Source organism: Pseudonaja textilis, chromosome 3 (genome assembly GCF_049901715.1).
Source record: "Pseudonaja textilis isolate UNSWEBS1 chromosome 3, rPseTex1.2, whole genome shotgun sequence".
Lineage (NCBI taxonomy): Eukaryota > Metazoa > Chordata > Lepidosauria > Squamata > Elapidae > Pseudonaja > Pseudonaja textilis.
The window spans coordinates 200,200,840-200,470,711 of NC_141992.1; the positions used below are offsets into that span (position 1 = coordinate 200,200,840).

Here is a 269,872-nt window from a genome sequence, read left to right on the forward strand (position 1 = left end):
TTCCTTGTGCCTACTGTTTAAAGCACGGCTCTCCAACTTTGGCAACTTTAAGCTTGGCGGATTTTAACTCCCAGAATTCCCCAGCCAACATGGCTGGCTGGGGAGTTCTGGGAGTTGAAGTCCACATGTCTTAAAGTGGCCAAGTTTGAAGACCCCTGAGATTAGTCTCAAAGACAGCCTTCTCTATGCCCCTCCCCCACCAACACCCGGACACTCTGGGGATCGTCCCGGGAGACCCGCCGGTCGCCAGACTTGGAAGAGCGGCCCAAGGGGCGACCCGCTAACGAGCCAGGGGCTTCACAGTTCCAAGGCGCATGCGCGACGGTAGCCAGCTCGTCAACGAGGAGCGGATAGGGTGGAGCGAAGGCCTACCGACTTAGCGCGCAGGCGCCACCCGGCGAGGGCGGGCAAGGAGCTTCCGGCGCATGCGTCGTGGCTAGTGTCGGCTGAGGGGAGCGCACGCGGTGCCGACGGCGGAGGGCTGCGGGACCGGCAGAGGCGGCTTTGGCCGGGTGAGCGCGGGGAGCCGCGTCTAGCCGACCGGGTGGGGCGTCATCGAGGCGGGGAGGGCCGCAGCCTTGTCTGGCCAGGTTGGCGGGTCTTGAGGGTCTCCGGGCGGCCTCCCCCAAAGGCAGGCGGGAAGCGGGGGGCCTGGCTGAAGCGCGGGACCGTTTTTCCCGTTACCTCAGGGCGTTTGCCTTCTGGAGGGACGGGGGATTCGGGCAACGTGTGGAGCAGCGGTCCCCGCTCTTGGCCGCTGTAAGGCTGGTGGACTTCAACTCCCAGAATTCTCCGGCCAGCATAGCACAGCAGGCTAGAGACCAGCCTAGCACGGCTGGCTGCAGAATTCTGGGAGTTGAAGTCCACCAGCCTTACAGCGGCCAAGTTGGGGGACCCTGGTGTGGAGGGAAGGCAAGTAACAATTTACCTCGGGAGTTCGAGGCCCCGAGGAGCCGGTGGGAGGCTGTTTTGCCGAAGATGCACTGGCAGAGAAAAGGCGGTTGAGCCTGCTTATAACCGAGTTGGAAGGGACACCTCAGAGGCCTTCTAGTCCGACCCCCTCAGCCAGGAGACCCTACAACAAATGGGGGTCTCCTGCCAGCCCCCTCCCCAAGCTCTTCATCGCTGAGTAGTTTGGAAATAAACAATCACCTGCCAAAACTCCCAAGAGAAAACAGTGGTAACTTTACTCACTGCTTTGCAAAGCGGGTGGACCAGGCACACGCAGGGACAGTGGACACACCCTAAAATTAAATCAGTGCATTTGCTTTATATTCTCTAGTCCCGTTGCGGATTTACCTCCCACCCTTTTTTTTTGAATGTTTCCCACATTCCCAACCTCCAGTGATTCCACCGGTTAATTGATCTTGCGGTCAGGAGATTCCCCCCTTGGTTCTAGGTTGCTTCTCTCCTTGATTCTTCCTAGGAACCAGGAGGACCGACAGACTGGCCTTGGGAACTGCACATGGAACATAGCAGCACTGATTTTGATTTTATACATTGAAAAATACGTATTTGGGCTGAAAGGAGAAATTTCCTGACAGAACAATTAATCGGGAATGGGTTGACTCTAGATGTTTTCGGTATCCCCTCACTGGAGGTTTTCAAAAATAGACCAGACAACCATTTGTTATATGGCATAGGGAAGGAGTGTCCAACGTTGAGAAGACTTATGGGCTTCAATTCCCAGAATTCCCCAACCAGCTTAGCTATGGGAATTTTAGGAATTAGAGTCCACAAATCATAAAATTCCCAAGATTGGATATCCCTGGCATAGGGTCTCCTGCCTGAACAGGGGGTTGGACTAGAAGACCTCCAGGGTCCCTTCCAAACCTTATTCTGTAAGTCTGGCACCCAGCAAACCTGTCCTTTGGGGAGATGAATTCTGCACGAGTCAAGTGTGGGGGAGAGGGTTATGCGGGTCTTATTAGCATTGCAGTGCTTTGAATAGTGTGCTTTCCCTCCTACAGCCCATTCTCAGGACCAGGATGTCTGAAGAGCAAGAAGAAGCAGGCGATCTTCTGACAGACAGCGAGGAAAGTGTTTATTCTGGACTGGAAGATTCTGGAAGTGACAGCCTTACAGAAGAAGAGGAAGACCAGGATCATGGAGCTGAGGAGAAGAAGTCAAAAGGGAAGTTGCGCTCCAGAAATACTCAAGTAAGTTGATCATCTCAGAGGCTGGTAAAGATAATGTTGTTTTTCTGTCTGAGAAAATCAGCCAGTAAAATTGGTTGGCACAGCCATGAAGATTTGTGGGTGGAGGAGGACACCAGCTTTGCCTGCTTGCCCTCCAGGATCACTCTGGGATGTTTCTACAGTGTTTCCGCTGTAACCTACAATCCACGAAACGTGTGCCTTGTCATGGTCAAACCATGGTTGATCCAAAGTATTTGGGCAGAATTTCAAGAATGCAATGGCTTGTTTAGGGTTTGGAAAATAATACCTTGCTCATTTCATGCACATTTGTAAGAGAATCCAAAACAACGTTGTTCAGTGTGTTCCTTCTGTGTTTGACAGTCTGTAACCCTTAAAGTGAAGCTTAGGATGAGGTAGAAAATGGCTATTTTAGTGAAAGACGTAATCATGCTTTTGTCTGTTCTCATAGATCGTGTCCTAAGGTTCCTGTTTAATATAGTGCTGCTTCTAATCTAGCCCAGAGTTATGTTACTTCTTTTAGCAGCTATTTCATACTCGTGGCTGGTATGTAGCTTGTTAATGTTGATATTCAAGTCTTTTTCAAACATCTGTTGCAAGATATTTGTAGGTGCAGATTTTTATATGTATGTGGATTTCTTGGGATATTTTTGTTCGAATTGTTAGCTGCCTGGGATGTCCAGGAATAGGTAGCACGTAAGAACATATATGCATACAAAAATACTCTCCGTATTAGAGTGCAGTCACATTAGATCTTCCTGGGTTTTGGCCAGACCTCCTAGTTCAAGTTTAATAAGCAACCCACCAGTCCCTTTATCCAGTTGGTGAATAAAAGCATTGAATAATACTGGTCCCAAGACAGATCCTTGTGGGGATCCCATTAGTTGTTATTATTTAGATGTAGCACACTGAATTCTTTCATTGTGGTTTGCCAGCCAGCTGTGGGCCTGTGCTCCTGTTGTATCATCCTTTTCCCCCCAATTTTTCAAACCTTTATTGTCAGCGCACAACATGTGTACAATGAGATTGGCTGACGCTCCCTTAGTGTACCTCCCCCAACACAATAAAACTCACAGTGAAGACAGAAAATCCCATACCCAATAAATCATATCAACAAACACGTCGTCCTATTGCACCAATGTGAACAGGTTGCGCCGGCCCTGCAGTCTATTGCAGTACATAGTTCTGATGTTATTTCACATTCAGAAGTCTGACAGCTCACAGATAAAAACTGTTCTTCAGCCTGTTCATTCAACTGGCTCTGCTTCTCTATCTCCTGCCCAATGGTAGGAGAGTAAAGAAGTGCTGACCAGGGTGTGAGTCGTCCCTGAGGATTTTCCTCCCTCTTCTAAGGCAGCGAGCCCTAGCGAGGTCATCTAGTGGTGTCAGGGGAAAGCCCAAGGTGTTTTGTGCTGTGCTCACCACCCTCTGTAACATCTTTCTAACCGCAGCTGTCAAGCCTACCATACCGTGGTGCAATAAGTGAGGGATGCTTTTATTGTGGACTGGTAAAAGGAGGTTATCCGTTGTTGTTTCACCTTGTTTTTCCAAGCGACATTTTAGCAGCCTGTCAATGAGAAGGTCACCTGGAATCTTGTCAGAGCCTTTCTTGAAATCAGTGTAGATTATAGCTCCACACAGCTCCTTTCATAACCGTTAGCCTCTGTTGGCCTCTTTATTTTACAAAGCCGCTTTTGGCAATCGTGTTTGTGTTGGAAGTGCTTGCGAATGGCCTCCTTTATTGTCTGCTCTAAAACGTTGACCCATCATGAGAGGATCCTCTTTCCTGCTGGAAGAGCGGAGTCCCGCTGGCTGGCCTCCCACCCCCTGGCATCTTCCAGGGTCTGCAGGATTCTCCCAGGACGCCTGGCGGAGGCCCAAAGAGCTCTTGGCCCTTCAGCCTGCTGGGGCGTCTTTCATCGGGGACTGGCCACATCCGGCTTAGCCAGGGGGTCCCTTCCGCCTCCTTTCTGGCCTGCACCCTCCCCTGCTGAGCTCCTCCCTAGCCTGGGCCACAGAAATCGGCTTCCTCTGGATGCAGGTGGGCCTGGGGGGCTTTGCTTTCCCTTGATTGAGACCACTCACCTGGAGTAACCACCTCCTTTTACTCCTCAACACTCTGATCATCGGTTGGGTGGACCTCAGGCAGGTGAATTCATTCTGGTCCTTCCTTCCTCCTCCCTGATTCTGTTGTCTTCCTCTAAAACTGTGGCAGATGGGTTTTGGTGCCCTGGCTTGGCCGTCGTGCTTGCAGCATAAGTCCTCGGGAGAGAGAAACCTGGAGAAGGAGCTGAGATTTGGTCTTGGGGGTGCAGCTGTCCTGTTTGAGGGCTGATGAGCTGACCTGGCTGGTTGGGGCAAGCCAGAGAGAGGCAGCGTTCCAATTGGTCGAGACTATTGTACGTGAGCGTTGAGGACTCAAGCAGGGAGCCTGTTAGCTTAGCAGATGGTTTGACTTCTGGAGAAACGGAGAGAGAAACGGAGGAGAAACGCTGCCCCATTTGAGCAAGTCTTTCAGAGCGTGCTGATGGAGAGACACATTCCAGCAAGTGTTCGAGAGAGTATTTGTGTGGCCACAATTTCCTGGCCCGAAGGTGGAGAACAGAGTAAAGGGAGCAATGTGAGACTTCCCAGAGGAAGTCTGTGTGAATTCTACTCAGAGCGACTGTGAAAGTAGAGAAACGAGATCACGGGGAGCAGAGGCGGTTTCCTCTCTCACCCTGACAGAACTTTTATTGGAAAGCAAAAATAGAAAAGGAAGGGAAAGCATCGAGGAGTGTGTTTCTGATTTTTTCCAGCTTAAATAAAAGAAAATTAAGTCCCGGATATTAATCCAGTTTCTAAGATAGGGCTTCAGGTCAAAATTGCATCAAAATAGTTCAAAATTATGAGGGAGATGTGCGATTATGCTCCATAACTTTTCTGCAAAATGTGATATAGCAGTGAGAATGGTGCCACACCAATCATTATAAATTCATCTTTTTATTGATACCAACAACTGAACTTTCCATTCATTTATTGGTTTTTCATGTAACGGTTTCATGTTTTTGCATGAAAAACTGACAAGCTCTAACATCAGATTAAAGGACAAGGTTCCATCTTTATCTGGTCTCTAGACTGGGCTATTTGGCTTTTCTCTTGTGAATCCCATTATATCCTGGTGGAATCTCCCCCCCCCCCCCATCACTCCCTCCCCCACAGTTCAAAGGGGAGTAGTCTAAATGCGAGTGTAAGAAGTGAATTTTCAGTGACACGTGTGCACCAAGTGCTTTGTAGGACCTAAGCAAACTTTCCACATCTTCTTGAATCGTCCTCTGTCTTGCTGTTCTCAAAGTGAAGAGAAATTTATACACTTCCAGGTGGTGCCGTTTTCATTCTTCTACTATACTCCGTCGAGATAGGGCATCGTGGTCATCAGGCTCCTCCCTCCCTTGTAGGCAAATGTACCCCCACCTACGTATAAATCATTACTGTGAAATATCTTGAAAACTTTATCCAACCAGCACCTTTATCACCTGTTTTCTAATTCATCTAATCAAAATAGGTAAAATTAACACACATTTTATCTTGGAGGTGGATAATCTCCCCAAAATTGTAGGTAAGCTCTGCAGATCAGCCTTCTCTCGGGGCTTCGTTTAATCTGAGGCTTGAGATAACAGGGCTGGCTTGAGGGCTCCTTCCCTCCGTATGCGATTCTCAACGTTGGCCCTCAACGAAGGGGCCGCGCAGGCAGCAGCTTGCTGCCCCCCCCCCATGAGCGGCAGGTGGAGGACCACCAGCACACACCACCTGTGGATGCTCATCCCGCTCCTGCTGACTACCCAAGTGCAGCTGCCGGAAGGTGGGTTTCCCTCCCTCTACGCAGGTTCATTCTGGTGCGATTTATCATTTTCATCCAGGAATTTGCTCTCTCTATAAAAAAAAACTACTTTGCAGTTTGTACCAGCAGAGTCAGTTTGTGCCAAGAACTCTTTCCTGGCCTGATTGGTGCACTCACCATTAAGTGGTCCTAGTGGTGCATCCTGCTCTTGCAATGCCTGCTCCTGTTAACGCTGAGCTCAAATGGCCATTGGTCTCTTGTTCCAGAAGGGAAAGGAAAATAAATCTCTGATATTAGAAACAAACGTTTACTCTGGGGCACCAAAGCTAGTGAAAGACCCAGTCTGAGATGAGCTTTAACTAGGGCAATAGCACTTGCACTTAGACTTACATACCCCTTCACGGCGCTTTCCAGCCCTCTCTCAGCAGTTTACAATCTGGGTCCTCATTTTACCCACCTTGGAAGGACGAAAGGCCGAGTCCACCTTGAGCTGGTCGGGATCCAACTCCTGGCACTGAGCCGAGCTGGCCTGCAATACTGCCCTCTAAGCCCCTGTGTGCAACATAATGAACCTTGAAGGCTAGTGGAGTTCTCAGTGCCCCGGCACACAGGCTTTTTTCTTTGCCTTGGGAGCCACGGGATTGGAAACCCAAATGGAGAAAAGGCGGAACAAATGTGTTCACTGATCTTTCAGGGGCTTTTGTTAGCTTGGTGTAAAATGACAGCAAGGTTGGGGGGGGGGGGATCAGAAATAGCAGCCAGATTGTGTGCCTCCACCTCACCTGAGTATAAATGTTAGGCACATTTTTCTTACGGCGTATGTTGGTAACCTTTGACTTTGTTCGCTTTAAACAAGAGACAAATCTTTGGAGAAGCCTATCAAAGAACAGCAGGGGAGCTACGTGAGGATCCTTTTTGTGGACTTTCTGCGTTTAACACAATTCTTCCACATAGACTAGTGTCTAAACTTCTGGACCTTGGGCTTTCTAATTCAATCTGCCTTTGGATTATGGATTTCCTGTCTGGCCGCTCACAGAGGGTCAGATTAATCACACCTCTTCAGCCCTTATTCTTCACACTAGTACACCACAAGCAATAGTATTACTGCTAAATTTACAGATGATGCAATAGTGGTGGGACTTATCTCAGAGGGGGGGATGAGTCTGCCTACCGAGATGAGGTGGACCAACAATGGTTGCTTTCGTGGTACGGAGACAATAACTTGGTCCTCAACCCCAATACGACCAAGGAGCTGATAGTGGACTATATAGAAGGAACAGATCAGACCTCCAGCCCTGGCTTATCAAGGGAGACCGAGGGGAGCAAGTAGCCAGTTTTAAGTTTCTGGGTGTTACCCTAAAAGAGGACCTGACCTGGGGGGCTCCCATTGCAGCCCTGGTCAAAAGGGCCCAGCAGAGATTATACTACCTGAGGCCTCTCAGGAAACAACAACCGGATGGAAAACTGCTGGGGACCTTCTACTGCTGCACCATCGAGAGCATCTTAACTGACTGCACCTCTGCATGGTTTGCCAATTGCACAGGGGCAGATAGGACAGCACCCCAGAGGGTGAATGTCATTGCCCAGAAGATCACGGGTTGCCCTCTCCCCTCTTTGGAAGAGCTTTAGAGCTCCAGCTGCCTTAAGAAAGTTCAAAACATCCTCAAAGATCCATCTCATCCTGGGCACCCCTTTTTTTTTAACGATTACCATCTGGCAGACGGGACAGAATAACAAAAACAAGGACAAATAGGCTAAAAAACAGCTTCTATCCCAGGGCAGGAGCTTTGTTGAATTCTACTGTGTAGTGCCATATTAACGCAACATCAGAGGTTTTCAATTCAATATGTAGAGTGTGAAGGATGTGTGTTCGTGTTTATTTTTATGGTCATGGTCATGATGTGCACTGAAGATGATGTCTGATTTCGTTGTACAAGGTGCAATGACAATAAAGTAGAGTAAACTAAACTAAAGTAAACTAAAAACAAAGGTGATGGGGAGAATTTTTTTGTATTTATAGAACTCTTTGAACAGCAGATACTTGGAAAATATTTCTTTTTTTTTTTAAACAAAGTTTTTATTTTTTACAACAAACATATAAACAAATCATAAAAACATAAAACCCTCTTTCAATTATATATGTAGATAGTGTGTCAGTTGGTTACGGTCTTCGGTGCTATCCTTTTTTTACCGTTACTCATAAGTTATATAAATTCTTACCTTATTGGTCTAATTTGTGCTTATATAATACCATTAAACATTCATTTGACTATTTGGAAAATATTTCTGAAAATGGCTGTCCTAATTGTAGGATTGAAACGTCATTGCAGAACTTCAGCCGGCCCTAAAGGTTGCTTCAGAGCAGTCGAGTTTCCTCCTTGCCCAGCATCGGGACGCGCCCCAGTGAACATCGGTGCTGGGGGAGCTTCCAAGGACAGCCCCCCCCACTTCTCTAGGCGGCTGCTCTGATGAAAGACAGGTCCTTGTTTTGCGAGGAATCTGGTGGACCGTGTAAACCTCCCCGGGGCCAAGCCGAACAATCTTCCCCCCGCAGGGTGATTAAGCAGCGGACGGGCCTCCTCCATCCGTTCAGCAGCTGAGCTGCCAGCGCCTGCTTGCTCCCTGCAGCCATTTGCGGTGTCGAAGGTGGTTTTCAGCACCAGCCATTGTTCCGCTCTTTCCTCCCGTTGCCTGCAGCTCTGCTGATTCAGCAGTGCTGCGCAGTGACCTGACCTCTTCACCCACCCACCCACCCCCGCAAGGCCCCTGCCACGACTTCTTCCGATTGCTTTCCTGGCGGGGGTTGGTTGCATGCTGCCCTCTGGTGGTCTCCATGCCCACCTTCCCCTCTGGATTTCTCAAGTGGTTGCTTGGTGCAAGGGATGATCCTGCCTGGGGACGAGGAAGTAGCCGTTCAGCGGAAAACCAATGCGGAGCGAAATTCAGGAGCCCAAAGAATGCAGGATGTGTCGATGGGATCCGAAACGTCTCCGAGAGAAACACGACGGGGTCCTTGACAAAAGCTGCAAAGCAAAGCTTATGTCTTCTTCTTCCCCAGAGTGAATCACGCGCCCCGGTATGTGAAGGCAGCCTCCTAGACCAGAAGACGAACACCAGCACGTATGGAGACATAGTTGGCCAAGCCTGGAAGGACACTTTGGGGAGACATTAGTAGAGAGACGGTTGTTGATATGTGGAGCAGAGGAGAGCTTGGCACCGCCCGTCCTGGTTCTCTTCCACATAACTTGGGCCAAACATCAAGGAAGCCTTTGGCGTCAAGCGCAGGGCTGGCTGGCACGTGCCTGTCCTCAGAGCACTATGTCCTCCAGTGTACCGAGAGAGAGGAGTTCGAGTCCTGGAAGAGCTAGAAAGGCCTAGAGCCCCCTGGAGTGGCCCTAGGAGAGGAGGAGGCCTTGGGCCTCTGTGGCAAGGGCTTTGCCGGCCGAAGGGCTTGCTGTGCAGAGACCCCCTTCTGCCTCCGGCTCCAAGCCCACGGATGGGCTTGGAAGGGAAACGGAGAGGCAGACAAAACCTCTTTGATGCCAAAAGCCTGGGAAAAAAATTACCTCTGGTCTGCTTTTTTCAAAGACTTTCCTAAAGCCTTTGTTTTTGCTGTAATCCCATCTTCTGGTTGGCCCTGGACTTTCTAGGTCCTCCCCCCCCCCCTTTCTCCCCTCGGCCAGGAGGGTGGAAGTCAGAGGGGGCCCATGGGACCGTATTATAGGCTGCTTCTAGCAGAAGGTGATCACACACTGTGCGGATTTTACTCCTCCCAGGAGGAGCGTTTTGTACGGCTGCCTTCCTGATTGTTCCACCAAAACCTCTGGCAAAACCCTCTCCAGGCTGGGTCCCCTTTGAGCGGGGGAGGAGGAGGGCAAATCTCTTTTCCAGCAAAGGATGTGCAGTTTCTCCTGCACCCGCACGCTAGGCCAGAGTGTGGGTGCAGTTTGGGCTGCCAGGCCGTGGGCTGGAGTTTGGCAGATGGGCCGCGGCTGGATCCCGTCCTGTCCCAAAATCTCAGCGTGGAGTATTTTCACACGCTGAGCCCCGGGTGATTCTGGAGGAGGCCTTCCTTGGGTCTGGGGGCTGCCCAGAGGGCAGGACTCGCCGTAGGCGCTGGCCAGAAGGGTCCCCTGGGAGGGCACGAAGGCAGCAGCTTTCCTGGGGGGGTTGGTACGTAGCAGAAGAGGCGAGTCGCAAGGAAAGGCTGTGGACGGACCAGGTGACCTCCTCCAATGGAAGCATCTGCACCAGCTCAGCACTCTCTGCCATTTGAGCTCCCATCTCGTGTGTTTTGGCTTCGCAACGGCTGCAGCGGTATTTTATCCCCACTTCCAAGCGGTCAAGGGTCCGTCCTCTGACCTTGTCCAAAAGAATTGCAGAATAAAGCATGGTTGCCGGCGCCTCCTGTCAGTCGGTTTCCTTGCAAAGCATGAGAGGGAGCCTGGTGGCCCTTCTTCAGACCAACAAATTTTAGTGCAGGGCCGAAGTTTTGGAAATCCGTAGCTCACGTACACAGTCTGTGGCTAGGTGGGCGGAGGATTTAAATTCGGATTGCAGGGAGGAGAAGTCGGGGTGATTTTGCAGATTGCACGGGAGACATTATGGACGAAACCTTGTGATGTGCTAAAAGCCATTTGTGTTTGTTGCAGTCCTGAAACCTTTCGACGTATGTAAGTTCAGCCTCCCCACCCTCAGTGGCGGTGCCGCCTTTCCAGTCACGGAAGCTCGTGGGAGGCTGAAACGTTCTGACCTTCATTTGCCTTGGTTTAGAGCGAAGAGTCCAACTGAGGCAACACGGAGACCTGGGGGCTTCTTCCGCTTCCAGACTTCCCCAGCCAGCCTTGGGAGTTGAAGGCCGAGGCCTTAAAGGGCGCCCTTGCTCTGGAGTCCTGCTCTCCCCATGCGTATCCATCCTTCGGGTGGGCCCCCGCTCCCCCTCCCCTCAACAGACCAGCACTGGCCCTCCTCTCGCATTGTCTGCAAGGAGAGGCATCCGCGTCTTTGGGTGGCCCAGGTTCCACTGTCTGGGGGGGGGCGACCTTGAGGGGGGAGGGGAGGAGGTGCTGCCTGGGGGGAAGATGAGATAAAAGGCAGAGGAGTCCACAGCTGCTGAAGAGGCCAAGGAAGAAACTTAAAAAGGGTCCCCTCTAATGTCTCAGACGCCAACAGCAGGAGATCCGCATTTGGAGACCTGCACGATCCTGTTAATGTAGCCTCAGAGTCAAGGAGAATTAGCTCATCTGGTCCTGTTTCCTGTCTGGCTTACCTGGGAGGGCTGACAGGAAAAGAGGAAGGAGCGCTTTCTTTCTTTCTTTCTTTCTTTCTTTCTTTCTTTCTTTCTTTCTTTCTTTCTTTCTTTCTTTCTTTCTTTCTTTCTTCTTCTCCCCTCCTCCTCCTCCTCCCCCCCGTCTCTCAGGATGATGGATTCTTCCAGCAGAGGAAAGAATCCCTGGGCAGCAGCCTTGGCCGGCAGCTGCCCAGGGCTCTTCGGCAGCAGGGAGAGCGCGGCAGGCCGGTCTGGTCCTATAGGTTCTCCCGAGACAAGCCTGTGGCAGCGGCTCCTTGGTGCGAAAGCCCCCCACCCCGCCCCGGTCAGGGTTGTTTTTTTTTTGTGACCGCAGGTAGTCCTTGACTTACCTGTTCATTTAGTGGCTGTTCAAAGTTACCACAGCACTGAATAAAGGGATGGTTGCCGCAGCCCCCATGGCCATGTGATCAAGATTCAGATGCTTGTCAACTGACTCCTTTTTATGACGGCTGCACCGTCCCAGGGTCATGCTTGTGCAGGGGGTTGGAGTAGAAGACCTCCAGGGTCCCTTCCAGCTCTGTTGTTCTGTTATGGGATCCCCTTTTGAGACCTTCTGGCGAGCAAACTCTCCAGGGAATTCAGGTTCACTTAACAGCCATGTCACTAACTTAACTGCAGCGATTCACCTAACAACCAGAAAGGTTGTAAAATGGGACAAAATTCACTTAACAAGCAACAGAAACATTGGGCTCAATTGTGATTGTAAGTTGAGGGCTACCTGGACTTGTCTCTGGAGCTAAGAGGCGCCGTGAAGGTACGGAGGGTGGCTAGACGTTTCTTTCTTCAAGTTCCGTTCCACAATATCATAGATGTCAGATAGTTTGGCTGTTGCTTTTACTCAGGCAAATGCTTCTGGCTTCCTGAGCTTGTATCCTGGGTCTGGTCCCTTCTGCATGCACCTAATTGGGTCGCCCTGAGGAGTCACAGACATTTAATCCTTGGTGGAAGGGAGACGTAAGCGGCCCAAGAGGTCAGGCCGAACAAGAGGCTGTTCCTTCTGTCAACAAGGCATCGTCACCGTCTTGGCTGAAGAGCAGAGGTGCCATAACCGAAGGCGAATCTACGTGTCCCAGGATAATGTGGCAGGCTCCAGTCTGGGTCACTCACTGGGACCAGACCTTTCGCCTTCCGAGCTTTCGGGCTTGCGCTGGAGCCCATCCTCAGGGAACTTCTATACAACCTCAAGGAGCTGGCTGAACCCAAAGGGTGGGGAAAGTTTTGTTCCAGAACTTGATTCCCACAGGAGCCAATCGCTTCCTCCTCGCTCCTTGGAATCCCCCCCTCTGTTCTGGGATATGAATGTTTATATTTACGTGCCTTGGAGTGAAAGGGATCACAAGAGAGCAAGTGGGGGGTGATGCGGAGTAGGCATTGAAAGGAGCCCCTTAGTGCCAGCTGTTTGCTTTTGCCTTAAGTGCTCAGGCTTTTTGGAAGCCCCCCCAAAAGGGGGAGAGGGGGCTTTAGGGTGAAATGGATTAGGGGGCTTGCCAATTTCAGGGGGTTAATTAACTTCTTTGGGGAGGGGAGCACTTAGGAAACCCCTAGCTGGTTTAACTAATGGCTCTGCTCTGTGAGGGGGAAATGACTCCACTCGGGAGGGAGAAGGAAAACGGGTCGGGTGGTGGGACACGGGCCATTATGCGCTTGCAACTGCCTGCATCTGAGGGGATCCCCCAAAGCCCCCTTGAAATCTTGGCAAAAGTGGAGAATGGGCTCCCTTACGCGTGGCTGTCGGTGGATCCCTGTCGCCAGGGTACAGATCAGGTAGGGGGGAAAAAAGGAGTCGTCTTTCAACTCCCTCCAGCAAAGTTTATATAACTTCTTAGTTTTTGCTTCACGGAGTGTGGCTGTCCTGGCACTAAAACAGAGACCTGCGTAATTTCTGGGCCTCCCCAAATCCCACCTTGGTGCTTCTTCCACTTGCTCTGGGGGTTGAGGGCAGGCCGACTTTTCCTGTAATGGCAGTTGGGCCTGGAGGTCTTGGCGTTAGTGGCTTGTGCTTTTCCACTGTCCGGCCCTCCCCTGGCCGAGGGCAGCTGCAGGTGGAGCGGGCAGGTGGGGCAGGTGTGCTGTGGAGGGAATCCTTCCTCCCTCGCGCTGCTTCTGGCTCCTCCACAGAGCCCGTGAAGGTCTCCAGGCACGCCCGCTGCAGCCCTCGCTGCCTCCGCACGCTAACCCTCCCTGTGGTCCTGTTTTGCAGGCTGGAGAAGCAGCAGAGCCGGGTACAGCGGCAGATCAACAAGAGCCTCCCTTGCCGAACGAGTACGAGGAAGACAGCTCTGACGAGGAGGTAAGATCGCCTCGGCTCCTTCGTGTGGTCAAGCAGCCCCTGGGCTTCTCTGGCCGGGGGGTCCGGAGGGCGTCCAGGCCAGTCCGCCAGCAAAGGCGGCTGGTTGCCTCACCCTTCGCTGGACTCAGGTGCTTTCTAGGGAGGGTGGCCGGAGGCAATGGATGCCCTGGACCCCTTCCGGGCTGCGGTCCAGCAGGGAGGCTGGCGGGTGACTTTTGTGGCGTCCTTCCTCCCCTTTGTCCCTGGTCTCCCCGTTGGGGCTTTCAGGCTGCCCACTGGGGCCGCCTGGGGGAGTGGCGGTGTGTGTGTGCGTGTGCTGGGAGTGAGGGCTGCCCTTGTTACCATGACCAGGGTGAGACCTGGACAGGAGGTCCCTGAGTTCTGTAGTTCATTTAGCGACGGCTCAAAGTTACAGCAGCTCTGAGAAAAGTGACCAATGACCGTTTTGCACGTTGACAGCCGTTGCAGCCTCCCTCTGGCCATGGGACCCATCAAAATTCTGATGCTTGGCAACCGATTCATATTTATGACCGTTGCAGTGTCCTTCTGACAAGCAAAGTCAGTGGGGAAGCTGGGTTCACTTAACCACCGTGTGACTAAGTTAATGGCTGCAGTGATTCCCTTAACGACGGTGGCAGGGACCCTCTTGGACTGGCCGTGAGGTCAGGAGGAGAATCTTAGGAAGACGGTGGCCGAGGAGAGTTACACAGACTGGCTTGATGGCGCCAATCTCGCCCTTTTGACCCAGCAGAAACCAAGATGTGGAAGCGATTAGTCTGGAATAGAGGTTGAGAGCGTCATGGAATATATATGGGCCTACCAAATGTGCGCGCGGGTAAATGTCTTGAGCATAGCCCAAGTTTGCAGCACTTTCATGTTGGAGTCCAAGGTCTCTCCTTCCCAGCCGGTCTCTTTCGGGGCCCCAGCGGTGGGGGGGAAGGAGACGGTTCAAAAGCGGTTGACGTCCGAGGGGCTTCCGGGGGCTTTGTTCCCGCTCGCTGGCCCACCCGCTTTCCTCGAATTGCGTCTTTCTGCCTCCCAGCCGAGCCCGACGCGGCTTCCGCTCCCTTTTCCCCAGGATGTAGTCCCAGTAGCACGGTGTCCGAGGTCGCTGCCACGCTCATATAAAACCGCTTGTAAAGCTGCAGCCCTGGCGGGGCGTGCATCCCAAGGGGGTGAACGGCGGTCTCGGAGGGGCTGCCAGCCGCATTCCGGATTGGCTGTCAGGTTGCCAGAGACCCTCCCTCCGGGGATGCGCTGTCATCGGCAGGAGGGACGGGGCAGAGCCCGTCAGTTGATTGAGCGGCCCAGAGCACTTTGCAATTTGGTGAGAAACGGTTTGGTGAAGCAAGGCCTTGCAACCAAAGGGGGAAATGGAGGGGGGTCTCCAAGGGAAAGGATGGCTGAGGAGTGAAGGGATTTAAATGGGGGCGGGGGGTGTGTCCTGCGGTGGCTGAGAGACAGGAGCAACCAGGAAGAAAAGGAGTTGAGCCTTTGGCCACCGTGTGCTTTGCAGGGCGGGCCTGGAGCGCAAGTGTGCCGAGAAGTCGCCACCTTTGCCGTTTCCCAGCATTCCTTCTACTTTGCCCCCTCTGCCCCCTGGGGGATTCTGCTCCACACACACACACACACCCATCCCCAGTGTCCGTGCCTGCTGTGCCCGGGCAGCTGCCTCCACCAGTTCCCTCCCTCCCTCCCTCCCTCTCTGAATTGGAGGGGGGGGGGCAGCGACTCCTTCCGCTGCGCTCTGTGAGGCAGGACAAGGCCCCTAGTGCCAGGCAGCCGCCCCTTATGGGCTTTCGGGCTGTATGGCACATAGTTATGGGGTGGAAGGAAATGTAGACACGTGCTTAGGAGCCTCAGGGTTCGAAGAGGCCGCGGTCTGTGGACACCCCAGTGTGGAGAGGATGGGGCTCCGGTGTGGTCGTCGCAGGGTCTCTCTGGGGCGAGGCAGCCCCGCTTCCTCCTTCCTGGGACCCTTGCTCAGTTCCTCCCCCTTCTGCCTGCCCCCTTCCCCTCCCCTCCCACCTGGGGGGCTGTGGAAGCGCTTGGGAACACTCAGCAGTGCAGACTAAACTTCCTGGCCCTGAGCTCGGCTCCGTTGGCAGCCCTGGCGCTCGGCCTGGCACCTGCCCAAGTGGGCTCCTCCTGCGGCTCCTCCTGTGGCTGCGTGTTCTGGGAGGAGACCCAGCAAGAGGAATGGGCTTCCTGGCGGGGCTCGGCCGGGCTCTTTATAGCCTCCTTGGGCCCCTGTGGGCCCGGCTGGGGAAAGCTGGGCAGGTACAGTCAGGTGGAGCAGGAGCGGGAGGGGCTTTTCTTTTCCTGCCCCAAATGGCCTCCCCTTCCCCACCCCCCACCCCCACCCCCTTCAGCCGCTGGAGATGAATGGCCAGGAGCCGGAGAGGCTGTCAAGGCCACGCGGGGAGGAAGCAGTTTGGGGCCCTTGCTGGCTTCGGCTTCCTCCCAGAATGACTATTCCATATGTCAGCGGATAAGCAGCCCCCCCTCCCCTCCCCCCCTCCCATTGAGGGCTCCTCTGTGAGCCACCGGGGGCTGTTCCAAGCCCCCTCCCTGCCCTTGCCTGGGATGCAGCTGACGGGGGGGGGGAAGAGGGGGGAGCTCTCCTTCCAGTAGCAGAGAGGGGGAGGGGGGGGGGGGGCGCCCTGCGGGGGTCTCCGAAGGCATCAGCCGGCCAGATCTTTTCAGTTGTATTGGGGTTTCCCCCCCCCAAGAGATTCTAGGGTAGGGTGCAGAATTGTTTTCGATTACAAATAAATGACAACTGAAACCTTTAGAAGTGTTTTAACTGGCCAGCCGAAGGAATAACCTGGACTCCAGCTGGTGCTCTGGGGGTTCCCTTTCCTTTTTCTCTGGGCACCCCCAGGCCAGCGCACCTTGAGGGCTTGGTGGGTCTTGAGCGGCTGGCCCGTCGGAGGCCCCACACGCCCCGGTCGGAGTCACTGGGGCTCCTCTAAGGGCCCAGGCAGACCCAGGGCACCTGCCAAGAGTCCCAGTCAGGGGGAAGCTGGTGGTGGGGTGCCCCCTGCAGGCCAGGAGTTGATGCGACGCCTAGAATCCGTTTGACCTGGACCCAGAGGCGCCTGGGCCGGTTCTCCTGGAGGGTTCAGAGAAGCCCCCGGAGCTGCTTCCGGTTCTTTCATCCACGGTTGGGCTGGAGTAGTTGTGGGGGGGATGCCTTTTTAAAATGCAAATGTTGTTTTTGCTCTTCCTCCGGCCTCCATTTTCCTGAACCCTGGCAGGAAAGGGCTGCTTTCTCCCCGCTGCCTCCTGAGGTCCAGCTGGATGACCTCGGGGGGGGGGAGAGGGAGGGGCTGGAGATTTGAGGCCACCCTGTCCGGCTGGTCTTGTGAGTGGGAAACCCACGAGGGCCAAACAGCCACACCACCGTTTTTAAAGAGGGACCCCCAAAAGCCAGCCCCAGCCCGATCCCCGTTTTAGGCCAAGGAGAACACAACCGGCAGGAGGAGTTTCCCAAAGGCGAATCCTGCCTCCCCTGCCGGCCAGACCGGCAGGATTTCCAGGCCCTTCCCCGGGGTTCTCCTTCCTTGGAGCATTGGTTGCCTGGTTACAAAAAGCAGAAGGCATAGGAGGTTTCCTCCAGGGTAGCCTTTTGGCCTAATAAAGCAGGTCTCCGGGAGCCCCTGTTTGGCCCTCCAGTGGCGGGAAGGGCTGCAGTTGAGAGTTTGAGCTGCTCTTCTGGCTAACGGCGAAGAAATGGCTCTGAAACCTTGGAGGCGCTCTTCCTTCCTTCCTTCCTTCCTTCCTTCCTTCCTTCCTTCCTTCCAATTCCCTTCCTTCCTTCCTTCCAATTCCTTCCTTCCTTCCTTCCTTCCTTCCTTCCTTCCTTCCTTCCTTCCTTCCTTCCTTCCTTCCTTCCTTCTTCCTTCCTTCCTTCCTTCCTTCCTTCCTTCCTTCCTTCCTTCCTTCCTTCCTTCCTTCCTTCCTTCCTTCCTTCCAATTCCTTCCTTCCATTCCCTTCCTTCCTTCCTTCCAATTCCCTTCCTTCCTTCCTTCCAATTCCCTTCCTTCCTTCCTTCCTTCCTTCCTTCCAATTCCTTCCTTCCTTCCTTCCTTCCTTCCTTCCTTCAATTCCTTCCTTCCTTCCTTCCTTCCTTCCTTCCTTCCTTCCTTCCTTCCTTCCTTCCTTCCTTCCTTCCTTCCAGGAGCCCAAGGCAGTTGCTTCTTCCTTCAGCCATTTTTCCCAGCAGCAACCCTGAGGGCTCAGGGGCCTGTGGACATCCGGAATGGCCTGGCTGAGCCGCCGGGAGCCCTTTTTACGGGGAATGTGGCCTGTGGCCCCTGCTGGAGGAGGGAGAGCCTGCTGGTAGGTGGGCTCCCCGGAAGTCACGTAGTCCAGGCGGAGGGCGGTTTGGGCCCCTCCCGGCAGAGAGCTGCCCTTTCCGTTTGAAGGGGGTGTGGTGGGGCCCCGGGCAGGGTAAGAGATGCCCCCCCAGACAAAGGAGAGGAATCACTTGGCCTGCTGCCCCCCCAGCCCCCCCCCAGCCCAGGACGGACTCTTGAAATCCTCGCATAGAAGCACATTGATGTGGAAGGAAGGAGGAGGAGGAGGAGGGGGGTGGGGGGGGCTGGCAGGGAGAATTTCTTTATCCTGGAAAAAATGACATCAGTGAATAGCTCGAAACGATCATCTTTCTCTGACCCAGAAAGGGAGAGAAACCCACAGCAGCTTTGAGATGAAGAGTGGAAAATTTTTTCCCATTTATTTTCCCCCTCTGTGTGTTGGATCTGTCTCAGCTTACAGGCTGCCCTTTTGGAAAGACCGGCTGCCTCCGTTTCAGAGGGTCTGCAGGGACCCCGGCCTCACTGCTGCCAAAACCAGAGTTTTTTTGTGGGGGGGAAGGGAGGGAGGGAGGAAGGAAGGAAGGAAGGAAATGGATGTAATCTAGCCAGCTCTGCGTCTGGCATGCTCGGCATCTCTGTCTGGCAGGGGTGCGTCCAGCCTTTCCCTGCCCTCTGGGCCTTGCCCCGTTTGAAATCGGTGGCCCTGTACGGGTCCTGGGTCTGTCTGGCATAAGCCTCAGTGCCAAGGCTTCTTCGTTTCTGTTAACTCTGCCACCGCTGAGTAAGCCCCGGCGGCACGTGGCAGCTCACCCGGAGACATCGGATGTTAAGGACGGGAGTGAGGTCACCGTCTGGCTAAGAGCAGAATCATTTTCCTTCCTGGTGTCCCCAGCAGCTTAGCAGAAATTGACAGGGCCTCCCTCCAATATCTCTGTTCCACGGAAGTCAGCGGGGAGGTTTCCCTGTCTCAGCTAGCCAGACACCCAAGGGGCACGTTAGGCCGAGCTGCTGCCGCACTGAAAAGAAGTTGTGAGGGTTTGTGGTTCTAAAAACTCTTCCGGGGAGGCTGGTTCAACCACCACCCAGATTTAAACCAGCCAGGGGTCTAGGAGCTGCCGTTCAAGTCGTGTCAGTAGCTGGTTTTTCTTCTGTTTTTCTTCCATTCTGGCCTTTAAGTCTCTTGCAAATCGGTGAATACTTTTGATTTAATGGTGGAAAGTTATTTTTCAAAAATAAGCCAGAAGATCAAGCTGTATGTGCTGATTTGCTATTTTCCGGAAAGTTGCCATTTCTGTACCTGATAAGGCCCAGTTGGTTCACTAAGAATTGGATTAGGTCTGGCTCAAATATCAGGCAAATTTCTCCTTCCTCACTTGGCAAAATATCAAAACCCTGCAAGCGTTTTTGTAGACTTTGTGGGAGTTAATAAAGACGTTGCCTCAATATAGATTTTAGACTTCTTTTCATGAACAATGCGGCGCATTTAGCCTGTTAAGTGACTTGGGAGCACTTTTATGAGACGAATCTCTCTCCTCCTCTCTGTTACCAATTCCTTTGTATCTGATGGAATTAAAGAGGGTTAGTGAAACCCCAAAGAATTTTACCCTGAAAATCCAGAAACATCCTGTGTTGTTGTTTTTTTTCTTACCCTATTATGTTTTTATAAGTAACTCTGTGGACCCGGTGGAGAAGTATCTGTAAAACAGGGGTTTCCAGCCTTGGCAACTTTAAGACTTGTGGACTTCAGCGGCCCATAGAGTCCCCGGCCATTCGGTCCTTTATTGATCTATGACGGGGGTCGGTGGGTGGGGTTACGCTTTGAGTGGCATCCCGCCCACTCTGAGAGTGAGACGGGCAGTTTCTAAATTAGACAGACAGGCGGACGTGTCCGATTTTGCTTCCTTATTTGCCGAGGCTCAGGCTTCCTGGTGAGGGCGCTTGGTGTGGAAGGCTTCTTGGTCTAGGGCAGGGGTCCCCAAACCTCAGGCTGCAGCCTACAACTGGGCGGGTGAGCTGTTCAGAACCAGGTCGCGGATGTGGCAGGCCAGTGCTCGCGTACGCACACACATCCCCACTTGTGCGAGCACTGAATGAACCATCCTCTCTCTCCCCTCCACCCTCCCCCAGTTTGTAAAGCCCAAAAGGTTGGGAAACCTGGTCTAGGTCACTAGTCCCCAGGACAGGCTCACTTGGGGGCAGAGATTAGTTTGGAAAGGAAAGCGGAATGTGCTGATGGAGGGAAGGGGCCCTTTCTGGTGTGAGACTGCAAAGTGACCATCAACCTGGTCCGTGTGGCCTGAGCATCCTGGGCAACATTTGTACATTGGAAAGGAGAAATCTTTAAAAAATGATATTTTATTGGGGGAAGGCTGAGCGGAAGAGGGTTTTTCTAAGGCAACCTAACACTCGGTCATGGTCTCCGCAGAGCCCGGGGAGGAAGGGGAACCCGCGGCTGGGGGAGAATTGTTTTCATGCCAATTGAAATACATGTGAAATGTCTGGTAGGAGCTTTGCTGGAAATCCTCAAGTTTTATGAAAACATTACAAGGAGAGGAAAATGCAGGTGGCGCAGAGACCAGAACCGAGGGCAGAAAGCGGTGGGGATAAAAGAGGGGCGAGTAAGCGCTCCCTTTCTGCCTTGGTAGGAGAGCAGCTCCCCCTCGGGGGTCCGTGGAAGGGCCTCGGGCCCCGGGTGAGCATGGCTGGCCCTTGGCACGGAGCAGCTGTGCCACTGAATCCTGAGGATTTTATCCACCGCTGGGAAGGTGAAAACCCAGCCCCGCCATTCTTGAACAAAGGGTTCCTTGCCATATGCAGCACTTGGCCGAGGGTCTTCTTGGGTGTGCGGGAGCGCCACAAAAGGTGGACGTGGCCGTGAAGCCCCGTGATACTTCCAAGCATCGCTCCCTTCGGCCGTTGGCTTCGGTGATTTGATCCCTTCAAGTTGCATCCAATTCTTGGGGGTTTTACGGGCCAGGTGGTCTCTCCGCCTCTCCCGATCTTGCGCTGCTTCTTCGAGTTGTTCTGTGCTCTGGCTGGTGTCAGCTTTGATGGCGTCCGGCCGCTGTCTCCTTGGGCGGCCTGGTTCCCTTTTACCCCTGACTCTTCCCAGCACAGCCGCTCTCTCCCGTGAACTCCTCCCCAGGGCTCCTCCAAAGTAAGTGAGACCCAGTTTCGGGGTTTTGCCTTCTTGTGACATGTCCGATGTGTTACGCGCTCTGTCTAGCGCTTGCTTTGCCATCCAAGGAATCTGCAGGAGGCGTTTCTAGCACCTTTGGTGGGACCAGCTGCCAGCCTGACGAATGCGGAAGGTCTACCCATCACACACACACACACACACACGGTGTCCTTCTGAGCAACCTTTCTGACTTCAGGCCACGTTGCTCCCCCAGTAAACGCCCCTGCTCTGCCGGGGGGGGGTTCCCTGCTTTCTCCCTTCCCCTTTGCCTTGAGGCTTTGCCCTGACCTCCCTCCTCTCCAGCTTCCTGAAGCAAGGAAATTCTTCTGTCGTGATTAGAATCAGCTTTCCTTACTCGAAACCACCTTCTCTCCTGTAATCGCTCGGTTTTATATTTATCCTTTGTAAATGTATTTTCGAGGCTGGCATTAGGGACTTCCTGTTACTTCTTAACTTCCAGAGCATGCGAGCAGAACGGGGCAGTCGGTTTAGGCACGGCTCTGTGGGATGCACATTCCCAGGAAGAGGCACTTCCAGTTTTGAAAACTGCTGGGGGTGAGCACCGTCTGGGTGATACCAGGAGAGGAAAAGAATCCGAAGAGAAAAAAAATTGGCTTCAGCATGATCTCCTTGTGTGGGTTTGTATGAAAAAATTGGAGAATTGATTTGAAAACAAGGAAAACCCCAGAAAACTTGTTAAATGCTCTGTGTCTGGAGGAGGAGAAACCAAACCATCGACTTGGAAGGGGCAACCGTTGTCTGGTCAACTTCCACCCACTCAGAAGGAGGCAGGCTTCCTCCCTTCGGCGTCCGGTCAGGGACTCCGCGTGGAGAGCAGGTGTGTTCAGCTTCGCTGCTCCCGGTTTCTGGCGCAAACAAGCCAAGCAACCTGCAGCGGTGGATGGGGACTGGACCCTGCTAGCCCGTGAAGGGCAGCGAACGGTGCCCTTCTTAAACTCAGCCTTCCCAGAATGTTTCCTCCGAGGCCGTTGTCCCGTTGGGGTGTTTTCCTCGCCGAGAGCCAACCGCTCCCAAGAGGCTCTCTTGCGTCTGGGGTGCCGTTTGCAAAGTGCGCCGCTGCCCCTCTGCTAGGAATCTGTCCGCCTCTGTGGCCGGTCCTGGCGCTCTTGTTAAAGAGGCAGGTGACCGTAGAGATGTAAACTTCTGGAAAAGGGACATGATCTGCCTAGCAAGTGGTTCAAAACAACTGAATTAAGAGCAGGCAATGATCCTGGAAGGGGTTCCTGAAGAGGCTCCGTGCTCGGCTAGTAAAAGAGGAAGGAAGGCACGTTATAATCCTCAGCTTCTGTAAATCTAGGGATTATGAAGACGTTTAAGGGACTGTCTCTAAGGATAACGCGTTCCTGTTACCTGTTTAAAAACCACAGAGGCTTCTTCCAAAATGAACACGGAGGAGAGTGGTTTGTTTTTTTTGCTGCCTCCGCACATCTGCGTGCTCCGTGTTTTTGGGCTGTGTGCCTCTTTTCCAGTCTCCTCCTCCAGCTGCAAAGCTGATGTAGCTTGTTAGGCAGAAGGTGAAGGGGAAACCTCTCCTAGTTTGTACCGGTGCCTTTCCTTAGAGTATAAGGAACACCTGGCAGCGGCAGCAGCAGGAGCAGGTGGGGTCTTCCTTCCCGGGAAGGGTCGGCGTCGGCTCCCCCAAGTGACGATGGCGGGACAGGGGGCCGCGTAAGACGCCTTCCCCTCTGCCTGCCGTTCTGCTTTGATGGGGATTTCCATGCGGGCTGAAGCTCTGCACTTCAGTCTTGGCAGGAGCACCGGCTCCCCCCGCCCCCCACCCCGTGGGTTTGCTCAGCCTCCTGCAGGAAATCTGTCTTTAATGGTCTTTCGGAAGGGGGGAGGAGGGGGAGGAGGAGGGGAGAGGCTGCCTCTGCCTGAGCAAGTGGGATGTTGACAGGGCAGGCCTGGCCGCTGCCTGGCTTCTGGAGAGGGGAGCCACTTTGGAGGAGCAAATCGCCTTTTGTTCCTCGGCCGTCCGTTATCCCGCTGCCTGTTCGGAAGCAGCGGAAGACGGAGAAAAGGGAAGAACGGCCTCCTGCACAAACAGACCTAATTGCTCCAGAATGGCCCAAGGAGCCATTGAGCGCAGGAGCCGGGGGAGGAGGAGGAGGAGGAGGGAGGAGGAGGAGGAGGAAGGGGAAACGCTGGCAGTGAGGCAGAACCTGGAGGAGGGGGAGCCGGGGTGGGTTCACGGGCAGTCGCCAGGAATTGGGAAATTATTACTTGCCTCGAATGTCTCTTGGCCTTGTCAGGATTCTTGGGCCCCCATAAGCCCCCCCTCCAACCGAGCGGCTGGTGAAGCAACAGAGTGAAACGGGGTGAAATAATGGGCCCGCCTGCCTCAGAGGGCGGGGGGGGGTTGCCAGGTGTAAGTCTCTGACCGAGCACGGCCTGATTTCCACTGGCACAAGGGTGGCTGCTCCTTACCCTGTTCCTACTCAGACCCGGCCCTTTGCCTTCTGGGAGGGTGTGTGTGTGTGTGTGTGTGTGTGTGTGTGGATGGGGGAGCCTGGCTGCCGGCTGCCCCCCAGGCAGGAGTGCTGGGCCCCCTCCTGGCTCTCAGGATCCCGAACTGGGGAGAGCCTGAGGGAGAATGGGACCCTTTGGGGATTATTATAGGGGCTTGGTCCACTCCGGAATGAGGGTTTCTCTTAAGCTCAAGCCCCCAGGTATCCAGATAGACATGACCGTAACTATATTTAGATTGTGCTGACTTTGCCTGTTGATGTTCACGTTCCTTGGATTTTAACGGTGACTTGTAGTGTTTAAAACGATGTTGTTCTCTACGTAGCGCTTTATTTTTCCCTTTGTAGCAAGAAAGGCCAGGGGGCTGCTTCCTAGGGAGGGCAAAAGGGGGGGGGTTGGAGCAGGTCTTGCCCTCCCCCCGGGCTACCTGGAGGGTCAGGGAGCATCTCTAGGAGGGACAGCCGGTCCAGCCAGAGCTCCGGAGGGGGCAGCTGAAGGTCTTCCGGAAACCCTCCCTCCAGGCCTCAGCAGGTCCCGGTGCTCTCAGCCCCGCAGCCCAGTAATGAGCGGGGTGAGGTGGGTCAGGCTGGAGGGTCCTGTGGCAGCCGAGTCTCCTGCCTGTCCGGGGCCAGCTAGGTGGCCCAGCTCCAGTGGGAGCGGCTGTTGGGAGGAGGCTCAGGATGGAAAAGCCCAGCGGTCGCCAACACTCAGCGCAGGCCATGCCAGCCTGGGCTGCCAATTGCGACGGGGACAGCCGAAGCCAGGAGGCCAGGAATTTTGGAGGCAGGAAGGGGAACTTGAGTCAGTCTGGAGAGAAAGGGAACGTGCAAGGCTTGGCCCCGAGAGTGGTGGCAGGCGGGAGGCGCTCAGGCCGTGCAGGGCAGCCGCCGGGTGAGGCCGAAGACGTCCAGAGGGAGCCTGCCCCTTCCTGCCGGCCCCGGGGGCTGCCCTGGCAGTCTGGGTGCCCTGGGGGGCCTCTCCTCCTCTGCCAGGGCTGCTGAACCCCCTTTCCCCGGCTGACCCAGGTGCCTCTCCTCCCTTTCGGCTCATTTTCCTATGAAAGCGCCCCCCTCCCGCCCAAACTGCCCGTGAAGGCAGCTGGGTGAAGCCGGAGTCCGTCCATTCCCCCCTGTGAGAGCACCTGCAGTGACCACGTTAGCCTGGGTGTGTTGGCTTCTCATACAGCAGGAGGGAGGTGTGTTTATTGTGCCATTTTCCCTAACTAAATACACATCGGTGCCCTTTCAAAGGGAAAAAAAACACCAGGGGCCCCGTAAAAACGGATCCTTCCATACGGTGTAAGCTTTCGTGGCCTGCAGCCGCTTCTTCCGATGCATAGGATGCTATCCGGAAAGAGGGGTAGAAATCCCACAGCTGGGGGGGGTCGTGGGGAGACGATCACCGTCTGCCACCTCCCCTTGCACTTCCTCCTGGGCCCCTTGGAAGGCTTCGGCTGTGTGTGACACACACGCTGTGTCCTGCGCTCTGGGCAAGGCGTCCTGCCTCAGAGTTAAGCTCTCCGCAAACTTTGGTGTGACACGTGCGCTCACATCCCTCCTGGCTGCGCCGGTTGCTGTGGTCCACATTGTTCCTGACCGGTTGGCTTCTTGGACGAAGGGGCCACAGCCAGCCAGGGAGCCTCTGCAGGAGTCGGCAGTTCCCTCGGATTCCAGGCTCCCCCAATGTCCCATCATCCCCAGCCACCGAGGAAGTTGTTTGGCAGCCCCAGGGAATCCTGGGGGGCTCATGGCTGGTGTGACGTAGCTGCATTTCGGAGGCTGCCATCCCGGGGCCTCCTGGCTGGAGAAGCACTTCGGAGGCTGCTGCCCCTCTTCCTTCTGGGGGGAGGGGGCTCTAGGGCTCCTGGTGCCGAGAGGCCTTTGTGTCTGGGGCGGGGGGAGGGAGCGGCGTCTTTCTGCGCCAGGCTCCCCTTTCCTGCCCCGCGACCGGGGCTGACGGGCACTTTCGCTGGAGATAAAAAATAGCAGCGGAGGAGGAAGAGAGAGGCAGGCAGAAGGCACAGGAAGGCGGTTGGGTCGTTAGAGACAGAAGAGCAGAATTAACGTGCGGAGGGGGATTTGGAGGGAACACTGCCTGCATTGTAATCGGAGAGGGGAAAAGAGGGGAAAAGAGAGAGACCGAGCGAGCGAGACTGACCCCCAATCCCCGGAGGGACCCCGAGAGTAGCAATGAGGAGAGAGTGAAGAATTCCAGAGGTGGAATAGCTTCCTCTTTCTCCAGACAGGCGCAAGGGAGGCGGGCAGCGCGCCAGCCCCGGTACCTGCACTTCCAATCTGGGCCATTGACAGCTGGAGCTACTTTGTGGGGAGGGGGGGCAGGAAGGGGGGTGGGCGGGCGGGCAGGCGGCTGTGCAGCAACATACAGCGTGGTGGGGCAGCCCTTCTCGCCTCGGCCGCCCGCCGACAAGTGTTGCAGCCTCCGTCCTGGAAGGCTCTCTTGGGCCTCTGCCAGCCTCCCTGGGGAAGGAAGGAGCGCCCCCACCCCAGCCCACCCCACCCCCAGCCATTCGGTCGAGGGAGGAGAGGCTGCCGGGGCTGCCCCTGACAGCAGGGCCTGTGTCTCAGCAGCCCCCCAGGTGCCAGCTGTTGATGTGCCCCCCTGCCCCCTGCCTTGGGGTCGGCTGGCTGGGTGTGAGGGGTTGGCTCAGGTCCTCCGTTGCTCTTTCCCCAGCCAGCCCTCCCTCTTGGCCCCCGTGGGCACTTCTGTGTAAATATAACCTCAGGGTCTCAGTTAAGGGATTCCCCAGGCAGAGGGTTGGACTGGAAGACCTCCAAGGCCCCTTCCAACTCTGTTAGTCCATTCTTCCTCTCTAGCTAGTCCAATCCTTGAGTTGAAGGGGCTGTTTTCATCCGTGAATTCAACCTCCTGCTAATCCCTTGCCTTGTGACCGTCCATTTGCACGTGACCACCGCAGCAGAAATCCAAGCTGTGGGTGTTTGGACTTCCAGGCCCCCGCCCCCCTTTAACCAGGTGGAGGTAGATGTGAGGGAGGAAGCAATTCAGCAGTGCCTCTGGTGTGAAGGCGCCTCTCTGGCAGGTGCGGCCTGGATCCCGCCTTGGTACCCCCAGGGCCTGGCACGAGGAAGCGGCACTGAAAACCCAAAGGAGGAGGAGGAGGAGGAGGAGGAGGAGATGGTGGCTAAGGCTGAGGAACACACGGGCTCTGCTGCCGCCTCTTCCCACCGCTGTTCCCCGAGGCTGCGCTGTGTTGTGACTTTGTGGGTTCTAGTGCCCTTCCTGCTCCCCCTTGTTTGGCCCTGGAAGTGGGGGGTGGGGGCTGAAGGTTCTTCCGGAGAGGCTGTTGGTCCCCAAGGTCTCCCCCCCCCCCCCCCCACCCCACGCCTGGGCTCCCTGGAAGACAAAGCAGTGCGGATGAGGATTGAACTGCCATTGGGAGAGGCCCTTGTCCCTGACCAGCGCAGAGCTCGTTCCCAATAGGCCCCCAAGTGACCGTTTAAAAGACTGGGGGACACCCCACCTTTGTCCCAGCCCGTTCTTCCCTCTGACTGGAATGAACTTTCCAAAGGGGGCCTCCGTGTCGCTCTGAGCCCTGGATTCAAGAGGGGGAGGGGCAGCAAGGGACGATGGCTAGGGATCCCCCCCTCTCCCCCCCGTTTGTACCCCCCTGCCAATGCTCTGGGCCTGGGTCGGGTCCTCTGACAACGGGCTTGGCCAGCCACAAAGTGAGCTGGGAGGGGCCGCCAGGAGCCTGCCCACCTCCCTGGAAACCTCCGGCTCACGACGCGGCCCTCCTGCCCGCCTGGTCTCCCTTCCTGGTGAGGGGGGGGCCCTCCTTGGCAATGGCCGGGCAACTCCCAGGGAAGCGGAAACCAAAGCTGGGAAAATAGAAAAGGTTGCCGGATTTGAGGAAGAAGTATTGTGTCATCATTCTGAACCTGCCATCCCCAGAAAAATAGACCAGGAGGTTTTCTTGCCGGTCAAGATTGTGTAAGATTGAGAATGTCCCATCCGGGGTCCCCCCTCCCCCTCCCCAATTCCACCTTCTTTTCAGGCTTCATACCTGCCCCCAGACTGATGTGTGTCTGCTCACACCTTAGGCCTGTTTTCTCGCTCAGCCCTTGCTCAGGTTCAGAATTTCCCCTCAATTCAATTCTTAATGTTCCCAATTTATACTGATCTACGCTTCTAGCTTGCCCGGCCTTTGAAAGAGGGAGGCGGGTTGCCTTGCAGAGGAAGGTCCCCTAAATTCAGCCCTCTGCTCATTGTTTCTGTTTTCACTCGGCTTTTATGCTGCTCCAGGCTCAAAGCTGGCATGTTTTTCCCACAAAGTGGCTTAAGGATGAAAATCCACCCTATTCTCTCTAATCCCGTGTCGTATGCCTGCTGATTATTAAACCATTGTGCAGTATTGATGGGCATTTAAGTCCCTTGCAAAGAAGAGCCACAGACGTTTATTTTTCTGGCTGTGTTTTACCTGGCAGTCCTGAGCCAGGTCAGCGAGGGGCCTGTCTTAAGGTCAGGCTGAGAGGATGCCTCTGGCCAAAGGCTGCCCAGCAGGGTGGGGGCTGACCAGCAGCCATGACCAGAAGGGAAACCAGCAGCTTTGAGCATCCCAAATCTCTCCGCCCTCCCCAGCTGCCTTTGGAACGGAAGTTTGCCCAGCAATTTATGTGGAACGCTGCAACCTCAGAGGAAACCCAGGAGTTGGGCCGAAACTGTAGATTTCCTTTCTGGTAGCCCCAGGGAGGCCGCTTAGTGTCCTCGGGGCTAGAGAGTTTGGCCCCATTTCAGCCAGGTTCAGTCCCAGGTTGGCTTCCTTCCTTCCCTTCCTTCCTTCCTTCCTTCCTCCCTCCCTTCCTTCCTCCCTCCCTCCCTCCCTGGCTCTCATTTCCTGCCTGCCTGCCTGCCTGCCTTCCTTCCTTCCTTCCTTCCTTCCTTCCTTCCTTCTCCCTCCCTCTTTTTCCTTCCTTCCTTCCTTCCCTTCTCCCTCCCTCTTTTTCCTTCCTTCTGTTAGTGTTTGGGGACAAACCCCCAAGCAGAGTGCACAGCAGCAGTCAAGCCAGGCAGCCAAATGAGAGAGAGGCTGGGCCCAAGAGTATACACACACTGGAGACAAAAACACTGTTTGTAGTTTTAAATAGTTGTTTAATTCATTTAGAGCTTAAGCATTGTCAGTCAGTCCATATGTCATTTTTCCTATATATCCATCCAGTAACCTAGTCCATTAACTAGTCAGTACAATGTCCTTATCTTCACCTTCCGACACCTTTCTCTCGAAGACAACGCTGAGTATTCACAGGATTTCAGCTAACCAAGTAAACAGTCCTTGTGTTCAGTAGAAACGGTATCCAGCACAGTAGCCAACAAGCATTAACAAGTAGACGTCTCAAACAGGAGTAAACAGCAGGCAGGCAGAGAGCAGAGAGACCAGGGACCAGTGACCAGGAACCAGGAAGCAGTAACCAGGAGGACCAGCAGGAAGTGTTATGTTTCTCTCACTGCCTTTTATTGCAGCTTGCAACCGCACCCTTAATTATCTAATTACATTGCAGTTTGGTGCTTAAAGCTACAAACACTTAAACCTAGGTTTATATATTTAGTCACCCAAACCTAGTTAGTGTATCCATATACCCAACACCTACCTACCTTCCTTCCTTCCTTCCTTCCTTCCTTCCTTCCTTCCTTCCTTCCTTCCCTTCCCTTCCCTTCCCTTCCCTTCCCTTCCCTTCCCTCCCTCCCTCCCTCCCTCCCTCGGGCCCTGGCGCTGCAGAGGAGCAGAGCTGCCCTTTTCTGTGGCTTCTCTCACCTGGGGAGCCCCTCGCTCTCCTACTTGCAAGCCAAGCGCTGGTACTTGGGGTTTGCAACGTGGCAGCGGCTCCCCCGTTATTTATAGATCTGCTCTGACGAACCGAATCCACGGAAGGAAGGAAGGCAGGCCGCAGAGCGGAGAGAGCTCGTCTCTGGGTTGCCCCAGAGGTGCTTTTTCCAAAAGGCGATTGATTCTCTTGGCTTCTTTCCCCTGAAGACATTTCACTTCTCATCCCAGAAGCTTCCTCCGTTCTTGGATGGGAAGCGAAACCTCTTCAAAGAAAACCAAAACAAGAGAGCCCAGTTGCCCTTTGGAAAAGCCCTTCCGGGGCATCCGTGGCCTGGACGGCGGGGAATCTCTGCAGAGAGAGCCGCCTTGGGGTTGTTCTTTGGGGCCCAGGACGGTCTCCTCCAGCCGGTAATCCCCTCCCTCCTCGCCTCTCTGACCTTCGCCAGGCCCCCTGCCAGGTGAAGGGAGCAAAGACGCCTTTGGCCTCAGCCCGGCAACGGGGCCCGGTAGCCCCAACTCCTCCCCCCCCCCCTTCCCCCCCACCCCTCATCCGGAGGAGGCCGTGCTATTGAATAGCGACCTGGTGGGATTCGTTGTTCCAGCTACCAGCAAGGAAGCCCATTTCATCCAGAAACCGTATGAATTACAAAATGGGAAAGTTGATCTGGCTCCAGGCCTCGTCCTTCTTGCTGTTTTCGGTTACAGGCTTCAGTGGGGCTGTCTTCAATTAGTCTGTCTGAGGAGAGGAGCCCACAGACCGGCCTCCTCGGCCCATACTTGGTCTGCACATCCGGCATTACCCGAGGCTTCGGTGGGGCTCGCCAGGCCCGGCAGCCCCCAGCGCTTTTCACGGCCAGAAAGGGCTTCTTTTGGCCGGCTCAGAACAGAGGCGCCCCCCCAAGACCTTGCCCAGGACCCTGAGCGGGGTCTTCCCCACGTGCTCTGTTCCCCCAGAGGAGGCTCTTTCCTCCCTTTGCCTTGGGGGCGGTGGGGGGATGTCCTGGGGGGTCTGCTGCTGCTGGATTTCCTGGAGCTGAGAAGAGGGGAAAGTGGGCGAGCCTCGTAGCTCCTCCCCCCTGCCTGGAGGGGGGCCAGCAGGGAGCCCCCAGTTCCGGACAGGTGTGCCGAAAAGGCCAGGTCCAAGGCCTTGGCGACTTCAAGAGCTGCCCTGCCCCCTCCACCTTGGCCAGGAGGGCGGGAGGCATGAGGGCACCTGGCGGTGGGGAGGGGGCAGGCACGGCGGGACCAGGGAGGGAAGGCCACCTGGTCTGAGCTTCCTCCTGAGCCCCCCCCCCACCAGATGAGCCATGTTGTTTCGGGTGTGTGTGTGTGTGTGTGTGTGTTGCATTTTAGGTGCAGGAGCTGCACAGGTGTGTGAAGCTTAGGCAATCTCAATATTTTATTTTATTTTTAAAAAAAGATCAGGGACAACCTATATAACTTGGGGTTCGTATGGCTGTGTGCGTCAGTTATATGTAAGCCTTCGGCTCCACTCCCGTAAAGTTTGTTTTTCCCCGTGGCTTTTTTTACTTAATTAGTAAAAATGAACATCATTGAAAGCCTTCCGATATTGGCAGGCAGTTGTGTTTTTCTTGGAGGTCCTGAGCCATTTTCACAGCAACGGAGGAGGAGGAGGAGGAGGAGGAGGAGGAGGATCCGTCCATTAACGGCTCAGCCTGCTCCCACTCAGCCTCCATCGGCCGGGGGGGGGGAGCGAAGGGCTTTGCATCCTCTTTCTTGCTGAAGGACGTTTGAGGGTCTCTTTCCTGAAGTTCTCCCACTGGAGGGGCTCCTTTCTCCTGCATGAATAATATGTGAGCCCCCACCTCCCCCCCCCCCCCGGGCTATTCCCTTCTCTCCGTTTGCTTGTGCCCCAGCGAGGAAACTTGGCCAGCGCCGGCTAAGGGTGGCTGCCCTTCCCAGCGCCTGTCGTGTCTCCGCTCTTCCCGAATAGGGCGGCAGGGGGTCCGCAGGGGATCCTCCCCGTGAACCGGGGTGGTCCTTTGCTTCTGGTGGCACGCCTCCTTCCAACATATCCTCCCCGTGCACCACACGGAAATGCTGGCCATTTGGCCCCGGCCGGGAGGCAGTTTTCAACCTGATTACGGGAAAGGTTTTGCAGGGTGGCAAACCGGCAAAGAATTTAAAATCAAAAGTGGGTTACTAAAGTTGACGCTAGTTGTTAACTGAACAAGGATTTCCGCCGCAGTGCCGTGTGTCTGAGCCTGTCCGGGATAGTCTGTCGTTTTCCAAAGTGGTCTTCCTCCGTGTGTCACCCTCCAGATGGTGCTGAATACACACGTGGGGAAGTGTGACCTCGAACCCACATTCCCAGCCAGGCTGGTCCTTGGGGGAAACTGCTCTGAAAGAATGGAGAATATCCAGTGAAATGCCCGTTCTGTTTTGCTTCTTCTATAATAACGCGGATTGTGGCTTCCAGGCTCTTCCCCACTTGGCTCGTGATAAGAGTTTCTGTCTCCAGAGCTTGAAAGAATAACGGAGGCGGAAGGGGCCCTGGAGGGCTTCTAGTCCAACCCCCTGGCCAGGCAGGAGACCCTGTCCAGTCTCTTCCTAAAAGTCCTCCAGGGACGGAGCAGCCACAAGGCACCCACAAGGCAACGTCTGTTCCACGGATGAATCGTTCCTACTCTCAGGAAATTCCTCCTTCGTTCCAGGTTGCCGCTTCCCTCCTTGGTTAGTTTCCACCCGTTGCGTCTTCTCCTGCCCTCTGGGGTTTTGGGGAGTAGGTTGGCCCCCCCCTCCTTCGAGGCAGCCCCTCAAATATTGGAAGACGGATCTCAACCTGTGCTGGCCGCTGGGATAGACGGGCAGACGGAAAGGGTTTCTGAGGAATGAGGCTTATATTCCCGTGGGATCTCTAAAGCCAGAGTTGGTTGTTTGTGCCGGATTTGGCCCTTCCAGTTGTTGCACATGAAGTAACGAAGTGCCTCTCTTCGTTCTAGGCTTTGATAGAACCGCCCTGCTTTAGTTGGCTTCAGGAATCCTGATCGGAAGTGGGTTCGTCTCAGAAACCCGAATTTACAAGTGTGGGATTTGTGGCCTCCTAAGAAAGAGGCGCAGTTGTTTGGGTGCCACAATCCCCTTAGTGAGCATAAAGGTGGGTGTAATTGAATCCCATCCCCCCCCACAACTTCCTGCTGGATGAACCCCAGTTTTTCCCCTTTGGTGAAGCACACGGTGCCTCCCAATGACAAACGGGTTCACTTTTTCTCAGAATAAACCCCTTTTTTTTACTTGGGGCGTCTCTGAGAGCCACTTTGGGGTTCTGTTTCAAGGCACCAGGCTAGGAACCCCAAGTTCTAACTCCAACTTTGGCCTAGGCATGGAGCTTAGAAAATGGCAGGGCGTGTAGACACCCCCAAAACCCAGCCACATCACTCTGGTCATGCAAAACTGGAGGCCACTTTGCCGTTTGAAGGGGCGAGTGAGTATTTTAAACCAGGGCTGGGCAACTATGGCCTCTTTATGTCTGTCCCCCTCCCCCCCATGACTGACTCGGGAATTCGCGGAGGATCCATGGTTACCCACCCCTGGCTTAAATGATGCTGAGGTTGTTGCAGGTTAAATTGGCCAAATCCTTAGATAGGGCAGCACCAGCAGCAGCTGCTCTGAATGTTAATGTTAGTGTTGTTGCATTTTTTCCGCAAGAGGCTAACATTTCTGTGGTCTGAGGGCAAGACGTAGGCAGGCTGGATGTGACCAGTCAGAGCTTCCTCCCCTGGCCGTCCGGCCCAGCCCTCGGCCTGGCAGAGGGAGGCCAAAGCCCCCTTTGCCCCTGGGTCAAGGCCTGGGGACTGCCCTGCCAGCCTGGGTGCGGCCTCCCTCTTTCCCCCGCAGACCCCCACGCAGGAGCTTTGCAGCTCCCCTTTCGGAAGCGGAGACGTCGGCAGGCGAGGGTCTTTAGGGAGACGGGGCGTCTCCTGAAGGGCCGCCAGTGTTGATGCCGGCTGCCTCCCGGGGAACCTCCGGGTCTCCACCTGAATTGAAGGCTTACCTGGCCGCTGGGTTTCTCTCGGGGTCTGAGGGGCACCGGGACTCTTGGGCAGGAGCGGCAAACTTTTGGAAGCCCTTCTGAGCTCCCCGGACAACCTCCCTCTTTTTAAAGCGGGGTCCACAGAAGCAGCAGCCGGGGGCTTTTCCCCGCATCATCCCAGCCCCAACCTCCCTCCGGGCACCCCCACCCCAAACCAGGCAGCTCTCGACCAGCCCTTCTCCTTTGCCCGAGGTTGCTCAGGCTGCCTCCTGCTGCCAGGGAGCCTGCCCACGTGGTTTGGCCAAAAAATGCAGGCACAGAGAGTCCTTGACTTACAGCAGTTCGTTTAGTGACTATTCTAAGTTAACAATGGCACTGAAAAAAAGGGACTCACAGCCGTTTTTCACTTACAACCCTTGCAGCCTCCCTGTGGTGGTGTGATCCAAATTCAGGCGCTTGGCAACTGACTTGTACTCATGACGGTTGCAGTGTCCCTGGGGGGGGGGTTGTCACGTGACCCCCTTCTGTGGCATCTTGTCCAGAGCAAAGTCGAGGGGAAGCCAGTGGATACAACCGCAGTGTCACTGACTTCACAACTGCAGTGGTTCACTCAACAGCCGTCGAAAGCAAGAAAGCGTGGTTGTAAGTCGAGGACTGCCTGCCCTTGGCTTCCTGTACTAAGACGCGCCAACCCTTTCTGAGCCCCACGGGGGGGGGGGGTCAGTGACCCTGGGGGCCATTTCAGATCCGCTGGAAGGAGCAGACAGAAGAACCCAAAGCCTAGATGGGAAGTTTATGCTGCATCCTTACACAAATATCACTATGGAAACAACGTGGGTTTTATATTATTATTATTATTATTATTGTTAATATTATTATTATGACCGAGGCAGGAAAGTCCAGCCAGTGCCCGTCCAGAGTTCTGACAACGGGGCGGCCCGAAACTCCCGGAGGAGCGCTCTTCTCCGGGACCCCGAGGATGTGGGTCAGTTGGGACGCCAGTCCCCGGTAGGCAGGAAAGGCAAAGCCTCCCCTTCTGTCCTGGGAACCGGGCCCCCGGCCCTGGGCCCCTGGGCTCGCCTGCAGATCCAGCCGTGGGGCTTTCCGTCTCTCCCGGCTGCCCTTCAGTCCGTCCCGGGCAGAAGCCCCCGAGGGCAGGGCAGGGGGGGCCCCCGTCTCTTCATTTCGCCCTCCTAGGTCCTGCCGCTGCCTCCAGCATCGCCGCTGCCACCACCACCACCGTCCGGCTTCCACCAGGGCTAACTCCGAATCGCGGTCTTTCTGTCGCGGTCTTTACTCTACGGAGAGACAGGGGGGGAAATTAGGCAGAGCCACCCAGAACCGGCCCCGGGCCTGGAAGCAGCCCAGAGCCACCTGGCAGCCAGGTGGGCAGCAGGCACACTGATCGGCAAAGAGACCAACAAACAACCGGGCTCTCCCCCCGGCCCTCCCTCTGCCTGCTGCCTCTTACGCCCACCCCTCTTGTGCCCAGGTCTGAACAGCGAGAGCCCCCAAGTGACCACATGGCTTCCAGATCTGAGAGGGCTGCCAGGTGCCCCTCCCCCGACTGGCTTCTTTCGACCCCCACCCCCTTTGGAAGAAAGTGGCTCTCTGTCCTTTGCCTGCCTGCAGTTAGGAAGCAGCTTGGGTGTGTGTGTGTGTGTGTGTGTGTTGGTGGAGAGTTTAACTGGAAGTCTCTGGGCTGGTCCATGGCCAGACTTTCCCTGGCTGGTCATCATCTGGGGGTCTTCAGAAGTAGATCAGGGTTGCTCTGCAGGGAATGCAAACGCCCTGAGGCAACTTCTTCAGGGCTGGGGGGGGGCTGGGGTCAGGAGGCCCCACAGGTGGGATGAACGGCCAAATGGCTAGCGGGGTGGGTGGGGGTTGTTAGTGGGCAGCCCGTCCTTTGTTAAAGGGGAGGGGGTCCGGGAAAGGCCACATTGAATTCCCCAGGTGTTCAGGCCCCAAGAGCCCTCTCGCTGTCTGGAGAGGAAGCGGGGGATCCGGAAAAGGCAGCCCCTATTTCCCCCGCCCCTAAAAGCAGGAGCAGTCAATTAAGGGGGCTCCACAGCTGGATTCCAGGTGCCTCTGGCCCTGCGGCCTGAAGCGCTCGGTTCAGCTTGCGGGGCTTCTGAGGGCTGGTGCGGGGGGGGGGGGGCTTTGCCCAAGGAAAGGGTCCCTGGACCAAGGCGCTCCAGTCCACCCAAGCTTGCCCTGCTCTTCTTCTAAGGAGCGGGCCCCTTCCGGCTCCTGCCAAAGGTGGTGAGCCAGAGGGAGGCTCCGCCCTTGAAGCCGCCTCCATGCCAGCCCCTCGCACGGCTCCTTGGGCACTCCGAGGCACTGCAGTGGGAGAGGGGGGGCGGGGGGGCGGGGGAGTCCCTGGGGGGGGGCTCCCAGTGCTCTCCGGAGCCCGGCCGTCCAGTGGCTACACGGTGGCCCTTGCGGGAGCCCTGGAGCTGGAAGGGCCCGGAAATCCCACCTGGTCTTGCTGTGTATGGAGGTCTCCACCCCACCCCCAACGGCCCCCAGAACGCCTGGCTCCTCTCGGCCTCTGGAGGAGGGGCTGCCTGGGTGGAGATCAGGCCCACTTGACTTCAAACTGGGGGCAGAGGCTCCGGCTGTCGAAGAAGCTGCTAATTCACCGGAGGAGGTGTGACGTCCGTGGGAGGCCTGGCCCCAGCTGTGCTCCCTGCTCCCAGCCGGCCCCATGGAGGATCCCCTCCCACCTCCGGTCAGGAATCCGTTCAGGGCCCCCGGAGGCCTTGCGCCTTCCCTGGAGTCCCGGTCCCCACTTCCAGGAGCCTCTCCGGGTTTTCTCCCACCCCGGCGGGGCCTGGGGTCTCCCTCAGGGGGAGGGCAGAAGCCTGAGAAAGGGGGAGTGTGAGCTGGAGGGCCGTAGAAGCCTCCCTCCTTCCTCTTTCCAGGCCTGTGAGCGAGAGCGGAATTATGTTTAAGGGGTGGGGTAGAATCGTAGTATTCTAGGCTCTTCCTGGATTTATATATTTGTAAGGATTTATACCCCTTGTAGGGAGCGTGGTGGATGAAATAGTTAAAGGGCAGATAATAGGGCCAATAGGAGAAAGGCCGCTTTGCTTATTCTCGGTGGTCGTTTTGCTTCCGAAATGTAGCCTTGCGACCTTGAATTGGCGCCTCTGTCACAGGAGCCGGTCACCATTTGAACAGGGGAGGCCCAGCAGCTGCAACCGCCCGTATGGTGTGTTGGTGAGAGAAAGGGTGACCGCCTTTGCCACAAAAAGAGAAAGGAAAGGAAAAGGCCACCCCTAAAATACCAAAGGAAGCACGTGGCGGTTAAAAGAACGTTCTTGCACTTTCTGAGCAAGTTTCAGGCATGGAAAAGTACAACTACCCGGAGGCCTTCCGGAAGGATCCTTTGCGGAGGCCTAGTAGTCGGGCAGCCTTGGCACCTGAGAACAATAGTAGGGGAACGCAACCGAGGGACACATCTGGATCCCGTCGGTGGTTGTCCTTTCGGGACGGCGGCACTTGAACTCTCGGCCGTCTCTGAAGGAGTCCAAACCAAAGGCTTGGCATGGATTGGCTAGGCAGCATTTGTTTTAAAAAATAAATAAGTAAGTTGCTGGGCAATTTGGCTACCTATCGGATTAAACGTATAACCCGTGTATTCCTAAAATGCTGTGAAGGGACCGGAAATAAGGGGGGAAATGGCGACGTAAAACCCAGTCCTCTGCTCTTGCCGCCCTCTCTCCACCCCGAGGGAGGAAAAAGGGCTGCGCGTGGGGCCTTAAGTGGCCGTACGAAGGAGGGAATGGAGGTCGAACAAAAAATAGCATCCAGAATTAAGAAAACCGCTTTTCACTCTGGGCCAAGGCTATAAGGCTATAAGCCACACAACGCAGCAACTCCGGGTGGCGCTCTCTGCTTTCGCGCAATTAAACTCCCTCTGGAGATGAGGGTGGGAGGGAATTCCGTACCCGAAAAGTTAGCCGGCCCATCCCATCGTTCCTCCTCTGTCCTCCACGGCTGCTTGTCCCGTCCCCCCCCCCCCCCCCGCCCCTTCGGAAGGCCTGTCTGTGCAGGAGGCTCCCTCCTAACACCCGCCAGGCTTCCTTGGGGAAGCCCAGTGTCCAAGCGCCCCTTCTGTGGGCAGAATGACCCGGGCTCAAGCCCTGGCACCTCTCCTGGGGTGTCCTGGAAGGACCCGAGGCGGTCAGGGAGGGGATAAGGCGGGCCTGGGGGAATCCTTGACCCGGCCTGCTCTAGGGCGGCTTCCTCGACTTGTGCCTGCAGCTGTGGCCCCCATGCTGACTCCAGCAGCAGCAGCAGCAGCCGAAGGATTCTGGACTCTCAGCCCGGCCGGCTTTCCATGAGGAGGGAGGGTGCTCCTGCAGGGAGGTGGGCAGCTGTATACCCCCGATAAATAGAATAAATTCTGCCAGAACTTGCTGTCCTTGGTCCCTTCAGGCCCAAAGATGCCCCAGCTTGGAAGTCAGCCGCTTAACTCCAGCAGGGTTTGCTGAGCTAAATAAGGGCTCTCCCCCAAGTCCCCCCGGTCAAGGGGCAGCCCCTGGTTTGGGGCTGCTTTTAGTGAGGAGGAGGAGGGCTGCCCGGGGGTGTCTTGTTGGAGGGCTGGTCCTCAGCTTCGGCCTGTGTCACTTTGATCGTGAAGCGGGAGAGCTCTGACGTCTGCCGACGGTCTTCCTTTCCCCAGCCTGCCCTGTGCCTTGATCTGGATCCCAAAAGAAATCCCGCTTCTCTCTCCTTGCTGGAGAGCTGTCCCTTCTTCCAACCCTCCAGATGAGATCATTTCAAAACCCTTATTTGCGTCCTCTGGGCAGAGTAGCTGGGTGGGAGGGGATTGACCCTGGCAGAGTTAAGGAATGCCGTTGCAGAAGAGCCCAGAGAGGTGCACTTCACCACCACGCTCGGATGCAGGATGCTATCCTTCATTAAGGGTTCCAATTGGAGACGTTGGTTGTGCAGAGCGAGCTCATCTACTCTCAAGTGGGTCAGATGGTTGCAAAAACAAGCTGGTTTTCCAAGTAGAAATCTTTCATGAAATAGCATTTTATGGGTTCCTGGGGGAGAGGGTGGAGGGAGGCATTGCTCTTTCTGGGTGATGGATGTTGCCTTCTGTGCCATGACCTTTGGGAGGTCTTCTGCTCCACAGATTGGTTACAGAAGTGCCTGCCCAGGAGCAGGGAAATCGGTTTCTGTTCCAAAGCTCCCTTTTCACACTGAAACTCAAGGAGGTGCGTTTTCCCTGCCTCCTGTCTCTGCAGCAGCCTCCATTCCTGGAGGCCTCCGCGCGTATTTCCAGTGTGCTGTTTGCTCGAGGGGAAGAGCAGCGCGTGCACACGTGGGCGCTTCTCCCTGCACGCCTGCCCTTTTGACGGGCAGACTGGAACTCTGGCCGGCGAGGGCCGTTTTCCTTTCGCAGCCGGACTGGAAGAGGCCGCGGGTTTGGGTCTTCTGGGGCTTTAGCAGTCGGGCTGCTGCGGAGCTCTGCTCCTGCCCCAAATTCTTGCTCCAATTCCTCAGGAGACCAGCTTGCAGAGAAAAATGCACCACCACCCCCCAGACGCAAGATCCCAGCGCTCACCACGGAGAGAGGCACAATAAACACGGGGAACTTTTGTGTCTTGTGAGAAATGAGCCCTGAAGCCACAGCCACCGCCTCTGAACCGTTTTGGTAGCTGCTGCCTTGCAAGTCCATGCCTGGGCCCTTTTCAAGGAGCGGCTGGCTTCCCCTCCCGGTGCAAGGAGGAGCGAGGGCCCTCCTGCCTCAGAGGAGGCTTCTGAGGCGTCTGTGTGCCGTTTGTGTCGCGTCCTCTTGAGGGCCGAGGGTGCCGGGGTTCAGGAGACGCAGGTCCGTCCCACCGAGACGCCCTTCCTCTCGGACCTGCAGGGTCTGGCATGCGGGCTGTGCTTCTCCCTGGCTCTTTGCCCCTCCCCCCCAAGGCTGAGCCTGGAAGGAAAGGCCGCCTGCTTTGCCCCCACCCTCCCCACCCCGTGCTGCTCCGAGGTTCAGGTAGGGATCCCCTCGTGTCGGGGCGCTTGAGAGAGAGAAGGGGGGGGCCGCGGGCTTTCCTCTCCACAAGCCGCTTGCTTGTTGGGTTCGTGTGAAGCCTCTCGTCCGGGATGAGTAAATGGAGAATTGAGGTCACCCACCCAGACTGGCCAAGATTGAATTCTGAGCATTTTTCTTTTGGCCTCTGACGCCTCTCTACGTCCTTTTCTCTTGTCTGCTTCCCACCGCACTTTCGTTGCACGTTAGCCAAAATGTGCCCATCATGAAGACGGATTTGAGGAAATATTTTGGTTGCCCTGTATACGCCATCACCTCCACGGGGCGTAATCTGGGGACCTCTGGGAGTTGTGGCCCGAGAAAGAATATCCAAAACGGTCAATGGGGAAATTTTTAACTTTCAATATTTTTAAATGGTTTTTTTAAAAAAATCACAGCTAAAACCTTCAAGGATAGTCACAACCGAAAGAGTGCCAGGTGCGTCTGTTGCCTCTCCACGTTATTGCTTTAACAGTGATTAACCACCTTGGCTGAAGACTCCCTGCGGTGGTGGTGGAGGGTCTGGCACTCAAACGTTTCCAGCCGTACCGGGGGTGGCCTTCAGCCTCTCCCCACAACGCATGGCCAAATGTCAAGAGCCGACGGACGGCTGTCTTACGTGAGAAGGGTCCTTGCGCTTGGCAGCCACGGTGCGCTAGTGGGCACGTGGCATGCGGTTTGCCCATCCAGTGAGGGGTCTCCAGGCCTAAAACATGTGCTTAAAGACCAGGTGGGCACGACCAGCAGCGGCAGTGGACACGGCAGGTGTGGGAAGATCCTGGGCCTGCTGGGCTGCAGGGTTGGTCTTCATTGTCCCGCGAGAGAAAGGGGCTTGGGCGGGCAAAACCCCCCCCTTCCCCAAAGCCCCCAGTGGATTCTGGAGCAGGCAGGACTGAGGGATCAGCAGGGACTTTGTGCTGGCTTTGCAGGGAGTTTCCCCCCCCCCTCCGTGGAGCTCCTCTCACCCCACCCTCTCTGGCCCCTTCCTCCACCAAAGGTCCTTCAAATTGTACGTGTGTGGTGATATTTTGGGGGTGGGGTGGGTGGAGGCAGGTTCCTTTGCTTCCCACTGAAGAGGTCCTTGGGGCGCTGCCTGGAAGGGCTTCCTCCCTTAACAGTTCGGTTTGGAACAGACTTCGGCCGGGGGGGGGGGGGTTCTGCTCCCTGGAATTGTTGGGGCCCTTCGGGTAATAATAAAGCCCCCAGAGGAGCAGCCCCCTTTTCATCCCTGAAGCAGCCCGAGGCGGGTGCGTTGGCTCCTCGGAGTACCCGGATCCCAGCTCTCTTGTGGGTTCATAATGCCAGGCTGGAGCCAGCCCTTTAAAGTACTTGGGAACGGCCCTTGGCGAAGGAGAGGTTGGCAGTGCCGTGCCAGAATCTGGGGGCTGCTCACCTCTCCCGCCTTCCTCGTCTCTGGGTTGCCCTGCGCGATCGGCTTTGATCTGGGGGGCTTTCACCCCACTTGTTCAGTGGACATCGGGTGCAGAGCCTCCTAGCTATGCGTGGCTCGGCGTGGGCAGCGTGGAGCCCTGGAGGGAGCCAGCCTGCCGCCAAGGACCCCCCCCACACACACACACGTTTCACACACACGCACACACACCCCCAGCAGCCACTCACCAGCTTCCTCTGGTTGCTGAGGCAGAAGGTGCAGATCTGCTTGGGCTGGGAGGCTTCGCTCTCCGGGCCGGCCGGACTGCCGCCGCCTTTGCCGCCTCCGCCGCCGCCGCCGGGGTGGAAGAAGGCCGGGCCGGCGTGGCAGGGCTGCCCGTCCCCGCAGCCCTCGCCGGCCAGGAGCACGTTGCCCAGGTGCGCGATGTAGCTGGAGGCCAGGCGCAGCGTCTCGATCTTGGAGAGCTTCCGGTCGGCCGGCTCGGTGGGGATGAGCGTCCGGAGGGCGCTGAAGGCGGTGTTGACGCTGTTGGTGCGGTCGCGCTCCCGCGCGTTGGCCGTGTGGCGCTGCCGGGGCTCACGGGCCACGGGGCCGCGGCCGCCCTTCTTGCCCGGCCGGCGCTTCCCGCCCCGGAGCCCGTAGGCGCCCGCCTCCAGCGCGTAGGGCTTCTCGTCCGAGCCGGAGCTCTCGCCGCTGCCGTTCTCCTCCTCCTCCTCCTCCTCGTCCTCCTCCGAGAGCATGCTGATCTCCGGGTAGAGGAAGCGGCTGGGCGCCGAGCGGAGCAGGGCGAAGGACATGGCGCGGCGGGCGGCGGGGGACGGGCTCAGCGCCGCGCTCGCATCGCCTCCCCGCGCTCGCGCCTGGGGGCCCGGCGGGGGATTCCCGGGGCTTCCGCGGTTTCTTCGCCGCCGCCGCCGGCAGCTCCCGAGCGAGCGAGATGGGCCCCTCCGCGCTCCCCGCACACAGACAGCGGCGGGCGGCTCCTGGGCGACGGCAGCCGGACAGGCGCGCCGGCGTTTTATATTGTCCGGGATGGTCGTCCCGACAGGCCCCTCCCTCCCCGCCCCGCTTCACGCCTACCTGAGCGTCCCTCCTGGGGCGGGGGGAGCGCCTGCCCACCCCCCACCCCCCCGCCCGGGGGCTGCAGTCTGGAGGGGGCCCTGCGCTGACTTCACCTGTTGGATGCAGAACCGGGGCTGGCTCGGCGCTTCCTCCGGGACGGCCGGGGGCGGGGAAGCGGCGGAGGCGGAGAAGAGGAACCGCTCGGCTGGCTTGCCGGCAGCACTTCGGAGCCTCCTGCCGAGGTCAGCCCAGTCCAGGCCGGAGGAGGGTCCGCTCTTGGCCAGGGTGGGGAGGATTGAACCCTTGCTGGGCTCCTCCTCTCCGGAAGGCCTCAGCAGCTCCAGGCCCTCCTGGGTGGGATTTGCTGTGGGCTCTGGGCTGCCCCCGTCTGCCTTGTCCCCAGGGCAAAGGGTTGGGGGGGCTAGCCTGCCCACGTCTTGGGGAGAATCCCCTCGTCCCGCTTGCCAGGGAGCGGGGTGGTGGGGAAGGGGCTCTGGGGCGCTCCCAGGGTCTTCGCCCACGCAGCAGGGCCATTGAGCCCGTGGAGGTGTGGATCTTGCGCCCTCTCCTGATGCAGCATGCAGGTAGACTGCGCTTGGCACTGGAGGCTTCTTCGCCCACCTAGTTGCTGATTTAAGCTCATTCCTGCTTTCAAAACAGAACCCAGCCAAGTGGCATCCGTGGCAGGGCTCGCTCGGACGGCTGGCTGGGCTGGGAAGGGGCAGCCAGTCTCAGCACCCCCAAACCATTGGGCTTTGGCCAGCGGGATGGATGGGTAAATGAACGGACCTCTGTCTGACCTGGCGCCTTAGATCGTGCTGCAAAACATACCCATGTTTTAAAGGGACAGAGCCTCGTGGGAACACAGCCGCACTGCAGCCCAAACTGTCATTCGGACTTCCTGCGTGCTGGGAAGGTGGCTTGCAATTCCGGGGGCCTCCGAAGCAGCCTCCTTGCAGGGCGGCCCGTCAGGCCTGGGATGAGACCGGGACCGTTTCAGTGGTCTTGGGGCTCCCGTGAGGGCCCTGGGCAGCCATCCTGGCCTCCCTCCGAGACCCAGCTCTGCTCCTCCGGGGGGTCTCCTTCCCTCGGCCAGGGGCTCCGCTCTGGGAACAGGGGACACAGTTGAGGGGCCCTGAGGGGCCTCCAGACCTTCCCCCGTCAGCTCCCAATGGGACCTTCCTGGGCCAAGCAGGGGCCGAGCTGCCTTGCGGGGAGGGAGAGGCCAGCCAGGGAAGGGGAGGGGGCAGGGCAGAGACCCCAGCCTCCTCACCTGGCCAGCGCAGGAGGGCGGGAGGAGGGTCTCCCTTTGGGCCCATTGCAGAGGGACTCCCTGGCCTGAGCGGGAAGCGCTTCTTCCTTCTGGGCTCGGGGCAGGGGAGGGAGGGCGGAGGAGGGGGACCCCTGGCCAGGGGGAGGCCTTCCTCGGCCCTAGGAATCCCCCGGTGAGGTGGCTCTGTTTTCCAAACCTGTTTAACAGCCCGGATCACGAGAGAGAAGTCAGCCAGAGTCCTCCCCCCCCTCCCCTCCCCCCCCTCCTCCTTGGGCCTTTTGGGCCGGCGGTCAGTCCTTCTGAGGAGCCTTTCGGGGAAGGCCTCCCCTGGACCTGCACGGGGCCCCTCCCGGCTCAGGCCTTCCCTGGCAAGCTCTGGAGCAGGGCCAGTCTAGGGAGGGGGGAGGTTTCTCTTCCCTCCCCCTCCCAGAGTCCGCCTGCCCCCCGTTCCCCTCCGGCTACCCCCTTCTCTCCTTTCTCCACGTGGACCAGCAATTTTTGAGGCAGAGCCTGTGCCAGGAATGCACACCCAGGAATGCCGCGGCTCTTCCAAGAGCAACTTCCAGACGTGTGGCTGAGTGACGGCAGTGCCGGGGGGATTGCGGGGGGAGACTGATGTGTTAATTGTGGGAGGCAGCTGGAGGGCTGGGAAAGCGGCTACTGGCATCAGCCCCACACAGGAAAGGCGCTCGGGTGCCCCCCCCTCCCCCTCCCTTTTCCCTCCTCCTCCTCTTCCTCCTCCTCCTCCTCCCTTTTCCCTCGTCTTCCTCCTCCTCTGCAGCCTCTCATTCAAAGTGTGGGGGGGGGATGTCCCACCCTGGTTCTGGCAGCAGACGGAGGGCTCCCTATTTGCGATAGGCATCCCCACACAGTTGGGGAGGTGGGGCTAGAAGAGCCCCCTCCCATCAGTTCCCTTCCCCCCTCTGCCGGTGCCAAGCCTCTGCCCTCCCCAGAGCCTTGGGAAGGGGCCTGTCCGGGCCTCACGGGGCCTCCCAGCTCCACAGGGGGCAGGGGGGTGTTGCAGCCTTGGAGGTCCAACTGTCCATGCCAGCCCAATAAATGGGCGTCAGGGAAGAGGAGGCCGGGCGTGGCCATCTGCCAGCCCTGGGTGGGCAGGAACGAGGGGGCTGCACCCCTGAGGTCCCCTCTCTCCCTTTCTGCAGCTTCGCTCCCTGGCAGGAGAGCAACTTTAGGGGCAGTGAGTCACTACCTGGATATGCTCAATGTAGGAAATGACTCCCTGGCCCTGGGAGGGGCCGAGAGGCTTTCCAAGCACCGACCGCCAGGGCCCCCTCGGCTTCACCCCTGGCTTCCATGCGCTCGGGGGCCCGGAGGGTGACCCGGGGGGTGTCCCAGAGATGCCTCCAGGGCAGGAGAGCAGCTGGCAGGGAAGGGGAGGCCATCGAGGAGCCCCCCCTCCCTCCCTCCGCTCCAAAGGGGCCAGGAATGGGATTTCCAGCCGGGGGTGGGGGCAGCTGCAAAGCCCCCAAAGGCGGATGGGGGGTGCTTGAGCCTCCCGCCTCTTGGGAGGAGAAAAGGGGTTTTGCGTTCCCGCCTCACTGCGCCTGCAGCTCAGCCCCTCTTGCACTGCTCGGTGGGGGGGGGGCTCCCCTGGCCTCCTCTGCCTGCAACCCCCAAAGGGCACCCCAGTTTGGAGGCCTCCCGGGCGGTGTTTGGTAGGTTTGGGGATCCTATGGATTCTGCCCGCCGTGATTGCTGGAGGGGTGTTTTCAACCGCTGATGGCTGCATGTTGGAAGGGAGGAGGAGGAGGAGGTGCCACCTGCAAGCCAGTGAAGAGGCAGGTGCAACGGGGGCGGAAGTAGCCCTGCCTCACCCTTAGCAGAGCGTCCCCCAAGCTTCCCCCCACCCCCACCAAAGCCTCCCCCCTCCCCTTCCAGGACATCCGCAACACGGTGGGCAACATCCCCATGGAGTGGTACCAGGACTTCCCCCACATCGGCTACAACCTGGAGGGGAAACAGATCTACAAGCCCATCCGCTCCAAGGACGAGCTGGACAGGTTCCTGGAGAAGATGGAGAACCCAGACTACTGGTGACTACTGCCCCCCGCCCCCGCCCCCAGGAGAGGCTGCCTCTGGTCCAAGGGGAGCTGGAGGCTTCCTGGGCAGAGCCTGCCTCTTCCCACCCCCACCCCAGTCAGTCAGGCAGACAGGTGGGCCTGAGGCTGGGCGGGGCCTGGTATCCTGGGAAGCACAGCTGCTCATGACTCTTCCTGTCCCCCCTTCCTCCCCGCCCCCCAGGCGAACGGTCCAGGACAAGATGACTGGGCGGATGTGAAGCTGACGGACGAGCAAGTGGAGCTGGTGAACCGTCTCCAGCGTGGCCAGTTTGGGGACGTGAATTTCAATCCGTACGAGGTGAGCCGAGGGCTGCTGCCCCCTCCCTGCTCCCAGGGAGCCACAGTGTGAATGTGTGGGGGGGGGAACAGCGGCTTTCCTGCGGCTGCAGCCCCACCCACCTCGGTCTCCTTTGCAGCCGGCCGTGGACTTCTTCAGCAGCCAGGTGAGGATCCACCCGGTGACAAACCGTCCGGCGGACAAGCGGAGCTTCATCCCTTCCTTGGTGGAGAAGGAGAAGGTGAGCTGCTGGGAAAGAGGAGGGCTCCCCTGGGAGGAGGGGGCTCCGGGCCCCCCAACGCGCCCCGTTTCCCAGGCGATGCTGTCCCGCCCCACACCGGATCCGGCGCTCTGTCCTTTCAGATCCAGAGGGCTTGCGGGGCTGAGGGTGGCTTGCTCAGGTGCCAGGGGATGGCGCTGTGGGGCAGCTGGCTTTGGTCATCGTGGCCCCGGGTCCCCGGAGGAGCAACCCAGGCTTGGAGACCCTGGAGGGACTGGGGCCCAGAGCGGTCCTGGCCAGATCCCTTCCGGCTTCTGCCTGGCGGGGGACACCCGCTTTCTCCCCACCCCCCAACATGACCGACTGCTCAGGTGCCCTGCCTGCTCCCCTCCCTCCCTCCCTCCCTCCAAGGAACCTGGGAGAGAGAAGGCCTCGCCCGGGGCACCTCCAGGCAGGGCCTCTGCGGCTCCCGGAGGGTCCCGGGGAGGTGAGGGATTCATGGCGGCTCTTCTGACCTTGCAGGTCTCCAGGCTGGTGCACGCCATCAAGATGGGCTGGATCCAGCCAAGGAGGCCCCGGGAGGACACGGGGGTCTTCTACGACCTTTGGGCCCAGGAGGACCACACCTCCATCCTGGGGCGGCACAAGATGCACGTGCCCGCCCCCAAACTCCCCCTGCCCGGGCACGAGGAGTCCTACAACCCCCTCCGGAGTATCTCCCGACCGAGGAAGAGGTGAGGGCCAGGCTGGGCCCGGGGGGGGAGCCAGCCCCAGTGCTACAGGAGGGGCTTCTGGGGTGGGGTCTCTCCCCCTCCTCACCTCCTCCCCCTGCAGAAACTCGCCTGGGAGCAGCAGGAGCCTTCGGAGCGCCGGCTGAACTTCCTGCCCCAGCGCCACGACTGCCTCCGCCGCGTGCCGGCCTTCCCCCGCTTCATCCACGAGCGCTCGAGCGCTGCCTCGACCTCTACCTGTGCCCACGCCAGAGGAAGATGCGGGTGGGCTTTGCTGCTTGTGTCCCCCCGCCCCCCCCAGCCAGGGCATTTGGGGGAGGGGGCACGTGGAGCCCTCGGCTGATCCCGATGGGGGCAAGGGGCGGGTTCCCCCTGGGCCAGCCTGGGCATCCGCTCCCAGCTGGAACTGAGGGTGGTGGGCTTCCCTCCCCCCAGGTCAGCGTGGATCCTGAGGACCTCATCCCCAAGCTGCCCAAGCCCCAGGATCTGAAGCCCTTCCCAGCCGTGCAGGCCCTGGTGAGGTCCTTTTTGTGGGGGAAGGGGGTCTTCTGGCTCTGGGCTTCCGCTGGGCCGAAAACTTTGGGAGGCTGGAGCAGCCGATGGAAACTGGGGGCAGCACTTCCTCCTCCTCCTCCTTTGGATGGGGGCAGAGCAGGACACACGGGTGGAGGGGGCTGCCCTCCCTGCGCTTCCTGTGTCCCTCCCCTCACCTGCCTGTTCCCCTCCAGGTGTATCGTGGGCACGCCAGCCTCGTGCGCTGCATCAGCCTCTCGCCTACCGGGCAGTGGCTGGCATCAGGTGAGCTGGGTGCCCGGACCACCAGGGGCCTCCAGGGCAGGGGAGGCAACTGGGGGGGAAGGGGGCGGCCTCCTTGCCCCTCCCAAAGGAGGCCCCCTTTCCAGGCTGAGGGGAGCTTGGAGTCCCCAGGCACACACACACACACACACACACACACACACACACACACACACACACCCTCCCCTGGCTGCAGGCAGGGCCTTTGGAGCCTCCTGGGGGGGGGGGGGAGGCTTCGCCTTCCAGCCTGGAATTGGGACCCTGGCCACACAGGAGCCCCCCTCTGAGGGCCATCCAGGGCCCCCCCAAGGGCTCCGTCCTGCCAGAGGGCCCGCCCCCCCTTCTCTGAGGAGCCACAGCTGCCGTCTCTCCTGCCTCGCCCCCCCCAGGCTCCGATGACGGCACAGTCAAGTTCTGGGAGGTGAGCACGGCCAGGTGTGTGAGGACGCTCCCGCTGGCAGCGGCCGTGAAGAGCATCGCCTGGAACCCGAACCCCTCCCTCTGCCTGGTGGCCGTGGCCGTGTGAGTGCGGGGGAGGGGGCAGGCGGGAGGTGGGCCAGACGGGCCAGGGTGGGTGGGACAAGCGGGGAAGGCCGGGGTGGTGTAAAAGCCTTGGGAAGGGAGGAAACCCCCCCTCCCCCCTCCCCTCACCCCTCCCCCCCCCCTCCCCTCCTCCCTCCCCCTCCCTCTCCCCATCCCCAGTGGGCCTCCTGACACCCAGGAAGCGCTTGGCCCCATTTGCCCTTCAGGTCCAGCAGAGGAAAAAAGGTCTCTGGGTGCCCCACTTGGCACAGAGGAATGGCCTTGGTTGGGGGCTCTTCCCCCAGGTGGGGACAGGTGGTTGGGTCTCAGTTGCTGCTCGCGGAGGGGGTGGGGTGGGGGAGGGGCTCGTTTCCCCCTTCCTGCAAAGGCCTCTGTCCCTGGGAGGGGGTCTGGCTGCCCGCCGTCCTGGAAGCCCTGGGCTGCCCCTGACGCCTCCTCTGGGCCCCCCCTCTCCCCTCCAGGGAGCACACGGTGCTGCTGGTGAACCCCGGCCTCGGGGACAAGCTGCTCTGTGGGGCCACCGACCAGCTCCTGGAAGGCCACGCGGCCCCCGAGGAGGGCCGCCTGCAGCCCGTCACGTGGGAGGAAGCCACGGAGGAGGAGGAGCGCCGCCTGGGGGTGCGGCTCAGGCTGAGCTTCGGGAAGGTACGGCCCGGGCGGGGCGGGGCGGGGCAGGAGGGACACCCCCCCCGCCTGCACCCGTCCCCCAACCTGCTCTCCTCCTCTACCTCCCCCCGCCCCCCTTTAGCCCTTGAAGCAGGTGGCCTGGCACGGGAAGGGGGACTACTTTGCCACGGTGGTCTCGGACAACAGCCACCTGCAGGTGCTGATCCACCAGGCCAGCAAGCGCTGGAGCCAGGCGCCCTTCCGCCGGAGCACGGGCCAGGTGCAGCGCGTCCTCTTCCACCCGCGGCGGCCCTTCTTCTTCGTGGCCACGCAGCGCTTTGTCCGCATCTACCACCTGCTCAAGCAGGAGCTGACCAAGAAGCTGCTGACCAACTGCAAGTGGGTGTCCAGCATGGCTGTCCACCCTGGAGGTGAGCGGGGGGTCCTGGGGCCCCGCCTGGGGGAGGGGGAGCCCTCCCACCCCTGCCTGGGCCGCCTTTCCGGTCGTGCCCCAACGGGCCCCCCCCCTCCTCCTCCTCCTCCTCTCAGGTGACAACTTGATCTGTGGCAGCTACGACAGCAGGCTGGTCTGGTTCGACCTGGACCTCTCCACCAAGCCCTACCGGGTGCTCAGGTAGGGGGCAGTCCCCGCTCCCCCTCCCTCCCCAGATGATGCAGCCCCCCATGGGATGGGCGGGGCCTGGGCTTCTCCCCTCCTCCCCCGGGCCGCAGGGCATGCTGCTAACTCATCGCTGCGCCTGGGTCTTTGCAGCTGGGCGCTGGCATCCCAAGGGCAGCCCCCTCCCTCCCACCCCCGAGGATGCCCCCAGACTCCAAGGCAGCCCCAGCCACCTCCTTGCAGGGAGGGGCACGGGGGTGGGGCTGCCGGGTCACCCCTCCCCTTCTCTGCCAGGCACCACAAGGCAGCCCTGAGGGCGGTGGCTTTCCACCCCTCCTACCCGCTCTTCGCCTCCGGCTCGGACGACGGCAGCGTCATTGTCTGCCATGGCATGGTCTACAGGTGAGTGTCGGTGGTGGGGTGGGGGGCTTGTGGCATCTGAACCGGCACCGCTGACTGTTCTTCCCCCCCTCTACCCCCCCCCAGCGACCTGCTTCAGAACCCCCTGCTGGTGCCGGTGAAGGTGCTGAGGGGCCACGCTCCGGCCCACGACCTGGGCGTCCTGGACGTCCTCTTCCACCCCACGCAGCCCTGGCTCTTCTCCGCGGGCGCAGATGCCACCATCCGCCTCTTCACGTAGCCCCGCGCCCAGCTCCAGAGGGGCCTGGCGGGAGAGCAGCAGCCGGGGCGGCGGGCAGGGCTCCCCATCCGCGGGGCCCTTTCCCCGGGAGGCTGGAGCGTTGGATCCGGGCGAGGAGGAGGAGGAGGAGGAGGAGGCGGCTGTTGCGGGACCGACCTCGGACCTTGCCGGCTGGAGGGGGGGCGGGGCGGGGCCCCCCCGGAGGACTGAATCCTCAGAGCACCCGGCAGTCTTTGCTTGGAAAACAATAAAAGTGCCTGATTTGCAAGGAAGGCGCCTCAACCAGAACGGGGGGAGGGGGGAGAAGGTGGGGGGAGAGCTGCCTCGGATCCTGACCCCTCCCCAAATGTCCTGCCCCTCGGCTGTTTTGGGGGCCACCTAGAAAATCCCCTTTTGCTGCATCCTCTTCCTCTTCCAGCCCAGCCAGTCGTGTCCCCCCCGCACAACGAGGTTTCATGCACACACACACACCCAACCCCCGCCCCCAAGGCCCTGGCAGTGGGAAAGGGGTGCTGCAAGCGGGTGGGCTCTGCAGAAGAGCACCCACGACCTGCCCACCCTCTCAGGCCGACCACCCTGGGGGCCGGACTGCAGCAGCCCACCCCCTGTCCCGTTTGAGGGAGCCCCCTCCCCTCCGTCCATAGGGCTCAGCTTGGCCCTTCCCCTGGAAGCTGTCGGGGGCTGCGTCTGGGCGTACGAGAGTCTCGGGGGGGGTGGCATTTCCCTGCATTTTTGTCAAGGGGGGCTGGGGGCTTGTAAGGCCAGGAGGGCGAGAAATGCCCCCCCCCCCCAGCTCCAGTTCTCTGGTGCCAGGAACTGCTCATTGCACCACCACCCCTCCCCCAGGGGGGGGGAATTTTGGGGTAGCAGCCCAGGAGACAAGGCATTGTCTGTTAGAGCAGGCCGAACCCCAAACAGGACGACCGGGGGGGGCTGTGGGGGGGGCACCCCAAGACTGTCTCTGGGGGTCTCTAGTTGACCAGGGATCGAGGCCACAGATGGCCACCAAGAGTGGCCAAAGGGGGAGGGCAGCCAATAGAAGCCCTGAATCTGGGGGTTGGGGAGGGGAGGGGAGGGGAGGATGAGGAGCCAGTGGGGGTGGGGTGGGGGGCTGCGTGAGACTTCAGTTTCCCAACCGGTGCAGCTGCTCGGCAGGCCCGGAGCTCCGTCCAGAGTCCTTCAGAAACGAGGCGGCGGCTGGTGGTGGTTCCTCCGAAGGGGAGGACTTGGGAGGAAGGAGGCCGGCTGGAGCCGTCCAGCTTTCCAAGAGGGAAGCAAGCGGGGTTCAGAACCGGGCTGGGGGGGGGGCTTTGCACCCCGTCTGCCTCACTCCCTTGAAGAGGCCTTTGCTGCCCTTTCCCCTCCCGAGTTCCCAGGCGCAGCCCTGCCGGCTCCCATTCCAGCAGCAGCAAGGCCGGGAGGGGCAGGGTGTGCTGCCCCTGCAGGAGGCAACGGGGGGAGAAGGCAAGGCCTCCCTTGACCCCAGGGGCTGGGGACAGCCCCCCCCCCCCGCTGCCCAGGGAGATCCTGGCCTCTGTCCCCCTCTTCTTTCTACTTCCTACGCTGGGACCAGTTGCCTTTGGAGGAAGCTGCCTGAATGGTCCCGGGAGCAGGAAGGATGCCATTTCCCCCACCCCTGGCCCGGCCCATGGCCTCCTTCCACGTGGCCTGGCCCGGCCCTAGCCGCCTCCAGCCCCTCTGCTGCCTGGGCCCTTCTCTTGCCCGGGAGCCCCCCGGGAGCAGCTGGCTGGTCAGTCAACGAGGGGGCTTGGCAGACCCTCCCCAAAGGCCGAGGGAGAAGCCGCCGGGGATGGAACAGTGAAGGGGGCAGGGGGCTCTTCTCTGGCGGCCCAGGAGCTAAGAAAGAGCCCTCGGGGTTCTGAGAAGCAAATACTTTATTAAAAATAAGTCCTCTGAGTCTATATACAAACTCCGGCCGAGAGGAATGTGCATCAACGCTGGAAGGTGCAGCAGGGGCTCCCCCTCCCCCGGGTGCTGGGGATGGGGGGTGCAGCATGGCACAGTCGGGAGGCACCTGCTTCTGTGTGGGGCAGGGAGGGGGCAGAGGGGGCCACGCTGGACCGGTGCCCTGTGCTTGCAGCCCTGAGTCTTGACTCTGCACCCTGTTTGGTCCAGCCTACCCAAGGGGGCGGAGGGGGGCAGGGTGGCCCCTGCAGAAATTCAAAAAAACAACCCATGGAAACACACATTAAGGTGCAGAGACGTCAGGTCTTCTCTTTAAGGTGGGGGGGCAGGGGGTGCTCCAGGGTGTGAACGCTTGTGTTGCTCCGGAAGACGTGCGACTCGCACCCGCAGGAGGTGGGAGGGCAACTTGGAATGGGGGGCGCAGATGCCACTTCCTCCGGGGGCGTCCATGGCCGGCAGCCCTTAGATGGCCCGGCCCAGGCGGCCCAGCGTCTCCGCCGCCTTCGCCCGCACCGTTGCGACGGGGTCCTTCAGCAGCACCGTCAGAGCTGGGAGAGAGGAGCGGCCGTCAGCCAAGGGGTCGCCCAGGCCCTGCGCCTCCCTCCCTTCACGCACCCCCCCAGCCGTGGCTGAAAGCCAAGCCCGGAGGGAAGCCCGCCTCGGGGCCCCGGGGCCCCGGGCACCCTCGGCCCAGGCGGCGGCAGCAGGCGGGGAGGGCTCTGTGGGCCGTCCAGGGCTGCTGCTCTGCCTGCGCCTGGCCCGGGCCCAGCTGCCGAGCAGGCGAGGGGCCAGCAGTGCCTCCCGAGCAGCAGAGATACAATAATATTTTTCCAGTAGCATGTTTACACTGCAAATCCGAGCCTCTCCCGTCCCGCCAGAGCAGCCAGCGAGAGAGCGAGCGAGAGAGACGGTCTGATTTATGCACGGCGCTGCTTCCCGTCCATCAGCCCCGTCCAGCTGCAGGAGCTGGAGGGGGCGGTGGAGGGGAGGGGGGTTGGCAGCCTGAGCGCTCCCTCTCGCACTCAAGACGGGAAGCTGTGGCGACCCCATCCGGAGTCCTTGCCGCTCCCCCCACCCCCCCCTGCACAGACGGGCCTCTCTCCGGGACGGCTCCACCAGCCAACGGAAAGATAGTTTTCCCTTTTTTAGTGGTTTTTAAGCTCCGTTGGAAAACTCAGAGATTTTCCAAGCCTTCCTCTAAGCGGTGAGGTCACTGCTGACAAGGGAAAACCAGGGCGGGGGGGGGCCGAGGGGGGAGTCCAGGAAAGTTTATTACCTAACTGGATTCTCCGGCTGGTTTCGGAGAGGCAACCCTGAGGGGAGGAGGAAGCTGCACCGCACGCAGGGACGTGGCCCTGATCCCCTCCACCCTGGGCTAGCCAAGGGCAGGGGGGCTGCCCCACCCCCTTCGCCCAGGACGGTGCCCCATGCGGGACCGTTTCCCCTTCGTGCTCTGCGTGGACGTGGCCAGCCCTCTGATGCAGCCCCCAGGGAGGCTTCCCTCCCTAATGTGGGTGGGGGCCTTTCTCGGGACCCCCAGCCGGCTCCCTCCGCAGTTCCTACCCAGCATCCACGGGAGCGCCTCCCTCCCTCCCTCCCTCCCTCCCTCCCTCGCTCACTCACCCGCGATCAGTTCGTCCAGCTCCAGCTGCTGGCTCTGCTCTCGGTCCGCGTGGAGGATCAAGAAGCCTTCGAGGGGGAGAGAGGAGGCCCCTTGAGTCCCACGGATGAGCTCGGGGGGGCCCCATCCAGGAGAGCCCAGGGAGGGAGGCCCACGTGGCCCTTCTCACCTACAAACATGGGGGCAGCCGCTCGGACGTCGGGCCAGCTGCTCTTGAAGTAGAAAAGGTTGATGCTGACCAACCGACTCAGCATTTCTGGGAAGTTCTGCATCTGGGCCAGAGGGAAGGAAGGAAGACCAGCTGGCACCCAGGGAGACCCCCGGCCAGGGCGGCTGTTCAAGGGGCCACCCAGCGCCGTGTCGTCCGAAACTTTCTCTCTGGGGCAAGGAGGGGCCATTTCCGCCCAGGAGGCTCAGCCACAAAGCCGGAGAAGCCTAGGGTGCCTTCGGGCCTCCTCCTGACCGCCCCCCCCACGATCCCCGAAAGGTTTCACCTGGGACCAGAACTCCTCGGACCGCCCTTTGGAGCTGCTTGCTCTGGACCCGGTTGTGCCGTAGCTGCTCCGGCCCCTTCCTGGCCCAGTGACCGCCAGGCTGGATGCTCTGCGGGGAAGGAAGGCCGGGAAGCCCGAGGCCAGGTGCTCACCAGGTGCTTGCAGGCGTCGTTCATGAACTCGCCGTAGTGGAGGCTCCACTCCTCGTGCAGGTGCTTCTGGAACATCTCGGCCAGCCCAGCGCAGCCCAAGAGGGGCCCGCACGCGCGCAAGGCAAACTTGCAGGCCTGCGAGGAAGGAGAGGGGAGGAGTCGTGGGGCCTTTCCCGCAGAGGCGAAGGGAGCGGAGCCCCTCCGAGCTGGGGCACCCACCTTGATGACCTCTGGCTTCGGGTCCTGGAGGTGGAGCAGCAAAGTCACCAGGCCGTAGAGGATCTGCTCCAAGAAGGCGTCCTCACCACTCCCGGAGCTGAACTTGGCCAGGTTCCCGAAGAGGAAGGTGGAGGCCTTGCGGAGGTTGGGCTCCTCCTGCAAGGAAAGCAAGGCCTGTGGGGGGGGTGTCCTCCCCTTCCCCCCCTGGACCCTCTTCTCCTTCCCAGATTTCACCCCCCCAAAAAAAAACCCCACAATATCCATCCAGCGCAGTCTGGAAACTAAAACATACGAAGAAGGGTTGCACGAGTTTGGGTTTGGCTACTCTAGAGAGGAGGAGGAAGGAGAAGGGGAGACATGAGAGCAGCATCACAGGATTTGAGGGGCTGCTGCAAAGGGGAGGAGGGGGCCAAATTATCCCCCGAGGCCCCCGGAGGCTGGACAAGAAGCAACGGAGGGAAACTAACCAAGGAGAGGAGCAACCGGGAAATAAGGAGAAACTTCCCCGACAGGACAATTAACCAGTGGGACAGCTGGCCACCAGAAGTTGTGGGTGATTCATCACTGGAGGCTGCCCAGTTTAGCCACCTGCCCGAAATGGTGCGTAGGGTCTTCTGCCTAAGCAAGGGGCTGGACTAGAAGACCTCCAAGGTCCCTTCCAGCTCTATTCTGGTTCTACAGTCAGGTGTTCTCTTCCCAATTCCTCTCCCAGGACAGGGAGCGTGCTCGCTGTATCGTCCTCATCATCCCCTCCCACTTGCCCCGCGTGCGGGCATGGAGAGTCCACTCCCGAGTGGGCAACGCCGGGCTTCTTTGGCACTGCCCTCCCCAAGCGCATCTCCACCCATCGTCTTGCTGCGGCACAACGCCCAAAGACGCAGGTGGGGACACGGTTCAGCCCTTGGGCCTGCCCCTTCTCAATACGGACAAGGCAGCTGCACCTTTGAGGTGCTTGCCGGGGGATCGGGGGAGGGGCAGGGATTCCCAAGTCACCTTCGGAATGACCAGGGGTTCCACAGAGGCATAAATCGGCCACCGGGACCAGATTATGCACCACGACACCTGCCATGCTAGACCAGGGATCTCCGAGCGCAGGCTGGCTGGGGAATTCTGGGAGTTGAAGTCCACAAGTCTTCAAAGTGGCCCGGTGGGAGGCCCTGACTTAGATGACCCTTCTGGTCTCTCCCAACTCTATCATTCCTGGCTGGCTGGGAATTCTGGGAGTTGAACTCCACAGGTCTTCAAAGTGGCCCCGGTGGGAGGCCCCTGACTTAGATGACCCTTCTGGTCTCTCCCAACTCTATCATTCCTGGCTGGCTGGGGAATTCTGGGAGTTGAAGTCCACAAGTCTTAAAAGTGGCCCCGGTGGGAGGCCCCTGACTTAGATGACCCTTCTGGTCTCTTCCAACTCTATCATTCCTGGCTGGCTGGGGAATTCTGGGAGTTGAAGTCCACAAGTCTTAAAGTGGCCCCAGTGGGAGGTCCCTGACTTAGATGACCCTTCTGGTCTCTTCCAACTCTATCATTCCTGGCTGGCTGGGGAATTCTGGGAGTTGAAGTCCACAAGTCTTAAAAGTGGCCCCAGTGGGAGGCCCCTGACTTAGATGACCCTTCTGGTCTCTTCCAACTCTATCATTCCTGGCTGGCTGGGGAATTCTGGGAGTTGAAGTCCACAGGTCTTCAAAGTGGCCACGTTTGGAGGTCCCTGTACTAGACAAACCAACCAGAAGGCATCAGGGCTACCTAACAGATTCCCCCAAAGGGCTGCCGGATCCCCGGCCCGTTTGCGCTCCTTACGCTGTCGAAGAAGGGCCGTATTCGGATGGTGACATGGAGCAGCACGGCGTGGACGTCGCTCTCTTCCGTGAAGGCCAGGATCTTGGAGAGGCTGGACATGGCTTCCAAGGCCACCAGGTTGTGGGGATCATCCTTGTCGTCCAAGCTGCTGATCATGGAGGACAGAAGCTGGCCCCCGTACTTCCTCGCCTGCAAGAGGAGGGAAAGCGGACGGCGTGGGGCCAGCAGCCGGACGTCCACCACAGCTTCCGCGCACGTGCTCTGGACAGGTGGTGGTCTGTCCCGGAACCTGGGCGTCCTGCTTGGGCAACCAACGTCCCACCCCAAGGAGACCACGGATCAGGTGAGGGAGGATGAGAGACCAGGCAGGTCCTCTGGCAGAGAGGCGGCAGAGCTCAAGGGACCTCAGGTGGCCACCCAAGCCCAGGAGGCCTCACCTTCTCTGGGGAGCCCGAAGCGACGTTCCCCAGTCCACGAAGGGCCAGCATCCGCACCGCCGTGGAGGAGTCCCTCAGCCGGGCTGTCATGCTGTCCATCAGGGTCTCCAGAAGGATCAGATCATTCACCACGTTGCTGTTGAGCAGCTGAAAGACGCCCAGCCCATCGTTTGTGGCGGGGGAGCCTCCCCCCCCCCACCAGAACCATTGCACCCTCCCTCCACTCCATCGGCCCAAACCAAACGGCAGAACTCCTGCAGGGACGGCTGGGCCCCACACTTGGTCCAGCTTGCCAGCTCCCAGATGGAGCCAAAGGCCCCTTTTTGACCTGCCCAAAGGCCCCCACTGCCCAGCGGGAGAAAACCTGAACCCGGGGCCTTCTGGATTTGCAGAGGCCTCCTCCGCAAGGAAGTCCTCCCTCTCGCGCCCAACCCCCCCGGCTGCACTGGAGCTGCTGCCTTGCCTCGTCCCCAGCAACGGGGTTTGGGAGGTGAAGGACCCGTGCAACGGCAGCTCCTCCCCTCCGCATGCCCCCACGCACACGGGTGCAGGCTCCCCCCTCAGAGCGAGCGCGATTCATGGCCAAGGCTCTCCCCTCCCTCCCTCCCTCCCTCCCATCTGGCTTCCCCCGAGCCTCTTAATCCCCGGCTGAGATTTTAAGAGGCCGCTTCCTGGCGCAGCAGCAGCCGCCGCCAGTGCCAGGCCCAGCAGGAGCAGCTGCCTCGTAACGGAGACCATTTGGGCGCCCCCGGCCTGGCTGGCAAGTGGGCCAAGGGTGGGAGCCACAGGCGCCCTGTGCAGAAGGAGGCAGCCTGGCCCCCTCCAGGCCTCCGGGCGGTACGAAGGGGGCCAGGTGAGGGCTGGTGGCCTCGTCTGCTGGCTGCCCAGGCAGGAGCCGGGTCCTGTAAAAGCAGGGGGAGGGGCTGTGTCCCCACGGTGAGAGAGGCAGGGGGCAGGTGCACACCTGACCGGCTCAAGGAAAGCCGGGGTGGGGGGCTCACTTGCTCACCCCACCTGCATCTGGAGAGGAGGCAGCCAGATCCCACTAGAGGAATCCACCGAGCGACGTTCATTCCCCTTCTCTCCGGGGCTCCAAGGGGGGAAGACAGCACTGCCCAAGGGGGTCTCCAAGGGCGGCAGACTCACCTCTGCAAAGTAGGCAGTGGTGGTGACCCGCTGGCTGTCGTAGATGCTGTTCAGCATCGGCGAGAGCAGCTTCACGATCAGGGGGAGTCGGGGCCCCGCGTGCTTCGCCATGGCCCTGCAAACAGCCCAGAAGCCCCCGCGGGTGAGCCGGCCCAGGAAACCCCGGCCTGGCCCCCTCCCTGCAGGCACGTTCCCCACCCGGCCAGACACCCTCAGTGGGGGCCCCTCCCCCCAGGCGGAAGAGCAAGCAAGCGGGCATCCAAACGGTTGTTGGCACCGTAGAGTTCTTGCTGCTCTCCCAAGGTTGATTCTGTGCTTGCAGGCGTTTCACTACCCAACTAGGTAACATCATCAGTGCTAGAAGGGGGGGAGTGGAGGAGGAGGAGGAGGGCTGCGGGGTCCTTTTTGCTCCGAGCTTGGCTGCTTTTTGCGGACCTCTCATTACCCAACTAGGTAACATCATCAACGCACAGAAAAAGTTACCTGGCTGGGTGATGAAATGGCTTCAAGCCAACCTTAAGCTCAAAGAGCCCCGATCCTGAGCCCCCTGCACCCCTCCCCCCCCCCGCTGCAACTCTCGGGAGGGGGGCTGTGACAGTGGCGCCAGGAGCCACCCGCAGACGGGGCCACCTGGAGCAATCCAGAAGAGTCCCGGGCCAGCAAAGGGCCCCATCCAGAGTGTCGCCCACTCACCTGGCCAGGAAGGCCACCCCGTCATAGTGCTTGTCCGGGCTCCGCAGCAGCTCCCAGCCTCCGTCCTCCGTCACAGCATGGCTGACCGACTCGCTGCCTCCCTGGCTCAGCATGGCCTTCAGGGTCTCGATGGCAGAGCTGGGGGGGAGGAGGAGGGGAGGGGGTGAGGCCCAGGGGCCCCCATGCTGGAGGACGGCCAGAGCTTAGCCCGTTGTGGAGGCCGCTGCTCACCTGCTCCCAGGAGCCCCTCAGGACCTCCACCTGAGCACAAGAGCTCCAGAGCACCTGGCCCACTCGTCTTTATTTGGGGCGGGGGGGCAGTGATTCCCCAGCAGAGTGAGGAGGGTCCACCTGGGAAACTCTCCACCTGGCCCTCCCCCACTCGAGCCAAACAAGGAGACTCTCAAGCAAGACATACCATTCCTCGGCCAGGGCCTGGGCAGCCCCTCAGGAGACCCCCACCCACCCAAAACTCTCTGCTGGACGACCCCCATCCTGCCAACGCCTGCCCCTCACGACCGAGAGACAAGGAGAAGCCGGCCCTAAGGGACCCCAGGCGGACTATCTGGGCCTCCGGAGAGGCTCAGAACTTGGGGATCCTCTCAGCTTCTGCCCTTCACCCCCAGGCCTTTTGCCCCCCCCCTCCCCGCCCCCCCCAAGCTGCAAACCCAGGTTTTGTCTGGGAAGGTCCTCGTCCGTCCAGGCCCTGGCCGTCCGCCCAGAGGGGCTTTGGCTTTAAAGGCAGTTGGACTTTCCGGTTTTCCTTCGTTTCGCTTCCCACCCGCAAAGCCGCTTCAGTTCAGAGAAGCCAAACGTCTCAAAGAAAGATCAGGAAATCCAGTTGGCCCCTAAAAAGCCCCTTTGGGAGAAGGGAGGCAGGAGCTGTGGACCCCAACCAGTGCACCGCTTGCCCCCCAAGGGAACGGGGTCAAGGCTGGGGGGGGGGCTGCAAAGGGGCCAACTTACTTGCTCTCCCAGGTGACCGCAGCCCAGGGCCAGCAGCCTGGACCCTGGCAGCAAGGCCCATCGGAGGGACGGCTCTCCCGCTGGAGGGTCCCAGCGCAATTCCCCCCCCCTCCCCCCGCCCACCTGGTTGAGCTACCAAGTTTTCAGGTGCCCCAAACCAAGGGGCAGGTGGCTGGACATCCAGGTGCCTCAGGAGGCCTGCAAGTGACCCAGGGCTGCTCGGGTGTGAGAGCCCAGGTGCCTCCTCCACATACGTGGACCCCAGCTGGGTGACCTCTCCAGCCCCCGGGCCCCTCTGCCCTCCCCGGCCAGGACCCCCCAGGGAAGCCCCTGCAGCCCAGCCCCCTCGGAGGAAGGCAGAGGGAAACCACAAGGCTGCCTGCAAACAGGAAGCACCATTTAATAGTTCCTGGTTTCGGGGGGAGGAGCGTGTGGGAAACGGGCCCCCCAAACCTCCCCCCCCCGCTGAGGTCAGGCCCAGCTCCATTCCTCGGGTGCGATGGGCCGTGGCGCTCCAGCCGTTAGCTCTACGCCCATTGGCTGAGCCGTTTCCTCGGGGGCGTGGCCGGGGAGGGGGCGTCAGGGGGAGGCCGTTACCTGCAGGGGTCGAGGGTGCGCAGGCTCTGCCCCCGGCCGATGCTCCTCCGCTCCTTGGAGTGCAGGTGCTTGGGCAGCTGGACGCCGACCGAGCAGCTGACCCGCAGCAGGAGGGAGACGAAGAGCTCCGCGTAGAGGCCCCCCACGGCCGGTCCAGACTCCGGGACAGACATGATCTCATGCAGCGCACACGTGGCCTGGCGGGATAGGGGGGAACGCATCCATTTCTGTCCCGCCCCCGTCCCCCCGTGCAGAAGGCACCTCCCTCCCTCCCTCCTCACATACGTCATGGGGGCTTCAGGGAGCTTCCCCTCCCCCCTCCCCTTCCTGCAGGACTGGGGGTCAAGCAGAGCCCCTCCCCCAGCACCCCCACAAGGTGTGCAGCTCCCCCCTGCCCTCCACTGACATACAGCCCCCCGCCAGCAAGGCAAGTGAAGTGCAGGCAGCCAAGGGTCCCAGGGGGTCTTCAGCACTGGGCCAGGGCCCCCCAAAGAGGTCCAGAGACCCCCCTGCCCACCCAGCGCAGGGCAGGGAAGCAGGCCGAGAGGCGGGGCCACAAGGGCAAGGGGCCTCCCAGGGCAGGTGAGGGCGCCAGGCTCCCAGAGGGCTCGGCCAGGCATCAGCCGGGAGGGGAGCCCCACTCATTCCCCCCAGCAGCCCTCCTCCCACGCAGGTCAGCGCCAGAGGGGCCCCAGGCAGCCCCCCCGCCCATCACAGGCCCAGCCGACTGGGAGGCGAAAGGGAGCGGAGGGGCCCCCGGGGGACACCCACCGAGAGGGGAAGAAGGTGGCCACGCGCTCGAGCGGCTCCCTCGAAGGAAGGACTTGTTCTCCTTGTACGGGACGTCCCGGTTCACCTTGTCCAGCAGCAGCTCCAGGACCTGCGGGGTCAGGGTGGGCTCCGAGGCCAGCGCCCTCCACATGGTGCAGCTGCAGCTGCAGGGAGGCAGAGAAGCCCCTTCACCCCCAGCCCGGACCCCTGCCCGTAAAACCTTCCAGAGGAGGGCAGCTGCCCTGGGCAGACCCCCCAGGAGCCCCCGCCCGAGGGAAAGGGGAGGCTGCCGGCCCTGCTCTCAAGCCCCTCGGGGCCCTCTGCCCAGTCGGGGAACCCCGAGGGCCTTCCGGGTGGGGGGAGGGGGCCTTCCTTGAGAGGGGCCACACAAGGGACCCTGGCCGGCCTGGGGCCACTCGGGAGCAGCAGAAGGGCCTCCCCAGGAAGGCCTGGGGGGTGTAGGGAAAGGGGTCCCTCCGAAAAGCCCCCCGGGAGGCTCCCAGCCCCCTTACCTGTCCAGGGGGAGGCTGTGGCCGAGGAGGCTGGACACCACCGCGGCCTTGTGCTGGCTGGCCAGGATGCAGACCGTCTGCTGGGTGGCCTTGCGGACCGACTCCTCCGGCACCTCCTGCAGCTTCAGGTGGATCACCTCCAGGAGCTTCGGCACCTGCCAGGGAAGGCGGGGGCTGGGCTGAGAGGGAGAAGCCCCTCCGAGTCCCATCGTGCCCCCGGTCTCTACTCCCCTTCCTGCCCCACAGACCCTCCCTGAGCCTCTTCGGCTGAACCGGAAAGACGGACCGGCGGCCAACAGAGGAGGGCTGGGCGGGGACCCCCCGAGGCCTCCACTAACCCCCCCAAAGGGAAGCCCTGAACCTCTGTCTGCTTCTCCACAGCCTCCCGGGTCTCCGCTGAGCAGGAGCCCGAAAGGGCCCCAGGGAGCGTGGCCCCTCCAGTGGGCCCCTTCCGAGGCTGGGGCCCTTCCCCCTCCCCGGGGGCTTCCAGGCCTTCAGAAAAGCCGCTGTGTATCCAAGGGGGGGAAGGGGGGGCAGTGGCCCTGGGCACCCCCTGGACTTGCCATGCTGCCGCCCCCCAGAGCGAGATGTGCCCCCCCCCGCAGGGCCCCCCCACCTTCTCCAGCAGGACCCCCCCTCGCTCCTTCAGGATGGAGTTGATCATGACGGCGGCCGCTCGGGCGCAGTTCCGGTCGGGGTCCGCCAAGCCCTCCAGCATGGAGAGCAGCAGGCTGAGCAGCTGGTCCGGGGGCAAGTGCTTGGCCATGACCTGCGGGGGGCAGCAGAGGGGAAGGAGGCCGTTCGAGACCTTCCTCGCCACCAGGGGGTGCCAAAGCCACGGAGGTCCGGCTGCCCCTGGAGGGTGAGAATCCCACTTGGCCCTCGGCCTCCCTTGAGGGCCGAGAGCCCCCTGGGCAGCCCAGGGCAGGGCAAGGAGCGGGGAGACCCCTCCCCTCCCTTTGCCTGGCCAGCAGCCCCCCTGCCCCCCCCATCCCCCCACCCAGGCCGTCCCCCCACCCCACCCTGGCAATGTTGCAGCACGTCTGGAAGAGGACGGTCACATCGGGGTCCTTCAGGCCTGGCTTCAGGGCTTTCAGCTGCTCCACGGATTCATCCTGGTGATCCTGGGAAAAGCCTGGAAGGAAAGAGATCCGGTGGGTCACGCGGCCCCCTGGCTGTCGGTCTGGGCAGCTTCCCTGGAGCACACTGGGAACAACGCCCCCTTGCGGCTGCTGAGCCCTGGAAGGCAGCAAAGGAAACACTGCCCCCTGCTGTCCAGAGAGGGGCCCGGCCCTGCAGGGAAGAACCCCACGGGAGGAAGGGACGGGGTGGGTGGGGGGCGTGGAGCAGCCCCCCCATCCCCCAAAGCCTCGGCAGGGTTACCTTCATAGCAGAGCTGCACGTAGAGGAGGGAATGGACGCAGTCCACCGCGTGTTGCCGGACGCTGGGCAGGGAGTCCGTGCAGCGGGGGGAGAAGAGAGCCATCAGCACCCCCAGGTTGTAGAAGGGGACCACCTTCTGCGCAAGGAAAGGGGCCGGAGCCCCCAGGCCACTCGGTCAAGTGGTCACCAGGGAGGGGCACAGCAAGGCAGGGCGAGGCAGCCACCGGCCCACTCCCCCCCAGGCCGTGGGGGGTCTCAAGGCCGTGTGTTACGAACCCCCGCCCCCTCGTCAGCCCTGGCTTAAGCCTCAAGGGGGGGCCATGCTGGGACTGGCGGAGGGAGGCTCAGGTCCTGGGGGGGGAGGGGAGGGGGGGCAACCCCCCCCAGGAGAGACTCACGCTGACGTTCAGCTTCTCCCGGTAGAAGAGCAGGAGGGCGGCGCTCACTTCCACGGCCCGCTGGCGCTCGTGCTCCTTGGTGGACCTGATCCAGGGGCCCAGGTGCTGCGGAGAGAGCAGGCGGCTGCAGCCCCCGAGGCCCCACTGGCTGGCCGGAGCCCCCTCCCCACGGGAAGGGTGGCCGCCCCGGAGGGCCTCCTACCTCAAACATGGTCTGGAGGCCGTGTGGAGTCATGTGCCGGTGCAAGAGGCTCTTCAGCAGGTCCTTGAGGGCCGCCAGGGTGGCACACCAGAGGGGCTGGCAGGGGGCAAGCGCAGCCTTTCAGTCTCGGAGGTGGGGGGGAGGAAAGGCACAACGGGCCCTGGGGCAGTGGGGGGAGGGGAGAATGGGCCCCAGAGGGAAGGGGGCCACAGACGATTCCCTGCCCCCCGCCAGGCTCTGGGCTGGTACCTCTCTCGGCCCGGCCTCCCCCTCGGCCCCCTCTCCTTCCTTGGGCACATCGGGGGGCGGAAGGGGGAAGACGCTCTGGAGGCAGCCCTCCACCAGCTCCACCTTCTCGGCCTCACTCAGGGGGGCTCCAGGACGCTGCCCGGCAAGTTAAGGCTGCAATAGGAGACGCGGGGGGTGGGTGGGAGAAGCCCCCTCCCCAGGCCCAGACCTAACCACAGCTGCAGGCAGAGCTTGGCCCTGGGGAGCCTCCCCCCCCCCGCATAGACTGAGCGGGCAAAGCCGTTCCTGTGAGCCCCTCCCCCCTGCCCCCCTCCGAGAAAGGATACACCAGGTACATGCAGGCAGTCATGGCTCTCTGGCGGATGGCCGTCCGGAGGGCGTCGGGGGGCTCAGCCTTGATGAACTCCTGCGGAGGAGGAGGAGGAGGAGGAGGAGGAGGAGGAGGAGGAGGAGGAGGAGGGGAGGAGGGGGGAGCCGAGGAGGCCCCTGCCTTGGGCCCAGAGCTTGGCATCCCAGCAATGCCAGGGAGGGGAGGGGCTGCTGCGGGAGCCTCACCAGCATCTGGGCGACCACCTCGGCCTTGCGGGAGAAGACGAAGTCCCCCGACTGGGTGCTGTGGCAGACGGCCTGGCTGATCAGGCAGATGCTGCGGATGAGGCAGAGCTTCAGGGTGGCATCCCTGAGGACGGAGGAGGAGGAGGAGGAGGAGGAGCCTTGAGGGGCCGGAAGAGGCACCAAGCAGGGGACTCGCCCCCCACCTCTCCTCCCATGCGCCAACACCGAAGTCGGCTGAGGGTCCCGCTGGCCCTTCTTCTTCACCTGGGCCGGGACTCGAACCCACGTCTGTCACTCAAGCAGCAACACAGGAAGAGGCCCCCCAAAGAGCGGGAACCCCAAAAGCGGCTCTCCCAGGAGGCGGCCCCGTCCACAGAGATCCCTGGGGCCCTGAAGCCCGGGGGGCAAAGAGCCCTCCCCACAGAGTTAGTGCAGACACGGGGAGGAAGGTGTTAGTAAGAACGGAGCCCCGCCTGAGAAACGCTCCTGGTGGGCAGCCCTCCAGCTGCCCTCCAGCTCTCGGGGGTTGGTAAGCGCCTGGCAAGAAGGAACTGCCCCCCCCGGCACTGTCAGGCCAGGGAAGCTGCCGGAGCCCCAGAGGAGCCCCAGAGGAGCCCAGAGGGGTGGACTGGAAGACCTCCACGGTCCCTTCCAACTCTCCTGCTCCAGCCTTCTGCCAGCAGAAGAGCCCTTGCCAAGCTGAGGGACCCCCCCTTCCTTCTCAGGCAGAGCAGGGCTCTCCTGGCGCTCCCTTGGGGTTCCAAGCGCAGCCCCCTCCCCTGGCAGGGGTGCCCCCTTTGGCCTCAAGCCCGCCTCCTCTCTGCCTGGGGGTGTTTACCCTCCGCAGGGAGGCAGCCCCGAGGCCTGGCTGGCTGGTGCCGCCTGACCCCCCCCGGCTCAGAGGGCTCTGCTGGGAGGGGGCCTCGGGGCCCTTCCCCCCCAGAGCAGCAGGAGAGGCCGAGAGAGAGAGGGACAGAGAGAGAGAAGGGGGGGCGAGCTGTACCTTCGTCTCTACTTTATGCCCAGAACCTGACAGGAGGAAGGAGAGGGGCATTAATGGCCGGGTGGGGTGGGGGTGGGGAGTGGGGCCCGGCCGCTGCCAAACCCCCCTCCCTCCCTCCCTCCCTCCTGGCAGGACCGCCCGGCCTCACCTTGGTGTTGAAGTAGAAAAAGACGTTGCGGAGGATGTCGGCCTCCAGGCGGGCCAGGACCAGCTCCCGGGGCCCCTGCTTGGCCGCGTAGCCGTAGCACAGGATGAGGGCGCCCTTCACCTTCTCCACCTCGTGGTCGCTGCGGTCCTGGGGTGGGAGGGGGGGCAGGGGAGGTCAGAGGCAAAGACACCCCCACACACACAGGGGTCCCCAGGGCAGGAGGGCGCCCACCTTGAAGATGCTGAAGAGGCCGGCCGACTTCTTGAAGACGTCGGACTTGACGAAGTCCTCCAGCTGGGCCAGGACCTCGTCCAGGTGAGCGGCCGCACAGAAGCCCAGGCAGGCGGCCAGGCCCTGAGCGGGAGACAGGAGGGCCGGGTAAGACCGTGCAGGAGCCCAGCCTGGCTTGGCCTCGCTGCTGGGTCGGCCACAGTCCGGCCTCCTCCAGGCTCCCCAGTCTGGGGGACTCCCACACCCAGAATGCTCCCCCAGTCGTGCTTGGGGTCCAGAGGCCTTAAAACTGCCGAGGTTGGAGCCCCTTCCAGACCAGCTGCCCATTGCCCCCCGCCTCCCCCAACCCAGGCGGGGCTCTGGCTCCTCTCTCTGCCCCTCTGGCCGATGACCAGCAGGCGGATGACCTGGAAGCCAGGTGCCCCCCATCTCCCCCGAGCTTCTGATCTGGGGCCCACCTCCCGTTCCGCCTCCTCCTGGTATCGCGCCGTCTCCAGCAGCTCCTGAAGCTGTTTCCGCACCAAGTCCTTGTTGGCACAAGCGGCCAGGCTCACCCCGATGGCCTTGTAGAGGAAGTTCTGCGGGGGAGGAGGAGGAGGAGGAGGAGGAAGGCACCTCAGGAGGGACCCCGGCAGAGGCCGGAACGCGAGGGGCTCCTGGGCCAGGGACCCGGCACGAGGAGCTGCCTCCCGAAGGGGGAGCCCAGCCAAGAGGCCCCCTTCCTGCCCACCCAGAATCCGCGAGAGAGGACCAGCGGGCAGGAGGGGCCACCGCTGCCTCCCGGGGACCCCCACCCGCCCGCTGACCTTCTCCGGAGAGAGGCCGTTGTAGCCACTCAGCTGCCTGCACATTTCCGAGACCAGCTGGGCAGTCCAGGGCGCGTCCACAATGGCGTCCAGGGTCTTCTGGAGGAACTGCGGGGAGAGGCGGGCACTTCAGGGTGGCCTCCGCCCGAGGGGCCCCGCTGGACCAGGGAGGGAGGCAGGGCAGTTGGACACTCCCGCCCCCATGCAGTGGCCAGAGGCATCGGCCCGAAGGGGGGCTCTCCCGCCTGCAGGAGGCCCCCAGCAGCAGCAGCAGCAGCTTCCTTGGTGGCCCCCCCGCCTGCCCCTCCGCCTCATGTGGCCATGTGGTCAGCCGGAGGCCCCATCCCCCGATGCCCGAGACTCAGCTCGTCTCACCCAGGTCACTAAGTGGAGCGGGAGAGCAGCTCCTTCCTGCTCCAAAATAAGCCCCAGGAGGCAGAAATGCCCCCAAGCCGCCCCCCCCCCCCCCCCCCCAAGGACTCAGGGACCCTCAATCACCCTTCCTGGGGCTTTTATCTCCTTGATGAGGCTGAAGGTATTTGATAACAGAATTGGAACCGGAAGGGACCCTGCAGGTCATCCAATCCAACCCCTGTTTGTGAAACCTTTAAGCATCTCATATGCTATTTTATTTTCCAACTTCCTTATTTCTTACAAAGGCGGCACGGAAGTCGCCACCTGCAAACCTATTTGATCAGCTGCAGGGAAGCCCTTGGAGGAGATGCTCAGTCAGAGGGGCCAGAGGGGGTGCCGTGCCCTCCCTTGGCTCCCCATGCCCGGCCTCCCCCTCCAGCTCTCCCTCGGGGGGGAGGCTCACCTGGAGCAGCTGGTCCTGCCAGTCCTTCAGAGACAGGGAGGCCTCCGTGGTGGCTGGAAAGGCAAAGCAGTGCTGGGAGACCCCCCAGCCCCCCTGAGCTGAGCCCAGCCCCCCCACTCCACACCTAAAGGAAGGAGGCCCACCGCTGACCGGGGGGAGGAGGCGACACCCAGAAGGGCCTTAAGCAGCCCAACCACCAACCGAGGCCATTTCGGTCCATCCTGTTTCCGGGGGTCCCCAAAGGGGGAGGGCGGCCCCTTCCGGCAGCAGTGAGAAGAAAACGGGGAGGGACCCTGGCGGGACTTGGGGGCCATGGGGGGCCTCCTCCGGCCTTACCTTCCAGGTGCTGCAGCAGAGCAGGGAGGCTGCTGGTCCAGAGGGGCTCGGCGGCCGGGTGGATGCTCAGGCGCAGGACTAGCAGCAGGCGCAGGGCCCCCGCCCCACGGGGCCCCCAGGAAGGGCTGGGAGGCCACGATCTGGGGGAGCAGAGGGGGCGCTGCGTCTTGAGGGTCTGGCCCAGAGACGGGGGTCCCAAGCCCTGGACTGGGGAATGTCCAGAGGAGGGAATCCCCCTCCCCAGGAGCAGGGCAGAGACCGGCCCGAGGTCAGCCGTGGAAAGTTTCTTCCACTGCCCTCCCAGTCAGAAGCCCCTCCCATCCCCCCACCCTCTTGGCCCCCCAGGCAGAGGGCTGCTACCCCCCGCCCACTCCCCCCACTCACCAGCAGCCGAGACATCAGAGCCTGTGGGGACGGGAGGTTTCCTGCAAGCAAGGCACAACCCCCCAGGTCAGGGGTTGGGGGCTCTCCCCCAGGTAGCCCCCAGGAAAAGATTGCCCTGAAGCCTATCAAGGACCCCCCCCAACACTCTGGGGGACACAGGGACCCCCTGGCTGGGCCTGGCCGGGCAAGCGACTTTGGGCTGCCCCAGGCAAGGTGGGGGTGGCAAGGAGCCATGGGAAGCCCCTCCCCTCCAGCTCTGCATCTCAGAAGGGGGAGAACCGGGAAGGTGGGGGGCAGGGTGCCCCCAGGAAAGGCCAGGCCAGCTCCACCCGAGACCCACTGAAGCCGGCCCTCTGTCCCGTCCCGCCCGCCCCCCCGAGGAGCCGGTCTGGCTGCTTGACTCTTCCTCCCCCAGTGCTCCCCTGAGCCCCCAGAGAGGCCAATACGAACCCCTGGGTCGTAGAGGAGCTGCTGCTGGGAGTCTCCCTGCTCCTGCTTCTGGGCAGCCAAGGCCAGGAGGCTCTTGCAGAGGGGGCAGGGCGGGGGTCAAGGCCACGGGGTCACAAAGCCCAGCAGGGACGGCCAGAGGACCTGCAAAGGGGGGACACAGCAAAGACCTGCAGAGGGGTCTTCCCCCCCCCGGGAACGGACCCCTCCTCTCCCGTGGCAGGAGCAGGAAGCAGCCCCCCCCTCCCCCGAGAAGCCCCTCTGGCGGCTCCACTACAAGTCCCATCAGCCCCGCCCACCTCCCTCCCTCGGGGGGGCCTCACATCCACCATCCGGTCCACGGTGCTGCTGAGCAGGAAGAGGGTATTGGCACTGATGCTCCTGACCTGGCTGTCCGTCACCTCCTCCGGGTCCAGGGGGGGGCTGTGGGGGGGGCCTGGGGGGGCGGGAAAGAGAGGGGGGGGCTGCTGGAAGGCTCTGCTTGGGGCAGCCACTTGGAGGGGCCAGTCGGCGGCCGCTCAGGCTGATCCGCAGGGCATGAGGAGCAGGGGAAGGTCTGGACCTCGGCCTCCCTCTCAGGGCCTTTGACCGCTGGTCAAGCGGCCACTCCGGGCCCTCACCGGCTCGGCAGGAAGGGCGCACTGGCGGACCAGGAACTCGATCAGGGCTTCTCCGCCCGGCTGCTCCAGGTAGCCGTGGTGGGCCATGGCGCTGACCATCTGCACCAAGGCCCATTTCACCTGCAGGGAAGCAAGGGGGGTTGCCCATCACCCAGGACCACCTGGGAGGGGCTCCAGGCCCACTGGGGAGGGGGTCAGCTGCCAGGAGGAGGAGGAGGAGGGAGCGCAAGCAAGCCTGGCACAGAGTTCGGCTCCTGCTGGGCTTCTCCTGCTGGCGCCACATTCCGGCTGACCTCAAGGGGCCCTTCCAGAAGGGAAAGGCCTCCTGGAGCACGTGAGGCGGTCAGCAACCTTCTCAGGGGCTGGGCAGGCAGCAGCCCAACAGGGAGGGAAGCAACCGGACTGCCGGGCCTGGCAAGGAAGCCGGCTGGGGGGTGGGGGGGGCAGAGCCAGCCAGGTGTTCTCAAGGAACAGCTGGCAAAGGTGAACCCCCCCCTCCCTCCCTCCAGCTGCACCAGAACAGAACGGCCGTCCAACTGGGGAGGCGCAAACGCCCCTCGGAAGGGCTCCCAGCCAGCCACAGGGAGGAAGTGAGGCTGCGAGGGGGCTCTGCGTTATCGCTCGCGTCATCATCCTCATCCTCATCCTCCTCATCCTCCTCATCCTCATCGTGGCTGACCTTATTGCTGTGGTCCTGCAGGGGGAGCTTCATGGAGGACAGGAGAAACGGCCTCTTCATCTCCATCTGAGCGGCTGAGCAGAAGCGGAGCAGAGGCTCAAGGCCAGGCCGCCTCCTGCCCCCCCCCACAGGCCCCCCAAGGGCCCATCATGGGTCCCCAAGAACAGAGGCACCTTTGCCCCTCCCTCCTGCCCCCCCCCCAGTGCCCCACCAGCAAAGCCCCCCGGTGCCAGAGGAGGCCAGATCCTCTGCCAGGCACAGGAGGGCAGGAGGCCCGTCACCCACTGGCAACCAAGGGACGAGGGGAGGGGCTTGCAGGTTTGAGACCCCCAGAAGCGCCCCTCCCTCATCCTGCCTTTCCCCTCCCCTCCCCCTTGAAGGCAGAGGCACCCCCCGCCCTGCGCAGTGCCCTGCTCTGCTGCCCTCCCCACGTACGGGCGCTGTTGATGATCTGGCGCAGGACCGTCAGGGTGCCCAGCCGCGTCTTCTCGTTGCTGGACTCCAGCTTTGGGAGCAGAAATCCGAGCAAGCGGTCAGGGAACGAAGCGGCTGCAAGAGACCGAAGGTCAGCGGGGCTGCCAGGCTGAGGACCCCCGTCCGTCCGTCCCGTCTCCCCAAGCTCCACTCACCTAAGACGGTGAAGCAGCGGAGAACCTCGTTGTGGTTCTTCAGGGAGGTGGACTGGTACGAATCCAGGGGGGCGCAGAGCTGCTGGGGGGGGGGAGAAGAGCTCTGGCGAAGGGCGGCTCCCAGAGAGAAGCTCCTGCCTGTCGTCCTGCTGGGACCCACCCCCCGCTGCCCCCCCAAGGCGCCCCTAGGCACGGGGGCAGGAGCCTGTCCCGCCACGCTGGGTGCCCCCTCAGCCACGTGGCTGGAGGCTCCTCTGGCCAGACCCCTCCCCCTTACCTGGAGGTGGAGGGTCCCAAGGAGGACGTCCAGCTGCGTGTCCAGAGTCCGGCTCCCGATATTGACCGAGGCTTCCAGGATCTGGCACAGGCTCTGTCCAAGGGGGGAGGAGGGTTACCATCCCCCCACTTGAAGGAGCAGCTGACCAGGCCCTTCCACGCCCACCTGAGCCCACCTCATCAGCTGCCCTGGGGGAGGGGGGAGATTCACAACAGAGTTGGAAGGGGCTTTAGAGGTCATCTAGTCCAACCCCCTGCTCAAGCAGGAGAGTCTATTCCAGAGACGAGCCTCTGCCTAGGATCGAACTCACAGCCTCCGGATTGCGAGGCGAGAGCTCCCCCTCGAGGCCACTGGAGCTGCCTGTCTCCCCCCCCCTCGAGTCAGCGGTTTCCTCTTCCTGGATTCTGAGCCTGCAGAAACTGGCAGGTTTCGGGTCCTGATTCCTCTTGCAGAACCTGCTTCACTCCGGAAGCCTCGGGTGGAGCCTCCGGGCCTCGGCAGCCACAAGGGAGCCTAGCCAGGTCCGTCGGCAAGTGGGACAGGGCTCAAGGGAGCCACTTGGCCCAGATCTACGACCGTTCTGGCCACGGTCGTCAAGCGAATCACTGCACTTGTTCAGTTCGTGACACTGCCTTCCCCAAGGTCAGAACCGGCCGTCTGAAGCCCAAGCCGGCTGCCAAGTGCCCGGATTTGGGGGGGGGGGGGCAGGACCACAGGGGTGGGGAAAATGGTCCGGTCTTTCAGGGCTGCTGCAAGGCTGTGAACAGGGGCTAAAGGAACTGCCGTAAGTCGAGGACTGCCTGGAGAGGGTCCCAGGGAGAGAACCCCTGCCAATGCCGTAAAGGTGCTGGAGGACACGGCTGTCCTCTTTGGGCCCATGGAGGGCGCCTCCCCCCCACCCCACGTGAAGGGGGGGACCCACAGGCAGCCACCCCCCTTCCACTCGGGGTCCTGAAAACCGGCCTTTGCCCGCTCTGCACCGCAGCCCCCAAACTCCGGCCAGGCGGTCAATACTGCGAGGGCCGTGGGGCACATGAAGGGCCAAGGGAGATGCGCCCTTCAAGGGCCGAGGACTCCCCCTCTCCCCCTCAGGCCCCCCCTCGGTCCAAGCCAGCCCCGCCCGGGGGTCGCCCTGCCCGCCAGCCCACCTTGGAGAGGTAGTAGGCCTCTGCCGGCTTCCGGTAGAGGGCCAGGATGCCCGGGATCAGGCGGGGCAGCTGCTCCTCCAGCTTCTCACTGGGCATCAGGTGGCTCATGGGCCCCAGGGCCTCCACCACGGCCAGCCTCACCTGTGGAGGCAGGAGGGACGGTCACCCCGGCGGCTCCTCTCCGGGATGCGCCCCCATCTGTAGCCCTCCGGCCCAAGCCCACCCCTCCGCCAGCCGGCCCTCCACCTCCTCCCGCTCCTCCCCCCTCCCCTTGGCACCTTGGCCTCCCTGCTCGGCAGCCAGCAGTTGAAGAGGACCTCATAGGCACTGAAGACTTCACTGGAGAAGGTGTCTCGCCTCACCGTCGGGTCCGGCGCCTTGTCCAGGTTGGCCAGGTACTCCAGGATGCTCTCACTGAAGTACTGCAGCGCTGCGCAAGGGACGATACGCCGGGCTCCTAGGGCTGGAAGGGGCCCTGGAGGTCTCCTAGTCCACCCCCCCGACACCCTGCCATCCCAGTCCAAGGGCCATGCGACCTCTTCTTAAGCACCCCCAGCTCCCACCTGGGGCCTCTTGCCCTGCCCTGGGGGGCCTTTGGGGGAGAGGCCAACCCCCTCGTCTCTGGGGCAGCCCTCCGAGGATCAGCAGGCGGCTCTCGTGGTCCCCAAGCTTCTGTCCGGGGGGCTCCCGGGGCCTCGTTCCCTCAACCGTCCATCCCTCACAGTTGGGGTCCTTTCCTGCCCTCCTCCCAGAGTCCAGAGGGGAGGGGGAGGGGCAAGGAAGGAGGACACTCCCCCAGGAAGAGAAGAGGGGGGGTTCTCTGCAGGCGCCCCTCAGCAGAAGAGCCCAAAGGGCAGCGGCCAGAATCAGCCCCCATGACCCAGAAGCCCTGGGATGTTCCGGCCTCCCCCGATGATTTGGGGTGCGGCTGTTGGGCTAAAAGCCCTTTCCACGCCCCTCCAGAGCCCAGGAGGTCCCAAATGGGAGTCCGTCCCCCGCCCAAAAAAGCGGTTCTGTCCAGTGGGCAGCCAGTTTTACTAGTCTGGGACCGAGCCAAGCGAAAGAGGCAGAGAATGGGGAGGGAGAGCACGGAAGATTGAACAGGTGAAATGGGCTCCCTCGACTGTTTGGCGCATAAGCGCGAAGGAAGGCAGGACCCAAATCCTGACCAACGGGGAGACCTGGCCACCATCCGCTGCTCTGCGCCGCTGCTGGGCCCAGGCAGCCCCGCCAAGAGGGCCGAAGCCCCACGTCCAGCAAGGAGACCTGGCTGCCTTTCTCGCTTCTTCTTTTTGTAATGTTAGTTTTATTAAACATTTTCCCTCATTTTATAACGCCATTTTCATTCTTTGCAACTTTTTGGTACGGGTATACTTATGCTTTACGTACATTTTAATCACACACACACACACACACACACACACCCTCCTTTATACATATTGTTCCTCTGTAATATCTTTATATCTGCTACTTCACCAACGATGCCGTGCGTTCCAAATCAAATATCTTCAGTTTCTCCTCTATCTTTTATTTCCATGGTCAGCCTGTCCATCTCGGCAAACTCTAATACTTCCTTTATTGCACTTTCCCCAGACGGTATAACACCATTTTTCCAGTTTTGCGCACAGACAGTCCTAGCCGCCGTTATTAAACGCCTCTCTTACTTACCGTAGCAGAAGACGGACTTCATGTTGTCCTGCCTGGCCATGGGGAGCATGGGCAGCATCGTCCCCAGGATGGAGTTGAGGAAGGGGACCATCCCGAACACTTGGAGGGGGGGAAGACGGAGAGGGTTCAAACCAAAACACCCCCCCAGCAGGTGCTGCCCCCCCCCCGAGGAACTGGGGCCCCCCATGACCAGAAGCGCAGAGGAGCCCCGAAGCATCGCCCACACCTTCGCTGCTTCCTCTAATCCAGGTGACGTGTTCATTGCTTGGCCAGGTATATGATATGCCACATGCTGGGCAAGTCAGCCCCCCATAGCTTCCCCCGCCCCCGTGGCCTTCAGACGTTCTACAGACGGAGCATCATTTGAACCGACAGCTTGAAGGGGTACAAAGAAGGGCATCTAAGGCTCCCTCCTTCGCGGGAGCTTTATGGAGCTGAACCTCTAAGGCATCTCCCATCGTGTGACTCTTCTCCAAAGTGCGCTTTGTTTTGTTTTTTGGTTAAATTCATTTCCAATCGTTTCTACATCCCTCCCTCCTCAAACCTCCAGGGAGCTCCCGGCAGGCATTTTAAGAGGCTCAGATCCCTCTAAATCACTGAAAATGCAAAAAAACCCCGAGGACTGGGCCTCAAACTGCCCCCCCCGCCCCCCGTCCCTTCATGGGCAGAGCCTGGAGGAGGAGCTGCGCCACGAGGCCCAAGGAGCTTGGGACCCTCTGCCGAGGGACCCCGGGATGAGCTGGCCATGCGGGGGGCAGAGGGCTGGGCTGCCTCTTCGCTTCCCTTCTTTAGCGCTGAGCCCACCAGAGGCCCACAGGCCCCCCTCCCCGGCCGCAGGGTCCTCCCCCCCCGAGGGCAAAGGGGGCACACCCACCGTTGGTGACCGAGAGGTTGGCGAAGGTCAGCACCACGAAGCAGTGGGGCAAGACCCCTGGCTGGAACTTGGTCAGCATCTCCTCCATGACCTGGTTGATGAAGCGCCTCCCCACGGCGACCAGGACGGTGCTGGCGGCTTGCTGCCACTCTGGGAAAGCCTCCTAGGCCCAAGACCAGCAGCGCTCGGCCCGAAGCTCCCCCTCACGTCCCCCGTCCTCCCCCAGCGGAGCGGCAACCCAGGCCAGGAGGCCCAAAAGAGGCCCAGGACCCCTGACAGGCCCTGCCCCTCCCCCTCCGGGCCTCCAGGTCCTTCAGCTACCTGCCCCCCACCCCAGGCAGCCCCCAGGCTGACCTTAGACTTGGTCATCTCGCTGGAGGCCAAGAAGATGACGACCTTGGCCGTGCTCTTGTCCAGCTGAGCCAGGCTGCTCTTCACCACGGCCTCCATGGCCCTCAGGAGGATGACCCGGTGGGGGTGGGCCAGCTGGGAAGAAGGGAAGGGGGGGCGGGCAGAGGTGAGGCAGCCCCAACCTGCGCCTGGCACCGGCTCCCTGGAGCTACATTGCCCGCCAGCCCGGAGGAGCCTTCCGCCCCTCCCGGCCGAAGGTCCCAGCAGCACCAGCCGCCCGCTGGGGGCCCCACCTTCTCGTGCTGCCGCAGGTGCTCCTCGCAAGCGTTCAAGACCTCCTCGGGCTCCGCCTGGCCCAAAGCACAGAGGGCGCTGAAGATCTGCTCCTGGACGAGGGGATCCTTGTCGCCCGTGGCCTCCATCAGGGTCGTGGCCAGCCCTGGAAGAGGGACAGAGCGGCTTCAGCCTCCCGCCCAGCGCCCTCTGGCCCGGCTGCCACCGGCTGCCCCCTCCTGGGCCAAGCGTGGCGAGGAAGTCCAGGGGTCGGTTTGGCCCTCCACGGCTCTGGACCAAGAGGAAAGGGCCTCCGTTTCTGGGCCACCCACACCAACCGCTGGCCCAAGGGAGATGCTCCAAGGGCTACTCAGAGAACCAGAACGTCCAAAAGACGTGGAGACTCTGGAAAGAGGGCAGGGCAGCTAGGATCCCGAGGGCCTGGAGGCTGAAACCGAGGAAGAACGAGGACCTGGCGATGTCCAGTCTACGGAAAAGAAGAAGGACTAGCGGGGCCATGACAGCAGCCTCCCAGCATCTCAGGGGCCGCCCCCAAAAGAGGCAGTCCAGCTATTCTGCAGAGCCCCTGAAGAGGCGGGGCAAGAAGCTACGGGTGGAAACTCATCCAGGAGAGAAGCAACCTGGCACTCAGGAGGAATTTCCTGACAAAGTGAGCACCATTAACCGGTGGAAGAAGGGCTTCCCTCCAGAAGGCGTGGAGGCTCCAACACTGGAAGGTTTTAGGAGGAGACTGGAAATTGTATGGGGTCTCCTACTTGAACAGGGGGCTGGACTAGAAGACCTCCAAGGTCCCTTCCGATTCTGTTACTCTATGTTCCATGGTACAGGAAGCCAGTTTAAGCTGTTCACTGAAAAAGGGGGTCTGGACAACCCCCTTTTCAAATCCAAATGCCAAGGGCACCCCAGCCCAGGAGGAGGAGGAGGAGGAGGAGGAGGAGGAGGAGGAGGAGGAGGAGGCTGTTGCCATCTGCAGACCCTCGGGGCCCTCGGGGCAGTCAAGGGCGTCCAGCTGGGGCTCTTCACCAGCCCCTCCAGCCTCAGCCAGAGCAGCCCCTCCGCCGCTCTGTCTCTGCCCAAGAGGCAGACGGAGAAGCAGCCAAAACCAACAGTGAGACTGAAGAAGCAAATGGGCAGCTGGCCTCCTGGAGTTGGGGTGCTCCATCACCGGAGGTTTTCACCGGAGATTGGACCCCCGTTTGCCTGGGGTGGCCTGAGGGCTCCTGCTTTGGGAGCAGGTTGGACTGGAAACCCCCCCAGGATCCCTTCCAACCCAACGGGTCTAAAGTGCGGGATCTGCTCCCCTCCAGAACATCTCAAGCAAAACACCCGGCAGCCCAAGAAGTCAGAAAGAGGAGTCCTCTCCCGCCTACAGGGGAAGGGCTGCTCAAGCCATTGTGGGGGACAGGCAGGCAGGCGACTGGCAGATGATCAGGAACCCCGACTTGCGGTCAGGAGACACAATGAAACCTCCCCAATTCCGTAAAACGTGGACAGACTCAATCGTAGTTTCAACTGGGGAGCTATGAGCATCCCAGACCAAGTTAATTGAAAAGCAATAGGGGATTTCTGGAAGTTTGGCCCTTGAGATGCCGGCTCTGGCGCAGTTCCTGCCTCCTCTGAGACTCTGGCCATTTGCCACGGCCAACTCGCTGCAGGACAAGAAGAGCTGCGCTAACATCAAAGAAATCGTGGAATAGAATCGCTGAAGGATGCAAAAAGAGGGAGAGAAATGAAATGTGCATGGCAAAAATTAAAGTATTTTTACTTATTTTAAATAAATAGAATTGGTAAATGGTCCTCTGGCGAGTTGCTTCCTCCTGCCTGCCTGCCTGCCTCCCCTCTGGGAAGGGTGTCCTGCATTGGTCAGATCCCCTTTCCAAGAATTACGGGCCCTGCTATCTAAGGAGGATTCAGAGAAGGCAAAAGAAGCCCAGGAAAGGCAACCAGGCTGACCAGGAAGTGGAGAGGAAGCCCAGGAAAGGAACCAGGGAGGTTTAGTCTGGAGAAGGAAATGTGGTAAGAGCCTGCATGTGACTGAAATTTGAGTGTCGGGTCTCCAACCTTGGCTGGCTGAGGAATTTGGGGAGTTGAGGTCCACAAGTCCTAAAGTTGCCCCAACGGGGGAGAGCCCTGCTAAAGAAGGGAACCCAAGACCCTTGGAGAGCATCTGTTGCCTGCCTGATGACCAACTGAAGTCTAAACCTGGACGGGAAATTCTCCCTCCTTTTCTGCATGATGGCTTGAACGTGGCTGTCTTGTCTCCCAGGAATCTCTGTCTGTTACTGGATATAGTATTCAGCGCGTGACCAACTCTAAACGAAGAAGGTGGTTCATCTTGATTTTGAGAGTATTGTCCAAATAATCAGGGCTAGAAGTGGGATTTGCTCCCTGTTTATTTAGGGCCTTGTCCTGCCGGTGTCGGTTGTCTCCTTGGTAGCTCCTGCATTAGGGCACCGTTTTCTGCTCGATTGTTTGTTTGGTGTGAATCCCTGCTTATCTGGGTGTTGGGGAAGTCCCAGAGGTGCTTTTCCCAGAAGGCACTGGGACTGTCCTGTATTTTCCCCATTGAAAATGTTTCTCTTCTCATCCAGGAAGCTTCAGGACTGGGACAATCTCCATAGGCACTGCTGGAGAAGGTGTATTCGGGTGGTCTTTCTATGGCCTTCTTTTTTTAAAAAAAAATCCCTTGTTTGAATGGTGTGCAAATGTGATTTATCTCTGTGCGTCTCTTGGTGACGGAGGGCCAAACTTCCAGAAATCCCCTATTGCTTTTCAATTAACTTGGTCTGGGATGCTCATAGCTCCCCAGTTGAAACTACGGCAACCCCGAATCCTCACCCTTCAGGAAACCCCGAGGCCGCAGCTGCCCAGACGGAAGAATCGGCATTCTGCGACCTCGACAGCATCCGAAACAGATTTTGGAAAGAATGAACAGCAAGACCAGGGACACCCACCTCCTGTGGCTCCCCCTAGGCTGCCTGGCAGAGGGGCTCCCTCCGCATCCCTCCCGCCTGCCAATGGCCGGAAGCGCCTCCTCCTCCTCCTCCGCGTGGCACCTGGAGGGAGCCCCCCTCGAGATCCAGACGGGGCTCAAGGGCCCCCCCCCCAAGCTCTGGCTCTCCTCACAGGCCTTTCAGCCACGCCAGCCAGCACTTGGGACTGACCAGAGCTCCTCCTTTTGGAAACCCAGCCTTGCAAATCAGAGACGGTGCTGCTTCCGATGTGTTTCAATTCCCGAAAGCCACCCAGTTCCTCCACTTCTACCCCAGCTGGCCAGGGAGGAGGAGCCACTCCAGGTTAGCTGGCTGCTCCAGGAACTGTTTTCCAAGGGGAAAAAACAGTCCAGTGGCCTGAGAAAAGCTCCTCCGAGACAACTCCCCTACGGCCTGGAAGACTCTTCTCCAGGAGGCTGGACCCGATCCCGTCCCAGAAGGGAAAAGCCTCGGCTAAACGCTTCATACAGGGGGCTGGTTTGTGCCAAAACCGGGCTGGGCGCAACTTCACAGCAAACCTGATCAGTTGCACGCAATACGGAAAGGCCCGTCCCAATATTTTTAGAATAGAGAGAATTTCCTGTAACGGCCAAAGAAAAAGGGAGAACGGGAACCTTGTGTGAAACCACAGGAAGGTGCTCAGTCTGCCTTTTCAGTCCGTAGAGGCAGTCAGAGCTAGGAAAGACGGCCGTCCGTCCAGGGGAGGCCCCCACGGGTCCCGTCATTGACCAAAACATACATTATTCCGTCAGGCTGAGAGCTTAGCTCACGCTCCCGTTTTAGAGAAGCCAAACCTTCCTTTGGCTTATCCACTTATTGCTGTAAGCAAAGGCAGCGCCTGCTTCTACCTGTCATGTATCCAATCCCTCGGAAGCCCACCTTCCTGGCCAGGTGACTCTGGGCAGCCTTTCCCAGCCTCTGCTCTGCTGGGGGCTCCCAGTTTGCCGTCCACTCGGGAACAGCCCAGTAGAGGCCGGAAGGAAAGGTGGGCTCCAGGGAAGGGGCCTTGGTCAGGACCCCCAGTGTCCCAGGGGAAGCTGTGGGCCCTGCTCGACTCCCAAGGACACGGAGGCTTTGCACACTTAGTCACCCTGTGCAATAGTTAAGCACGCCGGAAAGAGAATGAGGACACGGCTGGAGTAACCATGAGGCAATTCCCCTTCCTCTATGCAACAGAGGGCAGTTACAAGCGGTGGGGATCTCTTGAGCAGCTACTCCAGGCAAGCGTGAATTCACCTCCCCCAGCTGCCCTCCTAGTCGGCCAGGTGTGAAGTGCGGTGCCCCAGCTCCATCCCACTTTTTCCGTTAAGATGGCAAGTGGGAAGAGCAGCCAGCCAGTGCGAGAGGCCCCTTCCTGCCCACAGGAGACGGGGGGACCCGCGTCTGAGACCCCGCCGGGCCCTGCCACCCTCCAGGGGAAGAAGGAGAGTCATTAAGAGCCATGCCAGCGACAGAGACTGGAACCCCTGCATACAGGAAAAAGTGAAAAGGCGATTTCTGGAAATGCCTATTTTTAAAAAAGGCTGAATATGAGACAGACGGAATCCCAGTGATGTAACCTTGTATACGGAGGAAGAGTGTCGCTTGTTTGTAACGGATGCAGAGGAGACTGAAAGTCACTTCTCTATTCTTTTTTTCCCCATTTACAGCATTTCTTTAATTGCCTTTTTGCACTTTTCCTATCTAAGTTCTCTTTACCTACTTTTATGTTTACCTTGTGTTTATATCAGGGGTTTCCAAACTTGGTAACTTCAAGAGTTGTGCATTTCAACTCCCAGAATTCCCCAGCAATGCTTACAGTTGCCAAGGTTGGACCCCCCCCCCAGGGTCTATATTAAAGCCCCACAATAAAGGGGGGGGTCACGCAAGGGCAAAGGCCCCAAGCTGCCCCTGGGCCGTTCCAGTCAGGAGGGCAAAGCCCTTGGGGGGCAGGTGGGGGGCAGGAAAGCAGCGGAAAGGAAGGGGGCTTCAACCCCAGCATGCCGGGGGATGGGGGGGAATTCTGGGACCCGAAGTCCATCCATGGCCTAGACTCAAAGCCGGGCTCTCCAACCTTGCCCACTTTAAGCCTGGAGGACTCCCAGAATTCCCCAGCCAGCCAAGCTGGAGCCCCTTTTGCAGGCCAGACGCCCCCGCCCCGCCCCACCCCACTTACTTTTCACGCGGGACTCGGCGGCCATGGTCCCGGCTCCGGCTTGGCAGCTGCCGCTCCGGGTCCTGCTGGGCAAAGCGCGGGCTCCGGCCGAGGCGCTCCGGGGACGCCAAGGGCGGGCCCGGCTAGAAGCCTCAAGGGCGCCCTTCGCCGCCCTCCCAGCGCCCGGTGAGTGTCGCGGGGCCGCCCGGCGCCCGGCTCATCCTCCGCGCCGCGGCTTCTGGGCGGGACGCGGCTTGTCTCCTGGGCAGCCCGGCGCCTCCTGCGGGGGGAGAGAAGCGGCGCTCAGCCGGCGGGCGGGCGGGCGGACCCTCCGGGCCAGGGCAGCGGCGGGGGGGCGCGGGGGGCGGGAGAGGCGCTTCCGGGTATTCAAGGCCACGCCCTCACCTGGGGAGGCCCCGCCCTTCCCCGCCCCGCCCCCCGGCCTCCTAGACTTACCCCCCGCAAGAGCGCGGGCGCCCCGAGGAGGGAGACGGGCGTCCGAACGGCCGAGGGGCGCCCAGTTGCAGAAGCGACGGCTTTGGGGCGCCAGCCCCGTTGACTTGCAGCGGCAGTCCGTCGCTATCGCGCGTGCGCCAACTCGCCCCCGCCCCTCGGAGCTACACTGACTAGTATCTCGTGACGAGGCCCCGCCCCCTGCCCCTCCCCTCCGCGCTCTCGGGGGCGGGCTCAGCCGCTGCGCTGCCGGGTCTGCCGGGATCCCCTCGTGGCCTCCAGTCCCGGCGGGGAAAACTGAGCGAGGGGGAGCCGCCCTTGGCTGCCTGGCGGGACGGGAGCCGGCGCCGGTCGCCCCCTCAGCCCGGCGGTGGCCCCGTCACGCCGCGGCCAGAGCTCCGGGCGGCTCTTGGGGTTTATTCGCCCGAGGAGGAGGAGGCGGGGAGGCGCGGCTCTCCCGGCGGAGGCTCCACTGGCGGCGCTTCCGTTGCGCCAAGCCGAGGCTGAGCATGGGGCTCCCCCGCCCGGCCAGCTGCTCTTCGGCCCCCGGATGAGCGGCCCTCCTGCCCGCCGGGAACCGAAGCGGCCGGGCGGGCGGGCGGGGCTGCGCTGGTCCTCCGAAGGCGGCCGGGCTCTCCGGGCAGTCGGGCCGAGGGGAGGGGCGGCGGGAGGCTTCCAGCCCGAACGCGGCGGCGACCTGCCCGCCAAGGAGCCTCGGCCCGACTGCCCGGAGAGCCCGGCCGCCTGAAGGAAACAGGGCTCCCGGCAGGCGCTCGCCGTCCCCCAGCCCGAGCGGCCCGGGCCCCGCCCGCCTCCCGTCGGCCTGGTCGCTGCGGAGCTGCGGAGGGAAATGCCGAGCGGCCTCTGCGGAAAGGCGGCGGCGGCGGGGAGCCCTCGTTCCCGGCGCCCTTGGACCCTCCGCGCCCCACCCGCCCGGGGCTTCCCGCTTCTCGGCCCGAGGACCAGGAGCTGCCGCCGCTCTGGAGCCCCGGCTGAGGAGGCGCCCGGCGGGGGCTCCAAGCGCTCGCCTCGGTCGCCGCCTTCGGGGCCTGAGCGGGGGGCGGGGGGCGGGGGGCGACCCGCGGCCCTTCATTCCCCGGCCGGCGAAGCGCGACGGCGCTCGGTCGGCAGCGGGTCGGGGCTCCCCGGGGCCCGCAGACCTTCAGCGGTTCAGTTAACGTAACGGGGTGGGGGGGGGAAGGTCGAGGGTTGCCTTGAACCGGCCCAAAAGAGCCGAAGGGGAATTCCCCCCTGCGCTGCGTCCCCCACCGGCCTCCCCTCCCCGTTCCGCGTGGCCAGTTTGCTCTGCGAAACTCTCTGGACGGACCGGGTTGCCGAGGGGGACCGTGCGACCCCCTCCCCAGAAACTCCAGCCCGAGCCGATATTGGCTGAACCAGCCTGGACACCTCCCGGACCGCGTCCCAGAGTGGACGGTTATGAACGGGGGTTCACAACTTCACCCGCCCTTTGATTTCAGCTCTGCCCCGTCCTGGCATGTTGGCTTTTTTGGGCCTGGATGCTTTTCAAAGTTCTTAACCAGCATGATCCAGCAGGGCTATTGGCCTGTTGTAGAAGTGATGTGTATTCCCCCCTCCCCGCCCCCGCCAGGTATGCAGAGTCACCTAGTCCAGCCTCTTGCCAAAGCACCTTCCAGCTGTCATTGACTTTTGGGGGGGGGGGGCTTGCAAGGGAGCAGGTGTCAAAACCCCACACAAACTCCCCCCACCTTTTGCTCTCTGGCAACCAAGCGCTGAGGGCCGCAGCCACCACCTGCCCTAAGTCTCGGCCCTGCTCTGTAGCTCCCAGCCTCCAGGCGATGGATCACATTGGGCTTGGAAGGGACCTCTACCTTTAGGGACTCTCTTACCTGAACTGCTCTGTGGCCCCTGGTCCCCCGGGGCAATGGCTTCCCTTCTGAGGTCCCCCAAAGACCACCCCCTCTCAATGTGCCTCCAGCGAGGACCCTCTTTCCAGCCCCCTCCCCATCCCAAGTTGCCATCCTCTGCTGGGGGGAGGGGGGCTGGGCCCCTACCGCAAGGGGGGCATAGTGATCACATCCCATCATCCAGACTGCACACCAGCAGCATCGCCTTTTAACCGTTGCATCGCCCGGTGTGTGTGTGTGTGTGTGTGTGTGTTTCGTGTTGAGCATCTTTCATGTGCGCCCAGCCAGCCAAGTTGCACAATTCTACGTTCCTGTTTTCTGCCCAGGTGCAGAACTTGACAGCTGTCCCTGTTAACTCGCTTCCTGTTTGTTTCACCCGCTTTTCCGGGCTCTCTTTCTAAACCGCCTTCTCCTCTTCTCAAGTGCCAGATCCCTTCCCACCTTCCGATGGGATTCCTGGTAGATTCTCCTGCTTTTGCCAAGCAGATTACCTAATCCCGCTAAGGTTTGTCCTCTCCAAGGAAGAAGAGGCACCCTCGAGGAGCGCAGAGCCCCGGTGCCCCTCGGCAGCCATCCGTGCCAACCTTTGGCCTCGGCCAAGCCAGCCACGAGAGCAGGATGGTGCAATGGTGAAGGCATTGGGCTAGGAACTGGCAGGTGGTGAGTTCTAGTCCTGCCTTAGGGACACTACAAAGCCAAGTGAGTGGCCAGTCACTCGCTCTCAGCCCTAGGAAGGAGGCAAGGGCAACCCCTTCTGGAAAACCCTGCCCAGAGAACGGCAGGGACTGGCCACGCTGTCTCTGAGACCCAGAACGGAAGGGGGAAATAGCCACCAGGCACGGGATGGGCGCGTTTCTCCGTCCAGATTGCTTGAGAAGCTCATATGGGGCCGGGATTGCAGACCGTACAGGATCCCGGCGTTCAAGCCAACCGCTGTGCCTGAATCTGCTCGCCCTGGTGGTTTCAACCCTGGGACCAGAGAGACCCCACCCCAGCTTAGCCAGAGGAATAAATCCCGCCTGGGACTCACCTGGCCTCTGTGAAGCTCTGCCTGAGAAGGGCTCCTGAGGCCTCTGCCAAGGGCCCTTAGGCTGCCAGCAGGGGTGGGCTTGGAGGTCCAGGCCAGCTGTGGGCCCCCCACCTGAGATCCGGAGTTCTGCAACCGCTTGTTGTGCCTGGGTTCTAGAAGGCTGCCTCCGGAATGCCCGGGCCAGCTGGTCACTGTGGAAACTCCTCTGTCCAGAGCAACAAGGAACCCCTTGGACTGCCACTCCTTGTGCTTGGCCAGTGGCTGCACCCCCCGGAAGATGAGAAAGGCGCCGTGCTAGGAAGGACCCACACGCTGCGCTTGCCCCCCTTGCAGAGCTGATGTGTTTGTCTGAACTGCGCTTCTGCCGGCCTCTCCCCCAGCCCCGCAGCAGCCCTCCCCCAGCAGCCCCCTCCGCCCGGCCGCCAGGGCGCCCCCTCCTGGGCCAGTTCGGGGCCATGAAGAGCTTCTCGAAGCGCGAGGCCGACCGGAGGACGTTCTTGGAGCAGGTCCGGGAAAGCAAGGAGAATGGCTACCTCCTCTCCTCCAAAAAAATCGGGTCGGGGGCTTTCTCCAAAGTCTATCTGGGTTACGCCACCCAGGAGAAAATGATGCAGAACTACAAGCTGGCTTCAGACCTCCGGAATAAGCGGCACTCTATGGTGAGCCCCGGGGGGGGAGGGGGGGCTGCCCTCCTTATGCCCCACTGCCACCTCACCCTCCGCCTCTCGGTAGTTGACCTGGAAGGCAGCTTCGACCTGAGAAAGTTATGCAATAATGGAAAGAGAAGCGTGGGACAACCAGGAGGAGGCTGGCTGGCTGGGTGGACTCATAAGTCGGGGGGGGGGAGGGGGGGCACTGTTGGACCTCCCAAAGAACTCGGTTGGGACGGATCCTCCCGGGGGCCTCTCCGTGAGCCACTGACAGTCAACACAACTCAGTGGCACTTATTCAGCCTGACGGAAGAGTTTCCGGCCATTCAGCCAATGAAGGTGCTGCTGCTGGTGCCGCCGCCCATCGTTCTTGGTTAGAGCTCTCCCGTCCTCCCTGTGGCTCCCCCTCCCCCTCCAAGATCCCCCTTCCCCAAAGGCCCCCTTGAACCAAGTGCTTTCCGGACCGAGATCTCCGCATCTCCAGATCCTTCTCCCAGCCCTTCGTTCAAGGCGGGTCATTCAGGTGAAAGGCATCCCGGACGCTGTGCTGGGCTTTCCCACCTGTCCCGCTGGCTCAAGGAGGCACCATTTTAGGCTTTGGCCGTAGTGGGGGCAGCGGCTCCCTTGGACCAGGTCAGAGGGGGAAATGCCCCGGAATGGACCATCTGCTACTCCGAATGGTTTTCTGTCGTTTCCGGCGTCTGATGATGAGGTCCTCTCACCCAAATCCTCCTGCAGGGGGTTCCGTCCCAGCTTTCTTGGAGCTGGTCCTCTGTCCAGTCTCTCGGGCCCTGACCTGAGCTTGGCCAGCTGGCCGCCTCCCCAGGTTCATCCTCGTTTCATCTGTCCCGCTGATTGGTTGCCCAGAGTCCGCTGGAACGGAGTGGCCGACAAATGTAAATGGAGAATAAATAACCGTAAGGGTTGCCATCCGGGGGGCTGAGATGGTTCTGGGCCACCCTCCATATATGGGCCCGGCTGCATCTCTTGCCTTTTCGAACCCTCAATTGCAAGGAGCCCCGGAGGACGAGGGAAATGGATTATTTGGAGCCTTTCGGAAAGTCCAGGCCAGACCCGCACCCCCCGCCCCACCCCCCGAATCATCCGAGGCTTAGGGGGGTGGAGGGCAGCGGTTCCAGGATGACTCCCAATGTTCCAGCTGCCCCCTTTCTTTCTTCAGGGGTCCTTCTGGTTTGGGGGTTCCAGGTGGCCCATGGGGAGCCTCAGGCTTGACCCCCATCCTATTGAACATCCATGTCGAATGGCCTTGGGCTCCTCCATTTGCTGATGACGCCCGTGATGACACCCAGCTGTGCAGGAGCCGCCTCTGTTGCCTTTTGCATTCTGGGAGTTAAAGTGCACAGGCCTTTTGGAGAAGCACCTTTGAAACCACACACACACACACACACACACACACACACACACACACGTGTGCTGCTTGTGCGCAGCAGATGGGGGTCGCTCTCTTCCACTGGCCCCTTCCTGCATGTCCTTTGCTCCACCCAGGACGGCTTTGCCCCCTTCCTCCAGTTCTGTGCAAAAGCTGCAGGTCCGTTGGAAGAGAGAGGCCGCAAGCAAGCTGCTCTGCCAGAGACCCTCCCGCTCCCTGGTGTTTTTAAAAGCTTTTAAACAGACTAAATATTTGGGTAATTCGATTTACTATTGAAACTGATAGCGTTCCATTTTGGTGCCTCGTTTCTTCTCTTGTTCTGTGGCTCCGGATGTTTTGTTCTGGGGCCGCCAAACCCAATACGATGCTCACGCGCCCTGGTCAGGGGGGTCCTGCTGACCCCTCCACAGCCGAGGACCTTTCCCAGCGCCTCCTTCATGCTCTGCTCTCTCTCCCCGCAGGTGGCTATCAAGATAATTTCAACAGCAGAGGCACCTGTGGAATACACAAAGAAGTTCCTTCCAAGAGAAATCTACTCTCTGAATGTGACTTACAAGCACCTAAATGTGGTGAGTCCCAGCAGGGGAACCCCCAACCCCGATGGGCCTCCTCCGAGGGAAGCACCCCAAGTGGTCCAAAGTGTGTCTGAGGGGCATCGTGTGCAACCCAAGAGGGGATCTGATTCGCAGCACGGAGGCGTTTTCCGAAAAAGCCCCGGAGAAGCCGCTGCTCTGTAGCGACGCATCTCAACTCCAGGGGCTTTCGGGTTGGGTGGACTACAACGCCCACAGCATGCTGGCTTGTGGGATTCCGGGAGGGGGATTCTACCGAGCTGTTACGATTCTACGCAGAGAACCGGCAAATCGTGACCCTGGCTGCCCCCTCCCCACTCTGCCCACCCCTCCCCCGCCCAGTCACTCCTTAAGGTATTTCTCCCCCCCCCCCGATGATCAGCTGTTGCAACGATCAGCTGCGCCGGACTCCGCCTGGCTGTCTTACTGCTTGGCCCAGGCGGCTTCCCTGAGGCCCAGGAGGCCAAAAGGGGCGCGTGCGGTGGTGGCGCTGCACCCCTCCCGGGCTCCGTTTCCTGCCTTCTTGGGCCCCAGGGAAGCTTCCTGGAAGCCAAAACGCCCCCTCCCGAGGCTTTTCTGAGGCCCAGGAAGCACAAAAACCAGGGGAGGGGAGAAGGAGGGAGGCCGTGGGCTCCTGGCTGCAGGCTGACTCAAAGCTCGGCTGCCTTGCAGATCCAGCTCTATGAGATGTATCGGAATAGCAAGCGCACCTACCTGGTGCTGGAGTTGGCCTCCCGTGGGGACCTCCTGGAGCACATCAACGCCACCTCTGACCGCAGGGAGTACCCAGGCCTGGAGGAGGAGGAGGCACGGAGGCTTTTCCGACAGATTGTCAGCGCTGTCGCCCATTGTCACAATGTTGGCATTGTCCACAGGTGAGACAAGCGGGCGGGCCCAAGGAAGAGATGCCATGGCAGGGCGGGGGAGATGGTGGCATGTGCCAGGTGTCCTACGAGGCCAGAAGCCTCTCCAGAAACAGCAGCAGGAGCTGGTCAGGACCTGGTTGGCATCCGCTCCCAGGAACCAGAGCCAGGCGGGGGGCGGGGGCAGGAAACACAGCGCAAGAAGCAACCGCAGGCAACACAATGCTTGTTGCTCAGGGCTACAATCTAGAGCAGGACTCTTGGAGAAGCCACAGAGGGGCAAGATCATCCTCTCCCTCTAACGGGGGTGGGGAGGGGAGCAAACAGGTCCCAGCGCATCAGCTGGTGGCCTGGAAATCTCCACGCAAAAAACCATCCCACAGAAGCAGGAAGAGCATCCAGGAGGGCAGGTGGTGCCTAACAGGCCGCCTTTTCTCCGAATTGTTTCATGTAATTGCCAGGTGGAGATAAAGTTACCGATAAATGGAGAACTTTAGCCATTCTGACGGGGAGGCAAACTCTGCATTAGTGGATTCTAGTCTAGTATTGGTTGAATTATGTCTTGGAGATCACTATCAGAAATGTTTTAAAAAGCACAGAAATTCAGGACAGCTAGAAGCATCGCTTTACGCCAAAGAGGACTTAAGTAGCCAAGTTTGAATTGTTTTAAAAAGAAACAAGAGAACTCTGTGGTGAATCTGACTTTACAGAAGAGGTAGAGTCATGGGATAGGACTACAGCAGGGGTGGGCAAACTACGGCCCGCGGGCCACATCCGGCCCGTTGGTCTGTCCACCCGGCCCTCCCCTGAAAAAAAATCGCGGGACCTGGCATATTGCCCTGCGCCGCGTGGCCCCCAAAGCTGCAAAACAGTGTGGAGTGCTCTCGGGGTAGGAAAGAAAAGAAGAACTTTGCAAAGGCCTCAGCTGGGAGTTCGAAATCACCTTCGAGTGCGACCTCTCCGAAGGTGAGTCCCCGCCGATCCCCCTTTTTTTTTCGGGGCTTCCAGGCTTAAACTTTGCAAAGGCAAAGTTTGCAGGCGGGAGGGTCTTCCCAACGAGGAGCAGGAAGGGTTCCACCTGGCGGGTGGGTGGGCTGCTTGGAGCCACCTAAAGCTAGGCCGCTGCTGGTGGAGCATTGCCCGGCCTTGGTGCCCCGTTTCCTGGCTCGGCGGGCCTGCTTGGGCGGCACTTTAAAAGCCCTCCTCGCGTACATGCCCGACGAGCTGCTCACCACGACGGCAGCTCCCAGCACCCGAGAAACTTCCCAGCAACTTGTGGCTTGCTTTTTCCTCTCAGGCGCTCACGCCTGGCCCTGAGCCACGCGGCGGAGGGGAAGCCCGACAGGCGGGCAGGCTGTTTGGAGGCGGAGACCCGGCGGCGCTCTGGAGCTTCCCCTCTGCTGTGCGGCTCGGGGCCAGGCGTGAGCGCCCGCGAGTTAAAGGAAGCCGAAAGTTGCTGGGAAGTTGCTCGGTTTGGGGCTTCCAGGCTTAAACTTTGCAAAGGCAAAGTTTGCAGGCGGGAGCGTCTTCCTGCCGAGGAGCGGGAAGGTTCCACCCAGCGGGCGGGCGGGCTTCTTGGAGGATGCGACCCGGCGGCGCTCCGGGCTTCCCCTCCGCTGCGCGGCTTGGGGCCAGGTGCAAGCGCCTGAGAGGAAAAAGCAAGCCGCAAGTTGCTGGGAAGTTGCTCGGGTGCTGGGAGCCGCCATCGTGGTGAGCGGCTCGTTGGGCACATACGCGAGGAGGAGGGCTTTTAAAGTGCCGCCCGAGCAGGACCGCCGAGCCGGGAAATGGGGCACCAAGGCAGGGCATGGCTCCACCAGCAGCGACCTAGGTTTAGGTGGGCTTGGATGCCCCTGAGTGTGGTTTGCTGTTTGTTCTCTCCTGGGACTCGCATTTGGAAAGCGTGGAAAGTAGTAGCAGGAGCAGCCGCAGTGTTACTTTATCTTATATATAATATATATATATGTATATTATATATATATTATGTATAATATAATATATATATATATATATTATAAAGGGCCCATTATAAAATGCAGCAAATTATATATAAGAATATATAAGCCCAGAATTCTGGTCGCAAGCCACGATGGTCATAAGCCAAGTCACCCCATAACCCCTGTGTTATATGATTATTTTTACAATGGTGGCGAAGCTAGGCAGGTGGGGGGGCAAATCCTGGGTTTTCTGTCTTCTGCACAGTAGTGGATTTATAAGCTGTGCAGATGCAGATAGATAAACTCAACAAGACATCCATAACAAAGTACATTTATTGGTTCATCAGGTATCTTCATAACTCACATTTGTGATGAAGTTCTTCTTTAATGACCAATCCTTTGCATATCTGCCTTGTAGTAAAAGATGGTTATCTCCTAACCCATCTCGTAGCGATAGAAAGCAACTGCCATGAGTTAGGGAGTTCAGGCAAAAGTGAGGGAAACTCCCCCAACCCATCGAGGGTCAAACCAATCAGGATTACAGATGTGGCCACGTGACATGAACTACATTTCCCAGGATGCCTTTAACTACGTTTATCATGATGCATTCCCTTAAGGAGACAGCTCGCAATTACTACCTAACTATCCAATTCCCATACACTGGCTGGACAGCACACTGGGCAAAACCGTCCCCTGTTCTGGCTGAATAAGCAAGTGAAGATGCACCCATGCTGGTCGACAAATGGGACTCTTCTTCTCTCTCCTACAGAGATTTGAAGTGTGAGAACATTTTATTGGATGAACGTGGCTTCATTAAACTGACCGGTGAGTTTCCTTCCTGGAAGAGAGGAGAATGGGGTGGCCTCCTCCTGCCAACGGTAGCATAAGGGTTGAGGCAGGATTGCAGAGCAGCGCAGAGCAGCCCCAGGGGTCAACCTGGTGCCCTCCCCAGATGAGCCCAAATGATCCGGGCTCCCTACATCAAGCTGCGGTTGTCTTTAAGTGCAGAACGGTTTTCCCGCCGTTCTCTCCCCCGGGCCGTTTGCAAGACACGATCCAGTCCCAAAGGAAGTTAATTAGTCTGTGAAGGGCTGTGGACTTGGGGCACGTAGAGGCACCCTCACCTCCTCCCCGGTCCAGGTTAACATCTCAAGAGTTATCATCTCAGTATCTGAGGGGGTCCCCAAAGAGGAGGGGGTCAGTCTATTCCCTAAAGCAGGGGTCTCCAACCTTGGCCCCTTTAAGCCTGGAGGTCTTTGCAGCAAAGCTGGCTGGGAGAATTCTGGGAGTTGAAATCCTCCAGGCTTAAAGTGGCCAAGGCTGGGGAGCCCCAAAGCCCCCGAAGGCAGAAGAAACATGAGATGGAAACTAACCAAGGGAAGAAGCAACCTAGAGCTAAGGAGAAATTGCCCCCCCCCGAGGTTATGGGGGATCCATCACGGGGGGTTTTCAAGAAGAGGTTGGTCAGCCATTTGTCTGGAAGTGGTCCAGGGTCTCCTATTTGAGTAAGGAGTTGGACTAGAAGACCTCCAAGGTCCCTTCCCCTCCGTCGTTCTGTAACGCTAGTGTTTCGCCCACGCCTCTCTTCCACTGGCGCTTGATTGCGCTGCACCCTGCCATGCGCCCTCGTTTCTCCTTGTCCAGGGGTGCCAAACTCGCCGGATGCATCACACGCTGGCCACGCCCAAGCCCGGTGTAGCGAAGGGGGGGGGAAGCCGCAATGCATCACGTGACGATGGGAGTTTGGCACCCCTGTCCGAGTCTGCCGCTCTTATACCTGGGGAGAAATTTACCTGCTTTGTGCGGCGGGGGGGCTGGGCTCAGGGCTGACGTCTCTCCCTCCTTGCAGATTTTGGCTTTGCCAACCGCTACTCCTTGAAGAATTCACTAATGAGCACCTTCTGTGGCTCTGTGGCTTACACTGCCCCCGAAATCCTCATGAGCAAGAAGTACAATGGGGAGCTGGCTGACCTGTGGAGCCTGTAAGCACAGCGGGGGTGGGGCCCGGCGTGACCAGGGCCTGGGCTGACCCAGGGGCCCCTCCTGACCGCATCCTCTCGTGCAGCGGGGTCATCCTCTACGCCATGGTGACAGGGAAGCTCCCCTTCAAGGAGCGCCAGCCACACAAGATGATCCACGTCATCAAGCAAGGCCTGGCCTTCCGGCAGCCCATCTCGCCAGGTACGAGGGACGTCCCGCCCCGCCCCCGTCGTCCCCATCTGCCCCACCCAGCGAACGGGGACGGACTCTGCCTGGGCCCACAACCCGTGCCCAGGCACAGCAGCGTTGGCGGAGGACAGGGCGCCTCCCGCTGGCTCTTCCCGCTGCTGCCAGAGGTGGGTTTGGGCTAAGACCCATAAGTGACGCTGGTCCTTGGCAACCCCATCAAAGCCCCGGGGAGAGGCGGAAGCTGGCCCTGAGGCAGAGGGGCAGGGCTCTGGTCTGCTGGGGGCCTGCAAAGCCCAGGGATTCCCCCCAAGGAGGGGGCTGCAGGGCCAGAGGGTCAGACTGGCTCTGGCCGGTCCTGCCACAGCCCCTGCTGGTCAGTACATTTGGTGGGAGCAGGGAGATCCTGGGGCAAGTGCTCTTCCTCCCCCAGCGGGGTCCCTGCTCCCCCCCGTCTGCTGACAGTTAGCAACAGCTCCCCCAGAGAGGTGGGGGGCACGGAGCAGAGCCCCACAGCCCCCGAGACCCCTGACTGCCACGGGGTGGGGGGAGAGGGCTTGGCTTGGTCTGTGCTTTGGAGCAGGTTCTGCCAGTGGGACGTCGCGGTGGAGAGGCACAAGAAGAAAGCTCCAAGCAGCTGCACTGGGGTGGTGGTGGGGGGTCCTGAGCTCCAGGCCCAGAGGGGCTTTTCCAAAAGGCAGATGGACTTTCTCTGGTTTCTTTTTTCTTTTTTCCCTTTGAAAGTGTTTTGCTTCTAAGAAACAGAAAGTTTTCAAAGGGAAAAACTGAGAGAGTCCAGTTGCCTTTTGGAAAAGCCCCCCTGGGACAACCTCGACCTGGAGGGCGGAGAATCTAGCCCTGAATTCCAGCTGCTGGGAAGGTGTGCAGGAAGCGCCAGCTGAGCCCAGGCCAGCCTGCCGTTCTGAGCAGAGGAACCTCCTGACAGGGAGAGCAGTGAACGGACGTTGTAGGAGCTTCATCATCCTTGGAAGCCTTCAAGAAGAGACTGGACTGCCCTCTGTCAGAGATGGTGTAGGGTCTCTTGCTTGGGGGGGGTTGGACTAGATGACCTCCAAGGTCCCTTCCAACTCTGTAATATCGCCCAGGATTAGCAGTCTCCTCCCTCTCCCTCCCCGCTGCCTCTCCCTCTCTCCAGAATGCCAGAATCTCATTGAGGGCCTGTTGCAGCTGAAGCCGGCGGCCCGCCTGGGGTTGCAGCAGGTGGCCACCCACCGCTGGATGCTCCCGGCTACCTCCGCCATCTTCCACCGGGTGATGAGCTCCATGGGAGTCCATCCGGAGTGCTCCGTGGGCCAAGAAAAGCCTCAGGCGGCATCAGGTACCAGAGGGGCGTCCGGAGCGGCGGGTCCCGCTGGGCAAAGGGGGCCTCCTTCCAGCGCCGGTCGGGGGCGGGAGGGCCGGGCTTCCCAGGCCCACCCCCCGACGGGGCCGGCAGCGCTCCCGGGCCGTGACCGGTCGCCCCTCCCCTCCGTCTCGTTGCAGGCGAGGTTGGCGGCCCGTCGGCCCAGCTGCCGGACCTCGAGAGCCCCGCCAAGAGCGCGGAGGGCCCGGGCAAGGAGAGCAAGGTCCTGCCGCCGGCGCGCGCCTCCTCGGCCGCGGGAGCCTTCCCGGTCCGGGCCAAGGCCGAGAAGAAGAGCCCACCGGTCACGCCGGCCAATTGCGTGCTGCAGCTGCCCTCGCCGCGCAAGACGGAGCGCCCGCCGCGCCTCTCGCTCTACCGGCCCAGCCTGCTGACCACCCTGCAGCCCTTCCACCACCTGCCCAACTTCCGCAAGCCCGGCTCGGGCTTCTCGGCCAGCGCCTACGTGACCAGCAAGCGGCTCGGGGAGAAGGCGCCCGCCCGCGCCGCCGGCCTGGGCAGCGCCTCGGCCAGCCTCTCCAAGCAAGTGCACTCCCTCTACAGCATGACGCCCTGCCCGTGACGCGCCCGCCCGACGCCCGGCCCGAGAGCAGCAGCCACGGCCGCCCGGCCCGGCCCAGCGCCCGGGACCGCCCCCGCCGCCGCCGGACGAGCCCATTAAAGCTTATTCAGAGTCGCCCGGGCTGCTGCCTGCTGCGATGCGCGCGCCCCGCGGCGGCCCCGGACCTGAGAGGCGGCTGGCCGCGCCCCGGCGCCGCTCTTCGCCCGTCGGCACGCGCGCTTCTCCGCTGTTTCTGCATATACATCCGTGTACCGTTGCTTTGTGTGCGGCTGCTGCTGTCTGACGCCCGTTCCTCCCCCGCTGGAGCCCAGCCGCCGCCCGGCCCTCTCTCCCCCCCCTCGCGGCTCTTCCTAGGCAGAGCGGACAGTGGGGTCCTTCGTCCCCCTCCAACCCCACCCGGAGCTCGGCTCCAGCCCCAACTTCAAGCTGGCTGTCCCATCTCTTCGCCTGCTGCGCCCCCCACCCCTGCTTTCACAAAAGGGGATGGGGCTTTCCCTCATACCCCCCCCCTCATGGTTTGGGGGTCCCATCTAAGCCAGCCTGCTCCAAGCATGCCCCTCCCCCCAATCCAGGGCTTCTGGAGCCCAAGTATCCCTTCATGGGCCCAAACTGACACACACACACACACCCCCGCAGAACCACCCAGGAAAGCTGTGCCTGGCCTTCTGTCTCCCAAGCGCCAGAGACCTTCCCCTGCTGGGTCCACCCTCCCCACCCTGGCCCTGGGGGGGGGTGGGGAGTCTCCAGCAGGGGCCAACAGCAAAGGTCTCGGCTGGCTGGATTCCTGCCCTGAAAGCAGTCAGGGTCCCCACCTTGCCCCCCTTTACCCCCTGTGCCCGGTTTCAATGGCAACTGGTACTCCTGCCCCTTCCGGAGAGCAGAGGGCTGCCTCCCCCTCAAGCAGAGCGGGCAGCCAGGAGACCCGCCCCCTCCCCCTGCAGATCAGAGAGAGTGCCCACCCAAGCTCCCTCACCTCCTGTGCCCCTACAACACGGGACCAGGGGTAGCTAGAAGCACCTGGGGCAGTTGCCCACTTCCCTGAGCGAGGCAGGAGGTCCGAGGCAGGAGGAAAAGTGCCCCGCAGCCTTTATTGAGGGGAGCCCCAGCCCCCCACTTTCCCTCCCCTCTTCCTGGGACCGGAGGGATGCCAGCTCTCGCTTGCCCAGGCTGCAGGGTAATGGCCTTCAGGGGACCCTCAGTCTCGAGGCTGTGCCAAGGAGCACCTTTGGCAGCCAAGGAGGGGCTGGGATTTTGGTGCCCAAACGCCAAGACCAGCCACAAAGAAGGAAGTTCTTTCTCGCTCACCGCTGGGGGCTCCTTCCACTTTCATACAAGTCTTCCCAGCAAGGCCTCCTCCTCCTCCTCCTCCTCCTCCTGCTGCTGGTCCAGGCGCTGCAGCTGCTCCTCCACCTCTGAGGGGATCTTCACCTCCAGCAGGTTTTCCATCCCAGCCTCGGGCTCATCCCCAATCAGGACCTGTTCAGGGCAAGCCGGCTGAGGCCCCAATTCCCCCCCACCTCCCCCCATGAGGGGAGGGTCCAGAGGCCCACTTGGCTCCCCACTCACCTGGATCAGCTTTTCACAGGCAGCGCGGACCCCACGGTCCTCTTCCCACCTGTGCAACTCTCGCAGGACAAAGTAGGTGCCCTTCTCTCGCACCAGGAGCCGCCCCGGTTTGGTGGCTGTGAGCTGTCAAGTGGGGGGGGGGGTCACTAGCTGCGGGGCCTCCTACGGGGAAGCCATTGGCCTGGAGTGCATCCCACGTCTCCGGGAGGGTGAAAGGAGGCCTTTGTTGGGGGAGAAAACCTCGGGATGTCTTGCCCAGGGGTCAGAAAGGGAATACAGCAGCCTGGCTTGGTGGGGTGGGGGGTAGGAACCAGCCTGGGTCTTCCAGGCCTCCCCTTTGCCATCCAACCCCACAGTACAGCTGATGCAGGCAAGCAAGCAAGCCGGCCAGGGGGCCAAGCCTTTTTTCTGGAGCGGCGCACCATGTGCAGAATGGGACACACTGGGGGCAGACTTGATTCCTCCAGACATCTGGGTGGTAATCCGAGGGGGCCCTGTGGCCCAGAGGAAGCCACTTCCAGGGCCCACTTGGCAGTTTCCGGGGCCCAGAGCAGCCCCCAGGGACCCTCCCCTCACCCGACCTGCCCACCTACCAGCAGAAGGGTCTCCAGGAGCATCTGCCGGATGTCAGCTTCCGGCTCCCGCTGCTTCTCAGCCGGCAAGTACTGCAGATCCAGGGGCAGCCCTGGGGGTTCAGGGAGGGAGGGGGCTCAGTCCAGGCAGACCCCCAAGCGTCCCTGTTCCTGCACTCCCCCCCTCCCGCGGGAGGCACCCACTTTCCATCTCGTCCTCCGGGAACTCCTCGGGGCCGGCCAAGGGCAGGAGAAGGAAGGGCAGGAGGTCCACTTGCTCGCTCAGCAGCCACTCGTGGTGCCCTGGAAGGCAGAAGACGCCCGTGACCCCGAGGCCGGACCGGCGCCCCCCCCCCGAGCCGAAGCGGGGCCGGCGACACTCACGGGGGTCGAAGCAGCAGTTCCGCAGCGTCCCGGCCACGCCGCGCCGCCGGGCCGCCGAGCCCGCGTCTTGCATGAAGGGCAGCAGCCTCCGCACGGCGCCCCTGCGGGAAGAGCCGCTCAGCGCCGTGCCTGGCGGGTCCGGGGCCCCCGGCCGCCCCGGCCCCCGCCCTCCCGGCCCCTCACCCGGAGCGCTCCAGCAGGGCGTCGCGGACCTCCGGCAGCTGGCTCAGGTTGCCCAGCAGCGCGCCCAGCTGGTGCCAGGGCGCCCCCGGCCGCGGGTCCTGGGCGCAGAAGGCCTCCAGCAGCGGCCCCAGCCCCGCGACCCCGCCGCCCCGCCGCCGCAGCTCGGCCAGCAGCTCCCGGCAGGGCCCCTCCTCGCGCGAGCAGTTGGCCAGGAGCGCGCAGGCCAGGCCGGGCAGCGGGAAGGCGGGGTCGAGCAGGCGGCGCAGCAGGTCCGGCAGCCCCGCCCGCAGCGCCCCGGCCGCCCCGGCTCCGCCGCCAGGTTGAGCAGCGCGTGGAAGGCCGGCTCGGCCAGCTCCGGCCTCGGCTCGCCGGTCAGCGCCAGCAGCGCCGCCAGGAGGTCCGGCCGGGCCAGCAGGAGGCGGCGGCCCTCGGCGCCCCCGTCAGCCCCAGCACGAAGCGCAGCGCGCGGCCCTTCAGGTCCCCGCGGGCCTCGGGCCGGAGGAAGCCCAGCAGCTCCTGCGCCTGCCGCTCGTCCATGCTGCGCGGCGGCCGCCGCCGCCGCTTCCGCGATCGCCCGGCTCCGCCAATCCGCGCCCGGGGCTGGAGCGCGAGCGGGCACGAAGAGCGCCGGAGCCAATGGGAAGCGGCCTTCTGGAGCAGCGCCTCTCGGGAGTTGGAGTCCGGCCGCATCCTCGGCGGGAGTTCCTCGGAGGCTCCTCCTGCCCGCTTTCCCGGGTGGATTCCCAGAGGAGTCCGCCCCGCTCCCGCTGAAACAGGCCTCTCCGACCTGGCTGGGGAATTCTGGGAGTTGAAGTCCGCCAGACTTAAAGTGGCCAAGGCTGGAGAGCCCTGGCAGCAACCTCTGCTCCTCCAGCCAAGACTTCCTTGGCCGCTGGGAGGCTGCTTCAAGGCAAGACCACCCATTCAATGTTGACTTCCATTCATTCGCGTTCCTTCCCAAATGCGATATACGCCCATTAAATGCAAAGGGCTGAAGATGCCCCTTGAGGAAAACTTCCACAGGAAGCTGAATTGGTGCCAAATGGCACCAGGAGGGAATCGATGGCCCAGCAAAACATTGTATTCCTGGCTGTATGAAAGAGATTGTGAAGCTAGCATGCTGGCCTGGAAGGGGTTGAAGGTCACCTGGTGGATTATCAAAAGCTTTACCAACAGTCCCCGTGTTACTTAGCAGACTCCGCACCCTCCGGTTCTGCTCAGGATTGCCCAGCCCAGCTCATGAAATAGCCTTTTAATCCAGTGAGTTGTTTTATTATCCTATTATTTATATACCATTTACAAGTTGACAGTCCTTGTCTTGAGTTTTAGAAACAACCTTTTGGTGTTTTTTTTTTAAATAGTAATTGTGCAAAGTAATCCTAATAAAGATGAACACTGAAACAGAAATCCACTGGAGGCCACTGAATACTGTAAGCCCAAAAGCCCAAAAGGAAAAAAAAAAAGCTTCCCTAATTGCTTACAGGAAAAAAAAATGGTTTCTTATTTGTAGTTTAAAGTTCAGAGGAACTTTTCCAACTGTAAATACAATCTGCATTTAATGCTTCTCAACCACCGCAGATTAAGGCACGTGGTCAACTTGAAGACATGGGACTTCAATGCCCGCTGGCTGGAGAATTCCGGGGATTGGAAGTCCACTTGTATGTAACTTAGTGAACAGGATCTTCCAAAGGCTAATCTGGGCCAGGGGTCTCCAGCCTTGGCCACTTTAGGCCTCGCGGACTTCAACTCCCAGAATTCCCCAGCCAGCTTTGCCTAGAGAATTCCCGGAAGTGTAGAGAATTCCATGGAACGGACTATTCCGCAGAAGGCTGCCCAGCGATGGTTAGTGTTTCCCCTCCTCCTTCAGCAGCTGTGGGCAGGAGGGGGGCGGGGGGGCTTCGAAGGCCTCTTCCCTTGCTTGTAACCATCGCCAGGCGATTCCACCCCCCAATGCCACCCGTTTCTAGCTCTGCCCCGTTAAGCTCCCGGCGATGGGGATGGTCCCCCGACTTTGGCGCCCTCCTTCAAGAGCTGCATTTCAAGGCCGAAGCTCCGAAGAGGAAAGAGGAAGAGGAGGAGAGGAACGAAGGCCACGCTGTCCCGAAGAGCTCCGTCTCAAAGCAAACGGGGCCGAGTCTTCTCAGGTGGGAGATCCGCCTCTTCTTCCTTCACGGTGACGCTTGGAGGCTTCCTGCATCCTCCCTGGTGGGCTCCGGCCCAGAGGAGGCCTGGCGTGGTTAGGAGAAGGGAAGGTTAGGCCTCCTGCCTGCCTGCCCAGGTGGCCAGTTCCAGAACCAAGAGCTCCAGCTGGCCCGTCTCCCTCCTCACGAAACTCTCTTCCTCCCCCACAAACAGAACGGGGGGGGGTGGCCTGGGAGGCGGAGGAGCCTGTCCTGCCCAGCCGCCTCGTCCAGGGCCTGGGGAGGCCAAGCCTGCGGCCACCCCCCTCTCTGCACTCTGGGGGGGCCTTCTCCTCAGGCCAGGAAGAAGAGCGGCCGATTCCCCAAAGGCAGCTGCTCGGCGGGGGATTTCGGGCCAGGCAGAGCTAACAGCTCCTCAAAAGCTACTGTACCTGCAGCACAGGGCACCGCCAGTGGCTCACCGCCAGGGGTCTCGGCCATCTAAAAATGTGAGATCAGCACCAGAGTTTGAAGAACCAAGAGAGCCACCGGCCCAACCCTTCCGGTCAAAGCTCCTCTGTCCGGCTGCTTCCGCCCCCTCCCAGCCGGCTGCTCCCTCCAACAGCCCCCTCACCCCCAATGGTGGACCCTGCCGGCCAGGCTGGGCTCCCCGAACCGCCCTCAGCCTTTGGCCACCCTCCCTGGCTTGCCAGGCAGATGCCACTTGGCACTCGTTGGCCCCAGCAGTCCGACGCATTTCTCTTGGGGGGGGGGTGTTCCCCCAACGCGCCCCCCGCAACCAGCCAGCCTGCGTTGAAGGTCAGTTCTCCCCCAATCTCGCCACAATCAAGAAAGGAGCGGACGAGAGCTGGGGCGGGGGAGGTTAGCAAAAGAGATGCCAAACTCCAGTCACCCCCGCCCCCATTTATTTCCTCCGCTTTTCCAGAAATGCATCAGCTTCAAGAGTTTCCCCCCTTCAAGTCCATCCACCCGCCTTCCAGCCCAACCCGCTGCGGACGGACACAGGAGGCCCCAGACCACGACTGGCAAACTCCCGCCCTGCAGGCCAGGTGCGCCACGCCCCGTTTAGCAAAGGGAAAAAGCATCCCGACACGTGACGCAGCCGTGACGTTTGACCCCCCGGGCCTCGACCACTCCGGCCAGGGGCTGCCCAGCCTTTTCCTGAAAGCCTCCGTAACGTCCTCAGGCGAGCGGTTCCACGGGTGAACTGTTCTCACTGCTGGGACGTTTTTTGGAAGTTGGTTCCCTCTTTGATTAGTTTCTATTCATTGTCTCCCAATTACAGCTTCCTTTGTTTTGAATTAATTTAATTGTTTTAAATTGTTTCCCAACTGCAGCCGAGCCCTTTTCCAAACCCTCCCAGCAACAGGAATGTCCTGCATGGTCCTTTCTGCCAGCCTGCCCAGCTCTCATTTCCCCTCTAAGGAGAGGAGGGTCTGGGGGCTTCATTATTGCTCAGCTCACGTTCCTCTTAGCCACAAACGTGTTGGTGGGTCTTGGTGCCTCGTCTCCTCACTGCCGTGAAGAGCATTAAGATGGACGCTGGCCGGAGGGACAGGAAGCAGCCAAGGGGAGGCTCCCTCCCGTCAAGGGCGCCCCAAACTTGGCCGCTTTAAGTCTGGTGGACTTCCAACTCCCAGAATTCTCCAGCCAGCATAGCCTAGCCTAGCCTAGCACGGCTGGCTGGAGAATTCTGGGAGTTGAAGTCCACCAGTCTTAAAGTGGCCAAGTTTGGGGCGCCCTGGTCAAGGGGATGCAGAAAGGGAAGTCTCCTGAAGTGGACTCCCACCCACCCCGCCCCAGGCGACCCCAGGGCTCGGGGAAGCTGCCTCTTTCCAAGGGCGGCTTTTGGGCCTCCCATGAATACTGACCGGACACGGCGGGCTGCCTGGACGGAAGGCTCCTTCTGGGCTGTGGCTCCCCAAGAGGGCTGCGGAGTAGGACGTGGGCTTCACACCTGCACTCTGGCTGCACCTGGAGAAGGGCAGAAGGGAGCAGGGGTAGCCAGCCCAGCCCAGCCCAGCCCCTCCCAGCGCTTCCTGGCTCCCACTGACCCACCAACATGCTTCACTCCTCCGTCCTTTGCCACCTTGGGCAGGATTTTATCTGCTGTTTTATAATGGGTGATTTTAATGTCTTTTAATGTTTCTGTGTTGGATGTAAGATTCGGGGGGATAACTTTCACAATAAACGACTAATAAACACCCCTGGTCCCTTGGGGCCAATCTGGGCCCAGGAAACGGCTCGGGAGGGGCCCTCCGACCCTCGGCAGAGCAGGCGGTGGCTGGGCCCCGATGAGCGAAAGGGGAGAGCGGCTCTGAGCCCCTCCGGGATCACGTGGGAAGTTTGGCCTTCAATTGCCACCAGAATAAGAGAGCCGGAAGGGACCTTGAAGGCCTTCTAGTCCAGCCCCTGCTCAAGCAGGAGACCCTGCGCCGTTTCAGACAGGGGGCGCTCCACAGGTGAAAGTCTCCAGTGAGGGAGCACCCACAACCTCTTGCTCCTCTCCTGGATGAGTTTCCGCCCGTTGCTTCTTGCCTTGTCTGGGGCTTTGGAAAGTAAGCCCCCCTTCTTTGGGGCAGCCCCTCAAATTCTGGAATCCTGCTCTCATGTCTCTCCCCCGGTCCCCCCATCCCTGGCCGACCCCAAACCCTGCAGCCGTTCTTCCAAGGTTTTACCCTCCAGGCCTCCGATCCTCTCAGGTGCTCCAAAGCCTCAACCTCTTTTTTGCAACGTGGGGACCCAACCTGGATGCGGGACCCCAGGTGTGGCCGTACGAAGGGTTTATAAAAGTGGTCCTTTTATGCGGTTTGGAGGATTCTGGACAGTTGCTGCTGCCGCTGCCAGGAGAGACATCCCCAAGCCCCGCATTCCCCAGCTGAACATGGAGGTTGACCCACCCGTGACCGTCCTCCGTGGCCGGGGAGCGCCCTCTCACTGAAGCTGTGCTAGCATCGGGGCCTGGCCTGCTGGCTCCGACCTTTGCGGGAGGCCAAACCGGTTCCAAATTCAGCCCCAAACACAAGAACTTACGGCAGCCAAGCGTAGCCGGCAGGCTCCCCAGGGAGGACCTTGGACTTCTTCTCCAGCTGCGGCAGGACTGCCTCCCCGGCCCGCTTTCTGCCATGGGGGTGCCAGGGAAGGAGGAGGGGGCGTGGCTGCTGCCCAGCCGTGCCAACGGCTGCGACGGGCTCAGGGGCAGAAGCCCCCTGGGGTCCGGGGGGCTCCGCACTTTCCAAGCTCTGCTGGGAAGGAAAACGGGGACCAAGCCATGAATTGGAGCAGGTTAAAAATCAGGAGATGCGAGTTCTAGTCCTGCCTTGGGCATGAAAGCCGGCTGAGTGACCTGGGCCAGTGCCCCTCTCTTAGCCCAACCCACCTCACAGGGTGGTTGTTGTTCTGGGGAGAATAGGAGGAAGCTGCATTAGATATGTTTGCTGTCTTAAGTTATCTGAAGGAAAATAATAAAAGGCGGGATAAAACTCTAATAAGGAAATAAAAATAATCCAGCGATAACGAAGGCCACAAGATGGAAAAGTATTGGAAGGGCAAAATATGGACGGTGTCTGCCTTCCTGCCCCACAGGGACCCTGGGGCAAAGCTGAAGCTGAGGGGGCTTCCCCCAATGTAGGGTGCAGAGACTGGTGCCCCCTCCCCGGGCATTTTTCCTCCCTAATTCTCACGGCAACGGATCCAAAACCTGAGCCAAGCCGCCTGTCCCTCACCTGGCCCAGGTAGGGGACTCCCAGTGACAGCAGCTTCTCCCTTCCTTGCTGGGGGCTGAGCTCCTGCACCCGGGTGGCCGCGCTGAGCCTGGCTGCCAGGCAGTCCCAGAGCTGGGGAAGCTGCCTCTCGTCCTGGGACGCTTCCCGGATGACCAGGGCCTCCTGGCTGCCCAGCCCTGGAAGGAAGAGGAGAGAAGACCCCGGTTCTCCTAGCCCCTCTGAGCACCAGGGCTGCTTGGAGGAGGGGGAGGGAGGAGGGGGAATGGCTGCCTAAGGCAGGGCCCTCCAACCTGGGCCGCTTCAAGACTCGCGGGCTTCAACTCCCAGAGCCAGCGGAGTTAGAGCAAAGCCGGCTGAGGAATTCTGGGAGTTGAAGCCCCCTGAGTCTCAAAGCGGCCAAGGTTGGGGGGCCCTGGCCTAAGGGGTTCCCTCGAGGGTCCGTGCCAGGCTGCGCCACAGAAGCCCCCGTGCAGGGCAGGCGATGAAGGGAGGCTGGCGGACCTCTCCCCCAGCAGCAACGCCCTCCCTTCCTGCTTCTGCTCACCTGGGCTGGGCAAACGGACTCTACACTGGACGCCAACTTCCCAGGCGGCTTTTGCAGAGACGTGCAGGATCAGGCAGCCCAGGGGCAGGCAGACTTCGCAGTGGTAAATGCTCCCAAGGGGGAGGGACGCCTGGGTGGGCTCACCTGGGAAGACAGCAGCAGCAGCAGCAGCAGCTCAGGTCAGCGGGGGATGGTGCTTTTGCCCCCCCGACACCCCCCCACACCCCAAACTTCCGTTCAAGGCTGATGGTGCATTATTGTTTAAAGCGAACGCCAAGCCAGGATCCAGCACCGGGCACCTAGAAGCCACCTTGTTTTGCCCAAGGGAGGCCGGGCATCGTCTGCAGCCAGTGCTTGGACTGAAGGACCCCCAGAGGTCGCCCTCCCTTAGCCGCCATGCCCCTCCGGTCACTGGATCAAAGTTTGGGTGCTGGGCAGGTGGGTGGGGGGCTGAAGCAGAGCCTCCTCTGCCAAAGGGAGCTTGCTGGGCCCCCTTCGAGGAGGCAGTGGGGCAAAGTGTGAGGTCCTCGCCTAATGACCCCAACCAGCCCTAGAGGACTGCCGTCATGAAGCAATGCAGTTTTGCCCAACGGCTGCTTTGCTTAGGGTTGTTAAGCGAGGACCGTCTACTGTTGCTGGACAGCAGCCCCCGAGGGTCTTTCTCCGCTTCTAACTGAACAATGGCAAACTCAAGGTGATGACCCAAAGGGGCGTGGCCCAAAGGCAACCCAGTCACATAAGCAAGGAGAGACCCTTTATCATCTCCAACTTTGCCCCCAGTGTCCAGGGTACCCTCCGCTGGAGAAAAACTCTCCCAGGAACAGCCTTTAACGGAGAAAATTAAGTCCGAAAACAAAGCAGATACAAACTGTAACTAAAAATCCACACAAACTTGCTGCAGCAATTAACTGGACAGGGTAGGAGAAGGAACTGCAGACTTGAAAGGCCAACAAAAGACACACAGTTGGGAAGATGCCAGGAACCCAGATAAAGTCACACTTGCTCCCAACAGTCTGCTGCACGCAGCTTGCCTTTTTAAAATGCTGTGTTCCCAGCTGCGGCTACTGAAGGGGATCAGGGCCCTTTCCTCCCCCATAAGCCATACAATCCACGTTGCTCCCTTCTCTGTTCTTCCCTGCCTGCCCTAGGATGAAGAGGGGGTGGGCCTGTGTCTTCCTCTGCCTTGCTCTTCCTCTGCCCTGCTCTGCCCAACCAGACCGTGCCCTTCCCCAGTTTCTTCCACAGCCAACGGAGCCGCACTCCCGCTCCCTGTCGGCTGTTTGGTTCCTCCTCCGAGTCAGATTCCAGCAGAGGCATGACTCTGTTCCCATCGCCAGAGGGACCACGTGAGCAGACCACTCTGCCGTGGCTTCTGCCCGGAGGGGATGCCTACCAAACAGAGCATCGTGCCAGGAAGCACCTCTCAACAGCCCCCCCACCCCACCCTCAGAGTGGCCAAGGGGCATCACAGCCAGTTTGGGCCAAAGCTGGCTGCAGAGCGGCACAAGGACCTGCCAGTCAGGGCCAGCCTGGCACCTCCGTGCCCCAGGGACCGAAGGTGGGCCTCTCCCCTCTTCTCCAGAGGCCCCGAGTGCCTCACCCACCAGCCACTGAGACGAGAGGCCCCACACGGCCACCACAAAGAACCAACCAAGCAGCTCCTGGGCTCCTGAATGGAGCCACTGACCCCTCCCACGGCTACCTGCGCAGGTCTGCCAACTGCCCCCCCCACTGGGTTAGGATACTCACCTGCCAGAGTCAAGGTGATGTGCTCCCTGGACACCTGTAAACACAAAAAGAGATGCTGGAATGATTCTGCCAGTCCCGGGACTCATTCCGCCGCCTCGGCTGCCGAGAACCCAGGTGGTCCCTGCTGTCGTCTCTCCCAAACTCCCTGCCCCTCCCCAGCGGCTGACCTACCTGAATGGCTGCCAGGTGGGGCAGAGGGAGGGCTCCAACTCGGACATCCATGGATGCGGCCGGAAAGCTGATGCAGCCCCCACTTCCTGGCAGTTTGGCCTCTGTTTTGGGAGGCTGCTCCTCTGGCTGCAGAGCCGTGGGAAGCACGTAGTCCACGCCCGAGCGCTGGCAGATCTTGTCCACCTTAGCACAGAGACACTGCAATTCTGGAAGAGGGGGGGCATCAAAGCCAGGGTGAGAACCGGTACGAGGGGCCTGGTGGCATTTGGCCAGTTTCCCTAAGACGGGGTCACCAACCACTTGGACCTCAGGGACCACCAAACTCATAATCTTAAATCCTGCAGACCAGAGACCCCCTGGGAAAATCCTCCAAAAAGCCTGCAGGAAAATCCCCCACCCTGTTTACCTACCGATTGATCGTTCTTTATTTGGGATCGCAAGAGACTGTCTCTAGCTCCGTTTTCAGTGGGAGAGAGAGAGAGACTTTTGGCTTCATGCAAGGAAAGCAGCAGAAGCCGCAAACGTCTTTCTTTCTCTCCCCCAACTCTGCCGAAAAGGAGTCTTTACCGGCGCAGCCTCTTGGAGCAGGAAGGCCTTTCAGGGTCCCCAATACTCATTTCTGGTGGAGTTTGGGGGAGAGAAAGAGAGACTTCGGCTGCTTTCCTTGTGTGCAGCCAAAAGCAGAAGGAAGAAGAAGTGGAAAGAAGCAGCCCAGTGGCCAGGCCAGGTGCGTGGGGCGCGTGGGGCAAGTACCCCCCTCCTCCACCCTTCCCCCCTTCCCCTCACTACCTCGTGTGGCTCCCAATGCAAGCGACGCAAGCGCAGCCTGGATTCATTGCTTTGGGGGTGACATTTCTCTGCGGACCAGCAAAATTTTCTCACGGACCACCAGTGGTCCCCGGCCCACCCATCAGCCCTAAGAGAACCCAACCAGCCCCAGCTGGGTGAGGTGACTCAGCCCCATCCCGTCGAGAAAAGGGGTGCCCACTTCTCCTCCCGGGTGCCCAAATCAGGGGGCCGATTCCAGCGGGAGAGTCATTTCCACTCACGGCTTGGAGAAAAAGGGCTGGAGGGGAATCTTATGAAATGCACACGGGGGGGACTAAAACTGGGCGGGGCAGCTAATCAAAGAAGTGACATTCAAAAGGATCAAAGTGCCAAGAGGAATAAACGGCCATCCTCTGTTTTAACCTGTCGGGTTAAAACAGGGGCTGCAAGTAACCAGGTGAAGGAAGCAAGAGACACACGGGCAGAGCTTCCTCCTTGAAAATTCTCCTGGGTCTTGATGGGCAGGTCCATTCCGCCATCTTCGGCTTGGCGCCTTGCAACGGGGGAGGGGAGCAAGGCCCGCCTTACCTGGAAGGATCCCCTTGTTTTTCTGGACGGGCCTCAGCAGCGGCTCAAACTGCATCCGGATGGACGTGGCCAGCTCCTGGGCCACCGACTGCAGGCTGCGGTGGATGGACAGCTGGCAGGGACAGCAGGAGTGAAGCCCCCTGAGCAGCTGGTCAGGCCAAGGCCCCCCCCCGCTCCCCCAACAGCAAGCGGGGAAAGGGGCTCCGAGGGGTGGGCTGTGGTCAAGCTCCCAGCCCCGGGAAAGCCCACAGGCCGTCCTCGACTTACAACCCAGCGCCTGGAAATCGGCCCGGAGGGACCCGGACAGGCGTTTGGCCGTTTGGGGGCCGCCTCACCTGGAAACGCTCCAGCTGCCGCCACATCTTCTCCACGGCGGAGTCGAAGATGGCGTCCTTCTGCAGGTGGACAAATGTCTCCATCTGCTCTTTCATCCTCTGGAAATACCCCCGGCCGGAGAGTTGGGAGCAGGCTGCCAAGAGACGGCACGAGTCGGCCCTCCCCGTCGTGCCTCGGGCATCCTTGAACCCGTCCCGGGGGAACCAGCTGACACTACGTAGTCCTCCACTTACAACAGTTCGCTTAGTGCATGTCCGAAGTTACAACAGCACTGGAAAAAGTGACTTACGACCATGTTTCATACTTATGACCGTTGCATCATCCCCATGGTCTCTACGTGGTTTGCATTTGAATGCTGGACAACTGACTCGTATTTACGACGGTCGCAGTGCCCCGGGATCAGGCGGTTCCATTTTGTGACCTTTTGACCGGTAAAGTCAACTGGGGAAACCAGGTTCACTTAACAACCGTCTGACTAGTGGTTCACTTAACAACTGTGGCAAATTTGCAAAGTGGGCCAAAACTCACCGAGCAAATCTCACTTAACTACATAAATGTTGGTCGTAAGTGGAGGATTTCCTGCACAAGCCTTCCTGTGTGGGGAATTCTGGGAGTTGAAGTCCCCACAGGTGAAAATGGCCAAACTTCAGAAAACAGGGAGCTGCCCTGGCCACGTTACTCTGTGCCTCAGAGGAGCAACCAGATCGCTTTCTTGGAGAGGGGGGATCTTTCCCTCTCGTCCTTCCTCCTCCTCAGGCCCCCAGCACTGGACCCCCGCAGGAGGGAAGCTGGGCCTGTAACACGGCGGGTGGCCCAGGGGCACAAACTGAGCCGCGTGTCTCCTGTGGTGGGGTTGGGGCTGGAGTTATGCCTTGGACTGGGCCAGAGGTGGGCAGCGGTGGCCCCCTTCAACTCCCAGGATTACCTGAGCCAGCTGGGGTCCACAAGCCACAGAGGCACCGGGGTCGCCCACCTCTGCACGAAGCCGTAAATGGGCGTTTCCTCCGGGCCGGCTCCGCCCTCCCACCACCCAACGTAGCCCCAGAAGAGGGACTCCTCGCAGCCCCTGGGCAGGAACCCACAGGGGAAGGAGCCTCCCGGCGACGGGTCACCTGCATAGGCCGGTTCCATGGCGGCCTGAACCGTCGGGATCAAGAGCCGGGAGACCGTCCGCTGCTTCCTCGTGATGGAGCTCGTCTGATCCAGGGTGAAGTTGAGCAGCTGGAGACGGGGGGGGAAATCCCGTCAGAGTCCCCCGTCTTGCAAGGGGCCCCTCCGCCCCCCTGCTCTCCCTTGGGGGACCCCCGGGGGCAAAACCTCACCCGTGCTCGAGCGGCTTCCATCTGCTGGGCGTGAATCGCACGCAGGGCTTCGGCAACCGGGCGGTGCTGGTGCAGCTGCTTCTTGAGGCCCCTGAAGAAGGAGCTCAACTGGTCCAGGAGGGCAGCTGTGAAGCCCTCGATGCAGCTGGCCAGCCGGGAGCTGCAGGAGGGGGACAGCGGCCAAGGGCCCCATCAGCCCAGCAGGGGAGCCCCCAAGGGGGCCGCAGAAGCCGCCTCCAGCCTCCCAGAGCCCCTCCCGCTCCCCCACGGGCAGCCCCTCATCGGGGGGGGGGGAGGATGCTGGGATCCCTTTGCATCCAACCAGGCAGTCCTCGAGTTACGACCACAATGGAGCCCACCATCCGCCTTGATAAGCGAGACCGTCAAGTGAGCCTTGCCCCATTGTACAACCTTCCTTGCTTCGGTTGCTAAGTGAATCCCTGCACTTGTTAAGTGAGCCACCCGGTTGTTAAGTGGACCCGTTGCCCTTGCTGGCCAGGAGGCCGCAGGAGGGGGATCCCGGGACCCTGCGACCACCGTAAATACAAATCGGTGGCCAAGGGCCTGAATTCCGATCCCGGGTCCAAGAGGGAGGCTGCAGCAGCCGTAAGTGTGAAAAGGGGCCCTTAACTAAGTCACCTTTTTCAGGGCCGTTGTAACTTTAGTAAGTCACTAAATGGATGGTTGTAAGTTGAGGAGTGCCTGTCCTACTTCCTCCTCCGGTGGGACAGACAACGTCCCTGGACTTGGCAGAAAGGGGGGGATTCAGCCAAGAGCCCCAGGTCTCGGGAGTGGCCATGACTGACCCCCCCCCCACACACACACGTGGCCGCCTAACCGGGACGGACCAGGTTCCGTGCTGGAAACCGGCGTTTAGCCCTGGATTCCAGCCAAGAAAACCGTTACAGGCAACGGGTTGGTTGAACGACCGCTGCAATTAATTGTCGAAAAATTGGGCTGGTCAGGTCTAATAACCAGCATGGCTTATGGCTCAGTTACGGTCATAATTCGAGGACCGCCTGCCTTACAGGACCTCCCCCTTTGCCTGTGTGTTTGGTCCCCTTCCCTCCTGGGATGGCGGGGGGGCTGGGAGCAGCCAGGCTGCATTCCCCCAGCGCAGCCCCCTCCTCCTGGGGCCAGAGCCCACGGACCCTCTCCCAGGGGTGGGCCTGGGGTCCCACCACCCAGCCCCGCCTGGGCAGAAGGCAGGCCTGGCTTTGGCGGGAAGGAGCTGGAAGCGCACAAGGGGCCCCCCAGGAATGGAGGGAATATCCGGGGACGGAGAAGCAGAGATCGGGAGCCCGGTTATTCCTGCCCTGGGCTAAAACTCCACTTACTTTGCCTGAGAGAGTTACAAACGGGGCTTTCCTCTGATTTCTCTGCCTAGGCACCTTACTGGGTGGAATTTCACAGTAATTCGAGATTTACTTTTCGTTTGCAATGTCTCGGGAGCAAATATGTAACTTGGAAACCATCTCTCTCTCTCTCTCTCTCTCTCAAGATTACAATGGACCAACATTCTCCATTATGTGGGGGCTCCAACCCAAAAGCTTTTAAGAAGAGGCGGGTCAGCCATGTATCCTGTCTCCTGCCTGAGAAAAAGGTTCGACTAGAAGACCTCCAGGGTCCCTTTCTATTCCATTACTCTGTTATCATGTGGCCTGCCAACCGACTTTATAGATCCTCTGGGGAGTCATTTAATAACTCTTTTGATTTCACTTATCCCTTTTGTGACTGATGCACGTCATAAAAGGAAGCGGAAGGCCTCGAGTCACGTAGCTTTAAAAGAGCAGGAAGCCGAATTCGCCACCCTTATTTTGCCACCCTAGATAGGCGGGGGCCTCTCTTTCTCCTTCCTGGATTGGGCTTGGAGACGGGGGGGGGTGGGGACAACAGGTGAGGCACTGCCTGGACGCAGTGACTTTGGGTGTGGGTGTGTGTGTGTGTGTGTGTGAGAGAGAGAAAGAGAGAGAGGGAGAGAGAGAGACCAAGCCGGCTCTCCAGGGCGGGATGGCAGGACCCCGATGGCTGGAGAGGGGCCACCTTTGCCCTCCTGTCCGGTTTCTCCCCTCTGACTCGGCCAAAGGGCCCCCTGGGCTCAGAGGAGGCGTGGCTGCTGCTGGGGGACGGAGCCTACCTGAAGACCTCGTTCCAGGCCACGGAGATGACCTGGAGGATGGGCTCGGCCAGCTCTTTGTTGAAATCCACAGACTGGTACTTGGGAGAGGTGTAAACGCCACGGTGGTTGCAGATCGCCCGATAGGCCCCGTGGGGGTAGCCCACCACCTGCGGAGGGGGGCAAAGAGGCCTCCTCAGAGATGCCAGCTCCGCTCCAGGCTCCCCACTTTCAGGGCCGAGTCCCGAGGGGAGCCCACAGTTGCTGGACTCCTCATACAGACGGGCATCACATGGGTCAGGGCTGAAGCAGGAAGTCTGTAAGCAGCCGACACGCGTCACTTCCAAACATTTTTATTAGTTATAGAGTGTTATAAAATACAAGATACAGAAGTAAACAGAAGAGCTTCCGTTTACTTTTGCATTTCTTCTATTTACTTTTGTATTTTTTATTTTACAATACTCTTAGAACCAGGGGTGGGATTCAAATTTCTTAAACATCCGTTTCTGTGGGTGTGGCCTAATTTGTGGGTATGGCTTGGTGGTCATGTGACTGGCTGGGCATGGCTTGTATATAAATATTGTAAATATTTATGTAAATATTGATTTTTTTTTATTAAAAAAGACCAACTTTTAACCCAAAAGCAGGCAAAGCAGGCAGGCAGATTGAGTTGCTCACAGAATCACAGATGCACTCAGAGATTCACCTTTCTGCCATCTGCTACCTGAGTCTGCACTGAAAAATAGAAACTTCAGCCCTAAGGTAGGCTCTGCTCTGCTTTTAGATTAGCTAGAAAGCAAGATATCCAACGATTTCCTACTTTCTAGCTAATCCAGTTGGAACGGCTGATGGTCAGGGGGAAAAAAAAAGGAAAATTAGCATCTTAGTAGGCAAGTTGGATGGCACGCATGCCAAGTAAGGAGGGCAGGGTGCGGAGTGGCAGGGCCAGCCAACGGTGCGATTTGCCAGTTCTCCGAACTGCGCAGAATCGTAACAACTGGTTCCATAGAACTGGTGCGACCCGGTAGAATCCCACCCCTTCTATAACTCAATACAAATGTTTGAAAGTGACCCTCGTCAATGATAACAACATGGCAGGTGTGGACCTTGATTCCCCTCCATGGGCTGAGAAGCCCCAACCACTTGGTGAACAGCTGCAAAAAGGATCTGGGGGCAGCCTGCAGCCCCTCCTGTGAAAAAAACGCATCCCGGATCCCAGCAAAAATCTGAAAAACAGGCCCCGGACTTTTCTGCCAATCTAGAAAAGGTGGTTGCAGAAGGGGAGGAGATGGGAAGGAGGAGGAGAATCCACACGGCCTTTCCCTGCCGTGCCTCCCCACCCCCATTGATACTTGGAATATCAACCCCCCCTGGCTCAGTTGGCCTTCCCATAATTCTCAAAACGTAGCTGGAAACCCCCTGGCTGGGCAGCCTGCTGGAGGCTTAGCCATGGCTAATTGCAAGGCGCCCTGGGGACGTTTTGCTACGCTTTTCTGTTTTGTTTATCTGGGTTTTTATATACTTGGCTTGTATTTTGTATATTTTGTCATTATGTGAGGTGGGTGGCTATACAAATGTGATGAATTGATGATGAATAAATCACGAATAGCAGGGAGGTTGCAGCTCCTTCCCATCTCACCAGCAGCCTTTCTATATACTACTTCAGTTTGCTCAAGCCTTAAGGAAGGCCACGCCTGGAATACCGCATCCAGGTTTGGTCCCCACGTTACAAAAAAGACTTTGGAAAAAGTGCAAAGAAGAGCAACTCAAACGTTTAAAGGCCCGGAGACAAAAAAAAAAACGTACGAAGAACGTCTGCAGGGTTTGAGTTTGGCTAGTCTAGTGAAAAGCCTTCCAGTATTTGAGGGGCTGCTCCAAAGAAGGGGGGGGTTCAGCCTTGGAAGACCTGGAAGGCTGGACAAGCAGCAACGGATGGAAACGAACCAAGGAGAGAAGCAACGTAGAACTAAGGAGAAACTTCCTGACCGTGAGAACAAGGAAACAGGAAGTTGTGAATGCCTGGACGGCCACCTGTCCGATGGGGCAGAGGGTCTCCTGCTCGAGCAGTGGGCTGGACTAGATGACCTCCGGGGACCCTTCCAGCTCTATTGTATTCTACAGGTGAAAAACGGTCCCAGATTCCCAAGATGGACCCGGTCCTCCCATTCTAGGCAGGATCCGCTACGGACCACCCCTGAAGGCATCCAACTACCCAGGGCCTGTCCCAGGGTCCCCTGCCGGCTGCTTCGGGCTCGTTTCCTGGAGGGGGCTGCCTCCCTGGGAAAAGGGGGAGGGGGCTCTGAGCAAAGAGGCACTTACCGGCGAGCCCCAGCCTTTGGCGATGGCCTCGGAGAGCTGCTTGGCCCTCTCAGCGCCGTTCTGCAGGCTGCCCAGGAGGAGGGTCTCGAAGGCCCGCCGGACGTCCTGAGCGCTGGCCCTGAGGACCCCCTGGAGGAGGGCAGGGAGGCCCTGCAAGGCCTGCTGCAGCATCTCCTGCACCTGGGCCTGGTGGGCATCAGCCTGCGAGGGAGCGAGGGAGGAGGGCTTTGAAGGAGGGGCTGGGCACCCAGATTTGCCCAGAATGGCCTCCTGCTTCTGCAGCGGGGTGGACTGGAAGACCTCGCAGGTCCCTCCCAACTCTCTTATTCTGGGCGGCCGAATTCCCCCCACAAGGGAGCCCAGTGCCGCTCCTACCTCTGTCCTCTGGCTGTTGAGGTAATTCACCATTTGGCTTAGGACACGAGCCACGTCCCGGATGACCTTCTCGGTTGCCACCATGCTGTGCTTCAGCGCTGTGTCCATGGCGAACTTCTTCAGCGCAGGAATCTCTGGAGGGAGGGAGGGAGGGAGGGGGAGTTGGTTCTACCCGCAGCTCTTCTGCCAACCTTCCTGGCAGCCAAGCAAAACTATTAAGTCGTGAGAGGGTCCAAATGCCACAAGAGCCTCTTGGAAGGAGCCTGCGTTGAACCATCTACAAGCGGCACTGTTAGGAACGTAAGTCACCTAGCAGTTGGGTTGGAAAATATATAAACCAGGATAGACATTTTAACACTGTCTCTTTAAGAGAATGCTAAAATTGGAATTGGGTGTGGTTCCTCAAAGGGCCATAGGAGGGAGCCAGAAACCCGGGTTGTTCTGTTGTTGCTGAGAGCGTGTTCCTGCATTTCCCCATTGACTGTTACTGATGATCATTATTCTTGATTTGATGTAAGTCTGTTACTGAACTGTTTTTGATACTGGACTTTGTTATTGGATTATCCCTGGATTGAAAACTGACTGCTTGAACCGCGAATGACTTGGACTGCTTGTTGAACTTTGCTCAATGGTGTTGCTGGAAGTAAAAACCTACATTTTACTCTACAGTGTAGCTGTGTGCTGGTTGTGTGTTATTCCTTACCACTCTCACTACGTCTCCCTGTGTGCGCTCATTCTCCTAACCGGGAATTACCCCAACAGGCACAACGGAAGGAGGTTTTCTCTGGAAAGTCCTGAGAAACCTGCTGGTGATGTTTCCGCCGTGGAAACATCTCATTCCCACAAATGATGTATATTCTGGTTCATAGTATTGTGTAACGTTATAGATGCAGAAACTTCTTCTAGAACAGAATTTCTCAACCTTCACAAGGTTAAAACATCTGGACTCCAACTCCCAGAGTTCCCCAGCCACCTATGACTCTGGGACTCCACCTACCCTAAACTCGCCAAGGTAGAGAAACCTGTTCTAGAGGTTCTCTGTCGTTCGGGGTTGAACTCTGGATGTTGGTTGCTTTCAGATGTTTCAATGGACCACCATCGAAGCTAGTGAGTGTGGAGTTTGCTTATACCCGCTAGTTCTCCTAGCCAGTGTGGGTGAAGGCGCAGCTTACTCCTTGGTAATTCCTAAGCCCTAAGGCACTGGGTTTTTCTTTTGTGCCTCAAAGGTCCAGACAAATCATCCATTAACAAACACACACAGATAAATCACATTTACACAGAGACAATAAAAAAGCTAAGTAGGAAACATTACATTGGGTCCTTGCCAGCGCCCAGCACCTCGATAAGCAGGGACTAGCACCAGACAATCAATCAAGCAGGAAACAATGCCCTAATCCAAGGAGGAAAAACCACAACTCTACCAACACTGGCAGAGCAAGCTGAGGCACATAAACAGGAGCAAACCCAGCACTCCCTCAGACGGATGATGTTACCTAGTTGGGTAATGAAATGTCTGTGAGCAAAGGATCACGCTGAGAGGACCAAGGACACATCTAATCTAGTAGATATGTGGTGCTTTGTTAGTGTCCCATTGAAAGGCCACTTTCCTTTTGTCCGTACGGTTCTTAAACCTGTTCTGAAACCCGTTGACTAATATCCGACTCTTACACACGCGGTTCAGGTGATTTATTATTTGAATTTCTCTGGCTGCCCACTTGCAGATTCTGGGCATTTGCCAAATAAAAAACAAAAGCAGTTTAAAGGCCTCAGTGCTAATCCACGCTATTTGATGTCTGAAGGCTCAAAGCAGGAGCACCAGTAAACCTCTGTCCTGTTATTATTTCACTGCAATTCCTTACCTACTTGAGGAGGCCCCGGGGGTCTCAAAGGAAACGTGTTAAAACACACGAAGAACAGCTGCAGGAACTGGGCATCGGCCAGTCTAGAGAAAAAGGGCTGGGGGAGGACACGACAGCAGCCTTCCGGTATTTGAGGGGCTGCCCCAAAGAAGAGGAGGGACTCAGCTTATTCTCCAAAGCCCCTGAAGGCAGGACAAGAAACAAGGGCTGGTAACTCATCAAGGAGAGAAGCAAACCTGGAACTAGGGAGGAACGTACTGGCAATGAGAACAATGAACCAGTGGAACTGCTTGCCACCAGAAGTTGCGGGTACTCCATCCCTGGAGGTTTTTGAGAAGGGACTGGACGTCCAGTTGTCTGGAATGCTACAGGGTCTCCTGCTTGAGCAGGGGGCTGGACTAGATGACCTCCAAGGTCTCTCTCTCTTCCAGCTCTATTCTGATTGATCGATTGAAATGGTAGCAAAACAGGCAGATTCACAGGATTCTGCTGTAACAATATGCCCTAAATATGAAATATTTCTGGTCCCTAAATCCTTCTGCAAATCATGTACAAAGAGCTGCACAAACACACACACACACACCGGGGAATACCTGTGTCTTTGATGTCATGGAAAACCTGAGGCTGGCCATTGCAGAGCAGCTTCCCTCCAAGTTTGAGATACTCCGTCGAGCTGACCGTGAAAACCTCCAGATTGACAGGCTGCTGCTCTCCAGCCGAGTCACCCTCGTCCCCGTCTTCTTCGCCGTCTTCTTCGCCCTCCGCTCTCCTGGACACTTCCTGCACAAGGCCACGCGGGGCCCGCTCTTATCCGCAGATCGGGACAAGCCGCCTCCCTCCAAGACAAGGCTGCTCAGGGCGGCCACGGGCACCGCCAAAGCTCTGCTGACCATGCCGGGCGGCAGAGCCTCCCGACCTCCAGCACGGAGCCCTCCTACCTGCAGGCCAGCACTGAAGTCCATCAAAATCCGCTGCTTGGAAAACTCGTTCCGGGCCTGGACGCAGATCAGGCTGATGGCCCGGAGCCTGGCCTCCTTCTCGCGCTGCAAGGAAGAGATCTGGACGAGGGAAGTGTTAGGAACAACAAGGTTACCTAACGAAGTTTGGGTAAAATAATATATATAAACTATGACAGTAAGTGTAAGTGTGTGTCACTTTAAACTGCAAAGCATGTAATTTTGGGTGCGGTTGTGAACCACCATAAGAGGGAGCAAGAGAACCTGCTGGATTGCTGTCGATTGCTGGATTGATGGTTTGCTAACTGCGTGTTCCCTGCTGCTGAGTTTTTGAACGTCGAAGGAAGAAAGACTTCTTCATATCTCTACTGCGAGGAGATATATTACTGGACTGATATTTGTAAGTTTACTGACCTCTTTTTCGACACTGGACTTTGCAACTGAATAATCCCCAGATGGACTGAATTAGTGAATGATATATGGACTATTTTTTGACTATGCTAAAAACTCTTACTGGAATAAACTATTTAACTAGCACGGTGCATCTGTTTTACTGAGTGTAAGCTACAAAAACGTTTATCTCATGGCCTGACTGCCGTGCAGATTCTGCTAGGGTGTATCCCTAACAGGAAGGCAGGGGGAGAAACTGGGCACGCCCATCCCCTGGGAGGCATACCTCCACGGGCGGGGGGGCTTTTAACATCCATCTCCTGAGGGCTGGAAGGCGAGGGGGAGCTTACTTGGAACTCCTTCTCCAAGATGTCATGTCTCTGAAGCCAGACGGACTCTGCGGCTGCACTTTCCTTCCTCGCTGGCTGTACAGAAAGAGGGTCGCTGGTCGCTGGGCACAGAATTCTTGGGTGGGGCTCAGGAAGTGCATTTCTCTTGGGGAGGTAAAAGACACCCCCCCACACACACGAAGATGAGCTGCATTCGTGGTCCACCTCAGAGATTCACCCCACCCCCCGCACCCCTTCCGGCTTGAAGTGGGAGCTGAGGGGCCCTGAGGGGCGACAGGAGGGAGAGCCAGCCGGGAACTGGGGGCCGAGGAGCAAACCCCCGTTTCTATTCGTAGCTCGGAGAGCCAAGTCGGCTGCATGCTGACCCCGGACGGAGGGGCAGGCGGGGACTACCTGTTGCTGCTGCAGCTGATCGTACAGGTGCTTCTTCTCCGCCTCTGCCTGAGTTCTCTGATGCTCCAACTCTTGCAGCTCCTCTTCCAGGGGACGGATCTGGTCTTGTAAGTGGAGGTCCCTGCGGCGTTTGGGGGGCAGGGATGTTTCGAGAGCCGCCTGGCTGAACGGCTGAATTCTGCTTTAGGGGCTTCTCAGCCCCCTTCCCCTCTCCTTTTAGGGCACCCTGTGCTCAGCCAGCAACGGAGGCTCAGCCGCAGAAGGGTGCCCCCCCCCCCCCAGGGAAATAGGCCTTTTTCCCCCTTGAAAATGTTTCGCTTCTCCAGTCCTCAGAAAGTTCAGCTTTCCAAATCCAGTTCAGCTTCTTGGAGGAAAAGTGAAACACTTTCAAGGGGGAAAACCAAGCAAAGTCCAGTTGGAAAAGCCCCCTTCGCAAGAAAGCATGAAGTGGGTGGGGGAGACCCCCGTAGACGGGAGGCCCCGTTTCCTGCTCTCACCCCAACGGCAGCTTTACGCCCCGAGAGCAACGTTTGACGTGAAGTACCCGGGGGGGGGGGGAGAAAGAAGGCTGAGGGGGTCTTCCCTCCCCCCCTCCCTGCTGGAGCCCCTGCCCGGGGAAGAGGGAGGCGCCACCTGATGATGTCACTGATGCTGAAGCTGTCCGTCTTGGTGCAGACGAAGGCCAGGCTCCCATAGAGGCCGTCCATAAACAGCTGCCGGCGGAAGTTGGCACTCAGCAGCTCTTTGGCCGTCTTGTCGTCCACGGCTCGCGTGATGCTGGCAGTCACCCACACGGCACTGCACTCCTTCAGGTACTGGGGGGGTGGGGGGGGGAGAAACAGGGAAGCTGTTGCTCCAGGATGCCCGGCCTTCCAGCCCCTCGGCCACCCCCAAATTAGCCACAGGCGACCCTCCATTTACAACAGACTGTTTAGTGATCATTCAAAGTTGCGAGGGCACTGAAAAAAGGGGGCTTAGGACTGTTTTTTTTTTAACCCAACTGTTGCAAAATTCCACAGGGTCCCCTGACCCAAATTCAGGCAATTGGCAACTGACTCGTACTTACGACATGTCCTGGGGTCACGTGATCCCCCTTTTGCGACCTCCTGGCAAGCCAAGTCAACGAGGAACCAAGATTCACTGAACAACTGTGTTACTAAGCTTACAGTTGCATTGATTTACTTAACAACTGTGGTCGTAAGTGGGGTAAAACTCACTTAGCAAACGTCTTACTTAGCAACGGAACTTTTGGTCTCCATTGTGGTGGTAAGTCAAGGACTGCCTGTCGCGTAACCCTTGCAAGGCTGCCCAAGGAACGGAAGGCCCCACAGCCTCTGCCCAGAACTGAAGCGCTCTGGCGACAAAGAAGCGGATGGCCCCAGAGCAGAGGGAGGAAGGCGCCTACCTCTCGGGCCATCGTGTCCCGAGCCGCGTTGGAGTCCCGGGTCCCAGGCAGGTCCACCAGCACCGCTCCCGTCCTCAGGACCTCAGCCGTGGCCACCCGGATCCTCACACACTTCACGATGGGCCAGAACTCCCCGCCTTTCATCTCACGCAAGTTGTCGGTACGAGAATCGATGAACTTCTCGATTTCCACGCGGAAGTCGGCAGCCTAGAAAGCCGGCCAGTCAGCCGGGACGTGAGACTTTTTTTTGAAGGCCTCCGGATTTAGCTTAAGAACCGTTCGAACGCTTCCGTACAACGGCACCCTTTTTTTATGCGTGTCCCAGCCGGGACACGGCTCAGGAACCACCGTAGTGGCTCTGGTGGGACTCAGGTGAAGGAGGAAGCCCCAGGCCTCCCGCCCAGTTGGCTCCCTCGGAGAAAGCCTGGGATCCTTCTGGAGCCGCTGCTGAGGGTCGGCTGCAGGGCCGAGACCCTTCCGCGGAGCTCCCCGAAGCCCAGGGCTGTTTCCCCAAGTGGTGCTCCGAGGCCCAGCCCTGCCCCGTGTCATTTCATCGCCCCTCTCTCTCTCTCTCTAGGAAACGCTGGGAGAGGCCAATGGGGACTTGGGGGGAGGGTGGTTCCCCAGGAGCGCCTCTCCACCCCACAGGCCACCAGAGAGGCGCCCTAGAAGCGCTTGGGGGCTGTCAGGCCCAGGCAGCCCATCCAGAGCTCTGGTGGCAACCTGGCAGCTGCCCGTTTCTTGCCAGCATTCGGCCCGGAGCGGGCCGAATGCTGGCAACGCAGGCTTCTGCCAGGGTTACCTGCCAGCTCTGGATGGGGCTGCCCTGCTCTGGGCTTTCGTAGATCAGCGGGCGCTGGCCGTGAGCCATTCCCCACCTCCCCTTCGCTTTGGGTCTGGAATACTGTCCCTGAGCCTGGCTGGGGCTGCCATTGAGGGCCTTCCGGGGCTTCAGTCGATACGGGAAAGTGACTTTTGCCACCCGACCTCTTTGCTGAAAAGCCTTTTTCTCCGGATGCCTTTTCAATGGAGTCTTTTCACCTTTTGGCTCTTTCCTCTCAACCCCTTAGAATCGGCTGGACTGAGAGGGGCGCTGAAGTCACGGCCGCAAGCAGGCAAGAAACCAAAGTCCAAAGTCCAGCCCAAAGTCCCGCGTCTTCTTCCTTGCTGCCCCCCCCCAACGCCACTTGGGCAGGGGAGCCCCGGCAAGCTCCGCTTACCGTCTCGGCAGAAATGTGCTTGACCGTCCCGAGGTGTTGGGTCACCCCCAGAGGGTCCTCCAGCTTGTCCAGCTCGTCCACTCTCCCGTAGACGGCCTTTACCCGGCTGTAGGCAGCCCCGGCTTCCGTCTTGCGATCCGGGCAGCGCTTCCTCAGGATGCCGGCTTTGTCTTTCATGTCCTCCAGGAGGGCCGCCAGCTCCTGCTCCCACTCCTGGGGGGGGGAGGGGGGGTCAGAGGAACACGAGAGGAAAAGGGCTCCAGGAGGTCCTCTCTGCAGCCAGGTCACCCCGTGGCCTGGCCCTGCCCAATGGAGCCCGGCAGCGCCTACCTCCCGGGAGAGGAACTCCACCTCGGCTTCGTACGGGCTGCCCCCTGCGGCCCTGGAGATCTCCACGACCACCGCGGTGCAGGCTCTCATGGCCGAGGTGGGCAGCATGGCCTCCTCGTCCAGCAGGGCGTTGAGCAAGCAGCTCTTGCCGGCCCCCGTGTTCCCCACCACGGCTATGTGGGTCTGGGGCATCTTGGTCGCCGTCTGGAGGGCAGCAATCTGGTCCCTTGGAGGAGGGGAGGACAAGGGAGCATCCAGCAATGCCCTGGCACCCAGCGCCTCCCCCGCCCTCCCCCCTCACTCTCTCCCCTGTCCAGCTCAGAGCTTCCCCAGCGTGGCCCCTTTAATTGGCTAGAAGCCGCTTTAAGGCAGGTGCCCTTCAACTCCCAGAATTGAACCTGGCTGGCTGGGGAATTCTAGCGCAGGTTTAGAACTGGGCCGCACACGGGGCGGGCATTTGCGTGAGAGTAGCGTGCGCCCACTGCTGGTGCAAATGAAGCTGTACGCTCTTGCACGCCTGCCACTCCCACAAAACCGTCCCCTCCCCCACCCTTTAACCTGGAAATAAGGAGGAATTTTCTGACAGGGAGAACAATCAACCCCTGGAACTGAAGTTGCCCTCGGAGGTTGTGGGAGCTTCATCATCCCAGGAGGCTTTCAAGAAAGAAGCCATCAGTCAGGAAGGGTGCAGGGTCTCCTGCTTGTGTGTGCGGGTTGGACTAGATGACCTATAATGTCCCTTCTGAGTTATCTGTTACCCTCCCTACTGGTCTGCCAAGCCGGAAAGTCTGGGGCCCGCTATTGCCGAGAGAGTGAGCTGGGGGCGTGGGGGTGTATAGGCGGCTTTCATAAACAGTGAGAGGAAGTACCTCCACTTCTCCACGTGGGCCTGGTCAAGGCCTTCCACCGCAGTCAGGGCCTGGAGGATTTCTGCCAGCACCGACTGGCACTCCTGCAGCTGGAAGGCCACGTCTTGCTCGGAGGACGCCCACTCGGCCAGGCTGCGGCCCTCCGCTCTTCCACGGAGGCAGCGGCTGTGGGACTCGGTCTGAGCAGGAGGGTCTCTGGGGAGGGGGGCCCTTTCCTCGGCCTCGGGGGGTGCAGGAGACGAGAAGGCGGCGGCCACGTGCAGGCACTCTGCATCCGAAGGCTCGCCCAGCCCAGCCTCCTCCGACTGGCAGGGGGCGCCAGGCTCTCGCCCTCCGAAGTCCGCCGGGGGCCAAGGTCCTTCGGGCTGCTCGTCTGCCGAGGTCTTGGGGTCGTGCGAATGCCGGCAGACGGAGGGAGGCAGCGGAGAAGAGGATGCGGGATACGAGAGGGGGGGCCAGGGCTGCTTCTTCGCTTCCTGGAAGCCTTGAGAGCGGAGCCCGGGGTCTGCCAAGGGACTCCGTGCCAGGGGGGACCCATCACCCCGCCAGGGCATGGCACCGCGAGCTCCTGGGTCCCCTGGGAAGCAGCCCGATGTGCCCGGGATCCCCGGGGCTTCCTGGGAGGCCTGGTGGGGGCCAGCCTGCCCCACCCCAGGCAGCTCAGGCCCGCAAAGGTCCTTCCCCGGAGGGGAGCCCCTCTCGCCAGCCTGGGAGGGGCAGAGAGGGGAGAGGGGGGAGGACGCGGCCCCCACAGGTGGCAGTGGCGGCGGTGGCTCGTCTTCCTGCATGGGCTCTTCCTTCACCAGGGGCCCAGTGGAGCCCTCGGCAGGAGCCGGGCCAGGGGGAGGGCAGGAAGGACCCTCTCCAGGGCTGCCCCCCGCCAGTGCAGAGGCCCCCGGGGCTCTTCCCGAGGGGGGAGGGGGCTCCTTTGCCTGCAGTCTTGGTCATCAGGTTCTCCGTCGCTCGGCTCCGTTTTCAGGGGGGGGTCCCAACGCCCCACGCTTGGCTGCAGGAAGGTTTTGCTGCTGGATCCCCCCGGGGACGGCGGTGGGGAGGGCTCCCTCGGGGCACTTTCCATACGGCCTGTGGGAATATTTTTAAAAATGGAGGGAAAAGTCCGGTTTAAGGCAAAGCGTCTCCCTCCCCTTCCTCCGTCTCCCCCCGGCTGGAAATGGACCAGCAAGCGAAGGCCAGGCTGTTCCTCCATGGGAAATCCCCCCGCAGCCCCCCCCCCTCCAGGACCAGCCCTGAACAGACGAAGCAGCCCCTGGAGACCCCCCCCCAAAGACCAAGGGTCCCAGTCCTCTTTCCCTGGGGGAGGGGGGTTCTCTTTGGGGGAGGAGGCCGTGAACTTCTTGACTACTCTCCCGTTTTTCTGGCTCCAGAGATTCTCCCCAGCCCACCCACCCTTTTCAAGCAGGGGGTCTCTCCAAGCACGGCCACTTTACGCCTCGGGGGCTCCTAACTCCCAGCCTTCTGGGACTGGAGTCTTCAGGGGGCCAAAGGTCTGCTGGGCGCCCCTCCTTGAAACTCTGCGGGGCTCTTGGGGGGTTCAGGGCCTCCTCCTCCTCCTCACGATCCCCCCATCCAGCACCCAGCTGAGCAGGAAGCGGCCGCCGATGGGCGAGGAAGCAGCAATGCCCCACCGAGGGAGGGAGGGGAGCCGAGGCACAGGCAGCCCACTAGACCCCTTGCTGTACGGATGAGGTTGCTTAGCCTGGTAATGAGATGTCTGCAAGCAGGGAAGCTAGCCCAGGGAACTGCCCCCTCCCCCCCAATTCCCAATCTAGCGGTTCTTCCCTGAGCTACGCGTCCGTTTGGCACCAGGACCACCTTTAAAGCTTAAGAAAGAGAGGAAAGACAAGTCAGATTTCGCTGGTTTGTTTGAGGGGGGTCACGTATTCCACGTCAAAGCCCATCCTTCTACGAAGCCAAGCAGGCCTTTTGCTGGGGGAAGCAATTATGGTCACAAGTGGTGACAGACGTTAAGTGAGATATTTAATGAATGTGCCGGTTAATTTGAGCAAAGGCCTCCCAAGTCCTCTCCCACTGCCCCCCAAACCCCCCGAGCCCCTCCCTCCCACCCCTGCGGGCCCGAGGCTGAAATCCCCTCCTCCTCCTCCTCCTCCTCCCTCACCTGTGGAAGGTCCCTGGAGCCCTCCTGCAGGCCGGGGGTCCCTGGGCTGGGGGGGGGAGGGGGCTGCCTCCCGTGTCATTTTCTGCCAATTCCTTAGCGGAGCCTGCGCAGTGCCCGGCGAAATCGCGCTGAGAAGGACGGCCGCTTACCGGAGGCAGCCCCAGGGCCCCAGCAGGAGGGCTCCGGAGCCCTTCCACAGGTGCGCGTGTGTGAGGGGGGGCCCAGCCGGGTGAGGCCTGGGGGGTCCCTTTGGGGCAGGGTGGGAGGCTGGGGGGGGGTCTTCCTTTGCTGCAGTGGGTCGCAAGGGCAAATGCCCGGAGCGGTAGCTTTCGGGGGGGATGGGTGGACCTGTTGTAACTGAATAGCCGCTCAGTGACCGGTCATCTCTCCCAGATGACCTGTCAAGAAAGGGCCACTAAAGGGTCTTTCTAACCACCCCTGCTCCTCCTTCTGTGAGCCCACACTGAGGAAGGGGCTCCCCGACTGCAGCTGCTGCTTCGCCCGGCCTCTGCCCCGCCCTGCCCAGAAAGGCCGTTGGGCGGCTCCCCCTCCCTCTGGAAGCAGCCCCAGGGCCCCCGGAGAGAGGCCAAGGCGGCTGCTGGGCCGCCTGTCCCTGCCCCCTCCCTGCTCGGGAGGGCAGTCCTTGACTTACAGCAGCTCACTTAGTGACCGTTTGAAGGGACAATAGCAGTGGACAAAGGGACTGGTGGCAGTGCTTTTCTCCCTCACCCTCATCTCAGGACCCTCCTCCTGGTCCCACCACCCACCCTGGGCCCCAGGCAAGTCCCTCCTCCTACTCAGGGCAGCTGCAGCGTCCAGGGGCTCCCATGGTCGTCAGTTGGGACTTTCGGACAAGCCAAGTGGATGGGGAAGCCGGATTCACTTAACGACCGGGCTACTAACTCAACCACTGCAGTGATTCACTTAACGGCATTGGCAAGGAAGGTCGTCAGATGGGGCCAAACCCACTTAAGCACTGGCTCACTTAGCAACCGAAGTTTGGTGCTCAATTATGGTTGCAAGTGAAGGCGTCCCTGTGCTTTCCGACGGCCTTCTGGGCTTCACCTGTTCCGGTGCAGCATCTGCCGGAGGTGGGAGACGACAGGAACCGGGTTCAGGGGTAAATGAACCAGAGGGGACGGCAGACGCGCCCTTCCCAGACCCCAGGGCTGGGCAGCGAAGACCTTACCTGGGTCAGGAGAGCCTCCAGGGCTGCCTTGGGCCGGCACCCCCCTCCGACTGGCCTCAGCTGCCTTCTCCGGGGGGCTCCCAGGATCCTCTTGGCATGCAGAGCCACCAGGCCCACTTCCTCCGCCCGGATCTCCACGCTGCAGCCGATGGCCGGGAGCCTCCTGCTCAAGCGGACTGAACTCCGGCCGGGGGTCCCTTGCGGCAGCCGGGCTGTCTTCCGGCCACGGCACGGCCACGTCCAGAAGTATCTCCGGGTGTTCATCGGAGCCATAGTACCAGTCGGCTTCCGAGAGGGAGCCAGAGCCTTCGGAGCAGCTGTCCAGCGCTTGGTCCAAATTGCTCCAGTGTGGACTGGGAGAAGGTTCGTAGCTTTGGGAACTGGCGGTGATGTCCAAGGAGGAAGGGGTGTCCCACTCCTCTTCCCAAGGCCCCTCCCCCAGCGCTGCATGTGGCGACTCGGCAGGAGAGCTGCTGCCCGCGTCCCCCAGCGCTGAGCCCACCTCCATGGAGAAGGGCTCCTCCTCAAAGTAGTAGAAGCCTTCCTGCCCGGGGGCCCCCGAGCCTTTGCTCTCCTCCTCCTTGGTGGAGGAGCCGGACGCGGCTGGCCGGCCTCCAGGGGACACGGGTGCACCTTCAGAGATGTGGGCAGCCTCCGCTTCCTCCCCTTTGGGTGAGCCGGGCCCATCACCGCCGGGGCTTTCCCTGGGGCCTCCTGCGCCCCTCCCTTCCGCCTGGCCGTCGATCCCCTTCGCGGCTGCAGTTTCTGAAGGCGGGGCTTCTTCGGCTGCCCCCGCCCTTTCAGGTGCATGGGAGTCAATGTTGCTTTTGAAGTAATTTCTCACTATCCGAGCAAGAGCTTCTCCGCTTCGTTCCGTGGGGTCGGAGCACAGAGGGACTCGGTTTCTGCACTGATCCAGGAAATTCTCTATTGTTTTGCCAAATTGCTCGACGCTCTCCTTCAGATGAGGAGGAGGAGGAGGAGGCGCCGCCACAGGAGGAGCCGCTGGGTCACTCCCAGGGCCCCGAACAGAAGCAAAGTCCTCCCGGCAGAGCTTCTTTGGGTGACAGGCAGCGCCTTCCCAATCCAAGTCCCCATTTGGAGGCCTTTTCCTAGGCGGAGAGCGGTTTGGCTTCTCTTCTTCGCAGGGCTCCGAGCACCCGAAGCCTCCTCTGTGCCCTGCAGAGGCCTCTGGGTCCTTGCCCAGCCGGCAGGCACTTTCTGGGGCCAGCAGCCTGTTGGCGTCCTCAGGCACCATCCGGGCCTTCTGAGCATATCCACCTTTCCCTGACTGGGGACTGCTGGACGCCTCTCTTGCCAGAGGCCCTTTAACGGCTTCTCCAAGAGGTGAAGCCACAGTTACCGTGCCTGGCGGCCCCGGAAGCCTGCCAGCCACAGGCCGGCTCCCTTGGACCAAGTCCCGACTGGCCTCTTCGGGGAAGCCCTTCCAGGCAACCCTGCCGTCTTCTGCTGGTTCTGAAGCGGAGTCCAAAGGGGGCTTTTCAGGCTGACCGGCCAGGTGGACAGGATCCGGCTCCATCTCCTCCCCACCTGCTCCCACCGGTGCTTCGGATGCTCTTTTCCGGCTCTTTCCTGAACGGGGGGGCTCCTCGGCCTCTGTCCCTGTGGTGGAAGACGCAGCCCCCTTTCCAGGACTGCCTTGGTCGCAACGGGAGGAGGGTTGGCCCTCCAGGCTCATCTCCGCGCCCTTCGGTGGCCCAGCCCTGGTCTCTAGCACGGCCAGGTCAGCTGGTCTTCCGGTGGCTGATTCCTCAGTCGGTTCCCTAAAGGCTTCCCTGCTCTCGGTCGCATTAGCTGCCTGTTCCACTGGGTCGAACCGGGAGGCGTCCCTTCCTCCGTGAAGATCCTCCGTCTTGGAAGGACCGAACTGGGCCGGCTCTCCTTTTTCCGCTTCAGGCGCAGGAACCTGCCCACGGAGCCCATTATCCCCATCAGAGTCGTCCGTTGGCTCCACCGGGAGGTTGACAGCAACATCCCCAGGCTGTAGCAGGCCAAGGCCTGGAAGGGGGAGCCCAGGGCTGCCTCCTGCCTCAGCAATCTGGGCAGAACCACCCCGCTCCTCAGGAAGGAGGACATCTGGCCCAGGTTCTCCTGGAACAGGCAGGCTGATCCGTTCAACAGGGGCTTCTGGTTCCTCCGAAGCTCTGTCTCGGATCAGAGGGTCTTCCAGACGAAGCAATGTTCCCCCAACGTCGTCGGCTCCTTGGGATGCCCCTTCCAAACAAATTTCCAGCCTCTCAGGCTCCACAGTGTCAGGCTTCAGTTCTTGGAGATCAGCCTTTACAAGACGTTGATTCATCACACAGGAAGAACCGCTGGAGAAGGCACTACAAGGCCCACTCAACGCCCCCACCTGCCTGGGACTTGGATCCAAACCCCGCTTGGTGACAGCCGAAGGAGCGTTTGCCACAGGACTTGCCTCTCCTTCCTCCTCCTCCTCCTCCTCTCCCATGATGGTCTTCACTCTGCCTTCTTCACTCAGACCTGTAAACCGTTCATCCTTGGTGACATACTGACAACTCGAAAGGTGGCTACTCTCAGACACCGATCTCTCTGCTGCTTCATGTTGGCTGTTCGAAGAAGGTAGTTGTGTGCCCGCAAGTGAACAGTCACCTAAGTGGGGAATTCTCCCCTCTTCAAGGCCCCCTCCAGAGGAATCACCTTTTCTACCTGCCGAGCCCCAAAAGGACTGCTCTGGGCTGGGGCTTCTCGCGAGGGAGGCATCCGCAGCAGCAGCAGCCGAAGAGCCCTCCGCTCCCTCCTGCCCTACAAGGCACGTGGGGTCTTTCTCCAGGCCACCCTCAGCCTCTCGGTGCTGCTCGGCTGCATCTTCGTTGGCGGCGGCGGCTGCTGCTGCTGAGGTGCTGACGGTGCTTCTCCTCCACTCCGATTCTTCCTCCCTGGGTGGATCCTTGGAGTCACCCTGGAGTCGCCTCTCACTGCCGCTTTTGTAACCGGGTGGTCCCCCTCCAGAGAGCCCAACCACGGGAACACCAGTCACTCCCAGGGAAGGATCGTGGCTTCCACTCGCCTCAGCTCCATCCTGTAGCCTGGAATCAGCCGCCACCTCACTCGAGTTGTTGCTGGACTCGGCACTTCTGGGGGTCTCAGGTTCCCGTTTTCCCTCCATCGCAGACCCTTCCCCCACTTGATCTTCAAAGAGGATCCTGGTGCTCTGGAAGAGGCCTTGCTCAGAAACCACTTCGCCCAAATTCTCGGGAGGTTCGGGAGCTGAAGTTTCCAAGGCCCCTGCGAGCACCTTGTTTCCGCTCACCACAAGGGGCCTTGCTTGCAGCAATTCCGTTCCAAGAGCCCCTCCTCCTGCTCCTTCACGAGGCTCCGGCAGGTCTTTGGAATGGAGGTTTCCGTCTGCTGTGTCGGAAGCTCCCCTCCAGTCCTTGGGCTTATCTCCTTGGTAGAACCTGCCCTTGGACTGCTGCCAAGGACCGGGGTCTCTGGCTGTTTCTGCACCAGCATCGCCCTGGCCTCCCAGGCCTTGGAGTCAGCACCCTCGGCGCCCGGCTCCTGGCTTGCACCCAGTGCCTTGAAAGACTCTGCTGCGGCTACTTCCATCTCTCCATCAGTCTGCCTTCCCATTTCTGCACAAAGGTCCCCCATGCTGGCCTTCTCGCAAACGCCTTCGGCCTCTGCTGGAATCGCAGAACCCATCGCTGGCTCAAGTTCTCTACCACCAAGATGGCCATCCGGGCCTTCTAAGGCCTCACCTGTCGGAGGTTCCATTTCCACCGCTTCACTGGCTGCAGCCTTTTGCGGAGAAGCCACCGCGAGGTCCACACCACCACGCGATGAATGCCTTGAAGGCAAAAGTGGGCTTCTCCTCTCAGAGTCCAGTGTCTCCTGGCTCAAGATTTGGGTGGAAGAATCGCTCATCGGCTCTTCCCCAGGAGGAAAATGGATCTCAGCCGTTCTCTTGGCGGAGTCATGTTGCTGAATGTGTCCCACCTCAGAAACCTGGCTTTCCGCAGAGGGACCGACTGGCCCGCTTTCCGCTCCCTCTGCCTCCGCTGGGTGCTTCTCCATCAGGTTCTCTTCGCGCTCCTCCACGGAGCCCCTCCTTACCTGAGCACGGCTCCCGGCCAGTTCAGCCACTTCCATTTCTTCCACTGGGCTCTCTGGCTCTGAAGCAAACGATTCCCCCAGACAAGCGGTTTCTTCCATGCTTGGGCAAAGATCCACCTGGGCCTGTTCCTCACCCGCTTCGCTAAGAGCTGGAGACTCTGGGCCAGAAACAGACTGAGCACAACCAGACTCGCCTTCCGTCTCCGTGGGAAAGACGGGCGTGAGCTGCAGCGTTTCCTCCCAGGGTCCAGAGGCCTCTGCTGCTTTGGGGGAGCCATCACGATCAGCCGCTTCGGATGCCTCTGAACAGGTGGGGCCGGGAAGGAGCGGAGGCACGCAGCCTCCCTCGGGATCACTTCCGGCAGCCTCGTGTGGAGGCCACCCTTGCGGAGGAGGCGTGTCACACTCCACGGTACTCTCACTGCTGCAGAGAGAAACGGAGTCGCCGGATTCTGGACTTTCCTGAGGAGGAGGAGGAGGAGACCCAGTGGCCGCAAAAGAGTTCTCGTCGGGAAGTGTGTAATCTGGTGAAGCGGAACGGAGAACTTGGGAGGCCCGTCTGCTCGGAGCACTTAATGGAGGACAAGGTGAGGAAGGAAAGCTGCTTTTCTCGGATGCCTTCTCAGACGTACGTGGGGAAGAGGAGGAAAGCGCTGGGCTTGGTGGTGGGGCCGGAGCATCCTGGGGGCCATGCTGTGTGGTAGAGTTTACCAGAGGGGCCCGGCCTGGCAGCACCCCTGCTAGTGCCATCTGAGGAGGAGAAACGTTGCCCGCAAGTGCCAAGTTCGGGTTGCCTGGAGGTGAAACTCCTGCAGAAACCAAGTCGGGACCCTGCAGGAAAAAAGAAAAGAGAGAGATCAGCAACGAACGCCCTCCACCTCTTCCGGACCTTCAGGGCAAAGGGAGGCCTCCCACCTAGGAGTCCCCAAATTTGTCACGCTCTCCTTCGCCTGCCAAATTAGCCCCTTTTACACGGGCTGCAACCGAAGCTCTCGGGCTCAGCCCCACCAGGTGGCTAGTTTGGAAAGGATCCCACCCGCCCGGCCTCCTACACCGGGGGCTCCAACCTTGGCCCCTTTAAGCCTGGAGGACGTCAACTCCCAGAACTCCAGCTCCAAGGCTGGAGACACCTGAATCAAAATGGCCTCCAACTCAGCATGCCGGCTGGGGAATTCTGGGAGATGAAGTCCTCCAGGCTTAAGGTTGCCAGGGTGGGAGACCCCTGTCCTACACGGGTGGAACTCCACTTCCCACACTTAACAGACAGCATTAATGCCCATCAACATTCGAGAAGCGTTGGAGATGGAGGTCCACGCCTAGACTATGGTTCTATCCTAATTCTACTGTCAAGGGGGAAGGAATTTGCGAAAGGATAACAGAGGTAGAAGGGGACCTTGGAGACCCCTTGGAGACTCTGCTAGTCCAGGGGTCTCCAACCTTTCAGGGCAGGGGGGGGATGGTTTGGCACAAGCAGCGAGTGCACAGCTCCATTTGCGCAAGTGGCAGGGCACACACGGCCACCACTGCTCCCACAAATGGGGCCACGTGTGCTCAGCTGCACACACGCTCCCCCCCTGCGGCTTCTGCAGCCCAGTTCTGAACAGTAGTGGGCTGCAGCCCTTGGGGTTGGGTACCCCTGTTCTAGTCCAACCTCTGCTCAAGTAGCAGGAGAGCCGACACCATTCCGGACAAACGGTTGTCGAATCTCTTCTTGAAAACTTCCAGCTTTCCAGAGCATTCAAAGCTCCTAGAGGCGAGTTGTTCCAATGGTTAACTGTTCTCAGGGTCAGAAAATTCCTCCTCAGTTCCTTGAGGAGTTTCCATCCGTTGCTTCTTCTCCTGCCTTCTGGTGCTTTGGGGAACCGGGGGACCCCCTCTTCTTTGGGGCAACCCCCTGAGATATCGGAAGACTGCTATCATGTCCCCCCTAGTCCTTCTTTTCACTAGACTAGACATGCCCAATTCCTGCAACTGTTCTTCACGCATTTTAGCCTCCAGTTCCCTAATCATCTTTGTGGCGTTTGCAGTAGACCATCTCTCCTGTGCCTGCCCAGTTTTTTTCTCTCTGCAGAGCAGAGAGACTGCAGAGGAAAGGATTACAAGAGAACAAGCAGGCACACACACAATGGGGAATCCACCAGGCTTTGCATGCCTGGGGCTGCAGGCGCCGTTGTATGCCTGCTTAGAATCCCTTCCTCTCCATTAATTGTAAATGCAAACATTATTAGCTCCCTTCTTGTTAATTATCCCAGTTCCAACAGATCTGCTGGTCTCAATTGTGGCCACTAAATGAGGACCACCTATATCAGATGTATGACCACTGACTCCTGAAGATCTTAGGCAGGGCTAGAACTCACTGTCTCCTGTTCTCCAGCCTGGCATCTCAACTACTAGAGCAAACTGGCTCTTTCCTGTCAACGCAACTCTATTTGTTGTGTCTACAGGAGATTGTTGTGGTTTCTTCAACGTGTTCAAGGGAAATAACGGGTTTCGTTTGATTCAGGAATTCAGCCGTTAGCGGAAAACACACATTTGCCTTTCTCACTTTCAACGGTTGGGGGAAATCTCTCCCGTCTGCATAAACGCTCCGCATCTGGCCAGGAGAGCAATCGCAATGCTCAAACTGAAAAGAAAAAAAGAAAAAGGGTTACTAGTGTTTTTTCCCCTCACGAGTTAAACGATACGAGTTTTGAAAAAGAAAAGAATAAAGAAAAGTGGCGAGTGAAGATGAGAAGAGAAAGAAGCACAAGTGGCAGCTTCCAGTCTTCTTTGCAGCAATTACCAACCAGCCATTTTGGCTCCTGAGGCGCCTGCAAGAAATCCTCCCAGGCCAGAGAAGCGCCAGCGGCCCCATCGCCCAGCAACCCTGAACGGCTACAGAGATTCCTTTCTGGGGTACAAACCGATCTAATGTCCTCTCTTTTCAAGGTTGCTCCCATGATTCCTTTCTTCCCCTGTAATACCCCTTTACGATGATCAATTCGGTTTTTCCTCCCATTTTCAGCAAAAGGTCCATAAAAGGTTTTCAGTCACTGATAAATGTTCTTGTTGTCTTTTCCCTAATCAAACGGGTCATAAAGATAAAAATCTGGAATGAAGGCTCATGGGGTGTTTTTTGTCCTGCGGTTCCGAAGGTTTCTTTTAGCTTTGAAATAACGATGATCTAGGCGTGGTTTAAGAAAGTGCAGCTTTAAGCCCACCCCGTGTCCTTAAACCATCCCCTATGGCTGTGAGTTTGATGACTTTTCCATGGTTCCCAGTCGCCCGAAGTCGTGACTTGGCTGCAAATCCTGCGGTCTCCTCATGAGAAGCCGCTTTCCAGAGCACAAGTGGCCAATCTCTTCGCCTCCCTTATCCAGGAGTCTCTGCCGGTCTGGTCTTGGGGCTCGGCCACCGGAACTCCCTGCAAAGTCACCCTCCCTCCTTCAGACACAGCCTAGTCCACCGCTGTCCCCCCACCCCGGGAGGCAAGAATGATACTTCTAGGGAAGATTCCTAGCCAGCTGGAGGTCTCTTTTTGAAGAGGGTGGCATCCACACGGAGAACAGGGCTGGATGCAGAATCCAGACTGGCAAAATCTCTTTGGAGCACGGAGACCATGAGATAAATCACGTGCGCTCCGCACAGCAGCTCCTTGGGGGAGTATTTCACCTTTGCGACAGATGTTTATCAAATGAGCGTAAAGATTTGGAGCAATAGGATTTATTCTACTGGAATAAACAGGAAAAAGAGGTTCAAAGGGATGATTTTGGAAAGTTAAAAATAGGCTAAACGGCCAGATGGATTTTGAAATGAGAATTTGTTATTAAATATAACAATTCTTCCTGTGGGGAACATTTGATTGTTCTGGTTTGCTGGAAAGATAACGCAATAAAAAGGGACTTTGAATGTTTGACACCAGAAGGAATCAGGAATCAAACATTAAAGGAGAAGAAAATTGAAATATCGATTCAAAATGGAACAAAATATTTTAACGAGAGGCTTTTATGAAGATTTGGACCGAGAAATATTGGGCCAGTGTGGCTTTGGACCAGTCTACTCAGTGCGAAGAGGCCAGCAGTTTGGGGAGTGGTCTCAAGCTGTCCACGCCCGTCAACCACACCCAGTGAGTGGGGTCAAGCTGACCACACACCCCCAGTCGGCCACACCCACCAGGTCCTCACCCCCCCCAGGTCAACCACAGCCATGATGCAGTCCTCAATGAAATTGAGTTTGACACCCCTGGTGTAGGGCCTCCTGCTTGGGTGGGGGGTTGGACTAGATGACCTACAAGGTCCCTTCCAATTCTGTTAATCTGAATCCTGAATTAATTTTAAGAATATTTAACAATATAGATAGATGGATGGTGGGCAAACACTGTGCAGAAGAAAAAATTATGCCAGATGAAGTTGGAATTGATCCGAATGTGGATTCAGCGGAGGCCGGCTGAGACCGCTGAAGACCCCGGGCCTCTCTCCTTCAGCCCCAGCACGGCTTCCACCGCCGAGGGCTGCCCCTGTGCTCAAAGGGCAGAGGTGGGGGGAGGTAACTGGCGGGGTGGGGAGTGAGTTCAAGAGGAGACAGAGCAGGCAGCCCCTCCCCTTACCAAGGCTCGGCCCTGGGAGACCAAGCGAGGGACAACAGGATGACAGAGCTGGAAGGGGAGATCTCATGCCATGTGTCATTCAAATAGGTGCCCGGGCTCTTCTTGAAAGCCTCCGGTGATGAAGCCCCCACGACTTCTGGTGGCAAGCTGTTCCACTGCTCAACTGTCCTCCCTGTTAGGAAGCTTCTCAGGTCAGCCCTGCTCTTCTTCGGGCAGCCCCTCGAACGCTGGAAGACTGTGATCGGGCCGCCCTTCCTCCTTCTTCCCACTGAACGGGACGTGCCCGGTTCCTGCAGCCGTTCTTCCCTTGTTTCAGCCTCCACGCCCCTCACCGTCCTTCGGGCCCTTCTCTGCACTCATCTCAACATCTAGACTGACTTGGATTGGCGTGGGGTCCTTGCCTAACGGCCAGCAGGATTTGGGTGATGACGGCATGTAGGGCGCAGCCATGTCATATTGCGCTTTCCGATGGCTTCGCTTGGTGACGGAAATCCCAATTCCTGTCATAGCTCAAGGACGGCCTGAGCAGCTGGTAGCATCCTGACCTGACAGGAAGGAACAAAAGGCCACCCAGACCGGCCGGCTCATCAAAAACACGGCAAGGTCAGGCTGCAATTTAGGCTCTGCGTCCCTCCATTCCTCATTTAGTGTTAGAAGCTGTTTGCAAATAAGATGGTTAATCACAACCATAAATCGTTTTCTGACCAATTGGTGCACTTATTGTGCAGGGAAAAGTCTTACCAGAAAATAAAAGGGAGAATTTGGCTGCCGTGTGTAGCTTCCCAGGAGGATGTTTGTCCCATCCGGATGGCCAAAAGTGACTGTATCTCCTTCGTGCAAATTTACTCTGCCTGCACACAAAACGATCGATTAGAAGAGTTTTTAGAATATACTTAAAGTTCAGGGGTTTTGTCACGAAGCTCCTCTTGCAACACAGACTCACAATTTGGCACGACTGTGCTGGATTTGGTATCACAACCGCCATTGATAAAAAGAACTATTAGTGGCTGACAGTCAACCAGGGCAGCCCTCCCAGCCGTTGTCCCTCCTCACGCTTCTCTGAAGCCGCTGCCCACACACACCTACCTTGGATGCGGATGTCGTTGACATACACGCCCGTCAGGCTGGAATCTACCAGAATGTATTCGCCGTCTGTCCGGATTATCCGCGCGTGGATACGGGAGATGTAACTGAGGTCTGTGGCAGGCAAGTTGAGGTGGCAGTCCACTACCCGGGTGTTACGGCCAAAGAGGGTGACGGCCTTGGAAAAGCTTGGGAGAAATAAACAAGTAAAGTGTCAGTCGGTTTCCTGCATGGTTCAGTTCTTGGCAACTTTTTAAGACTTGTGAACTTCAACTCCCCAAAGTCCCCAACTCTTAAAAAGTTGCCAAGTTTGGAGAACCTGCTTTAGAAGGCAGCCTCATTGAGGTCAGATGCGCGGATAGTTCAGGAATAGCCCAATCCTCACCAAGATGTTAAAAAGCAGGCAGAAAAACGGGAGACAAAACATCTAGCTGAGTTGTCATTTGAAAAACCCATTCTGGGAGAAACAGCGGAGAGGAAACAAGGAGCCGGAAAGGAATTCCGTGGATGACGGCAAGGCGATTCTCCCTCCTTTTTCTCACAGGGCTGGCAGAGTCCTCGCCCCAGAGCTCCTGAGCCAAGGCGGCTGTCAGCGGAGCAAAAGGCCAGCCAAAGGCAGAGGCAGCCGGGCACGAGGCCAGGGGAAGTGCGGACATCAGAGAGGGATGGTTGGAGAGAGAGAGGGAGAGACAGAGAGAGAGAGGGGCACTGGGATGAACGAGGCTTCTCTTCTGCGCCACCGTTTTCCTGAGAACTGAAGAAGGGAGCAATCATGATGGACACACGTGGATTCAATCGGAAAGACTGACAGGCAATGAGACTTTACGTAGGGGAGGAGGAGGAGGAGGAGGTGTGGAAAATTAAACCAACCATCTGACCTTTACGCCCAGGCAGTCCTCAGACTTTGACCACAATTCAGCCCAAAATGTATCTTGCTCAGTGAAACATTGGCTGAGTGAGTTTGCCCCATTTTTGGACCCCCTGGGACTCTGCCATGGTCATAAATACGGGTCAGTTGCCAAGCGGCTCAATTTTGATCCCCTGGCTGTGGGGATGCTGCAACGGTCATAAGTGTGAAAACTTTGTTCAGTGCCCTTGTGACTTTGAACGATCCCTAGAGGAAGGGCTGTATGCCACGCACTGCCTGCACCCTAAGCAGGGCTGCCTGCGGGGGAAATGGGGACAAGGAAGTGTGGAAGTCCCACCCTGCATGCCCAGGAGGGCCGGGGGGGCCTTTGGCCTCTCAGTGGCGTCCCGCTCTCTGGAGGGGCCCCTGACCACCAGGCCCGTCCTCCCTCAGGTGGAGACGTCACTTACTGGATAACCGGACTGACGCCGGGCACCGGAGCCCAGGAGCCTATGCTGCGCAGGTGACTCAGCCGCTGGCCCCCCGGCGGACGGGAGAGCGCCATCTCAGCCTCAGGAGAGGCCCCCTTCCTTCCACTCCAGCCAGGCAGGTTCACCCTGTCAATGGAGAACAAAAAAGAACCTTCTTAGACCCCCGGAGGGCGGATTCCTGCCTGCGGTGCGGGACGAAGCTCCTCGCTCGGGTGCCTGTAGAGGCCGCCCTGGAGCAAAGGAAGCTGCCCGGCCCAGAGCCCCCTCCTGCCCGCCACCTCCTCCCCCGGGCCCCAGCTGGGTTCTCGCAGGGATCAACGCCTGCCCCTGCCCACCGCTTTCCTGGGGAGGCAGGGTATGAGGGCCCGGGTTGGCCTGACTCTACAGAGGCCCCCCTCAGATGGGAGATGGCCCCATCAGGGCCGGGGACAGCTTGACTTTCCCAGGGAGGCTGTGCCGTGCCTCCTTGCCTGCCCCCGAGCCCTCCCAACTCCCCAGACTGTGGGGCCTGCAGCAGTTTCTCCCAGGTGGAGCTAAGGCAGCCTGCAGGTATACGCCAAGCCAGGTTTGGTCTCTTCGGCACCATGGAGTGAAAGAAGCCGCCATTTGATTCATCCACAAAGCCTGTTTGCTGTGCCAAGATCGAAACGATAGGATCCCTTAACTCAGCCCCCCCTCAAAAACTTGGCCACTTTAAGACTTGTGGACTTCAACGTAGCTGGCTGGAGAATTCTGGAAGTCCAAAAGTCTTAAAGTGGCTGACTTTGGAGACTTCTGCCTTAGCTGCTTATTTGCTTGGACGTCGGAGATTGTCCCTCAAATACCCAAACTCCCATTAACCGTTGGGCGAAAGATGCACACACACACACACACACACACACACACACACACACACCCATTCAAGAGGACTATTTCAATCAGCCGTCCCCAACCTTCCCGGCTCTGTGGACTGATAGTGGCGGCAGCAGCGGGGTGAGGGTGGATGGTTTTGCACGCCCGCCAACCACTTGCCCGGTCCAGTTCCCAAGAGACCACGGCCCGGTACCTTCCCGGTCATGGAACAGGGGTTGGGGATTTAAACGAACGAACAATAACTCTTGGGTTCAATTCAGCCCAGGGAAGAAGAGACAGACCCAAAGAAGGCCCTCCCTTCTATGGCTTATGTGTCCCAGTAAGATTTCCTGTCATTTTAACGACAGCAGCAGATGGACGAGAAGTAGGACAGCCACTTCCTCCTCCAGCATTGTAGTTACTAACAGGATACACGTTCCAACGGGTCCTTCTTTGTACTTCTGAACACACCCTTTACAAATGCCTTGTCTCCTCTGACTAGCTCCAGCCTCAGCTACTAAGAAGCCAGAAGACGTAGAGCATCAGCAAACGGAAATGGGCTGGAATTGGGCTCTCTCAGCTAGAAGTGCTACGGTCATTCTTACTACCCAAGAGGCAATGGAGGACCTGTCTGGCTTCCCTAGTCCAGGAGGAGGCAGGAAAGGGCAGCTCTTGGGTAAACAAACCGGGAATGTCGTTAGCTAAGTTTATGTTCTAATCACTGATGCAGAAGAATTCATTTTATGATCAAGTCCTACTTGAAATTAACGGATATAAGATTTGCTGCTGCTGAACTGAAGACTGGAATGGCAAATTTGGAAAGATTAAGGAAGAAAATATACTTGGACTTCATTGATCTCTTCGTACAAGGACCTCCAATACCAAGAGACGAAGTCAGGTTGCGACTCCAGGGGTTCTTTGATTTGTATCCCGAGCTTATTACCTTATGTGTAACTCCAGTCAGCGAACGTACATAAAAATCCTTCCTCCTATTTACCCTAAGCAACAACCCTGTGAGGGGGGTTGGGCTGAGAGAGGGACTGACCCAAAGGCCTTTCACCAGTCAGGAGGCTGCAGGAGCTATGGAATATCTACCAGAAAAAGGCAAAGTCATGGACAAAGAACAGGCAACGATCCCCACAGGAGGAGAACTGACCCAATGGCCAACTGACTAGAAGAGGTCAGTCTAACGTATCGATACCAAAGAAAGAAGACAAAAGTCACATACAATCCAAGTGCTTAGGCCCCGTTTGGAAAAAGAGATGCCAGGTATTTGGAAAAGGCCGATAAAGAAATACGATCGCTGATCTACTGTATTTCGGATAACCGAGGAAGTCGAAGGAGAGCAAAAAGAAGCCAGCGTGGGTGGGATGCAGTGGCGGGATTCAAATGTTTTTACTACCGGTTCTGTGGGCGTGGCTTAGGGTCACATGACTGGGCAGGTATGCTTGGTGGTCACGTGTCTGGGTGGGCGTGACCAACTCAATGTCACTCACGTCAAGGGGTGCCTCGCCTGGCCCCTCCCCTCCCCGCCATTCCTTCTCACTCCCAGCCTCAACTTATCTATAGTTGTGTAAAAATGTTGTTCACCTTTTTTGACTTTATTACCTGCTTATTATAGATGGACTTTGATGGGCCGCTGAGAGGAGGAAATGGCTCACAGGCTTTGCCCAGGTGGGTGATTGGCAACAGGCTTTTAGGGAGCTGCCAGAAAGAGGGGGGGGGGACAGTGTATCTTCCAAAGCACCAGAAGGATGGAAACTGAACAGAGAGAGAAGCAACCTAAAAGTGAGGAGAAGCTTCCTGACAGTGAGAACAACCAACCTGTGGAACTGCTTGCCACCAGAAGTTCTGGGTGCTCCGGCACTGGAAGGTTTTAAGAAAAGACTGGACGGCCATTTCTCTGAAATGGTATAGGGCTCCCTCCCAAAGTCCCTTCTAAGGGTCATTCTGTTACTCTGTCATATTTCCCAGGACCTCTATTCAGACTTTGGCATCCTATCCAGAGTTTTCCTGCCTGAGCAGGGGGTTGGACTAGACCAGGGCTCTTCAAACGTGAAAGCTTGAAGACTTGTGGACTTCAACTCCCAGAATTCCTCCTCCTCCAGTCATGTTAGCTCCGGACCCAACAACCCATTTTCATGCAGAACACTTTAGAACTTCGTATGAAGTAGAGGGTGATAATCTACTGCCTTCTGCAAACATGTGGAAGTGAAATATCTTTCGATTCTATGTAGAATTTACTAATAAATCTCAATGAGACGACTCCCCCTTTTTTAAAAGAGTTGGAAAGCTCTTATTAATTCAGATTCTGTAGATGATCAATCTGGTCTGGCGGCAATAAAACCGGCCTTTCCAATTCATCTACTCTTAATGTTCTCTGAGGCTAGATTTTGAGATGTAAATCTTTAAAAATAGTTCTCATATTCACCACCTGGAGTCTCTGAGGTCACAGGGGTCCAAAACTTTCGTTTCAGGAGCATAAGGTTTAATATTGTTACGTATCTCCCTTAAGAACAAAGAAGGAATCCTGCTGTGCTTTTTAAATCCAAAGCATAATTTCCAGAAGTAGTTTGGCACTGGAATTTATCAAACTGGAACTTTGAGGAGGAATCAGTGAGGACAGTTAATGGGGGGACCACGGAAGTTGTGGGTGCTCCAACACTGGAGGTTTTGAAGAAGAGGAGCCTGGGCAGCCCTTGGTCTCCAATGGGAGGGGCAGGAGAGCCCAACCTTGGGAACTGTTAAGACTTTTTCTCCCGGCTGAGAAATTCCGGGAACTGAAGTTTGGAAGACTTAAAGCTGCCAAGGTTTCCCACCTGAGATACAGGCTTTCCTGTTGAAAAGGGGGTGGGACTAGATGGCCTCTGGTGTTCTGCAGTGGGTCCTGTCTGAAGCTGAGCCCCCTCCGGCATGCTCATCAACCGCCCAGGGCCTCCCAACTGCTCTCTAACCGGGACAGGCTTCGAATTCCTCTTCCCGGAGGGACATTTGCCCCCTCGGGGCACAGAAGCAGCCGGGCTGAAATTCTCCTCATCTCTGGACTATTTCGGCCCGGTTCTGACCCTTCGGAGAACCTGCTCGAGCTCACCTGGCTGAGGGGCCCGTTGGGTTCTAGCCTATGAATCTGAGAGGCGCCGCGAAGCGTTTCTTTTCCCTGAGCGCTTCCCGGGCCTGGAGGTCTGCCCGCTTGAGGGCCGCTTTCCTCCACTGCCAAAGGATCCCGCGAGAGGCGGCGGTCCAAGGGCAGCCCTTCTCGGGCCGGGCGAGGTTGCCCGAAGGCCGGATCGGCCCAGCCCAACAAGCGGGAAACTGAGGCCCGTTTATTCCGCCCAGCAGCGCAGAGCGGCGCCTTCGGGACTCCGCCGCAGGGGAGGCGCCGAGCTTTCCTGCCCGCCCTTTGGGGAAACCGAGGCACGGGACCCGGAGCAAAGCCTTGGGCAAGCCCGGGCGAATCTCCGCTCCGGCGGCGACCTTGCCAGCCCCGCCTTCATCTGCGCCAGCCCCGGGAAGAAGCCCGGCCGGCGCGTCGCCTGGCAGGAGTGGGAGGACCGGCCAGGGTCCCGGAGGAGGCAAGGCAGGAACGAAACGTGGCCTTAAGCCAAGCCAGCGCCTCTTTGCCCGGGCAGCTCCCCGAGGGAAGGGCCGGGCTTCCCGGGCCCTGGTGCCCATCGTCCCGCGGGGCTCTTTCGGGGCTCCTGGGGTCCCAACTGCCCCGTCCTTCCTTCGGACCGCCCGCCCAGCCCGGCGCCCCGGCCCTCGCCCACCTGGAAGGGCCGCCGGAGCCCCGCGAGCAGCGCCGACCTCTCCGCGCCGCCTCCTTTCGCGCCAAAGCGGAGGCTCCGCCCACCCGCCGCGCCTCTGGCCTCTGGTAGGCGGGGGGGGGGAAACGAAAGTGAAACTGGGCCCCTCGTCTGCGCCTGCGCACCCCCCCCACCGCCTCGCAAGGGCTGCGGTCGCGGTTCTGGGCGGCAGGGGGCGCCGGCCGAGGGTCGCGCGGCCTCCCAGGTGCGGCGCCCCCGCCGGGGCTTTTGCGGGGCGAGAGAGGCGGGTCTTTCCCAGCCTCCGTGAAGTTCCCGCTGGTGGGGGATCCCCGAGGAGACCCCGCCCGCCTCTCCCGGAGGCTTCAGTGCCTCTGCCCGGCCGCCGCGGCTGCGGAGCAGCAGGTTGGCCGGAGCTCTCCTGCGGACTCTCGTGGCGCCAAGAGCCGCGTTCCGCCCCCGCCCCCCCCGCAAGGAGAGGAGACGCCCGCTGCCAGCCGCGAGTCCCCTTCAAGGCTTGCGGGCTTCAACTCCACAAGTCCTAAAGCTGCCCGGTTTGGGGGGCCCTGCTCCACGCCCCCCCCCCCTCCCCGCAGGAGATGCGAACCTGCCGGCCGCTCCGGTTCTCCGCCCCCTCGCCTTCCGGAGCTGGCCGCCCGGTCCGCCCACCCGGTGAGGCTGAGAAGCGCCCGCCCCGCCTTCCGTGCTCCCACCGCCCCGAGCCCCCTCCTTCTTCAGGGCGGGGGGGGGGGAGGGAACCCACGGAACAGCTGCCCAAAGAGTTTTTCCTCTTTATTGGCGCCTCTCCCTCACCCTGCCTGGAAATCTTAGCGGGTGTCATAAATCGGGTTCTTGTCACTTTAAAGAAATAAAATATAAGGCCTCTGGAGAGTCTGATTGTTGCTACCCCCGGTTGGTCAGTGGGAGCCCCCGGGCGTGTGCCAGGCTGGTGCCCCCCCGGCTCTTCAGCACGGGACCCCTCCGGTTCCTGCTTTGGAAGCCCCTCGGCTCCATCCTGGGCCTCCCTGCCTTCAAGGGTAGCTGTCGGCGTAGGAGAACTTTGGGATGAAGTACTTGTGCACCAGCTGCTGCCTGGCAGTGAACGTCCCTGGCGCTGCCGGGCTCTTGGAAAGGGATGGAAACGGCTGCAAGGTGACCTTCGGCAAAGGCAGCTTCACGAAGGGGACGAAGCCTTTCATGAGGTAGCGGGGGAAGATGAAGGGGAAGTAGAAGCCTGCGTTGGAGGAAGGAGACAGCAGAGAAGGGAGGGGAGGAAGGAAGGAAGGAAGAGCTTCAGCCCAGGCCAGAGACCGGCTCCTGCCTGGGCCACCAGGATGATGAACCAGAGGCAGCCAGGAGCCTGCATGGCTGACTGTCCCCAGGCCGCTGTAGGGCTGGAGACTTTGAATCAATGAAGGAGAAAACCCTCCCGGCTTTCCTGGACCTTCTGCTGAAGGAGATGCTGGGTCATGCCCCTGTTGGAATCTGACTCCAGTGGTTGTGGAGGAAAAGGGCACAGGCCGGATGGGCATTCAGAGGAAGACCCAGGCCCATCCCCTCTTCATCCTAGGACACGCAGGGAAGAGCGGAGAAGGGAGAAACGTGAGTGGCGTGGTCTACGGGGGAGGAAGGGGCCCTGATCCCCTTCCTGGGCTGCTTCATGGGAGGACTGTTTAAAAGGGCAAACTGCGCATGGCAAAGTTACTGGAAGCAAAGCGTGCATTATTCTTGTCGGGGCTTATCTGTGTTTTGGCTTCCTCCCAACTGTGGTTGCTGCAGTTACCTGGTAGAAGTCTGCAATTCATCATCCTTGCCTGCCGTAGTAATTCCTTCAGTGTGGTGTGTTGGGTTTTTTAATTTCAAATTAACTTTACTTTGGGTGCTAACTGCATTGATTCCAGTGGTGGGATTCAAAATTTTTACTACCGGCTTGGTGGGCGTGGCAGGGGAAGGATACTGCAAAATCTCCAGCCAGAGGTGGGATTTGCCAGTTCTCTGAACTACTCAAAATTCCTGCTACCGGTTCTCCAGAACTGGTCAGAACCTGCTGAAGACCACCTCTGATTTACTCCCTCCGTAAACTGTTTTCTTTACAAGTTTGATATCCAGCCGAGGATAACTGGACATTGGGGCCAAGTTGGAAGCATTAAAGGGAATTTATTCTATTTTTGTGACTTGGTTATTTTTGTGTCACGCCCGTTTGGGTCATCACACACGGACTCCCTCCCTGGGCAGAGGAAGCCACTGGCCACTGTCCTTTGGCTGTCTGACACTAGGTGGCACGGGTGCAGGTGGCACCAGAATGCAGCAGCCGCAGTAGCACCAGGCTTGGCAAGGAGGCAGCCAGGGAGGCGCCACGCCCTTTGCAACCATCTCACCCGCCAGAGGGAGGGAGGGGGAGCCCCGCTAGAGTGACGGAGCAACACTCACGCTCAGCAATCCTCGTTCTCAGCATTACGTTGGTTTCTCCGAGGCGCAGAATCGCTTTGGACCTGTTGCAGAAAAGCCAGAGCTTGTACAAACCCAGGGCAGCAGAATCCACCCACCGAGGAGGTCGGAGAAAGTCAAATGGACTCTCCGGCCCTTGCAGAGGCTGGCCAGATGCCACCAGTGCTCTGTTTATGCGCCGGACACCAGACGTTGCTCTGTGTGCATGGGCCGCAGCTCTTCCTGTGCAGCTGAGAGGGGCAAAGGGGCTGCAGCCCGAGAGGGAGCGTGAAGCAGCAGACCGGTTGGCTTCCAGACTCTAGCCCTCCTTCCCCGCGTTGGGGTGGTGCTTTCCCTCTTCCTCCAGAGCCACCCCAGGGCGGCCTGAAGGGGGGTGGGCTTTCTCGCCCATCCCCTCAGGGGAAATCCACCGAGTCCAGGGGCTGCCAACTTCCCGCCTCTTGAGCGTTTGGGTCCCAAAGCAGCAGGGGAGAAGTCTTGTTGCAACAGAAGCGTGGAGGGAATCGCAGCGGAGCAACCGGGGAGCGGGGGGAACTCCAGCCCGGAAGCCCTGCAGAGGCAGGAGCTCTTGGCTCGCCCAGGCCCTCAAGTGAGCAGCTGGGCCGCGGGTTGCCCAGATCCTGAAGCTTACTTCTGAAGAGGGGGCAACGCCAAGACGGTGTCCCGGGGGGAATCAGCTCTCAAACAGACGGCCTTTTTCAGCGCCTCCAGTTCTCTCTCCAGCTGCTTGTCCGTAAAATGTTGGATGGCATCAATGGGGCGAACAGGCTGAGGAAGGGGAGAGAGGAACGTGGCCGCCACAGGTCAGCAGGGCCCAAGCGGAGGCAGCAGCTGCGCTTCTGAGCTTGGTTTTCTTTGAGCCTTGGATCAAAACAGCCACCGAGGGAAAAACAGGAAGCCCGAGAGCCAGGTGCACCGCTGCCCCCTCAACCTCCTCGCGGAGCTTCCCAATACTCTTCAAGGGCAGCCCAATGTAGATTACATTGCAGTAGTCCAGACAGGAAGTGACCGAAGGTCTGGGGGGCTACGAGTGTGGGTGTGACTATGCAGGGAGAATATGGAGGGCCTTGTTTTAGGGTGATCGGGAGTCCTTGGCGCTCACTGAGCTGGGTCATTTTCTTGAAGACCTTTCATGACCCTACTAGATAACACCATCAGCACTGAGGATGTCACCTGGTTGGATAGGAAACACCTGCAAGAAAACAACCCAGCTCAGAGAGCACCAAGGGGAGCTCATGTCAACCCTGAGCTACAAGCCTTTTCCTTTATTGATTAGCGTATTGATTTACAGTTATTGTAGAGCAAATCCAGTCAGTGTGGTGTTTTTTACTCCTCAGAATGACGTGGGGGGGGGAATCCTGAGGGCCGACTCAGCCCCTGGACGGCATCTCCTGATTCTCCTACCATCGGGCAGGAGATACAGAAGCAGAGCCAGCCGGACAAATAGGCGGAAGAGCAGCTTTTATCCAACAACTTTATCCAAAAGTTTAGACTTTTAAACAAAACGCAAGGGCCCCAGGCAGCCTCCACTCTTCCCTCTCAAAGCATGGGACTCCCAACCATCTCCCGGCCCAAGGTCCCTCCCAGGCTGGGCTGTGCACCATGGGTGGGCTTCCCGTCAGGAAGGCTAATGGGCTGAAGCGACAGGGGGATCTTGAGGGCCAGAGGGGGCCTCACCTTCTGGAAGTCTTCCACGCTGTGCTTCCCCTGCCACTCCTCCTCGCTTTCCGCCGCCTCCTGAGTCCAAAGAGGAAGGCAAGGCAGTGAGAGCCCCTCCTGGCCACTTTCCATCCCCTCCTGGCAGCCAATTGGAGGCGCCCCCTTGGGGGAGAGACGGCTGCCTCCCTGGGCACCTTGGAAGGCTACGGACTCTGTCACGGGGCCCAGGGAACCGCCGGGAGAGCCGGAAGTCGGGTTAGGCCTAATCATGGAGACCATCTAAAAACAGCTTCGATGGCACATGACCAGTCCAAGGCCAAACTCTGCCTGCAGGAGGTCCCCACCGTTGTGGCTGCAGATGGTTCTCGGGGTTCTGGCTGCCCAGGATCGTCCCCTGGATGCTTGGCAACCGGTGTGCATTTGCCACTGGTCCTCAAGCACCCCACCATCACAGGTTCGCCACCTGCACTCTTCCTGGCTGGCTTCCCCAGAGAGTCAATGCGGAAGCCACCAGAGAAGGTCCCACGTTGCTCCTCCACCACCCATGCGCCACCCCAGCCCCCCTGGCCTTGCTCCACACCAACCACTCCTGCGCCCTCCCCTCTTGCGCACCCTTCCTGAATCCCCCAGTCCATGCAGAACCTCTTGGGGACTCAGGTCCATCCCCTTTCCCCTGCACAGCGCCTCTCATGCGCCCCTCGTAGCCCTCCCCAGCAAGAGGGCGAAGTCACACGAGGCCTGTGGTGCACCCTCCCTGATCCCGGGGCACCCCTTGTGCGCCCTCTTGTGCACCATCCTCGACCCTCCCCAGTCCACGGGGCACCTCTTGCGCAACCCACACAGCGCCTCTCACACGCCCTCCCGACCTCTCACGCAACCCACCTCCTCACAACCTCCCCAACCTTTGCACTTCCCCGACCCTTGCACACCCCTCCCAGCCGCACAGGCCCTCCCCCGCCCCTCCTGTGCCCAGCCACACGCCCCCTTGCTCCCTCGCCCACCTGGCAGCAGCCACTTATTTGCCTGGGGGCTGCGACCCACAACTTCCTGCTGGCTCTGCTTGTTGGATGCGAAAGAGGAAGGGAAGGTTGGGCTTGCCAGGAGCCGGTGTGTGTGTGTGTGTGTGTGTGTGTGTGTGTGTGTGTTTCTCTCATGGCAGGCCACCTGCTCTGTGGCCGCTGGGAGGTTAACTCTCTAACTCTCCCCCCCCCCGCGTGCGCTCTGCCCCATCTCAAGGGGAGGCCGAGCCTTACCTTGTGGGCAGCCTTGGCCGGCTTTCCAGCGAGCTTCGTGGCTTTTTTGTGGCTCTTCTCCAGCCTCTTCCTTTGCTGGGTCTAAAGAGCACAAGAGTCGGTGGTCTGCAAGTTCAGAAGCCCCTCCTCAGTGGCTTCTATATCAGCACCAATGGAAGAGTCTCCACACGTGGGCCGGTTTTCCCCAGAGAGCGGGGGGGTGGGGAGGCAGTCTTCTCCTTGGGGCCCCTTGCATTGCCTGAGGCCAACCAACAAGGGGGGACCCAGAGAGGCCTCCTCGACCAGACGGGGAGCTGAGCTGCACCCACTGGGCAGGGCTGGGGGGTCTGAGCTGGAGCCCACCTTGTGGCCGGTGTCCAGGGAAGGCTTCTTCCCAGAGGTGGCCTCCTCTTGCCACAGGCGGACTCTGTGCTCCTGGAGGAAGGAAAGCCACGCCTGAGCTACGTGCCCCCCCTTTTTCAGCAAAGGGGACCCCCCCAGAACTGGGAGAGGCCTGAGGGGCTCCTGCCCGATACCAGCTCAGGTCCCCTCAATGACCCCCCTGAGCTCCCCGTCTCGGCCCTTCGGTTCTGAGCAGAGCCGCTCCCTGCAGACTCCCTTCCCCTTGGAGGGACTCCCCCGTTGGGGAGCCCTGAGGGGTGCCACCCCTCCCCTGGCTGACCCCCAGGGCCTTTCCCGGAGGGGCAAGGGGGCTCCGACTGCTCAGAATCAGGGGCCCAAGTAGCAGCAGGACAAAAGGCCGCCCCTTGCCTGCAGCCCTACGGCAGCCACGCTTTCCCCAGGCCACGGGGCAGCCGCACCACGCACGCCTCTCGGGCACCACTGAAGCATTCAGAGGCCGCAGGAGCAGAAACGGGCGAGACACGGAGTCGTTTTTTGCTGGGAAACTGTGGCAAAGGTGTGGGGGCTGGGGGGGGGGCAGCAGCACCTGGAAAATCCTGATCATCTCCTCCAGCCACTGGCTGCTGCGTTTCCGCACGGCCTCCTTGGGGTCTTCCATCTCCACCATCCAGGAGTTCATCTCCTTGAAGAAGAAGTTGTGCGGGTCCTGAAGCCCCAACTCCTTGAACATGTCCTTAAAGACGGCCCTGGGGGGGAGGGGAGGGGAGGGGCATGCCTTAGCTGGAGCTTCCTATCCACAGAATGGACACAAAGCCCACAGGGCGTTTCTCCCCTCCTTGCGAATAATGGGACTCCCTGCAGCAGGCAAGGCTCCGCCCGGTGCCCGGTGGCGCCCCAGGACCCACAGCAGGAGAGGGGCTTCCGGAGCAGCCCTAGACCCCTGCCAGGAGCTCCTCAGGGCTGCAGAGAGGCCAGTCAGCCATACCAGCACAAGGGCACTCGGCCCACCTGCCTTCCCTGCACCGGGGAGAGGACTCAGCCACAACCGAAACCCAGGCACCACATGCCACAGCCAGCGGCCTCTGTCGCTTCCCACCTGCAGCCGGAGCTCACGGAGGGTCCAACCTTCCCCCCCAGGCCGGGATCCCCCTGCAGCCCCTGGGAGCTTCCCCTCCCCTGCCGTGCCAGGGAACAGCTCAGCCAGAGAAGGGCGCTTTCCCAGGCAGGAAGCAGCGGGCCTGGGTCTCCCACGAGGGCCTCACCTGATGCAAGCAGGCGCCATCAGGTAACAGGTCATCAGCTCCACCATCAAGTCCAGGCTGTCCTTGTCCAGGTCCAGGAGGACGCGCAGGGCGGCCAGGATGAACCTCCTCTGGCTCTTTTCCTAGGAGGGGGGAAGGGGCACCTCAGCCAGCAGCCCTCATGGGGGGAGGGGTCAGGGCAGGCCCACCGTTAGCTTCCTCCTTTCCCTCGTGGAGCCCTCCTCTGCCAAGAGGGGCCCCTCCTGGAGTTTTGGGGCCCTCCCGCCGGCCCCCTCCTCACCCCCCCCGCCTGCCCCCTGGCTCCCAGGGGCAGATCGGCCCCACCTGCAGCGAAGGGGTGTTGCCTTCCTCGTTCAGCACTTCCAGCAGGGTGTACTGGATCCACCTCTTGGTCTTGTCTTCCAGCTGGTCCTCCAAGTAGCTGATGGCGCTCAGCACTTCCGTCTTGGTGTGGAAGTCGGAGGTGACCAGCGCCTCCTGCAGCTTCCTCACCAGGGACTTCAAGGGCATCTCGGGGCGGATACCCTGTGGAGACAGGAGCCCCACTCAGGAGGCGGCGACGGCAGCTGGGGGGAAGCTCACCTGGGGGGGGGGGGGGCTGACGTTGCAGAGGAAGGGGCCATTGCAGAAAAGGCCCACTGCCCAGAGAGGGGACCCAGGACAGACCTCTTCTGCTTGGACGGATGGGACGGGCAATCGGGAAGGCAACCCCGCCCCAGGCCAACATGATGACGAAAGGGGGGCACCCCACCCCCATTCATAAGGGGGAGGATGCATTGGGCTTCCCACCTCAGCCAGCCCCCCACCCCCGGACTCCAACCCTTTGACCCCTCGGGGCCCTTCCAGTCCTCCGATCCACAGGATCCCCACTGCATATGGGGCTCGGCTGAGGCTGCCTGGTTTCTAGTCCAGTGTAACAAGCCAACATCACCATGGTTTGCACACAGGTTGAGAGGTCATCGATGAGTTGCTCTTCGGTATCTGGAACGGGACTGGGGTCACTTCCAGGCTGAGCCCCAATTCTTCTTATAAAGGCAAAGGTTTCCCCTGCCAGGGGGGGGCTGGCTCTAGAGGGAGGGGCTCATCGCCACCACCACCACCACCCAGCTGAGAAGAGGCTTCAGTGGCCATGTGGCCAGCATGGCGATATATCATTGCTACCTTCCGACCGAAGTGGTACCTATTTATCTACTCACATTTGCATGCTCTCCAAGTGTTGGGTGGGCAGGAGCTGGAGCCAGCAAGAGGAGCTCACCCTTTCATGCGGTGCTTGGGTCTTCAACCTGGGCGGTCAGCTTTTGCCTTTAACCACTGAGCCATCATGCCCCCTTTTCTATCAATGGAGGTCACTAACCCGAGACAGCCCCAAGGTCAGCCCATCCCCAAGAAAGACGGGGGGCGGGGATGGAAAGTAACCGATGTGGGGTCAAGGCTCCCTTGGTGTCCTTGGGTCTCCGGGGGCCCCTCTCACCTCTGGGAAAAGATCCTGGAACCACTCTTGGTCCACGAAGGGCCAAACAAACGCCGGCATCGCCTGCTGCGGCTCTGGATACTGGGACTCATCCAGCTGAGTCAGGAAGACCCCAGGCACGCTCTGGAATCAGGGGAGGGGGTGGTGCGAAGGGAGCGGGTACATCCGCTGTGCCCTGGGTGGCCCTGACACCAGGCAGCTGCCTTGGGGGGCCGGCCGGGGGAGCCCAGCAGCTGGGGGGGGGAAGAGAGGCACCTGCTTTGTGGAGGGGGCACCTTCCTTGGCTGGCGTGATTCGGGACTTGGACGTGGTCGCCTGGCCCACCAGCCAGAGTTCTTCCTTGGGCAGCTCACCCTCATCAAATGTCACCAAACTGGCCTTCGAGGAGCTCGTCGACACCTGGCCGGCCAAGGGAGGGAAGGGTCCCTCAGAGCCCACGGCCAGAGCAGCCCCGACTGGCCCCAAGACCCAGCCCCCTCTCTGGGCCACAGGCAGCAGCCAGGCAAGGAACAGGCAGAGCAGCCCTTCTCTTCCGGGCCATGCGGTGCCAACCTGCTGCATCGCCTCCCCCCACCTCAGAGAACCTGAGCAGCTTCCGAGCATCACCTGGCTTCCCATGCAGCCTTTGGCCTCACCCATCCCCCCCCCGCCCCGATCCTTGGCAACTTTAAGACTTGGGGACTTCATGCTGGCTGGGGAATTCTGGGAGTTGAAGTCTTAAAGTCGCCCAACGTTGGGAGCCCTGAGCTAGTAACGGTTCTTGCTCATTTCCCTCCAGGTGACCCGCCTTCTGCTCCAGGACGCTGGAGAGGCTGGTCCCCCATGTGACCCTCCACCCACTGCCCATCCCAGCCAGGGAGGGTCCCCAGACCCCTTGCAGCAAAGGACAGGGCAGAGAAGGAAGCCTCCCCCCACCGCCTGGCCTTCCCAGGGTCTCTCGGTTTCTCTGCTCCTTGACAGGGCGGAGGAGAGGGACGGGATCTCCAGGGGGCACCCAACTGGGCAAATTCTGCAGTGGGAACCGCCCGGGGGGGGGTCTGTAGTGCCAGGGCAGACCCCAGGCCAGGCTCCAGCCCTGCAGAGTGGCCAGGCCAGCTGTCCCTCTTCTGGGGTTCAGGGGTTGTGTTCCCTGGCCCTCTGTCGCTTCTCCAATCACGCCCCCCCTTGCATGTTCAGGTTCTGCACCCCAACATCACGGGGGGGGGGCTCTTTCATCATTGCTTCCCCCTCCTTCCGTTCCTTGCAGGTGGGGCATGCATCGCCCAAACCGGCCGGCATTCCAAACGGGTGGCTGTGCGCCTGTCCCGACTCCTCCGGGGTTGGGGCTGTGGGCCCGAAAGGGCACTGCTGGGTTGGGGGCCCAGCCTCCGTGCTCCGCCAGCTGCCAGCCCTGGGATGGGGGGCAGCCTCCTGCAGGCCCCAGCTTACCTCCTGGGGCTCGACCACCTTCACCAGGTCCTCTGTCTCCGTGGAGCTGGAGTGGAGCTGCTGGACGACCACCGAGTTGGGGATGAAGCCCGAGGATATTCTGGGCAGCTGGAGACTCCGGCTCTTGAGCTCCTGGGGAGGAGGAAGGGGGAGAGTTGGGCAGCTCTCCCAGCCCTCCCCCTGGAAGGGGCAGAGCCCGGGGGAACAAGGGCCCCTCCCTCTGTGAGCAGGACTGTCTTCTGCAGCTTGGAGCTCCCTCGAAAGAGCTGGGGGCTGCACAGGCAGGAAAATGCCCCCTCCCCACCCAAGACGGTATCACCATCCACAGGCAGGGCACCCAACCCTCCGGGGGGAGGGTGCTGAAGGCTCCTCCGTCCCTTCCCATAAAGCAGAGGCAGAATCCAACGGCCGCTGCAAGCGAGGGGCCACAGGGCCCGATCCGCTCCGACCAGGAGGCCTGAGAAGCCCCTTCCGACTCCCTGGCTCTATGGGGGGGTGGGGGCCGCAGGGCGGGGGCAGTGGGCATGGTGAGCCCCGGAGGGAACCCCCAGGTGCTTCTGGGCCCAGAGGCCGACCGTGGGGGAGCATGGAGGAGCTGGGGGAGGGGAGGTGGGGCCCCTGCAGATCCCCGGCTGAGGACAGCTCAGCCCGTTGCTGGGTCAGGGAAGGGAGCCGCAGCTGCCCCCGAAGGGCTTGCTCACCGCATGAGACCCCTGTGGGCTGCTGGGCCTCTCCGGAAAGAAGCCTTTGACGATGCCGGACAGCTGGGGGCTCCTCAAACGCGAGGTGGAGGCCACGGACGCCTGGCTCGGCTGCGCCGACACCGGTTCCCTGAAGACCACGCTCTGGGCGCCAGACACCACAAGAGGCCCGGTGGGCTCCCTTTCAGCCCCCACCACACACCCCCGCCTCCTCCCTGCAAAGGCCGCCCAGGGCTGCCACCTCCACCGGGAGCCCTGGGCCCTCCTTGGAAAGGCTCCTGGTGGCCGAGAGCGGGGGAGGTGAAGTCACACGGGGGAGAGGTGCCACGGAGCACTGACCACGGAGAATCTGTCCACGGGGGCTTCCTTTAGAGGCCTGCAATGGGTTGGCCCCTCGTCTGGGGCTTGGGGAAGGAAGCCGCGGCCGGGTCAACATTTCCAGAATTTGTGAATGATTTCAAACTGCTGAAAGCCCCCCGCAGCAGTGTAGGGGAGGGGGGTCTTCACTCACCCCCCTCCCAGCTGCCCCGAGGCCTCCTTCCTCCCTCTGCTCGGCCTCCTTCCAACTCTGGGCCTTGAAAGGCGCCGTGGAGCCCCAACACCCGCAGGGCAACCAAGGCCGGGGGGGGGTTGGGGGTGGCGGCTACAGCGGCCCCTTACCTTCTCGCTCTTAAAGTGCCCGGAGGGGCTGGGGGACGAAGGGCCCTCTGGGGAGACCGAGATCACAGCCTGGACCGTTTTCACCAGGCTCAAGCGCTCTGCCAGCTGAGGGAGAGCAGGCACTTTAGCAGGCCCTGGGCAGGATCCCACCCAGCCACCATTTGGGTGCGTCCCTTGGGCCCGCAGGGCAGGACAGCCAGAGCAGCCTCGGCTTCCCAGGCTGACCCCCCGTCCTGTGCCCCCAATCTTCCCTGGGGCAGAAGCAGACTCCCCCCTTGGGCCACTCCTCTTCCGGCTCCGTCACCCCAGAAGGGGAGCCCGGGAGACGGGGGGCTAGAGGGGAAAGAAGGGGAATGGCAGCCCCCCCGGACCCTCACCGTGGGCGCCTCCTCCGAGGGCCCCTTCAGCTCGGGCTGGACGCCTTGCCGGCTGCTGGCTCTGGCCGAAAGGGACCGGACGGCCTTTGGGGCTTCCTGCATCACGGGGGGCGGGGGAGCTTCAGCCCTCCCCAGGGAGGGGGACGCCTGCATCCTGGCAGAGGACGGGGCAGTGGCGACCTCCACCTAGGAGAAGCCAGGAGGGAGAGCAGAGGGGGCTTCAGCCCAGGGGCCCCCCCATCCCTCTCCCCACCCCCCCACCAGCTGCCAGAAACCATTTCCCAGTTTGCAATGGCGGACCTGCTGAGGGAAATATAATTCCATTTGGGGTGGAAAATAGGCTTATTGGCTGGACCACATTTTAAGTACAACAAGGCCATAAAGGCATCAGCCCCCCCTTTCTTTTTAGGAATGAGGCCCCCAGCATACCCCTCAAAGGCTGCCCCCCCGCCCCCAAACTTGCACCTGGCCAGCCAGGCTCCCTCACCTTCTTCCTCTTCACCTGGAGGCTGCCAGGAACTGCAAGGGAGGAGGCAAAATGCAGGGAGGGGCTGATATCCTGGGGGGGGGGAGGAATAGGGGAGGGGAAGAAAGGTCCCCCTGTAAGCAGGCCTAGCAAGGCTGGGGGTGGGAGGGGGAGAGGGAGACCAGCACAGCAAACCCCCTCCCGTGTGGGGGCTGCTCCTGCCCACAGCCCTGACGTTGCCCAGGGGAGTCCCGTGGGGTGGGGTGGGGCGCCCCCAAGAGGAAAAAAGAGGGGGGCTGGCCAGGGTCCGGCCCAGTTGCGCCACACCCCAGACGGCCTGGGACCCCCAGAGAGCGGGGAGAGGCCCTTTACCACAAAGAGGGAGCTGCTCATTTCGAGGCTCCTGGGCTTAGCGAAGCCCCCGAGGAACATGTGAGAGATGGAGGGTCCCCGGAGGGCCACGAGGGGGTCCATCCGTCCCAGGCATTCCAGCACTTCGTCGGCGTCGAAGGGATCCTCTTTGGGAATCTGGGCGGGGGGAGGAGGAGGAAGCGGCAGGGCTGAACTGGGATCCAGCCCAGGAGACCCAGGAAGGGCCCCCGTTGGGCAGGGGGAAAGCTGCCCATTATGGATATTGGCAGACCTGGTTGCGGGGAGGGGCTGGTGCTGGTGCCAGGTCAGGGTGCCCAGCTGGGTCTCTGGGTCAGAGCTGGCCCACCAGAGCTTCCAAGGACCGGAGGACTGCCGCCAGCCTTTGCCCGGGTGAGCAGCCGCCAAGCCTTTTAGAGAACAGAACCCTCCCTCCCTCCGGATGCGGGTTGCCCAGGAGAGGGCGTGGGAGGGGCCCCCTATGCACAGACATGGCCCAGGCGGGGGCAGGAGCCCCTTGGTCCCAGCGGAAGGGGGCTGGCACCGGGCAGGGAAGGGCGTGCCAGGGGGCTCCGGCCCAGAGCCCAGCACGCACTCCCACCCGCTCCCCAGCAGCCCTGCCAGCCGCCGCGCCACCTGCAGGCTGAGCTGCTCCTTGTAGAAGAAGCGCAGGTAGCGCTCAAAGGCCTCCACCCGCATCTCCTTGGAGAGGGGCCGCTTCTTGGCCGGGCTGATCTTCCCCTCCTGCAGCAGCTGCAGGTCCCGGTTCCTCTCCGCCAGCTGGGCCAGGCCCTGCAGAGGAGCCCCAGGTCAGGCCTCCCAGCCCAGCCGAGCCCCAGGCAGCTCCTGCTGGGCTGCGCTCCTCCGCCACCCCCTGGCCTCCCCCCCCCCGGGGTGGGTGGGACTGACCTCCAGCTTGAGCTTGGCTTCCCTGACCTCCTGGGACTCCTTCAGGGGCACCTGGAAGACGCTGGACATGCTGGACCTGCCGAAAGAAGAGGCGGGTCCTTCTCCTGGCGGCCCCCAGCCCCCTCCCCCTCCTCCCTGCACTGGAGCTGCAGCTGTTCTGCCACAAGAGATGCTGGCCTCACAAGGGCCACGGAGCAGAGACACCGCCCCACAAGGCCGGAGGGCCCCCCAAAGCAGCTCCAGCCAACCCCCAGGAGGCTTCCCATCCGCACTCCAGGCTGCGTCCCTCTGCCCTCCCTTCCTCTGGGCTCTCCTCCGTGGGGGAGACCGGGCCCCTTTCAATGCCCGCCTTTTACCTCGGGCACCTCATACCTTTAGGACGTCCCGGGTACAATCTGGGGTGCCCCTGAGGCAGGAGACCCAGCTGGGGGGCTCTACGCCAGCCCCGCTCGCTCGCTCGGCTCTGCCAAGAAGGGGCCAAGGGCCTCTGCAATGGCAGGGCTCCAAGTGGAGAATGAAGGCCACGCAGGCGCCCCCTCCCTCCCTTCCTCGCTCGCTCGCACCTACAGAGCAGCCCAGACACCCCAGGCGCCCCAAGGCGGAGGAGGAGGAGCCCCAGGAGCGCAAGCGTGCCACCCAAGCCCCCACCCCCCACCCCCCCGGCCTGGGCCCAGAGCTCACTCCGACTTCTTGACCGGCAGCTCCTGCATCAAGCGCCGGTTGTTCTCTCGCACCAGGGCCTCAAAGCTGGTGCGGCTGATGGGCAAGGAGACGTCCTGCAGGGGCTCCAGGAACTCGGCCCACAGCAGCTAGAAGAGCAGCAACAGGAGGAGGAGGAGGAGGAGGAGGAGGAGAGGCAGGCTCCCTTCGGGGGACCAGAGCACCCCGGTCCCTGGCAACGGGGCCTGGACCCACCTGGGGGTGCCCTCCGGACTCACCTGCATCTGGTAGTAGCTGGGCAGGTACTTGGTGTGGGGGATGAGGTAGAGGTGCTGCTCCAGGCCCACCAGCAGGTCCCCCTTGGGGTTGGCGAAGGCCAGGCTCTCCGGGATGGTGTTCAGCTTCAGGTGGCTGCAGGTAAGGGGAGCAGGATTGGGCCCCCCAATGGGAGACAGAGTGGGAGACCCCACGGAAGGTGCGAGACACCCCCCCCGCAGCCTCTTCAATAGGGCGGGGCTTTATGCCATCGCTACGGCAGGCAGGGTGGATGCCACCGGGCCAAGCAGAGGCGGTGTTTGGAGAGCAGCTCCACTGATTGGCTGCCTGAGGCCCCCAAAATGGGGCCGTTGGGGTGGGGGGAGCCCAGGAGAAGAGCCCAGCACTGCACTGGAACGGCCTTTGGGGGAGGGGCCCTTGGGCACAGCCCCTCCCCCACCCCGGCCCTCACCGGAGCAGCCTGTTCTTGTGGTCCCAGATCTTGACCGACCCGTCCCGGCTGGACGAGGCAAAGAGCTGCAGGTTTGGGCAGCAGCAGAGTCCTGGCAAGAGGATTTGGGGCATGCAGTGAGGGGAGGGTGGGGTGGGGGGAGCTGAGACCCACCCAGTCCAGGTGGAACAACTTCTTTTGCCTCCCCTGGTCCCTTCCGGGGCTGGGGGGAGATATCACCTGTGATGTCATCCTGGGCGTCGTCCTCAGGTCCGTGCTCCGAGCGCGTCTGCTCCAGCAGGTTGTAGTGGACGATGCTGTAAGTGACTGTTTCGGGGTCCTGGAAGGCCACGGCCAGGGTCTCTCCCAGGAAGCACAGGTGCCACGCAGGGGAGGCGCAGGAGAAGCACAGCAGGGGGAGGAGGCTCTCCTCCGCGTAGGGGAAGAGGCGCCACATCTTCACCGTGAGGTCAGCACCTGTTCTGGGCAAGGGCACCGCTTGGTCACCTGGGTCTGCCACTCCCTCTTCCCAGGCTGACCCCCGGCTCCCGGCCTCCGCTAACCCCCCCCCCCCGGGAGGTTTACTGCGCTGTGCCTGAAGAATTCCCCTCACGGGTAGCTGCAAAGGGGGGTAGAGTTACAACATCCCCCCTTCTTATCCAGGGGGTTTACTCACTCGGTGGGCCTCCTCCTCCTCTTAGGACTCGCTAAGAAAGTGAGTTTCTACTGTTGGCGGGAAGTTTATTAGAAATGGGGAAACGGGGGGATGCCTGAGCTGCGGAAAGGCTGGTGGCCAGCTAGCAGGTGGGCTGTGGAAGAGGCTGAAAGCAACACCTGTTTGTCAGGGGAGGGGCTGGGGGGCTGGGGGAGGGCTCCAACCCCTCCGCTGGGTGGGGGATGGGGAAGGAATGAGGTGGTGAAAGGGGGGAGGGGGGTCAAGAGCGAATGGACGAAGGTGGATGAAGTACAAAAGTGGTCCTGAGGGGGGCACCATGAGGCCATCCAGATGGCCGGATTCTGACCCAAAGGCCACGCGTGGAGGGTGGGGGAGGGGGAGGGAGAGCCAATTCTGTTCAGGTTGAGGGTCAGGTTCACCAAACCCCTCCCCTCCCCCCTGCCTGTCCTCTCCGCTTCCCTTCCCCTCTGACTCTTCCTCTGCCCACCGCTTGCTCCAACGGGTGGTGGAGTCCTGGCTCCTTGTGTGGGGTGGAATGGCTCTATAGGGTGATGCCTCCCCCCAAAACCCAGAGGGGGGGAGTTAACTGGGGATTTTTACAGAGAAGAAGCACCAAGAATCCCCTCCACCATCAAGTGCAACACAACTGAACAAAATAGCAGCTCCAGCGCGATTCAAGAAACTTGTGCAGGGAGAGCAAAGTCCCTCCCCGGTGTAGGAATAGCAGAGCTGGAAGGGACCTTGGAGGTCTTCTAGTCCAACCCCTGCTCAAGCAAGAAACCCGACGCAGTTCCAGAGGAATGGCAGTCCAATCTCTTCTTGAAACCCTCCAGCGATGGAGCGCCCAGGAGGAAGGAGGGCCGCTGGCCTTTCTCAGCTGGGCAGGAGACTCTGCCGCCCCAGAAGCAGGAGAGGAAGAGGAGGGTCCTTGGGGGGGGCCCTCTGCCATCCGTTCCTGGGTCCCCTGAAGGACGCCTGTTCCTCGGGCCCCTTTGGCGGTGGCAGCAAAGCCCTGCACTGGGCCAGTCACCATAGAGGGGAAAAGCTGCCTTCCTGTGGGGCTGCAGAAGAGCCTCCGGCGGCTCAGCACCGGGAACTCCGTGGGGATGCGGCCCACTGGCACCAAACTGTGGGCAGCCTGTGAGAAGCGGTAGCTCTTGATGCTGGCAGCTGGCCACCTCAGTGGGGTTGCTGGCAGACCTGGAGACCAGCTGGCCCTCCTGGCTGCTCCCGCCAAAGACGGGACAACTTGGGAGGGAGTTGCGTAAGGCTGCCTTCCAGTCTACCCAGAGAGGCTGACCCCAGTCTCTCCAGGTCATTTTTGGGGAGGCCTGGGAGCCCCTGAAGCCCGTCCCTCCTCCCCCAGGGCCTCTGAGACTCACCTGCTGACAAGAGGCATATCTGCGCAGGGTACTCTGCCAGGGCCGTGACCCGCTGGGGGTTATGCGCCTCCACCGTGTACTGCACTCGGCCCAAGAACCAATCTATGACACTGAGGGAGCCATTGTTGTGTCCCAGAATTGGCAGGAATCTGGCACGGAGAGACGCACCGAGGGGACAATGGGGGCAGAAGACATTTGGCTCAGCCCCTTCCGTCCTCTCAAGGCCTCCAGAGCCTTCCAGGGAGCGTTTCCCCAGCCAAGAGTTCCAGTGCAGGCGCCGGTCCCAGAAAGTCAAGGCCTGTCTGGAGAAGCCCCCCAGGCGATGGGGACCCTACAGGATGCGGTGGGCCGGCTGGCAGCTGCTGCGGTCTGGGACGAAGGGAGCCAGGGCCGGGGCTCCTGAGGCCGCCTACCTGTTCCTGTCCTGCATGTTGAGGGTGGACTTCTGCCACTTTCTCCGGTAGCCTTGGTTCTGGGTCACGTCCAGCCACGTGGCGTACGCCTTGTCCGGCTCCACCACATGGCTGTAGAGCAGGAGGCAGCAGGGCTTGGACTCCCAGAGGCTGCTGCTGAAGCATCGCTTCACCACCATGGCGCTGGGGGCAGCGTTGACGTGCAGCACGTGGCCCTGCTCCAGCAGCACAAAGAGCGTCTCCCGGGGCAAGCAGTAGGCCACCTCCCGAGCCGGGGAATACTGGTCCAAGGAGAGGACGGAGACGGGCGCGCCACTGTCGGCCTCCAGCAGCTGCACGGTGGAGTCCTGGCACAGGCAGAGGATGCGGGCAGGAAAGTTGCCCAGCAGCCCCAGGTCGATGCAGCTGAGCCGCCTGGCGGGGGAGCCCAGCGCTGTGTAGAGCGAGTAGAGCTGGTTGATCCTCCAGAGGTTGAGGGTGCAGCCCGAGACGGAGAAGACGTGCGAATTGGTGTGGGTGTCCAGGGACTCCACGGGCTCCGAGACGTGGACCTGGTCTACCTGGTCCACGGTGTTGAGGTTCCAGGTGCGGATGGTCCCGTCTTGGGAGGCAGAGAAGATGAGGGGCCGGTGGGGGTAGATGGTCACAGCCATGACTGGAGCTGCAGGCAGAAGCGAGGTGGGGGTGGGCGGGAGGGGAAGAAAGGTCTTCTCAGAGCTGGAGACCTTTTTCAGCGTGTGTGTGTGTGTGGGGGGCTGCTCAGAGGCCTTTGGGGAAACTAGCTGTGGGCTCAGCAGCTGAGAGTGGAGGAGCCACCTCCTGCCTTCAGCAGAGGTCAGGCAAACTCAGGGGGGCTGAGAGAAGCTTCGCCTGTTGAACTTCTAGCAGCCATGCAGCTCCTTGGAAAAGGAACGGGCAACGCTGGTGCCCCCCTCGTCCTCCCTGTGCATGAGCAGAGGGCAGAAAAGAAGGGCACCTGGGGTGGGGGTGGGGGCTCCTCCTCCTGCTCAGCCAGTGGGCACCTGGGCAGATGAACTCACCGGTGTGCCCCACAAAGACGATCTGAATGTCCCACTCCTTGTTCCACACCTTGATGGTGGTGTCTCGGGAGGCCGTGATGACACAGCCAATGGCTTCACAGTAGACAAGGTCCGTGATCTCTCTGCAGAGACACGGGGGCACCCGCAATTGAGCCCCCCCCACCTTTCTCTGACCACCAGCGCCTGTCCCAAGCCCAGCCCTGCACCCTCCTAATTCCCCCTCCCCTCCTTCACACAGGCAGCAGCCTCAGAGGGGGAGGGGGGGGCAGCACCCAGACCTCTCCTTCAGTCCCCGCTCCCCCTGTGGGGGATGCTGGCAAAGGGCAAGACTTTGAGAAGCCCTGGACCACGGGGGCCCCTCCCCAGCCACGGCAACCTCACCTGCTGTGGAGCTTCGTCCGGAAGGCCAGGAGGTTCCCCTTGGAGATGTCAAAGGTGGCCACGCCGGTGGCACAAGAGGCGAAGCAGCAGTGGGGCTCGCTGGGGCTGCCCGTGTCCAAGGCCAGGTGGGCAAAGCGGTCAGTGGGCCCCAGGCCAGTGCTCACGCTGGCCCGGCATTGCAGGCTGCGGGAGCCGTAACGGAAGCTCCAGAGGGTCAAGTTCCCATCTCCGGCAGTCACGATCCGGTTCAGCTGCTTGCTATAGATGCCACAGCGGATGGGCAGCGCGGACGGCATCTGCGAGAGCGGCTGGAAGTGGGAGTCCAGGACCTGCAGGGCTCCGGTGTCCCAGGCCACGAACTGGTTGACGTGGGAGGCATAGAGGATGCCCTTCATGGGGGCCGGGCCCTTCACGCTGCCCTGGCAGCAGCCGTCCTCCGTCAACAGGTGCAGCGTGTCGGCTGCGTCCAGCACCACGAAGGCCCTTCTCTGCAGGTCGTAGGTCACGTGGCACACCGGACTGGCCAGGACGATGCGGCACTGATGCTGCAGGCCATGGCTCAGGTGGAGGGTCTTCATTTCCTCGCTCTTCATCTGACCCGGATAGAAAAGTCTGGGGCTGGGGGCAGCCAGGAGGAGCCCCCCCCTCCCCCCGGTTGTTTGCGAGGGTGTGGCTGGCTGGGGACCTTGTGGCAGGACCGGGCAGTGCCAGCCAGGACCCTGCCCTGAGTTCCCAACCCCCTTCATCTCTACACCACCTGCTCCCTGGCAGTGCCAGCATGAAGCACGGAAAGGCCTTCCGCTTTGCAGGTGGACGCAGCCCTGACCACAAGGCTGACCAACAAGCCTAAGCAGGGACCGCAAGAGGCCGTGGGGGGGGGGGTTGCAGGGACCTCGGGGGTCATCCCTCTTACTGTGATGGTGGGGGGGGGGTCTCCTTACCCATGGCCATGCTGCAGGGGGTCTGGCAAGACTCAGGCTCTTTGGGGGAGGGGCCCCCATCAGCCCACCTTCCCTGGGGAGCCAGACTTTCTGGCCCTGGGCTGAAGCTTTGAGCTCCCTTCGCCTGGCTGCCCTTCCTCCAACCCTGGGGGTCAAAGAGGAGACCTGAAGGGCGCTGTTGCCCCGGGGCTCCTGCTGCCCACCTAGGGGGCACTTTCCTTGCTCCGCCAGCTCCTCACTGATGAACCCCCCCCCCAATTCTTCCCAGCACCTGCCATAAGCAATAATTCTTTTTTTAATTATTAAACTTGTATGCTGCCCATCTCGGCAGAGGCGGTTCTTTTATCATATTGCTTCCTTGCCAATTCCTTTTTCCTACTAATTTTATACATTATTATCATCCCCAAAATAAATTTTCTTTCATTCTTATGATGCCATCTAAAGGTAGGTGGCGGTTTTAAGTCCCGTTTAATTTTTCCTCTCTTACATTGGGGGGGGGGAGAGGGTATCCAGGCCACGGAGGGAGGGGGCTGGCGAGGAAGGGCTGGGCTGCTTCTCCGCCCTGCCCAGGGGGCTGCCCGTGCTTGCACCTCCCCTGGGGAACGTACCTTTTCCACAGCCCGGCGGAAGCCCCTCCGCAGGAGGCCCCAGAGCCTGACCCCTCTTGCCTGCCCCCCTCCAAGGGGAGCCTCTTCCTCCTCCGCCACCTTCTCTCCAGCGGGGGGGGACTGCTGGTGCGGCCTCTTCCTCTGCCCCGCTCGGCTGGCTGCAGAAGGGTGTCAGGCGTTCAGAGGGAGAGGAGAGGGCTCCCCGCTGCCCAGCAGGTGCCCGGCCAAGACGGGGACGGGGGGGGCTTGCTTACAGCCGCTGCCCGAGGACTCCACCATCTCGGCAGCCGGGCACGCCTGAAGAGTCGCCCTCCTGCTGAAGGAGGGGTGTGTGGGGCAGAAGGTGCCCAAAGCAAGGGTTCCAACCAAATGTCGGGGCTGGATTTGACCCTGGAACACATAAACAGAGGTGCAGCCGGGGGCTGGTCAAAAAAGTCAAGATGGCGGGCCTAAGGTTGCCATCAAAGCTGACCTCTTCTTTTGATCTTTCAGATGACCCCGGGTGGCTGGGACACCCCCTTGGCTACCAGCCCCCCCCCCATGCTGCTCGGGCTCCTTGGGGCCTCCTGCAGCTCCCTGAGGTGAGCGTGCCAAAAACAGCCCCCCCGCAAGGCTGCACCCCGAGCCTCCCTCTCTTCCTGCCTCCCTTTCAGACAATGGGCCTCCGTCCTGGGCCTCCTTTGCTCCAGAAGGGCCCCCTGGCTGCATCTGGGGAAGCCGGGGGGGGGGGGAACCTGCTGGCCTCCTAGTAGAGCAAGACCAGGATTTGGCCAGTTCGGGCTCCCTCGAAGGGCGTTGCAGCAGCGGGTTGGTTTGAAGGCAGGGCTGGGGTCTTTCAAGGGGCCAGTTAAGTGGCCACAGGCAAAGGAAGGCTCCAGGCAGACAGGCTCCAGGCTTGAAGGTGGCCCTGCGTTATAAAACCAAATTCCACTAAGGGTCCAAACTTATTGTGGCTTGTAAATACAGGTGGTCCTCGTTGAACGACCCCTCACGAGGACCGGACGTTCTGCCACAAAGTGATGCAATAGCTAAGTGGGAAATCAGTCCCCACCATTGTGTTTTGCAGCTGGAAAGAAGCAAGACTAGTGAGTTCATCCCTCCTGCTCCCATTTGCCTCCTAACGCTCTTGCCGGTCACATTTTACAGAGGTCTCCAACCTTAGCAACTTGAAGACTTGTGGACTTCAACTCCCAGAATTCCTCACTCAACCTTGCTGGCTGAGGAATTCTGGGAGTAGAAGTCCACAAGTCTTAAAGAGGGTTGGAGACCCTCCTTTAGAAGGCACACATGCCGGGTTACTTGCAAGGTGACCATTGCCTGGGGCCGGGAGGTGCAGGCTCAGCAGGCAAACTGTTTCCAGGAGCCTCTTGAAATCGCTTTCACGCTCTGCCCCACGGGATGCAAATGGAAAGGATCAGGTAAAGGGGAGAATGCCCACACAAAGGGGTCCCTCTGCTCTCCCCAGCCCGCCTTGGGAAGGCCACACCTGGAGTCCGGCATCCAGTTTCGGTCACACTGTAAAAAAGATGTGGAGACTCTAGTGCAGAGAAGAGCAACCAGGATGGTGAGGGACTGGAGGTTGCAGGAACTGGGCCTGGCTAGTCTAAGGAAGAGAAGGACCAGGGGAGACAGGAGAGCAGCCTTCCAATATTTGGGGGGCTGCCCCAGAGAGGAGGTGGGGGTCAAGCTATTTTCTAAAGCATCTGAAGGCCAGATGAGGAATAACGGATGGAAACTGAACCAGGAGAGATTCAACCTGGAAATAAGGAGAAACTTTCTGACAGGGAGAACCATCAACCGACGGAACAGGAGTTGCCCTTGGAAGTTGTGGGAGCTTCATCCCTGGAGGCTTCCAAGAAGAGACTGGACTGTCATCTGTCACAAATGGTGTAGGGTCTCCCGCTTGGGCGGGGGGTTCAACGAGATGACCTCCAAGGTCCCTTCCAACTCTGTTATTATTCAATAATTGAGAAGTTGGGGGAGGTTCATCCCTGGAAGCTTTCAAGGAGAGACTGGACTGCCCTCTGTCAGGAAGGGTGTAGTAGGGTCTCCTGCTTGTGTGTGGGGGTTGGACTAGATGACCTATAAGGTCCCTTCCAACTCTGATTATCTGTTATCTGATACAGTAGTGGAATACCACCAGATTGCAGAGGTGGAAGGAAGATTTTTTTAAAGAGTACTGGAAGCTGTTTGCGTGGCGTTCCTGTGGCTCCCAGTCCAGGCTGTGGTGCAATCAGAGCTTTTGGGGCCTAGCAAACAGCTCCCTTTCTCGCAATCCCCTTTTCTCCAATCTTTCTGGCCTGTCAGGGGGACCAAGAACGGAGAATCTCACCTGCAGCCCAGGGTTGAAACTTGGGGAAACTCGCTGAGCTGGGCTGTTTTCTTGCAGACCTTGCATGACCCGAACAGGCAGCACCGTCAGCGCTAACACCAGTGAAGATGTTGCTCCTAGTTCGAGTCAGGGAATGTTTGCAAGAAACAAACTCAAGGAGATCAAGGGGGGATTTTTTCATCCCGCTTTTATTTTTATTAATAATAACTAAGGGCAAAAACGCCGGTCAGGCAGAGGGCATTCCAGGCGGGCTGTAAGGCCAGTCCGAAGACGGGGGGAGGCTGCCACGATCGCGGGGGTCATAAGGGGCCCCTAAAGTTGCCTTCTCAATACCCTCGAAGCTGCGGTCGGTCACGGACGAGACGGTGGGCAAGTGAGGACCAGGCGCAAAGGCAGAGCAGCCTCGTCGAGGGCTTCGGGGGGCACGGAGACCCCCGAGAGGAGCGCGATTCCCCCGGAGGCGGATGATGGGCGAGACCCCGCGGGGCTCCCAAGGCAGGCCGCGCAGCAGCCCCGCGGAGGCGGCCCGCGCTGCACCCTGAGCCACGCGCGGCTCTCCCGGGGGGATCCGCCGCTTACCTGGGGGGCCCGCGGGGGGGGAGAGGAAAACCAGGCGGGGCGCCCCTGCAGGCGGCCGCGCGGAAGGAAACGGCCGCTCAGGCGGGGGCCCTTTCCCAGCCAAAGGCCGGACGAAGCGCTTCTCTCGGCGGGGCGGCCGCGTCCGTCCGCTCCTGGCCCGAAGCCTCGCGCCCCCTCGCCCGAGCGCGGCTCACCTGAGCCGGGAGGCACCTGCGCGGCGGCGGCGGCGTCTCCCTGGCGACAGGCGGTCGGTTGCGGCGCCGCCTCCTCCACCCTCCGCACACGGGCCGCTCCGAGAGGCTCGGCCCGAAGGCGCGCGCCGGGACCCCTCGCGCCCCCCCGCCCGCTTTTCAGCCGTCGCAGCGCCGGGGCTCCCGGGCCGAATCCGCGAGCGGAGCCCAAGAGCCGAGTCAGGCGGTCCGCGCTCCCCCGCGGGCTTTGCAGCCCGATTCCGGCCGGAGGTCCGTGGCCCTTCGACGCCCCCTCGCCCGCCCCCCAGCCAGCCAGCGGGAGGAGGGTGGGGGGCTGCCCGGAAAGACAAAATCCACCAGAGACACCAGAGAGAGCGAGAGAAAGTTTATGGCCAACAGAACCACGAGGCAAGGGGGGGAACACACACAAAAAAGGGAGTTGAATCACCCCCCAAGTCTTCAGGAGGGCCCAACCCTCCATGGGGGAAGATTAAGTGCTCCTGCAATGGGCAGGAGTGTGTCGTAGTCCAAGGTTAAATTTTGGAGGGAGCCTTGCAGGATAGCACCCCCTTTCTTCTGCACCCCACTGAAGGCAGGGAATTGTGGGAAATTCCTCCCCCACCGTTGCTTGGGTACCAGGGGCTGGGGGGGCAGGCTGTCCTAATATTTGCAGCAGAAGTGATGGCACCTGCCCACCCACCCCAAAACAGACACACAAAGATACCCCACCCCCAGGAATCAGTGCAAAAGGAGGGGGGCGGCTGCTGTTCAGATGGACGGACAGATAAAGGGACAGCCAGCCTCGGCCCCCCCCAGTGCAGAGGGAGCTGCTGGGTGCTCCTTGGGGGGGGGGGGGGAGCCAGCTTCCATCAGTCTCGGGGGAGAGGAAGCTGCTGCTGCTGCAGTTGGTGAAAGTGCTGGGGGGCGGGGGGGGCGCAGGTGCAAGCAGACCCTTGGCAGGAATACAAAAATAAAATCTCTGGGAGCCTGGGGGAGCGAGCCTGCCACGGCCCCCCAAGGCCAGTCCAGCCACTTGATGCCAAAAGTCTTGGGGGGGTCGGAGCCTCTCCGTCCTGTTCCCACGTCCATTCGGCTCCTCCTTCCGGGGTCCCAAGGCTAACAGGAGCCCCCGCAGCAGCCAGCGCGAGGGCCGGGTCTCCCTCCCTGCCTGTCCCCTGGAAAGACGCGGAGCCTCAAGGCCGCTGGCAGGCAAGGATCCGCAGGCAGGCAGGCAGAGGGGCTCCTGGCACCAACTGTTCACGCAGCATCCGCAGGGCAGGCAGCGGCGTCCTTCGTGGGAGAAGCCCCCGGCCCGGGAATCACATGCAGACCACCGGCCTCCTGTCGGCAGAAGAGGGCAGCCCTCAGGCGAGCAGCAGCCAGGCCCGGCCCAAGGAGGAGCCTCGGCCCTCGGCAGCCGGAAGGGCGGGGCGGGGGTGGGGGCTACTCACTTCTCCGCCTCCATGCTGCCCCCGTCCCTGTCGCAGCTGCCGGGGGTCTCCTCAGCATCGTCCTCGCTGAGGTCCATGTTCAACTCGTTCCCAGCCTCCGAGTGCGGGTAGGTGGAGCCGCTGGGGGAGGGGGAACGACAAAGGGGGCTCAGAACAGCCCCCGGAGGGTGGGGAGCCAGGGACCCCCGGGGGCCTCCCCGGCCCTCCTTTACCTGATGGAGCGACAAGTGAAGAAGACGATCCTCTTCAAGCGCTTGTTGTAGAAGAAGTAGTTGAAGGACCACAGGCTGCCCTCCTCCCCAAAGGGATCCGAATCCAGGTCCGGGTTGTAGCTGCGGCACAGAAGGGGAGCTGGAGAGGCCTCACTCAGGGACGCCCCACTCCCGCCCACACACCCCCAGGGCCCCCCCACCTGTAGATGTCGCACTCGGAGAGGCAGATCTCCTGGTCCACTGCGTCCCACAGGTGAGGCTTCAGGGCGGTGAAATCCTCCCGGACGGCAGAGAAGAGGCTGCAGTTCACCGCGTTCACCACCTAGAAAACACCCCCAAGTGGACACGTCCGGAACTGCAAACGGGGAGGAACTGGCGCCTCCTGCGGTTCCCGGACAGGAGAGGGGACCCGGGAGGCCCAAAGCGGACGCTGATGGAGCAGCACCTTCACCCCAGGCTGCCAGCTGGGAGACCGTCGCTAGGGGAAAGGGATCATGGGAAGGAGCCGACTCAGAGGACCAAACAGGCCAGATTACAGCGGGAGGAACTCGGGCGGGACGTGGGACAAAGCAGCCCAGGGCTGGCCTCTGCTTCCCCAAGCAAGAGCCCAGCGCAAGAGGGGCCCCGACTGCGAAGCTCTGTGGGGAAGGCCCTCCTCGGACACCACTGGGCTGCGCACTGAGGGCAAGGGGCCCACTTACCCAGTTGAGGCTTGGCTCCCGGCTGAACTCGTGGCTCTTGGCAGCGCTGAAGTCGTAGTCCGGGCGGAAAGATTCGTTCAGGGTAGCAATCAGGTAGAAGAGGGTCTTGCGGCTGCACTTGTCACTGAGGGGTCCTTCTTCGTCTCCACTTTGGCTCTTGCTGAGCCTGGCACGAGAGACGCAGCGCTTGGCCCCAGGCCTGCCTCCCTGGGAGGCGCAGCCGGGCTCTCACGGCAATCTGGGCCCTGCTTAGCTCGACTGGGAGGGCGGGAGAGACACTGCCCTGGTCTCCCAACAGGGACTGGGGAAAGGGAGGCTTCCTCCAAGCAGCCCCACCAGCTGGCCTAGAGGGGGAGCGTGCAAAGAGGCCCCTTCATTACCCCCCCCACCCGCTTCTGTTTCCTCCTCCCACGGGAGCCGCGCTCGTGCAGCCGACTGGTGGTGCAGCCAAACGCACCTTCGGAGGAGGAGGAGGAGGGGGGGCTTTGCATGGGGGGGCTTGGCCTGGGCGGGGCACCTACCGGTTAGGGCTGATGCCGGTGGTCTGGGGCGGCGACAGAGCCTCCAGGACGTGTGGCTGACCTTCCTGGCAGAACTGTTTGAAGAGGTGCTTGTCGTCCCCGGCCATCTTGCATGAGTAGCTCTCGATCCTGCGGGGAGATAAAGGGGTCCCTCTGAGCCCAGAGGGCAGGCCCACCCCAGCCCCAGCCAGGGGGGTCACTTCGGGGCCATCGCTTCCTCCTGAGCTAGCGGAGCCTGGAGCCCGTTTTTCAGGGAAAGCAAGGACCCGTTTTCTAGCCGGCCAGCTTCTCTTTTCAGACTATAAAGGCCGCCAGAAATGGGGCAGTTGCCGGACGGTGGCCTCTCTTGGCTGCTGCGCAGACCAGGACGTGAGCCCAAGGGGCCCAGAGCCTCTTCCGGCCTTGGGGCTCTTCTTAGATCTTTCAACACACCAGCAAGGCAAGTCAGCAATAAATCAGAATAATCCTTCATTCGTTTGTTCGTTCATTCAAAGTTGCCTGAATGGGCAGCATGTGGATTTAATAATAATGAAATCATTGACCGTCCTGCATGGAGGACCTGGTCTTTCAGCTAAGGGGCCCCCGAGCCTCCGCAAGGGTCCTGCCAGTTCTTTCTCACAGCCCAACCTTAAGGCAGGTACAACTGGGGACAAAGCCACGACTCCTCAGGAGGCAGCTAAAAAGTTGCAGTGACCGAAGGGGAGGCACCGAGGGGAGCTAACTAGGTGGTCCCTGGCAGCAGATAAAGGATCCAGTGAGGGGGAAAGGGTGAAGCCACCAGTGTGATTACCCAAAGGGTTCGATAAAGGTACGAAAACAAAAGATGAGGACAGGGACTGGAGAGAGACCCGGGGGGATTAAGGAAAGGAGCAGAAAGGGGCCCCCGAGAGCAGAGGCTGCTCTCAGGAAAGAGAAGCCGCTGAAGCCAGCAAAATAGCGGGAGGAATAACTGTTCCCAATCAGGCATGTCCACCATCGGCTCAGCGAAGAGGGGGTCCCAGGGCTGCTCAAGGGAGGCGGCCAAAGGGCAGAGCTTTGGCTCAAAGGAGTCGCTTAACCAGAGGGCCGGGGGCTCCTTCGCAGAACTGACCCCCGTTGGACACCTCCTGTCACAAGGCCTGCCCCCTCCTCCAAAGCGGCCACCCCCACCTGCCAATAATATGCGCGTCTCCCGTTTCCACTGTCAACTGGGAGTTGATGGCTTCAAAACTGGAGTTTTCCAGCAGCTTCATTGTTGTCCTTCCTGGTGCCAGAGGAGCCCTCGGTGCTTTGCTGTGCAGTTGAATTCCCTGGCAGAGACAAAGGAAAGGGGTCCTCCGGTTACACCCCAGGAAAGGGAGGGGAGGCTGGAACCGGTTGGGCCAAGCAAAGCCTGGAAGGGAACTGCGGAGATCATCCAAAGCCTCAAGAAGAGCCCCGTGCCAGCTGTGCCCCCAGAGGTGCCCTTTGCTGCCCCAAGAGGAACGCTAGCAGACAAGACCACTTGTGCCACAGCTCAGCTCAGGGGTGGCGATGGAGCCCCCTCGCCTTACAGGCCGGGCTGGGCCCCCTCGAGCCAGGCCCCCAAGCCACGGGGCCAGCCTGGTTAGGGCACCTCGATCGGAGGGGGGCGGGGCGGGCATTTAGCATGAGACTCCAAAGCAACTCAGTGGGTTCCATGGACCCCAAGATGGAACAATGTCCGCTTGGTGGAGCCAGAATAACAGCATTTGAAGGGGCCCTGGAGGTCTTCTAGTCCAGCCCCTGCTCAAGGCAGGAGAAGACCCTCAACCATTCCAGGCAAGTGGCTGTCCAGTCTCTCCCCGAAAGCCCCCAGCGATGGAGCAGCCACAACCTCTGGAGGCAACTTCGGTTCCTCTGGTCCCGAGTTCCAGGTTGCTTCTTCCCTCCTTTGAGGAGTTTCCGCCCGTCGCTTCTCCTCCTGCCTTCAGGGCCCTCTGGGGAACAGGCCGCGCCCCTCCTCTTCTCTGGGGCGGCCCCGAGACACGGGAAGGCCGGGCAAATGCCCCGCAGCTCCGCCCGGGCTCACCCTCCAGCGGACCAAGCAAGGCCGCCTTCAGGCCTTCTTCGCCCGGGGCGGAGGCGGCGGCGCTGGGGCGGGGCCGGGGGAGGCTCTTCCGCGGCGCCTCTGCCGGCCAAAACTACACTTCCCGCGATGCCGCGCGCCCAGCACCCCCCCGCCCGCCCGGAGCCCCGTGATGCAGCGCGCGCCCCGGTTCCGCCTCGGCGCGGTGCACGCCGGGCGATGTAGTCCCGCGCCCGAGGGGCTTCCTGGAGCGCCGTTACTCGCCTTCCGCGGGCCGCGTCCGCCTGCGCTCCCGGGGCTCAAGGTCGGAGGGCCGTCGAGCGGCGCAGTCTCCCGGAGGAACTCGAGTCGGGCGCCGCCGTCGCCTCGGCGGCCACTCGTCTCCTCCAAGCGACTCGCCGGAGCCCCACCCGCCTCGACATGTCCCCGGCTGGAAGAGCCACCGCGCCGTAACCGCCCGCCTGCCGCTCCCCGCGAGCAAAGCCCCCGACAGGCCTCCTCTCGTTCGGACGGGCGGCAGACGATAACAGCAGCAGGAAGCCGCGCCCTTCCCACCAAGGATTGGACGCCCGCCAGACTCCCCTCTCTGATTGAAGGAAAGCGGCGCCAATCGCCGGGAAGGGAGGACACAGTGGCTCCCTTCCGCGTCAATCCGCTTCAGCGTCCCGCCTCCGAGGCAGAGCCCGCCTCCCATTGGCCGGAGCTTCAAGGGCGCGATGTCGTCGACCAGGGAACAAAGGCGAGGGGGCGGCTGCCACTCAACGCCGCAGGCCCCGCCCCGCCCCGGGCTTCCTGAGGGTGGGTGGGGCCACGGAGGGACGCTGGAAGGAGGGGGGAGTCGGGGCGTCCAGGTTGAAGTCGGGGTGGGGCCGAGGGTGTGTGTGTGTGTATATGTGAGAGAGAGAGAGAGAGACACACACACACACACACCCAGACACCCGTCCCAAGCGGAGCTCCCAGCAGTGTATTCTTCCTAAGAATTAAAGGGCAAGGCTTCCAGACGCCGCCTTCCCGCTCTTCTCCCTCCTTTGTTAATAAGTCAGTTCTCTGGATAGAGGCAGTTCCCGACTTGCAACTGCAACGGAGTCCAACGTTTCAGTGGCTAAGTGGGACAATTAAGTGGATTTTGCCCCAGTTTATAACCTTTCTTGCTGGTTGTTAAGTGAATCGCTGCAGTTGTTAAGTGAGTGACACGGTTCAGTGAATCTGGCTGCTCCACTGACTTTGTCAGGTCCCCAAAAGGGGATCACGTGACCCCGGAATGGGATGCTGCAACCGTCGTATGAGTCAGTTGCCAAGCATCTGAATTGTGATCGAGGGACCCTGGGCAGGTGGTCGGTTTTTTCAGGGCCGTTGTAACCCTGAATGAATGATTGTAAGTGGAGGGCTCCCCGTAGAGCAGCCGAGATGCCCCCGGGACCGGCTGGCAAGAGGCGGGCAGTGCCAGAGCAGCAAACGTGCCCCACAGCCTCTCGATACCCCTCGGGCGGAGCACTTCCACCCTCTCAGAATTCGATGGCCGCTTCCAACGAGGAGCAGCCCAGGCGGCTGCCAGGCTGGTGACCTTCCCAAGGGGCAAAGGAGCACCAGTGGCCAGCATTGGACCCCACCCCACTCCCGGCAGTCACAGAAACAGACAAGATAGCCACTGTGGGTAGTCCTCCACTTACAATCACAACTGGGCCCAAAATCTCGGTCATTGAGTGAAGCAGTTGTTAAGCAAGTGCCACGCAGCCACTTTGCTCAGCGCCCACAATCCTGGCTCTCCCAGCGGTGATTAAGGGACCTCCTGGGCATTGAGGGGTGGGGGTGATGGAAGATAAAGGGGTGGATTCCAGAGGAGCCAGAGGCAACTCAGTTCAGGTACGTTGTGTGAGAGAAAGGGGGTGAAGATGGCTCCTCCTTAAGAGTTCCCAGAGCAGACACTTCATCCTAGGGAAGAGTCTGCTTCAGTTCGGCAAGATTCTGCCTAGAGGTGTGTGTTAGGGATGCACCCTAGCAGAATCTGCACGGCAGGCAGGCAGGCAGGCAGGCCAAATATGTGAGATAAATGTTTTTGTAGCTTACACTCAGTAAAACAGATACACTGTGCTAGTTAAACAGTTTATTCCAGGAAGAGTTATAGCATAGTCAAACAGTCCATATATCATTCACTAGTTCAGTCCGTCCGGGGATTATTCAGTTGCAAATTCCAGTGTCGAAAAAGAGGTCAGTAAACTTACAAATATCAGTCCAGGAATATATCTCCTCGCAGTAGAGATATGAAGAAGTCACACCTCCTTTCTTCCTTCAGCAACTCAGCAGTAGGGAAACACGCAGTTAACAAATCATCAATTCATCAAAATCGTCAGCAAATGAGCAGGTTCTCTTGCTCCCTCTTATGGTGGTTCACAACCGCACCCAAAATTACATGCTTTGCAGTTTAAAGTGACACACACTTAAACTTACTATCATAGTTTATATATATTATTTTACCCAAACTACGTTAGGTAACCTTTGTTATTCCTAACAGTGTGGACGAATAAAGAAGTCTGCTTGGAAGCATCTCCCTGGTTGATCCTTGTCTTGTCTTGTCTTTTGGAGTCTGACATTGGGCCTCCCACCACCCCCAGGAGGGACGGGCCTTCTCTCGGCCCGGGGAGGGGAAATCCCTCAGTGCACTGGGGGAACTGAGCACAAATCCAATGCCCGCCCCCCCCCAGCCACTTGCAGCCTTCCTCAGAAGATTCACATGGGGATCACGTGGTAAACGCAAATATGTTCCCAGGCGCTTGAATTGCAGTCATGGGATGGGGGGGCGGGAGGGTGTTTTATGGTGCCCAGAAGTGCTTTTATAGGGGCTGTCAGGGGGCCTTTCTTGAGTGCCAAAACCAAGCGGAGCAGCTCAACTACAGCACTAAACACCTGGCTGAGGGCTGAGTGGGAAACAGTGAGTGAACTGCTGATGTAGAAATTCAAGTTAAGGGCAAGCAAGGAAGTCAGTTGGTTTCCATGACTAAATTGTATTCATTCATTCAAGTTTTATAAGGCTGCTCGACTCAAACTATGTAACTCTGTTAATGAGACAAATTTTATTGGGAAGTTATGTCGTACCTAAAGGGTGCAGCATAAATACACAATCAACCACGAAGGAATAAAACAAAACAGCAAAAACATACAAATACAAATTCTAAAATCTGAAGTATAAAATTTTATTTGTTGATGTCCCGCTTTTATTATTTTTATCAATAACTCAAGGAGATCAACATACCTCACCCTCCTTCCTTCTCCCCTTTCCCCCCCACAAAAACAGTCCTGTCAGTAGACAGAGTAACTCACCCGGTTTCCGTGTACGAGGCAGGGCTTGAACTCTCGTCCCATTCTAGCCTGGTGCCTTCACCCCTAGACCAGACTGGCTATTTTAATGCCGTGTATGAAATGGCAACGGAGTAGAGAAGGAAGTTCAGGGGGGGATTCCCACTCACTGACCCCCCCAATGCCCGGGGTGGGTGGGGAGGAGCCAGGTCTTGAGGGCTTTCCTAAGCCTGAGGAGAATTGGGGCCTGTCACTTTATAGTGCCTTGGTAAGACCACTCGGAATATTGCATCCAGCTTTGGTCACAATATAAAAAAAGAAGTTGGATATAATGCAGAGAAAAGCAACAAAGAGGATGAAGGGACTGGAGGCTCAACCATAGGAGGAAGGGTTGCAGGAACCGGGCCTGGCTAGTCTAGGGAAGAGAGGGACCAGGGGAGACAGGAGAGCGGCCTTCCAGTATTTGAGGGAGGGGTTGCCCCAGAGAGGAGGAAGGGGTCAACCTATTGTCCAAAGTACCTAAAGGCAGAATAAGAAACAAGAAGCAATGGCTCAATTGATGGCGTGGAGAGAATCAAGACAGGATCTTGAATATGTACCCACCACTTCCAAGGAGAACACGAGGAATCCTTGTGAGGTTGACAGAGAAGCAGAGGAACTGTAGAACGAACTCAAAGGAAATGGCTAAGGAGGAATGGGGCAGGAGACTGCCAAAGACGGAGAAACAGAAGAAAGCAGAGGGGATGTGGGAAAAAACCACGGAAATCGGCAAGGGCAGAAGCCAAAGCGAGGAAAGACCGGAATCTCAAGACGGAGCTTCACAGTTTCAGAGACCGATTGGAAGAGACCAAAAACAGTGCTACAACGCCTGTAAAGACACCCAGGACAGCAACAGACACGGGAAAAGCAAGGGCGTCTTTCAACAGGTCTCGGAACACAGAAGGGGCTTCCGACTTCAATCTGGCGGCTAAAGGACACCGAGGGACCGATAGTCAGCGGCTGAAATTGATCCAAGGAAGAGGGAAGGGATTCGCTCTGAACCCCCGAGTGGCAGAGAGGTCAGCAACCAAGAGGCCTCGGGAGACGCCGCTGCCTCTTCCCAAGAACCTCTAAGTCCCAGAAGGCCAAGGGAGACGCCCCCCGCAGTCCGGCCTCATCACCAATTCAAAAGGCTACAAGGACTGACGGAGACCCCCAAGATACGGCAAGCGACAGAAGCAGCCACCACCCAGGTTGTAACTGAGCTACGCCAGGGAATCTGGAGAAGGGCCGGTGGTTGGAGGAAAGATACCAAGCAGGACATTTCTGTGGCTGTGAGAGATGTTTTACGACTTTTTTGGTCACATTTGTTAAGTGAATCAACAGTTAGCAACACCATCGTTAAGTGAATCTGACTTCTCCATTGAGTTTGCTGGTCAGAAGGTTGCTTGCCATGTGTCTAGATTTTGATCATGTGACCACCGGGATGCTGCCACTGTCGTAATTGTGAAACGGTCCTAAGTCACTTTTTCTGGTGCATTGTAACTTCGACCGGTCACTAAGTGAACAGTTGTAAGTCGAGGACCGCCTGTGTGTCGTTGCCCCTGGGCGTGGGCATGGCTCCCGAGAACAGGACGCCCGGGACAGGCCCTCCCTCGGGGTTCCTCCGGGCCCTGAGGCTGGGAGGAGGAGGAGGAGGAGGAAGGGGGCAAGGCCGCTGGGCGGCCCAAGGGTGAGCCCCGGGGGTCCTCGGAGAGGCTGAGCAGCGGCGCTCCCTTCGGCCTCCTCCGCCCTGGAGTGACCCCCCCCACCACGGAGTCCCGCAGGCGAGCGCGCGACTACGGTTCCCGTCGTGCCCCGCGGCGGCTGCCGGTAAGAGGCGCCCGAGCTTCCGGAAGGCGGCGCGGGGGGCTTCCGCTTCCGGCGGCGCGATGGCGGCAGCGCCTGACTCGGCCTCCGCGGCCGCTGCGCCCGGCGGGCCGGTGGTGCTGGCCTCGGCGCGGGCCTGGGTGCCGCGCCCGCCGCCGGCCTCGTCCTCCCCGGGCGCCCGGGACGCTCAGCGCCTGCTCCGGCTCCAGCTGAGCGCGGCTCCCGGCCCCGAGCGCTTCCGCCTCGGCCTCCGCGGCGGCCCCGACTCGGGCCCTGAGCCGGTATGCGGGGGAGGAGGGGCCGTGGCGGCGGGGGAGGGGGGGCGCCGTTGCCCGGGCGGCTCGCGTGATGCTCCCCCCTCCCCGGCAGAGCCTGGTGGAGTACGGCCTGAGGGAGATCGCGTACGAGGCCAAGAGCGGCACCTGCCACGAGCTGAAGGTCCTCGCGCGGCCCGACGACCCGCTGGTCTTCCACTTCGAGGACGAGCAGGAGGCGCAGGCCTGGTGGGCGGTGCTCGGCAGCTCCCTCCGCGAAGTGCACCAAGGTCGGTCGGGGCGGTGGGGCAGGCAGGCCGGCCGCTTCCAGAAGGACAGGAGGCCGCGGGCGGGCGGGCGGGTCTGCGTTGAGGCCAGAGAGCTGCTCCCGCCTGGGGAGGCCTCGTCCCGGCTGCCTGTTGCCTGCTGAGGGTTGGGGCTCCCCCTTTCTCCCAGGCAGGAGCTGGAGCCGAATTCCGCTGGTCGATCCGGGCAGGGGAGGCGCTTATGTTAGCCACCTGCTGGGTTCCCGGGGCTTCCCCCTCCTCCCCCGTGGGAAACGCCTTCCAAAGAATTGGGGCCGGAAACCTCCTCCCTCCACTTATTGGGGGGGGCTGCTCTGCTCTTTATGTGAATCCCCCCTGATTTTTTCCCCTCTCTCTGAAGGGCTGGTAGCTGTCTGTGGCAGTTGCCTGGGCCTCAGAAAGGAAAACGTTTTCTCTCTCCAGCTCCTGAAGGAACCAATGGGCTCACCGGACGGCCCTCTTCCCAGCCTTTGGCCGCCCCTCTGCCTTTGGAGACGGCAAAGAAAGGTTAGTGCAGGCCGCTGCCTAGTAAGTAGCCTGGCAACAAGTGAACTCGGTTCGTTCCGTGATGGGCTCTCAGACCGTTCAGGATAGTTAAATTGAAATATAGGCAGTGACGCCAAATGTTGGAAACAGACAAATGTGTCCTTTTTAAAATCTCAGCAGTTCTTTTTTTGCCTCTTGGCAGCTCTTGATATCTTGAACTTTTGTGGTTCGTCTGTGAGGGTTGCGGGGTCATTGGCCCTGTTTCCCCCAACTTCAGTGGGCAGGTCCAGTTGCTGTTCACGAGGGATGAGCAGGTTGACCGTCTGGCCCATTTTATTTAATACAGGCACCTGGAGGTGCGTTTGACAGTTTGGGGTCCAGTAGCATCAATCTGCAGGTGGTACCCAGGCTGAATGGGAGATCCAGGTAGCCCTCGGCTTACGACTGCAATTGAGCCCCAAATTTCTGTTATGTGAGATATTTGTTAAGTGAATTTTGCCCCGTTTTATGACCTTTTTTTGGCCACAGATGTTAATTGAATCACTGCATTTGTTCAATTAGTAACGTGGTTAAATGAATCTGGCTTCTCCATTGACTCTGCTTGCCAGGAGGTCACAAAAGGGGGTCATTACGAAGGTCATAAATATAATAGCCAAGCTTCCAACATTTGATCACATGACCATGGGGATGCGGAAATGGCCATAAGTCACTCTTTTCAGTGCCTTTGTAACTTCAAATAGTCACTAAATGAACTGTTGTGTGTCAAGGATCAGCTGTACAGCAGAAGTTTGCAGGGTCTCAGGAGGAAGACCCAGGTTAAGACTGAATCTAGAGTGGTTAATTCTGAAGCATCCTGGTTATTAATCCAGAAACTAATTCCGTGATAGTTCTAGAACAAGGTGGAGCTTGTCTGATCTCCAGGTTCTCCAGGAGGCCCAGCTCCTGCGGGGTCAGCACTTGGAAGCTGCGGGCAGTAGAGCCATTGGCCAGTTTTAAGTAATGAAATCTTTCAGGACAACAAAGGCATCACTTGGCTGCATTGACCAGGACTCTGTCTTGGGTATGGCAGTGAGAGGGTTCTCTAGATGATCATCTGCCACCTGGGAACTGACCCAGGCCCACTTTGGCTCTGTGGCGCTGAGGACAGTGGAAGCTATCGCTGCCTCCAATACTGGACGGGGAGTTTCCAGCAGTTTTGAAAGAAGCTGTGATTTTCCCCCTCCTGATAAGATCCTCCCTGAATCCATTGGTGTTGGATAAACTATGATCTAGTCACCAAGCTTTTGAGATAATGCAGTTTGAGACACGGGGGGCATGTTCAATACAGTATGGAGAAGTCATTTGTTTATTATTTAGATTTACAAGGCCACCAACCGCACTCAGAAGGCACATTTTCTGACTAGAATTTTTTTTTAAAAAAAAAAGTCCGTAAACTATTAAAATTCATGAGCTACAGCTCACCTCATCAAATGCAGAGTGGCTACCAGTTTCCTTATGATTTTGGGCTACCTTAGCTCCTCTTGCAATGCCAATTCACTACTGACTCTAGGCACATGCCGATTAAAAACAGACAGGACACCTAAAACCAAACCATGCAGAACGATAAACTTTATTTAAACTGCATGATTTATCTCTAACTCTGTTCCGGTGGGACTCAGATAAGAGACTGAGACAGGATTGGTCTCACGGTTTTGCAGAGGTTCCACTCTGCCTTTGGCACGTGGGCCCCATCAGAGGAGAGGTGGTTTCGGTGGTCCCGACGCCAAAGGGGCTCCAGGGGGTCAGCCCAGTATCATAGGTAAGCAGGTGACACCTGACTTTACACCCCCACTCTGAACTGTCAGGGACACGGAGGCTGTCAGGGTCTGGATGAGAGTAGAACGGGCTGAAACTGAACCCTGATAAGTTGGAAGTGCTGCTCGGCCATTCGCCGCCGCTGCTGGAAGAGGGACGGCTCCCGTGATGCAGGAGCCTTTGCCCACCTTTGGGTGGAACAACAGTTGTGTAGACGGCTGCTGTGCTTGACCTGAAGCTAAAGACCGCTTGGATGCTTAAAGCCGCGGAGTCCGTGTGCCGGCTGGTCCCATCATTGGGAACGGATTGTGCATAGCGGTCAGGCCCTGCAGTGGCTGCTAGTGGAACCTGGGTGCAGTTTAAAGTCATGGCTTTTGTTTTTTTTATCTATAAAGCCCTTTGTAGCTTGTCTCTCACCTGAACCTATTAATTCGTCCAGGGAAAAGCTGCTTGTGGTTCCCAGTCTTCCAGGTGATATAAAGGGAGCTGGAGGCAGCGGCAGCAGCAGCCGCCAATTTCGTATGGTCCTCCTGATAGTTCAGGCTGGTCCGAGAGCCTTGAGGAAAAGGTTGAAGATGCAGCTATTCTGGAGACGGTCGGAACCTTTTTATGGCTCATGTTTTCTTTTTGCCTATTTTCCTGTTAGTGATCTTCGAAGTTTGCCAAGGATGTTTAATATTTGCATTGTACAACGTGAGCAGGGCGCAGGCCAAACCTAGAGTAAATGAACGATCGTCTCCTCCTTTCTTCCTTAGAAGACTTGGTGCTCCAGCTTTCTGCAGCCATCGAACTTGGAAACGAGGAGGAGGCCAGGCGCTGTGCTTCCTTGCTGGCGCAGCAGCACACCGCTCTGCGCATCCAGCTGAAGGAGTCCTGCTATCCTGCCAGCCAGATCAGGTGAGTCAGAGGAGAGGGAGGCCTCTGGTCGGGCTCCTGTCCTTCGCTTTGCAGGTGGCGCCTCTGCAACTGGAGCTCTGCTTCCTCTTAGCATGAAGGTGCACGTGGAAGACGCCTCCTGTTCTGCCAGCATCACGGCCCGGGTCCACACGCACACCACAATCGCCGCCCTCAGGCACCAGGTATTCAGCTAGCTGCTGCTTCCCTCTGGGTCAGCCTCTGGAAAGGCGGCATTGGACACAGCTGTGGGGGGGCGCTTGATTGATGTCCAGCCAGGCATGCTTGGGAGGCCCGCCCCCATGTGCCCACCTGCTTTGCCCACCAGGTCTTCCAGGATTATGGATTCCACCCCACTGTCCAGCGCTGGATTATTGGGCAGTGCCTGTGTGTGGACGACCGAACGGTTGGCTCCTACGGCATCCGGAAGGATGGCGATACGGCCTTCCTCTACTTGCTCTCAGCGAAGGGAGCCAACCTCTCCGAGCAGCGTTACAAGGAGGACAAGGACTGGGTGGTGCTCCAGCCCCCCCCCTCAGCCGTCCCTGGCAGCTCTGACGGCAGGCACAAAAGCAGCGCCAGCTCTTTGCCGAAGAAAGGTGAGCTGGGGAAACACGATCCCCCCGCCCCACCCCAAAATACGCCTTAGGAGGAAGTCCATGTGCCCGCGTGGCCTTCTTCTCCCGCTTGGAAGGTGGCCGGACTGATCCCAGGGCTGCTTTTCTGCCCACAGGTGGGAAAGACCTCCACAGGAAGTCGGATGTTGGGGAGATCACTCGCTTCCTGGACTCTGTGCACATGAGTAGAATCCTTCCGTGTCGCACTCAGTCCCCCACATTCCCAGCTGCTGCCCCCCCCTCTCCTGTGCAGGTAGGTTGACGGCAGGGCAGGCCTTGGCTCCCTTCTGCCCTCAGTCAACTGACCCCTGCCCATAGGCCCACCGCGCGAGTCCTCACTGCCTGGCAGGTGGCACTGAGACGGGGCTCCCTCTGTCCTCTGCCCAGGCCGGCTGGTCGTGTCCCACCTGCACGTTCATCAACAAGCCCACCCGCCCCGGCTGTGAAATGTGCAGCACTGACCGTCCGGCTGGTTACGTGGTTCCTGCGAGCTACCGGCCGGACGATGTGGAAATGTGGCGGATGCAGCAGGAGAAGGAGAGCATCCTGCAGTACCAGAAGGTAGGCCCTTTGCGGGGCGGGTGGGGGAGGAAGGGGAGCGGGTGGGGCTCCTTCTCTTTGCTGGAAGCATTCTGTCGCACTGTCTCTGCCCGGGCTCAGGCCTTTCCCCCTGTTAAGCCACGTCCTGCTCAATCGGCTCCCATTCAGCCTGGAAGAGGCTGCAGACCTGCTTTAAAATGGGGAATTTCAACATGTGGAATCAGAGATTTAGAATTCGCTTGAAGACTCTGGTCCTTCACCGGGTACGAGGTGGTAAAAGTACCTTATGTCCCCAACGCTGAAAGAGCCGGCACCAATTGCCCAGCTCCGGGGGTTGCACACCTGGGAGCGCTTCTCAGCCCTTTCCGGTGTGGACAGCGTGGGTGGGCCGCAGCCCCCTTCTCTCCAGAAGGGCCTCCCCTTATGCAGACCTTAAGCGCCTGCAACTTCCTTCGTGGGAGCAGCATCAGCTCTGCCGTGCAAGGTTGGTCACAGTCGGCTTCCACCCCAGATACCCTTGGGCGTGGGGAGCAACTGCAACCCGTCCAGGCCTTTCTCCCTGCTGGCACCCCACCTCTAGCCCCCTTTCGGGGACGGCCCCACGGAGGACCCGGCGGGAGGATGGGCTGGGATGTGGGCACGGTTGCCTGGTTCCACAGGCTCAGGTGTAGCACCCGGGCGGCCGAGGCAGGGGAGGTGAAGGCTCCGCAGTGGGGGGAAGAGGGCTGAGCCAGCCAGTTTCAGGTTGTGGGGTGGGGTGGGGGTGGGGTTTGTCTCCAGTGGGACTGCGCAGAACTCGGGACTGTGTGACTCTCAGGGACCGACATAGAGGAGCGTTGTATGTTATTAAAGCTTTCTGTATAAAATCAGAAACGCCGTATGTGCTTTTGTCTTTTTATAACTCCTGTTGCTTTTATAAAAGTGACCTGTGCCGGTTTGTGTTACACTTTGTGTAGAAGCCTCCTGCGTTGTTTTTTATGTTGACTTTTACGCGGCGTCCTGTACCCTGCGAGACTTTCTCCCACCTTTGAGGCTTCCAGGGTAATTGTGGCTTGTGGGGAGGGGGCGAAAAGCGAAGGGGGAGGCCTCCGTTCCGGGCCCCCGATGACCCTCTTCTCTTCTTTCTTTTTTCTCTTGTGGCAGGAAAAGGGAAGGAGAGAAGACAGTCCAGCCGTGCCCTACGCCCACAACCTTGGGCCCCTGGACGACTTCAGCCACTTCTCCTCGGAGTTCTCATAGCTGCACTCGCAGCCCTGGCCGGCTCCTCTGGCACGACAGCTCCTGCCCCGACTGAGGCAGGCAGCAGAGCCCTCCTTTGAGAGAGAGAGAGAGAGAGAGAGGGAGGGAGAGAGACAGGCAGGGCCCCGCGGAGGGGGCCTAAGCCTGGCCCTTTACCCAAAGATTCAGGCCAGGGTTGCTATCCCCTGTTGGGATTGGGAACTTACTAGGGGGCCGAGTTGCAGCCAAGGGAAGCGGGAGGACGGGCCTCTTCTCCGCCGGTCCCCTCTCTGGGGCGGAGACTGAGAGGGCCAGAGGGTCGTTCTGGGGGCAGGGCTGCCAGTGGGGACCGAGGCTTCCTCCCTGCCCCCTTCCCCAACTGCCTTGTGAAGGTGCTGGGCAGGGGGCCAGGCCGCAGCCTGACCATTAGGCCGCGTGTGGTGCGAGGGGGAAGCTGAATCCTCCCAGGGCCTCTCTGGGTGGGGTGGCGCTTCAGAAAGTTAGAAGGTTGCCCTTGGGCCAGGTTCCTTGGCAGGAGACGGGCCGGCTGGGAGACCAAGTTGGCCCACTGGGGCCAGGGGTTGCCGAGCGGGTCCCAAGACCAGGGGACCTTTCCTTGGGTTGCTTGGGCCCAGCCTGCCTGCTGGGGAGCATCGGCGGAGGGATGAATTCCAGGGGACAAGCGGCCTCCAAGTCCTGCGCTGAGCGGTGACTCTGGGTGCCGTTCTGAGGTGGGGGCTAATTTCCATATCTTGCCTTTGAACATTTGAAGTTTTGAAAAGAATTGGAGATCTTGTTCCATTAAAAGATGCCTTTGGGCCAAGTGGCCCATCCAGCGAATCCGCCGTGCTTTCTTGACTGGGCCAGGAGGGGGAGACCCCCCAACAATGAGAGATATGGGGTGGGTGGGGGGAGTCCTTGTGGGAAATCCCCTCTGGAGAGGCCCCCCCCCCGTGAGAGGGGCCACGGGGGGCTCCGGGGCGTCTTCTGAGGAATCCCCTTGCTGCCCCCGGAGCGTGAGAGGCCCCTCATCGCAGCTGGCATCACCCGAGGGAATCACGGGACTTGGCGGCCTCCGTGGAAATCCTCGTGGGGGCGGCTCTCTCTGCACCTCTTGGGCCAGGAGGTGCTTGAAAGGGGGAGCAAAGTGGGGAGAGGGAGGATGGAGCCCCCCAGAAAAACCCACAGCTCTTGAATCAACGCCTGGCTTCCTCTTCTGGGCACCAGGTTCACGAAATCAGGGGTGGGTGCGGAGTGGGAGTCCTTCCTCCTCCTCTGCATAAATAAAACCACCCAGAGCGGCTGAGAATCGGGCAGTGTGTAAATTTAATACTGTAGTACAACGTCAGAGGAAAAGGGGGTCGAGAGTGGCCTTCCAGGAAATGGATCTGTGGTTTTGATTGTTGACAAGGATGGCATTTTCCACGCCCCCCAAAAAAGCCCCTTTGCTTTCTCAGTGCCCACACTAATGTGCCACCCCCATCTTGCCATTGTCTGGGTTTACGGGCTGGGGTGTCGTTGTGTTTTACAGCCAAGTGGCTGAATTAACAAATGAATCCTGTTTTCTACCACCTAGGTAGCTTCTTTGATGAGTAGTTGAAAATCTTGGGGAGGTGGTTCCCCTGGGTGGGAGCAGTTGTGACACACCCACACACACGGGGCCACTCTGAATGTCTGAACGGGTAACTGCTCGAAAGCCTTGCGGTCAGCTGAGCCCCAGCAGCAGCTCCCCTGGAGCCCAGAGGAACCGGGGCGCTGTCCATCTCAGCATCGGTCCTTGGTGGCTGTGCGGGTTGGGCCCTGGGCTGCCAGGGGCCCAGGAAGTGGCTACCGCTGGCATTGGTGGTTCTCCAAATGGAAACGATCCGACTGCCTTTTTAGATCTGGGTGTTCTGCAGGAAAACCTACACATTTTGAAAGAATGGAAAGCCTGCACTACCACGATATAAAACCCCTCCATCCAAAGAGAGGGAGCCCGGAGAGGATCCACTTTTTCTGCGAGACGTTAATCCGGGTTGATGTCAGATCAGTTCAAGATCCGTTTTGGCCGTTGGATGAGCCCAACCTTCGCCAGCAAAGCCGGAGCCTGGGCCAAACCGTCCCTTGTCAATGCCATATGAGCAGACCTTCCAAACTGGTCACACATCCACCGGGACCGGCCACGTCCAGGCCACCATTGGCTTGCTTGACCTGGCAAAGACCGCAATGATGGTGCACCTCCAAGGGTTCAAGGACTGACAGGAGAGCTGCCTGCAAGGAGTACCCACCCGCCCATCCCCCACCATCCTAGTCAGGGCGGAAGAAGCTTCTTGGACGAGACGTGAAATGTCTTCAAAAGAAACGAAGTCCAGGTGCCTCCTGGAAAAGCACTTTTGGGGCAACCGTGACCTGGATGACGGAGGATCTCTACAGACTTTTAGTTCGGAGGACCTTCCCCAGGGTCCGTCGCAAAGAGGGCCAGGGTCCCAGGGAGGAGCTCTTTTCGGGTGGGTGGGGGCTGGCCTTGGCCGGAGTGACCCTCTGCTTGAGGGTCGCAGGGCGCAGAGTGGGAATCCTGGATCCTTGGGGTCAAGGGGCTGCCTGGGGAAGGGGCCCTTGCCTGACTCCCGCTCCACAGCCGTCGGAGACGGGTTGAATTCCCCTCGGGGGCTTGCTCTTTTTTAGGGGCTTGAAGACCCCCACTCCAATCTGCCCAGCCAGGGCAGGACCGCTGTCTTCCTCTCGGGAGGCTTTTCTTTGGACAATCCCTTGTGAATCCCAGCTTCCTCCTGGGACTTTGGACAGGAGGGTCTCTGTGTGGTGGTTATGGCTCCGCGGCCCCTTCCTTCAGGGCTCAGTCCTCCCCAAGGAGGCTCTTCTGGTTCCGGCTTCTCCTTGGGACGCATTTCACACACTCGGGAGGCAGGGCTGAAAGCGGTGGCCTCTCCTGGGGTTACTGGTTCACCTGACAGTGTCTGGATGCGTATGTTTCACTGAGCATTTCAGGGCTGCTGTCTCGAGTTCAGCCGCCTCGGGTGGCTTTACGGGGAGCGAGTGGGTTTGAAATGTGACAAAGCCATTCGCTGATAAATAAGCAGCTTTTCAAAGAACAGCGAAGGGCCACGGTGAAGAACAGCGCGGCTTCCTTGTCCTCTGAAAGGCGGGCGGGAGGATTTAGTCTGTGAAGCTGCTGCCCCAGTTCCCCCACTGCTTGCAAAGAAGGGGAAGGGCAGAGACTCCGGCCGGGCTGTGAATGCCACAAACCCCACGGGCTGCTGTCCTCGCCCTCCGTGCTGGGGGGCTCCGAGAAGCAGGGCGGATGCACAGTGGGCATTTTGCGTAGCTGTTGCGGGAGCATTTCCAGGGATCGCGCTCTGAGCCCTATCGGAGCCCGTGCCTACACCCCGCCTTCCTTTTGAGACCCCTGGGCTCTGCTGGTCAGGCCTCTGGCGAGCTCCCAAAGGGCCTCCGGGCCCCCTTTCCTGCTGGCGGCCGAGCCCAGCTTGCTGCCCTTCCTCCTGCAGGCTCTGGAGCAGGAGCGGCTGCAGAATTTCCAGCAGCTGTGCCAGCTGGAGGAAGAGGCCTTGGTGCCCAACCAGCAGGAGATGGAGTGCCGGATCTGTTACCTGAAGGTGGAGCCGGGCAACGGGGTGCTGCTGAGGGAGTGTCTGCACAGCTTCTGCAGGTGAGGCGCCTCACCTGCAGCGGGGAGGGAGGGAGGCAGGGCTGGGCCTCCCCTCAAGCCACGCTAAGCCACCTTCTCCTTCCGCAGAGCCTGCCTGCGCCAGCTGGTCAACTGCAGCCAGGACCCCCAGGTGTCCTGTCCCTTTCGGGACAATTACTACGCCTGCACCAGCCACCTCCAGGACAGGGAGATCCGGGCGGTGAGTCCAGGCCGGGAGTTGCCAGGGCAGCCCTGCCTTTGGGGAGGGAGGGAGGGGGCTTGAGGAAACCCACCCTCCTGGCAGGATTCTGAGCCAGCTCCTCCCACTTCCTCACCCCCCCCCGGCTCTGCAGCTGGTGACCCAAGAGGAGTATGAGCGCTTCCTGGAGCGGCGGCTGGCAGTGGCCGAGAGCCGGGCGCAGAACAGCTACCACTGCCGGACGGCCGACTGTCTCGGGTGGTGCGTCTACGAGGACGATGTGAACGAGTTCCGGTGCCCCATTTGCTGGGCTTTGAACTGCCTCGTCTGCAAGGTGGGCCCAGCGGGAGATGACTCAGCCCCCCCCCCCAGTCCTTGCTTGGCCCAGGAGTGGGGAGGAACGCTGGCAGGACCGGGGTGGGGGTGGGGTGGGGGACCCCTGAATTTGCACCCTTTGGCTGCTCCTGCTGCCCCTTCGAGATTCCTCCACGAGACCGGCAGCCGGAAACATCAATCCCTCTCTGGTTCTTCCCTGGGCTCCTCCTCTGCCAGGGGAGACCGGCCCCTAAAGCCCCGGGTCCAAGCAGTGGAACCGGGCAGAGTTGCGGCCTTCTGCCCAGCAGAGCAGGTCCCTGGCGGAGGAGCCCGCCTGAAGCTTGCTGGCTGGCGGCTGCTGCCAAAAGCAGGGGGCAACTCTTTGCCTGCTGTTTGGGGCGGGGGGGGGGGAGGTGTTCTCGGCCCTTGCACGGGGGGGGGGGGCTTGCAGGGTGGAAGGGCCAGGCCTGAAGCTGCCTCTGCCCACAGGCCATTCACGAGGGCATGAACTGCAAGCAGTACCAGGACAAGTTAAAGTCCCAGGCTCATCACGATGCGGCCGCCCGAGAGACTAACAACATGCTGAAGGTCAGGCCAGCCCCCTCCCTGCTTGCGTTACGCAGCCTGGGCCTTCCGAGCAGCTGACTCGGTGCCCTCTGTCCCGGCAGATGCTGGTGCAGCTGGGGGAGGCCATGCATTGCCCCGCCTGCCGCATCGTGGTGCAGAAGAAGGGAGGCTGCGACTGGATCCGGTGCCCCGTCTGCCAGACAGAGATCTGCTGGGTGACCAAGGGGCCACGCTGGGGGCCAGGGGTAGGTGTCCCCGGGAAAGGGAGGAGCCGGAGGGGAGGGCCAGCCCCACCCTCCCTGTGCTGGCCTTGGGAGGGGCAGGAGGCAGCTGGAAAGGAGGGTCCCCTGCCAGGTCACCCCCGCTCACCCCTTCCTTGCAGGGCCACGGTGACATCAGTGGGGGCTGCCGGTGCAACGTGAATGGAGTGAGATGCCACCGGCTGTGCCAGAACTGCCACTGAGCGCTTGGCAAGAGGAAGCGGGCGGGCAGGCAGCCTTCTACCCGCTACCCCCCCTCCCCCCGTGTCAACAGCTCCACCGGGGTCAAGCCTGCTAATTTGGGGGGGGGGTGCCCAAGGCCTGTGGCTCTGCCCCCAGCTTGGAAGGCAGCAACCTCTGCTTTCTGACTTCACTGGCAGCAGGAGAGTCAGGAAACGGGTGGGTCTCCCCCTCCCTCAGATTGCCTGGTTCCAAAGACACCCCCCCCCCGCTGTCACTCCGGGGCAACTGAGGCACAGCTACTCCACAAGGAGAGAGCCGGAGGAAGGGGAGGGGCTCCCGCTCTCTTGTTGCTGCACAGGGGCGGAAAACCTTCCCAATAAAAGAAAAACACGCCAGCTGTGAGCCGGTGGTTCTTTGGGGGGCCGAGGAAGGATTGCAAGGGGGTGGAGGGATCCTGGGCGCCTCAAGAAAGCAACTAACGCCTGGCTGAAGAAACACGTTTATTGGGGGCCTGCCGCCCCTCACCCCAGGGTCCTCTTGCCAAAGCTGAGAGAGCGGCTGGACGAATGGCGAGAGACATTAAATAGCAGCCGACGCGTTTGGGGGAAGCGGCCCACCCCCCGCCCAGCTGCACGAAGGACGAAGCGCCATCAGCGCTCTGGCACTGGAGGCCGGTCTACCTCATCCAGAGGTCAGTCACGACGCTGGTAGAACATTTTCCTGCTCAGCGAAACTGAAAACTTGTGCCTTGACATAAAGAACAGGAAGGGTATTGCCGCGGATGCAATTAGTATTACCTGGGTGAAGAGAGGAGCCGCTGTCACAAGAGTTGCCCCGAGGCACCACCCTGCAGCCGCCTTCCCTGCTGCCCCTGGCCTACCCAGGCCACAACCAGCGGAGAACACGCACCTTGAGGCCTAGCCGCTTGCGGTCATCCAATTCCGGTTCTCCTGCCCATCGCAAGAAGGTGCAGACGTCCTTGGCAACCTGCGACATGGTGGCGGGCGTGCCTGTAAAGGAGCAGACCCGGGTGATCTCCAGCCAAGCCCAGGAAGAGGCCTGCGTCCACCCTCAAGCCCACTCACCGTCATCGTATTCCAGAATGTCGTTGTAGATGGGAGGAGCCATGGCTATTGCTTGTCCGGGGAAGTAGGGGTTGTAATAAAGCCCCTCTCGCATTGTCACGCCCGCAGGGGGGTCGCAGTAGCCAGTGAGAAGGGAGTAGACGTAGTCCTCGCCCCCATGCCTGAAAGGGAAGGGCAGTGAGGGCCCAGCTTCTCCAACCGTCTCCTCTGCTTGGCAATGCCAGCCACCACGTGCCCAGGCCCCCGCCTCAGGCAGGATTACCTGGCTTTGAGAATGAGGCTGAGGTCAGGAGGCAGGGCCCCGTTGTTCGCCGCCCGCGCTGCTTCAGCGTTGGGGTAAGGGTTGGGGAAGTGATCGGACAGCTTGCCAGGCCGCATGTACATCTCGCCGTTCTCATTGGGTCCATCCTGCACCTCCACCTAAAGGGCGAGAGGCCAGCCTCGCTTGACAAACCTCCACCTTTCCCCAAAGATGGGAAAGCTATTTTGGCCCACCTGCATCCATCCCCACCTCAAGCTAACCAGCAGCGTGACGCGGCCACCAGCCCTGCAGGCAGCCTCTTGGAGGCAAGAACCAGGCGAGGCAGCCCAGAGCGGAGCCCAGGACGCCCGAACCAGCTGCACGCTTTGCTTACCTCCGCAGCCAGCGCCTTGGCTTCCTCTTCAGTGTGCGTAGCACCCACAAGGTTGCGAAAGGCCAGGTACTCCATGCTGTGGCAAGCGGAGCACACCTGCTTGTACACCTGGTAGCCACGTCGGACGCTGTGGACACAAACGTTTCCTTCAGGCCGCGAGCCTCACAAGGCAGTCCTTACTTGTGAGCCAGGTATTGAAACCATGGCAGGAAGCAGACTGGGGTGTGGGGGGGGGGGTGGCACTGCCCAAGACTAGGATCCCTCTGAATGAGCCCAGTGTGCCCAATGCCGGAGGAAGGAGGCAGAAGACGGGGGCAGGAGCAGCAAAGGGAGGGGAGCCAGCTGAAGGACGGGACACGGACAGAGGAAGCCTGGCAGCTGCTCCCTGTCCAGAGGGGGCAAAGCAAAATCAAGCGGGGGCCCCAGCGACCCTTGTTGGGCATTGATGCCACCCACCTGCTGTGGTCCAGGGAAGTCAGGAGGCCATTGTGGCTCCAGGGGTAGCTGGGTGCATGAAGCTCCAATTCCGAGGCCTTCACAGCTCTCTGGAGGGCCCAGGCCAGCCCTGCCCCGCCGACCGTCAGGGCGCCCAGAGCGCCCAGGGCCACCCTCCTGCCCCGGGACAGGCCCGCCACGGACGCCACGTTGGCCTGCAAAGAAAGGCCGCTGAGCGAATTGCCCGCAAGCCGAATGGAAGCCCCTTCCCTCCCCCCTCACGAAGCTCCCCGCAGGTTTCCCCCTGAGCCCTTTGCGGGAGTCTCCCGCCTCCTGGATGAGCAGCCCCCACCCCCTCCCCAGAGTCCCTGCAGAGATCACGTGCAACGCCCAGGATTCCCCAGCGAGCCGGAAGCCCCGCTCAGACCTCCAAGGTGCCGCACCAGACGGGGACGGGGCCCGGGGGCTGCAAAGGCCTGCGGTCGGGCGGAGGGGGGCTCGTCCTGCCTCCCAGCCTCTCACCCACCTCGGAGCGCCTTCAGCTGCCTGGCCGCGCTCCAGCCTCCCTGCCCGAGACCCCCACCGGACTCCCCGCGGGGCCAATCCGGCGCGGCCGCCCGGCAAAGGGACAGCCTCGGCCCCCCGCTCCTCCCGGCAGCCGGGCCACTTCCCTCCCGCTCGCGTCCTTCGGGGCGCCGCAGTGCAGCAGCCGCGGGGAGGGGGGGGGGAGCCGGGGCCGCGGCGGGGTGGGGCGCGGGGTGACCTTGGGGCGGGACGCGACCGGAGCCCGAGCGGGGGGGAAGAACCGGCGCGCGCGTCGCCAGGGCCGCCTCGCCGTACCCGCGGGTGGGGGCCGCCGGGCAGGGCCGGGACCAGGAAGCGCCCCCGGGAACGCGCCAGGCTCCGCGCCGCCGCCGCCGCCACCGCCGCAGCCATCTTGGGGGGAGACGAGGCGAGACAGCTTTCCCACAAGGTGCCGCGCGGCGGAAGTACGAGCGTAGCTCCCGCCGCTTCCGGCCCTCAGAGCGACGCCCCAGCCGCCTGGGGTGGGATAGAGCAGCGACGCGCCGGTTTCCGTAGGGCACGTGACCCGAGGCTCTTTCGGGCCGCCCCGGATGGAGCAGGCAGATCTACGAATCCTGGAGAGGTGCCCCCCTCCGCTTACTCGCGGGTCCTCAGCGATCCCGGCCAGCCCCGGTTCGATTGCGGGCGGCTCTCAGGAGGGAGGGCTGAACCCGAACCTATCAGCCAATCAGAAGAGAGCTGGAAGGGCGCCTTGGAGGTCTTCTAGCCTAGCCCCCTGCTCAAGCAGGAGACCCTATACCACGAGACAGGTGGTTTTCCGGTCTTCTTAAAATATTCAGTTACAATCGAGTTGGAAGGGACCTTGTGGGTCATCTAGTCCAACCCCCTTCCTCCTGCCTAAGCAGGAGACGGTAAAAACCTCCAGCTATCCTGCCCCGGTTCTTTTCCTTCAACCAGCCATGCCCGGTTCCTGAAGCCGCAGCCGTTCTTCCTGCGTTTTAGCCTCCAGGCCTTCAATCCTCTTCGTTGCCCTTCTTTGCACTCTCCCCCACCCCCAAGTCTCAACCTCTTTTCTGTAAATGTGGGGACCAAAACTGGGTGCAGCACTCCAGGCGCGGCCCTAACTAGGGATTCATAAAGCAGCGCTAATAACTTCATGCGATCTTCATTCTGGGTCTCTGTTTATACAACCAAAGGTTCCTCGGAGCCAAAGGATCGTGTTAGCTTTTCTGGCTGCTGGTTAAGGGCTCGTCCACTGGGACTCCCAGGTCCCTCTCAGAGTTACTGGTTTCGGAGCCAGGTTTCCCCTAATCTGTACTGGTCTCTTTGGCTTTTCCTGCCGAGGTGAAAAAAAATCTTGGTTTTCTCCAGGTTAAATTTCACTTTGTTGGTCAGGGCCCATTGCTCAAGTTCAATGTCTTTCTTTTGAGTTCACGGTCCACGAACCGCCCCGGCCTTCACCCTCTCGAGCCTCAGCTTCGCAACAGCCTGGAGTCTTCATTGATTCAGGTACTGTGGGTGCCTGAAATATTGACCCGGGGGGTGGGGGGTGGGTGGGAGGCGTACACACAAATCCACTCTGCACCACAACATCCAAAGTCTTTTTATTTTGCTGAAATTGTTTCCAGGCAAACCACAGCTCCTGCCTCCCTCCCAGCCCTCCAGTCTGGCTTTTGCAACCACAGCAAAGGCCAAGAGAATCGGGGGGCCCATGGCCCTCTGTGCCCCTAGCCAAGCAGAGGGAGGCCCCAGCCTGCAGCCAGCCGGACGTTCAACGCTGCGCGCGTGGCAACTGCCACCTTCTGGGCTCCTTGGAGAGCTCTCTGGGCAGCAGCAGCTGCAGTGCAGGAGGAGGGGGGGTCCAGGCTGCCCCCCACAGTCCACTTCAGAGGCTGTCTCGCTACTTCCAGAAGAGCACGTTCCAGAAGAGGAGCCAGCAGGGGTACACGAAGATGGCCACGAAGGGGAAGACGATGGAGCCGTAGAGGTAGTGGTCCAGCAGCCCCTCGGCAATCACCTGGAGGAAGCGCTGCCAGCCCTCCAGGGGCGAAATGGGGTACTCCATCAGCTCTTGGTACAGGAAGATGCACAGGAGGAGAGTGACAGCCGGGGTGACCAGCAGCAGCAGCCCCGCATACAGGTACCTGCCAGGGAGAAGGGGCTCCCGATCAGGCCCACCTGGCCCGAGCTGCCCCTCCCTCCTGCGAGGCACCTGCCGGCTCTCCAGAGGATCACGCAGAGAGGCAGGCACAAGCCGCCGCCGCCTCCTCCTCCTGCGCTGCCCAGGTGGCCGATCGGTTGGGCTGGAGCGCCTGGCCTCCTTTCCAAGCTTAAATTGTTGGGGGCAAATTGTGGCCGGCCTGGCACACACACACCCCCACTGCAAGAGCCCCCCTCTTTCCCGTTGAACTGCAATGGACCCGGTGTGCAAAGGTTCTGGCTAACGATTTCTTTGTCCAGGAACCAGGAAGAACAGGAAATGGCTCCGCTCCTGTCCCTGCCTTAGGGCACAACCGTTCTGGACTTTGAGCTTTGGGGTGAGGGTCGCCCAACAGGATTCAGGCTTGTGACACCACGGGCCTCCTCAATGCCAGCCTCTGGTGCCTGGAGAGGGTCCCCTGGCCTTGGCTCAAAAACTTCCCTTTCGCCCACTGGGGTAGGGAAGCAGCCCCACCGCCCTGTGACTGTGTGCCCCCCCGCTGTTGCCTCGGAGCCCCTGCAGTGCCGCTGCTGCCCCCCGGGACGTACCTGGGCCCGTGGGTTGCACAACCGCGGCCATGGGCACCATGGTGACCGTCAGCAGGAAGCCCAGGGAGAAGTTGATGAGGGCGACGCAGCTCAGCTGCATGGCCAGGTAGAGCAGCGCGAACAGCTTCAGCATCATCCAGCCCTGGTTGCTCCCGGAGCCCATCAAGACTCTACAGGGCGGGAAGGCCGGTTCGTCCAGGCAGAATCTCCCGGAGAGCCGCCTTCCTGCTCCTCCCCTTCAGACCTGGGTGCAACCCCTGGCTCCCCCCCCCTCCGTTACCTGTGTGTGTTGTGGGGCAAGGCCAGCCCGGCCACGTAGATCCCGATGCTGGTGAGCACCACCGCCTCCGACTCAGAGACCGGGAAGTGCTCCGTGGCTACCTGCTGCCCCCAGACGGGCACAAAGTACAGCGCGAGGCCCGTGGCGTGGCAGATGAGCAGCGGGGGGATCAGGGTCAGCACGCTGGGCCTCGGATCCTGTCCCAGAGGAGGACGGCGGGAGTTGTGGGGATGCCCCGCTGCACCCCCACCCCCCCGAAGCAAAGGAACAGCGGAGTCAGAGCTGGCTGGTGTCCCCCCACCCCAAAAAGGCTGGAGGGCTGGACAGCAGACCGAACCCACGGCCTAACTCTTATGCCCGGAGAGAGAGGCTGCTGCCACGAGCACAAGACCCGCCTTCTCCGGGGCTAACCCACCTCCACAGGAGCAGGATTCGAAGCCTGGTCCCCATCGCAGAGTTGGCCCCCGTCAGTGTCGAAACTGCTCAGCTTCACCCACAGGTCCAGGGCGTTGAGGGAGGGAGGGAGTCCAGGAAAACAGGCACGGCACAGGAGAGCCCCAAACAAGACGGCCGGAGTGCCCCCTGACGGTGTCTGGGTGGAAGGAGCCCCTCACTGCCCGCTCTGGACCAGCCCTGGGCGTCTCTCTCGCCCCCCTCGCGTGCTGGGGAATGAGAGCTCCTCCCTCCTGGATGGGCAGAGAACAGGCCCCTCCCCCTCCCACCACCCAGACTCCGCCCTTCTTGCTTGGCAGATGGCCCTGAAGGACTCAGCTGGGAGCTCCTCCAGCGCCCCACTTTCAGGCAGGAGCCCCCCCGCCCCCAACAGCCCTCCCCAAAGCAGACACGCCTCCAGGAAGGCCGCCCCTTCCCCCCGTGAGCAGGGCCTCCTGCTGGCCTGGCTGGCTGCCTCCACCGGAGGAGGATATCTTGAGGACGAGGATGAGGAGGAGGAAGCCGAAGGCCGGCATGTAGAGCCCGATGGAGACGAAGCGGGAGAGCGAAGGCAGCAGGTAGAAGAAGTAGGACTGGTGCAGCCGCTCCAGCAGGTTGTTCAGCTTCCGGAAGATGCCCTCGAAGGTCCTGGGGGAGGAGCGGACAGAGGCTTGCGGCTTCCCGTCCCCGGCGGCCCCTGGTCGGATCTCAGCCCACTCAGACACTCACACGCCCATCACGCCCATGTCGAACTTGTACTGGCGGAAGCTGTTGATGCCACGGATGGTGATGGCCTCGATGTGGTAGCGGAGGAAGAGGCCGTGGTCCCCCTGGGGGTGGCCCGAGCCCTGCTTGAGCACCATCAGCAGCAGCGTCTGCAGGGAGTGCAGGTAGCCCGGCAGGGAGTCCCAGTCGGAGCGCTGCAGCTGCGGGGGCAGAGGAGGCTTTCAGCCGGGTCGTTGGCCCTGAGAGCTCGGGCGAAGGAGGGACACCCCCACCCCAACCGCGGAGGGATCCTGCCGACCGCCTGACCACCTGCCTGCTCAAGCAGTGCCCGAGCCTGACTCGAGGCACCTGCTCCGGCCTGGGGGAGCCGATGGCCGAGAGGCTCTCCCCTCCGGGCGGCCTCCCGCGTACCTTGCCCTGGATGGTGCACAGCAGCCCGTTCTTCTGGCAGAAGGAGTAGAAGAGGTTGACCAGGTCCAGGTTGGGCAGCTGCCCGTTCAGCCCCTCCACGGCCACGTCAAAGCTGGTGATGACGTCACTGCTCAGCTCCAGAGAGATGGCGGCCTGGATGGCTCCTGCTCGGCCGAAGGTCCCCGACGAATGCGTCTCTGCAGAGGGCCCAGCGGTTGCGTGGGCGCCTTCGTCAGAGAGCGGCCAGCCGATAATATTCCCTAGTGGCTGCACTTATCCCTCCCCCCCCAGACTCCGCCAGAAGCCAGGGTTGGGCCTTCGGAGGGTGCAAAGGTGCCTAAGGCCGGCTCTGCCGCCCTGAGGAGGAGTAAAAGTCCTGCTCCTTTTAAGGGAAGCCTTGGCTGAAAGCAGGAGGGCCATGGCAGGTGTGGCAGAGCAGAGCCCCCAAAGGGGAGCCCGGGGGCCCAGGAGCACAAGGGGGGGGAGAAGCGAGCGCCCATCGGAGCCCCTACCTGTGACGTTGACGTCGTGGTAAGCCTCCAGCCAGGCCTCCATGCCGATCAGGTCGTGTTCGTTGACCAGGAAGATGATGTCCTTGGCCCAGTAGATCTGGCCTGCACGGGAGGGCGGGAGGGGCAGCTCAGCACCGGCCCCCTCGCCCTCCGACTGCCCCCCCGCCCTCCCCGCCCGACTCACCGCGGAAATGCGCGGCCAGGGCCAGCATCAGCCCCACCGCCTGGCTGTTCCGCTGCTGCCCGTCGCTGCAGGGCACGCTCAGCACCAGCGACTCGGTGCTGGCTGCGCGCGGGGCCCGCAGGATCCCGTAGACGTTGGTCCCCTTCACGGTCTGCGCGGGGAGAAGAGAGGAGGGGAGGGGAACCGCTTGGGCATCGCCGCCCCCCGCCCGGCCCAGCCGCCCGCGCCCCCGCCCCGCGCGTACGTATCTCTCGCGCGCCTCGTCCGGGAAGGGCAGCGTCCGGGAGAAGCTCTGCGCGAAGACCTCCAGGCCCAGCGCCCGCAGGCTCTTCTCCAGCCAGGCTGCCGGCAGCGCCCTGCGGGGAGAGCAGCGTTGGGCCCCGGCGCCACCATCGCCCGGCGCCCGCGCCCTCCACCACCGCCCGGCGCCCCCCGACTCACCCGCCGGCCTTCTTGCGCTGGGCGGCGAACTCGCGGGCGAGGGCCAGGGCGCGGTCCCCGCGGGCGAAGCGCTCCTCCACCATGGTGGAGCCCATGGCGTTCTCGGACATGGAGGCGCGCGGCGCCAGCGGCTGGAAGGCCAGGCCCAGGAACCAGCCCAGCCCGGCCACGAAGCTCAGCGCGCTGCGGGCGAGAGGGAGAGGAGAGCGGCTCAGCCGGGCGGCCCCGCGCCCCCGCCCGGCCCCCGCCCGGCCCCGCGCCCGGCCCCACCAGAGCGGCGCGTGCAGGCGGAGCAGCAGCCGGGAGAGCGCGCGGCGCCAGTGCGGGTCCGACAGCAGCCCCATGGCGCCCGGCCGGCAGAAGCAGCGGCAGCGGCCGAGGAGGAGGAGGAAGAGGAAGAGGCGCCGCCCCGGAAGACGCGCACGCTCCGCCCGCCGCCGGGGAGGAGCGTCCCAGCCCCGAGCGCGCAGCCGGCCTGTCACCGCGTTTGTCCCGGAACTGCGCGGCCGGAGCTCCGGCGTCGCTCGGTCGGCCCCCGAATTCTGCGTGGCGGATGAAGCCCCCCCGCGCTCCCCCTTGGCCGTCCGGCTTGCGAAGAACTGCACGGGCGCTTGGGAATGGCAGACCTTTATTAGGGGGGACGTGGGAAAACAGGCACGGAAAGCGGGGCCAGAGTCCCGGGCGGCCCCGCTCAGGTCCCGGGCAGGGCGGCCCCTTCGCGCAGGTGCTCGCGCACCACCTGGTCCAGCACGGCGTGGACGTCCCGGCAGGCCTTGCGGGCGGCCTCGGCGATGCGCTCCAGGTGCTCCTCGTGCAGCCGGCCGTTCATCTCCAGCAGGGCGATCTGGTCGGCCTTGGGCAGCAGCGCCAGCGCCACCTGCGGCCCCCCGGCCGCCTCCTCCATGTAGTTCAGGTCGGCCAGCGCCGTCTCCTCCACGAAGCCCGCGGAACTGGCGCACACGTAGTCGCGCAGCGGGATCCCGGCGTCGATCACGGCGAGGGTGGCGGCGTTCACCGAGGCGCAGTAGTTGCCGCCGTCCGCCTGCAAGATCTGAGGGCGGCCGAGCGGCGGTCAGCGCCCCAGCCAGACCGCCCGTCTGCCTGCCCGCCCGCCCGGCCGCCCCCGAGCCCCACCTGCACGTAGATGTCGATCTGGGAGCGCGGGAAGAGCCGCGTGAGGATGGCGGCCTCGAAGGTCTGCTTCAGGTGCAGCGTCATCTCGCTGGACTTGCGGTCGCCGTGGGGCCGCCGCTTGCGCTCGCCCGTGCTGAAGGTGGCCATGCTGAACTGGCAGTTGACCAGCGCCTGGTCCGGCGGCGCCTTGCTCCGGGAGCCCCGCACCTGCCGGGCGGAGAGAGGCAGGCAGGCAGGGAGGGAGGGGAACCGCCTTAGCCCCCCTTCCCGGCCCAAGCCCGCCCGGCGCCCCCAGGCGCGCAGCCCCTGCCTACCTCGTGGGGCCCGTAGACGACGGCCAGCGCCTTGGTGTTGCCCTGCTCCAGGTAGGCGGAGCCGTCGGCCTGCGCGAAGACGCCCATACGGGCGCGGATCTGCCGGAGCTCGCCGGCGCGCCGCCCGTCCACCCGGTAGCCCTGCTCCGACAGCAGCTCCAGCCCCGCCATGCCCGACCGGCGCTTCCCGGCCTGCCCCGCGCCCCGACGGGGGGTGTGTGGCTGGAGGCGCCGCCCCTTCGCTGCTCGGCGCGCGCAGCGCTGCCGCGCTCCGCCCGCCTCGCAGCTGGGAAGTCGTTGCGGGGGGGCGGGACTCGACACGGGGCAGCTCTTGCAGCGGTCCTGAGGCGGAGAGCTGCGCTGCCTCCGACGGGGACCGGCTGGAGCGGAGGGAGGCGCCCGCTGCCGGAGTCGCTGGGCTTCGTCGCCCGCCCGCCGGCCCGCCCGCCCTGCCTCCTTCGCCATGGCTGCCCCGCAGGCGGGCAAGTTCCAGTTCGCCATCGACCGCGGCGGCACCTTCACCGACGTCTTCGCCCGCTGCCCCGACGGGAAGATCCGCGTGATGAAGCTGCTCTCCGAGGACCCGGCCAACTACCGCGACGCCCCCACCGAGGGCATCCGCCGCATCCTGCAGGAGGTCAGAGCGGCTGGCCGCGTCCCCTGCCCGTCGATGGTGCCCTGCGAGGCCCGGAGTTGGGGGGTCTCTGCTCCCCGGGATTGAGGCCGATGCTGGCAGCTGCAGGCCTGCCCCACTTCTGCACCCAGCGATACTGGGAGGTGGGGGGGGAGGGAGAAACGAGAGGCAGCAGCCCGCCGAGGTCCAGCCTTCCCTTCTGCAGGAGTGCGGGATCCCCTTCCCCAAAGACCAGCCCCTCAACACCATGGGCATCGAGTGGATCCGAATGGGCACCACGGTGGCCACCAATGCCCTCCTGGAGCGGAAGGGCGAGCGCTTCGCCCTGCTGATCACCAAGGGCTTCCGGGACCTGCTCTACATCGGGAACCAGGCACGGCCCAGCATTTTTGACCTGGTCAGTGCTGTGAACTGCAAAGGGGACTCATGCGTGCACACACACACACACACACACACACACACACACACACACACCCTGGCTCTGCTGTGTCTCTCACACAGGAAGACTCATCTCTGTGCCAGCTGGCACCACCTTCCCCAGCAGCAGGAAGGGTGGGTGCCCTGCTACACCTGGGTTTGGCAGCTGCGGCAGCCAGCTGTGTGGTGGCAACTGGTGGGCTGGAAGCCCCTGCCCCCCCCCCATTGGGTCTGCCCCACCTGTGCCCGAAGCTGGGGGTCCTTTCTGGCAGGGGCCTCTCTTGCTTTCCCTGCCTGGGCTCCCCCCAAGCAGGCAGGGGCAGCCCTGAAGACCGCTCTCCCCCAGGAGGTCCGAATGCCAGAGGTCCTGTACGAGGCAGTGGTGGAGGTGGACGAGCGCCTGCTGCTCCATCGGGACGGCTGCCCGCTCTCGGATTCCGGGCAGCGGGTGACAGGTGGGAGCCGCCACTGGGCCCTGGGGGGGCGGGGGAGGACAGCTGCATGCAGCCTCTGGAGCGCAGACCTTCTCCCCCTTCCCCCACCAGGCTTGACCGGGGAGACGGTGATGGTGGAACAGCCCGTGAACCTCCTGGCCCTGCGGGTGGAGCTGGAGGCGCTGCTGGCGCGGGGCATCCGTAGTCTGGCCGTGGTCCTGCTACACTCCTACCTGTGAGTTCCTTGACCCCCCCAGGGCAGCCCCCAGCAGGGAGGCGTGCGGGCGTGGACGGAGTGCCCTTGGCGCCAGGGCAGGCGGAGAGAGAAACACAGCCGAGAGAGAAGGCGGTTGGGGGAGGCAACCTCTGGGTGCCAAGGGTTGGGTCTGGGTCTCCTGCTGAGGGCTGGTGGTGGCCGAGGGGAGGGGCTGGGGGGGTGTCCAGATCTCCCTTCGGTGGGCAGGGCTGAGCATGCCACCTGGCAAGGGGGCCCCTTCTCCCCCACAGTCCATGCCGGCTGGCCCAGAGCGGAGGCCTGTGGAGGTCAGCCTGGGGTGTCTCTGACAGGTGGCCCGGCCACGAGCAGCAGGTGGGCACCTTGGCCCGGGAGCTGGGCTTCCGGCAGGTCTCGCTGTCCTCCGAGGTGATGCCCATGGTGCGTGTGGTGCCCCGTGGCTACACAGCCTGCATAGACGCCTACCTGACTCCTTGCATCCTCCGCTACCTGCAGAGCTTCCGGGACGGCTTTGCTTCAGAGCTCCAGGTGAGGAGGAGGAGGAGGAGGGGGAAGGGGGACGCATTGGCCCGAACTCCAGGGGTTTCAGTCTGTCTGGGTGACCCAGGCTCCGCTTGCTCATCGGCTGCTGTTTCGAGTGCCCCGCATTGTTGTGTTAAGGCAGAAGATAGTTGTTGGTGCACGTTACTCAAGCGCAGAGGTTGAGCTTTGTGAACTATTATGCATTGAATGGGACTCTGTCTCACAGTGGTGTGCTGCCACGCACAGGATGGGAGTTGTGCACCAGGCGTGCAGTCGCTGCCTCTCGGCTGCCCTCCAATCTCTGGCCTAGGAGCCGGGCAGTCAGCACATTTCTGAGTAGCCCCTCTTGGCTTGGGGAGGAGTTTGGCTGCTCTGCTGGCTGCTCATGGATGAGGCTGGGGAGGGAAGGGTCCCACTTGCCTTGGGGGTCCACTGGCCTTCAAAGCAGAGGAGGGGTTGCCTTGGGGCTCAGGGAGTTTGGCCGGGGGCCTCAGGCTCTTAGCACACTGGACCCCAAAGGGCTTTGGAGGGGCACAGGGCCCCACGGGATCTGGCACAGTGTTTGCCCAACCACCCGCCCCTCGGTCCCTCCGGCCTTTCCCTCTCCCCACAGGGCGTGCCGGTTGCATTCATGCGCTCGGACGGAGGCCTGACTCCCATGGAGGCTTTCAGTGGCTCTCGGGCCATCCTCTCAGGCCCTGCTGGCGGAGTCGTGGGCTACGCGGTCACCAGCTACCATCGCACGGAAGAGCGTCCAGTCATCGGCTTCGACATGGGAGGTGCGTGGCGGGAGCAGAGGGGCTCCGTGGCCCTGTCCAAAGCAGGGGAGGGGGGCTCACCCAGTCCTCTTACAGGGACCTCCACTGACGTGAGCCGCTACGCCGGAGAGTACGAGCACGTCTTTGAGGCCACCACTGCCGGAATCAGCATCCAGGTGCCGCAGCTGGACATCAACACGGTGGCTGCCGGGGGCGGCTCCCGCCTCTTCTTCAGGTGAGCGTCCTGCCTCGGCTCCCCTCTCTGGCCCCAGGGAGGCCCCTGAGCTCCGGGCAATTTGTCCTTCGCCTTCCTTTGAGTGGGGACGGGTGAAGGGCAGCCTCTGGCCCCGCGAGCAGGAACCGGCCACCAGCTGCCCTTTGGCCCCTTCAACGCCTCTTGAGTTGGGGAGGGGAGGGGCTGCTGGATGCTTGTGAATCCCCCTCCCCTACTTTCCCCCCACAGGTCCGGGCTCTTCGTGGTGGGACCAGAGTCCGCAGGGGCGTTTCCGGGCCCCGCCTGCTACAGGAAGGGTGAGGGAGCCGCATGGCATCACTCTGGGCAAGGGGGGACGGTGGGGGGGGCTGGGCAGCAGATCAGTGATGGGCACCGTCTTCCTCTCTCCCAGGGGGGCCGCTCACCGTGACGGACGCCAACCTCTGCCTGGGCCGCCTTCTGCCCAGCCACTTTCCTCACATTTTCGGGCCTGACGAGAAGCAGCCGCTCTCGCTCCAGGCCTCCCTGCAGGCCTTCCAGGCCCTGGTGGCCGAAGTGAAGGCCTCTGGGGAAGCCCGGCCCGACCTCAGCGTTGAGGAGGTGGCCATGGGCTTCATCCAGGTGGCCAACGAAGCCATGTGCAGGCCCATTCGGGCGCTGACGCAGGTACCGCTCCTCGTCGGTTGCGTCCTTGATCTGGGCCCCAGACGGAGGCCATGACCAGGGTGGGCAGAGGCGGCCCCTTTGAGCAGCAGCTCTCCGCCCTGGGAGCCAGAGAGCGCTGGGAACTAGCGACCCCCAAGCAGGCCAGGGGCCGCGGGTGGCTGGTCCTGCCCCCCAATCGCCTCAGAGTGGGCCTGCCCCAACGGTGCTGTCCCTCCCTCCCTTCTCTCGTTAGGCCCGGGGCCATGACACCTCTCGCCACGTCCTGGCCTGCTTCGGAGGGGCCGGGGGCCAGCACGCCTGTGCCATCGCCCGGGCGCTGGGCATGAGCACCGTCTTCATTCACAAGTAGGTTCCCGGGGCCGTGCGGTGAGGGAAGAGGCTTCCCCGGAAGGCCTGCTGCTGCCTGGGGCTGCATTTGCCAAGCAGGCCTCTCCTTCTGCCAGCACGGGGTGGTGCCACGCAGGTGCCCCTGTCCCACGGAAGGGGTTCTTGGTCAGCATTGCCCTCCTGTGCGGGGCGTGGGGCCTGGCGGGTGCCCGGTCAAAAGGGGAGGGTTTTTGCCTGTTGTTCTCCAGGGTCTCCCCCCCCCGCAGGCACAGTGGCGTCTTGTCGGCCTACGGGATGGCCCTGGCGGACATCGTCCACGAGGCCCAGGAGCCGTGCTCGCTGGTCTACGAGGCAGCCTCCTTCGCCCAGCTGGACCGGCGGACAGCTGCCCTGGAGGAGACGTGTGTGCGCGCCTTGGAGGCCCAGGGCTTTGCCAGGTGGGGCCCGAGGGGCGGGGGGCGGGCGGGGGCTGTGGCCTGCAGGGCGGAAGAGGTGAAGCCCCCTCTGCCCCCAGGTCCCAGATCACCACCGAGGCCTTCCTGCACCTGCGCTACGAGCGGACAGACTGCGCCCTCATGTGCTCGGCCAGGGGCTACCCGGCCCACGCCGGCTCCTGCAGCCACGGAGACTTTGCCACAGCCTTTGCCAATAGGTCAGTGGCGCCCCTCCCCCCCCCGGGAACTGGGCTTGCGGGGTTTCTGCTCCCTCTGGGGAGCCAGAGGGGGTCTCAGCGCTGAGCCTGCCCTCCCACCCAGGTACCGGCAGGAATTCGGCTTCACCATCCCCACGCGAGCCATCCTGGTGGACGATGTGCGGGTGAGGGGCACGGCCTGCTCTGGGATGGGCCAGGAAGAGCCTCAGCCGGTCTGCAAAGAGACCCCCAGCCTAGAAATGGTACGGCCCCCCCGACTCCAGGCTGGGCTTCCCTACCGGAGCTGCCGTTGACCTTTAGCCTTGGCCTTCTGGGCCCTGGCAGTCCCCCCCACCCCCCCGGGGCCTCCCCTGAAAGCGGAGGCTGAATGGCTCCTGGGTGAAGGCCAGGCGTCTCCTGGGAAGCCGCCCGGGCCTGGCATTGGCCCACTGGGGAGGGTCTTGCTGCTTTCGGGGCTGTGTTTCCCCACTTGCACGATGCTGCCAGCGGAAGCCCCCTTCCCCCCCGGCAGGGCCTCCCAACCCGGACAGTCCAAAGGAGCCAAGAGGGCCGCCGTGGGAACGCAGCCTTTGCTCTGCCTGCCTCTCTCGCCTCCCCTCCAGAATCCCAGACGGGAGGGGCAGTAGCGCTCCTTGGGGGAACTCAAGAAGTAAATGCCCCCCCTTCCCTCTCTTGCTCCTCTTGCCGTTCCCTTTCAGCTGGGCGATCCCTGGGCACGATGGGAAGGGTGGAAAGTGCAAAGAGCGGTGGGCTGGGAGTGTTTGGAGGGACTCTGGAGATCATCTACTCCAGCCACCACTGGAGGAACTCCTAGCAGCGGGAGGGCCCCCCTCTCTTGCTCAGCTGCTCTGACCGTTAGGAAGAGCTGCCCAAACCCTCTTCCACCCCCAGTTTCTGCGCCTGGCTTCTGGGGAAGGCCTGGGCCCCCCGATGCTCTGCCCTGGGCTCAGGGGCCAGCGCCTCCTCTTCCCGGGGGCCCGGGATGAGCGCTTCTCTGCCTGGGGTCGAGGAAGGGGGCTGCTCTCGGCCCCCTCCAGGGCCTCTGCTGCGGCTTCTGCCACAGCCTGGCCGCTTTGGCTCACCTTCCGTTTGCAGCGCGATGAGGTTTTGGGGGGCAGGTCGCCAAGCGAGGCTGACAGTGTTGCCCCTTCAGCCGTGCTCTGAGGGTGTCTGGCCATCGTCTTCTTTGGCAGCCTGACCCCCTTTTGCCCCTGACGCCTCCCAGTCCCATCCCGTTCCCCCGTGAATTCTCCCCCTGACCTGGCCCGGATAAGGGAGAGGCGGCACTTCCGTGTCCAGCCCCCCCTCCTCCCGACCTCCCGGTCTTGGTGCCTTTGAGGTTTCCCAAGGGAAGGGCTTTGCGCTTGCCCCCTCGAGGTTCCTTCTGCCTCTTCTCCCACTTTGCCCAGAGCCTCCCAGTTCACCCCCTCCCCTCCCCCTCCCTGCATCACCCGCAGACTCCATCCTCGTGTTCCCGGGCGCTTCCCAGTCGGTCATCCGTCAGTGTCCCGGCTGACTTGCTGCTGCTTTGCCCTGCTTCCTTCCACCCTGGACCCGGCACGAGCGCCTCGGTGCCCCTCTGCGGGAGGGCTTGTGCCGCGCTGCTCCCTGCGCAGCCGGGCCAGGTGGCCTAGCTAGGGTGGCAAGGGCCAGTCCCCCCAACACCCCCCAGGAAAAGCTTCCAGCAGGCCCCGAGCGTCTCCGGGCGCAGCCCCTTCCAGCCACCTCACAATCGGGAGTCTTTGCCAGGGGCTGCCAGCCCCCATCAGGGCAAAGGCCGGTGCTTTCCCCTGGCCTGCCTTGAGCGCCCTGGCTCAGAAGGGCCTGCGGGGGAGGGGCTGGGGGGCAGTCGAGGGAGACTTTCCCTGGGGCCAGGAGGAGGTGGACTTCGCCCTCTCTGGAGTGCATTGGCAGCTCCCTGCTGGCTCCGGCCACGCAGCAGCTTCTCCTCCAGAGGGTGCCTTGTCCTCCCCACTTCAGCAGTGGGGAGGGGCTCCGACTGAGCCAGGCCGGGGGCGTCAGCTGAAGGCGTTCAGGGCTGCCAGGTGCCTCTCGCCCTGCCTTCGTGCTCCTGCCGAGCCAGGAAGTTCTTTTAGCCGTTTTGTCTCCTTCCGGGCTTCCTTTCTGCTGCCGGTCCCTTCCTTGGAGGCTGCACCCTCGTGCCCATCCTAACCAGGGAGCAAAGCCCCAGCGACCTCGAGAGGGGAAGGGACTTCTCCTTGGTTCCTCCCCTTCCCAGGATTTCTGGGCCCCGGGGGAGGGGCAGCTTCAGAGACCAGCTTCCAAACGGTGCCAGTCGGGTGCAGTGGCGGGGGGAGGGGACCCTGCAAGGGGAGCTGGGGGCTGGGCAAAGGCGGCCAACGAAGCTGCACCCGCTGGGGGTCTTCTGTGTGATTAGCCGCTCCCCACCTACAGGTGACCCGCTGTTACTTTGAGGGGGGCTACCAGGACACCCCCGTCTACCTGCTGGAGAACCTCTTCCACGGCCACGCCGTCCCCGGCCCCAGCATCCTGGTGGACAAGAACAGGTGAGGAGGGGCTGCAGGGGGAGGGGCAGGTGGGGGGGGCAGGGTCCAAATCTTGCCAGAGCAGGAAAGAAGCGACGGACTCAGGGAGCCAATAAAAGCCCGGCTCTTCCCAGTCGGCTTGCAGCTTCCCGGGTGCTCGGACGATGCTCAGTGCCGACAACTGTGGGCCCGGGGGAGGGGCGGGGGAAACGGGCTCTGGGACCCACTGAAGGGCCCCTCGTCGCTCCTGCAGCACCATCCTGGTGGAGCCCGGCTGCACAGCTTTCGTGACGGCCCTGGGCGACGTCTCCATCACGGTGGGCTCCGGGGCCGTCCGTCCCATTGGGCCGGAGCTTGACCCCGTCCAGCTGTCCATCTTCTCCCACCGCTTCATGAGCATTGCAGGTAAGCGTGAGGGCGTGAGTGGCCCCCCTCCCGTGGGCAGGACGGGCCCCCCAGAGAACAGCCGCCTCTCTCCCCGAGCAGAGCAGATGGGCCGGGTCCTGCAGCGCACGGCCATCTCCACCAACATCAAGGAGAGGCTGGACTTCTCCTGCGCCCTCTTCGGCCCCAATGGGGGGCTGGTCTCCAACGCCCCCCACATCCCCGTCCACCTGGGCGCCATGCAGGAGACGGTGCAGTTCCAGGTAGGCGCCGCCTGGGGGTGGGGGAGGGGAGGGGGGCTGCACCCGGACCTCCCTCAGGGCCTTTCCTCCCACCCACCCCTTCCTTCCCTTCTGCCCGGGCAGATCCAGCACCTGGGCCCCGACCTTCGCCAGGGGGATGTGATCCTGAGCAACCACCCCTGCGCAGGGGGCAGCCACCTGCCTGACCTGACGGTCATCACCCCCGTAAGTGGGGCCCCCGCTTCCACAGGGGCAGCCAAGGGGGAGGCGGAGCTTTCCCTGGGGTGGGCCCCAGGCTTCTGCAGAAGGGGGGAGTCGTGGGGTGGGGGTGGGGAGTTGCCCCTGGCCTGCAGCCCCCTCCCCGCTTCCCAGCCCCCTTGCGGAGTGGCCCCTACTCGTTCCAGGTCTTCTGGGAGAAGGAGCCCAGGGCCATCTTCTTTGTGGCCAGCCGGGGCCACCATGCTGACATTGGGGGGATCACCCCGGGCTCCATGCCCCCCCACTCCCACTCCCTCCAGGAGGAGGGGGCCATCTTCATCTCCTTCAAGCTGGTGCAGGAGGGCGTCTTCCAGGAGGAAGGTGGGTCGGAGGGGAGGGGGCTTTGGTTCTCCAGCCGGGGGGGGGCTGCGCCCTCCATCCCACCTGCCACCGCGGAGCCTCTTCCCTTGCAGCCGTCACTGCGGCCCTGCTGGCCCCTGGGCAACTGCCCGGCTGCAGCGGCACCCGCAGCCTCCAAGACAACCTGTCGGACCTGCGCGCCCAGGTGGCCGCCAACCAGAGGGGGATCCAGTTGGTGAACGAGCTGATTGGGCAGTACGGGCTGGGCGTGGTGCAGGCGTACATGGGCCACATTCAGGTGAGGAAGGGTCTCCCGCTTGACCCCAGGGCTGGCCTCCCGCTTGGAGGCTTTCCGAGGAGGCCTGCCCCATTGCGTGGCCAGAGGAGAGCCAAGAGGGGGCTGGAGGGGGGCGAGTTGATCTGCTGTGGTTGGAATCAACATCTCTCCTCCCCCCCCCGGAGCGTTCAGAGGCCTTCCCCCTTCAGCATCAGTGGGTCGAGTGGAAAGGGGGGGGGGGGTCAGTGCCCCCCCCATATTCCCCTGCGGCCGGCCTGCCCCACACTGGAGGGGGCAGTCTCAGGTGCTTCCTCTGAAGAATGCCGGGGCCCCACGGGTGGGGGCAGCAGTGTGGGGCCAACCTGGGGTGCCCTCCCTGGGAGGGTGGGGAAGGTTCTGCCACCCAAGTCCCTGCCATCTCGGCTCTGCCCTCAGGCCAACGCGGAGGTCGCCGTCCGAACGATGCTGAGGAAGTTTGCCTCACGCCGTGGGCACGTGGACCGACCCCTGCAGGTGGAGGCCAAGGACTTCATGGACGATGGCACCCCAATTTGTCTCCGGGTGACCGTGGACCCGCAGGAGGTGAGCGTGTCACGGAATCCTGCAGCTGGGAGGGGCCTTTGTGGTTGTCGACTCCAGGGGTTCCCAACCCTCAGGCCGTGGCCCACCAGTGGCCCTTGAGCACACCCGTCCCTATTGGCAGGAGCAGAGGGGAGCGCATGTGTGCGCCTTCCGTTCGTGCGAGCGGCGGGCACATGTCCCTGCTGCTCATGCAAATGGGGCTGCACACGCCACGCTTGCCCACCTACGGTTGGGGAACTCTGGGAAGGAGCTGAGCAGAAGCCCCGGGACTTCTCCTGAGGAGGGGTGTTTTGGGGGGAACACAGGCAACAAAACGGCCACTGCTCTCCAGGGGTTACAATGGCTGCAGCTGCCATGGCTGCTACCTGAATGCCCTGGGGGTTGAGCCAATCTCAAGATTGAGAGCATCAGTGAACTTGGATGGGGGGATGTTAGGAATATAAGTTACCTAACAGGTATTTGGGTTAGAAATATATAAGCCAGGATAGACATTTTAAAACTGTCTCTTTAAGAGCATGCTAAAAACTGCCATTGGGTGTGGTTACTCAAATGGCCATAAGATGGAGCCAGAAACCTGGTTTGTTTCACCTTAGTCTCAGAAAAGAGTGTGAGTAAGTCTCTGTTTCCTTCTGTTGGAAAGTATTGCCGTTGCTCCATTTCTTCTAATTGACTGATATTACTGGAATTTGATGTAAGTCTGATACTGAACTGCTTTTGACGTTGGACTTTGATATTTGGATTATCCCTGGATTGAAAACTGACTGATTTACTTGTGAGTGACTTTGGGTTGCTTATTTTGGACTACACTTAAACCTTTCTGGAAGCAAAAACCTACATTTACTGTAGAGTGTATCTGTGTGCTGTGTGTGTATTATTCAAACACTTCTCTCAAATATGTCTCCCTGTATGCGCTCATTCTCCTGACGAGGAATTACCTCAACGGGGTGGGGGCTAATGGAGTCTCTCCTCCCCCCAGGGCACTGCACTCTTTGACTTCACGGGGACCGGCCAGGAGGTGTACGGGAACTGGAACGCGCCCCGTGCCATCACCCTCTCCGCCTTGATCTACTGCTTGCGCTGCATGGTGGGCGAGGACATCCCCCTCAACCAGGTGCAGAGGGAGGGGCCAGCCCTCAGAAGAACTGGTGGGGGTGGTCCAGCAGAAGTCCGGAGGGGGACTCCCTGGATCAGAACAGCCTGAAGTGCCCCCTCTGCTTCCTCGCAGGGCTGCCTGACCCCCGTGCGCATCGTGGTCCCCGAGAGCTCCATCCTTCACCCCTCCCTGGATGCTGGCGTGGTGGGGGGCAACGTGCTGACCTCTCAGAGGGTGGTGGATGTCATCTTCCGGGCGTTTGAAGTCTGTGCCGCGTCGCAGGTGAGGGGAGCGCAGAGAGGCCAGGCTGGGGGTCTCAGACCCTTGGCTTGGGGAGGGGGTCACGCAGCTTCCGAGCACTGGGCCAGGAAATTCTTTGGTCCTGTGAACCTGGTGAGAGCCGGGCTGTCCACAGGCCCTGGCTTGGGGAGACCCTGGGGACGTTTCCACCGTCTCTGAGACCAGGGGCCTCCTTCCTCCAGAGCGGGGCCTGCCTTCTCCGCCCTGCTGTGGGTGGGGGGCTTTTGTGGCTGGCCAGGGGGCCGATTTCCATCCCCTTCCCCATCCTCCAGGGCTGTATGAACAACGTCACCTTTGGCAACGAGCACATCGGCTACTACGAGACGGTGGCCGGGGGGGCCGGGGCAGGGCCTGACTGGCACGGCCGCAGCGGGGTCCACAGCCACATGACCAACACCCGCATCACGGATCCGGAGATCCTGGAAAAACGGTGGGTGCAGACGGAACCTGAAGGGGGGGCACTGTTGGCACCCAGTCCTGGGTGATGCGCCGCCTCATCCCGCAGGGCTTCAAGGAACATGGGGGGCTGAGTGGAGGGGTTCTTGCCTGGCTAACTGGCTCACTCTGGGTACTCCTTTTCCTAGACCTCTGCCGTTCCCCCCCCCTCGGTGATCACACAACTGGGTGTTCTCGCCCCAAGGCAAGCCGTGATGTGTTTGTGTGTTGTGTGTGTGTGTGTGTGTGTGTTGGCTGCACGTCCTCTCAGTCTGTTGTGCAGGAGGAGCTTGGCAGCGGATGGCAGGCCCCACTTCTCCTTCTCCTCCCCCCAGGTATCCCGTGGTCCTGAGAACGTTCCAGCTGGCGCCCAATACAGGGGGCGCTGGGCTGTTCCGGGGAGGGGACGGGGTCCGGCGAGAGCTGCAGTTCCGGGAGGAGATGGTCCTGTCCGTGCTGAGCGAGCGCCGGGCTTTCCAGCCCTATGGACTGCAAGGTGGGGCTTCTGGCGCTCACTGGCTGGCGGGGTCCCAGCGTGGCAGTGCGGCTCTTCCGCTGCCTGTCCTGGGGGGGGGGGGCGCCCCTGTGGTTGTGGGCTAAACTCCTAGAATCCCAGGGTTGGAGGGACCCGGCTGGGCCTTCGCTGCTCAGTGGGGCAGCCCCAGGATGTCTCCGTCCGTCCAGCCTCTGTTGGTGGGGAGGCCACGGTGGGGGGGGGGGCAGAGGGGCAGCTGGAAGGGAGAAGAGGGGAGGGCTGGGGGTGGCTTGTGCAGCCTCTCCCCTCACCCCCCAGATGGGCCCTTGTCCCCTTCCGCACAGGTGGAGAGGCTGGTGCCCCTGGCCTGAACCTGCTGATCCAGCCCAACGGACGGACCATGAACCTGGGCGGAAAGATGTCTGTGGAAGTGCACCCTGGGGTGAGGAGGGGTCCTGGAGCGTCTCCCTGCCCTGCTGCTTTGCCCGGAAGCCACCTTCTGACGGGTCCTCCCTCTCTTCTCCCCTAGGACATCTTCTGCCTGCGGAGCCCAGGCGGAGGGGGCTTCGGACGGCCGCCCCAACGCTCGGCCAAAGGGCCAGAGGAGGCCAGGCCCCGGGCCCCGCTCTTCCGGGAGCGGGGCAGCTTCTACTACTACAGCCGGTCACAGGAGACGATTGAGGGGCCCTGAACCAGCCCCTGGGGGGAGGGGGGGGCAAGAGGGCGGCCACTGGCCAAGCAGCAGGGGGGATCTTGCCCAGAAGGACCGGCTGGAAAGATGGGGGGAGGAGAAGGTGGCGGGGCAGTTTCACCTCTCACCACAAGGGGGCAGCAGAGACCAGCATCCTTCCTTTCTGTGCTCTGAGGCCGGTGAAGTAGAGATTCCCTCCTAGACTGGTCCCTAAATGCTCTTTCTTCTAAAGGGGCTGCCCCCTGCTCCCCCCACTTTTTCTGCTTTCGCCTCTCAAGCCCAGAAGGAGCCGGGGGGGGGGGCTGCTTTGCTCACTGTTCTCAGCTGCTGCAGACGCCACTTGCCCGCGGCCCCCCTTCCTGGCTCCAGGCTGCTGGGCAGATGCGTAGCGTAGCTTCACACGAATAAAGTTAGAACCTGCTTGGAGTCCCTGAAGTCATTTCTGTGCCTGGAGACGACAACCCGACTCGCGCACCAAGGTCTTTTGCCCGCTGCCCTCCCCCCATCCCCAGGCCCAGGCCGAGGCCTTCCTGCACTAGAGCCTCTCACCCCTCCCCCACTGTGTTCTGGCCCAACAGCCCCTCCCTGTGTAACTCGGAGGGGCAGAGGGCCTCCCTTGGGGAGGTGGCGCATGGTGTTCTCTGGCGTGAGACTAACGGAGCCACCTAGGTGTTGGCCAGTAGACCAACGGGCTGTGTGGCGGCTGGGGCGCTTGCCACTCCCTCTGAGGGGAGCCCAGCGGGCAGGAGGTGGGACCCCAGGGCCCTCCCTGGCCATGAGATGCGCAAAGGAGCCCCGTCTTTTGATGACCAGTTGCACCGGGGGGGGGGGAGCTGGGCAAACCTCACGGTAACTGCTGTTGGCAGATTGGCCAATATGGTGACAGCCTGGAAGGAAACGTCCCCCCGGGGGGAGCGGAGGGGCAGCCGTGGGGCCTGCAGGGGAAGAAACAGCTTTCCCCAAGTTGGAAGCCGGCAGCAGTTTTCTCCTGGCCTCTGGGTCTATAGGCCAAGGACTGCGCCCTGTTGCCCTTGGAAGCTGATGGGCAGCCCCGTGGGGCACGTCGTCCTGTGGATGCTGGACTGCCATCCTTGTGAATGGTTGTGGCTTCCAGGGGGTATCCAGAGGCAGCCCACCCAGTGCATCGCTTAGTCCAGGCAGGTGGAGATTGGGCTGTGACATACATATGCGTGCGCGCGGACACACACACACACACACACACTGCTCGTGGTGGGTGAAGGAACTGAAGGGTTTTGAGCACGACCTTGAGACTCTGGAAAGAGTGCAAAGAAAAGCAACCAAGATTATTAAGGGACTGAAGGCTAAAACATTGCAGGAATTGGGTACCTCCAGTCTAGTGAAAAGAAGGGGGGACCTGATAGTCGCCTTCCATTATCTGAGGGGCTGCCCCAAAGAAGACGGGGGGGCCAAGCTCTTCTCCAAAGCACCAGAAGGCAGAACGAAGCAACGGATGGAAAATAATCAAAGACCCAACCTGGAACTTGGGAGATGGTCAGTGGAACTGCTTGCTTCCAGAAGTTGTGGCTGCTCCAACTGTGGAGGCGTTTAAGAAGAGACTGGACAGCCACCGGACTCCAATGATACAGGCTCTCCTGCCTGAGCAAGGGATCCCCACCCGGCACTCTCCCACCAAGAAGGGCACACCCAAGACTGACAATTAATGGGGTGGTTTGTGGGCAGGCACCACCCAAACAGGAGCAGGATTACATTGCGCACGGGGAACAAGGGCTGCCAACCAGAGGGATGGAATCGAGGCCTCCTCAGGCCTCATCAAAGAGCGGGGTGGGTGGGTGGGGAATGGGGTGACTTTGGGAAAGACCTGAAGCTGCAGATCAGGTGAGGAAATGCAGCAACATCGCTCAGACCTTCTGTAAACAACAAGGGCCACTACTGACCAAATGGCCCCCATCTTCACCCGAATCTTCAATAGATCACTAGAGATGTGCTGTGTTCCTTCCTGCTTCAAACGTTCTACCATCATCCCAGTGCCAAAGAAGGCCTCCATCAAGGAACTGAATGACTACAGACCAGTTGCTCTAACATCTGTAGTTATGAAAACCTTCGAAAGGCTTGTGCTGTCCCACCTGAAAACCATCACGGATCCGTTGTTAGATCCTGTGCAGTTTGCATACCGAGCAAATAGATCTACGGATGATGCTGTTAATATGGCTCTGCACTACATCCTACAACACCTTGAATCTCCAAAGACCTGTGCAAGGGTCCCCTTTGCTTAGCATTCAACGCCATCATTCCAGACCCACGTCATTATAGTTGTGCTTTTAAAGTTGTAGCAACGTTTCGGCAGAATCTCATCTGCCATCATCAGGCTTCTGTGTTGAGTTCGTCTGTGAGTCAGACTTTTACAGTTGTTTCACAGCCGTGTATATATATATATATATATATATATATATATATATATATATATATATATATATATATATATATATATATATATATATATATGTGGATCTTTGGTTGTTCGGGTTTTCCCGCGTAAGATTCAAGTATCTAGGCAACGTTTCGATGAAGTCTCATTCATCATCTTCAGGCTTCTGTCTCCGCTCTGTGCTTCTCAGAGTAATGTGAGATTGCAGCTGCTTCCTCCTTTTAACTGCCAGTGCGGGTGGGACTTGATTGGGTGGGGGCTTGGCTGTGTTCTGATTGGGTGGGGGTGTGTTCTCATTGGTAGGGGTTTGGCTGTGTTCTGATTGGTTGGGGGTTAGCCGTGTTCTGATTGGTTGGAGGCGTGTTCTGTTCAGGTGGGGCTTGGTTGTGCTCAGGTTAGTCTTAGTTGCTGGGGGATTTGAGCTGGTGAGTTGTGATCTTGCTGTTTGGCTTGAGTTCGTGGTCCTTCTGCATCTTCATAGTGGGTGTCGGTTTGCTTCATGTATGGCTCGGAGGGGTTTGAAGTGGGTAGTGATGCAGCTGCCGTGCAGCTTCTGGTCCATGGTCGTGTCTCATCTTCTGAGTGGGTGGGAGTCTGTTTTCTACATGGAAGTGTGGTGGTGGCATCTTGTGTGGCTCTCATGGGTGTGGGTCTGGTGTCCTTCTTCATGTTAGGTACTCGTCTGTTCATGAGGGCAGGTTTCCAAATGGCTGGAAGGCGGGAGGTGTCATCTCGTTTGTTCATGCTGTGTGGGCGTTTTCTATCTCTATGGCTTCTCTGATTATTCTGCTGTTGAAGTGTTCGGTTTTGGCGATAGTTCTGGTATTTTTAAAATCAATTTCATGTCCTGTGGCTTTGAGGTGTTGGACCAGGAAGAGGTCGTTTTCTTCTTTTTTGATTGAGTTCTTATGTTCTTCAATGCGTGCACTTATTCTTCTGTTAGTTTGTCCAATGTATGTGGTAGGGCAGGCAGTGCAGGGGATTTCGTATACTCCTTGGTTTTCTAATTCGATTTTGTCTTTGGGGTTTCTTATATATATGTTGTGATTCCGGCACCAGCTACAGGTTTTTTGAATGAAAGTTCCAGCGAGGAGGACTTGTATGAATCAGCAAGTATTAGTGATTGCAATGATGAGGAGGAGGCGAATGTTACAAGGGAGGTCACATTTGATTTGCAGGACCGGCCTGAACCTTCAACCTCTTCGGCTTCTCAATCAGGTTATCAGCCGGGAACGGCTGATAATGAGGAACTTATGGAGTCTTCAGGTGAAAGTAATAATTTAGATAATCGCTGGGTGGATGTCAGAAGCAGGCGTCTCCTTACGAGAAGAAACCAACGGAGCACAGGAGGAGGGCAGATCAGTAATTAGACTAATTAGTTGCTGCTCTATAAAAGGAAGAGGGATGACTCTGCACGCTGTCGGGAACAAATTGTTTGCAAGGAGAACTGAAGACTTTGGTTTGGAGGATTTAAATCTGAAATATCTTGTTGGGATTTGGATTTATTGGAACTATTATTTTGGATTATTTTGTGAAGGCTAACCACAGCTGTAATCAGTAAAGATTCCTGGTTGCTGCTTTTATTTGCGAGGACTGCTGCTTTCAGCCTTATCTGTTTATTTTTGAAGGTGGGACATAACATTTTTGTTCCCGACCATACAGACCATCTTTGCAACGATGGATTTAACTCAAATGCAACAATTGATTGACCAGCAACAGTTACAGATTAATCAGTTACTTCAGAGCAATGTGTCCCTTCAGAATCAGGTAACTCAATTGTTAGCGTTTGTTACCAATTCTCAAACTGTCTCAGCTGCAGCTGGAGCCCCTCCTGCACCCCTATGAGGAAAATCCCGGTAGCTATGCCAGAAAAATTTTCTGGGCAAACAGACATGTTTTCCACATTTTTGGGTCAGTGCCAACTGTATTTTTCTGTGAGGCCTGAAGATTTTCCAACCGACCGGGCTAAAGTGGGGTTTGTTATTAGTTTGTTAACCGGGCAGGCTGCCAAATGGCCTACTCCCTTATTAGTACAGGATAGCCCATTATTAGACAATTTCCAGGGTTTCTTCAACAGATGAACATAATGTTTGAGAACCCGATTAAATCACAAATTGTGGACAGAAAGTTGAAGAATATTACTCAGGGCAAACGTCCCTTGCAAGAATACGTGGCAGAATTCCGCTTGTTGTGTATGGACTCCAACTGGAATGAACCGGCTCATATGGCTGCATTCCAGGAAGGCCTGTCTGATGCCATCAAAGATGAGCTGGTCCATGCAGAGTGTGCTTCGACTTTGGACACACTAATTACTCAATGCTTACGTATTGAAGCTCGCTTACAACAACGTGGGTGTAAACGGACGCTATGGAACCATCTGTGTTTTCTCGCACGCATCCCGCCTATGAGGGTTTACCAATCCAAGACCTCAGCAGAGGAGCCGATGGAGATAGGCGCACTCCGCCTCGCTTAACGGTGCAAGAACGTTCGAGACGATTCCAGGAAGGCTTGTGCCTTTATTGCGGGGTCTGGGACATTTTGTTAATTCTTGCACTCGGAAGGGGACTCGGAGACCTGTACCAGAAACCAGTGCTGGCCCATCGGGAAGCGGGGTAGGCCCGACCTCGGGAAACCTTAGGTCGGGCACAACTTCCACTCTCATCCCAAATTGCCGAAGTAGATTCTGGCCCTCCTCGACATTTACTTTTGGACACTCAGTATATTCTTGCAATCCCGGAAGGAGGGAATTCCTGCCGTGGCACTGGTGGATTCAGGGGCTACGACAAGCTTTATGGACTATGCTTTTGTGAAACATTTCAAAATTCCTTTAGTGTCTGTGACTCCCCATGCAGGTGGAAACCGTAGATGGGCGTGAACTCAAGTCGGGACCTATTCGCTTTGCCACCCAACCATTGCGCATGCGTATTGGGGATCATGAGGAAGCGATAAGTTTTTATGTCACCTCGAACCTCCATCTTCCTTTGGTGCTCGGAGTATCCTGGTTGCGTTTACACGATCCGTTGGTGGCTTGGGCGCAGAATGCTGTTTCTTTTCCAAGCCTGCAATGTGTGGACCACCTGAGGCATGTCTCCACAGGCCAACATGTTGTCGCTTCTGCTGTCTCGATTCCTTCAGAGCTGTCGGATTTCTCCGATGTTTTCAGTGAACAGGAGGCAGACCAATTACCACCACATCGTGTTTACAATTGTCCCGTGGATTTGATACCGGGTGCTCCATTGCCAAAGGGGAGGTTGTATTCGTTGTCCGAGCCCGAATTAGTTGCACTTCGAGAGTTTTTAGATAAAAATCTAGCTCGGGATTTATTCGACCTTCGTCGTCCCTCTTCGGCACCTGTTCTCTTTGTCAAGAAGAAGTCGGGAGAACTTCGTCTCTGTTGTGACTATAGACGCTTGAACTCTATCACCGTGAGAAATAGCTATCCTTTACTGCTCATTCCCGAATTGATGGAGCGGTTACGGGAAGCTACTATTTTCACGAAACTTGACTTACGTGGAGCTTACAATCTGGTTCGGATGCGTCAGGGAGACGAGTGGAAGACGGCTTTTGGCACTCGTTATGGTCATTTCGAGTACACCATCATGCCATTTGGTTTGACCAATGCTCCTGCTGTATTTCAACATTTGATGAACGATATTTTTCGAGACATGCTGGATAAGTTTGTTGTCATATATTTGGCGACATTTTGATTTATTCAAGATCCAGAGAGCAACATCTTCAGCAGGTTCGTCAAGTGCTTCAGCGTCTTCGGGAGCATAAACTTTATGCTAAATTGGAAAAGTGTTGCTTTTTTTCAGTCGTCAATAGAATTCTTGGGATACATCATTTCTCCCATGGGCATTGCTATGGACCCCAAAAAGGTTGAGGCGTTGTGTAGTTGGGAAGCTCTCGTCGGGTCAAAGATGTACAACGACTTTGGGATTCGCCAACTATTATCGGACTTTTATTCCAGGTTTTGCGAAAATAATGGACCCCATAACTCAGCTTCTCCGTAAGAAGGTTCCATTTGTGTGGGGGCCTCCACAACAACAGGTTTTGACACTTTGAAAAAAGCATTCGTAACCGAGCCGATATTGAAACATCCTGATCCGGATCGTCCATTTGTAGTCGAGACAGATGCTTCTAATGTCGCTATCGGAGCAGTGCTATTACAAGCTTCGGAGGATGGCGCACTTCTGTTTCCTTGCGCATACTATTCTAGGAAGCTTACAGCTTCGGAGCGCAACTATACCATCTGGGAAAAGGAGTTGTTAGCCATTAAGGCTGCTTTTGAGACCTGGAGACATCATTTGGAGGGGCTCGGCACAAGGTGGAGGTTCGGACGGATCATCGAAATCTGGAGCATTTGACCACGGCTAGGAAATTGAATCAACGGCAGATTCGTTGGTCGTTATTTTTGCCAGATTCAATTTCTCTGTTACTTACGTTCCAAGTGGACAGAACCGGAGGGCGGATGCGTTATCTCGGAAACCAGAGTATACTTGTGCCGAAGATCCTCTTCCTTTACGGACGGTGTTACCACCGGAATCTCTAGCCGTACTACAGGAACCGTTAGATTTGCGGGCCCGACTACGAGAGGCGCAACATTTGGATGCGTGGACACAGCAGAGACGGGGGATGTTGGCCCTAATTCTCCATGGTCTTTTGAAGACGATCTGCTTCGACATCGGGTTTAATATATGTACCTACCAGACCGTTGAGGGCCCTTATCATGACACAATGTCATGATAACCCTGCTGCTGGTCATTTTGGCTTTCACAAAACCTTGCATTTAGTCACCCGGACTTTCTGGTGGCCTCGAGTTCGTCATGATGTGTCCTCTTACGTCGCTTCTTGCGTTCAATGTAGGCAAGCAAAAGCGGCGTCAGGTGCACCCCTGGACTTTTGCAACCCTTGCCGACTCCAAGTAGGCCATGGGGAGCGATCTCCATGGACTTTCTGACACATTTACCATCTTCGTCGGGGTTCACAACAGTGCTTGTGGTAGTGGATATGCTAACTAAAATGGCCCATTTCATTCCTTGTCGGAAATTGCCATCGTCCCGCTACGGCTCAGTTATTTTTGCAGCATATCTTTCGTTTACATGGACTGCCGGATAGAGTGGTTTCTGATCGTGGGTCCAGTTTACGGCACAATTTTGGAAACAGTTAATGGCGGCTTTGCAAGTGAAAGTATGTTTAGCGTCAGCGCACCATCCAGAAACTGATGGCGGGACAGAGAAGGTGATTGGGATTCTTACTCAATATTTGAGATGTTTTGTAAATGTGCGACATAAAACGATTGGGCAAATATCTCCCATTAGCAGAATTCGCGTTTAACAACTCGCAGCACACCTCCACTCGTGTCACGCCATTTTTTGCAAATATGGGTTATCATCCGCGCTTCTTCCCATTAACTATGATGGATTCCCCGGTTCCTGAGACCCGAGAGTTTTTGGAAGAACTACACGCAGTTCACCGTCTACTGATGCAACAATTGAACAAGGCAAAAGAAGATTATAAGCGGTTTGCAGATCGGTCCCGTCGGGCAACGCCTCCATTAGCTGTGGGCGATAAAGTGTGGCTATCTACAAAACATCTGAAGGTCGATCGCCCTATTAGGAAACTTGATCATCGGTTTATTGGTCCGTTCCTGATTGAGGCAGTTGTTAACCCTGTGGCATACCGCCTCACTTTGCCCCGTTCTATGCGTATTCACCCCGTCTTTCATCGATCTCTCTTGATTCCCGATTCTTCTGATTGTCGTCTACGTGACTCTGCTGAAACGATTCCGTCATCATCGCTCCCTGAGAAGGCTGCTGTTGACGATACGGTGGTCAGCGTCCTTGATTCCCGTTGGCTCAAGGGTCGATTCCAGTACTTGGTCGGGAGGAGAGTAGATGATTCGGAGGTTTGTTCCTGGACGGATGCGTCTACATTTCATGCTCCGGATCTGCTTGAGACTTTCATGCACGCTTCCCTTGAAACCGCATCCAGATCGTCAGACCCGGGGGAAGGGCCCTGCGGTGAGGGATAGTGTTGTGATTCCGGCACCAGCTACAGGTTTTTTGAATGAAAGTTCCAGCGAGGAGGACTTGTATGAATCAGCAAGTATTAGTGATTGCAATGATGAGGAGGAGGCGAATGTTACAAGGGAGGTCACATTTGATTTGCAGGACCGGCCTGAACCTTCAACCTCTTCGGCTTCTCAATCAGGTTATCAGCCGGGAACGGCTGATAATGAGGAACTTATGGAGTCTTCAGGTGAAAGTAATAATTTAGATAATCGCTGGGTGGATGTCAGAAGCAGGCGTCTCCTTACGAGAAGAAACCAACGGGAGCACAGGAGGAGGGCAGATCAGTAATTAGACTAATTAGTTGCTGCTCTATAAAAGGAAGAGGGATGACTCTGCACGCTGTCGGGAACAAATTGTTTGCAAGGAGAACTGAAGACTTTGGTTTGGAGGATTTAAATCTGAAATATCTTGTTGGGATTTGGATTTATTGGAACTATTATTTTGGATTATTTTGTGAAGGCTAACCACAGCTGTAATCAGTAAAGATTCCTGGTTGCTGCTTTTATTTGCGAGGACTGCTGCTTTCAGCCTTATCTGTTTATTTTTGAAGGTGGGACATAACATATATATATATATATATATATATTTGTTTTCTGAGGTTCTCATGGGTATTTATATGTGGATCTTTGGTTGTTCGGGTTTTCTCCCGTGAAGATTCAAGTATCTAGGCAACGTTTCGATGAAGTCTCATTCATCATCTTCAGGCTTCTGTCTCCGGCTCTGTGCTTTTCAGAGTAATGTGAGATTGCAGCTGCTTCCTCCTTTTAACTGCCAGTGGGGTGGGACTTGATTGGGTGGGGGCTTGGCTGTGTTCTGATTGGGTGGGGGTGTGTTCTCATTGGTAGGGGGTTTGGTTGTGTTCTGATTGGTTGGGGGTTTGCCGTGTTCTGATTGGTTGGAGGCGTGTTCTGTTCAGGTGGGGCTTGGCTGTGCTCCGGTTAGTCTTAGTTGCTGGGGATTTGAGCTGGTGAGTTGTGATCTTGCTGTTTGGCTTCTAGTTCGTGGTCCTGTTGCATCTTCATAGTGGGTGTCGGTTTGCTTCATGTATGGCTCGGAGGGGTTTGAAGTGGGTAGTGATGCAGCTGTAGTGCAGCTTCTGGTCCATGGTCGTGTCTCATCTTCTGAGTGGGTGAGAGTCTGTTTTCTACATGGAAGTGTGGTGGTGGCATCTTGTGTGGCTCTCATGGGTGTGGGTCTGGTGTCCTTCTTCATGTTAGGTACTCGTCTGTTCATGAGGGCGGGTTTCCAAATGGCTGGAAGGCGGGAGGTGTCATCTCGTTTGTTCATGCTGTGTGGGCGTTTTTCTATCTCTATGGCTTCTCTGATTATTCTGCTGTTGAAGTGTTCGGTTTTGGCGATAGTTCTGGTATTTTTAAAATCAATTTCATGTCCTGTGGCTTTGAGGTGTTGGACCAGGGAAGAGGTCGTTTCTTCTTTTTGATTGAGTTCTTATGTTCTTCAATGCGTGCATTTATTCTTCTGTTAGTTTGTCCAATGTATATGGTAGGGCAGGCAGTGCAGGGGATTTCAGTATACTCCTTGGTTTTCTAATTCGATTTTGTCTTTGGGGTTTCTTAGGATGGTGGATATTTTTCTGTTTGTGCAGAATGCTGTTTTGATGTTGTGTTTTTGGAGGATCTTGCTGATTTTGTCTGTAGTGCCTTTTATATATGGGAGGAGGGCTTTGCCGTTTTCTTGTTCTCTGTCTTGGATTTTGGTTGGGGTTTCTTTTTGGATTAGGTGGGTAATCTTCTTTCTTTGGAATCCATTGGCTGTAAGTACGTTGGTGAGAGTGTGTAGTTCGGTTTTTGGTGTTGTTCATCGGCTAAGCATTTTGTTCTGGAGATGAGTGTCTTGGCTACTGGAATTGATCTGTGCTGGGTGGTGGTGTGAGAGTGCATGTAGATAGCGGTTAGTGTGTGTTTTCTTCTGGTAGATGGTGTGTCCTAGGGAGCCATTGGATCTTTTGTATACCAAGACATCTAGGAAAGGAAGTTGGTTGTTGGCTTCTGTTTCCATGGTGAATTGTATTTTGGGGTGTAGGCTGTTGAGGTGTGTGAGGAAGTTGTTCAGTTTTTCTTTCCCATGTGGCCAGATTATGAAGGTGTCATCTACGTATCTTAGCCAGAGTTTGGGTTTGTGGTCGTATTTTCTAGAGCTTGTGTTTCAAAGTGTTCCATGTAGAGGTTAGCGATGACAGGTGAGAGGGGTGATCCCATGGGTGCTCCTTCTATTTGTTTGTATTTTTGTCCATTGTAGGTGAAGTATGTATTGGATAGGCAGTGGTTGGTTAGATCTAGGATGTGCTTGGGGGTTGTATTTGTTTTGGATGGCTGTCAAGGCTTCTTTTATTGGCACTTGGGTGAAGAGGGATATGACATCGAAGCTTACTAGTAGGTCGCTAGGTTGTAAGTTTTGTTTCTTTATGATCTCTATGAACTGGAATGAGTTTCTTACATGTGAGTTGATGGATTCTGCATAAGGTTGTAGTTGTTTGGCGAGAAATTTGGCTAGGTTTTGTAGAGGTGAGCCTATGGAGCTGACTATTGGTCTGAGTGGGGTTCCTTCTTTGTGTATTTTGGGGAGACCATAAAGCTTGGGGCATCTGGATGATTTTTCTCTGGGTATGATTCGTTGCTGGATTTCTTCACTGATGGGGAGGCTTTTATTTTGGATTTGGTAGTTTTTTCTAGGTAGGTGGTGGGGTCTGTCTTTAGGGGTTTGTATGTGGGGTCTTGGAGTAGGTTGGTTAGCTTGGTTTGGTAGTCAGATGTGTTCATAACCACTGTCGCATTGCCCTTGTCTGCTGGTAGGATTATTATGCTGGTGTCTTCTTTCAGGTTAAGTAGTGCAGTTTGTTCTTCTTTGGATAAGTTGCTTTTGGGTGGTTTGCTAGTGCAGAGGATGTTGGTGATTTCGAGTCTGATTTTGTTAGCATCATCAGGGTTGGTTTTGGTCAGGCTGGTTTCAACTCCACATATGATGGTTTCTGTGGGGATGTGTTTAGGAGCGACAGCAAAGTTGAATCCTTTTGAAAGGACCTTGGTTTCAGCTTCAGTGAGGATCTTGTCTGAGATGTTGTGCAATGTTTGTTTCATGTGTGGCTGTGGGGAGGGGAGTTGGTTTCTGGCATTGTTGTAGTTTCCTGAGTTTGTTGGTGTGAGTATCTGTCTTGAGGGTGGTCTGTGTTTCGGCTCTCCAGACAGCAAGTTGTTTGGATTTGTCCCAAAGTAGAGGGTGAATCTTGTTGCTGAGTCTGAGGTGGAGTGTGAGGAGATCTTTGTTGATTTGGTCTAGGAGAAATCTTTTCGTGTGAAGTTCATTTCTAATTAGGGCCAGTTCTGTTCTTTTAAGGATGCGTTTGGTGGCTGCTGTGTTGGTGTGGAATTTCAATTGGAAGCTTGTGGGAATTAAATTTTGATCTCGGCAGTTGCATAGGAATGCAAGGTCACATAAAATGGAGGCTCTTTGGACTTCAAGTTTTTCATAAGTCCTGGTCAGAACACAACCAAACCCCCTACCAATGAGAACACACCCCCACCCAATCAGAACACAGCCAAGCCCCCACCCAATCAAGTCCCACCCCCACTGGCAGTTAAAAGGAGGAAGCAGCTGCAATCTCACATTACTCTGAAAAGCACAGAGCCGGAGACAGAAGCCTGAAGATGATGAATGAGACTTCATCGAAACGTTGCCTAGATACTTGAATCTTACGCGGGAGAAAACCCGAACAACCAAAGATCCATATATATATATATATATATATATATATATATATATATATATATATACACATATCAACAACAAAAACATATATCACTTATTATATTAGCCTTAACATATTTATTGATTTTCAATAATATATTTCACATTCATTTTCTTACTCTAACTCATTCAATTATCAGTAATATTATACTGTACTTACATTTCAATTTCTTACTCTTCTATCTAGCCATTCATAAAATAAATTCCAAATTTTATAAAAATCTTTTTCTTCTTGTTCTCTAATTGCCATTGTCAATCTACTCATTTCTGCACATTTCGTTATTTCCTTAATTATTTCCTTATCCATCGGAATTTTCTCATTTTTCCAATTTTGTGCAAATACAATCCTAGCTGCTGTTAATACATTGATAATCACGTAGGTTAACTCTTTGTTGTAACCCTCAGGCAAAATTTCCAATAAAAATGTCTGGTTTTAAATCTATAGTTTGTTTTATCATTTTCTCCAGCCACATATATATTCTAGTCCAATACTTTTTAGCTTTTGTGCATGTCCACCACATATGGTAGTATGATCCTGGTAACTTCTGACATTTCCAGCACTTCGCCAACTTATCTTTAAACATCTTGGCAGTTCTTATTGGGGGTAAGTGCCACCTGTGAAACATCTTATACAAATTATCTTTATAGGCTGTTGACATAGTTAATTTATAGTTTCTAGACCATAGTATCTGCTGTTTCTCCAAGTTTATTCCATATCCAAAGTTTTTCCCCCATGCAATCATTGATTCTTTAACTTGTTCTTCCTCTAACTTCATTTCTAGTAAATAACCATATAGTTTTGTTTTTTTAAACACGTTTTATTGGTTTTTAAAGACAAACAACAAACAAACAAAACATAAAAACATCCAACTTTCTTTCATAAATGTACAAACTGTGTCGGTTGGTTTACAAATTTTTTGTGCATCCATTTCATAGTCACAATAACAGTTACATTGCATAATAACTCATATTATCAATCAGAAATTGAATACCCTAGTATCACTATTAATCAGTCATTTGACTAATTTTGTTCATTGATACTTTGCGAGATAACTATAATTTACTTAGTTTATTTTATAACAATTCATATAATCGTCCCCAAATCTATCCTAGAAACATAGATATAATAACAAAAGAAGAAATACATCTTTATATATTCATTATTTTCTAAAATTCTAAGTATTCTATTATATTTTATTATCTAACCATTGATAGAAAAGGTCCCAAATTTTATAAAACTGTTTATCATCTTGTTCTCTGATTTCAAATGTCAATCTACTCATTTCAGCACATTCCAATATTTTCTTAATAATTTCCTCCTGTAATGGTATTTTCTCATTTTTCCAGTTTTTAGCAAATACAATCCTAGCCACTGTTAATACATTTACAATCAAATATTTTAAATCTTTACTGTATGTATTAGGTAAAATTCCCAATAAAAAAATCTCTGGTTTCAAGTCTATGTGTTTTTTTGTCATTTTTTCCAACCACATGCGTATTTTAGCCCAGTATTTTCTAGCGTCCTCACAAGTCCACCACATATGGTAATAAGAGCAACCATATAGTTTTTTGACCAACTTCTCTTCAGTGCCTGTTAGGATTTTATCCAATTCAGTCAATTCCTTATAAAACCCAGCCATATTAATGTCTTTTTCATACCTTGTATGTATTTGCAAATACAAATACCAATTCATTTTTATCCCTTGTAACTCTAATTCTTGCTTTGTTCTGAGTTCACCTTTTCATTTAAAATTTCTTCATATCTAATAATGTGTTCCTTTTTAAAAAGCTGTGGATATGTAAAAGTTTCTAATGTTGATAGCCAGACTGGTATTTTCATACAGCGATAATCTCTTATTTTTTCCCATACTGTTCATAAAGCATCCCTAATATAATGTCTCCTAAAATAACCTTACTTTCTTTATGCCATAAGAATGCATGCCAGCCCAATTGTAAATCATGCCTTTCTAGTGTTAATAATCTGGCATTTTTCAATCCAATCCATTCCTTCATCCACATCAATATTGTTGCCTGATAGTATGGTTCCCAATTGGTTAATCCAAAACCCCCTCTCACCCTTGCGTCCTACAGTAGTTTTATCTTGATTCTTGTCTTTTTACCCTGCCAAATGAATTTCAACATCATTTTATTTCAATCTTCAAAGTATTTTTTTTCAGTCTTATTGGAATCGTCTGGAACAAATACACTGCTCAAAAAAAATAAAGGGAACACAAAAATAAGACATCCTAGATCTGAATGAATGAAATATTCTTATTAAATACTTTGTTCATTACATAGCTGAATGTGCTGACAACAAAATCACACAAAAATTATCAATGGAAATCAAATTTAGCAACCCATGGAGGTCTGGATTTGGAGTTACACTCAAAATTAAAGTGGAAAAAAACACTACAGGCTGATCCAACTTTTATGAAATGTCCTTAAAACAAGTCAAAATGAAGCTCAGTAGTGTGTGTGGCCTCCACATGCCTGTATGACCTTCCTACAATGCCTGGCCATGCTCCTGATGAGGTGGCGGATGGTCTCCTGAGGGATCTCCTCCCACACCTGGACTAAAGCATCCCCCAACTCCTGGACAGTCTGTGGTGCAACGTGGCGTTAATAGATGGAGCGAGACATGGTGTCCCAGATGTGCTCTATTGGATTCAGATCTGGGGAACGGGCGGGCCAGTCCATAGCATCAATGCCTTCGTCTTGCAGGAACTGCTGACACACTCCAGCCACGTGAGGTCTAGCATTGTCGTGCATTAGGAGGAACCCAGGGCCAACTGCACCAGCATATGGTCTCATAAAGGGTCTGAGGATCTCATCTCGGAACCTAATGGCAGTCAGGCTACCTCTAGCGAGCACATGGAGGGCTGTGTGGTCCCCTAAAGAAATGCCATCCCACACCATTACTGACCCACTGCCAAACTGGTCATGCTGGAGGATGTTGCAGGCAGCAGAACGTTCTCCACGGCGTCTCCAGACCCTGTCACATCTGTCACATGTGCTCAGTGTGAACCTGCTTTCATCTGTGAAGAGCACAGGGCACCAGTGGCGAATTTGCTAATCTTGGTGTTCTCTGGCAAATGCCAAACATCCTGCACGGTGTTGGGCTGTAAGCACAACCCCCGCCTGTGGATGTCAGGCCCTCATACCACCCTCATGGAGTCTGTTTCTGACCGCTTGAGCAGCCACATGCACATTTGTGGCCCACTGGAGGTCATTTTGGAGGGCTCTGGCAGTGCTCCTCCTGTCCCTCCTTGCGCAAAGGCGGAGGTAGCAGTCCTGATGCTGGGTTGTTGCTCTCCTACGGCCTCCTCCACTTCTCCAGGTGTACTGGCCTGTCTCCTGGTAGCGCCTCCATGCTCTGGACACTATGCTGACAGACACAGCAAACCTTCTTGCCACAGCTTGCATTGATGTGCCATCCTGGATGAGCTGCACTACCTGAGCCACTTGTGTGGGTTGTAACTCCGTCTCATGCTACCACTAGAGTGAAAGCACCGCCAGCATTCAAAAGTGGCCAAACCATCAGCCAGAAAGCATAGAAACTGAGAAGTGGTCTGTGGTCACCACCTGCAGAACCACTCCTTTATTGGGGATATCTTGCTACCTGCCTCTGCTTTCCACCTGTTGTCTATTCCATTTGCGCAACAGCATGTGACATTGATTGTCAATCAGTGTTGCTACCTAAGTGGACAGTTTGATTTCACAGAAGCCTGATTGACTTGGAGTTACACTGTGGTGTTTAAGTGTTCCCTTTATTTTTTTGAGCAGTGTATAATATTTTTGGCAATATGTTCATTTTAATTGTCGCTATTCTACCTATTAAAGATAGTTGTAAGTTTTTCCATTTTTCCAAGTCTATCGCAATCTGTTGTAATAATCTCTCGTAATTATCTTCTTTAAGTGTTCCACATCTAGCTGTCATTTGTATTGCTATACAAATCACTTCTTTGTGATTTGAATATTTAATTTGTCCATTAATCTTTTCTTTTGTTTTTCTGTCATGTTTTTCCCCAAGATTTTTGTTTTTTCTTTGTTTATTTTCAATCCTGCTACTTTGTCAAACTCCTCTATTTCTCTAATCAACTTAGGGCCTGTTTCCAATGGTTCTTCCAATATAAAAACCAAATCATCTGCCAAAGCTTGTAATTTATATTCTTCCTTTTTTATTTTCATTCCCTTGATTTCTTCATTTTTCCTAATGTTTCTATTCAAAACTTCCAAGGTCAATACAAACAATAATGGGGATAATGGACAGCCTTGTCTGGTTCCTTTTTGAATGTCAAAATTTTCTGTCAATTCCCCGTTTATCATTACTCTTGCTGTTTGCTTGTTATATATTGCCTAGGCAGAATCACACCTGATACCTGTACAATTAGCACAGCCCCCGCCCCCCCCCCCAGGCTGTGTGCTTTCTCCACTTTCTTCTCCCTACATACCAATGACTGCACCTCAAACGATCCATCTGTTAAAATACTGAAGTTTGCAGATGATACAACAGTGATTGGTCTCATTTGAGACAACAACGAACCTGAATCCGCATACAGGCAGGAGGTTGTACAACTTGCCTCGTGGTGTAACCGGAACAATCTGGAACTGAACACACTCAAAACTGTAGAAATGGTAGTAGACTTTAGGAGAAACCCTCCCATACTACCACCTCTTACAATACTAGACAACAGTAGTATCAATAGTGGAGACCTTCAAATTTCTAGGTATCATATCAAAAGACCTAAAATGGACACCTAACATCAAAAACATCAAAAAAGCAGAACAAAGAACGTTCTTTCTGCGCCAACTCAGGAAGCTCAAACTGCCCAAAGAGCCGCTGATCCGTTTCTACAGAGGAATTATTGAGTCTGTCGTCTGCATCTCCATAATTGTCTGGTTTGGTTCTGCAACCCAACAGGACAGACAGAGACTCCAGAGGGGAATTAGGACTGCAGAAAAGACAATTACTACCCAGCTGCCTTCAGTCAAGGACTTGTATACTCAAAACGAGGGCTGTGAAAATATCTACAGACCCCTCACATCTCGGACAGGAACTGTTTCAACTCCTTCCCTCAAAACGACGCTATAGAGCCCTGCACACCAGAACTAGACACAGGGGAGTTTTTCCCCCATAGCCATCACTCTGCTAAACAAATCATTCCCTCAATGCTGTCCAACTATTACAAAGTCTGCACTGCTATTACTGTTAATCTTCTCATTACTCCTTATCACCCATCTCCTCCCACTTGTGACTGTATGACTGTGACTTTGTCACTTGTATCCTTACGATTTATATTGACTGTTTCCTAGTATGATTTGATTGCTTATTGTACCCTACGACTATCATTAAGTGTTGTGCCTGATGATTGACTCTGGACGAATGTATCTTTCCTTTTATGTGCACTGAGAGCATTTGCACCAAAGACAAATTCCTTGTGTGTCCAACCACACTTGGCCAATAAAGAATTTTATTCTATTCTACTCTACAATCCTTTGGCTTCTTCCATCAATGGAAATTGGAATGCCTGAGATTCCCAATCCACGTAATCATGAAATAACATTAAAATAATTAGGTTAAATGTTATGCTTGCATACAAACTGTTTACCGTCTAGAATGCCTCGGGTACATAAAGAGTTGGTATAATTGGCTACCAATGCCCAGGAACAACAGATCCTAGAAAGAACGGGAAAATGTAGAGATCCCACAATGAGAATGGATAAAATTGGAGATTTTGCCATCCCTGCAATTACTGGCACATTAGGCTGAAGAAGAAACAGAAGGAAGGTTTACAAGAGTTAAAAATTTGGTCACTTCAATTGTGGATTTGCAAAAACACTTTTATCTTGCTGGCTGTATCTTCTACCTTTAGATATTTATTTATTCCATATCTGTAGTTACCCATTTCAATGACGCTGGTTGGCTCAAAATATATTACAGGTAAAAATATTAAAAACATTTTAAAAATAGTAAAAACAGCAAAACTAATAAAAACACCCAACGCATCCAAATGAAATGGCCGTAATTAAAGAACGCCTAGATTCCTGCTCTGGGCACACACGTCAAAGGTGTGACCGCTTTATGCGCTTCTTTGATGATTAAACCCCCCACACCCGCACTAATTGGGCCACGCGCTGCAATTTCCCCAAGGAGGCGGAAGGAATTCGGGCAGCCTCCACCGCGGAGCCGGCCGGGTCGGCCAAGGGCTCCGGCGGGCCCTCCCGGGGCGTCCCAAGCGCTTGACTCAGAGGAAGCCGGCCGGCACCCACAATTAGCAGCGCCGAGGCGGCCCCGAGGTCTCCGCCGAGCCGGACGGGATTCCTGGCGAGCCGGGCCCGGGGCGGAAGCGGCTCCCTCGCCGGCGCTCTTTGGGCTCCCCGTCCGGCTGGCCCTCCCGGCGTTTCCAGGGCCAAATCCAGCCCCGGGCGGGAGCCCCTCCCCAAGTGGGCGCGGGCTGGGAGGGGGAGTCCCCTGCCGTTGCCCGACGAGCAGCGCTTCCCCTCCTGCCCGGCCGGTGGGAAATGGGCGGAGGTCCCGGGAGGAGCCGCTTGCATGGCCTCTCGCGCCTCCCGGGTTCTCCTCTTTGCCAAGGCGAGAGCAAAGCGCCCGCGCGCACACACACACACACACGCGCGCGCGCGCACCCTGGCCGCTGCGTTAGCGGTTCCTTTAACGGAGGCGAGGCCACCCAGGCGCTCTTTGTCGGGCTTCTCTCGAGCAGGCGCTCGTGGGTGCGGTGTGTTTGCACAGTGTCAGCTGGCTGGAAGGAAATCCCCGGGTGTGTCCTGTGCGGCCAGCAGGCCTTTCCAGCGTCTTTTTCCTCCAGAGCAGCCCCGAGCCCCCCGCCTCTCTTGAAACCAGCCCGCCTGGGACGAAAGCGGGCAGAGAGAGATGGGAAGAGTGCAGGACGCCACCCGGAGAGGAGGTGTGGGCTGTGGATGCTCCCCCAGTCCCTTCCCTGCCAGCCCTGCCCTTGGCGTTGATGAGGTCTCCAAGCTGCTTGGTTGATGGGATGGTGGAGCTTGGCTTGGCCTCGTGGTCACCTGTTGCCAGCTGAGAAGGTGCCAAAGTCGGTGGAGGCAGGCAGAGCCCAGGGCTGCAAAGGCCGCCCTGCCCCAGCCTCCTCCTCCTCCTCTGAGCGCCTGTGAAGGAGCAGCTCTGCCCTGCCCTGCCCTCCTGGCACACTTGCCCCCTGCCTTGGCCCCAGGTGGCCTTTCCTGATGAAGGAGGGGAGCACCCAGACACCGGGAGGGAAGGCAGCTTTCCCAGGGGGCCACTTGTGCAGCTACAAAGACTTCCTTCCTTCCTTCCTGAGTGCTCCCTGCGCTGCCTTTGCTGATGGTCCAGTCCCATTAAAGTGAAGGCCGTTGCAGGAAGAACAGTCACTTCAAGAGGAGGATCAAGACTCAGAACCCCCCAGAATAACACCTCGCTAAATGTGGTTGATGAGTCCAGGTCACCTCCAGCTTCCCGAGGGTCAGTTAGGCCTTCCCCGATTTACCATTCTGGCTGCGGGTTGTGGCTGCTGCTCGGTTCTGTCTCCCATAAAACCCCTGAAGCAAAACCTCCTTGGCAGGGCTGCACCAGTTTCAGCGTTGTGTCCCCCCACACACAAACACACTTACTAGGGACCACGTCCTGGACCTGGAGGTTCCTAGCTGGTTCTCCAAGTCAGGAGTCTCCATCCTTGGCTACTTTAAGACTTGTGGACAGCAAAGCTGGCAGAGAAATTCTGGGAGTTGAAGTCCACACGTCTTAAAGTTGCCAAGGATGGAGACCCCTGATCTAGGTCCGTGGTCGCTGACCAGTGGGCTAGGGACCACTGGTGGTCCATGAGAAAATATTGGTGGTCTGCAGAGAAATGTCCCCCCCAAAGCAATGAATCCAGGCTGCGCGGAAACACAAGGCTGCTCCGCCCACATGGCCCACATGGGAACACAAGGCTTGCATCACATTGTGAACAACACGAGGTAGTGAGGGGAAGGGGGAAAGTGTGGAGGGGGTGGAACTTGCCCCACATGCCCCACACGCCTGGCCTGGCCTGTTTCTTTCCACTTCTTCTTCTGTTTTTGGCTGCAAAAGTCTTCCTTTCTCTCCCCCAAACTCTGCCAGAAATGAGTCTTTGGGACCCTGCAAGGCCTCCTGCTCTAAGAGGCTGAGCCGGCATGACAAGTCTCACAAAGGGCTCATTTCTGGCAGAGTTTGGGGGAGAGAAAGAAAGACTTCTGCAGCTTCTGCTGCTTTCCTTGCATGAAGCCAAAGGTCTCTCTGTCCCCCAGAACGGAGCTGGAGACAACATCCTGCGATCCCAAATAAAGAACGATCGATTGGTAGGAAAACGGGGTGAGGAATTTTCCTGCAGTCTTTTTGGGGGAGAATTTCCCAGGGCCTCTGGTTCCCGGGCTTTAAAATTATGAGTTTGGCGGTCCCTGAGGTCCAGAAGGTTGGCGCTCTGCTCTAGGTAACACGCTGGGGGTGGGTGGGTTTGCTCTCATTGTGTTACAGCACTGATAATGTTCCCTGGTTTGGTAGTGAAAGGTCTCTAAGAAAACCACTCAGCTCAGAGAGCACCAAGGACCCCACAATTCCTGGCCGTTTCTGGAAAATGCCGCTGAGAGGGAGGGAGATGGGGAGGCCGGCAGGGTGAAGAGGAGGGTGCTGGAGACCCCCGGCAGAAGGGGGGGGAATGATCTCTGCCGCCCATGGCTCACAGCTCAAGGTCCACCCACCGCAGGGCGGAAACGGGGGCTGGCATCCCTGCCCAGCCCAGGTGCTGAGGGCCAGGGAATGGCACAGCGGGTGCCCAAATGGAGGAGGAGACGCTGACACAAACATGTAGTTTTTTACGAATAAATATGTTTTATTTCTATATTGACCGCAGCCAAGACAGGCACTTCGCTACATCATCAGGTAAATCTTCAGGTAAATCTTCAGGTAAATCACAGAATTCAGAGCACACAGAAGAAAAAATGTGTGTGTGTGGGGGGAGAGGAACTTCCCCCTTTACCCCCACAGCAACCAATCAGGGCACAGATTGCCTCCTGCTGGAGCCCCTCCCCGCACTCTCCAACCAATCAGCTACAACGGCCCCTTGTAGACTTTAGTCTTCCAGCCACTGAGTTGAGATACGCTGCTGAGATGCTCCGTGCTGGAGGTTTCTCCCTGGCTTCCTTGGGAGGGAAGAAACGGCCTTTTTAAAAGAAATGACTGATCATCTCATTGCTGTGTTTACGTTTCCCCGGCTGTCCTGGCGGCCTCTGCCGTGGCAAAGCCCCCACCCCCACCCCGGGAGATCGGCCCCCTCCTCCCTGTGCTTTGGGGCTCAGGGCAGCGGCCCAACTGGAAGCGGAACTGGACCCATTCTGCCCCCTTCTGAGGTTCGCCCGCCTGGCTGAAGTGCTGCGTGAAGGGCTCCTTAGGCTCAAGGATGGCCCCGTTCCCTGAAGCCCCCCGGTACCCCCTTTCCGACTGTTCGCCCTCCTGCCAACCTGCGCCCGGCGGGGGCAAAGGGATGGCGGTGCAGGTCGGGGCCTTGAGAGCCAGCCTGGGGTTCCTGGGCCCGAGCCTCCCTCCCTCCCTCCCTCCCCCTTCTCTGGCTGGGAGTCCAGGCCCAGCCCAACTGGTCCAGCTCCTACTAGTGGGCTGGAGAGGACGAGCCTTTGCGGACCCGCAGGCAGCGCTGGGATTCCATTTTTTTTTTACTACCGGTTCTGTGGGCGTGGCTTGGTGGGCGTGGCAGGGGAAGGATATCTTGTAAAATCCCCCTGCTTTCCAGCTCCGTTCTCCTGTGCAGGGCAACCAAAGAAGAGGCAGCCAATCAGCTGGGACCCAGCGGGAGGCTCAGAACCGGCTGAATCCCATCTCTGCCCACAGGGAGGCGCCACCCACCCTCCCCGCAGCTGCCTCCCTTCCTGGCAACTGCCAGGGGGATTCTGTCTGGATTGGAGGGGTGGCGGGCAGGTATCAAGCAGCCAGAGTGGATAAAGCCCCCCTGCACCAGGCCCTCCTAGACTTCGTGCTGCACCCGGTCCCACAAGAGGCCAGCCTTCTGTGCCAACCGATGGCAGAGATGTTTACTCAAGTGGTTGAACAAAGTGCCGTAGAGTCCTCGGAACCAGGAAACGCCTTCCGGCACACCAGGGAGGGAGGGGCAGGGCCAGTCCCCACCCCGCTGAAAGTTGGGAGCTTTGGAGCCCCCAGGGCCCAGGGGAGGCTATTATGGAGAACTCCCCCCCAATTAAGAACAGCCCAGGATGCTCTGCTCAAGTGTAGGAAACGCTTCGTATTTGACGCCTTTCGGTTTCTTGGAAACAATTCAAGTTGTGCTGAAACATTCAGTTCCACAGTGTAATCTGTCTGGTGGTGAGATTTTGCTCTTGGGAGGCCGCCAACGTTTGGGTAAATAGTTACGAAACTCAAGTTACACCTTAGGATAAAATTCTGGTTCGGACGCGAGATCCGCTTCCCCAGCCCAAAGTCTGCACAGGCCCTTCTGCAGCCAGCGTCACCCAGAGGCGGGAGGAGCCACGGGGGCCGTCGTCCACTCGGGGGGGGGAGCATGTGTCCTCCCCCACCCTGGCTCCACTGATGCCGCCCTTCCTCGGAGGGCCGGCGGGAGAGGCTGAGCAGGAGGCCCAGGCACTCGGGCAGGGGAGGCCGCAGTCGCCCAGAGGGTCCCCCTTGACCAGAGCCACCCCGTCGGAGACTTCTCCAGCCCCGGCCTGCAACCTCGGAGGGCTCCCACGCCAGCCCCTCGCCCATCGCCAGGGTGCCCGGCTTGGCTCCGGAGGAGCGACTCTCTCTCTCCCTCTGGCTCCAGCAGGGACAGGGCGGCTCCCCCTCCCTGGATCAAGGAGGTCAGTCCAGCTGCAGGTCACAGGGGGTCCTTCCGCGCTGGGGCTTCCGGTTCCACCTCTGAAGACACCAGGAGTTGCAGTCCAACAGGCAAGTGGTCGGAGCAGGTGGCCAGCTGGGTGAAGAAGAAGACTTTCTCCACCGCCTGCAAGCAGAGAGGAGACACGGCGGCAGGAGGGTTGAGAGCAGAGCAGAGCAACGGCCCAGGAGGGGACCCAGAGAGGAGAGCCTGGGCTGCTTGGCCCGAATCCTGCATCGTTTCAAGGGGCCTGAAGGCTGCCTAGCCAACCGGCTGCTCGGGGAAGACTCGGGCTGCGGAGGCCCCTTCCATCCCTTTCCAGAGCCATCGGTTGCAGCCCCCCACTCTGCTGTGGCCCAACTTACTCCCAACGCCAGCCGAGCCTGCCGGTTCCCTCCTGCACCCCTTCCCCAGAGACCCCCCTCCCTCTCTCCTTGGCCCCTTCCGGAGAGCCCTTGGAAAGGGGGAAGGGGCCTTCTTCTGGAAGGAGGGGAAATCTGCCTGGGGGGGATCACTGCTATTATGGAGACCCCCACCCACTTCTCTCCCTTTTATCAACCCCCCCACACACACACTTGTGGAGGCTGAGGGGATGGTGAGAACTACCTGACCGGGGGGAGGTTCATTGCCTCAGTCTTGAGCGGGGGGAGGAAGTCAGAACAGTTGCTGGGGGCTCTGCAGGCCAGGGGGACCTTCCTGTCCAGAGATTTACTACTGGCATCAGGTGGACCATTTTGGAATTGACGGGAGACGCCTCCCCGTGACCCGCAAAAAATGGTCGCTGGGGGATCACGGATCTGACTGCTCAACTCCAAAGGGCCCGATCCACCAAGAGAGCAGCTGGCTGACCGCAGGTGGAGGACCAGGAAGTGCCAAGGCTGCTGCTGCTGCACCTGCGCTCACCCAGGAGATGCTTTCCAAAGCCAGGAGCAGGGAGGCATCGCCACGCGAGAGCTGGATTTCCTGCCCAGGAAACGCCGGGTGGGCCTTGCACAAGGCTCCATTCGCCACAGGGCAGAGATTGGCCCACCAGGACCATCTACCTGGGCTCGACCCTCAACAAGAAGTCCAGCCCTGATCCAGGTTGGCCTAAACGATGCTACGGCCACAGCCACCGTGCCTGTCCTAGCAAATGCCACCTTGCGTGGGAGGGTGTTACTCTGGGCTTACTCGGGAGGGAGGACAGCTCCGCTCTCGGGGGTGCCGGTGTCCCCTAGGGTGAGGGGGCCAAAGGGGCGTCCTGGGGCTCCACAGAGAAAGCAGCTGCCCAGCAGAGAAAGGGCGCGCCCCCACCTCCCCTGGGAACCGATGCCCTGCACAAGGAGGGCAGTTTCGTGTCTTGGGGAGGGGAGAGAACCGCGAGGTGAGCCGAGCAGACCAGGCACAGGAAGCCACTGCTGGGCCCATTTCTCCAGCAGGCAAAGAGAGGCCAAGGCTGATTGCAGGCATTGGGCGGTGGCTGGCAAGAAGGCGGGCTTTCCCGCCACAAGCCCCGCCCCCACAGAGCCAGAAGCCGGTGCCAATGCCAGCAGGGAGGCCCCTCGGTGGGGCAGCCTTGCCAGGCCCTGCTGCCCACAGTCCTGGGGTCCGGCTCCGGGCCCCTCTTCCCTCACCTGCTTCCTGCCCTCCGACGGCAGAAGGGGCTCACCTGGTCCAGAGGCATCGTGCGCCCAGACGAGAAGGCAGCTCCGGGGGCGTCTTGTTTGGCATGGATCCAGCCCCTTCTTGGCAGCCCCCTCACCCCGGCCTCTGCTGCCCCACTCCAGCCCCATTGCTGGCTCCCCAATGAGCTCTCCCCGCTTCTGGGAACCTTCCCCCAGGACAGCCCCCCGCCCTTGGGGGCTGCTCATGGCCAGCTCAGCCTTCCTTCCCCTCCCCCCAGCACATCCCTGCCTGGCTTGTGTGTCTGACTTTGGCATCTCTGCAGCCCCCTGCCTGCCCCCCTCCCCGCCAATGCTGCCCCGACCACCACAGCCTCCCCAGACTGGTGCTTGCTCAGCAGGCATCTACCCCTCCCGACTCCCGACTTGTTGCCGCCCCCTGCAGCCCAGAAGACCCGGAGAGCCCCCCCCTCCCCCAGTCCCTTTGGCCCAGCAGGGGAGGCCGTCCCAGCTGCCTCAGCTGACCACAGGCTCCCCAGCCACTTACGGTCTTCAAGTGCCCTGGACCCCAGGGCTGCCGGTAGAGAGTGTAATCGATGCGCCGCCCTTTGTGACAGGTGGCCTCGGCCTGGAGGGGTCCTGCCAGGTACTTCCTGCGCTCCTCCGGATTCTCCAGAGTCCTGGGAGGCAAAACAGAGGGGTGGGGTGGGGGGCTAAGGAACAAATAAAGGTTGGGATCTTCTAGTCGTCCCAACTGCTGCTGTGAATGAAGCGCCTGGTGCCTGTTTGAAGACATGTGCAGAAGGAGAACTCACCCCTTCAGGGGGCAGGCAGTTCCACTGGCCAATGGCTCCTATGATCGGGAGGTGCCTCCTCCTCCTCCTCTCTCACCTATCACCCCCCCCCTTTGGTTTCCGCTCATGGCTCAGGCCCTGCCCTTCGGGTAGCTGAAGGCTGCGACCCCCATCTTCCCTTCTTCGTCCCAAAGGTTCAGACTGGCCCCCATCCCTTGGCCGCCCTGTCCCCCCTCTGCCCCAGACGTGGGCCTACCCGGAGGCGTCTCCTGCCCCAGCTGCCCCTGCCCAGCTCAGGGCCCTCCCTCCCCCACCTTCTCCCCCAGGGACAGAAGCCGCCCCCAGCCCCTGGCAGAGGCTTCCCCCGGGGATCAGCCAGCCTCCATCCTTGGACCACATTTAGGCCTCGATCGGGAGTGGGGAGGGCGAGATGGGCCTTGGGCCCCAAGTCCCCATGAGGGACCCTCGGCCTCTCTCGGCCCCAGAAAGAGGCCAGCACGGGCAAGGGACCCTGCCGAGGAAAGGGGGGCACCACCAGGCAGCTGCCAGGACTGGAAGCTGGTTTGAGGGCGAGAAGGGAGGCAGACTGGGATTGGCTGCTGTCAGGTCAGGCACGGCCTTCTGCCCCCCGCCCCCGAAAGAAGCCAACCTGGCATGTCATTCCAGGGGCCCCTGTTTCTGCCCCCGAGATCCCAGGATGGGCCCCAGGCCCCTCACCTCTTCAGGCTCTCTGGGGTGGCCACGGCTTCGTCGTAGAGGTGCAGCGGGTTCATCAGCGTCCCTGTGAAGGGCAGGAGGGTCCCAGTGGCCTCTCGCCCACCACGGGGCCCTTCCCTCCCTCCCTCCCTCCCTCCCTGCCCGGCCGCTCCAGTCACCCGCTGGGCCCAGCAAAGGGTGGAGCAGACCAGCTTTCCCCCCGGGTCAGAGGCCCCCGGGGTGCGGGGCTCACCCACCGATGGCCCAAGGCGCTCCTGGCGAGGACCGAGGCGGCAGGGGTCAATGTACCGGCTGAAGATCTCGTGGCCTTGTTCCATGGCATCACCTGGGGAGAAAGAGGGGCCTGAGACAGCCAAGCCAGGAGGGAGGCCCCTCCCCTGCTTCGGGCTCTGCGTCCCCCTCCTGGACACCCACCTGGAGAGCAGGTGTCGAAATTGAGGTCCCCACAGAAGATGTCGAAGGCCACCACGTCCCCCGGCTGCGCATGGCTGTCTTGGAAGAGCTGCACCCAGCGCAGGGAGAGGTCCAGCTGCTCCTGCCGGATGGGCCCATCCGCTGTGGGAGGGGGAGGGCAGCCGCATCAGCCTCGGCGGGGGGGCTCCCCTCTGCGCTCTGCTCCCAGCGCATGGGCACCACCGGAGCTGGGGGGTTTGCGGGGAGACTGCCCAGCAGGCCAAGAGAGCCATGAGGGGGACGCCACCCCCAGTGCCCCCCTCGCCCCCTCCTCAAGCAGGCAGGGCAGGGCAGGGGAGAGGGGGAGGGCAAGCGGGGAGCCGCCTTCGGGGGAGGAAGGAGACCCAGAAACCCCCGTCTCTCTGCTTCACTGCCAGGTTTCCTCTGCCGGGAGAAGACCCTGGGCGGCCATCACAGGACAGAGGTGGACCGTGAGATCATCTAGTCCACCACATCTCTGACAGGGACCGTCCGGCCTCTATGCGGAGCCCTCCAGGGAAGGCAAAGGCAGCGCCGGTTGAGAGCCTACAGAGGTTCAGCACATCTGGCCTGGACCTCCTCCCTTCTCCCTCTCTCCAGAGACTGACCCCCCCCCCAGCCCTGTCTCCAGCCCTTCCTGCCTTGGCTCTGCAGGTGCGGCCCCTGGAGGGCTTCGCTCCTGCCCCTACCTTCAGGGGCCTGCAGGTGGGTGCAGTTCAGGTATCCTATGACCCTTCGTCCTTGGCAGGCTCCCAGCTGCACCTGAGTGGACAAAGCAGGAACACAGGTGAACCTCCGTGGATGGGGGGGGAGAGGCTTTCTGAGAGGAGACACCCCCTCAGGTTGGGGAGTCCACGGAGGTACACTCGACCTCACTAGGGCCCCCAGTGGGAAGACCTTCAGGCCACGGGGACCCCTTAGGGGCCTTGGGTGCTGCCCTGGATCACCACATGGGTCTCGTGGCATCGTATCAGTCTGTGGTTCCAGAGATGGGGCAGCCCTGCAGAAGGAGCCCCCCCCCACCCTCCTTTGGCTTCAAGCAGGTGTGAGAGACTGGCCACAAGGGGCAACACGGACAGCAGGACCGTCAGTGGACACCAAGCAGCATTTAAGCCCATGCTGAAGCCCCAGGGGCCCCACCCTGGCACGGGGGGGGGCACATGGTGGCAGGTCCCGCTCATGCCCCTCCCTTGCCCAAGGAGGCCCCGGCTGGCTCACCTGCACGCACAGCAGGCCCTTGGCGCACAGGGCATCCTCGCCAGTGGCGTTGGGGTAGCAGTGGAACTCCACGGCCAAGAGAGGGTAGCGGCTGGCCAGGAAGAGTCCACTGTTCAGCAGCTTCGGAGCGGAGCAGCCCTGCAGGCCGTAGGTGCCCACGTCGTGGATGATGTGCTCAAACTGGGGGGCCAGGAAGTGGCGCAGGTGGGCAGAGGCCCGGAGGTCGAAGACCTCCTGCAGGCACAGGAGGTCCAAGTTCGGAGGCCTGCAGACGGCGATCTCCCGGGGCCCGTTGGCCTCCCCTGCCACGGCCCCCACCCCCTCCACGGTCATCACAGAGTCACCCCAGGGGTGGCCCAGGGCAGCGGCAGGCCCCCCCGGCAGCCCACGTGGGATGGCCAGGCCATTGGGGGCCCCGGGGGGTGCATAGGGCGTAGAGCATTGGGCCGCTTGGGCCAGACTCTGGCCGATGTGCCTGGCCCGCCACTGGGTTCGCCAGATGTTGCTGAACTTGGCCAGCCCCTCGGGGAGCAGGCAGACGTTCCCGCTGAGGAGGCGGAGGGTCCTGGCCGGGCCCGGAAGCGCCCAGGCCTCGGGAGGGGCTCGGCCCGGGGTGTGCTGGTAAGCGAAGGGCCGCCGGGCGGCCTGCAGGGGCAGCCAGAGCAGGAGGGCCAGCAGCGAGACCGGGCTGTAGAGCAGCAGCAGCAGCACCAGCAGCGGCCCCCGGACGGCCACCTCCAGGCCGTAGGGCGCGCAGCGGGGCTTCTCCCCCGTGGAGCGCTGCAGGGCCAGCACCTCGTTCGCTAGCCAGTAGCCGGGGAACAGCAGGGCCCTCGTGGTGATGTCCAGGCCCCCCAGGACGCGGCTGGAGTAAGGCGACTCCCGGAGACCCATGGCAGGAGGAGGGCGGCGGCGGGGCGAATCCCGGAGTGGCTGGCGATGCTGCCGCGGACGCCTCCGGTGCGCGCTGCGCCAAGCGGGAGAGAGCGAGCGAGAGGAGCGCGTGAGCTCCGCAGGCAGCCCGGACTGCGGCTCTCGCCCGCCGCGCGCTCGGAGAGGCTCGCCTGGCCTTTGCGAGGAGCCGCAGGACCGGGGAGACGGAGGTCCGAAACCCCGCGGCGAGCTCCGCACTGACCGCTGCGCCCTTCGGGCTCCACCGGCCGACGCACCGGAGCGACCCAGCCGCGCTAAGCGCTGCCTGACTCTCGCCGCGGCCGCTCGGCGTGGGAAGCGCTGCCGGCGGGGCTGGGAGCTGCGACGCTCGGCCGGCCTGCGGGGGGGCAGCGGGGGGTCTCCTCGGGCGGAGGGGCCGCTGCGTGGCGGGACAAGGGGGCTTTGGGCGACAAAGGCGGGGAGGCTCCAGGGGCAGCGGCTGCCGGCATCGAGGGGCGGCGGGGAAGAGGCTGAAATGCTGCTAGGGGATGCTCAGCCCCGCCCCCTCGCGCCCCCACCCGCCGATGCGCCTTCGGGAGCCGGAGCTGGGGGCGCTGAAATGGGGACCCAGCGCGCAGAGACCGGCAGGAGCTCTTGGGCGGCGCTGGCAGCCGCCGCCTGGTGAAGGAACAGGTGACCCGGCTGGTTGCATTCCTGGCCTACCTTTCAGGGATGTTGTGTAGGGAAATAAAAGATGCCCTACAGATTCCTTGCTGAGTGGCGGCGGCGGTGGCGTCAACTCCAGCTTCTCCTTCTCTTGGCAGCCCTTTCAGACGTGGCTTTCCCCTCCTCCCTCTCCTACACCTGAGAACCAGGGGTCCCCAGTCACTGCGCTGGTTCTCGCCGGAGGCGGGGCTAGAACTCGCAGCCTCCTGGCTTCGTAACCCCTTGACCGATTGCTGTCTTGTCCTGCTGAGTGAGGGCGGCCCACTTGACTCCTGGGGGCTCCCGGGGCAAGATTTTCAGGAAAGTCCTCGAGGGAACGCCTTGCAGCCCGCCCGCCCCCCGCCCCCCAGTCTCAGCTGGGCTGGCCTCATGCAGGACCAGAAACTTGAATGAGAAATGCCCGGCCTCCCTGTGGCAAAGTGAGGCTGGTTTGTGTTCCCGACCAAGCGAGGATCCCAGACAGGACACGGAAGGAGCCGCGAACTGGCTTTGCAAGCAGGAGGAAGCGAAAGGGCTCCGGAGCCCCAGCAGAGTGCCGCTGGCTCTAGGAAGACCCGGGACCTGCGCCGCGGAGAAGCCCCTCGGCCTGCCCACCAGTCTGCTTCCTGTCCCCCCCCTTTGCCCTCAGAGCGACCGTAAGTCCCAGCGCCGCGGCTTCGCACCGCTCACCTCTGCCGGTGCCTGGCCGGAGCATCCAGGGAGTTCCTCCGCGTGGCCGGAGCGGTCGGGGAACTGAGGCCGCGCTGGCCGGCAGAAGCACCTGCCGGCGGTCATGTGCTCCGCATAACTGAGCTGCCCGTCATGCCTCCCCAGGTGCCCGTCATGCTCCCGCTGAGCAAGGCAGGTCGATCCGGCTCGCAAATTGCCCGCGACCAGACACAGCTGACTAACAGGTCCTGCCTCGCCGGCTCCCCGGCCGGTTACAGATTAACTTCCGCGCAGCCATAAACGCCGTGGACGAAAGTCTAAGCGAGGGAGGGAGGGGCAGACCCAGGGACCCTGGCCCAAGGGTCACTTCCAGGAGAGAGTTTCTGCCGGAGGGCCTCCTCGCTCCAGGTGCAGGCGTGCGCGTGCGCGTGCATGTGGGTCGACCTGCTTGCCACAAGTGGAGCCTTGAGGGGGCCTCACTTCCTGCTCTGCCTCCCGCTCCCCAGGGGGTCTTTATGCTCTCACTGGGGGCTTCCACCTCCCCCGCTGCCCCCCCCCCCACTCCCAGGAGCAGCCTCTCCCCCTTGCGAGGCTGTCGGTTGCGCTTTGCCTGCGCTTGCCCAGCTCAAGTTGCCAAGGAAGCCCTGTGGCCCCCCCGAGGGGTCCTGCTGAAGTTGGTGGGCAGAATTGCCAGAGGTCCAGTTTCTGGGAGAACCAGCAGGTCCAGAGGAGGTCAAGGCTGCCTGGTTCCTGGCCTGGATTCCTGGGTGTGCAATCTCACACACACACACACACACACACACCCCGGGCACCTCATTCCCTGCATTGCTTGCACTAATGAGGGCAATTTTCTAACATCCTCCCGCATTTCTGTGACAAACGGGCGGAAGAATGTGAGGTGATGCGGGCATGGCTGCCTTGTGGGGAGGTCAGCTTTCCTGGGTCTGGGGTCCCATGAGGAAGGTCCATCTGGTGGCGTTACAAGCCCCTCCCTCCAAGTCAGGGGCCGCCTCCTGAGCCATTGGCCTCTTTCCTGCGCAGGCTTCCTCCCCAGCCCCCCCCCCCAGAAACCCCCAAGGAAGGCGGGTGGTCTGGGGCAGCCTGATTAAAATCTGCTTCCTGGTAATTGGAGCCTTCCGTTCTCCTCTTCTGAAGGGCACTGAACACGCCTGGCCGCTTCTGGTGAGAGCCCCGCTGTCTTGCGCTGCCCTCGGCCAGGTGCTTGCGACACTGTGGCTCTTGTGTAACTGTCTCTCCAGGCTGGGATCATCCGGCCCGCTCTGCTCCTTCCTCCGTGTCCAGAACCCAGCCCTCTCCTCCCCCAGGCGGGAGGATTCCTTGTCCTGAGCTGGACGGGGTTGGGCTCCGCTTCCATCCAGACCACCCCCCTCAGGCGCTGCTTCCCGGAAAGGGTTCCCCTCCTGCCACGTCCAAAGCCCTTGACTTTCCTCAGGGGGGGAGGTTCTGTTTCCCCCTCTTGCAATCCCGATTTCTGCCCCGTATTCCAGCCCCTAAAGTCTTCCCCAATGGTGAGACTGCACCCCCCCCAAAGGCTGTTCTTTGACGAGCTCTTCAGAAACGTGTGGAAGGGAGCCTGCAGGGGCCACTCTACTCTTCGACCCACGTAGCCATTCAGGCTCCCCAATTAACGACGGGCCCCCAAAGGGCAGCTCCTGGACGGGCAAACCCTCCGCGCCTCGCCCCTGGAACCGCCTGCTCCCTCCTTGGGGCCAGCAGAGCCCACAGCCTGGCTGCTGCTCGGACACCCCCGCCCCTGCCCGGCTGCTAACAGAGCTGGCTGGGCTGCAGTGCTTCCGCCCCCACTCCCCAACTGCTATGGGGGGCTGGCCAAAGGTTACCAGGCCTCCAGCTTTCTTCAATCCTTCTCGTTGGTTGGCTTCCGTCGGGGCTCCTCACAGAGGTCTTTGGAGAATAACCTTGGGGGAGGGGAGGGGAGGGGGCGGCATGGATCTTTGCCCCCAGAAAGGCCGCCTTCCTGGCCCTCTGGCGCAGGCCTGCAGCTGAGCCGCTTGTGCCTGGAGTCCTCGACGGATGACTGGCGGCTTAATGACCGTTCCAAGTTGTGAGGGACTTTTAGAAGGCGTGGCTCTCAGCTCCTGCGTGTTCCCCCCCCCCACTGCAGTCAGACGGGGGCAGCAGCCCACATCTGCCTGGCCGCAGTTTGTGCAGATTCACTTAACGACCATGTGGTTCTATGACCAACTGCAGTGACTCACTTCACAACGGTTGTAAAAATGGTCCCGAAATCAATTCTGCTCACGTGGTGTCTCAGCTGACCCTTGCAACCACTCACGCCTGAACTTCTAGGCTCCGTTTTGGTCGTAAGGTGAGGACCCCCTGTGGGGGAACGCAGCCCCTCCTCAGCCCGAGCCCCTCCCTCTTTTCCCCAAAGAAAACCCTTCCCAAAGGAGAGCCCCCTCCCATGTCCCAGTCTCCCTCCCTCCACGTCCAGGACCTTCTTCCAGGCCTTGGGGGGGCCCTGGAGAGGCAGCCGTCCTGGAGAAGCTGCCGCCACCAGAGAGACCTGCATTCCCCAAAGGGCGCTAATCAAAGACGTGGGGGGCACCGCTTCTTTGCCCCCGGGAGCCCTGCGCACCAACCACCGGTAGCAGCGGAGCCCTGGCAGGCATCCTCAGCTGAGAGGCCACAGCAGACAACAGGATCTGCCTGGCATGTGGGGAGCCTGGCGGGTGAGTCACTTCCCTGCCCAGCGGGGACTGGAGCTCCAGTGCTTCCTTGGCTCTGCTCAGCCTTCTCCAGCCGCTCCTCCCCTTCTCTGGCGGGGAGGGGGGTCAGAGGTGGAGCCTCAGCAACCTGCCCAGGGCAGGGGAGGCCTTTGGGTGGACCTCCTCACCTGGGCCCTCCAGCCAATTCGGCCTTGCTCATCGTGGGGGTGGGGAAGAGCCGCCTCATGCCAGGAAAGCCGAATGCTGGGGGGAGGCAGCCGAGAGCCGATCCAGCGGATCCAGCCCTCTTCCGCGGATGCCTTCTGGGGAGTCCTGGGCGGAGCGAAGCACCTTGGCCTCCCAGGCAGGAATCCCAGGGGCCTGGAAGGCTGAGGGCGGGGCTCTCTGGGGGCCAGCCCCCTCTGCTTCTGGAGCCCAAATGGGGAGTATGGAGAAGTCTGCTCTCTTCCTGCCCCCTTGGGGTAGGTGGCTGAGGGGGACACTTAAAGAGGGGAGGGGGCTGTGCCAGCAAGGGCCAGACTGGCAGGCCAGAGGGGAGAGGCCTTGCAGGGACGGGGGCTTCTGCAGAACCCCCTCCCCCCCCCAAAGACAACCCATGGTCTGCTTGGGGGAGCAAGGCTGGGGCTGGGGCCAGGGGAGCGGCTCGTCCTGCCCAGTCTCAGCCAAATTCACCCCGGAGGGAAGGACTGAGAAGGGGCAGACGCAGCCAGGTTGAAGGGAAGGAAGAGCCCAAATGTCGGGGGCCCTCCAGGCCCCTGGCAGACCAGCAGCTCAGAAAGGCTCAGCAGTAGCCGGTCAGGGGAGGGGCCACTGACAGCCCTGGGCACCGCTGGCAGCTCCCTGGCAGCTCTTCTTGGGCTCAGACGGTGCTGGGAGAGGTTGGAGCAGCCTGAGAAAAGGTGTGTTTGGCTTGAAGGGAAGCAGAGAGCGGTCGCACAGGGGCTTCTAGCCTGCTTCACCGAGCTTGGCAGCCTCTGCCCCCCTACAATCTGGGTCCTCACTTTACCCACCCTGGAGGGAAGGAAGGCTGAGTCCCCCTGGCTGAAGAGAACGGACGCGGAAGACTTTCAAAGCCGCGGGATTCCCGGGGAAGGAGCCCAAACGCAACAGCAGGGCCCAACGGGGCCAAACCAGCTGGCATGCCAGGGCTGTTGGGAGCCTGCCAGGCAGGGCAAGGGGGCTCCCTGCCCGCCTACCCCAAGGCCTCCTCCACTTGGATGCCCTCTGGCGTCCACCAGGGCCACTGCTGCCGCTCACCCTGGCCAGGGACGGCCACTTTGGCCGCTTGTGTCAACCGAGGGTGGCCACCAACAGGGGGGCCCCACAAGAGCCCGATCCACAGCAGCCGTGGCTCCCAAGGCCCTCCGGCAGCCTTTGACCTGGGGGCTCAGGAGCCTCTCTGGAGAGGGGAGAAGGAGCCCCCCCCGGCTGCTGGGCCCCCGGGCGCTTCCGCTGGCATCTCCGTGCTCCACAAGGACCTCTGAGGAAGCCCCAAGCAGGGGGAGGGGGCGGGCCAGGCTGAGACCCCACTTTGGCGGGGTGGGCATGGACACATGAGGAGGAGACCGGCTGCTCCACCTCCTCAGCCACTGAGGCTGCTGGGCTCCCCCAACTGGGAAAGGGTCCGTGAGGCTCAGGACAGCTGGGGGGGCAGGCCAGGATATCACAAAGGAGCTGCTGGCAGTCTCTGGCACTAGGGTTCCAGCCAGGAGATTGGGGGGGGGGGGCTGGCCCTGAGCAGCTACCGACAGGGAGGAAGCCCCCGCCCCAAGCCAGGGTGGGAGGGGCCACCAAGTGGCTCAACCGGTTCCTCTGGACCAGCAGGTGTGCCTTGAGGGGGGCTGGGCCTCTGAGCGAGGGGCAGCGGGAAGGGCCCCCCTCCCTGCCCTCCAAGCAGCTTTTCCCACACCGGAGTGGCCGGTGGGCAGAAAGGCGCCTGGGGCGGAGCTTCTGGGGTTCAGTTGAGCCGCAGGCCTGCCGGCCTGGCTGCTGAGGGGCACCTCCAGGCCCATGTTCCCCATCCTGTGGCTCTGCAGAAGAAGCGGGAGGGGGTTGGCCCCTTGCACCCCACATTCAGGTGGGCCAGAGGGCGAGGGAGGAGTGAATGCCTTCCCTGCAGAACCACCCGGAAGCTGCCACTGGCCCAACATGCGCCATCCAAGAATTTGGGGGGCAGCCTGGTGTGCCCACAGAATCCCAGAGCTTCAACAACCCCACTGGCCTCCTCTAGCCTTCAGGGCCAACTCAAGATAATGGGTATCACCTATCAAACCACCATTCGTGGCTTGGTTACTTGTGGCCTCTGATTGTCTCTGCTAGTCCCATGAGTCCAAGAATGGGGGCACCCTTCAGCCCCCCGCCCAGAGCAGGTCAGATAGGGCGCGGGAGATGGGCAACCTCTGGCACAGCCCCGCCACATGGGGCCTCCTTCCCCCTGGCCTGACCCCCCGGCCATCCACAGGGCCCTGAAAATGGGGCTCCTCCCTGGACAGATGGAGCAGCTGACCCCCGCCCCCCGAGATTCTTCCATGGACGAGGCGCTGCTGGGCTCGCTTCTTCCGTGCTTCTCTCGGGCTCTCCATGCTGTTTGAGGGTCCTGCCTTTTGTTTTTATACCTGGGGAGGGGGTGGGTTATGCTTCTGTCCTCCGGCAAGGTGCTGCCCTGTGAGCCGGGTGGCCAAAGCAGAGAAAGGCACGCTGGGGAGCCTCGCCCGAATTGAGGGCTCCTGCTGATGTTCAGCCGGCTGCATTTTGGCCACACAACCACACAACCACACAGCCATGCAGGATTTTCCTGGCATTTCCTCACTTATTCCTGATTTACTGGAGATGTGCGCAGAGTAGCCTAACATCCCATAATATGCGGGGGGGGCACACTTCATTAGCTAAGCTCTGCACCTGCGGAGGGGCCTTTTAATATGCTAATGACCAGCCTTTTGCTTCTGGCCTTGTGTCCGGAGAGCCTTGACCACAGCTGAAGCCCCACCCCCCTTGCCAAATTCTTAAGTCCAGTTGCAAAGCCACCATCAGCCGGCCAGACCAGGTGGCCAGCCTCTTCAGCGCCTTCCAATATGTATCAAGGGGGACTTTTGTCTCAACTTACGCCCTCACAAAGAAATAATGATGGATCCCCAAAAGCCAACTATGATCTCATAGATGCCGACCTATCACCTCTTGATTGGCCTACTCTGTTCTCCAGCTGTAATACTACAGAAGACCATTATAAGGCATTCTTGTTTGAACCTGAAAGAGTCATTAAACTATATGTACCATTAGTAACACCCCCCCGCCCAAAAACAAACAAATTACCCATAACAATAAGGAAACTTCAATCCAAAAAAAGATCGCTATGGCTTAAAACCAAACCAGCTAAGTAACGAACTTTAAAAACCAGTACAACACCTTATGCCGACAGGTAAAGGCAGAATGCACAAATTACCACTGCAAGCAAGAGGAAAACCTCCTTCGTACAAAATCCACCAGCACCTTCTACAATTTTGTAAACACCAAACTTAAAGACTCAAGAACCGTCCCACCCCTAAATGGACCAAATGGAAAGATTGCAGTGATCAAGCCGTTAAGGCCAATCTCTTCAACACATTCTTCAGCTCAGTCTTTGTAAACAGCAATGGCTCATGCCCCACATTTCCTGTAATGACCTACTACATATTGACTTTACAGAGGATAACATAGAAAAGGCACTACGTAACCTAAAACCATCCCTATCTATTGGCCCCGATGGATTATGCGCATACTTCTTAAAAAAGCTCTCCTCTGCCATAGCGGAACCCCTAAGCATTATATATTATATATCATTCAGAACCAGCTCCTTACCGAACCTATGGTCCTTAGCTTCGGTCATCCCTATCTTCAAAAAAGGTGACCCCGCCCTGGTTGAAAATTACAGACCATTCTCAGTGTGTTGTATCATGTGCAAAGTCATGGAATCAATCAATCAATCAATTCATCACCCTCTACAGATTCAAACAACCTACTCTCCCAAAAACAATTTGGTTTCAGGAAAAAATTGTCCTGCAACCTACAACTCCTACATCGCAAAAACATATGGACTACTTGACCAGGGTAAAGCAATAGAAGCAATTTACATAGACGTCTGCTAAGCCTTTGATTCAGTGGTACATGACAAACTACTGTTAAAACTAAACTCTTATGGCATTTCCGGATCTCTTCATAAGTGGATTACTGCATTCCTGTCAAACAGGCAACAAATAGTAAAAATAGGGAGCGCTATATCAAACCCTGCTCCAGTTAACAGTGGTGTCTCCTAAGGCAGCGTTCTAGGACCCACACTCTTTATACTCTATATAAATGACCTTTGCAATCACCTTATAAGCAACTGTGTCCTCTTCGTGGATGACGTAAAACTATTCAACACCACCAACAATGCTACTGTCCTTCAAAGCGACCTTGATTATATGTCTGAATGGACAAACAATTGGCAACTCCAAATCTCGACCAACAAATATTCTGTCCTACACATTGATTAAAAAAAAAAAAAAGTACACCAAATACAAACTAGGCGGATATGACCTGGTTGATGATCCTCACTCTATCAAGGACCTTGGAGTTCTCATATCAAATGACCTAAGTGCCAGAGCTCACTGTAACAGCATTGCCAAAAAGGCATTAAGAGTTGTAAATCTAATCTTACGAAGCTTTCCCTCTGGAAATATAGAACTGCTAACTAGGGCATACAAAACTTTTGCCAGACCAATACAGCTCATCAGTCTGGAATCCGCACTGCATATCAGACATTAATGCAGTTGAGCGAGTCCAGAAGTATTTCATGAGAAGAATACTGCACTCCTCTGCTCGCAACAGGATACCATATATCACCAGGCTTGAAATTTGGGGTTTGGACAACCTAGAACTGTGCCACCTATGGATGGAATTCAGAGTAGCACACAAAATTACCTGCTACAATGTCCTACCCGTCAATGACTACTTCAGCTTCAACCACAACAATACAAGAGCACACAACAGATACAAACTCAATGTAAACCGCTTCAGACTCCGTTGCAGAAAGTACGACTTCAGCCACAGAGTGGTCATTGCCTGGAATGCGCTCCCTGACTCTGTTGTTACATCCTCTAACCCCGACTCCTTGAACCTCAAACTAACCACTATTGACCTCACCCCATTCCTAAGAGGTCTGTAAGGGGTGTGCATAAGTGCACCATTGTGCCTACAGTCCCTGTCCTATTGTCCCCATTTAGTTGTACCTATTTCCTGTATTCCTACTCATGTTTATACTTATACCTATTCTCTTGTAAGCGATTGACAAATCAAATAAATAAAAAAAATTAATTTTGTTTATTTTATTTATTTATTTGATTTGCCAATCGCTTACATGTTTCCTTTCTCTGCTGGCCAGCCCCGTTCCCCCCCCCCCGATCAGTCCAATTAGAAGTTCTCATGTTGTTTAGGTAACGGACCCTCCTCCGTTCGCCCGTTCTCCGTCTCAGCACTCCTTTGAATGGCCTTGGGTAGGATCGGTGGGTCTCCCTGTTCGGGCAGGCAGCGCTTGGCTCCAGGCCTCCCCCTTCTCTCCCCACATTCCAATCTCTTCCTCCTCCCCCCCCCCCATTGCTAATGTCAGCTGCAGGATGCCGTGTGAAGCCAAGTGCTGATCCTAACAAGGTGTCTCCATCAAGCCAAAGCACAGGTTGACATGAATCAGCTCTGGTGGAGGCCAATGACTCCAAAGAGCAAGCGCATGGCTCACTGGCTTGCAAAAGCCCCGAATCCTTTGCAGTCCATGGGGCAGGCCCTCCAACACATGGATCCAATTAGTAAAGCCCTTGACACCCCCCTTTTGCCCCGCAGGTGGGCCTGCTCTGGGTGGGGGGCTTCCGGACGTTGCAGCTGGAGGCAGCGATGCCATCACTGCCTTGACCAGGTAGGGAGAGCAAGGCTCCAGTCCTCAGTGGCAGGGGGAGCAGAGGGGCCTGAGGTCGTCTCCAAGGGGGTTGCAGTGGGGGGGCGGTATCTGGTGGGTCTGGCACTTGCAAGCGGCAGCCCTTTGGGATGAGAATCAGGCAACAGGCAGGGCGCCTTTCCACTGCAGGAGGAGGAGTCCTGGCCACAGGCGGCTCAGCAAATGTAAATGGGTTCCACAGGTGACTTCCAGGAAGTGGACGGCCAGAAGGGGGGGCGGGCGGGGGAGGAACCTCTTGTATAGGCTCTTTTTAAAGGGGCACATCTGCTCCAAAATTTATTTATAAAATTTATGGGCCACCTGTCTTACCTCAAGGTAACTCTGGGCAACATACAATCATGAAAATAAAACTATTTAAATCAAAGACATTGAGTTCAAACATTACCTTCTTGGACCAGGGCAGAGGTAATGTCTGCGGGTTTTAATTACCTAATGACTGATTGGATTGTTATAATGGGTTGTTTAGCTTATTTCCATCCCATCCTGCATCTGGAAAGCACCCTAGAAGCCATGCTGAGGGATGGCTAATAGAAGAATTTAAAACAAACACAATGCCCCCCCCACCCCCCAATCCTGAGGATTTCATTATTCTGTTCTGACTATTTTTAGGACAGGACTTTGTGTTCGTTTATTCAGGCATTTCTACACAGGAATGTAGACATTCCACTGCACATACGTTTGCATCTGATTATTTATTATAGCAGCAATTAAAATAACAATACGCTCAAATAAAATTAGTGTGACATTTACATTAGTTTTGATGTACCTGTATTTATCATGTATTTAGGTAGTGCCCTTTTCACTCTCGGAATCCAAAATATGAGCTGCTTACCATTTTCAGGCGTCTTTCTGTGGGGAGGAAGGAGCCCCGTGGCAGCTTTGCCGGTTCCTGCTGGGCACTGCAGAGGAGTCGGCCCCCCATCCCATGGAGAGCTTGGCTTTGGGGGATCCCCCAGCCCAGCGGCAAAGGGCAGGAATCACGGGAGCCCAAGGAAGCCCCCAGCCCCAGTTCCTACTTGCATCCCTGTTCTCTTTGCAGGCTGTGAGCTCTGAAGGAAGCTTTCGTGCCTCTGGCCCAGCCTCCATGGTGTCCCGGGCAGGATACCCTGCTGGACCTGGCCTGCACTGCCCCCGGGGGCCAGGAGGGAGCTGGGTCAGGCGTGTAGTCGGGGCTCAGCTCTGCCCTCCGTCGGCCCCTGGTAGGGGGCTGCTGCGCTGCTGCTGTTCAGGGCAAGCTGGGAGGGATGGAAGCCTCCCGCTCTTCATCGCTGAGAGCACCACAGGGGCCACATGGGCCCTGCGGCCCTTGCCAGTGGCGGATTAAGGATCCATGGTGCCCTGAGCACTGACAAATCCTGGTGCCCCCCTCCTTTGCACATACTGTACAAACAAAGCCATGTTCTGGTGCCCTAAGCAGGGCCTGAGGCAGCTTCATGGACCTTTGCCCACTTGGCGGGGAACCGGCGGGAGCCTACATGAGACCTTCCCTGGGGAGGCCTCAACCTCACCCGGCTCTCTCAGGGGAAGGGCCTCCCCCTGGCATCGTGAGTTGGCCAGGCTGCCCAGAGAGGCTCTTGACCAAAGACCTGCCTCTACCCAGCCCCCGGGGGAGCCTTGCCCACCCTGTGCCCAGAGGGGAAAGGGGCCCTGCGCACCCCTGGCAGAGACGAAGCCGGCCTGAGGGCCGCTCGGGGCTTCCACAGATGCTCTGACGGCTTTAACGGCTGACTTGAAAAGGAGACCCCGTTTGTCCTCATGAAAGTTTCGCTTACAGTCTCCTCCAGATAAAACAAGTCAACATGTCACAGTTGCATTTCACGAAAGCGTTTAATTGAAAAACCGCATTAGGAAAACTTCAAAGCGTTCAGAGTTCAGGCCACCATCAACCAAAGTCGGTCTGTGCTGCACCAAGCGAGGCCGGGATCCTTCGCAGTCTTCCTCCCTCCCTGGGTCTCCTCCGCCCCGCAAGGGCCCTTGGAGCAGCCCCTCAAAGGGGTGGCCTGGCCACAGGAGCCTGGGACCCTGCTGACCGCTGCCCTGTAACCCCACAGGGACAAAAAAGCCCACGTTCCTGGCTAGGGAAGCGGAGGGTCCAGCCCCGACCCCCCCAGCGGAAACTTGACTCCCTCCTCCTGACCTGGGAGGAGGTTTGTGCTCTCTTGCACCACCAGGAGGCTGTTGGGGGGGGGGAGCCAGCTGGGACCCCCAGGCTGAAAGGACAGGAAAGCTTCCCCCCCTCCCCATCCGTGGGGCGGCAGGCAGCCTTTGGTCCCCACCACTGGCCGCCAAGGCGCTTTTTTCAGCTTCCCTGGGATCCCCTGGGGCCCCCTGAGGCGGCTTCTGCTGCCCCCTGCTGGTGCCCAAGAGGCTGTGCCTGGCATCGGGCTGTTCCGGAGATCCTGGGATCTGCCAAGGCCAGCTCTGTGGGGCCAGAGGAGCAGCACCAGACCAGACCGCTCCCGCTGGAAGCGACCGGGTCTTGGGAGGAAGGGAGGGGCCTCAAGGAACCCCCCCCCCTGCTCCCGAAGGACATGGCGACTCCCAGTGGACACCCAGCCTTGCTCCAAAGCTCTGGCGAAGGGGACTTTCCTCCCCTGGATGGGGATCCCATTCCTGGAACCGGATCCTTTGGGCTGGGCCTGTCCCAGGGGAGAGCAACTGGCTGCATCCTCATTCTATGTCAGCCCTTTGATCTACGTTATGCAGGTGTGGGTGTGCCTCCACCCGTCCATCCACCTGTTCATCCCTGTTTGTACAAAAGGGGCCTGACTGAGGAGAAAAGTATGGGGGTACATGCATAATTTTGCATTTATTCATTTTGTCATGTTTATGGAGTGCCTATTGGAGGTGGTGACCCTTTGAGAGCTGCTTGCCATGGGATTTCATTTTAAGGTTGCGATTAGCATACATTCAAAGTGACCATGAAATTATTCTAAGTCTAAACGGGAAATTGGGGAGAAGGGGCTTTACTCTCTCTCTCTCTCTCTCTCTCTCTCTCTCTCTCTCTCTCTCTCTCTCTCTCTCTCTCTCTCTCTCTCACACACACACACACACACACACACACTCAATTGCCCCAGTTACCTGGGAAGTGAGTAGCCAGGGATGGAGAACACGAGTGGAGGTTCTTCAGAAAGTACAAAACTGCCAGAGGAAACAGTAGCTACAACTCCAAGGACTCGGAGCGTAAACCCAGAAGGGGCTTCAGGGTGAGGAATGGAAACAGGTCCAGAGGAAATCGCTAGCTGAGCCACAGGAGAGGGGCACGCAAATTGTGGCGAGTACCCCATATTCCGAACAATAGAAGTAAGGAGTGGCTCACAGTAGTAAGCAAAACGCATGCTTCAAATACTAATGGACACACCTCGCATACATACTCTGATAACTATAATGCAGTGAGATATGGGAGGTAGGAGGTTTAAGGAGGGTCTCAGGAAGCATCCAGGAGGCGATCGGAAAAGAGTGTAATTGGTGGGCGGCCAGGACCGGGGCGTTGAATGGTTGGAGAGAAGCCAAGGAAAATGGTTGGCGTTGAACCGTTGGAGAGAAACCAAGCTATATGGCAGCTTCTCCCCGCTTATTGCAATCAAGGAAACAAATTACGGTGTCTTGGCTGGTGGTTGGCCAGGCAAATTGACCACTGGTTGCGAAGGAAAGCAGCCAGGAGGATTTAGCACCAGGACCATCCAATCTGGGGATCTGTGAGGGCATTTGGGGGGCTCAAGTGAGGCGTTTCCTTCTCCAGCCTCCTTAGGCAAGGCGGTGCTGGCGCAGTGCTACACACTGGCCATTTCCAAGCAGGAGGCATGGAGCCTGCCTCCTCACCCACCCCCCACCCTGCTCCGAAGAGAGGCCACCCAGCCTGGGGCAAAGAAAAGGGGCTCCCTTCTCAAGTGGGGCGACTGCTGGGGTCCTTGCGCAATGATGCCCTGGATTGCTCTGCCAGGCATTCCTGCCTCCTTGGCCTGCCAGGCAGAAGCCCAGCCTACCTGAAGAAGGCGGAAGCAGCCATACCTGTCTTCCTCTTGGAAGGCAACAAGGACTCCGGGCCCCAAAGGACCCTCTGAGAGGGAAGGGGCTGGAGCGCCTGGAAGAAGGGCCCTTCCTGGACCAGGTAAGGGAGGACTTGTGGAGGGACGAGGACCAGCCTGTCAAGAGGAGCTCATTTCTGATCTCAAAGGATAGATGACAATCCCCCCCCCCCCCCGCTGATACTGTGTTTTGAGCCCCTCGGGGATTCCTCGGGACGGGAAGGAGACATTCCCAAGACTGTTAAGAGCACCGGCGAGATGGAGACATTCCCCACTGACCAACCTCCCCCTCGACTGACCCCTTGGTAGCAAATGTCCCAGAGTGGCCCAGCCTTGAGGATGCTGGAAGGGGGTACAATATGCTGGGTGGGGGGGTGAAGCAGCTGGGCTCACAGCTGGCATTTCTTTTCTTCTCCCTGTCCAGGGACCCTCCCGAGAAGAGAGAAGGGAGAGTCCTGCAAGGGAGAAGGTGGCAATGGAGCGGATTCTCTGAGTGTGGCATTGGCAATTCTGGGCAAGAGGTGGGCTGCACCACACCAGGGAAGGAGATAAAAGCCACGATAGCATAGTGGTTTGAATGCAATATTGCAGGCAGGCTGACTCTGCTCACTGCCAGCAGTTCGATCCTGACCAGCTCAAGGTTGACTCAGCCTTCCGTCCTTCCAGGGTTGGTAAAACGAGGACCCAGATTGTTGTGGAGAAATATGACTCTGAAAAATGCTTAGAGACAGCTGTAAAAACGTGTTCTGACCTCGGTTTCCCCACAGCACGAAGCCAAGTCCTCATCCCCATAAACCCCTTTTATTAGATTTACAGTGAATTTCCTCTCCAGAAAAGTCCCAGCCATCAAATTTCCCGGCTGGGAGGTTTTAATGCAAAATGATTTGGTCAGCTGCGTTGAAAGTCAGAATCCGTTTATTAATAGGAAGGCAGATAAGAAGAAATCTCACAGCGTTCCTAGGATTAATCTAATGAGTGAGGAGGAAAACCTCTCTCTTATAGACTTCAGGTTCTTTGATTTGTAGGTGTGAATCTTTGAAGACTTTGATTTTTGTGTGTGTTGAATTCCTGTCTCTTTGAGGTTGGGATCTTTTCCTGGGATCTTGGTTTTATGGTCCTGATCCTTTGTAGTTGCTTGTTTGCTATCGTGGTTCCTTCCTGCCATGCCTTTTGGGTTGCTTTTCACAAGTTTTTTTTATAGCTTGCCATCTATTTGATTTCTATGGGAAAGGATCTTGGCTAGTTTGTAGGGTTTTTTCTCCGTATCTCATGCCTGTAATTTTCTCCTTCCTTTGTTGTGAAAAGTAAGCTGGCTCCAGCTCTTTTAATAGCCCTACTTGACAAAAGGTGGGGGCTGATGGAGCTGACCCTGCTTGGGTTTTCACCTTTTCCTTTCTTTTTTAGGAGAAATTTCCTTCCCCTTCTAATGTTCTCCTAGAAGAGAGGGGAACCGTAACTTCCAACAGTGGTGTTAGGAATGTAAGTCACCGAACAGTTGGGTTGGAAATATATAAAACAGGACAGACATTTTAATACTGTCTCTTTAAGGGAATGCTAAAATTGGAATTGGGTGTGGTTCCTCAAACGGCCATAAGATAGAACCAGAAACCTGGGTTGTTTAGTTCTGTTGTTGCTGAGAGTGTTATCTCCCCCTTTAGGGGAGATAACTGTATAATAGAGAAAGAGGGTAAAAGTGTTACTGCTACATTAGAGAATGATTTATATGTTATACATGATGACCAGTTGCAGATGGCTAACTCGGTTTATAACAATGCTAAGCCACATGACGAATGTATACATTTACTGCATAGACATCTAGGGCACATTAATTTCAAAATGTTGAAACAAACTGTTAAATTGTCAGAGAGAGTAAAATTAAAACCCTGTAGTAAGTACTTAAACTGTAATGCCTGTAGTCACGAGAAAAGCAAGGTTACTCCTGCAAACAGACTGAATGGGTTTAAGACCAAAAAACTTTAGAGGTTGTATTTGCTGACATAATTAGTCCTATGAAACCTAGTTTGGGAGGTGCCTGCTATGTTTTGAGTATAATGGACCATTACTCTCGGTACAGTTTCTGCTATCTCATGAAAAACAAAACAGAAACATTCCAACATTTCTTTAACTGGCTAAGATTTGCTGAGAGAAAAATGAGGAGTAAAGTAATTACTTTAGTTACTGATATTGGGGCTGAGTTTATTAACAATAGATTCCAAACTATGTTGAAATTGGCTGGTGTCAAGCATAAACGTTCTGCATCTTACAGACCACAACATAACTTGTTTGTAGAACGAAGAGGGCAAACATTACAAGCCATGGCTCGCACTATGTTATCTGATTCAGGTTTGCCTGAAACACTGTGGGGTGAAGACATAATGTGTAGCAACCATGTGTTAAACAATGTAGTTAACACAACAACTGGAGAATTGCCATTCACTTGTTGCCATGGCAGAAAACCAAATTTAAGTAATCTACACACATTTGGAGCTCCAGCATGGGTGCATATTCCCTCACAAGTAAGACTGAAAGGGCAACATAGAGCTAGGAAATTATTTTTCGTAGGTTACGAGACAAACCATAGATCATTTAGATTCTGGGATCCAGGCACAGCTCATGTTTACTGTAGCGCTAGTGCTAAATTTCTTGAGCACGTTGGGTGGCATAAACTGGAACAGGAATCCAGCAATGATGTTGTAATTGACACCCAAGTAGTCCCTAAAGATGAAATAAGTAAACCACGAATAGCCATTAAAGAGGAAGAACAGGAGGAAGTTGGAGAACAGGCACAGGAGGAAGTAAAAGAACAGGAGCAGGTGGAACAGGAGAGTCCACCAGTAAGTCCTGTATTACCTAGACGCTCAACCCGAGTAACACGACCACCTGATAGATATCAGATATAGTGTTGTATGCCAAGTGGATACTGTTCCTAGTAACTATAATGAACTAAAACTGTATCCTGGTAAGGATCAGGCTGCTTGGCAGGAAGCAATGGATAAGGAACTGGAATCATTAAAAAAGTTGGAGGTATACAAAAATATTAAGTTACCATCTGGTAAACATATCATAGGGTGTAAATGGATTTATAAGCTAAAGACAGGTGTAGACGGGACTGTTACCCATAAAGCCAAGTTAGTAGCACAAGGGTTCAATCAGACAGCAAATGACTACGATGAGGTGTTTGCACCTAGTCTGAAGGCTACTACATTAAGGGCAGCTTTAGTGTGGGCAGCTAAGGAAAAATATATTGTAAATCATTTGGATGTAGAAGTGGCATATCTGCATGCACTGTTGCAACACACTATATATTTAAAGAAACCTTTAGGTTTCAAAAATGATAATACAACTGATTGCTGGAGATTGAAAAAGAGTCTTTATGGCTTGAAGCAATCTGTATATGAGTAGAACCAATGTATAGTTAAGGAATTAACAAAGATAGGTTTTGTAGCTGGCATGGCTGATCCATGTTTGTTTAAAAAGGAAAGTAACGGTGTAGTGTCATTGTTGCTGTTGTTTACTGATGACATAGCATTTATCACCAAACTGAACAAGAAGCTACTAAAATAATATCACTGTTAGAGAAGAAATTTAAGATAAAACAGTTAGGAGAAATTAAACGGTATCTTGGATTAAAGATAGATAAAACTAGGAGAGGATACAAAATCTCACAGGCAGATAAAATTAACCAATTACTAAAAAGTTTTAAAATGGAACTTTGTAAACTGGCTAAAACACCAATGAGCCAGGAGTTTAGCCACAGTGATGTTCAAAGTTCTGTTTTTGATAAGAACATTTATCAGTCCTTGATTGGTAGTTTATCTTATCTCAGTAATTGGTCAAGGCCAGATATAGCATATTGTGTCAACCAATTAGCCAGGTTTAACTGAAAGGCACTGGTAAGCTGCTAAACATGTGTTAAGATATCTGAAACAAACAATGCATTATGCATTATGTTTGGAGCCTAAGGATGAACTCAGTTTAACTGCATATGCCGATGCAAGTTTCGCTACAGACATAAATACACGTAAATCTATGTCGGGTATTGTAGTATTATTAGGAAAAGTGTTGATTGGATGGAGGTCTATTAGACAGAAACATCTAAGTTTGTCAACAATGGAGGCTGAATTCTCATGTTTATCTCTATTATGTAGAGATTTAGTTTATTATAAGCAACTATTAATTGATAGGGGAATTGATGTAACAGATTCTATTGTTGTTTATGAAGACAACCAATCAGCAATACAGATGGCTTCAAATCTTGCTGTAAAGACAAGAACAAAACACACAGATTTAAGATATTTAAATGTAAGACAATGTGTTCAAAGTAAGATGATTAAGCTGGAATACTGTATGTCAGAAAATAACATTGCAGATCATTTTACAAAAGCCCAAGGCTCTGTAAAGCATAAGGCTTGCTGTGAGGATTATGGACTTAGAATGTAAGGTTGTATATATTGTCCTACCCAAAAGGGGAGAATGTTAGGAATGTAAGTCACCTAACAGTTGGGTTGGAAATATATAAACCAGGATAGACATTTTAATACTGTCTCTTTAAGGGAATGCTAAAATTGTGATTGGGTGTGGTTTCTCAAACGGCCATAAAATAGAGCCAGAAATCTGGGTTGTTTAGTTCTGTTGTTGCTGAGAGTGTTGCTATTCCTGGATTTCACTATTGACTGTTATTGATCATCATTATTCTTGGATTTGATGTGAGTCTTTTACTGAACTGTTTTTGATACTGGACTTGGTTATTGGATTATCCCTGGATTGAAAACTGACTGCTATAACTGTGTATGACTTGGACTGTGTTTGGACTTTGCTTAAACATTTATCGGAAGTAAAAACTACTTTTTACTATACAGTGTATCTGTGTGTTGGTTGTGTGTTATTCTTCACCCTCACTATGTCTCCCTGTGTGCACTCATTCTCCTAACGGGGACTTACCTCAACAAGTGGCAAAGAGGTGTGGTGGCTCCACCAACTTCAAATCCTTCCAGTAGTGGGACCTCCATCCCACACAGAGCCACATCATCAAGGAGGAAGCCCCAGGTGACTTTTCCATTGCCTAGCTGAAATTTAAGGGCACTAGATCCTTAGTGACTTAGATAGAAAGTGTTCTAATGTTGCACCTCACCAGGCAACCTCTGCCCCTCTCATGGGTGCGCATGCCCCTCTCATGCTGCCTGTTCAAAATGAGGGCAGTCTGGACTGAGGCAGCAAAATGCAAAGCGCCCCCACCCCCCACCCTTGACCTGCCTGTTGGGTCCAGAAATGGCGCAATGCCAGAGGCCAGGAATAAGAGCGGGAGGGCCCTGCAGAAGGAGAAGCACCCAAGTACGGCACCCAATTCCAGGAAGGAAGAGGCCACCTTGTGCCGTCCAAGGTGCAGTTTTCTCCTTTTGCCCCCACAGGGTGTGGGAAGTAAAGTGACAGCTGGACGTCTGAACGAAGGAAAGCAAATGGGATTTATGGGCGTAACTGAAACTGGGGTTGATGAATGTGGAATGGAGGGATTGAATCCTATTCAAAAGAAGCAGGCCAGAAATGGAGGAGGGGGGGAGGGGCCTAGTGGTGCCACACAGAGATCAGGACCCAGGAGGTACAGCAACAGCAGAGCTCAGCTGAGACAGGGGTGTGTGTGTGTGTGTGCCTGCTCTTAACTGCAGAGCCAGGCAGACTAAGGAGCTGCTGGACCAGATTCCAGGACTTTGAGGGAGAAAAGAACCTGCAACCATGGAAAAACACCTGAGCCGAGATCCCCCAAAGTCCCCAAGGGCTTTCCGTGGCAGGGCGGAGGGTGTCGTTTTCCAAGGGTCTCGAGAAGAGCCAAGGAGAGCCATGGCCTCTTTCGTCCCAGCCTCACCAAGAGAGAAAAGCTGGCTGCAGAAGACAAGGGGGGAGGGGGAGGAAGGGAGCGCATCTCCTTTGGGGGTTTAAAGTAGCTTTTCCCCTTCAACCGTGTCCTATTCACAGAGGCTGCCTGGCTGCAGGGGTCCCTGCCGTTTTCTTGGCAAGATTTCGGGACGTAGCTTGCCCTTGCCTGTTTCTTAGGGCTGAGAAAGAGGGACTGGCTCGGGGTCACCCAACTGGCTTTGTACCCAAGGTGGGATGGGAGCTGCGTCCAACTGGTCCTCAACAGCCAGCACAGTCCTCGACTTGTGATCACAATTGAGACCAAAATCTCCACTGCTAAGCAAGACAGTTGTTAAGTGACTAATTTACAACCACTCTTGCAATAGTTGAGCCAATATGAGTCCTGGTGGCGCAGTGGTTAGGATGCAGTACTGCAGGCTACTTGTGCTGATTGCCGGCTGCCAGCAGTCTGGCAGTTTGAGTCTCACCAGGCTCCAGGTTGACTCAGCCTTCCTTCCTTCCGTGGTCAGTAAAATGAGGACCCCGATTGTTGGGGTCCAGAGGCTGACTCAGTAAACAACTTAGAGAGGGCTGGGAAGCATTGTAAAGCGGTATATAAGTCTAAGGGCTCTTGCTCTTGCTAGTTGTTAAGTAAATCATTGCATTTGTTACATCAATAACCGTTGTTAAGTGAATCTGGCTTCCCCATTGACTTAAGATCACAAAATCTTCTGCATTTACGACACTGCAGCTGTTGTAAATATGAGCCAGCTGCCAAACATCTGAATTTTGATCATGTGACCTTGGGAAGGCTGCAAAAGTCATGTGAAAAACTCACTTTTTTCAGCGCTGTTGTAACTTCTAATATCAATAGCACTGTCAGATATATGACCCCCAATAAATTTATATTCACAATACAGAGACAAGTCTGGTCCAATTTCAAAGGTTTATTGAAGAAAAGAAAAGGCGTTTGTAAGCACGGCCTCCAAGACCCTTCCCAAGTGGATTGAGTACAAGGAGAGCAGAATTCCATGTTCAAACAATATATTTATACCCCTGCACAGAACAAGCCACGGCTAAGAGGCCCTCCCCCCCCACACACACACACCGGTATTTTTCTTACATTCTAAGATGAGCTAAAGTATAAGCTTTACGGTCAACATGACATTGTTTTCAGTGCCTCGGTGTCTTATCTTGTTTCACTGCTGGGCTTTACCTTGGGAGGATATCCCTTATCTTATTTACTTGTTGCCCAGCCCCGGGCAGATCTTCCTGTTCTCCAAGAAGATTGCAACAGTGCATCATGTACTTGTAACTGAACACATTTTGGGTTTTAGGTGGGGGTTTTATATCTAACAGAAAGAGTAAAGAAGAATCTTCTAGCTTAACCATACTTAAATTGCGTAAAATCCTATTCTAAATGAGTAACTTATAATACTTTTCTCTCAGCACTTAGACTTATGTACCACTTTATAGTGCTTTTACAGGCCCTTCTAAGCGGTTTACAGAGTCAGCCTTTTGCCCTCAACAATCTGGGTCCTCATTTTACCCACCTCGGAAGGCTGAGTCAATCTGGAGCCTGGTGGGATTCGATCCGCCAAATTGCAGTAGGAGTAACTTGAAGTACTGCACTCTAACCACTGCACCACTGAGGTCACTAAATGAATGGTTGTAAGTCAACCAACTGTAGTGTGTCAAGATATTAGAGAAAAGGAAATTGGAGCTTGATTTTGCTGGTTAGACAGTATATAGTTAGTTTAAGAATGAGAGCTGCCCCCTTAAGGGAATGCTTCATGGGAAATGTAGTTAATGCCTCTTGGGAGATGTAGTTTATGTCACGTGGTCACATCTGTAATCCTGATTGGCACTGAATCGACCTCTGGTTGGGCTGAGGGAGATTTTGGACATTCTTACCTGGATCCCAGCATCCTGCTGGAATCCTGCTTTATTTATTTATTCATTTATTTGGTTTGTCAATTGCTTACAAGATAATAGGTATAAATAAAAACATAGTTATGAATACATGGATACATATAAGAAAAATTATATACAATAGGACCAGGACGGTATATGTAACAATAGGACCAGGACGGTAGGAACATTGGTGAGCTTATGCACGCCCCCTACAGGCCTCTTAGGAAAGGGGTGAGGTCAATAGTAGACAGCCTAAGGTTAAAGTTTTGGGAGTTTGGGAAAAAAACCAGAGTCAGGTAGAGTATTCCAGACATTGACCACTCTGTTCCTTTGATATAATACTATGGGATTAAGATAACCATCTTTTCATACTATTGAGGGAACTATTGAGGGAACTATCGGACATTAGATGAATCTCAACGTAATTGTGAGTTATACCTTGAGGATACCTGATATAATCCAACAAAATTAACTTTGCCTGGTAGCCTTTGTAGTGTTGGACCGCTTGTTTCTATTCAGCCAGAAGACTGGAGACTTGAAAGTGAAAAGATGGTTATGAGTTTGATTTCCTCTTAAATCAATGAAAAGAAGCATAATTCTGACTTCCTCTTAACCAAGAACAAAACTGAATGGAATCCTTCTCTCAAATCAGAATGTAACAAGGGATTTAACTCCTGAATACTCTCTCTCTCTCTCTCTCCCTCCCTCTCTCTCTCTCTCTCTCTGAGCAAGAAAGTCATAAAGCCTGTTTGAATCACCGGGAGGAGCCATAAATCCCCACATTTGCAAGAGGCAAACAAGCAAACGGATAGTTGCATCCTCTCTGTCTCTCTCTGCATCTGAGTGACTGTATTTGCAAACGAGAGACTGATTTGAGTAAGGAAGGTGGATTATCCACTGTCTCTGAAGCTACTAAAATTTGTCCTTCCATGGAGGAAGCAGGCAATAAAAGGGGCCCCGTCCTTGACCTGAATTTTATGACAGTGGTCCCCAAGCCAACCGAGTCATAAATACCTTTAGCCACTCTGCATGTAAACCAACCCCCTAAAGAGGGAATCTGCCTCTGGAAAGCTGAAAAAAGTGACCAGGCTTGTAGCCAAAAGAAAGTCAACAAACTTTGCTGTCTTGTTTTATCTTTGTTTGTAAACTGGAGAGGAAAATACCATGAGCTGAATTTAGCAAGAAGTTAGCCTAAATTCTACATAAAGGAAATCGCCCAAGCCCAGTTGATCAGAACATAAAATTAAATGACAGCATCCTCTGGTGATTGATCTCTAAGCTACAGCCTGTGAACAAGCCTGTGGCAGTACCCTCTGGTGGCCAACCAATGTATTGCATCTGAGTCTTCGGAAGCCTGCAACGCAACCCAGTGGCCTAACCAGTGTACCACACCAGCAACTTCCAGACCTTGCAACCCAGTGGCCAACCAGTGTATTACATCACGGCTCACCCCATCGACAGTTGCACCGCTCTGGAGCAGGCACCTCAAATGCAGCAGCACATTGGGAAAAGCTGCCGCCACCACATTCGAGGTGCCGGCTCCAGAGCAGTGCAACAGTCAATGGAGTGAGCCTGTGGTGCCGGTGCCTCAAACGCCCCCCCTGCCTCCTCTTAGCCTAACACACACACACTCCCTTCTAACCCTGCTGGAGCAGGTGATTGGACTAGAATAGATATCTCATTATCTTTCTCCTCCCTCCCTCCGTCCTTCTTTATTCCTTTTTCTTTCTGTCCCTTCCTTCTACCCCCCCCCCTTTCTTTGTCTGTCCCTTTTTCTTTCTTTCCCTTTTCTCTTTCTTTTCTTCCTTCTCTCTTTCTCTCTCTCTTTTTTGGATGGATGGATGGATGGACTGACAGAGGGACAGACAGACCAACAGAATGCGACAGTGGTGGCACTTTCCCAACGTGCTGCCGCGGTTCTGTATTCTGTAGAGTGGTAGATTTGTCTTCTGTACAGATGCAGATAGATAAACTCCACAAAACATCCATAACTATGTACTTTTATTGGTTCATCAGGGATCCTCATAACTCACATTTGTGACACAGTTCTTCTTTAATGACCCTTCTTCTTTAATGATCCTTTGCATACCTGTCTTGTAGGTAAAAAGATGATTATCTGCTATCCTTTTTCCCTCATCTCGTAGCGGGAGAAATAGACCAGTTACCATGAGTCTGTGAGTTCAGCCAAGAGTGAGGAAAACTCCCCCAACCCCTTGAGGGTCAATTTAGTGACCAATCAGGGTTACAGATGTGGTCACATGATATAGACTACATTTCCTAGAATACATTAACTACATTTACCATGATGTCCCCTTAAGGGGACAGCTTGATGACCCGTAGTCTCTCAAAATAACCCAAAACCCAAAACATATATTCAAGTCTGGTAAAGCCTTCAACTTAACTTCACTGTTTTATTAGGCACAGTTTAAAGTCACAAAAGTAAATAATGAGGCAAACAGAAAACCAAAACAAACCGCATTGATGAGAGTTCTGAAGCAAGCCGAGATAACAAATTATAAACTCCAGGAAAATAAACAAGAAAAGTCCATGGGAAGAACACCAACAAAGATAAGCCTCTTTCAAGGTGAACACTAACTGACTTCAGCAATTCTAACTGCGCAGTTGCAAACTTATATACATAGCTCCCACCTGCAAGCCACAGGGAGGATCATGGTAATCTCTTGAGTAGACCTCGCTTTTCCCTGATCCTCTCCTCCCTGCGTGACCTAGGATGGATAGGGGATGGCCCTGGATCCTCCTCTGACTGCTCAGCCAGCTTCTGCCCTTCCCCAGCCTCCTCCACCACCTCTGGAGCCACACTCCCACTCCCTGTTGGCTGTTCCTCCTCTTCCTTAGAGTCAGACTCCACCAGGGACATGACACTATCCCCCCAGCAGGGGCCTCTCCCCCGCGACCAGGCAGATAAGGACGTTGAGGAAACTGAGCATGAAAGTCCTGGACCAAACGAGGAGCATGAACATCAGTGGCATCGACCCAGGTGAAGTCCTCTGGTCCATAACCTTTCCATGCCACCAAATACTGAAATTGGCCTTGCAACTGGCGTGAATCTCGGATACTATCCACTTCATATTCCTCCTCTCCCAGAGGTGCTACTGGGGCCGGCTGTGATGGAGCTGGTCTATGCGGACTGTCGGACGAGGCAGGGACTAACAGGGAATGATGAAAAACAGGATGGATACGCATGGTCCATGGCAGGGAGAGATGATAAGACACAGGATTGATCACCGCCTCAACCAGAAAAGGTCCCAGGTAACGGTGATCGAGCTTTTTCAATGGCCACGTCGTTGGTAAATATCAAGTAGAGAGCCAAACCCGATAGCCAGCCACTAAAGATGGAACATCACAACGATGTTGGTCTGCAAACCATTTATAGTCTTATTTAGCTCTCTCTAGTTGACCGCAGACCATGTGGTGCACGGCTTTTAACTCCTGCAAAAATGTATCCACTGCCGGAACTGAGGAATCAAGTGGGGCTAAAGGGAAAAGTCATGGATGAAACCCATAGTTAGCAAAGAAAGTGGACACATGGGTGAATGCATGTTGAGAATTGTTATAAGTGAATTCTGCCACCGGCAGAGCTTCCACCCAATTGTCTTGTTGAGTATTGCTGAAACAGTGGAGGTACTGCTCCAAAATAGCATTTACTCTCTCTGTCCCTCCATCAGTTTCGGGGTGATGAGCAGGTCTTCCATCGGCCAAGATAATGGCTCAATTGTTTATCACCCATGTTTTCTGATTGCATGGGTTACCTGACCGCATGGCATCAGATTGGGGGGGTACAATTTATGGCACTTCCTCCCACCATTCTAAGAAAGCTGCCTTCCTCCATCCCAAGCCAACCAGGTCTCAGGAAGGTTCTAGTGTATCACAGCAATATTCTGCTGCTAGTTCTTCCCATCATTCCAGAGCATCCTCCCATTGCAGCAATGCATCCAAGGCCTCAAGAGCAGCGAATTATGCCAAACGAGTGGCAGAAGCTCAAATCAAAGCTGAGGTAGCAAAGTCAGAACTACATGCAACAGAGGAGGTGACACAGCAGAAGGAGGCAATAGCAGCTCAGGTGGCAAAAATGGCCAAAGCTCAAGCAGAAATGGCCATAGCTCAAGCCCACCAACAAGCAGAAATGGCCAAGGCTCAGGCCACACTATACCTCTTTGAATGAAAAAAGGAGGCACAAGTAAAGGTAGCATGAGCTGCAGCTTTGCAGAAGGAGGTCTGACGGTACTTTGCTGAACTTCACTCTTAAAGAGTTGGGAAGAGAGAATCCAGATGAACATGTCAGAACTTACATTGATGAACAGTACTCTCTTAGTTTAAAACTTTCTGGGAAATATTTTAGGACTGTATAATTATATATATGCAGGTTTTAGTGTGTTCGGATCTTTTTCCATGTAAGTTTGAGAGTATCTTGGCAACGTTTCGATGAGGTCCCACTCGCCATCTTCAGGCTGGTGCTTTTGGCTTTGTGCTTGTGCGAGTAAAGCATGATTGGAGCTGCCGTCTCTCTATAAATACTGGTGGGGAGGTGTGGTGTGCTGGTTCTGTTGTAAGCAGGCTGGTTGGCTATGTTGTTATTTCTTGATTGGTTGATGGAGTTAATGTTTGCAGATTGGTTGGCTTTTTCGTAAGAACCTGTGTGGTTGAGGTACTGGTTGTGTGTCTATCAGCCTCCTGTATTGTAATGACCTGGGTAATGGGCTGTGTGATGACTTTGAGTTCTATTGTTGTGACATCCTGGGTCTTGTGCTGTAATCTCCTGGGTCGTTGGCTGTGTTGCAACATCCTGAGGTTTTGTGGTGTAACCTCCTGAGTTCCATGATGTGATATCCTGAGCGGATGGCTGTGATGTAACATTCCGGGTTTTGGTTTGCCATTCACTCGTTGGCATGGCAGAAAACCAAATTTAAGTTACCTACACACTTTTGGAGCTCCAGCATGGGTGCATATTAACTCACAAGTAAGACTGAAAGGGCAACATAGAGCTAGGAAATTATTTTTCATAGGTTACAAGGCCAACCATAGGTCGCTTAGATTTTGGGATCAAGGCACAGCTAATGTTTACTTGTAGCGCTAGTGCTGAATTTCTTGAGCATGTTGGGTGGCATAAACTAGAACAGATATCCAACAATGATGCTGTTATTGACACCCAAGTAGTCCCTAACAATGAGATAGTTAAACCATCAATAGCCATTAAAGGGGAAGAACAGGCACAGGAGGAAGTAGAAGAATAGGAGCAGTGGAACAAGAGAGTCCACCAGTAAGCCCTAAGTTACCTAGACGTTCAACCTGTGTAACATGACCACCAGATAGATATCAGGCAAGTATAGTATGCCAAGTAAATACAGTTCCTAGTAACTATAATGAACTGAAACTGTATCCTGCTAAGGATCAGGCTGCTTGACAGGAAGTAATGGATAAAGAACTGAAATCTTTACAAAGTTTGGAAGTATATGAAAATGTCAGGTTACCACCAGGTAAGCATGCCATAGGGTGTAAGTGGATTTATAAAATTAACACAGGTGTGGATGGGACTGTTACCCATAAAGCCAGGTTAGTAGCACAAGGGTTCAATCAGTCTGCCAACAACTACGATGAGGTGTTTGCACCTAGTCTGAAGACTACCACATTATGAGCAGCATTAGTGTGGGCAGCAAAGAATAAATATATAATAAACCATTTAGATGTAGAGATGGCATATCTACATGCACCATTGCAACATACTATATATTTAAAGAAGCCTTTGGGTATAAAAACTGATAATAAAACTGATTGCTGGAGATTAAAAAGGAGTCTTTATGGCTTGAAGCAATCAGGCTAAGAATGGAACCAGTGCATAGTGAAGGAATTAACAAAAATAGGTTTTGTAGCTGGCATGGCTGATCCATGTTTATTCAAAAAGGAAAGTGATGGAGTAATTTCATTGTTGTTATTGTTTACTGATGACATAGCATTAATCACTAAGACTGAGCAAGAAGCTACTGGGATTATTTCCCTGTTAGAGAAAAAAATTAAAATAAAACATTTAGGTGAGATTAAACAGTATGTTGGTTTGAAAATAGATAAAACTAAGGGAGGCTACAAAATCTCACAGGCAGATAAAATTAACCAATTACTAAATAATTTTAAAATGGAACTTTGTAAACTGGCTAAAACACCGATGAGCCAGGAGTTTAGCCACAGTTATGTGCAAAGTCCTGTTTTTGATAAGAACATTTACCAGTCCTTGATTGGTAGTTTATCTTATCTTAGTAATTGGTCCAGGCCAGACATAGCATATAGCATTAGCGAGGTTTAATACTGAGCCAACTGAAAGGCACTGGCAAGCTGCTAAGCATGTGTTGAGATATCTTAAACAAATGATGCATTATGTATTATATTTGGAGCCTAAGGATGAACTCAGTTTAACTGCATATGCCGATGCAAGTTTCGCTACAGACATACCTACACGTAAATCAATGTCAGGTATTGTAGTATTATTAGGAAAGGTGTTAATTGGATGGTGGTCTATTTGACAAAAAACATCTAAGTTTATCAACAACGGAGGCTGAATTCTCATGTTTGTCTCCATTATGCATGGATTTAGTATGTTATAAACAACTATTGATAGATATGGGAATTAATGTAAAGGAACCTATTGTTGTGTATGAAGACAACCAATCAGCAATTCAGGTGGCTTCCAATCTCGCTGTAAAGACAAGAACAAAACACACTGATCTAAGATATCTTAATATGAGACAATGTGTTCAAAGTAAAATTATTACACTGGAGTACTGTATGTCAGAGAATAACATTGCTGATCATTTTACGAAAGCCCAAGGCACTGTAAAACATAAGGCTTGCTGTGAGGAATATGGAATTAAACTGTAAGGTTGTATATATTGTCCTACCCAAAGGGGAGAATGTTAGGAATGATAGTCACCTAACAGTTGGGTTGGAAATATATAAACCAGGATAGTAATTTAATACTGTATCTTTAAGAGAATGCTGTAATTGTGATTGGCTGAGGTTTCTCTAAGGCCATAAGATGGAGCCAGAAACCTGGTTTCTTTCTCCTTGCATTTCCTGTTTTGCTGTGTTTCCTGATCATCATTCTGCTTGGATTGTTGTGAGTCTTTGCAAGTGTTAGCACACTCCATTTACTGAACTTTGTTTATGATACTTGACTTCGTTTTTGGATTATCCCTGGATTGATACTTACTGCTTTAACTGTGTATGATTTGGACTGTTTGTTGGACTTTGTTTACCCGTTTACTGGAAGTAAAACCTACATTTTAATATTCAGTGTATCTGTATGCTGCTTGTGTGTTATTCAACATCACTCTCACTATGTTTCCCTGAGTGCACTCAATCTCCTAACGGGGAATACCTTAATAGGAGCCATTGGTTTTTTTGTAAATTAGGATGTCCAGGAAGGGCAGTTGGTTCTTGGCTTCTGTTTCCATGTGAATTGGATTTTGGGGTGTAGGCTGTTGAGATGTGTGAGGAAGTTGTCCAGTTTTTCTTTCCCATGTGGCCAAATTACAAAAGTGTCATCTACATATCTAAGCCAGAGTTTGTCTTTCTGTTCGGATTTGTCTAGAGCATTGGTTTCAAAGTGTTCCATGTATAGGTTTGTGTTGACAGGTGAGAGGGGTGATCCCATAGGTGCTCCTACTATTTGTTTGTATCTTTGTCCATTGTGGATGAAGTATGTGTTGGTTAGGCAGTGATTGGTCAGATCTAGGATGTGCTTAGGGGGGTTGTATTTGTTTTGGATAGCTGTCAAGGCTTCTTTAATAGGTACTTGGGTGAAGAAAGATATGAGATTGAAGCTCACGAGTAGGTTGCTGGATTGTAGGTTTTGTTTCTTTATTGTTTCTATGAAGTGGAAAGAGTTTTGTACATGTGAGGTGATGGATTCTGTGTAGGGCTGGAGTTGTTTGGCGAGAAATTTGGCAAGATTCTGTAGAGGTGAGCCTATGGAGCTGATCATGGGTCCGATGTCCACAGTTGCAGGATGTTTGGCATTTGCCAGAGAACACCAAGATTGGCAAATTCACCACTGGTGCCCTGTGCTCTTCACAGATGAAAGCAGGTTCACACTGAGCACATGTGACAGATGTGACAGGGTCCGGAGACACTGTTTTCGTAGATTTTCACGGGTACAGGTATGTAGGTCTAGGTGTGTTTGGGTCTTCTCCCGTGTAAGATTAAGAGTATCTTGGCAATGTTTCGGCAAGGTCCCACTTGCCATCCTCAGGCTGGTGCTTTCGGCTTTGTGCCAGTGCAAGCAGTGTGTGATCGGAGCTGCCGTCTCTCTGTAAATACTGGTGGTGGGGGCTGGTGTGCTGGGCTGGTTGGCTGTGCTGCTGCCTCTTGATTGGTTGATGGAGTTGATGTTTGCAGAACACCAAGGATTGGGATGAGCCACGTCCCCTAGAACAGAAGCAAGAATGGGAGACGTGGCGTACCCCCCTAAGTTGTCTCCAAGATATCCAGTTGCAGTGCATGTGTGTTCCTATCTCCCCTGCCACCACACAGAAGAAAGAATTGCATGTTTTTTCAGATGCATCAACAAAGGCAGTAGAAGCTGTGGCATAACTCCGGGTCTTTGGTGGAGAGAGCAACATTTACATCGGTGTCGTCATGGGAAAGGCGAAACTAGCATCACAAGAAGTTCATACCGTGCCAAGGCTGGAACTCTGTGGGGCCATGCTGGCCATGGAATTAGCAGATCTGATAACGAAGACGGTAGACCTTGAGCTAGAACCCACCACCTTCTACATGGACAGCAAGGTGGTACTGGACTACATCCACAATGAGAGCAGATGCTTCTATGTCTATGTGAGCAACAGAATGGATCGGATCAGAAGATCTTCAAAACCTGAGCAATGGCGGCATGTACCAACAGACCAGAACCCAGAAGACCATGCTACAAGGTCTATTCCTGCATCCCAATTAGCAGCATCGACATGGATAAAAGGCCCTGTTGCGCACAGACACCCTGAAGCCTGGGGAATCAGAACACCATGAGCTTCTAGATCCAGACCAAAATGCCGACATTCAGCCTCTAGACAAGAAGGAGAACAAACAAGCCATCTGCATGGCAACGATAGTCAAAGAAAAGGAGGAACCAGCTTGCTTTGAGCATTTCTCCTGATGGAAACCTGTCCATCTGGGCGCGACCGTGATCATCCATGCGATCATCTGTCTCCAAAGTCACCAGAAGAGTTTCCAGACCAGCTTCCCAGACAGCTACGTCCAAGCAGAGAGAAGAATTCTACAAAGTGTGCAACAAGATGTATATCAGTTAGAATTTGAATGCCTGAAAGCAGAGAAGTTTAGCCCGAAGTCGAACCCGCTTCTGGGACTGACCCTGTACCTCGGCAGCCATGAGTTACTTCAAGTAGGGGGACACCTTGACAAGGCTGAAATGGCCTTAGACAGCAAACACCCCATCATCCTTCCTGCTCGGCAACACGTAATGGACCTGCTGGTCCAACACCACCATGAAGCCATCCACCATCAAGACCGGCACTTCACAGAAGGTGCCATCAGAGCTGTGGGGCTCTGGATCATGGGTGCTGAGATGCATGGCAACTGTTCTGCACACGTGCCTAAATTGTCACAAACAACGGGGCACGACTCAACACCAGAGGATGGCTGACCTGCCACCCAAGCATCTTAGTCCCAAACCGCCATTCACCAATGTAGGCCTAGATGTATTTGGCCCTTGGTCAGTGTCTGCCCACCGAACCAGAGGTGGTCAAGCTAACAGCAAACGCTGGGCTGTTTTCTTCCCATCCTTAGCATTTGAGCTGTCCATACTGAAGTCATCAAATCCATGGACTCCTCTTGCTTTATCAATGCTCTAAGAAGGTTTCAAGCCTATAGAGGCCCATTCAAGGTATTCAGATCCAATCGTGGAACGAACTTTGTAGGAGCTTGCAGGGAATTACAGATTGATGAAGCCATTCGCCCTAACTCGGCAACTGATGGCTACATAAAAGCCCGTCATTGTGTATGGATATTTAAACCTCCCCATGCATCCCACATGGGAGGAGTGTGGGAACCCATGATTGGCATAGCCCGCAGAATCCTGGATTCCATGTTGATGAAGACACATATGATGATCCGTGAGACCCTAACCACCCTGATGGCAGAAGGAGCAGCTACCATCAATGGTCAACTTTTAGTTCCAGTTTCCTCAGGTCCTGAGAATCCAGCTATTCTCACCCCAGCCCCCTTGCTAACCCAGGAGATAGGTGATTCACCCGCACTGTTAGGGAACTTTGATACTAAGGACTTGTACAAACAACAATGGAGACAAGTCCAACGGCTTTACGACACCTTCTGGAACTGTTGGAAGCAAGAATACCTGTCTACTCAACAAGACCGCCATAAATGGAAGACCAAAGAACTGAACCTTGAAGAAGGAGACCTTGTCTTGCTAAAAGACAAGGATGTGCATCAGAACTCGTAGCCCAGAGGACTTGTGCATCAAGTCCTACCCAGTTCTGATGGAGTAATCCACCAAGTCGAGGTCCAGATCGTGAGGTCTCGAGATTCTTCCCGTGACCCACAGACTTTCCCCAAGAAGCTCTACACCGAACCAGTCCCTGACCTAGTGTTGCTGTGGAGAAAGGCTGAACTTGAAGATTGAACCTCAAGCTTTGCATGCTTTGTATCTACCTCATCGTTGCATTCTTTGATGCTATATTACCATATACTGTTTACTTTAGTTGATAGTTAGTTGGTAGCGGAATTTATAATTCCAGGTGGGGAGTGTGCTAGTTAGACAGTATATAGTTAGTTTGGGAATGAGAGCTGTCCCCTTAAGGGAATGCTTCATGGGAGATGTAGTTCATGTCACATGGTCACATCTGTAATCCTGATTGGTTACTGAATTGACCTCTGGTTGGGCTGAGGGAGTTTTTGGACATTCTTACCTGGACCCCAGGCATTGTGCTGGAGTTTTCCTTTGATATAACGCTATGGGATTAAGATAACCATCTTTTCACACTATTGAGGGAACTATTGATGGAACTATCGGACATTAGATGAATCTCAACATAACTGTGAGTTATACCTTGAGGATACCTGATATAATCCAATAACATTAACTTTGCATGGAAGCTTTTGTAGAGTTGGACTGCTTGTCTCTATTCAGCCAGAAGATTGGAGACTTGAAAATGATTGTACAAGCACCCTGGTTTAGAGAGAAGCCAACCTCAACAGGCCTGGAGAATCTGAGGCAGGGTCCTTCAGATCAAAATCTCCACAGGAATGAGAGTGGGGGGGGGGGGGGCTTACAAAATGGATGGCGGTGGCCCAGCCTTTCCAGTGGGAACAAGGAAAGGACGCCTCCACTCCCCGTTTGCACCGGCTTTCTCCACAGAGAGGAGCTGTGCTCAAGAGGAGCCAAGAAGAGAGAGGGGCAACTCCAGGTACACGATGGGTGGGTCATGGAGCCCCTGGGAGGAGTTGAAGTCCCAGGACAGGTCAGTGAGAGCCTTGAAGAGCTGGTGAGGGTCACCCTTGAGCCCTTCTCAGAGCCTTTGAGAAATCATGGAGGATGGACGGAGGAGCCAGTGGAGAGCAGAAAGGAGCAAAGATTATGGCAGTCTTCAAAAAGGGGGAGAAGAGGCCACCAGTAACCAGACTGGACAGCTGGATACCCGATGCCCAAACAGATGGTTTTGCATTCCGCTTCTGAGGACTCAGAACTTCGCAAGACTAAACCCTGTGCAGCTGGCCTCTTCTTCTTCTCTTAGTTGACGAGGGGAACGCAGCAGACACAGCTTCACTCTCCCAAAAGACCCCAGCAGAGGATGGCAAGAGTGGGACAACATGGACACAGTGCTGGCTGAACAGTTGGACTCAGCGAGGAGGTAGGATGGGGGGAGGGAGCCCCTTCTAGGCATTGCTTCTGGAAGGGCCCAGGTGGAGAAGATGGGCACCTCCCATTAGTACCATTTTATAAGGCCTTAGTAACACCTGGCTTGGAATACTGCGCCCAGTTTTAGTCACCGCAATGCAAGAAAGATGTTGAGACTCTGGAAAGGAATTGCAGGAATTGGCTATTGGCCAGTATAGAGAAAAGAAGGACTAGTGGGGACATGATCGCAGCCTTCTAACATCTCAGGAGCTGCCACAAAGCGGGGGGATCAACATATACTCCAAAGGCCCTGAAGGCAGGACAAGAAGCAACGGATGGAAACTCATCAAGGAGAGGAGCAAGCTAGGAATTTCCCGACAGTGAGAAAAATCAACCAGTGGAACGGCTCCCGTCCAGAAGTTGTAATTACTCCGTCACTGGAGGTTTGTAGGAAGAGATTGGAGAAAATGATAGAGGGTCTCCTGCTTGAGCAGGGGGTTACAAGACCCCCTGAGGAAATTCAAGAATAAAATGGTATATAAGATGCTTAAAGGTTTCACAGATGGGGGTCAGACTAGATGACCTGCAGGATCCCTTCCAATTCTGTTAATCTGTTACCAAATGAAATATATCTCCCTGTATATACATTTGTTTTTATATTTTTCCCATGCTCCATTGTTAAGCCTTTTTATATTTTTATCTTATGCCTTTTATATTATTATTATGTTTGGCGGAGGGGGTTGTTGTTGTAATCTCTTTGGAAAAATGGTAGCATAAGATGAAACTGTAAAATTGCATCTTCAGAACTTATAAAGAGGCCCCGATGAGGGGATGCTACATTCCTTAATGCTAAGGAAAGATGCCATGTGGGCAGCCAAAGTAAAAGGTATGGATGAGGGGTATGGATGAGAACAAAACAGAGGGAGGGAATTCTCCCTGGAAAGATCCTAGGATCAGCTGCAACACCTGAGGCCAAATCCAATGAGCTTGAACTTGGGAAGGAATGAGTGTCAAGGAGGAGGGAACTTGGGTGACCAGATGAAACTGTATAAAAAGTATGTTTTGGAAGTCAAAGGTGTGGCTTTTGATTTGAACCTGTTTGTTGAGGTTCTAAAGACCACCAGCACTTTGCAAACAGCCTGTTATTTCTTTTTAATAAATCCTCTTTGTTTCCAACGATCCACATTTTTTTTTTGTTGGCTTTGAGTTATTTCCAACACAACTCTGATGTTTTGTTATTCCTGTGCTGAATTTGCCCACTGGAAGTTTCTTACCAAGAAGGCAAACTCATGGTTACCCCTGTATTTTGTTCCCAAGTTTGGGGAAGTTACTGATGAGTTGGTTACTTCATGGTAGAAATTGCTATCCTGTATTTCAGCCTCCCAAAGTGTCGACTGGTCCCTTAATTGATCCGTTGGGAACCAAAATGGCCGCTCTCCACCAGCATTTCCCTCCCATCCTCCGTTTCCTCCCGTCTTTCAAAGTCCTGGCCGGGCCTCAGATCATGCCTGCTGGGTGACCATTCAGGGTTTCTGCATTTTTTTCTTCCAGAAGTAAAATGAGGTGAGGATATTGATCAGGATTCTGATAATTCTGATGATTAGTCCAAAGATTCTTACGTTGAAATGAAAAGGCCTTACAGACCTTTGGAGTTGTGGAAGCTTTGATAAAGAAGCCACACCTTTACAGCTGAACATGTGATCATAACCACTGGAGGCCACTTCAGAGGAGGAAGAGGAGGAGGAGTTGGAACTGGGACTGTCTAGCAGGCACTGCCAGTCTCCTTTGGCATGTTTGGAGAGGACAGGGACCAAGGACGATGCTGCCATGGGCCTCTCAGTCATTGGGGGAGGTGGCCCACCAGACGGAGAGCTGCCCGCCTTCACAGACACGGGGGGTGGGGGGAGATCGGCTGCTGGCAGGCAGTAGTGCTGAGAGGTAGTGATTTGCTCCATTCCTGAACACCCCATAGGTCGCCAAACGCCTTTTTCCCGGATGGAGAAATGACAGAGGCGCAAAGCTTCGCGTGCTTGCAAAGGGAATGGCTTAAATCGGGGTGGTTAGCTCCATTTCAAAGCACCCCCTTTGCAAGCAGACAAAGCTCCATCTCCCTCTGGGTGGAGTGTGTGCAGCAGAGCCAGGCGGAGGTAGAGGCAATTGCAATGCACCACCCACTCCGTCCCACCGTCTCTTGGGTGCCTGAGGCTACGCCAAACAAGTACCCACACGGGTCGTCGGGATCACCAGACTCCCTCATCCCCCCCCATGCCTCTGCCACCCCCTACTGCTGCTGCTGCTGCCACTGCGCAAGCCCCCTGCCAGCCTCCCAGAGTCGGGCAGCATGTCTGGGTCGCCCGTCTTCTCCCCCCGGCCTCTGCCCCTACACTGGGACTTACCAGTATTTGCGCTGCACC

General features: G+C 58.2%; 14 protein-coding genes and 1 long non-coding RNA gene across 17 annotated transcripts; 4 read left to right on the forward strand and 11 right to left on the reverse strand.

Moving 5' to 3' along the window:
- Positions 1-391: 391 nt before the first annotated feature.
- On the forward strand, positions 392-49,906 carry BOP1 (BOP1 ribosomal biogenesis factor). Its single transcript, XM_087931894.1, is given in 19 exon segments — positions 392-512; positions 1,971-2,159; positions 13,488-13,577; positions 45,030-45,184; positions 45,393-45,418; positions 45,421-45,509; positions 45,628-45,729; positions 46,231-46,405; positions 46,408-46,442; positions 46,543-46,651; positions 46,654-46,703; positions 46,875-46,955; positions 47,168-47,237; positions 47,624-47,756; positions 48,239-48,422; positions 48,526-48,814; positions 48,933-49,017; positions 49,297-49,404; positions 49,489-49,906. Coding segments are annotated over 18 exon segments (2,106 nt in total). The 5' UTR covers positions 392-512; positions 1,971-1,988; the 3' UTR covers positions 49,643-49,906.
- On the reverse strand, positions 34,152-41,735 carry SCX (scleraxis bHLH transcription factor). Its single transcript, XM_087928749.1, has 2 exons — positions 41,023-41,735; positions 34,152-34,657 (listed from the first exon to the last, which is right to left on the reverse strand). Exons 1-2 carry the CDS (start codon positions 41,590-41,592, stop codon positions 34,619-34,621), a joined length of 609 nt encoding a protein of 202 aa, XP_087784875.1. The 5' UTR covers positions 41,593-41,735; the 3' UTR covers positions 34,152-34,618.
- A 1,613-nt stretch (positions 49,907-51,519) lies between the features above and the next one.
- On the reverse strand, positions 51,520-80,204 carry MROH1 (maestro heat like repeat family member 1). The gene is given in 45 exon segments (XM_087931899.1): positions 51,520-52,116; positions 53,192-53,257; positions 53,359-53,461; positions 53,836-53,970; positions 54,055-54,210; positions 55,852-56,040; positions 56,289-56,435; positions 57,435-57,549; positions 58,128-58,265; positions 59,691-59,887; positions 60,458-60,495; positions 60,498-60,625; positions 60,974-61,128; positions 61,590-61,742; positions 61,996-62,108; positions 62,357-62,492; positions 62,755-62,859; positions 62,957-63,052; positions 63,206-63,324; positions 63,327-63,340; positions 63,532-63,611; positions 63,761-63,882; positions 64,911-65,058; positions 65,143-65,265; positions 65,601-65,720; positions 65,949-66,056; positions 66,766-66,818; positions 67,102-67,211; positions 67,213-67,241; positions 67,486-67,526; positions 67,932-68,076; positions 68,256-68,368; positions 68,540-68,672; positions 69,232-69,305; positions 69,667-69,780; positions 69,861-69,939; positions 70,138-70,230; positions 71,286-71,426; positions 71,564-71,715; positions 72,954-73,052; positions 73,828-73,990; positions 74,182-74,313; positions 74,472-74,617; positions 79,621-79,879; positions 80,056-80,204. Coding segments are annotated over 44 exon segments (4,932 nt in total). The 5' UTR covers positions 79,646-79,879; positions 80,056-80,204; the 3' UTR covers positions 51,520-52,030.
- Positions 80,205-82,299: 2,095 nt separating this feature from the next.
- LOC113450617 (testis-specific serine/threonine-protein kinase 5-like) lies at positions 82,300-92,493 on the forward strand. Its single transcript, XM_026721868.2, has 8 exons — positions 82,300-83,627; positions 85,470-85,577; positions 86,253-86,455; positions 89,150-89,205; positions 90,230-90,362; positions 90,446-90,561; positions 91,703-91,885; positions 92,050-92,493. Exons 1-8 carry the CDS (start codon positions 83,307-83,309, stop codon positions 92,487-92,489), a joined length of 1,560 nt encoding a protein of 519 aa, XP_026577653.2. The 5' UTR covers positions 82,300-83,306; the 3' UTR covers positions 92,490-92,493.
- On the reverse strand, positions 88,696-96,045 carry LOC148126503 (uncharacterized). Its single transcript, XR_015743345.1, has 2 exons — positions 95,982-96,045; positions 88,696-89,647 (listed from the first exon to the last, which is right to left on the reverse strand). It is a non-coding gene; the product is annotated as an uncharacterized LOC148126503 (long non-coding RNA).
- Positions 93,559-95,746, reverse strand: HGH1 (HGH1 cochaperone). Its single transcript, XM_026721879.2, is given in 8 exon segments — positions 93,559-93,965; positions 94,056-94,178; positions 94,649-94,740; positions 94,832-94,930; positions 95,012-95,112; positions 95,195-95,495; positions 95,498-95,635; positions 95,638-95,746. Coding segments are annotated over 8 exon segments (1,098 nt in total). The 5' UTR covers positions 95,732-95,746; the 3' UTR covers positions 93,559-93,815.
- Positions 96,046-96,451: 406 nt separating the features above from the next.
- LOC113450613 (uncharacterized) lies at positions 96,452-138,836 on the reverse strand. Its single transcript, XM_087928724.1, has 32 exons — positions 138,753-138,836; positions 133,533-133,679; positions 132,219-132,403; positions 131,874-131,983; positions 129,093-129,170; positions 125,740-127,378; positions 122,447-125,698; positions 122,243-122,339; positions 119,121-120,023; positions 118,252-118,477; positions 117,922-118,134; positions 116,702-116,908; positions 115,930-116,111; positions 115,297-115,417; positions 114,904-115,047; positions 114,146-114,265; positions 113,801-113,987; positions 111,349-111,482; positions 110,974-111,174; positions 108,676-108,824; positions 106,539-106,698; positions 106,329-106,437; positions 105,216-105,349; positions 104,881-104,992; positions 103,525-103,730; positions 103,354-103,387; positions 101,605-101,748; positions 101,061-101,236; positions 100,369-100,580; positions 99,207-99,309; positions 97,767-97,815; positions 96,452-97,422 (listed from the first exon to the last, which is right to left on the reverse strand). The coding sequence occupies exons 2-32, from the start codon at positions 133,625-133,627 to the stop codon at positions 97,310-97,312; spliced, it is 9,795 nt and encodes a 3,264-aa protein (XP_087784850.1). The 5' UTR covers positions 133,628-133,679; positions 138,753-138,836; the 3' UTR covers positions 96,452-97,309.
- Positions 138,837-138,924: 88 nt separating this feature from the next.
- On the reverse strand, positions 138,925-162,488 carry WDR97 (WD repeat domain 97). The gene is made up of 32 exons (XM_087928727.1): positions 162,366-162,488; positions 161,403-161,733; positions 160,963-161,208; positions 160,630-160,745; positions 158,552-158,687; positions 158,298-158,455; positions 156,749-157,341; positions 156,368-156,489; positions 155,328-155,988; positions 154,915-155,063; positions 153,097-153,333; positions 152,878-152,968; positions 152,429-152,561; positions 152,172-152,299; positions 151,491-151,566; positions 150,585-151,373; positions 150,234-150,305; positions 149,747-149,932; positions 149,370-149,474; positions 148,710-148,853; positions 148,009-148,140; positions 146,836-146,979; positions 146,581-146,703; positions 145,434-145,634; positions 145,110-145,231; positions 144,434-144,593; positions 143,848-143,919; positions 143,506-143,586; positions 142,271-142,330; positions 141,225-141,361; positions 140,576-140,637; positions 138,925-139,379 (listed from the first exon to the last, which is right to left on the reverse strand). Exons 1-32 carry the CDS (start codon positions 162,486-162,488, stop codon positions 139,177-139,179), a joined length of 6,093 nt encoding a protein of 2,030 aa, XP_087784853.1. The 3' UTR covers positions 138,925-139,176.
- Positions 161,769-166,962, reverse strand: MAF1 (MAF1 negative regulator of RNA polymerase III). The gene is made up of 8 exons (XM_026721866.2): positions 166,575-166,962; positions 165,434-165,573; positions 164,285-164,413; positions 163,764-163,929; positions 163,263-163,384; positions 163,063-163,182; positions 162,851-162,970; positions 161,769-162,740 (listed from the first exon to the last, which is right to left on the reverse strand). Exons 2-8 carry the CDS (start codon positions 165,514-165,516, stop codon positions 162,719-162,721), a joined length of 762 nt encoding a protein of 253 aa, XP_026577651.1. The 5' UTR covers positions 165,517-165,573; positions 166,575-166,962; the 3' UTR covers positions 161,769-162,718.
- Positions 166,963-171,279: 4,317 nt separating this feature from the next.
- Positions 171,280-183,122, forward strand: SHARPIN (SHANK associated RH domain interactor). The gene is made up of 14 exons (XM_087931897.1): positions 171,280-171,733; positions 171,822-171,996; positions 172,435-172,518; positions 175,047-175,188; positions 175,280-175,370; positions 175,514-175,784; positions 175,919-176,055; positions 176,190-176,363; positions 181,064-181,224; positions 181,312-181,423; positions 181,557-181,736; positions 182,207-182,305; positions 182,386-182,529; positions 182,667-183,122. The coding sequence occupies exons 1-14, from the start codon at positions 171,515-171,517 to the stop codon at positions 182,745-182,747; spliced, it is 2,070 nt and encodes a 689-aa protein (XP_087788023.1). The 5' UTR covers positions 171,280-171,514; the 3' UTR covers positions 182,748-183,122.
- A 92-nt stretch (positions 183,123-183,214) lies between these two features.
- Positions 183,215-185,955, reverse strand: CYC1 (cytochrome c1). The gene is made up of 7 exons (XM_026721876.2): positions 185,723-185,955; positions 184,904-185,097; positions 184,448-184,574; positions 184,075-184,232; positions 183,813-183,973; positions 183,637-183,737; positions 183,215-183,524 (listed from the first exon to the last, which is right to left on the reverse strand). Exons 1-7 carry the CDS (start codon positions 185,816-185,818, stop codon positions 183,420-183,422), a joined length of 942 nt encoding a protein of 313 aa, XP_026577661.1. The 5' UTR covers positions 185,819-185,955; the 3' UTR covers positions 183,215-183,419.
- A 1,032-nt stretch (positions 185,956-186,987) lies between these two features.
- Positions 186,988-191,569, reverse strand: GPAA1 (glycosylphosphatidylinositol anchor attachment 1). The gene is made up of 12 exons (XM_087931900.1): positions 191,412-191,569; positions 191,142-191,324; positions 190,945-191,056; positions 190,701-190,851; positions 190,517-190,618; positions 190,005-190,201; positions 189,597-189,793; positions 189,362-189,515; positions 188,851-188,943; positions 188,436-188,632; positions 188,152-188,325; positions 186,988-187,551 (listed from the first exon to the last, which is right to left on the reverse strand). The coding sequence occupies exons 1-12, from the start codon at positions 191,483-191,485 to the stop codon at positions 187,308-187,310; spliced, it is 1,878 nt and encodes a 625-aa protein (XP_087788026.1). The 5' UTR covers positions 191,486-191,569; the 3' UTR covers positions 186,988-187,307.
- A 183-nt stretch (positions 191,570-191,752) lies between these two features.
- On the reverse strand, positions 191,753-192,832 carry EXOSC4 (exosome component 4). Its single transcript, XM_026721878.2, has 3 exons — positions 192,590-192,832; positions 192,276-192,482; positions 191,753-192,192 (listed from the first exon to the last, which is right to left on the reverse strand). The coding sequence occupies exons 1-3, from the start codon at positions 192,758-192,760 to the stop codon at positions 191,833-191,835; spliced, it is 738 nt and encodes a 245-aa protein (XP_026577663.1). The 5' UTR covers positions 192,761-192,832; the 3' UTR covers positions 191,753-191,832.
- Positions 192,833-192,916: 84 nt separating this feature from the next.
- OPLAH (5-oxoprolinase, ATP-hydrolysing) lies at positions 192,917-205,413 on the forward strand. Of its 3 annotated transcripts, XM_026721872.2 has the most exons (26): positions 192,917-193,226; positions 193,429-193,620; positions 193,987-194,095; positions 194,186-194,309; positions 194,642-194,837; positions 195,445-195,610; positions 195,686-195,824; positions 196,053-196,120; positions 196,216-196,469; positions 196,702-196,814; positions 197,063-197,233; positions 197,311-197,448; positions 197,552-197,690; positions 199,864-199,976; positions 200,209-200,360; positions 200,442-200,602; positions 200,705-200,806; positions 200,986-201,160; positions 201,253-201,437; positions 201,852-201,998; positions 202,975-203,109; positions 203,224-203,373; positions 203,664-203,821; positions 204,162-204,322; positions 204,646-204,743; positions 204,831-205,413. In XM_026721872.2, exons 1-26 carry the CDS (start codon positions 193,053-193,055, stop codon positions 204,990-204,992), a joined length of 3,882 nt encoding a protein of 1,293 aa, XP_026577657.2. In that variant the 5' UTR covers positions 192,917-193,052; the 3' UTR covers positions 204,993-205,413. The 3 variants fall into 3 exon arrangements, with proteins under 3 accessions (XP_026577657.2, XP_087788022.1, XP_026577658.2); XM_087931896.1 differs by lacking the exons at positions 204,646-204,743; positions 204,831-205,413 and adding an exon at positions 203,976-204,031; XM_026721873.2 differs by lacking the exons at positions 204,646-204,743; positions 204,831-205,413 and having other exon boundaries at positions 203,976-204,304.
- A 21,822-nt stretch (positions 205,414-227,235) lies between these two features.
- LOC113450625 (sphingomyelin phosphodiesterase 5) lies at positions 227,236-235,508 on the reverse strand. The gene is given in 10 exon segments (XM_026721880.2): positions 227,236-228,238; positions 230,261-230,393; positions 231,225-231,288; positions 231,461-231,475; positions 231,478-231,549; positions 231,639-231,779; positions 232,346-232,418; positions 232,875-233,841; positions 234,471-234,611; positions 235,143-235,508. Coding segments are annotated over 8 exon segments (1,518 nt in total). The 5' UTR covers positions 233,769-233,841; positions 234,471-234,611; positions 235,143-235,508; the 3' UTR covers positions 227,236-228,112.
- Between the last annotated feature and the right edge of the window lie 34,364 nt (positions 235,509-269,872).

Bases quoted from the DNA above. Each gene is read 5' to 3' on its own strand.
- MAF1 (XM_026721866.2), bottom strand. From the start codon at position 165,516: ATGAAGCTGCTGGAAAACTCCAGTTTTGAAGCCATCAACTCCCAGTTG. The intron at 163,385-163,763 runs GTAAGTGGGCCC...GGTGTTTTCTAG, and splicing joins GGGAGCCAAGCCTCAACTGG to GTGGTGAACGCGGTGAACTG. The intron at 163,183-163,262 runs GTGGGGGGGCCC...TCTGTGCCGCAG, and splicing joins TCCGAGTGCGACATCTACAG to CTACAACCCGGACCTGGATT.
- CYC1 (XM_026721876.2), bottom strand. From the start codon at position 185,818: ATGGCTGCGGCGGTGGCGGCGGCGGCGGCGCGGAGCCTGGCGCGTTCC. The intron at 184,233-184,447 runs GTAAGCAAAGCG...CTCGCCCTTTAG, and splicing joins CCAAGGCGCTGGCTGCGGAG to GTGGAGGTGCAGGATGGACC. The intron at 183,738-183,812 runs GTGAGTGGGCTT...GCTCCTTTACAG, and splicing joins CATTCTGGAATACGATGACG to GCACGCCCGCCACCATGTCG.
- SCX (XM_087928749.1), bottom strand. From the start codon at position 41,592: ATGTCCTTCGCCCTGCTCCGCTCGGCGCCCAGCCGCTTCCTCTACCCG. The intron at 34,658-41,022 runs GTGAGTGGCTGC...GTCTCTCCGTAG, and splicing joins TCAGCAACCAGAGGAAGCTG to AGTAAAGACCGCGACAGAAA.
- GPAA1 (XM_087931900.1), bottom strand. From the start codon at position 191,485: ATGGGGCTGCTGTCGGACCCGCACTGGCGCCGCGCGCTCTCCCGGCTG. The intron at 191,057-191,141 runs GTGAGTCGGGGG...CTCTCCCCGCAG, and splicing joins CAGCGCAAGAAGGCCGGCGG to GGCGCTGCCGGCAGCCTGGC. The intron at 189,794-190,004 runs GTACGCGGGAGG...CTGCCCCCGCAG, and splicing joins TGTGCACCATCCAGGGCAAG to CTGCAGCGCTCCGACTGGGA.
- LOC113450613 (XM_087928724.1), bottom strand. From the start codon at position 133,627: ATGGCGCTCTCCCGTCCGCCGGGGGGCCAGCGGCTGAGTCACCTGCGC. The intron at 127,379-129,092 runs GTGAGAAAGGCA...TTTTTCCTGCAG, and splicing joins ATTTCCCCCAACCGTTGAAA to GGTCCCGACTTGGTTTCTGC. The intron at 104,993-105,215 runs GTGAGGCGGCCC...TGTCCCTGCCAG, and splicing joins GGCAGCTGGAGCGTTTCCAG to CTGTCCATCCACCGCAGCCT.
- SHARPIN (XM_087931897.1), top strand. From the start codon at position 171,515: ATGGCGGCAGCGCCTGACTCGGCCTCCGCGGCCGCTGCGCCCGGCGGG. The intron at 175,785-175,918 runs GTGAGCTGGGGA...TTCTGCCCACAG, and splicing joins CAGCTCTTTGCCGAAGAAAG to GTGGGAAAGACCTCCACAGG. The intron at 181,737-182,206 runs GTGGGCCCAGCG...CTCTGCCCACAG, and splicing joins TGAACTGCCTCGTCTGCAAG to GCCATTCACGAGGGCATGAA.
- EXOSC4 (XM_026721878.2), bottom strand. From the start codon at position 192,760: ATGGCGGGGCTGGAGCTGCTGTCGGAGCAGGGCTACCGGGTGGACGGG. The intron at 192,483-192,589 runs GTAGGCAGGGGC...TCCGCCCGGCAG, and splicing joins TCGTCTACGGGCCCCACGAG to GTGCGGGGCTCCCGGAGCAA. The intron at 192,193-192,275 runs GTGGGGCTCGGG...GGCCGCCCTCAG, and splicing joins AGATCGACATCTACGTGCAG to ATCTTGCAGGCGGACGGCGG.
- WDR97 (XM_087928727.1), bottom strand. From the start codon at position 162,488: ATGGACGTGGGAACAGGACGGAGAGGCTCCGACCCCCCCAAGACTTTT. The intron at 156,490-156,748 runs GTGAGGTTGCCG...GTGTCTCTGCAG, and splicing joins CGGACGAAGCTCCACAGCAG to AGAGATCACGGACCTTGTCT. The intron at 146,704-146,835 runs GTGCCTCTCTTC...CCCTGATTCCAG, and splicing joins GTGCCCCCTCCACAAAGCAG to AGCGTGCCTGGGGTCTTCCT.
- OPLAH (XM_026721872.2), top strand. From the start codon at position 193,053: ATGGCTGCCCCGCAGGCGGGCAAGTTCCAGTTCGCCATCGACCGCGGC. The intron at 194,838-195,444 runs GTGAGGAGGAGG...CTCTCCCCACAG, and splicing joins GCTTTGCTTCAGAGCTCCAG to GGCGTGCCGGTTGCATTCAT. The intron at 203,822-204,161 runs GTGGGTGCAGAC...TCCTCCCCCCAG, and splicing joins CCGGAGATCCTGGAAAAACG to GTATCCCGTGGTCCTGAGAA.
- LOC113450617 (XM_026721868.2), top strand. From the start codon at position 83,307: ATGTGTTTGTCTGAACTGCGCTTCTGCCGGCCTCTCCCCCAGCCCCGC. The intron at 83,628-85,469 runs GTGAGCCCCGGG...CTCTCCCCGCAG, and splicing joins GGAATAAGCGGCACTCTATG to GTGGCTATCAAGATAATTTC. The intron at 86,456-89,149 runs GTGAGACAAGCG...TCTCTCCTACAG, and splicing joins AATGTTGGCATTGTCCACAG to AGATTTGAAGTGTGAGAACA.